The sequence below is a fragment of the Balaenoptera ricei genome, chromosome 3, assembly GCF_028023285.1.
Source record: "Balaenoptera ricei isolate mBalRic1 chromosome 3, mBalRic1.hap2, whole genome shotgun sequence".
NCBI lineage: Eukaryota > Metazoa > Chordata > Mammalia > Artiodactyla > Balaenopteridae > Balaenoptera > Balaenoptera ricei.
In genome coordinates this window covers 62,541,058-62,788,060 of record NC_082641.1, presented here as the reverse complement: position 1 = coordinate 62,788,060, position 247,003 = coordinate 62,541,058, and the positions used below count along the sequence as shown (strand labels likewise).

Below are 247,003 nucleotides of genomic sequence, written 5' to 3'. Positions count from 1 at the left end.
TATTTGCTCTGACCTATCTGCCATTTCACCAATTCTCTCTTCATCTGTCTTAAAGTCTTTGTTCAATCCATCTACTGAGTTCTTAATTTCAGTTGTTATCTTTTTCAGTTCTAAGATTTCCACTTGGTTCTTTCCTATAGTTTCCAGTTCTCGTCAAAAATTCCCAGTCTTTCCGTTTGTCTCTCCGAACATAGTAAACAGTTAATATGAGACTTTTCCTGATACTAATTACCATATCTGAAGCTCCTGTGGGTCTGTTTCTGTAGTTTGTTGTTTCTGATTTTGTTCGTTAGTTTGTTTCATGTTGTCTCATCATCTACTTGGTTATTCTTTATTGTGTGCCCCACATTGTATTTGCAGCATTGCCTGTAGGATCAACTTTAGGTCTAGGGTGACATTTTCCTCCAGAGAAGAATACCACAAATTTGTGTTACCTCAATCCAGGCTCAGAGATGAGCTCTTGTGAAGTTGAGCTCCAATTCTTGTAAGGTGTTTCTAACTCCAGTTCACCCTTATTCCTAGAGTAATCTTTTTGGGGTCTCAATTTAGAATTCACCAGAGGTCCCCTTGGTGAGCACTAGTCCAATATGACTGTCAAAAGTGACCTTCAGCCTTTCAGCCAGCTCCTTCAGAGTGGCAAAAGTCCCCAGGGAAAACCATCTCCACATGCTGGGTCATTCCTCAGCCTCTCTCCTCTAGCCTGGGAATTCTTTGTTATCTTCATTCCTCTCAGATGCTCTCAAGCAGGCATTTAAAATATTTTGTCCCCCTCTTCTAATTTTCCTCAGTGGCTGTACTGGTTTAAGTTAGCCAGTCTATCATTACCAGAATCTCAGCAATTTTTAAAAAATGAGTATGGAATCTACGTAATGACACCACATCATTACATCACTGAGGTAAAAAACGTATATCTCAGTTCCAGAGTGATGTATTCCATTTCTATACCAATATTAGAGTATAAAAATACTTTTTCTTATATTAGAAACTAGGAAGAAAACTGCCAAAATTAGAGTCACAATTTGGGGATTTCCAATTTTTTTCTTATGGTATGAAGTAAACTGATATAAGATGTCTCTCTCTTCCCATTTTCAGTCTTCAACTCTAATTTTTAAACTTATTTTAGATATATTCTCACAGGGTAAAAATATATAAATGTAGAATTGCATAAATTTGGTTTGGCCTCTATTCTTTTAAGGAAAGTGTGAAAATGTTTTGGCCCTTGAAAAACTCAGACTTCAAATTTTTAAAAATTCTATATTTCTAAGATTTCGCCTCCTTCCCAAAGAGTATTTAGGTCCTTTCTCACTGGTGGCTATCTTGTGCCAGAATCCCGGGGAATCCTCACTTTAAAGGAACCAGCATCATGGTCATAAGATAGCAGTAAATGTGGAATTTTAAAAATTTAAAACAGGCAATGGTATCTAAGGTCTGAGATGACCAGAGTCCAAGGAAATCATTGCAATTAACGTGTGCTGGAGCCTCTGGAATTGGGATTGAATAATTCCTGAGCTCAGTATCTTGTCAAAGCAGATTGAAGAATGGTTTTTGCTTGATATATTTTCCAATTAAATAATCTTATATACTATGCTTCCCCATAACTGCACCATTATAACTGGATTAGAGCATTTGGGATTTGCTTTTTAAAAAATCAAGCACTTTATATGTAGATTGGAAGATTTGGACTTAAAAATTTTGCCCAGTGCAATCTTGATACTCCCTTTACTGAGGTATGTAGATTAGAAGATCCTTTCAAGTAGATGGTGGTTCCTTTCCATCACAGCAGGTACCTCTAGTTAGGTGAGTGAGTGACTGACTGACTATAACTTCCTGAACGAACTATTGTTGGAATTAGAGCATAACCATCCTTGCTGGAAATGCTAACTGGCCACACACCAAGATCAAGCAATCCCAGTCAAAGTTGCCTATTCATTTTATTCATAAAAAACATTTATTGAGTACTTCCCATGTACCAGCACTGGGAATAGAGCAGTAAAAAGTCAGACTTGGTCCTTGTCTAAAGGGACTTATGTTCTAATAGAGGAAATATGATAATAGTACTTAGCAGATAAGCTAGAGAATTGCAAGTTGTGCTGTGTCATCAAAAAATAAGCAGGATGATGTGAAAGAGAGTATCCAGAGAGGCAACTTTAGATAAGGGGATAGGGGAGAGTCTAAGGAAATCAACCTTGGCCGGAGGCATGAGACTGAGCCAGCCATACAAAGATCTGGGGAGAAAGAGGTCCAGGCAGAGGGAACAGCCAGAAAGGTATAGTCAAGGCCCAGAAAGAAGGCCCCACCCATTAGAATATAGAGAGAAGAGGGAAAAAAAAAAGAGATTAGGAAAGTGGGCAGGAATCGTGTTTTTAGGGATTTAGAGGCCTTTGTAAAGGTTATATGTGAATCTAATGGTGAGTGAATATTTTCTCAGTATGGAGTGATCCAATATCTTCCCCATAAGGCCAAGGAAATTTATCAGGATTGATCTGTCATAAACTGCCTAGAGGTCTGTATTCTATGGGAAAAGCACCGAATCACTAAACCCAAAGTCAGGCCACCTGGAGTATTGGTCTCAGCTGTGCTCATAGTAATGGGATCATAATGATACCTGGCCAATCCATTTCATGAAGGTCTTATCAAGTCTGGATGGACAAACTCATCTGAAAGCACTTGTCAACATGGAGAACTGCATGAATGATTTCTGGCACAATCTATCACCTGTAATGATCCTTTCAAAGAAATTTCAGAGGAGTAACAAGCCATCTGGGTGTTACATCCTGGGTAAAGCAGAAAAGCCTGTGCCCACCTACAGGGCTGTAGGAAGGATTAAATGGAGTGGCCTGTGTGTATGTGGCACACCCAGCACCCGCCCCAGAGGCTGTGGCCTCCGCCTCCTACCAATCTTGGTTCAGTGCCTTCTGTTCTATGTTTATATATACTATATCACCTCTAGTCACCACTTCAAAACATACCTGTCCTTCCCTGATGACTAGTGATTTGAGCATATTTTCATAGACCATTTTTATGTCTCCTTTTGTAAAATTTCTGTTCAAATATTTGCTTAGTTTTTTTTTACGTTGGGTTGTTTAGCTTTTATTATTGATTTGTAACATTTCTTTATTCTAATTTTTTCTTTATACATTCTTGATATGGAATTTTTGTTTTAATCCATGAAAAAGGTAATAAACAAAAGCTTAGATGGGTACAAGTCAAAAACAAAACAAAACAAAAAACTTACCTATCCTGTGACCCATGTTCTCATGATTCTTCTCTGTAAGGTAAAGAAGGATTCATTTATGATATTCCCGCCAAATTATACCACTCAGATAAAATGCACTAGTTTCCAGAAGGCCTAAGCAATAACTTTGATTTGGGGAATATCAGGTACTGCAGAAGTCATCAGTAAGACAGAGAGAGAGAGAATTCTGGATTTTTCTGGACTCCCCAAATTACATGGAGCGCATAGCTGTTGATTCTGCCCATAGGTAGTGTTGGCTTTCTCCAGAATGTTAGGCAAAATCAACACAACATTGATTGTCCATACATTTTCCCCCTCATTTGAGTCTTATTACCCAATTCCAGGCCAGATCACCCCGATTAATCTACTGCTCTGACACTCCCCACACTTAATCCAATATTTTCAGCAGTTTTCTCCTTCCTTCCTCACTAGAATACCTATAGCTAAGGTGACAATATATATCCCAGGATGATCATGGATTCTACCTGTTTTTCTGGCATAATTATCAATATATTGATCGCTCTTTCAAATGTGTGCTAGTTTGGAAAATAAAATACATGGTAACCTTACCTGTAACTGAATGAATTTGAGCGAAGCCTGAAGGCAAATCTAGGGTGAGGAAAAAGAAAAAGCAGAGCTATAAGGCCAAGTTTAGAAGGTGCCAACCATTGTCTCTCCTGCATCCCCATTCCCCTACTCACTGGTCCTCAACCAGATTTGCTGGCATCATAGTGGGGATGAGACTGGTTCTCAGGAGAGGTGTCTGATAGGCAAACTGAAAGCAAGAGATTCACAGAAATTAGAGGTGAAAAGACTCAAAAGATAAGGGAGGATGGTCTTAAGGGGGCATCAAAAGGTTATATACACCCCATGAGGATGTGGGAAGACAGCATTATGTTGCTTGAATTTTATCTGCATTCCCGAGGGGTTGGTGAGGTGCACAGTACTGGCATCTGGGCTGATTCCCTTTGCTCCTTACCACTCAGGTGTTCCTGCCAAGGACCATAGAGGACTCACCCTGACCAGGCAGGTTGCCAGGATTAGATCTGGCTGCCTGGACAAGGAGGTAGGAGACCATTTGTCACTTGGAGACCATGAGAGTTATTTTCACTTTGATGAGCAAGTTTTTAATCTGCAAAGTAAAGAGAGCTAAACCAGATAGTCTCTAAGGCAATAGTTCAAAATATTTGTATATTGCTTAAAGAATTTGAAGAACTTTCTCCCTTAGGCAATTTTACATTATTTAAAATGTTTCTTTAACACAAGATGTAATTTCCAACACATGATAAATATGGACATTTTAAAAACCTTGTTACATCATTCTTTAAAATGTATCCAAATACCATAGCCATTTTATACCCACCATCATCATTTTGAAAATTTATCAAAAAATTATTCTTAAATACATGGAAATTTTACATTGTTCCCTTTTCAGTTTGAAGTCATTTTATTCTACTTCCTCCAAAGAATTTTACCCTTGATATAATTTATCTGTATGCTTGAAAGCTTTTTAAAAAAATCACTCTCTCATTCTTTGATACAACAAAAGTGTGTGAACACATGGAAATTCAAAAAATTTCCTGTGACCATAAAGCTCAAAGGTAAAAAAAAGAAAAAAAAGAAGAAAAAAACTTTAGATGGAGTTATCACTACAATTGATCTGACCAACTGTAATCATTAAACATAAAAGTAAAATTTTATTGGAAATGTATCTCTTGGTAAGATAGATAGAGCTGCCTTAGTTTTTGTTTTTTAATAAATTTATTTATTTGTGGCTGCATTGGGTCTTCGTTGCTGCGCGCGGGCTTTCTCTAGTTGCGGTGAGTGGAGGCTACTCTTCGTTGCGGTGCTCAAGCTTCTCGTTGCAGTGGCTTCTCTTGTTGCGGAGCACAGGCTCTAGGCGCATGGGCTTCAGTAGCTGTGGCTCACGGGCTCTAGAGCGCATGCTCAGTAGTTGTGGCGCACGGGCTTAGTTGCTCCGCAGCATGTGGGATCTTCCCAGACAAGGGCTCGAACCTGTATCTCCTGCATTGGCAGGTGGATTCTTAACCACTGCGCCACCAGGGAAGGTGGGAGTTGCCATAGTTTTTAAGCAAGTTCAGTTATTTATGGTTGAGTATAATTTGTCACATCAAAGTTATTCCCCTTTTTTTGTTTTTACAAATGTCAATGCTGAGGAACGTTATTTATATACGAGCAGATGGCAATGGAAGGATTTTTCTTACAGCAATATCACTCTTTGAAGTTCTGAGTTATATGTAAAAAATGGCCCTGTGATCCATTATTAAAAATAATTTTTAATGTTCTATCAGCTGATAACTCAATAGGTCCTCTTTCAATTATTTTGAAAGCCAAAACTTGGAAACTACCTTTCCCAAGAAATTAGACTTGCAAAAGTATTTATTTCCCAATCTTTAAAGTTGTTCACTTTCTCAAAACCAATGCCAATATTTTGAAACGTTCTTTTGTTTGGCCTCCCAGGGGTCTTCCCTCTCTGGGCAACACCCAGAATAAAATGCAGGACAGGTGAGACTAACTTTTGTCAAGTAAGAAAAGGAGGACTGGGAGAAAAGAAGTGAGAAAGTAGAACCAGCCCGGCAAGGTACTTTCCCAGACAAATGAATTTTAGGCACGAGCACTTGTATTCATTCTACATCTAGAAACTGATTCCAGCCTCCTAACCCATGAATATACACCCTGGAAGAAAATCTTCCTGATCCTCAGGACTACATGAACCTCAGTTTGAAGATCCAGCTCTAATATCTAAAAGTCCAGACAGTGTTAAGTTAAAGCAAAACAACTGAAAGAGAAAATTTTCAAGTTCATTTTATTTATTTATTTCTGATTAGGTAATACATTCACCTGGTATAAAATTAAGAGGCATTGAAGCACATGCAGTAAATCTCCATACCCCCACCCCCTGCCTGTCAGCCATCCATTCTTTTCTCCAAGCAATGGGTGTAAATGTGCCTTGTGTAATTTGTGGAGATGATCTATGCATATTCATGCAATTATGATCAGAGATATTCTTTTCTTCCTCCTCTTTCACAACTGCTACTGTACTATACATACTGCCTTGTACCTTACTTTTTTATTATTGTTTTGCTTAGAAATTACATTGCAGTTTTTTTTTTTTAATATCATCATACAAAGAATACCCTCATTCTTTGTTGAACTGAAGAGCATTCCATTGAATAATTTGCTTAAACAGGCCCATATTGGTGTCCTTTTAGATTGTTTCCAATTCTTTCTATTTAAACAATATTGTGATAAATATATTGTATGTATATCACTTTGCATATGTGTGAATATATTCATTGGGAAACTTCTAAAAGTGGAATGTCTGGGCCAAGGGCCTGTATGTATTGATTTTAATTAGACGTTAGTAAATTGCTCATCTCCAAGGAGGATATACCAATTTAATCTACCACCAGAAAGATATGAGAGTGCCTATCTTAGGTATCTATAAATTCTGTAACTACTCCTATAACAAATCATCCCAAAACTTAGTAGCTTCAAACATCAGTGATCATTTCTTATCTTTCATAGTTTCTGTGGGTCCAGATGATGAGTCACTTGACTGGGTCATTCTGGTTTGGGATCTCTCAGGAGGTGCATTCAGCTGGTGGCTGGGGTCATTTCAAAGACTTCTTCAGTCAAGTGTCTGGTGCAGGACTGGGAAGAACTGAGTCTCCAGGTGATGGAATTGTGGGGACCACTCAGGTGTCTCTGTCCTTTCATGGTCTTTCTACATAGTCTCTCCAACCTGGTGGCATCAAGGTCGCCAGACTTCCTTTGAAAGCAAGAGGCAAGAGAGGTCTCTGGACCACAGGGTTTAAGAGGGCATTTTTTTTGAAGGCTGACCCTACACTTGCACACCCTTGAAGATGAGTGCTTTCTGACATTTTGCGCCCTGGCCCCTCTCTTGCCTCATCCTATTCCCAACCCTGCTTCTATGTCACATAGCATCTCTTCCACACTCCATTCTTCAGAAGAGTTACAAGCCCAGAGGCAAAGGGAGGGAACCCAGGGGAACTCCATCTTGATAAGAACAGTGTCAGTCGCATTGTATAAAGAGCTTAACGGTTATATGCTCAAGTTTTGTACCTTTCCAATCTGAAACATGGCTTTCTATTTGTTTTTTAAAATGAACTTCTTTCTGAATATAATTGAATTGTGCTTTTAAATTTGCATTTCTCTTATTGTGAGTGAGATGAATATCTTTTGAGTGTTTATTTCCTCTTTGGCTGTCTTTAGCAGCTTTGTTCATTTTACTATTGGTTTTCTATTGGTTTATGGCCATTTTTCTATTGGTTAAGCCAATGTGGGAGGAGGGGAGAAAGCTAATTGTTCTTTTGTCTGTGATGTGAGTTACAAACATTTTTTCCAGTTTATTGTTCACCTTTTGACTTTGCTTATGGTGGCTTTGCTTTTTTTTTTTTTTTTTTTTTAATTTACTTTTGGCTGTGTTGGGTCTTCTTTTCTGTGAGAGGGCTTTCTCTAGTTGCGGCGAGTGGGGGCCACTCTTCATCGCGGTGCGCAGGCCTCTCACTGTCGTGGCCTCTCTTGTTGTGGAGCACAGGCTCCAGATGCGTAGGCTCAGTAGTTGTGGCTCACGGGCTTAGTTGCTCCGCAGCATGTGGGATCTTCCCAGACCAGGGCCCGAACCCGTGTTCCCTGCATTGGCAGGCAGATTCTCAACCACTGCGCCACCAGGGAAGCCCCCCGCTTTGCTTTCGTTTCTTTTTTTTTTAATTGAAGTATAGTTGATTTACAATGTTGTGTTAATTTCTACTGTACAGCATAGTGATTCAGTTATACATATATATACATTCGTTTTTCTTTTCCATTATGGTTTATCACAGGATATTGAAATTAGTTCCCTGTGCTATAGAGTAGGACTTTGTTGTTTATCCATTCTATATATAATAGTTTGCATCTGCTAATGCCCAAACTCCCAATCCATCCCTCCCCCATGCCCTCTCCCCCTTGGCCACCACCAGTCTGTTCTCCATGTCTGTGAGACTGTTTCTGTTCTGTAGATAGGTTCATTTGTGTCATATTTTAGATTCCATACATAAATGATATCATTATGATATTTGTCTTTCTCTTTCTGACTTACTTCATTTAGTATGATAATCTCTATGTCCATCCATGTTGCTGCAAATGTCATGATTTCATCCTTTTATATGGCTGAGTAGTATTCCATTGTATATATGTACAACATCTTATTTATCCATTCATCTGTTGATGGACATTTAGGTTGTTTCCACATCTTGGCTATTGTGAATAGTGCTGCTATGAACATAGGGGTGCATGTATCTTTTTTAATTATAGTTTTGTCCAGATATATGCTCAGGAGTGGGATTGCTGGATCATATGGCAATTTTATTTTTAGTTTTTTGAAGAGTCTCCAAACTCCTTTCCATAGTGGCTGGACCAACTTACATTGGTGGCTTTTCCATGAAAAAAAAATTGTGTGTGTGTGTAGTTAAATTTCTCTTTTCTTTTAGCCTTCTGGGTTTTTTGTCATATTTGGAAAGGCTTTTCTCACTCTGAAATTGTGAGTGTTCCCATGTTTTCTTCTATTCTGTGTGTGTGTTTGGCTTGGTTTAGTTTTTACATTTTTACCTTTGATGCAGTTAGTATTTATTTTAAGGTGTGAAGTGTGGATTCAAATGTCCTGTTTCCCAATGGCTAACCAGTGTTGCCTGTGTCATGTTACATTCATGAGCTCTGCATGTCTTTTCCTTCTGTCCCGCTTGTTCCTGTGGGTCTTTATGTGATGGTCCCACACTGTTTTGAATATTGTAGCTACATAATGTATTTTAACACCTGGTAGGACTACTTCCCCTTATTTATCATTTTCCTAATTATCTAGGATATTCTTTCTAGTTTATTTTTCCATGAAAACAATTCCTTAAGTTAATTGCATGGTGATATTACCAGTCATGAACTGTGATTAGGCTGAGATATTTGGGATTTTCTGCACATAAAAGAAGGAAATGGGAGGTAACTTGATGTCCTAGAAAGAAAATTGGCACTTACAGGGACAAATTTCAATCTCAAATCTGCAAAATATTCTGTGGCCTTGATCTAAGCCATGATGATACTTAAATAGAAATGACCCAGAGCGGTAAAGATTAATGAGGAAAAAAAAAAACCTTAACTTTTTATAAGATCATTTTCCTCTCTTAAGAATTTTAGTGTGCCAACTCTTTCAGGGTAATTGAATCTTTCTTAATGATTAGGAATCATGCAAAATTTCTGATTGTTTGTCTGTATTACAGTTTGGATCTAGTTTGCCAAAAAAGCAAATTGTTCCTGAAAGCATGGTAAGGGGTTAGTGGATGGGATTCAGTTTTTATTCACAAATATTATGTTAGGCTTTTCCATATTTTTCAACAAACCAATGAATCTAATGAAAATCTCTTAGAAGTACATTTTTGTTACTTTTCCATTTCAGTTTCAGGGTTGTAAACACTCACATTTCTGTGTTCTGACTAATGTACAACAATATTAAAATCATAGAACTTGGCTCTTATTGCAACTTTCCTACTGAAGGGATCAAAGGCATTTGCTATTGTTCCTTCCTTGTTCTCCTGGGATACTGTGAGATCCTTCAGAGTCTCTTGCATTACATACTTGTAAAATGCCTTGGATTTGCAGAGGTTTTGCTATTATTATTTAATAATGTGTCTCAGAATTTCAGGATTTCTATCATGGGAAAAAAACCAAAGCTCGAAAGTTCAAATAAAGCATGAATAAAAAACAAACAGAAACTGAAAACTGTATTGTATATCGAATTGTGGCTCCAAAAAGATAAGTCCAAGTCCTAACCTCTGTACCTGTGAATGAGACCTTGTTTGAAAATAAGATCTTTTTTTTTTAAGTTAGTTTTTAAATTAAGATATAATTGACATATAACTGTGTAAGTTTAAGGTATAAAACATGTTGATTTGATACATTTATATATTGCAGTATGATTCCCACCATAGCTTCAGCTAACACCTCTATCACATCACATAATTATCATTTCTTTTTTGTGGTGAGAACATTTAAGATCTAGTCTCTTAGCAATTTTGAAATATCTAATTCAGTATTATTGAATATTGGAAATAGGGTCATTGCAGATGTATTTTAAGATAAGTTTCTCAAGAGGACATCATCCTGCATTTAGAGCGGGCCCTCAATCCAACAAGTGGTGTCCTGGTAAGGGAAAGGAGAGAAAGATTTAACACAGAGAGACACAGAGGAGCAGTTGGTGTGAAGACGGAGGCAGAGACGCGAATGATGTGTTTACAAACCAAAGAACACTAAAGACGTCCAGGCAGTGAGCAAAAGCTAGGAGACAGGCATGGACTGGATTCTCCCTCAGAGCCCCCAGAAAGAACCAACCCTGCTGACACCTTGATTTCAGACTCCTAGTCTGCAGAACTGTGAGAGAATACATTTCTGTTATTTTAAGCCACTCAGATGGTGGTAATTTGTTATTGGCAAAAAAAAGGCAGACACAGGAAACTAATATAGACCTCTTTACCCATCAAGAGAGGCTGAGCAGAAAAGCTTTCGTTCTCAGAGTCCAGGAAAATCGTGAAGTAGAAGAAATACCTCTACCCAGCTTCCTCGCTCCCCTCAGGTCCCCCCTATTGGGGCTCCCAAGCCCCAGCACCCGCTCTGCAGGCCTCACTCAGACTTCTCCTCTGTGATTCACTCTCTCCCAGATTCAGGAGTATCCTCACTTCCTCTTCAAATTTTCTCCTGTGCCCAGACATCCACCCATGATCAACTTACAACAGCTTGCGAGCTTGTTCACAGCATGGTGGAAACCAATAACGTGGGGTGTTGACCTTCTCAGGAATAGTTTTATTTTTAAAACAGTTGGAAAGGGCCCTATCACAAAGGAATTCTCTCTCCTGGTGGAATCTCTGGAATTGGCATGTGGTGGGGTGGATAATTTTGAGGGTCTTCTCCCCCACTTAGTCCTCCCTGCCTTCTCCCCGTCACCGCTTCCCGAGGACCCTGGATTCTGTGGCTTCATCAGAGCAAAGGAAGGACCCCACCACCTCCAGCTGCACAAATGCCCTTTCCAGGCCCAGCGCCCTGCAATGAGTGGAGGCCCGGGTGGGCAAGGCAGATTGACCTGGAGGTTAGGATTGTGGGGTGCTGTGGAGAAACTGCTTTGAAGGAAAGGAGATCTTCCATGAGGGTTGTGTGGCCAGAACTGGCTACATAATTTTCAGGGCCCAGAACATATTGAAAATATGAGCCCGTTGTTCAGACTCATTAAGCATGTCCTGATGGTGACAGCAGAGCACTGAACCATGGCAGGGCCCTTCTTTTTTTTTTTTTTTTTTTTTTTTTTTAAATGGGGTATAGTTGTTTTACAATGTTGTGTTAGTTTCTACTGTACAGCGAAGTAGAGTTCCCTGTGCCATACAGCAGGTTCTTATTAATCTATTTTATACATATTAGTGTATATAGGTCAATCCCAATCTCCCAGTTCATCCCACCCTACCCCACCCCTGCTTTCCCCGCCCTGGTTTCCATACATTTGTCCTGTACATCTGTGTCTCCATTTCTGCCCTGCAAACTAGTTCATCTGCACCATTTTTCTAGGTTCCACATATATGCGTTAATATACGATATTTGTTTTTCTCTTTCTGACTTACTTCATTCCGTATGACAGTCTCTAGGTCCATCCATGTCTCTACAAATGACCCTATTTCGTTCCTTTTTGTGGCTGAGTAATATTCCATTGTATATATGTACCACATCTTCTTTATCCATTCATCTGGTGATGGACAATTAGGTTGCTTCCATGTCCTGGCTATTGTAAATAGAGCTACAGTGAACATTGTGGTACATGACTCTTTCTGAATTATGGTTTTCTCTGGGTATATGCCCAGGAGTGGTATTGCTGGGTCATGTGGTAGTTCTATTTTTAGTTTTTTAAGGACCCTCCATACTGTTCTCCATAGTGGCTGTATCAATTTACATTTCCACAAACAGTGCAAGAGGGTTCCCTTTTCTCCACACCCTCTCCAGCATTTATTGTTTGTAGATTTTCTGATGATGCCCATTCTAACCGGTGTGAGGTGATACCTCATTGTAGTTTTGATTTACATTTCTCTAATAATTAGTGATGTTGAGCAGCTTCTCATGTGCCTCTTGGCCATCTGTATGTCTTCTTTGGAGAAATGTCTATTTAGGTCTTCCGCCCATTTTTGGATTGGGTTTTTTCATTTTTTGATATTGAGGGCACGGCCCATCTAAACATGGGGCCCTATGCCACCACATGGGTTGCATGCCCATGAGGCTGGCCCCGCATGGGAGTCACCAAAAGCTTTGAATCAGAAGTGAGGGGCTGTGGTAACTTGGGTCAGTGGGCATCTATTTGTGGACTTGAGCTCATTCCAGAAACTGTGTAGCACAAAGAGAAGCTGCCACCATCAAAGACATGGGCTTGGCAAGGGGACCTCAAGGGAGGTGTTGTTCAGGATGCCCAGATGAGTTGGTATAGGTGATGGGAAAAAAAAAGTAAAACAAACATGATCAGGTATTTAAAATTCCTCTAGCAGGAACGCTCCTGGTAGCTAAGGGAGCTCTTGTTTTTGGACCCCAAGGTCATCTTGCCTCTGCAGGATGCTCTTGCCTTTGCATGAACCAAGGGGTAAAGGCGTTGGAATGGGGAGTTTAGGGTGAGGGGGAAGGTTAGTTTGCTGATGCTGAGGGAGCTTACAGGGAAGGTGAGAGATCTGGGAAGAAAGACACATCTAGGGGACTTTTCTAAGTGCAATTCTGTGTGGGTGGTGTAAATACACTGCTTCTCTACCCCTGGGCGCCACTCCCACCCCACACCCTGGCAAATCTTCAGTAAAGGAATGACTTCTCAGGAATCTGTGTAGTGAGCTTTCTTTGGGGGCATGAAGAGAAGGGTTTAGTTCAGGTAAGGGCAGAGAGTTGGGGTGAGGGCTAGTGTATTGCAGCCTTGTTAGCACAGAGAGGTAAGCTTCTGCAGAAGTCACTGAATTGAAGGGGGCAGCTGAGCTGAGCAGCCTCAGAAAAATCTCAGTGAAAAAATTTTGCATTTCTTTTTGGTCCCTGAACTTGGAAAAATCAGGAGGGGGAAAAATATGGCTGGTGGACCCAGTCTGGTTGGGGTGGGTCCAGTTACTGTGGAGAGAGGTGTGTGTGCTGGACTGGTGTTGGCTTAGTTCTGGAAGCCAGGGGCAGAGTCCGGAAGAGTACTGAAGCCTCAGGCTCCCTCCTGGTTGACAGCAGATAAGGCCCTGAGAGTCCCTGGGGCTAAAGCCAGGCAATTTCTGTTCCTCCTGCCAGACTAGCTTTGGGCTGTTTCCTAACCAGGTTCAAAATTGTTGCACTGTTACGTTCTCTCTGGCTCCGGATATTTTGCTGATGGGTATAACCTTATTATTTTCCTAGTCAGCAAACACTGGGAACTGGTATTTAGTCTAGAAAGTGTTATCTCTATATAACTAGTTGGTGGGTTGTGAGTATATTTGGTTGAACTCACTTGTCAAACTGGTCTGAGGCCAAAGTACACGTTTTAATAACTGTCAGTTCCTGAAACGAACTCAGCATATTTTCTCTTTCAAGTAGCACAAAAGTGTTTATTTGTCTGAAGTAAATGGCCAACAATGTCCCACCTAAGCAGGTTCTGCAGATGAAATACCTCAAGATATAATGTGCCCCCTAAAAACCCTGAGAATGTGTCCACTAATGTTTAATTTCTGTAAACTACACTGGTGTGAACGAAGCAGGAGCCATGGTTGATGTTTGTCATTCTTGTGTTGGGTGGAGCAAGGTATTTCCAGTTACCTGGTTCACCTCTGAGGCCACTTTTCTGAGAAACACCACCACCTTTTACCGTTCTTCCAAACTAAAACCTTAGCTGACCTCAGCTCTGGTGAGATTCCCAGGCACAGCCCACTTGCTTATGACACAGCAGGGGGTGGGGCTGGGGGGGGGGCGAGACATTTACTGCTAGCTGGCAGGTTTTACCTCCAGTTCTCAGGCACAGAATTAACTCAGGGGGCTTCCCTGGTGGCGCAGTGGTTGAGAGTCTGCCTGCCAATGCAGGGGACACGGGTTCGAGTCCTGGTCTGGGAGGATCCCACATGCTGCGGAGCAACTAGGCCCGTGAGCCACAACTACTGAGCCTGCGCGTCTGGAGCCTGTGCTCCGCAACAAGAGAGGCCGTGATAGTGAGAGGCCCGCGCATAGCGATGAAGAGTGGCCCCCACTTGCCGCAACAAGAGAAAGCCCTCGCACAGAAACGAAGACCCAACGCAGCCATAAATAAATAAATAAATAAATAAATAAATAAATAAATAAATAAATAAATAAATAAAAAGAATTAACTCAGGTACGTAATCTTCTAAAGCTATGGCTTCAAATCTACTATATGTACATTGGTCTCTGCTTATGGAATTGCTATTTGTATTCTTTTAAGCAGGCCAGAAAATGTTAATATTATAAACTCCTAAAATGTCATTTGGTAGCAAAGTTTAAAAATATATTGTGCCCTTAAGCCACAAAAATATAGTAATACTTAATTTTAGGACTCTATATTTTAAGTTAGGGTTGTATGTGGCATTTGATCCCTGAAAAGTGGTGTTTGCTAGTTTCAAGTAATCCTCTGCCTTTTTCATCCTTTACCACTTGTTATCTCTCCATTCCAGCCCACCACTCCTACCTCACCCCCCACCAAGAGAAAGCCTGCAGGAGGCCAGTGGTTTTACTCCATTGTTTAAAGGACTGAGTGAAATCAACCACTTGGGGATTCCATCCATCAAATCCAATGTTTGGGTTTGTGTCGTTTGGTAGATGAAAAAGTCCAAATTGGCTGTTTCCCAGTCCATTCTATACACCACCATGTGAAAGCCAAGACCAAGGGTCCTCCCAGGAAACAATAGAAAATAGGTAATTCTGTGAGCTAAGAGGACAACAGTTCTCCATCTTTCCCACCAAAGCCCTTTCAAATTCCAACATGTTTGCTTGTCCATAGTCTCCAGAAGTGGAGGACAAAGGAGCAGTCACAGTAGCCAGGTTCATTCAATTCATTCATTCATTCATTCCAACAAACATTTACTGAGCACTTACTATGTGCCAGACACTGTTCTGGGTCTTGTGGCTACAGCTGTGATCAAGATGTTGATGTGGAGGAAGAAGGTTCAAGAACCCACAAATCATACCATAATAGATGTAAGGTCAACCCTGGAGAGAAATATAGTCTGAGAACCTTACGCCAAGGACATTGTCATCTACTGTCTCTGCCTCTGCCCTCCATCCCACATCCATCCCACATCCATCCCACATCCATCCCACATCCATCCCAACAAGTGAATATGGCCAACGGCGGAGACCTCTCTCTTCTCATGTAAGACTACCCTTCCCATCAGTCCCAGCTTTGTCCCCTAGAACTTTACAGAACCATCATGCTGTTTCTCCCTGTGATCACCCTTCCACCGTTTGAAAGCAGCTGCCATGTTTCTATTATTCTTCACATGAAATATAGGGACAAGGGTGTGGGAGGATAGCCCCAACTGAGTCCATGCTAAAGTGCAGAAATGCCTGGGCTTTTCTGGAAACTGCTGGGGTGTCTCCACCAGAAGTCTGTTTGAATGAGAATGTGAAGATCCTATTAGGAATGAATTCACCCAAGGAGAGGAGTAAGACTAAGGTAACAGCTTGACCCACCGCTAAGCCTTGATCACTGGGAGAAAGGGACAAACCTGAACAGAACGCTGGGTCCCAAAACAGAGTTTTAAAATACACAGGTGTGGGACTTCCCTGGTGGCGCAGTGGTTAAGAGTCCGCCTGCCAATGCAGGGGACATGGGTTCGAGCCCTGGTCTGGGAAGATCCCACATGCCACAGAGCAACTGAGCCCGTGCACCAGAACTGCTGAGCCTGTGCTCTAGAGCCCGCGTGCCACAACTACTGAGCCCACGTGCCACAATTATTGAAGCCCATGCGCCTAGAGCCTGTGTTCCACAACAAGAGAAGACATTGCAATGAGAAGCCCGCACACCGCAAGGAAGAGTAGCCCCCGCTCGCCGCAACTAGAGAAAGCCTGCACGCGGCAACAAAGACCCAACGCAGCCAAAAATAAATACATAAATTTATAAAAAAATAAAAAAATAAAAATGAAATACATGGGTGTGTATATGCATAGAAAAGGAGGTAGACAAAATGGTGATTTTTTTACTTTCTGAGAGGTGGGGTGATTTTTAATGTTTTCTTTATACTTTAAAATATTGTTAATATTTTCTACAATAAATACATAAAACATACTAATAGAATAAAATTTTATTTAAAAAATCATGTAGAAACTAATTTTCCATAGTGATTGGCTTTCTCCTCCTTTTCACTGTAGAACAAAGGCCCTTTAGTTTACATAATAAACAACCTTCATAAAATGCTGTTGAGATCAGCAAGCATGCACTGTACAATTGTTCCTGTGTTATTTGCTCGTATTAGCCCTCTCTCTCTCCCACTGTATGATAGAAAGCACCTGGCCCCAGGTCCATAAAGACACTTTAATAGACCTTAATGACTTTCTTTAAACAAGCTGCCAGCAAATCTTCATTAGCATCTGTATAGTTTGAAAAAATAAAAGTGACCACCAGTAAAAATCTATTTCTCCTAAAAGATTGCAAATGATCTCTCTGAGAAGGCTGGAGACCAAGACATTAGGGCAAAATTTCTAGAGCAGTTAAGCACTGCTTCTTAACACATAATCACGTTCAACTAAAATTGATTTTCAGATTTTTAAAAGATTTACAAAAGTGATCAAAAACATTCACATGTGTGAAAATGACCATCCAGAGAACTTGGGTTGTAGTTACAGGATTTAAGGAAAGAGTAACTCTAAATTATATTTTGCGACCAAGTGATATTGAATGCATGGGATAAGATTTCTGGTAAACATCCTAATGCTTCCAATACTATGAATTCCGTTTTTCCTAACTCCGATTGTTGGGTGGTCATCAGATTCTGTTTCTTTCTAATGTGATGGTAATCACACAAACATGCTGTTTTCTATTTCTTTGCTGGGTTTAAGGTTACAGGGTGAAAATGGTCACAGTATACCAATTTTAAGGCTGGCTTACTTCAGACACATGTTTCCAGATGGGCCCTGGGATGGGATGGGATCTCCTTGGAAACCAGAGGCATTGAGAAGTTCGACAAAACGGGGTTAGGAGTAAACTTGACTCATTGACAGTCCATTGATGGTCTTTGGTCTGGAAAATGCTCTTTAGTGTAACTGAAATAAGTATTTCAAAATTGAAGTGGAGCAGGGAAGACTGAAAGGGTTAAAATTATTGCCCAAGACTTGAGGTTTTATGGACCAGTTTTTTTTTTCCTTCTCCAACTCTTATTTAGTCTTTTTTTTTTTCTTTTTTAACAAATACTTTTTTTTTTTTTGGCCATGCCTCGCAGCTTGTGGAATCTTAGTTCCCCGACCAGGGATCGAACCCGTGCCCCCTGCAGTGGAAGTGCCAAGTCCTAACAATTGGACTGCCAGGGAATTCCCTATTTAGTCTTATATAATGATGACATCTTCACAGTTGCTACAGAGGTAACTAATTTAAATGGGACACATTGAAGTGACTCTTGTTCCGAGAAGGAAGTATAGTATACATGAGGGATGACTCTCACCTCAGAAGGAAAGTGAGTTTAGGGAAAACAAACTTGGAAAAGTTCACTTTTTTAGCTTTAGGAAAACATATTTGGGATCCTCTAAAATTAACTTGAAATGAACCCCAGGTTGCATCTGAGCTAGTGATCTAGTAGTTCACCCAAACATTCATTTAAAGTCAATTCTCAACTGTTAGTCAATTCTCAACGTTCTTTTGTGTGTTTGGGAGGTCTTCTTGCTAGAAGCACAATTTAGTGTCCAAAACTTGAACTCTGAAACCAGTCTGAGTTCAAATCCCAGCTTCATTACTTACTAGTGTGACCTTGAGCAAGTCACTTAATCTCCCTGTGCTTTGGTTTTCCACATCTATAAAGAGGAAATAATAATAGTAGCTACCTCATACAATTGGTGTTAGGATTAAAAGAGTTAATATACATAAAGCAGAGAGAATAGTGCTTAGCATATGCCATGTAACTCCTCTCTATGTTGTTATTATTAATATTTTTAGAATTAACCCTTTCTTTCCAAAATATATGAAAAAATAAGAGTAACCACTGTTATTATTGTGGCCTAAAGGAATGAATATTCTTCCTGAAGTTTCTAATTTATTATCAAATTGAAAATCGAGCATTGGAGAGAATGCAATCCCATATTTCAAAATCATAAAGGTATTTGTTTCTCTACAGGTTTCTTTTTTGTGGTTCATTTTCAAATGTGACAGATGTGCCTTTTTTAAAGGGGTATCTGACGAATTCTGTATATGGGAGAAAGGCTGGAAATGTCAGTTTTTTTCAAGATAATAAAGCAGTGAACCTAAATGAGATTTTAATCTAAACCTTCTATAGGAGTAACAGCCCTTGCTATCATATTATATCATCTTCCCGTTCACTCCAGCGTCCTGTTTACCTTTTTTTCCTGCAGCTGTTTGTTGCTTGTTGACACTGGAAAATCCCCTACTACTCCCAGGACCCATTTAGCCTTCCAGGTCTTCATGAAACTCATTCTCCCCCAGACAAGATAGATTTGTTTTGTTTTGTTAGCTTTTCTTGTCTTTGGTTCACTTTTCCTTTTATATTTTCATTTCCTTCAAGAGTTTTAGTGCGATTCTTTCTTTTCTCTTCCATTCCCTTTAATAGTTACTTGGCGTTTCCTACATGTGGGCTACACTTTCTGAACTGCGTTGCTCTGCACCTCTTTGGAAGACCTGCTTTCATTTTTCCTGTCCAGGTCATTTGTGCAGATCATTAAAGTTAGAGAATTAGTACTAATGACTGGTCACTGCATCAATGCAGTCTCCCCTCTGTGAAAGTTTACTTTCCTGGTTCAATGTCTTTTACTGCAAAACTTGTTAAGAGCCGTTATTGCTTGAAGAAGGTGCCTCCTAGAACCTTAAGACTTCCTGTTTATGCACAGGGCAGGGCCCCGTTGAACTCTTGACAGTGTGGGCAGCTCCTGAGCTTTGCCGAAGAGCTTCAAGTAGGATCCAAGAGGAACCACGACTGGGACTTAAAAGCAAGTGTCTGCTTAGCTGCCATGTCTCTGTTAGAGGCCGTGAGGAAGCACCCAGCCAGAGCTGGGGACAGATTTGGTGCTGCCAGTAGAGAGGGCTGCACCAATGTCAGGGTCCCAGCAGGGCTGCCTTTGAGTCTGAAAGTGTCCTGGCTCTGGAAGAGGAAAAGTTACCCTTTTCTAAGTCCCCAGGCTGAGTGGATAAAAACCAAGGACTGAGTTCCCATAATCGTGGAACCAGACAGACTGTTGTATTTAGCGCCTGTTCATACAAATAGTGTTTGTAGAAAATCCAGACTTCCCCAAATCCCTTCAGTGTCCACCAGGGTCTAGAGGGGTCATAATCTGTTTCCGCTATAGTGTGACACTTGTCACAGATCTGAGCAGGTCTGCAGGAGCTCAAAGTCTTCTGTCCCCTGCTGAGTTTCTAAGCCCTACTCTGTATCAAATGCTCCCTCTCTATAAAGCTGTCCCTATGGAATAATTGTTACTCACAATGCCAGCAAACTCCTGTCTCCAAGCAGGGGATCTCTTCCCAGACTGGGGAGTGGGGCGCTTGAGGCTAAATTAATCATTGGAAGCTGCTTGATGAAGCAGGATCTCAGCAGGGAGTCCTGGAGAGGAGCCAGGACAAACCCAGCAGGCTTGCCCCCATGGTGTCAAGTTTCTGGGTCAGGAAGAACCAGATGAGGCACTCGCCCACATGGCCAGAGCAGCAAAGCCAAGGAAAGAGTGTGCATTTTTCATCATGCAGGAGGGAAGAAAGCCATGGATTCAGGACCAGCCCCCTGAGGGGGTCTTACCCAGGCCTGGAGAAGCATGTGCCCCTAGAATGCCCACCCTCCGGCCAGGTTCTTGCTAGCATGGCCCTGAATAAAGCTGGCATCATCTTGCTTCCTGGTTCCCTGTTACCCGGGCTCCACACCATTCAGTCCCTTCCTGTCGGTGCAGTCATATTCCAGGTAGCAGGTGAGACACAGCTCTGTTCCAGTATAGTCCTCCTAGATTAGACATACAGGGTTAGTATGTGTTGCATTGTTAAAGCCCACCGCCAGTATTCCTTCTAACCAGGTTCCAACTGTGCAATTGTAGAGAAGAGCAAAAGACTCCTTAAGGTTATCATGTCTTCCTCCTTTTAAAAGCCATTTTCATCCTTATATGCTGGCCTCACAATACTGCTTATCTCTTACCTCAATAATCCTGTGTAATAAATGACCACAAAATCTCCATGACATATAATGGTAACCAGTGTTTTGCTTGGGTGTCTGGAGTGGTCAGCCAGGCCATCTGCTGGGGTGCCTCACACATCTAAGAGTGAGCTGGCTGTTGGCTGGGTGACCAAGGTGACTGAGTTCAGCAGGCTAGCCCGGGCGTGTTCTCATGGCATGGTGGAGGAACACAAGGGAGGGAGTGGAATCACGCAAGCCACTCTATTTTCTGTTTATGAGGTGTTGCTAACATCCTACTAGCAAACTCAGTCACATGGCTAAGCCCAGATTCAAGGAGTAGGGAAACACATTGCCTCTTTAGGGAGAGGGGCCATAGAGTAACATGGCAAAGGGTGCTGGATACAGGGAGGGGTGCAAATATCACCCCCATCCTGTGGGTCTCAACTGGGGTTAGGCTCACTCCATAGAGAAGATAAACTCCCACAATAGCAATCCCAACATAGTGATGAGTTACAACACACAAAGTCAAATCTTTGTCCCCATGAACGATCTAGAGAAAGATTGCTTTGTTAGAGTGTTAATAACAAGAAATATTTACCACAAAGTTGGTTCCTGTTTGTTTTGGTTTTTAAACAAGTGTTGGGAGATAATTCTCCATGGATCGCTCTCATTTCTTCATGTCTTGTGAATAGAGGCACTAACTGCCATTTGTTCCTAGCTGTATTTCCAAGTATGTTTATATAGCAAATAGACTTGGAAGATAGAGTGGCTCCCTGTGGAGCAGGGTCAGAGAGCAGATGTTTTCCTCTAGAGCAAAAGCCACCAGACCTGCTAACTGCCCACTATAAAATATTCAAGTTCCCGAAGCCCAGGGTCTCATTTGTGACACAAGCCACTGTCTGTGCACATTCACCTGTGTCCCTCAGCATTGCCCCCGTGGGATCTGGGGGGTAGGGGGTGTCAAGAGGCACCAATGCAGATGTGAAGCTCATGCTGCTTGCTGTGCCATGGACAATAAAATTTTTTGTCTCTGGCTCAGGAGTCTTCTACCAGCATCTATGAAACTATGGCAGGCTACTTTGCTAGTTTGTAATTAGGGCAAAAACTCAGACCCTTCATGATTCTCGACAAGTCAAGTAGCATCTTCCCAGTCATGTCCATGTATCTTGCTCCTAGAAGCACCATGATCTATAGCCACTACCATAGAGCCCTCCCTGTTGGCCAGAGCACCCTGATTGCTACCCTGTCCTTCCCGCCCATTATGGCAATTCTGTCTCCTTTGCTCTGATGGTTAACTGCCACCATCCAGTCTGTCATTTCAGAATTCTGTCATTTCCATTGATACTAGGGAGCCCATTTCTGTGACAGCATCTCCTACTATCAACCCTGGTCCCTACCAAGAACAACCACCACCAAACTTCTCTAGGATGTCAGTGCCTCCCTCACCTGTACCCATTATTGCCTTAGTGAAGGGAACTTTCCCTTGGCCATCCTGAGGTGTATAGTACATTGGTGGCTCCTATGGTCTTGCACAATAAATCTATTCTAACATTCCCACATATCTGAACTTTATGACCTCTTCATCAACACAGTGCTAAGGCAATTCAAACATTTCCACTTCATTTCCTGTGGCCATTGTTTGGTGCAAACTTCAAGCAGCTATCCCAGCAGTATATTAGGAACAGTCCTAGATATCATTTCCCTGATGTTCAAGCAGGGGAGAGGGCTCCTATATCAAAAAATTCTCCCCTCCAGCCTTGTATTCTGCTCTTGCCACCAATTCCACCTACCCACCCCTGCCCCAACGGATTCATTTAAGACCCACCCCTCATGTGATCCTTGGTTCCTACTGGTCCATAATAACTGGGTCCTGCAATGTCTTTGGTGTGTAAGATTTTTACTCCTGGAGAAGGAGCTGTGTTTCTCTGCTCAGACTATGTTGGGACCTACTCTTTTTTTTATTATCTGGAGACAGTAAAAGAAGGCAGGGTAATCTTGAGGCACAAAGACAGCACGGACGTGTCTGCTCTCCTCTGCAGGGGGAGGGCCTTCAGAGGAATGTGCTTCTCAGGCCCATCAGTCCAAATATCCCCAAACCAAATCTCAGGTCTTACCCTTTTTTTTTAACCCTGACTTTGACATGTGAGATTTGTTGAAGCTGTGATTTAATTTCCTCTGCAGCTCTGCCATTTTTATAACTATTCTGGGGCCAATTTTGAGCACATTCTATCCTGCAACTGCTGGAGGCCTTCTGGCTTTCATATCATACCTTCAGTTGATAGTTGGCTAAACTGAATCATTGGTTTTTCAAGGCTTCCAGAAAGTTAAAATCGGGCCAGCTCCCCAATCTTTTAATTTCCCTTACCGCCATTCCATTCAAGTGTTATAGCTGCCATATAACCCAGTGTTTCATCTTTTACCTGTACCTGTACAGGTGAGTCTTAGGGACCATGATGCTACTGCATGCCGGGGGTTATCCCCGCCACACTCCAAAATCCCACCTGGAGAGCCTGCTTTTTAGGACCACTGCTACCAACTCTCTTAGCCTTGGCTCTCTTAAAAGCAGAGTCTGAGACAAAAGCTCATGTCAGCTGGTTTTCTTGGGAGTGACCCCAACGAGTAGGAGTGAGGAACCAGGGGAATAAAACTGGGAAGGAAGGAAAGCCAATGAAAGAATACAATGTATAACAATGTTTGCCTCACCTCACTCCTATTAATGATTGAGTGCTCCACTATTTATGTCTTTAATATTTTGATTAGAATATCCTTTCTGGGTAATTTTGAATATTTTTTTTTTTTTTTTTTTTTTTTTTTAAATTATTTATTTATTTATTTATTTTTGGCTGTGTTGGGTCTTCGTTTCTGTGTGTGGGCTTTCTCCAGTTGCGGCGAGCGGGGGCCACTCTTCATCGCGGTGCGCGGGCCTCTCACTATCGCGGCCTCTCTTGTTGCGGAGCACAGGCTCCAGATGCGCAGGCTCAGTAGTTGTGGCTTACGGGCCTAGTTGCTCCACGGCATGTGGGATCTTCCCAGACCAGGGCTCGAACCCATGTCCCCTGCATTGGCAGGCAGATTCTCAACCACTGCGCCACCAGGGAAGCCCAATTTTGAATATTTTTAATGAAGTTGCAATCTTTTTCTCATGTTTTTAAATTGCTATTCTGTTTGAGATTTTTTTCTTTCTGTTCTTTGTTCATTTATTTATTAAGATCCAGGCTTGGTTTTTTAAAAATATCTTCAACCATTTTTGTAGTCACTCTTATACATTACTAGTAGGATAAATATTGATAGAACATTTCTAGAAATGTTTTTTGCAGTGTGTATCAAGAATTTTTAAAATGTTTCCACCTGTTGAAATCTGTCTAAGACAAGCTGGACCCAGGGCCCTGGAACAGGGTAGGTTTCAGGGAGCATGGCTTAAGGGTCTGGGTAACACAGGGTTGACTTTTCATGGTCACTTTCACCTAATCTGTTGTTTGTATTTGTTGTTGTTATTGTTAATGATATTTCAGGGCATTAGAAATTTTAAGCTTTTATCTGTTCAAACCTGTTGAATTTAGAAAGGCATCCCCCACCTGAAGTCAGAAAATTTCAACCATATTTTCTTCTAGTTTTTTCTCCAAAGATTTGATATTTTAAAAACATTTAACTCCTCTAGACCTATAAAACCACTAACATAAAAAATGTAATAACACCAAGTGCTGGAGAAGGTGTGGAGAAACTGGGTCTCTCATACATTTCTGGTGGGAATGTAAAATGGTACAGTCTCTCTGGAAAACAGGTTGTTAGTTGCTTATATAGTTAAACATTACCATACAACCCAGCAATTGTGTCCTTGGGCTTTATTCCAGAGAAATAAAAATTTATGTTTACACAAAAACTTATATGCAAATGTTCACAGCAGCTTTATTCACAACAGCAAAATATTGAAAACAGCCCAAAGTCATTCAATTAGTGAATAGGTGAACAAACTGAGGTACATCCATACAACAGAATAAATACTACTCAGCCATAAAAAGAAATAAGCTATTAATGGCTGCAACTAGATGGACCTCAAGGGCATTATTCTTAGTGGAAAAGGACAATCTCAGGAGGTTACCTGTGTGATCCCAATTATATATAACATTTTTGAAATGACAAAACTGAAAGATAGAGAACAGATTAGTGATTGTCAGGACAGGAATGGTGGTAGGCGGGAAGTAAAGGGTGTTGAGGAGCCCAGGGGAGCGGAATGGTTGGGGATGTGTAAGAACATAAAGAGGTAGCATGAAGGAGTTGTTTTGTGGTGGTAGAACAATTCTGTGCCTTGTTTGTGGTGGTGCTTACACAATTCTACTCATGGGATAAAATTGCATAGAACCGCACACTCACACACACATGCACACACATACACACACACAATGCAGGTTTTAAAAAAATGGTAGAAACTAAGTATAGTGTGTAGTTTGGTTTAAAAGTAACTTTTCGTTGTCAGTTTCCTGGTTTGTACAGCAGCTATGGAAGATGTCATCACTGGGAGAGGCTGGGTGAAGGGCACTCAGGACTCTACTGTTTTTGCAACTACCCATGAGCCTATAATTTTTTTCAAAATAGAAGTTTTAAAAAATGTAACACTTTAATTAATCTGAAACTTATTTTATAAATTGTATGAGGTAAGAAACAATTGATTTATATCCACATGGTTACCCAAGATCCTACTGTTATATCTTGACTAATACTTTCCTGCCCCACTAATTTATGGAACCTCTTATGGTTTTCATTGAAATCTTAAAAATTCTGGGATCTCTTGCTAAGTTACCCAACTCTACTGTTCTATGTGTTCTTTCATCTTGTGCCAAAGTCTCACTGATTTAATTGTTGTGATGTTACAATGTGTTTCAGTAGCTGATAACACTAGTGATTCTTTATTGCTCTTAATAATAATAAAGAGGAAGGAGGAGGAGGAAGGAAAGTCATGTTTCCTGAATACTTACCATGATCCAGAAATAGAGCTAAGATTTTCACTTGGATTGTATCACTTAATCCTCCCAATACTCATATGAAGTAGGTTTTATTATTATTTCCCTTTAACAGATAAGGAGTGAGAGATTCAGAGAAACTGGGCACTTACTCAGGATCACAGGCTAGTAAGCAGCAGAGCCAGGATTCAAACCCAGGCCTGTAGGATTCCAAAGACTATTCTTTTAACTACTGTAACATACTGTCTCTTTTTTTAAAAAAAGAAAATTTATTTCACTTGTTTACTCTTCTAGTTCAACTAACAAAATTATACAGTCATGTTCTGAATAGAAAAAAAATGATATTTTGGTTGTATATTCTCAAATGTCTAAATTAATTTTGAAAAGAGTTAGCTATCTTGACATTTACTTTTCCTATGCATGGTCATGGCATTCAAGTCTTATATCATTCAAAACAGTCAGTTTGATTTTAAAATTACTTTAAATATCTTTGAACAGGCAATTCAGGTTCATGATACAAATGTCAAAAGTACAAAAGGGTACACAGTGAAGTGTAAGTGTCCATCCCAGCCCATCCCACTGTTACCAGTCTCTTATGTGCCCTTCTGAAAATAAACGATGGAATTGTAAGTGTATATGTGTATATAGTCTATACATACACACATACTATTTTGCAACTTGATTTTTTTTTGTTTAAAAATCTTAGAGTCTATTCCATGTTAGTATATAGGGAGCTGCCTATTCTTTTAATGCCTACATTGTTTTCCATTGACTGAGTATAATAAAATTTATTTCACCTGCCCCACATTGATGGACATTAAGGTTTTCATTTTTTTCCTATTATAAATCATGTTATAAAGAACATCCTTGCACGTACTTTATTCCATACATGTGCAAGAATATGTGTATATTAAGTCCCTAAGAGTGAAATTTCTGGGTCTAAGGGTTTGTGCACTTATAATTTGAATAGGTGTTTTCCAAACTGATTTTCAGAAACTTGAACAAATTTACACTACCACCACCAAGAGAGTGCCTGTTCTTCCAGAGCCCTTATTGAATTCTTTATCTTTGCCAATCTAATAAGTGAAAATAGTATTTTATTATAGTTTTAATTTGCCTTTCTCATATTACAAATAAGAGTGAGCCTGAGTTGTCAGTCATTTTCTTAATGATTTGTAGGAGATTTTATATATTAGAGGATTTTACCCTTTCCTTGTAATTTAAATTTTTCCCCTTAGTTTGTCTTTTTTTTTTTTTTAAACTTTTTAAACTTTCCTTATGCAGAGGAGTTGCCATGCAGAAATTGTTTCTTCTCATGTAGTCAAGTCTGTCAATCTTGTCTTTTATGGTTTCAAAGTCTTCTGTCATATTTAGGTTCCTCTAGTAATTGTATGGTTCTTTTAAGCCTTTCACTTATCTAGAATTTATTTTGTCTTTGTTTGGATGACTACCCCATTGTCCCAATATTATTTTTAAAGTGAGCCATTTTTCTTTCCTGATTTGAAATGCCAACTGAGTCCATCTATACTAAATTTCTGTTTGTATTCGGGTCCATTTATGGACTTTCAAGGCTGTTTCATTGAACTTTATGACAATTCATGTGTCAATACCTCACAGTTTTACTTATTATATTTTGATAACATGTTTTATTGTCAGGTAAAGCTTGTGTCTTCACCACTTTTATTTTTCAAAACAGTGAGCTTGCTTATTCTTAACTGTGATGCTGGGTCCATACCTCAGGGCTCCAGCCAGCTCATATATTCTTCCCAGGCCCAGTCCTGAGTCAGGGTCTCTATTTCTTGTTCTCATGCACATTTAGAAGACTGCTTAGCAGAAATGTGAGCCCCCTTTACTCATCCCCCTCTGGCAGGGGCTTCCCTAAAGGCCTTCACCAATAGTGCTTCCACGTCCTGGAGGGATTCACCCTTCCTGGATCAAACACAGCACTTGAAGTACTTCTCTTGCTGAAGTTCTCAGAGTAAGTTCTGAGGTTTGATGTTTTTCTCCAACTAATGTCAAATAGCAGGCCTGTAATTTTCCCAAATTTAAAAGCATTTTCCCCTGGCTTCCTGGCTGGCTCAGACTTGCAAAAATAGTCTCGATTTCAACCTCACTTCCTCTAACATTGTGCAAGACAGTGTGTGGCAAAGCCTTAGAATATAAAATGTTTCTGACATTTTCACTCTGTGACTTGCCAGTTTTTCATTTGATTCTTTTTCCTTTTTATAAAGACAAATTAGAAAGCAATCACTCTGTAACCTTTGGCTTTGTTATTTCTTTATCCTTTGTGCTACCCAGTTCTATTTCCTTGTCTATCACTCTTCTCTATTGATTTTGGATGGTTTGGTGTTTGCCTTTGTGCTTTGCAAAGAGAGCTATTGACTTTGAACAGATCTAGAAACGTTGGGAGCTTTTGGTGACATAGCCAATCTTAGTGTTGCTACTAAAAGGCATTAGAAATTGCCTTGCAAGTGAGTTTATTGTCTCAGTGTATGATTATGGAAATAAAGACTGCTGACGGTTTTTGACAAAGACCTTCAGAGTTATCATCTGCCTATTCATGACAACAAGAACCAAGAATGACCTGTTGAATGTCCTGCTGAACCACTGATGGCAAATGTGTCTTCAATTTCAACTCTAAAAACTAGGATATGCTGTAATGGAGAGAGAATTTTGGAAGGAGAAGCAGGAGAATATAGTCTTAATGTGCTCTGGCTAGATGGAATACCTCACCACGCTCTGGAGAAAAAGGCTGCTGAACAACTCATAAATAGGAGGTTGTATCATACAGACTCTTCTAGATGGTCCCTAAATGATAAGCGCTGGGGATAATGTGAATAGTGAGGGCTACCTTATGTTTTTCACCTTTCTTCCTCACAAATCATCCCCCAGATTTTTACCCAGTCTCTTGCATACAGCACATGAGAAATTAGTGGCCAAAGGGCAAGCAGTAGAAAAGAGTGAAGGAAAAAATTTAAGTCATCCTCAGGCTGGATGACTAGATGCTAAACAGTTGAAAGTTTCCTCTAGGGACTTCGCTGGTGGAGCAGTGGTTAAGAATCCGCCTGCCAACGCAGGGAACACGGGTTCGATCCCCGGTGCGGGAAGATCCCACATCCGGGAAGAACCCACGTCCAGGAAGATCCCACATGCCGCGGAGCAACTAAGCCCATGCGCCACAACTACTGAGCTTGCTCTCTAGAGCCTGCGATCCACAACTACTGAACCCTCGTGCCATAATTACTGAAGCCCGTGCGCCTAGAGCCCATGCTCTGCAACAAGAGAAGCCACCGCGATCGATGAGAAGCATGCCCGCCGCCAGGAAGAGTAGCCTCCGCTCGCCGCAACGAGAGGAAGCCCGTGTGCAGCAACAAAGACCCAACAGAGCCAAAAATAAATAAATTAAATAAATTAATTAAAAAAAAAAAAAAGAAAGAAAGCTGCCTCTAATTATATAGCAAGGATGATAGTGAGGGATGAGCTCAGCCAGCTCCCCAGCCCCAGAGATGGTGCCGTGAGAATGACCACAATGAAGCCTTTGCCCAGGAGCTAAGGTACTTGCAGCTGACACATGTGGACCCTGCCAGGCTGACCAAGCGTCCCCTCCCTGTCACTGGCTCTGCCTCTGGAGAGGTAAGGAGCTAGCCCTCCATATAAAGCGCTTAGGGATTCACGGGCTGAAGTACGGTGATGCTCCAAGCTAAAGGGAGTATTTCAGAACAAGAAGAGCAGGTGCCCTTTGACTCAGCAATTCCTGGGTGAAAACCTGTGAGGACATTAATTTGAAAAAATGGATTTTTCGGTTGCTTGGGCTGTGGTGCAAAATATGCCTCCCCACCGAAATCATCAATAAGTTCTATGGTTCTCATGAAAGCAGTAATTTTTTTTAATTTATTTATTTATTTATTTATTTATTTATGACTGTGTTGGGTCTTCGTTTCTGTGCGAGGGCTTCCTCTAGCTGCGGCAAGCGGGGGTCACTCTTCATCGCGGTGCGCGGGCCTCTCACTATCGCGGCCTCTCTTGTTGCGGAGCACAGGCTCCAGACGCGCAGGCTCAGTAGTTGTGGCTCACGGGCCTAGTTGCTCCGCGGCATGTGGGATCTTCCCAGACCAGGGCTCGAACCCGTGTCCCCTGCATTCGCAGGCAGATTCTCAACCACTGCGCCACCAGGGAAGCCCGAAAGCAGTAATTTTAATGGCAGCTGAGGAAAGAGCTCACACATAAGGTGATGGGTGAAGAAACGGGTGGCTGCATAGTGAGAGTTGGGCTGATGACTCGCAGGTTTGTGAACTGATTCACCTGCCAGTCAAGCAAGACTGTGTTCAAGACCATGAAAGTAGAATGAAGAAATGTCTCATGAACACTCACCCATATCATCACAGGCTGAATCATTCTTGGTTCATTCAGATTTTCGTGTGTTGGCTCTTCCTGGATATTCAGGGAAGCAGGGGTCCTGTGTCCAACTAGAAGTCGGAAATCTTTTGGAGGTCATCTTATTCTTGATTTTCATCTAATGGGGCATTCTCACATTGGTGAGTCATGGTGTCTTGGGTCAGCTTTCTAGCCACATCTGTCTCTTCCTCGACCAGACCAGCCCTGACTCCTCACTAATCACGGCAGTGAGTGGGGTGAGGGTGGAGTGGGGCAGGGAGCAGAACAGACATCCTTTCTCCCCTGGTTGAGCACATCTGCGGGTGGCCAGGGAGAGATCCTGCCTACGCCACACCTCAATTTTCATTACCCAGCTCTTCCTCCCTATTGATGAAACAACTCCCTCACGTTTACTCTTGGTGGAGTATCTGGAATCTCATAATCTCATAACATTCATTCCAACTTGTTATCTTCCACAATTTTTACCTCACCCAATATTTGACATAAAAGGACATAGGCAACGTGACAACTTGGATATGAACTCAGTTCAGGGAAAGAAAGTAGTCATCTTTAACCTGATAAAGGATACCTAACAGAATCCTACTGAGCATGGTGCAGTACATAATGGAATATTACCCAGCAGTGAAAATAAATGAATTACAGCTCTGCAATAAAATAGGTAGGTCATAGAAACAATGTTGAGTAAAAATGTTGAGTAATTCCCAGAATCTATATATATAATAATATAGCAATTTTATGAAGATAAAATCTAGCTAAGATGAACTAGATAGATAGATATTTTACTAGTACCTATGTGCAAAACACTATATATGTGTATTCATTTCCTGTGGCTGCTATAACAAATTACCACAAACTTGATGGCTTGTGATGACAGATTATCATTCTCTCCCAGTTCTGGAGGCCAGAAGTCTGAAATCATTCTCACTGGTCTAAAATCAAGGTGTCAGCAGGGCTGTGCTTCCTCTGGTGGCCCTAGGGAAGAGATGGTCCCTTGCTTCCCCCAGCTTCTTGCGGCTGCCAGCATTCCTTGGCCACATCACCCCAATGTCTGCCTCCAAGGTCACGTTGTTTTCTCCTCTTCTACAGTTAAAGCTCTCTCTGCCTTCATTTTATATGGACACTTGTGATTGTACTCAGGGCCCACCTGGATAATCCAAGCTAATCTCCCCATCTCAAGATTCTTAACTTAGTCACATCTGGAAAGTCTTTGCCGTATAAGATAACAATCACATGTTCCAGGGATTAGGATATCTTGGGGGTCCATTATTCAGCCTACCACTACTGTGTGTGTGTGTGTGTGTGTGTGTGTGTGTGTGTGTATACACACACACACACACACACACACATACATATACATTTTTTTTTTCCTAGAACGATAAATACTAAATTCAGGATAAGTGGTGCTGGGACAGGATTGTACAGTCTTGTAAGAGCTGGTTCTGCACATCTCTTCCCAGCTCCACACTCAGTTACTTCAGCTTGGTAGCTTGAAATCAGTCATGTGGGAGTATTTACATTGCAGAAATGGATGAGCACTGTAAATGAGAGCTTTTTCCCCAGAGAACTGGTTTATACCGTCAGGAGCGTGATTACTCTCTTGGTGGGTGAGGCAGAGGGGTGAAATTGGGTTTGGTAATGCTCTAGTTTTTAAATTGGGTAGTGTGTTTATAGATGTTTGTCCAATTATTATGTTTTGAACATACATATATATATGTACACACACACACACGCACCTGTATAGAATATTGAATTTTTTTATTTAAAGAGAAAAAAAAAAGGAAGGTAGTAGGAAGTTTCTGATCTTTCAAAAAAGAAAGAAACCCATACCAATGGCTGGCAAGGATGTGAAGATACTGGATCTTTCATCCGTTACTAGTGGGAATGTAAAATGGTAGAGCCACTCTGGAAGATGGTATGGCAATTTCTTACAAAACTAAACATTCTCCTATTATACAACCCAGGAATGGCGGTCCTGGGAATTTATCCCAGAGAAATGAAAACTTGTGTCCACATAAATCCTGGACACAATGTTCATAGCAGCTTTATTGGCAATAGCTAAAAAGTGGTAACAACCAAAAAGTCATTCAATAGGTTACTGGTTCAACATACTACTGTGTTTAATTACTGATACATGCAAAGACCTGGAGGGACCTCAGAGGTATTATGCTGAGTGAAAAAAGTCAATCATAAAATGTCACATATTGTTTGAATCTATTTATATTATATTCTCAAAATGACAAAATTATAGAGAACATATAGTGGTTGCAAGGGGTTAGGGATGGTGGGGAGAAGAGGGGTAGTGAACGAGACTATAACAGGACAGGAGGAAGAGGAGTGGTGGGTAGCAAGAGGGAGATCTTTGTAGTGGAGAGATATTCAGTATCTTGATCATTGGGATGGTTTCATGAATCTATGTATGTGATATAATGGAATAGAACTATATATATGCGTTGTATCAATGCAATTTTCATGGTTCTGCTATTTACTCTAGTTACCTAGGATGCAGCCATTGAGAGAAACTGGGTGACAGAGACATGGAACCTCTCTTATTCTACCTTTGTAACTTCCTGTGAACCTGTAATTAAATTCACAAAACTAATTAAAGGTAAAAGAAATTTAAATTTTTCAAAAGAAAAAAGCGAAAGGCTATCATTAATTTTATACCTTCCCCTGCAAACTCAGCTCAAAACCTAACTTCTGTGCTAATATTTCCTTTGATTTTCCCCAAGTCACCCTTCAAATCAGGGTAAGTGTCAAATCAGAGCTCCCACAGTTGTTCAGCATCATCACCGAGCACGCCCCCCCCACCCCGTGTAATCTATTTCTTCTGAGAGTCATCATTTAAGATGCCTTTCATGCATTTCTCCTTGTCTCTCCGATGTGTTTATGTAACCTCTCTCTGGCTCCCTTAATCACACCTTATCTTGAGTGAGCATCCCCCAGATCTCGCTAGGACAATCTGTTTATCAGTATGGGGAACAAACACAAGGTTTCTTCCTTACCCTGACTTGTTGGAAGTTTCCTTCTGCAACCTGTTCTTAAATCTCTGTCCCAGCCTGCCTTGCTACCCTTTGTCACAGACACTGACCACTGGGAAGCAGGTTAAAAGTATTTTCTGACAAAAGCAGCCCACTGAGTTGTATATATTTCCTCTTCTTTTATTATCACATTCCCATTTTCCCTAGCCAGCGGGTCAATAATATTTTTTTTTTTTCCTCTTCTCTTCCAATAAGTGAATTCCAGCCAGGATCAGTAACATCCCTGAATAGGCCAGGAAATTTTAACTTTGATAAACCAGGAGGTAGTTAATGGAGGACTTTCTGATCAGGGGCTCTCAGCTCATAACATACAGAGTTACAGGCTCTTAGGGGAGGGGACCTTGCAGCTCTCACACATCCCAGAGGATGATGCCTGGGACCAGGGCAATTTCAGGCTATGATATTCCTCTCGCCATTCTTTCCTCAACCATTTCTGCAGATTCCTGCTGAGACCAATGCCTGTTGATGAGGTTTCCACTTCCTGCCTCTTTCTTTCTTTTTGTAAATTCACTTTTTGTCTACATGCACAAAGTGAAAGTCAAATTGTATCACAAGACTTGTGAGGGAAAACAGCACTCCTCCACCTTCTACTCCAGTCCCGTTTCCCAGAGGCAACAATTTTGAACTCTTTCAGTGGTTTCTCCAGATATTTGCCATACTTACATTGCTATTACAGACATGTCAGTTTTTAGACATACCCACATTATCTGTTGACTTTCTAACCAATGGTAGAGTGGGGATTGAACTTTCTTTCGCTACCATCCCTCCTTCCCCTCCCCCAATAAAATATCAAAACTTTTTAAAATGTAATTGACGTTTAGTTTTTATATTATGTTCCCAGCCAAGCTAAGCAGTGTAAGGTAATTATATTTCTTCTCTTTTACGATTTTTGTCTTACCTGCAGTTATTTGCCTTTCCTTTTTCTTAAGCTTGTATATACTTGTCTCTGAATCTTTCTAGACTCTCCCACAATATTGTAGACAAATTCCCCTTAAAACAATTTTCCTCTTGGTAAAGACAGGTTTTCTGATCAGGTTTTTGTTTTTTTTTTTTTTTTAAATCTGGAGGTTACCTTCTGGGAGCCTGAAGGCTTTCTACCCTTATGTGGGCTGGTTACTCACCAGGCCTTCTGAACGGCCATCAGTCTAGGGCTCCTCTTTACTCCTCTCCTTGGTCCTGGGCCAAGTTGGATCCTTTGAGGAGGAGACACTAAGACAGAGTTAAGAGAGCAAGAGATTTATTGAGGAGAAATACCAATGCAAGGAAAGGGAAGAGCAGGACTGGACAGGAGAGCTGTCAGATTGTGTTGCAGACCCGACTCTACCAGCCCTATAAGGAGTGCCAGTGCAAACAGTGTCCCCTTGGGAGGCCCCATGACAGTGGAAATGGCTCGGTACTCTTATCACCGCCTTGCTCAATTGTTGACCAAGGGCCACCCCAAGAAGAATGTAACCTTGGCTCAAAGCTGAAGCATAACCCAAAGGAGCTACCATCTAGAGGCTGTCAGCTAACCACACTTCTTTCAGTTGGGCAACAAGTCATTTTCTGAAGGGGGTCTGAGCAGCACATTTCTAGGTCTGCACAGATCACACTTTCTGAATCCCATATCTTCCTCTTTCTTATTTTACTCCCTCATTCTGTTGGAGCACACTCTCAGTAGTTTCTTAAAGCACTTAGAATGTAAATTTTTTGAAACCTAGAATATCTATAAATGTCATTATTCTATCCTCATACTTGATAGTTTGGTTGGGTATAGAATTCCACATCCCTTTGACTTATAATTTTGAAGTAATTGTAAGAAGATAACTGCTCTGTCGTCTTCTAGATTCTGATGTTGCTGTTGATAAATCTGATGCCATTGTGTTTCCCACCCCTTGTATTCTCACTTTTTTTCCTACTATTTTCTCTCTCTGGAAACTTTTCGGATCTTTATTCCCAATGTAATTCCCACTGTAATTTAAAATGACATGACTTGGTAAACTTTTTTATTCATTAGGCTGGGCACATAATGGGCATGTTGAATCTGGAGGATAATGCCATTATACACTGAGAAATTTTTTTAAATGACCTATTTAATAATTTTCTTCATTTTATTTTTTCTGTTCTCTCTTCCTTGAGCATCTGTTAGTCAGAGGTAGAACTTTCTGGATTGATCCTCTTTCGTGATCTTTTCTCTTCTATACATATCTTTTGTCTTTTTTCATAAACTCTCTAAAAAAGATTTTATCTTCCAATCTGTCCATTGAATTTTTCATTTCAGCTGTCATGGCTTTCATTTTCAAGGGTCTTTTTAAAATTCTCTGATAATTCATTTGTAACATCCCGTTCCTGTTTCATAGACACAACATCTTCTCCCATTTGTTTGAGGGTGTTAGAGTTTTGTTGTTCTTTTTTTTTAAAATTCTGCTCTCTGTATCATCTCAATTTCCTCCAGGTTCCTTTTTTTTTTTTTTTTCCTTTTCTTGTATATTCTGTTCTCTGTCTTTCAGGTTGAAGGTGTTCTTCAATATCTGATGATCTTTAGTTGTCTGATCAAATTTAAGAGTGAGATACTGTAGAGCTCATTGAAAGGTATACAGGTAGGCTTGTTAAACGGTAGGCTCTGCTCTGGAGAGACCAAGTGGCAAGCTGACCTTTTAATTGGGGGTCCTAAAAGGTCAGGATCTATAGAACTTTTCTGTGGAATCTTTAAGTTTCTCTCAAAGAAGAAAACTCTAGTCTCCTATCTGTGTGCTGCAATCCTGGCTGCCATTGTTTTGAAAGCCAGGAGGGAGAGAGACTGAGGGACTCTCCATTTAGTACACAGATTTTTATTCAGCCTCTGTTTTCAATAGGGCATATCCCTCCCATCCTCTCCTAAGATCTAAGATGTGCTGGTATCCCAGAATGGGGAGCTTCTTATGTTTACATGTTCCAGAGAATAAACATCTAGCTTCTAAACTAGGGGTTGGGGGTAGGAGGTGGTTGCCTGCTGGTTGGGGAGAAGAAAGACATGGAGCTATAAATTCTCTTTATACAACTTTCAACTCGTCCCCTGTTTTCATTTCCATACTTAACTGACATTTTCCATAACGCCTAACACTCCACTTCTTGAGACTTTCCAGGGTTCTGTAGTGTGAACTGTCTTGCTCCTCACTGTGCCTCTCTCTGCAAGTACATTCTTACATTCAGCTTTCTCCGCTCTGCTGTATCAGTCACTTCTCCTATGTCTACCTCTTCCAAAATTTTTATACATTTAAGTGGCTGTTGTCTTCTTTAATTTGGAATATATATATACATATTTGTTAAATATCTTTACTAGTGCTTTTTCAGACAGAAGAGACATAAATGTATATATTTAATATACCATGTTTAATTGAAAATCCCTGACATGAATTTCCAGTGGGTTTACAGGAAGACCATAGTAATTTCCCTTTAACTTTATTCCAATTCTTGCAAACATTTGGGCATCCTTATGACACAGGGAAAACAGCAGTTCCAGAGTCCCATGACTCTCTGATAATGCTGTTTCCTTGATTGTCCTGGATGTTACACAGTGTTCTTCGTGCAGTATGCTTGTCAAGCAAGACTTTGGTTCAGTTATTTTCCCAGCTCTTTTGGAATGTACTATGCCATGACTTTGTTTTGTGATTCATATTCCAAGCTTTGGTATTAAGGGTGGAATAGGAGTGAACATTGTGTAATATCATAACTTCCCAGTAGAAATTCACATCATAAGTCCTCAGATTTTTAAACTCAAAGGCTAAGCGTTGGCTGCCTAGAGAGAGTAAATGTTTCCACAAAAGGAAAAGAATAACCTTTTTGCAAGCATAAAACTGTGTTCTCTACCTCTTCTAAGATAAACAAAATTGCTCACGGTGAAAAGGACATGAAAAGTTGTCCAATTCAGCCACTCATACAAGGCTTAGAGCCCCCCACTCCCCATCATCCCCATCAACCTGTAAAAGGAGGGTGGAGACCGTGCTTGAACTCATCTGATGATGAAGATTTACTCTTCCTTTAGGCGACCTCTTCCCCCTTCACAAGTCTAACTGTTCTGATTTTTATTATCTACCCCTTACTGAGCACCAATGATGAGCCTAGCTCTCTGTCACGAGCTTTACAAATATCTCATTTAATCCTCACCACAGCCCTGGAAGTGTTATCATTCCCATTTTGCAATTCAGAAAACTCAGAGAGATTAACTGTTTGCCCAAGATCCCACAGCTAGTGAGTGGCAGGGCCAGCAGAACAGTGGTCTCTCTGGCTGTAACTCCTCATTTTTTCTATTGGTTCTTCCTTTTGTCAAGCCCATAATATCCCCTTTTGATAGCTTTCATCCACCAGGGCTATTTCTGTCCCTTGGGAGCATAGAGGGAAAAACCTCATCTCTCTTCCGCATTAACACTCTTCAGCTATTTCAAGATATTTATCTGATGTCCTTTCCACTCCAGGCTAAAGCTTTCTTAAAAAAAAAAAAAAGAGGAAGAGAAGAAAGGAAGATCAATATCTGTTTTAAAGGTATTAAATGTATGTCTCCCTTTAGTTTCTGAGTTCTTTTCCTACTTGTGACGCTGCAGGACCACTGGTCCAACCTCATAAGAGGGCATACCCTGGATCTCTTCAGTGTGTGGTTGGAAGCTGCTGCCCAGAAGATAGCTATGACTGCCCCAAACTGATGGTTGCAAAGGGCCAAGATAGGCCTATATAAACTGGGAGCATCTAATACATCAGCCTCTGAAGTTGCACCAATCATAATGGAATTCCTTCAGGAAGAGACCCAGATGAGTCTGGGGCAATATTAATTGCTTAATAAAAGGGTTCTTACATAGACTTTGTTATGTGCCCTAAAGCAACTTCAAATTATAAATTGACATTGAACCACTGCCCATATAAGTCCCACCAGATAGCCTGGTTCCTTGGTTGCAGGTAGATTTGTTTTATGGTGTGTTGCCCAAATTTGCCTGATCATAAGCCCCTGGGATCTTATTTAAACTACAGAGTTCTGGACATCACCCCAGACCTCCTGAGTCAGAATCTGCAGGGGAGGGATCTGCAGTTTTAATAAGCCTTTCCAAGGGATTCTCATCATCACCAAGTTTGGAAAACACTGTTTTGAGGAGTTCATTTCCTGAAATTCCATTCCTTGTTTTTAAAATATGGAGAAGAAAAAGAGTTGAATGAAGATTATGAGGGTTAATTTTATGTGTCAAATTGGCTGGGCCACCATGCCCAGATATGTGGTCCAGTGTTATTCTGGATGTTTCTATGTGGGTGTTTTTGGATGAGATTAACATTTATTCCTTTTTTTTCACATTCTTTTTTTTTTAATTAATTAATTAATTAATTAATTAATTAATTTATGACTGTGTTGGGTCTTCGTTTCTGTGTGAGGGCTTTCTCTAGTTGCGGCAAGCAGGGGCCTCTTCACTATCGCGGCCTCTCTTGTTGCGGAGCACAGGCTCCAGACGCGCAGGCTCAGTAATTGTGGCTCACGGGCCCAGTTGCTCCGCGGCATGTGGGATCCTCCCAGACCAGGGCTCGAACCCGTGTCACCTGCATTGGCAGGCAGATTCTCAACCACTGCGCCACCAGGGAAGCCCCGAGATTAACATTTAAATCAGTGGACTTTGAGTAAAGCCAATTGCCCTCGGTAATGCAGGTGGGCCTCATCCAATCAGTTGAAGGCCTGAATAGAACAAAAGGCTGATCCCCCTTGAGCAAAAGTGAATTCTGCAGCAGACGGCCTTAGACTTGAACTACAGCATGGCTCTTCCCTGAGGGGGGTGGATAGAACAGTTGAGAAGAGAAGAAATGAAGAGAGCCGTAGTATTGTTCTGAAGGGGCAAGGGGAATTGAAAGGTACAAAAGAGCTGTAATAACCTTGTTGTGACAACAACCCATAACAAATACTTTTGGAAAGCAGCAGGAGTAGAGGCTGAGGCCTTTTTTAAATACTAGATTTGTTTTTACATCAGACTAACTGAGGTATAATTTACACACAATAAAACCTACCCTTTTAAAGTAGAAATTAGATGAGTTTTGATCAATGTATAATATAAACTCATGTAACCACTATAAGAATCAAGATGCAGAATACTTCCGTTACCTCAAAAGTTCCCTTGAACTCCTCTTTAGCCAATTCCCTCTGCCATACCTGGCTCCTGGCAACCACTGATTTGTTTTCTCTTGATATAGTTTGATTTCTAGAATTCCAAGTAAATAGAATCACATGGAATGTAGTTTTCTGTGTCTGTCTTCTTTTACTTAGCATGATGCTTGCAAGATTTATCTATAAAAAAATTTTTTTAAGTAAAAAATACAAAATATTTTAAAATACATAAAATAAATTAATTTTTTAAAAGTTTTTAAAAAAAGATTTATCTAATACTGATGCATCTATCAGTAAGTTTTCCTTTCTGTTGCTGACTAGTATTCCACTGTATGTACCGCAGTTTATCTATTCACCAGTTAATAGACATTTAGGTTGTTTCCAGTTTGGGGCTAGTATGAATAACATTGCTGTGAGTATTCCTACTCAGGTCTTGGTGCAGACATGTGTCTTAACGTCTCTTGGGTAAATACCCAGGAGTGGGATTGCTGTGTCATATGTTAAGTGTATGTTTACCTTTATAAGAAATTGACCAACTATTTTTCAATGGCTGTACCATTTTGCATTTGCAACTGCAACGTAGTACTGAATTTTTTTGACAAAGACATGATGTAGACATGTACAACAGTTCATTGCAGACAGATCTACAAACACCTTTCTTTGGTGTCATCAGTGTTACCGAGTCCAAGCTCACTCTGCTTGCTGCACAACAGGCCAATAAATCAGGAGATGAGGTGTTGAGGCAAGGAATAGCGACTTTATTCGGAAAGCCAGTAGACCATGAAGATGGCAGCTAGGTTCCCCAAAAAACCATCTTATCGGGGTCTGGCTACCTGTTTCTTTTATGGAGCAGAGAGGGGGAGGAGGTGAGGAAGTAAAATAAAAGGGCCATTAGTTTTGCCTGGCTTGGCCAGCATCGGGGAGGGGATGTGTTCATTTCTTCTTTTCTGCAGCCATTCACAGGTGGGCAGGGTCAGATTATCTCCCTGTGAGCTGAACAAAGGCATGTTAGTTTAACATTCAGGCAGAGGGGCAGGGTTCCCTGAGGCAGACCATTCTGTATGATTATAATAGCAAAAGGAATGAAAAGCAAAGAAACAGATCCAACATGGGGTCAGATTTTGCTCTTCCCTGTTACATCAGCAGGGACAGAGAATTAGCTTTGTATAAAACACTGCTTAAGAGCACTGGACCTGGAGTCAGACTGAGCTGGGTCCATCACTGGATTCAACAATATTGCTTCTGTAACTCGGGAAAAGTCACTGGATCTCTCCGAGCCTATTTCCCTTATCTGTAAAATGGAAATAGTAATAGTTCCTCTCTGCTTAGGCATGTTGTGAGGATTAAATGAGATAAAGCACATAATGTACTTAGTATAGAACCTGGTACATAATGAGTGGTCAATATAAATTACCCTTATTGCTCTCATTACCTTCTTTGAAATAGTATTTGTTGCAATAGGATTTAACTATGTGAGAACATGGACTATGAACTTGACTTCTTTGGAGTTTCTTTTCGGTAATAACTTAGAACTCAAGAAAACCATAGGAAGCTGGAAAGGATGTTTTGTCATTGAAAGAAGGTATTTGTGGTTATCTGGAATGAAAAACCAGCAAGTCTTTCTACATCCTCTCTAAATTTTCTGGCTTTAGTTTCTTAATCTCTAAAGCACGGGTAATAATTCTTGCCCTTTCTCTCTCACCGGTTTGATGTGGCAGTCAAAGGAAAAACACTTTCATTAGAAAGTGTTAAGTGTTACAGAAAAATCTGCCACCAGTGAAAGTTTTAGAAGATAGCTTTCATAAGAGATGATTTAGTTAGAAATAATCAGAAAATGGTGTCCTTTAAAAATTTCCTTTTTCCAATGTTACATTGGAAAAAATAACCTGTTAGTTGGGGAAAATTGCAACAAAATGCTATTAAAGTAAGACTTGTAAGAAATTGGTACCAAGAAGATCAAACTACCACATAGGTCCTAAGCCAGCACTAATGTACCTCTAATGTAAAAGAGAACATCATACACCTGGTGCCTTTCAAACCTACAGTAGGCTAGCAAGCTGAATTCAACATGGTATTTTAGTGGCTACAGGAGAATGGTTTGTCTGTGTATGCATCCAAACATCTGTTTTCAGTTACTTAGTTAGATGACACATGAGTTTGAACATGCGACTTGAAATTTTTTTGAGACCCTATTAATTGCGTGAAAAAAGCTTTTACACAAAGGCATTTTCTACAGTCAGGAAAGTTTTAATAGAAATATAGATTATGTAACTCTCCATCGCAACCATGTGAAGAACAGAATATAAAGTACAGAGTTGCATTTGGGAACAGAGAAGTAATGTGTATTCAGAATGGAAAAGAATTGATTGTGCCTTCCATAATTTATGAGCACTGCCAGCAGTCAGCCTAAGCATCTAAGTCATGTTTTTCCCTCAGGATCCAGATCATCAGGGTTTGATCCTACCTGTTCTGTGGAGGAAGTCTAATTCCACCTTATTTCCCCAATAGGAAGAGGAGAAAGAGGAGGGAACCTTTGAAACAGCTGCCCCCAGCCTTATCTAGGTGATGTGGACTCTCAAATGCAGATACTTAGCATTTCTTATTTAATAAGTTGCTTTTTTTAACCAAAGTCAGAGCATTCATCATAAATTATTTTTAAAACTCAGAAATAAATGAATGAAGTTGTATTTTTAATATGCTAATGGATAAATGTATTCATCCATTTTTTTTCTCCTATAAATTTTTAGTGTGGACATTCTGATATTTACTATGTGGACTGAAATTATTATGTGTGACCAGAAATATAGAACATGTGGTTTACTCAGAACTCAGCCCAAAATGTCACCATTCAGAAGCATACACTGAGCACCTATCTACCTCAAGAATACTTAGAATTATCATGAAAATGAAATATGATCATGTATGTGAACATGACTAAATATTATATATACTAAATAAATAAATAATTATATATATATATGTATTACAGATGAGGAAACCAAGACCCAGAAAGGTACAATAACTTACCCAACATTTCACAGCTAGTAAGCAGGAGAAATAGAATTGAAATTCAGGTCCTTCTATTTGGCTGTTGCCAAATAACAGATGTATAACCCAAAAAACTCAGGACATGAAAACTCTAGAAATATATTTTGACCTGTGACCCCAAGGAGAACTGCAGGAATACCTCAGTTGTTCTCCAAGTAAATCAACCTCAAAATTAAGACATACATCTCAAATATCACTACTTTCCTTAATAACCTGAATAGGTCTGTAATCCATAAATTTCTTAATATTTCCTAAATTTATTTCTAGTTCCAACCCGGAATATCTCTTGGGATAAGAAGTACCTTAAGTTTACTAGCAGTTGTGTTTTTCAGTATTGCTTTTATATCAACATAAAATATTTTTCACACTTCAGTGAATATTCCCCATTTCTAGTGTTCTGAATTTTGGGGTACATATTCTTTCCCTATCCATACTTTCAGAATTTTATAAAGGTTGCTTGTATCTTCCTCCCTAATTAAGAATACTCAGTTTCTGAGTCTGTCTGAATCTGGCCTCATAAGCAAGTGTCTTCATTGCAGAAGCTGACTCAGGGCATCTTGTAGATGAGAAAAAAGATAAAACCTGCCTACCTGGCCTCCTTCACAGGCCTCCCCCTGGTTGGACATGGTCTCCTTCCCCCTGTGTCCTGCAGGTCTGCCTTTAGGACACCTACTCCCTTCTCTTCTTTTCACTCAAGGATTAATAACCAACTAGAATTTAGGTTATTTCTTGCCCTTCATTATTTCACACAGTTAATAGGCCACAATATCTCCTACCTTTCTGATGAGTACTAAAATTTTAGTTTATGAAAGCTGTCACATTACAAAAATTTTTTTTTAATGAATCAAGCAAAGGATGTGGGAGAAAGAGAGAGAAAAAAACCCACTATCTTTGGCAATCAAAAGTTCTGTGCTACTGTATAGCACAGAGAACTGTGTTCAATATCCTATGATAAACCATAATGGAAAAGAATATGTTTTTAAAAAGAATGTATCTATATGTATAACTGAATCACTTTGCTGTACAGCAGTAATTAAAACAACGTTGTAAATCAACTATACTTCAATAAAAAAACTAAAAAAATAAAATACAATAAAATTATTTTTATAAATTTATTTTTTTATTTTTGGCTGTGTTGGGTCTTCATTGCTACGTGAGGGCTTTCTCTAGTTGTTGCAAGCGGGGGCTACTCTTCGTTGCAGTGCACGGCCTTCTCATTGCAGTGGCTTCTCTTGTCGTGGAGCACCGGCTCTTGGGTTTCAGTAGTTGTGGCATGTGGGCTCAGCAGTTGTGGCACATGGGCTTAGTTGCTCCACGGCATGTGGGATCTTTCCAGACCAGGGTGTGAACCTGTGTCCCCTGCATGGCAGGCAGATTCTTAACCACTGTGCCACCAGAGAAGTCCCAAAATAAAAATTTTTAAAGGAAAAAAAAAGTTCTGTGGATCACAAGTGTGGTGGGCATCAGAAACATCTGTAGATTCCTTGGCTCAACCCCAGACCTAATAAATGAAGCTCTCTAGGGTGGAGTCCAGGAATCTTCAATTTAACTGGGCCCCCCCAGGGTGATTCTGATATAAGTGGTCAGAAGCACTGAAATGGTGTGATGTGATCAGTCAAACCATTCTCTTACGGAAAGAGGCAGTGTAGTTGATCTAAAACTAACACTATTCATGACTTCTCACTTGTGATAGAAAATTCCACTTAAAACTATGAGCAATCTGGGGCTTCCCTGGTGGCGCAGTGGTTAAGAATCCGCCTGCCAATGCAGGGGACACGGGTTCGAGCCCTGATCTGCGAAGATCCCACATGCCGCGGAGCAACTAAGCCCGTGAGCCACAACTACTGAGTCTGTGCTCTAGAACCCATGAGCCACAACTACTGAGCCTGCGTGCCACAACTACTGAAGCCCGCACACCCAGAGCCCGTGCTCCGCAACAAGAGAAGCCACCGCAATGTGAAGCCCGCACACCACAACGAAGAGTAGCCCCTGCTCACTGCAACCAGAGAAAAGCCTGTGCACAACAACAAAGACCCAATGCAGCCAAAAATTAAAAATAAATAAATCAAAAACAAAACAAAAACAAAAACTATGAGCAATCTTAGAGGCTCTTATTCTTCTGAATAGTCTAAAACAAAAGACTAAAACAAAACAAACGAAAATATCCACACATCGAATCAAATAAACGCTGCCTGAAGCAATAGCAACCGCTTCTTGCCCATGATTTGGAAAGAGTGTTTTTAGTTCTTCCCCATAAAGTAGTAGAAAAATAAATGAGTAGAGATCTGTGGACTCCTCTTTCATGGGCCCTCTGGAAAACCTTTGGTTTTTGCCCTGAATGAGATATGTTTAAATGTCCACATGCACAATCAGATAATTTCCAAAATGCCTTTCCCCTGGTCTAACTCAATTCAGATAACTGTGTTTGTCTGTGAGAAACCCTCAGGGAAAACATTCAGGCCGAATGATCTCATGCCTGGATTTTGCAAAACAATATGTGCACAAGAGCAGAATTTATATCATCATCGAATCTGTGCCATTCCCCAATCCAGCCCCGGAATATTCTTCAACAACGTGTCTTCTTCTCCATGTCTGAGTCATTTCCTAGGCCTGGATCCAGGACAGCCTGCAGACCCCTAGCCACCATGCAGGCCACATGGGGAAGCACTTCTGTACTATTTCTAGGAATGGCGTCTTTTAAAATTATTTTACACTTATCTCACTCATTTTGCTATCCCAGATGGTTTTAAAAGGGGGGATTGCATGGCTGAAAGTGATGTTTTATCTTTCCTCAACATAATTTAAAATTTCTATTGTGTCCAACTGAGAGAAAAGTCAAAGTTGTGCCATGGTGGTTATGACTGTCCTTGGAGATATTGGACTAGTCTCTTGGGGCAAAATTCTGGAGACTTGTTTGCTGCCTTTGGAAATTAGCTGTCTTTGCACCCCTGTTTCGCGGGACATCTGGGGTACTCAGACTCTACCTCTTTTTCAGGGAGATAGAAGAAGCAGGAAACTTTGTTCTGGATAGAACCTCTGACCACAAACAACTGATAGTAATATTTCTTGGTGCTTGAGTTTATTAGACTACATTTTTGTGGTTGAAAAGCTTTGGCATCATTTTCCTGGTTGTCACCTCCAGAAAGGCACATAGCATGTGTGATCTACATGTATATTTTCCCACTGGGGAGAAGAGTCAGGGAGAGTTACTCTGTGCTCTGCCTCTGGAGAGGAAGCTACAGTTTTCAGACAGGCCTGCTCAGAAGATTGTCCTGGAGGCCGGTCTGGGATCCCCCGAAAGGGGGCACATCCAATTTGGTGACTGCAGGGTGAGACTCTGAGCCCAAACTTCCCCACACACTGCCTGTTCCAATTAACTCTTTTGGTTTGGTTATAAGTTCTGAAATCTCACCATTGGAAATTCATTTGAGTTGATAGATCTCCTCTTTAAGAGGTCAAATAAGAATGAGTTGGGGGCCTAGAATGTTCTTTCTGTAGCTCTTGTTACCTTACCAACCGGGTCCTATAAAAATCAGGTATCACCTCTTGCAGAAACCTCTTTCTGGTCATTGGCCCTTCTTTGAGCTCTCATAGTCTAGGGCCGTGTCGTCACTTCCTGTCTGCGGTTAATGTTCTCTACTGGCCTTTCTGAAGGTAGGAACTGTGTATGTTCATCGTTATATCTTCACTGGACCTGACACATGGTCTTCACTCTATAATAGTTGAATGAGCCCCAGTTTCTTCCGTTGTAAAATGGGGTTGATGGTGGTAATGCTCCCCTTCTCAGGGTGTCTGTGAGCGTGAGGTGAGATAATCCATGTCGAAATGTTGGTCAACTATAAGGAACTGTGCAAATGGAGGTCATTATAATAACTTGAGAGGAGGTGGGAGAGAAGTCCCAAAGAGGGACACACAAACCTCACCATTCTGGATATTTTCCTGGGGCCCATTCTAAGTGATTACACGTAGAAGTCATTATATATTGGACTTCGCTCTGTCTTTATACCAAGAGCCTTTGCTCTGTGTAAACCTGAAAGGAATAATCCCATAGATGTTCCCCAGAGCTCATCTTTTTGTAGAACGAATAACCAGAGGTAGGAAAATCAGATACTAATTTTCACAGAATCTGTTTGATAACTGCTTCGGTGGATAATGGCATTAATTGTTAAGGCTAAGAGCAAAAAGAAACCGGAATCTGCTCATTATTCACATGGACCATAGTCGAGCGGGAGACTGTAGCAAATTGTAGAAGAGATGCCAGTTGCTTCCTCCCCACTCTCATCTGCTCATTAGAGAACCTGCCTCCCCTCCCAGCCCTGTTCTCAGCTGTTTGGACAGGGCTGGAGAGCCACAGTTCAAACCTTCTCACCTTAGAGAAGTAAAGTCATGACAGGGCTATGCCATTTGGATTATTAAGAGTTTGAACAGAGACACTGAGGAAGAGTCTACCTTGGAAACATGAACAGGGAGGCCATGTTGCGCTAGGCTTGAAGCACCGGTGCACATCAAAGCAAAGAGAGCCAGGCCTTGACCCTGACCTGCCATTTTACCAGGCCCTGTCTGTTACCATTTCCACTGTCACCATGCCGAGGTCAACTCTAAGAAAGGATCTGTCATTTAAAAGGTAGCTGAAATGTAATGGGAATGAAGAGGACTAGAAAGCAACACACCTGTATTTAAACAAGACAGGAAAAAAAAAATAAGTAAATAGAAAAAGAAATAGTGTTTATTTATGATAAATGCTACAGCATGCAGCAGTAAACTGATAGAGATTTTTTTGGATATTCTGGATGGAATTTCTAGGCTGGTTTAAGTTCTTTAGGGACTGATGGTGCTGGTGTCTTATTATATTTATTCAGGTTAAGAAAAAATAAATTGCCTAAGGCAAAAGTCAATGTCATATGAAAGGTGGAAAATGGAGGTAAAAAAGGACTCATGTCCAAGATTAAAACTGAGGAGATGAAGGAAGTGGTGAGGAAGTAACAGAGGAAATGTTATTATCCAAGCTTGTCATCTGTGCCATGTAGTTTGGCCGCCCTTTGGAGTTTGTGGCAAGAAGGATTTTGATGGGGGTAAGGGTGTCAGAATTGGCTATGACCTGGCATAGCATTCTAAGTCATATTTATAATTGAGTTGTTCTTACTTGGAGATAGTATTTCTCCTTGAGAGAAAGAGGGATTCATAGGAAATCTGGATTGCTGTCACAATGTAAACATAAAACACCAAGCTGTACTTATAAGACGCATATATGGTATACCTTTAAATTTCAAGACTTCCCAAAAGACTTTTGCTCTGTGGTTATATTTTTACTCTTTTTGCAGATAGAGCTTCAAAGGTCCTCCTCTTTTTAAAAAATTATTTATTTACTTATTTTTGACTGCCTTGGGTCTTTGTTGCTGCGCGAGGGCTTTCTCTAGTTGCGGCGAGTGGGGGCTACTCTTCATTGTGGAGCACGGGCTCTAGGTGCGCGGGCTCAGTAGTTGTGGCGCACGGGCTTAGTTGCTCCACGGCATGTGGGATCTTCCCGGACCAGGGATTGAACCCATTTCCCCTGCCAATGCAGGCGGATTCTTAACCACTGCACCACCAGGGAAGCCCCAAAGGTCCTCCTCTTATACTTATAAGGTCCTAGAGTCTTTATTTATACTCGTGCTCTCTTTTCCTTTGCTAGTCCTTAATCTTTTTTCTTCTTTTTCCACGTATTGTATTGTTTTTTCACTTTTGCTTTTCTTTCTACCAACCTCCTTTTTGCTTTTTAGATCTTTATCCATTTTAAAAAGTAGCTGGACTTCTGAAACATGCAGTCAGGAAGAAAGCAGGCAGTCTCCCTTCCTGTTTATCCACCTTGCTTGTTTTTTTGGCATAAACCTCACACTCTTATGGTATTTCAGGCCCACCAGGTATTAGAATAATAATGTGAAAAGTTTAAAAGAAGTGTAACCCTGAGGCCATTTGCAAAGTGTTCATTCTCCAAGTACAAAGTTTAAGTGAGTTTGAATGTCAGCTTATCTCCGATTCCCATTTGTTGTTCATTTAAGTGATAAATCTACTCAGTTTATTGCTCTAATCTTGTGCTGGCTGAACTCAGGATCTGCCTGAACCATTTGTGGTCCTTTTCCAAGTCTACAGCATTTCCACTGATTGCCTCCTTATAGCTCTTCACTGTGATCCAAGGTTCTCCTTTACTTGCCAAACTGCATATTATGTGGGGAGATTGGTGGTGCTGGGGGTTTTCTTTTGGACTACTTCTTTACTTTCATAAATAAAAAGTAAGCTATGTAATACTCTCAGGCAGTAGGTAATCAAATCTATTTTTTTTCTTTAATCAATTGCTCTGTGAGTGCCTACCCTGAGCCAGGCACTGTGCTTGATCCTGGGGATGTGGTGATGACAGTCATAGAAAAGGTGACAACAATGCACCTGCTCTCATGGTGCTCATGGTCTAGCACATGTATCATAAAGAGAAGTAATAAGAGGGCTAAGGTGCAACCCCTAGAGGCCCAGTTTTACACCAACCTCATAGAAGAAGATTGCATTATTCAGAGATTTAGTTAGAAAATATTTTATTACGTCCTCCTGAGGGTCACTCTGGACATCACTGTTGAATTTAAGACTATTTTTTCTTGTTCTCAACAGCAGTGAAGACCTTCTGCTCAGTATCCTCCAAAGGGGAACTCTATATATTTTAGTAGAGTAGCTATTAAGCTGCCCTTTTCTATTGTATCATTTATCTCTTGAAGGTCTTATTTGTCAGGAGTTCCTGCAGAGCTCATGCATATTGTCAAGCATCTAACTGGTCCCTAGGGGGTTTCCTTGACTCCAGAGAGAATAGAGCACTAGGATATAACCTGAATAATAGTGGACAGCACTTTAGAAAGAGATTTTTAATTTTCAAGGGGGAAAAGATTATGTTCTGGAAGTATAACATGCATTTTCTTTTAGATAATGCATTTGCTCATTTGGGCCACTAGGTTAAAGGAGGTAAGAAGCCCTAAGTAATATATTTTTCATCAGAACTACTACAGCCCCAAATCATGCTAGGTTTTATGTAGCATCCAAATGAAGTTTAATGCCTGACCTTATATAAACAAAAGGTGTCATTATTATAAGCAGGGCTGCTGTTCCAGGCTTGTGTTACTAATGGCCTTTTGCTGAAGGTAATGGCTGACTCTATATGTTTAAGCAATTAAAACATATAGAATCCTACAGTAGAATCCTACAGTGTTATATCTTGGTTTCCATGATCTGTTTGTACATTTCCATCCCATTACCTTTTGAGGAAGCTTACCAATACATGCAACAAGCCTAGTGCTTCTACCTTGTGAGACCCTTTGGATTTTCGAAGGCAGCTGCTCTGCAAATCAAAGACTCCCTATTTTCCTTAAGAATTTCTTAGGTACTATCCTGGCTGCCTGCTTCCCAATCCAACTGGGCAATAAGTCCTACATTTCTTCCTTTGCTGTATCTTTTACCTTGGTCCCTTCTTTCTTTGTCTTCCAACACCTTTACCTGTACTTCTGTGAAAATTCACTACCTCTCCCTAGACGTGATCAGACAGTTGAAATTTTGGGAAACATAACATTAGGCTCAATTTTATGATTGTCTTTTGGAGAATGTGGGAACAAAACAATGTGTATCATCACTACAAATCATTCTGGGGCAAGATTCAACATGACATTTAGTTGTAGCTTCACCTGCAATTTGCAAAAGAGACTAGGACTAACACTTGTAGACACAGAAAAGTGTTATACCTCCTCCAAGTCTAATTCTGACAATTCTAGGCAGAGCAAGTGCCCGCTGTAGAAACACTTTTATATCACTTAGAACTTCTCCCCTCCTCAAAAACCATCAATGGCCTCCCATCACATAAAGGGTAGAATCTAAACTTCTGAGCTGCCTTTCAAGCACTAATATACACAGCAAAATTCGTCTAAATTATTTCTTACCTGTCCTCCCCAAAATAAAAGCTCTGTGCTTTCCTGCCTTTCCTCTTTGGTTACAGCTGTTTCCTCCATCTGAAATGCCGTCCTTCTTCTCTCTGCCTGGCAAAACCCAACAACTCTCAACACTGATGACCTCACTCAATCACCTGTGCAACTTAAAAAAAAGAAGAAGAATTCAGCAAGTAGATCCCCACTTTGGAGGTAGAGCCCAGCACATATATTTCTTTAAAATGCATTGAGAACCACTAGCCTGCCTAATCCGTTAATATTCAGTTCAAATCCCACCTCTTCTGGGAAGACATCCCTGACCATGCCAGGGAAGAAAGTCCTTCCTGCTTGCCAGTATGAGTACATTCAATGGCACCTAACACTTACAGCCTAATATGACCCTCAGTTAGCTCAGAAGCTCGTGGACCATGAAACCAAGTCTTTTAATCTTCTATTCTTGGGCCATTAGTGAAACTGAGTCCCCGAAAACCAAGTTCTCTTACTGAGTTTAGGTTTAATCTCTCTATCCAAAACTTTATACCCTTTCGTGTCCTACCCCGTTCCCCTCAGGATCGAGGAGTATCAAAGAAAAGGGGTAGATTGAAACCAGGCAGGACTCTTTGGGACCTTTCCAGGTACAAAAGCCCCCCTGTGTCCCTCATTTCTTGTTTGTAGGAAAAAAAAGGCTTTAGTCTCCTAGGCTTTCCGCCAGTTCCAAAGAGCAGACTCAAGCAGTTAATGATTAGAACAACAGAGTCACAGGACTCCTAGTTCCTCCTGTAAGGATATAGATAACAATCCTTGAGTTGTTCTGTAGAAACTAAGATCCCCACCCAGGTGGAGAATAGTGACTACAGGCTGACCACAAGCACATAGACCCCAGAGAGGCTGGAGCCAGAAGGCTAAGATCCCAAAACATCCCCCTGTTCCTGTAACAGAGAAGAACAAACCTGACATCATATTGGATCTATTCCTTTAGCTCTAACCCCTGTGCTCTCTCGCCTGCACTTTAGCCATGCTGGCTCCGCACCTTTGTAAAAGAATGTTGCCTACAACCTGAAATATACAGGATAGCCCATTCTCAAGGCTCTGACCTTTAAAGGTATAATACTTTTCCATTCATATAAAGATAAAAAGTTTCAGAACAGAGAATAACATTCATCTTGCTGGAGGTTTACAGGAACATTGTGAAGAGCTATGTGGACAGCTGCAAGAACAAAGGATTCCTGCACCAAGAAGTCTGCAGCAACCAACCACACCCCCTCCCCTTTTAGTATAAAAGAAGCTTGAATTCTAACTCTGGTAAGATGGTTCTTTGGGACATTAGTCCACCATCTTCTTGGTCTGCTGGCTTTCCACATCAAGTTGCAATTCCTTGCCCCAACACCTCATTTCCCGATTTATTGGCCTGTCCGGTGGCAAGAGCTTGGATTCAGTAATATTACTTCACTACCAACCAATCAGAAGAAGGTCCATAATGCATCCTTCGACCCTCTCCCCTAACACTGTATTTAAAAACCCTTGCCTGAAAGCCATCAGGGAGTTCAGTTCTTTTGAGCATGAGCTGCCAGTTCTCCTTGCTTGGCTCCCTGCAAATAAACTCTTTGCTGCAAACACTCACTGTCAGAGTTTGGCCTTCTGTGCTGCAGGCACATGAGCCCTTGCTTGGTAACACTAGCACAGCGCCATGCCACAGTGACCTTTGTAAGTATTTCCCAGTTGTTTGCCACAGGCTGGAGGGGCAGGTGTAACCAAAAATAGATATGGAGCATGTGATGGAAGGAGACCAAGGCAGGATGTGGGAGCAACAGGGAATTCTCTAACACCTTATGTCCACAAGCGAAGGCAAGCTGCAAGAGGGCAGGAGCTCAGTTCAGGCCAGATGAGCCCAGCGTGGGATCCTCAGAAGTGGGGCGAGGTGGAGTGAAAGTCCATGCAAAGTTCTAAATGCACTGCATTTTAGAGGCTTGGGGAGGCAGCTTTCAATTGGAGAGGGGCTGCCCTCCGGTCCAGGCAGATAACTTTGTTACTGAATTAAGTCCTATGGACCCTGCTCGGGCTCTAGCCCAGCTGAGGCTCTCTGCCTTAGCAGGGGAGGGTTTGTTTTCTGTTGGGGTTTGAGCAGCCAATAACGAAAGTGAAGCTGAGATGGACACAGCAACAAGCTTTATTCACTGGCCAAAGAACGAAGAAGCGGGAACTAAGTTCACAGATCAACTTCTCACCCACTTGGTAAGAGGTGTCTTTAAAGAGTAAAGACGGAGGAGGAGTGAGACTGATGATGGGGAGGCATATGCATTAGTCTATTGCGGAAGAGGCAGTGCTTTTTCCGAGGGAGTGGGGTGCCACCCCCTTTTTATCCTTTTTTTATTCCTTAATGTCCAGCCCTTGCCTTTGGTAGGTGTGTTGTTTAATATGCTAATGTAGTAAAAATCAGCGTACAATGAGACTCAGGGTTTGTTGGAGGTCCGATTTATCATCATCTTGGTCCCAGCCGGTTCCATCTGGTTTTTTGTCTGTAGCTTCCTTTCTGATCTCTGGACCCTCTAACTTAAAGGTTTATGTTAACTCCTGCTAAAGGTGTGGGTTGGCAGGTTTTGATCAAAGACCTGGAGCAGCTCTGACAACAAGTTGAGTCTCCAGGGTGGGTTTAAGGATATTAAAGAAGAGATCCCAGACTTGGATAGGGGGCTGAAAGTAAGGCACAATACAGAAAAGGAGCTGTTCCAAGATGGAGTTGGAGGAGGAATCAGGATTTGGGGGGTGGAAGAAGCAGGCCCTCCTCAGAGAGACAGATAAACTTCTGGAGTCATGTTTTCATTATTCATGAGATACTTGAGTACCAGACTTACATATTAATTGATTCCTTTTATTCCCTTTCCTAATTCCCAGAGTAGTTAGGCACTTTAAAAATGGCCGAGCCTACCTGCTGTGCTGCAGTAAAAGGGGCAAAGAGAGGGCCCACTGCCCAAGGCCCTGTCTGCTGAGAACAACCTCTTCTCCAACTGCTGTCCCACACTCTGTGGACTTGCCCGGGGCAGGCCAGCCAGAAAGGAGCCTTTGAAAAGTCACCCAAAGAAAACTCTACAAAGAAACCTTCTGTGTGGGAATGGCCTGGGGTGCCTGTTTCATCACAAACCCTTCCATTTCTGCGATTCCACACGTGGTAGATATTTTTTAAACAGAGAAACTAGATCTTTCCGATAATACATTCATTGAAACATTCCCACCCTCCCACAGCTGGAAAAGTCCTCCAGCCCTAACATTTGATTGGAAACAAATTAAGGAAACTCAGACAGTCTGCTGGCCCAGGGTCCCCTCTCATCTCCACGGGTGGGTCTCAGGGTAGTGAGGACCCCTGAGGCCTCTCCACTTAGGCGTCAAGAAGGAAGCCACCCAAATACTGGCAACTGTGCCCACTTCCTGCCCTTAAAATCCTCTGTCTCCAAACTTCTCCCCTCAGTTCCCTGAACACTTGCTCTGTGGTGTTATAGGGGCAGCGTCTTATAAAAGGAGCCTGAGACCACCACCTCCTGTGTGTCGGCTGGGAGCAAGTCCTGTAGCTGCTCTGCTTTGAGTTCATTTAAATGTCCATCCTCACAGCAACCCCGTGAGATGGGTGTTATAAGACCAATTTTAGAGGGTAGAAAACTGAAACACTGAGAGGTTAAGCAAGGTGCCCACTGACATTTGGGAACAAGTAGAAAATGGGGGCTTCCAGCCCAGGGCTGTCTGTTTCTGATGAATAATAATAATAGCTAAAATGTATTGAGTATTTATTACCTGCCAAGCATTGTTATAAGTCCTTGACATGTATGTCCTCACAGCAAACCTACAAGGTAGGAGCTATTATTATCATTTTCCTCCTTTTACTTATGAGGAAACTGAAGTACAAAGAGATTAAATAACATGTCTGAGATCACAGTGTTACATAGTATGGCTGGGTTTGAACGTAGACAAGTAGTCCAGGCGCCTCACTGCCCGCAGGCCTGGGTCTTCCTTACTCTGTTTGTGCTGCCTGGGCCTTCTCAGGCTGACGGCAGAAGGTACCGTGTATCAGCAATGCAGGACACATGGTGTGATAGAAAATGGAGGTGTTTTTAAAAATGATTATTGAAATATATAGGGTCTTAACAGAGATGAAGGAAATCCATGAGGATTGGAGTGGACAGAAGTTTTACTAACATGAGGAAATGTATAGGTCAAGGTGTTAAGTGAAAAAAGAAAGTGACAAAGCTACCTACACGGTTGAGGGATATCTGAGTATGATCTCAATGATGTAAAGAGATACATGAAAATGATGAAATAAATGAACTTACAGTTTTTTCAAAAAAGATTTGTTAATTTTTTAAGTCAAGCAACGAGAAAGAAAAATCTTTCCACTGGTCTATGTTATTCTAATTCAGTATAGTTCAACAAGGATTTTTGTGCACCTGCTGTGCCGGTGGCTCAGTGACACAGGTGTCTTGGCCTTGCCCTGAGACGCCTGCCCACTGGTGCAGGCTGGAGGGGCCCTGAAGTCTCCTCCCCACTACCGCCCGATCCTGGGTAAGCAGACTTAACCCAGCCTGGCTGGGCAAACTTTTGAAGTAGGCAGACGTTTCAGTTGTACACTTTCTACCATCTCCTTTCTGCATACTGCTCCCACCACCCAGCCAAATTTCTGGCATATGGAAGGAATTTTAATGTTTGTAAACTAAAAACACATCTCTCCCTGTCACTCAACATAAAAATGTTCCTTAATGCTGAATAACTTTTTTTAAATTTGCTAATCATTAACAAATAACCTTGAACATATTATTTGTATTGAAATTAAATCAGTATTATATATGTACAAAGAAAAAAGCCTTACCACCTTTCAGTCTCACCTTTCTATTTTATACTTTCTCAAGATAAACCGATGGCTTTTAATATAGGGGTGGAATTGTTGGGTCATGTTTTAACCCCTATGTTCAACTTTTTGAGAAACTGCCAAGCTGTTTTCTTAAGCAGCTACATCATTTTACATTCCCACCAGTGATACCTGATGGTTCCCATTTCTCTGTATCCTCACCAACACTTGTTATTTTCTCTTTGTTTTTTATTGTAGTCAACCTAGTAGGTATGAAGTGCTGTCTCATTATGGTTTTGACTTACATTTTCCTAATGACTAATGATCTTGAGCATCTTTTTGTGTGCTTATTGGCCATTTGTATATCTTCTTTGGAGAAATATCTATTCAGATCTTTCACCCATTTTTAGTTAGGTTGTTTGTTTTTTTGTTATTGAGTTATAAGAACTCTTTATATGTTCTGGATACTAGATCCTTATGTACAGAAGTTTTAATTTTTGATGAAATGTAACTTATTTCTTTTTTTTTTTTTCTTTTGACTGCCATATCTAAGAATCCATTGCCAAATCCAAGCTCTGGAAGATTTACTCCCATGTTTTCTTTTTAGAATTTTATAGTTTTAGCTCCTATATTTAGGTTCTTATCCATTTTGAATTCATTGTTTTCTATGGTGTGAGGTAAGGGTCCAACTTACCCTTCTAATAAATACTTTGAGAGGTTACTGGAAATTGGTCATGAGACATTGAGGAGTAAGACTTGAGTCAGTAAACACTTGGTCTCTTCTGGAACTTCCCACTCAGCAAATTATATCATCATGAGTTTGTCTCAATGGGGGATATAATCTAACATAAGTTCTCTCAAGATGTAAATAAAGTGAAACCTAGAAATGAAACTTTTAAAAGCATTTCCTCACAATCCCACTGCCATATAGAATGGTTAGGTTACTTTATTCAAAAAATGGTCTATAATTAAATCATGATCCTGATTGGATCATGATTTGGACAATAAATTATGAGACAAGAAACCAATGTTTGGTTCTCCCATTCTGCCACTAGCTGAAATGGCTCCAGATAATAACTGAACCATCACAGCTACAGTTTGTACTTTGTAAAATGCTATAAACTACTGCTAATACTTTCCATAAAACTTTGTGAGATTTGGGGTTTAAAAAATGTAATAAAACTTGAGTTCATTAAAGTTCAATGTATGCATATAAGCAAGCATTATTAAATGGCTTCATTTTGCAATATTGAGAAATGAGAGACATTAATACATTTTCTCAAGGTAATTTCATAAGTCAGCTCCTTGAAGAACACAGTAAATGCACAAACAATCTCTTACATTAAAATGTTAGCAGGTTGCTGGCATTGTTACCTTCAGGCATTGGCAGATTTCCTTTACTTACAATGTCATGAGCTTGGAAGTTTTAAGAGGTGTTCTGGGCTGAGAGAACGAGAAGCTATGCTTCTGGACCACAGCCAGTTTCAGACAAAGAATAAGAAAGATTTAACAATTTGTTTTCTAAGTTTGAAATGTTTCTCCTGGATTCCTTTTGTATTATCAGTAAACATGGCAGTTGCTTTTTCTTTTGAGGTCTCTGAGGTTAAAATGCACTTTAAATAATGGTTTAGTTCTGAACAGGCATATCATATTGTCTTTCTATTGCTGAAGTGGCTAGTTTCTATCAGGCCAAAGAAAGTTCAGGTTTCTAAGAAAACATTGCACTGACAGGAAAAATCCCACATTAGAAGACACAGAGATGGTGTCTGATGTAACTTTATTTTTAGGATATGTTTATCGATTATTTTTTCATGTTAATTTTGATCCCATCAGCAATCACTAAATGCATTAAGCCTTGCATTGAAACTTTATTTTGACTTGAGGATCAATAATTCCTTTAGGATTTGAGGGCCTTATCTGGTTCGCAAAGATATGAAGTTTTCTAAAGTAGTATTTTGTATAATTGCAAAAGAGCAACTCAGAAGAAGGGAAATTTTCTTTTTACTTGTTATTAAGTTGTTGAACTAGGTAATGAGGTGACACCCATCAGGAGTACTGATTTAGACCACTAGTAGGTTTCACATGTCGCCATAATAAATGACAATGATATATAATTTAACCCAACCAGGATAAACTTCTAAAAAGAGTTTCCCAGCCTCTCTCAAACCCTGGATCATAAAATCGCCTGGGAAAGTCTTTCCCACAGCCTGTTAGCTGACATTTTTCATTTGGCTGGAAAGCATGCAGTATGCCAAGATTTATCAGCACTATGTAATGTTGGTGTAGTTCAAGTTATTGAGACAGAAGCTGGTATCTTCTAGCGCCTGAAGGCCTGTTCCTGGCTTGAGTACCAAGGAAGGTATAGCTGAGCCCAACTCCACCATCTTTTGGCAAAGGGAAGGATTTGACATTGGTCTTTAAAGTTTCCAGGAGGGAAGCTCCAGTGTCACATATCTGTGGCCCTCCCACTCATAAGTGGGGTATGTCACATTCACCATGCCTCTCCGGGAATCTGGTCACTTGTCCCATGTTTGCTGCCTCTGTGGCTGACGCAACCTGCTATGCATCCCCCAGCCTGGAAACCTGGAGGCCATCCTTAACTTCTTTTCCTTCACTGACCACCCAGTTGGTGCTGCAAGCCCACCGCCATCGCCAATGTAAGTCCTCATCCCCTCCCCTGGAAGGTAGGTCTCTCCATTCCCGGTATAGCTCTCATCCAATCCATCTCTTCACATAGCAGCCAGAGCAATCTGTCTAAAACAAGATCTGATGGTTCCTGGGATTTAAAACCTTCAACGGCTTCCCATGGACCTCGGATTGAACTTCGTAATGTGACTCCTAGGGTGTTAGTGGTCCCACTGCCATCCACCCTCTTTCCCCAGTCAACTTCTTCTCATCCCTCGCTTTTCCTCTCTGAATACCCTCAGCCATGCATTCTCTGGTGCTTCGGGGCCTTTGTGCAGGCAGTATCCTTTGTCTGAGTGGACTGCCTTCTACATTTCACCTTGCGAGCTCTTACTCACTCGTGAAAACAAGGTCACAACCCCCAGAGAACCTCCTCTAATACCCTCCCCTCTCCTCACCTGTTTTCACTGCTGCTGGGCTCCCATGGCACCTGCTCTTATCTGTAGCACAGCACTTTTACCTAGATCCTTCCTCTCACCCCCAAAAGGCTGGGTGCCTTTAGAGGACTGGGACATGCAAACTCTGTATCCCAAGCTTAGCACAGTGTAAGCTCAGCATTGTGTATTAGAGGAATGCTATGTATTACAGCTATTTATTTAATCCTGGCCCCGCTGGCAATCAAAATATGCATTGATCTTCATTGAACTACATCCATTCACTAGATTTTATGCTCTTTGAGGATGGAGTCCATGCTTAGTCATCTTTGTATCCTCCCTACGCACAGTAAGTGTTTAGCAAATGTTTACCAAAATTATTCCTGGTTGTATCTGATAGCGCAACCATTTTCTCCTATCATTTTTCTTTTTTTAAAGTGAGATGTATTTCATGTACCATAAAATTCACCCACTTCAAGTGTATAGTTCAGTAGTTTTTAGTATACTCACAGAGGTGTGCAACCATCACACAATCTAATTTTAGAACATTTTTGTCGCCCCCCCCAAAAGAAATCTGTACCAATTAGCAGTCCCTCCTCACTTTTCCCTACCCCCAAACTCCACCCCGGCCTAGGCAACCACTAATCTACTTTTCTATTTCTATAAATTTGCATATTTTAGGCATTTCATATAAATGGAATCGTACAATATGCAATCTTTAATCACTGGTTTCTTTCACTTAGCATAATGTTTTCAAAGTTCATCCATGTTATAGCATGTATCACTACTTCATTCATTTTTATGGCTGAATAAAATGAGAGCATATTGTGTGTATATATACCACTTTCTCTTTGTCCATTCACCAGTTGATGGATATCTGGATTTCCACCTTTTGGCTATTATGAATAATACTGCTTGAACATTTTTGTACATGTTTTTATGTAGACATGTTTTTATTTCTCTTGGGTATATAACAAGAGGGAAATTTCTGGGTCATATGGTAATTCTATGTTTCACCTTCTGAGAAACTATCAAACTGTTTCTCAACATAGCTACACCATTACAGTCTCAACAGCAATGTTTGAAAGTTTCAGTTTCTCCATTTCCTCACCAATACTTGTTATTATCAGTCTTCTTTATTTTAGTTATCTTTGTATGTGTAGTGTGGTTTTCACTGGCATTTTCCTGATTGCTAATGATGTTGAGCATCTTTCCAAGTGCTTATTGGTCATTTGTATGTATTCTTTGGAAAAAATATCTATTTAGATTCTTTGCCCATTTTTAATTTTATTATTATTATTATTATTGACTTGTAAGCATTCTTTATGTATTCTGAATGCACATCCTTTGTCGGGAACATGTTTTGCAAATATTTTAATATTTTTTTTCCACTCTTTTGATGGTGTCCTCATGTCACACAAAAGTTTTTAGTTTTTATGAAGTACAATTTATGTATTTTTCTCTTTTGTTACTTGTGATTTTAGTGTCATGTCTAAGAAGTTATTGCCTAACCTGAGGTCATTAAGATTTACTCTTATGTGCTCTTCTAGGAGTTTTATCATTTTAGCTCTTACGTTTAGTTGTATGATCCATTTTGAGCTAATTTTTTTTGGTATGGTGTGAGGTAGGGATTCATATTCCTTGTTTTGTATGTGGATATCCAGTTGTCCCAGCACCATTTGTTGAAAAGACTATTCTTTCACCATTAAAATGTCTTGGCATTTTGTTGAAAATCAGTTGACCATAAATGTGAGAGTTTATTTCTGGACTTTCAATTTTACTGCACTGAGCTATATGTCTATCATATGATAACACTACAGTGTTTTGATTTTCATATCATTTTTAAAAAGAAGACTAGGAAAGCTGTGTATTGGCAAGTTGGGAAGAGTGGTCTCCTTGAACTGGGAGAAGATTCTTTTTGCAAGAACATGGATGTCAGAGAAGGAAATAAACATCTACTGAGCACTATTATATGTTAGGCATTATAGTAGATGCCTTCACATGTGTTGTGATAACAATCACGTAATAGTTGTAATAACCCCATGCAATAGGTAGAATTATCCCCATTTTAAGGCAAGGAAACTGAAGTTTGGAGAGGTTAAGTATCTTGCTTAAAATAATTTAGTAACTGGTGAAAGAAGTGGGATTTGTACACAGTCCCTAGGACTTCAAACCCATGGTCTTTTCATAACAAGGAACTTTTCTTACCCCACATCTAGTGAACACAAGCTGCATCTGAAGGCAGTGGAGGGACTTGAATTCATTAATATCAAACATTTTTCTCATGACACTCTAGGAAATTAAAGGAGTACTTGTAACTATTTTGAGACAGTTGTCTAACAGCAAAATTTCACAGGATATTTCAAGAAATCACTCTTCAACTATAAAAACTAGCTTTGTGGTTAATTTTAACTTCACAGCATATGTTATTCTCATTTATATGACCTCAAAAGTGTTGAACGTTATTTTGTATAATTAGCATAGCACAATGCCATCCTGTTGGAAGAAAAGCTAGAACTAATCTCAGCTATGTGGGTGGATTAGCCTTGTCCTTAGTTCTTGTTTTCATTGAAAACCTTCCCAAGGTTGTTCTGAAATGAATACAGGTCATAGTTGTCAAATGAGTTCTATGTGAAATAATAGAAGATTTAGAATTGAGAAAGATTTGTGAAGTCAACGAAGAAATGGCATCATTTTTTTTTGCATAATTCAGTTGATACAAGCTCCATTCTTTTTCTTTTCTTAAGTGAGAGCACAGAGAGTATCTTCTGGGTCCCAGAGTCTGGGTAGAAGTTAAGTTTAGATAATGCAGATTCAGCCATGACAGAAACACAGTCTAGACAATTCTGTCATCTCTTGTTAACTTTTTACCCTCTCTGCTCTGCAGGGCAAGAATCTGTTGCTTTCTTTCAGTGAAGATGCTGCACCTAGATGTTTAGATTGTCCAGTGTCGCTTATGTAAAGATTCCCATGACTCAATTCCTCTTAGAAGTTAGTGCCAGGAAAAAGTTTGCCTAACTTAAGAACAACTATGATGTTTTTGCCAGACCATGAGAACTATATTATTCATTGTATGTCATTCTTGTCTTGACTCTTGGAAGCCCAGAGCTAAATTTAATGTTCAACTATGTTAAACCAGGACCCCGGCAAGAGGATCTCTTACCTCCTTCTGTTGTTTTTAATAACAAGTTACTCCAGGGCCATTTGGAAGTAGGTAGAGTACATGTTATAATCCATAATACTAAATATTTTTATTATCAATAGAAAATAATATATATTCTAACTCTAGCACTGTGTGAAAATAGGGTGCCCAACAGTTGCTAGTTTTACAGATACACATGTTTATGCTCCGTGTTTCCAGAAAGAGAATTGTAAGAGAAAGAAAAAGAAAAAAGAGTTTCTTATAGGCCAGGTTTTCAGATTGGAGATTAGGTTTTTTTCAGTCTGGGTTATATTAGGCACAAATATCCTCTTCACAATGCAAGAAAACAGCAGGAATTTCCTCAAATTCTCATCCTAGCATTGTTATTAAAACAGGCTGAATATTTTCCAAATTTCATTGTAGGTACTAGTGAGGGTAACAGCAAAACCTTACCTATTAGAGGTTTTGAGAGCAACACATAATTCATAATCGAAAACATAAAGCTCCTGAAAGCACAAGTCAGGGACCAGATGCACAGCATTGTTCTTATAAAGGGCTACAGCATGCTTTCTCAGGGTGGTTTTATGTGTGTCATGAATACTGTAAGACAGCTAATCCCCCAAGCTTCTTTGTATTTTGTACCTCTTCTGAGAAAGGTTTGTAATCCAGGAAAATGTCTGCAGGTGAAGATTCAGAGTGAATAAAAGTTCAGTGAATTGAGTTTGCCAGTTACATATTATTGAGCAGCTAAGAATGTTGCAGAATTTGCATGCAACTTATAAAGTAATATTGCAATAAAACATTCTCTCATATGGAAATTTCCACCTCACTTCACGGTAAGCTCAACTGGATGAGGGCCAGATACGTTTGTTTATGGCCGTGATGACATAATAGGAGGAAATAAATGAAGCACCTTCTTGGGTTTAGTTTTGCCAGAGTCACATGGAGTCTAGTTCTGGAACTAGAGGCAGGAAATTTGACGATTACTTTAGGAGAAGTCAGTGGCAAATTAAGACTATTGCTTCATGGATAGAAGAAAGGAAGGCCTGGAGGTAGATACTGTGGCTGGAAGATAAAAGTGGCTGACAGCCCTCAGTTTCTTCCAGAAGAGAACAAATGCCCACAGTTCAGTGCTCTTATTTCTCTCATGACTTAGCCGTGGTGTATTTTCAGGGCCATGTTTCTCCTTGGCTTGAGTGTGGACAGTGTCCTTAATAGATCCGTGAGGGAAAACGAAGTCTTTTCTACAGTTCATTGAGATTTCATCAGGAGCCCATGGCTGACTTGGTCCTACTGCCGTCCCTTTATGTGGTTATTGGAAAATCCTACATGCTCATCTGCACTTGTAATATTTGTTCTCAGTTGGAGACATTTTGCTATCCTCATTCAACAGATAGTCTAGCACCTTGGTAATGGCGGGAAATTTCTTTTGTATTTACAGCCTCAATTTTCACCCTTGACTTAACTGCCAGTTGGAAGCAGAAATTGAGATATGACATTACTAAGTCCATTGGAGACTTTGGCCAGGTCATTCCTATGGCCCGAAAGATGGCTTCTATCTCACATAGATCAGAGAGCACTAATTTTAATTGACAGAGCCCTTTTAAATCAGTAGAGCCCTTCAAAATTGCCTTTTATCAACATGTACTTGTCAAGGAAAATGGATTCTTAGAATTTCAGATGGCTTCTTTGTATAAGTCAATCCATGGAATAAAAAGGCAGAATGAAAATTTTTAAGAGAGTGATTTTTCAGAGGACCCCAAGTTGGTAAACTATAATTTTGCTAGTTTCCTTGAAGAGATTCTCAGCTTAAACTGTTTCATTTTTTATGTGATCTTCAAAAGACATGGATTTTCAAGTTTGTGTCTAGCACTGAAATCCTACGATCACAGTTTTAGGAAACAGCAAGCTCTCAGAATGGGGGGGGGGGCTGGTTCTGAGTGGTAGATTTTTATGAAGATGAGGAGACAAATTTAAAGTTAATCAATGAAATAGAGTTATTTGTAGCGAGGTGGATGGACCTAGAGTCTGTCATATGGAGTGAAGTAAGTCAGAAAGAGAAAAACAAATACCGTATGCTAACACATATATATGGAATCTAAAAAAAAAAAAAGGTTCTGAAGAACCTAGGGGCAGGACAGGAATAAAGATGCAGACGTAGAGAATGGACATGAGGACACGGGGAGGGGGAAGGGTAAGCTGGGGCAAAGTGAGAGAGTGGCATGGACTTATATATACTACCAAATGTAAAATAGCTAGTGGGAAGCAGTCGCATAGCACAGGGAGATCAGCTCTGGTGTTTTGTGACCACCTAGAGGAGTGGGATAGGGAGGGTGGGAGGGAGACGCAAGAGGGAGGAGATACGGGGATATATGTATATGTATAGCTGATTCACTTTGTTATACAGCAGAAACTAACACACCATTGTAAAGCAATTATACGCCAATAAAGATGCTAAAAAAATAAATAAATAAAATAAAGTTAATCAATATTCAGTATGCTGACAATCATAATATATCCAATGTATCTGTCATAAATGCATAGTTTATTTACATTCCAGATTCATACTCAGAATAGGATAAAAAGTGTTCACACATGAAAATACCTAGCTTTGTTGATGCCAGTTACACTAGGTGGGGTATAATGTTCAGAGAAGTGAGTGATCTGCACAGGCAGGTAAGTTCAGAATCACAACATTTTAGCCAGGCACCACTGTAATTTTACCTTATGACCCACTGGCTCATAATTACTTTCTCCCAAGGTCTTCTTGTCATCTGACCAAACATTGTAGGTACCCTTTAATTTCTTATAATTTCCTCCTCACTTATCTCCCAGTAAATATTTCTTGAACATTTGGCTGAAGCCCATGATAGAAGCAGCACTCACAATAACCCAAAGTTCCCGCTATTGTTCTTTCTCCAGCCCTGCCTTTCCAGAGAACTTGGCAGGCACTTTCTTCTTGAACTACACCTTTTAGCCTTTCTCTCCTTCTGTCCTCCCTCCCCTGTCCATGCCTATTTTCTTGCTTCCTGTTAAGCATAATTTATCTACTCTTCAGATCCAAATGATCCTATCTGGGGATACTTGCTTTGATTTTAGTCCAAATAGCAACAAACGTGGTTCTGAAAAAAACTTTCTTTTTAGATTTCCCGGGTGGTTCTCCTGTGAATTCAGTAACACAAGGTATAAAATGGGTGTAAACTCCCTTTTTTACATATTCCGGTAGGTATTTACTGTGTCAGACATTGCGAAAGATACACAGATATGAGGCTTGACTCTAGCCCTCAAAGAGACTAAAATGTAGATGAGGCATCAATTCAAGTTACATAGCTACGAAACATAATACAACTCAATAATATGGGTCATCCTGTGATGCCACGTTCAAGTACGGCCCGTCCACGAGGGCAGACATTTTTGTGTTTCTCTTTATTCGCCGATGCATTCCCAGTGCCTGAAACAGTCCCTGGCATATAGTAAGTGCTCAACAGATGTGTGGAATGAAGTAGAATCGATTTTCTAAGCATGGAATTCAGTACAGTACAGTCTACTCTGTTACCAGCATGTTTCTGTAATGAAAGCATGTGTAACAGAAATTAACTCATTCATGACTGACATGTAGGGAAAGGATATTAGTAAAATGCAGTGGTTATGTTGGTTCATATGCAATTGTTGCCAACACCTTAATATTCTGCACCATCAAGAAACAGCAGCTGCAAACAAAACACAGCAGAATGCCAGTTGGGGAGGACACACAGTGCTATGCCCGATGTTCACTCACTCCATGTTCTTTCTCTTGGATTGGTTTGACCATGAGCTCTAACTTGGGAGGGGTGAATTCACCTCTTACTTGTACATTTTGTGCTTACCTTCCTAACTCAGCAGCCTCAAACGACTCTCCTTCCAATCTCTTCATCAGTTTCTTCCATCTTTTTATAAAGGTAAAGTCCTATATTTATATTTACTGTAATATTTATTAGGAATTGAACGTGGCTCTTAAACTCTGCTAACATGTTTTTTGGAATGGTTACTGTTTTTGTTGGTGCTCTGGTTGCAGTGTTACATAACTTCTGAGTTGTTTCTTATCCTATTTCCCCCATAAGCCTTGTTATTTCTAGTGCATGATTTCAAAAGTGGGAAGATCACACACATCCTTTTATAGAAGAAATGTTGTACTACAAACTTCATTTTCAACGAAGATAAGTGGGATTTGGCTGTGGGAGAAGATGAAAGACAGCATTCCAGTTCTGGCAAGAGCATCAGCACCTCCCATGTTTCATACAGTATGGAACCTTCGGGGGGAGGGGAGGATCCCCCCCACGCTGGTGAGAGTGCCAGGCTCCAAGGAGTGGGTAGGTGGATGGCTTCGAATGGAAAAGTTTTTAAGTAATTTATAATTTTCTGTGGCAAAGTGCCTCCTAGAGCTTCTAGAACAGGAAGTAGCCTGCCAAAGCGGTGTTCTAGAACCATTAGCGTGTAGGCTAGGCGTGTGCAGATGGATGCCAGTGCAAAGAGGTCCAAAGCAGGGAACCAGGGAGGAGGTCACGGAAGCTATGAAATCCCGAATCAGCGAGAATTAGGAAGGTGGCAGGGGGCTTGGAAAGGACGGGGCAATTGGAAGGACCTTAAAGAATCAATGGGAGTGGCTATTGGCAGTGGTGGAGAGAGGCCCCGAACTGACTGCTAGGGTCTGAGTTCAGGCGACTAGTGGCTACAGGTGACCCAGACGAGAGGCTGAGAAGCTGAGGACAGGAGCAAGTTTGCCAGGAAAAAAAGAAGGGTTTGCTTGGCAAAATGCTGCGTCCCGACGTTGAAATCACAAGGAATCTTGTCACCTTAATTCGTGACCATTTAACTCTGGGTTCTTTGCTCCCCACCCTGGGGGCGGTGGGGGGCAGTTAGTGAGTCCCCTCTCTGGGCAAAGATGCCTTTCCAGACTATTAGCTAAAGTGCCTTAGAAATTCACCCCGAAACCATATTTTAAGTTCAGGGGAGGATGTTTCAGGATCCCAAGCAATCAATTTACATATATTCTTTGCGGCTGTTCGCACTGAGTTTCCTTTCTTAGAGACTCCCAGGGCGAGGAAATGTACGCCCGGAGCCTCGACTCCGGGCGAGGAAGGCGAGGACGGGGGTCCAGGCACCCCCAGCCCACCCTCCCGCTTTGGATTCTCCAGGACCAGCGGGTGGACATTCTTCCCGCTCGGGCCCCGCCTGGGGAACCGCTCCGGGCGCTGCCGAGTACGCTCTCCGCCGAAAGAGTCCGGGCTCTCACCCCCGACGCCGACTTCGCCGTTCACCCCGCCTCCCCGGCCGGGCGGTGCGCGCTCTCCGGGCTCCGAAGACGATTTCCCGGAACTGTGCTCGGAGGTTTCCCGGCGCGGCTCGGGGGACTTTGGCGGGACTCCGGGAGACGCTGCCGCCGCCCGGCGGGCGCAGGGACCAGCTCCCAGGCCCCCGGGCCTCCGCCCCTCCTCTCGGGGATCCCCTGTCGCCCACACCCTCCCGGGCCCCGCAGGACACTCCCCCCGGAGGCCAGGCCTCGTCCGCCCGCCCCCGCCGCGTCCCCGGCCGCCCGCCCCGCCCCGCGCGCCGCGCCGGGAGAGCCCCGGGCCCCGACCCCTCCCCCCGACGCCGCCCGAGAGCGGGACGCGGCGGCGATGGTGACTGGGCAGCGGCGCGGGGCCGGGTCCTGGGCAGGGAGCCTCGGCGGCCTCTTTCTTTCTCTGCCCCCGCCCCTCTTTCCCCTTCCTGCGTGCTAGCCCCGGCAGCGGCCGAGGTCGGCGCTCTCTCCTCGCCTCCTCTTCCTCCTCCTCCTCCTCCTCCTCCCCGGCCCGGGGACCCTCTCCCCTCCCTCAATCGCCCCCTCCTCTCGCCGCCTCCTCTCCTCTCCCCTCCCCTCCCCTCCCTCCTCCTCCTTCCCCGAGTGGCCGGCCGGGCCAGAGAAAGAGAGACCGAGAGAGAGAGCGACAGAGGTGGCTGCGAGGAGGCGTAACGGTAAGCCCCGGCTTGGGGAAGGCAGCGGGCTCGGAGCCGGGATCGCCGAGCCGGGACCGGCTGAGTTGGAGTCGCCGGGCCCGCGCGCTCTGCGGAGGGAAAGCCCGCAGCCTCCGCCAGGTAGGGCACCCGGCGCGGGGCTCGCGGAGCCGTCGGCGACCAGCGGAGTCCGGGTTGCGTGCGCGGCGGCCGGCGCGGGAACTTCTTCCTGGCGCCCGAGGAGCCCGAGGGGAGGGAGGACCGAGCCGGGGAGGCGCTGGCGGGACGGTTGCTGGACGCTGGGAACGGGAGGGAGCGCCGCTTCGGCTCTGGTCGCCGTGGTCGCCCGCAGCAGAAGTGGAAAAAAGTTGTGCCTGGAAAGACGATTTTCCGGGAAGCCGGCGCGAGCCCAGCTCTCTCGCCGCTGCCGGCGGACTGAAACCGGCGCTCGGGTCCCGGGCGCAGCTTGGCGCGGGGCTCGGCGCGCCTGGTACCGCGCCCGGGGGCCGCCCCGCGGTCGCCCCCGCGGGGCCCGGTCTGCGGCGTGTGGGTCACGCCGGCCACAGACGTCAGCGGCTTCTCAGATCTGGGCTGCATTTTTGTGGGCAGCGCAGGGATTGGGGGTGCGGGCTGGAGGAGGAGGAGGTGGGCGTGGAGTGGGGAAGACCACATCTGGCCTGAGTGGGTTGAACCCAAGGGATGGGGTGAAGGACAGCGGGGGACTCTGTGTTTCCGGACGTTTTTTAGGCACAGAGTTGTGTGTGTGTCCTTTTCCCCCCTTCATTCAGAGGTCTGGTGTCCTTTGAACTCAGAAGGGCGAAAGCATTTTCTTCAATCCTGTTCACCTTTTCTCCCGTTTCAGGAGGGTCGTGAGTTTTATGAGAATCCTTGAGCTGTTTCCTCAATGGGAGTAAAGTCTCACCCCCCGCATCCCACCCCCACCCTCACTCCCACCTGGGCCGTTTCCTGTATTTAGCGCGTTTTCTACTGTGATTGTGTGCGTTCGTGTAGGTTTCCATCAGCGACCCACAAGTAAAAGGAGAGCTTCTGTCTGAAATCGCAAAGCGGCCTCTGTAGACAAGTGTGTGCTGGAGCCCGAGCGGGGAGAGGTGTGGGCGGGAGGGAGAGGGGGAGCTGTTAGAGCCTGGTGCGGAGAGTTAAACCTGAGTAACCGAGTTCCGAGGGACGTTTCTCCTCCGCACGTTGCTTTTGCTTCGCCCATTCGCCTGAGAGAGCTCCACCCGCGCCAGGTTTAAGCGATGATGGATGCGAATTTCTTTGGCGTTGCTCTTTCCCGGATATTCCTCTTTTCTACTGGTCCTCTTTAAAAAACGACTTCTCCTTTTCAAATGTAAGAGATAGGGAACACATGCTGGTGGGGAGATTAAATGTTTTTACAGATAGGGAAAAGAAAACCCAAGATGCTCATTTCTTTTTGCTGTCATACTGTGATAGACTTGTTATTAATCTTTGTCAGAGATCTGATTCTGATGAAATAATATTGAAAGAGTTTGAGGTAATACCAGATAAAACCCAACGTCATGATAATATTTTTCCTAAGTGGTCACACAGGGAGCAGATAGTGTGTGTGGATTGTTGTGGTGTGTTTGCAAAGGGTGCAGCAAACATTTTATGCCAGGAAAAAAGACATTGTGTGGTGCAGGAGTTGATGGGGTTAGGGAGGGGAAATCATTTGTCTTCAGAGCAGTCCAATTAAGAAGAATAATTACACTGCAAATGAGCATTCTTGAATATATGAGTTGTGAGACATGAACCAGTAATTTGTCTATAGGAAGGAAAATGAATCTTTGTGGATTAGAGCAAAACGGTGCCTTCTGGAAAAAGTAATATATGCTCTTTATGCATGTGGATGGGCTCAGATGTGTGGACTGACGAATTAAAGAGATTTTACTGCATGTAGTGTTTGGGCAGGGCAGGGAGGAAAAGTCCATAGTAGGAGAAGATAGAAAATATATAGAAAAGTATCCATTTTTAATGGACAACATATACAGCTTCTCAACTTCTTTATTGCAAAGAATTGACAAAAGAGGAGACCAAAATGTAGGAGACCCAAAATTGGGACTGTTGAATTTCCAGAGGTGTCACTTACTACCTGAACCTGGGGCAAGTTACTTAATTTCTCTCAGCCTTGGTTTCTGTGTCTGTAAAATGATGGTAATAAAGTTCAAGTCAAAGAATCACCTGGAAGTTTAACTATGATTATGTAGTTTTGCATAGAACTTAGGGTGGTCCCTCACGCTGGGTAAGTGCTCAGAAAATGTTGATGATGGTTGTCAAGTATTTCAAATGCCCAGGAGAAAGCAGTGCCATTCAGAGAGCCGGGCTGCAAGGGGAGCTGACTTTGAGCGACTGCTGATTTTAGGTCGGCTGATGGTCGACCCTTAGTTGAGGCTGTCCCTGTGCCCCCAGCAGCCCACACTCAGAAACATTTGATCTTTCTAGAACTTGTAGGCTGCATCTTTTTGGCCCCTCTAGTCAACCTTTTCTGGGACTCCAGCTGTGGGGAATGTGTAGTGCAGGCTCCGTGTGGGTCTGAGGACCTGAGCACAGGTGTGGCCTGTAATTCCAAGCCTCACTGCCCCCTTGCAAAGGCACCTTCTCAGGTTCCAGGTGCCGCCAAAGTCAATATCGACATTTTATTTAAGAAAAAAAAGAAAACTTGAGTGGTGGACATGGTGTCTCTCTTGGGAATTCTAAAGCAGTGTTTTCTCAGTGTTTACGGCTCTTAGAAAAATACAAATAGTAAGCAAATACGTGATCTCTAGAATTTATTCCAAAAAGCACCTTTAAAGTATGTCTTGGGGTTAATGGAACATTGCCCAGTTTTTCCTAAGGTTGTACCTAGTTGCAGAATGAACAAAAGGCATTCTTAGCAAAACAGTAGTATTTGGAGCTGGGGAACTATGCTGTATATTTCTTTTGTAATCCGGGAGGAATGCCTGTTTGCTCATTCATCCATTCTTTTATCCAGTCATTCAGCAAATACCCATGGAGCCTCTTGCATGGGCCAGGCTCTGTTCTGGCCTCTGGGAGCATAGCAAGAACCAAGAGCAGGCCTCTCCACTCACAGAGCACTCATTCTAGTTGGAGAAGCAAACTCTGTGTGCGAAGGACCTCCGTAAACCCAAGAAGCTCTCCTTTTTGTTTAGAAGTGCCTGTGCTGGGAAAGCAGCGGGCTGGGCGTGCTTCCCTTCCACAAGCCAGCCAGCTTGGAGGGAAGTGATCTGGCTGGGGGTGGTGGCCGGGGCCAGCTGGTCCTGTGGGTCCTCCACAGGGAGAAGGAAGAAGGGGGAGCCTGTTTCTTTCTGTGCTTTATAATAAAGCATGTGTCCTGTTTGAGTAGAATCACCAGCCAAAGTGCCACGAGAACAAACGGGTTTTTCTCCGAAGTGAGACTTCACAGCCTTAGAAAGGCAAAGAAGGAATCAAAGGTCAGATCTGATCATCAGCTTATAAAACCCAGATTGTGTCCAGGGAAGAGTCTGGTCTGGTACTTAAAATACTGGACCCTTTGCTGTAGGAGGCGGGCCCGAGAGTAAAGGGAAGAGTGGAGACTTAGTCCCTCATGTACCTTCAAGGTTTTTTTCTCCCATTACTTTTAAGGTTACAGTAATATCTGGTACAGTAAGAATGCATTATGTTTGGAGTCTAGAAGGCTCGAAATGGTATAAGGTCATCAGGGCACTGAGAGTAGCTGTTTGGACTAGAGGCAGAGTGGTGTAGGGAAGTCCCTGAGGGTGCTGGGTCTTGGGTGCTGAGCTGGGGAGTCTGAACTTCAGCTCGAAACCTGTGTGGAAGATGGGGAACTTGCAACAGGTGATTGACCTGATCATACTGTGCTTTAGAAGGAACTCTAGGTGGGCTCGGTGACTAGGAGGCCAGGGCCAGGGATAGCAGGTGAGCCGGGAAGTTAGTACAGGAATCCCGGTGGGACTTGGTGAGGGAGAGCGGGAGAGACCTGGAGAGACTGACCGCACTTCCTCGGTCATGTCCCATGGGTGGGTTCTTAGTAAGAGGGAGTCCAGGGTGACTGGAGTGGGTCATGGCGCCTTTCACTGAGTTAAGCAGCTATGGGAACCTCAGTCTGGGGAGATGGCGAGGAGTAATGAGTTCAGTTGAATCCACAGCTGAGTTGTGAGCCGTCCAGGGAGAGATGCCCAGCAGAGCATTGGATCCACAGGCAGGAAGAGAGGTCTGGAGCTGGAGATGAAAGATGGAGTTATTTTTACAGTAGCAGCAAGTGGTTGGCTGGTCTCTTGCGGTTTACTCAAGAGTGAATAGTGAATAGTGAATAGTGTTCAGGGTGAGAGTAATCTGTGTCCTTGTAACTGAATTTTTCTCTTTCATCCTTTCAACGGGACTAACGGGTAATCAAGCCCCTGACCTTGGCCTTCAATGACCAGACTCTTACTGGTGTTATTTTGCCGACTTGTGAGACCTGTTTATTGTTTTGAACTGAGATAATTTAGAGGAATGTACATAGAATGGCTCTGAACATTTTTAATAGCTAGGATGTACAACTGATAAAATCGATCCTCCTCGACCCCCAACACATCTACATATTCTGGACAGACTGTGTTCTTCCCCGAATTCCTAAATAGAAACCCTAATCCCTCATTGTGATGGTACTTGGAGGGGGCACCTTTGGGAGGTAATTAGGTTTAGATGAGGTCATGAGGGTGGAGCCCCCATGATGGGATTAGTGTCCTTCTAAGAAGAAGGAGAGAGTCTGGAGCATGCTCTCTCCACCATGGTGAGACTGTGGCCATCTGCCAGCCAGGAGGAGGGCTTTTCCTAGGAACCCAGTCTGTAGGCACCTTGAGAACTTGTACTTGGAGAACTAGTGTTTTCCTTTCCACCAGGGACAAGGCTTATCTGCCTTCTTTTTTGAAGTTACCATATGGCCCTCAAGGGGCTGTTAATTTGAATTTCATTCATTTGTGGAATAAAATAATGTGTGCAAAGTAGGCCCCAGTGAATGCCTGTTAAAGGACAAGCATGCTATTTGATTTGTGTACAGCCTTACTCCTCTTTCTGTTGTGGATTTAGGGTACGGCCAGTGGGAATTATTAATCATCGTTAGTCTGTGTAACCAGCAATAATGCCTCGCCTTGCTCTTGCCTGCCTAACTGATCTGCCATTGAAAGGAAAACTGGTAGCCTAGACAGACTGCAAGGATGTAGGCTAAAATTCTGACTGGTTATTTTGGACTCGTGGGGTTACAGGTGACTATTTTCTTTAGTTTTCTGCTTTTCAGATTTTTTAAAAGTAGATATTACTTAAAAAACCAGAACAAAACAGTTGTTGGTGTTTTCTTCCATTCTTTTTTTGTGCAAAACTGTATCAGCTGTTTTGGCCACAGCCCCATGCACCTCCTTACATCTGGGTTACATCCATGGTAAAGAAGGTCTCTGTCTTTAAAAAGACTTGAAATTCCGATTTGTTGTAAATGTAGTTGTGGAGGAATGTAACCAGGCCTGGGTCCTGTGACCCAGAGCCAGAATGGGGCAGCTTCCTCCCAACAATAGGGAAGGACCCACTCCTTCCTGTCGGTACACTTTGTATGTTTTCATAAACACAGTTAAGTGTGATCTGAGAGGTGTTTCACTTCTATATCTAAATGTGTAAACATCTGTCAGATTGATATGTACCTAATTAAATATCTATAAATATATATATATATAAATATACTATACTCACATGTGAGTTTTTTTTTTTTTTTTTCTTGTTTTCAGTTGTTTCAGTGTTCAGTAGAACTCAAACCAGCAGTGAGATCTTAAATATCCCTTTAGCATCAACTTCCCCACATTCCCGGAAAGTTAGAGGGACTCTCTTTCCTCTACTGATTCTATTGTTCAGCAGTTTCTCTCTTTCCACACTGAGCTGTGTTGTCAAGGGCACCTGGAGTTCAAGCTTCCTTTCTCCTGGGGCAGGCTGCAGTTGGGCTGAATTTCACATGTTGTTTTCCAGTTTTGAGGCAGTTAGCCAGTTGTTTAAAGACGCCTGTAACTGCATAGACAGTAGCCACATTTAATCTTCAGATAAGTGGTGCATGACACACTTATTACTCAGGACAAATTAACCTCTTAAAAATTTATAACTTTTCTCTCACCCATAGGGATCAAATTTTCTGAAATTAAAAATAATAGACTGGCCAGTCTCGCAACTACAGACTTACCAGTAATTGGTGTTTTTGTGTTTTATAAATGGCTACCCTTTGTATATGAAATATACACGTAAGGAAAGCATGGCTCACAACTTGAAAAACAATCTAAAATCACATCTTTTTTTTTTTTTAATGGCTAACTGTCCATTCCTAGAAGATGATTCTGCACAGGGAAGTATGTCTAAACAGATATTTACTCTGTCATTTGCTCATTCTTATAGTAGCCATTTCAGGGCTTTTCTGTGCTGGAAGCTTATTATAATTTACCAACCTGATTACGACTCTGCACAGATCCGTGCTGTAATATGTAGCCTAGGGTGCCGGCTTACACAGGTGACTATAGGTCTTTGGGTTTGAATCCTTTTGGTAAATGGGTTGCTTAGGTTGTCTTGTCTTTTTTTTTTTTTTAAATGTGTTTTTTCCAATTTGTGCTTGGGTCTGTTGTTCTTTTCTTGATTAGTAAGGAGAAGGTAGCATTAAAGGGAGCTAAGCTGATGTGGGGAATGTTTAAACTATAATCCAAAGCCCAAAAGAACGGTAGCCGGTGCAGAGGCCATACTGAATAATAAGAACACAAGTGGTGGTAGCGATGAAGAGATGGGGCAGGTTGTGTATACACCTGTGTGGACAGGTGGCCGGGGGACTGTTGAGGATAGTCTGGTCAGCTGTGCTGCACAGGGACCACGGTTCCCCTTGGTCTGGAAACTAGACTCACGGACCCTAAGTATGTTAGCTTTCTTAGCAACTACATTAGGCAACAAAACTTACATGTTTTTAAAAAAAATTTAAACATTTTAAAACAACTGTCGTCAGGTTAGATTTCCTCTAGCTTACATATGTGTATTTGATTTTTTTAAAAGTTATTTTATTTATTTTATTTTTGGCTGTGTTGGGTCTTTGTTGCTGCACGTGGGCTTTTCTCTAGTTGCGGCGAGCGGGAGCTACTCTTCGTTGTGGTGCGCGGGCTTCTCATTGCGGTGGCTTCTCTTGTTGCGGAGCACGGGCTCTAGGAGCACCGGCTTCAGCAGTTGTGGCACGTGGGCTCAGTAGTTGTGGCTCGCGGGTTCTAGAGAGCAGACTCAGTAGTTGTGGCGCACGGGCTTAGTTGCTCCTCGGCATGTGGGATCTTCGTGGACCAGGGCTCGAACCCGTGTCCCCTGCATTGGCAGGTGGATTCTTAACCACTGCACCACCAGGGAAGCCCGTGTATTTGATTTTTAAAATCTTGGCCATAGGACTTCCCACTTCTTCTTGTCAAATTTCAGCTTTCTCATCCTGGTGTGTGTTGTTCAGCCCATCGGGATGATTTTGAATTCTCACCGGTTGTCCCTCATGTCAGCCACCCCTCTGGGCTGAGTGCTGTTCTTTGATCCATTCTGCTCACCAGTCATCCAAGTTCTTTGAGTGCTTTTCTGCCTCTGCTCTGTTCAGCCTCCCCAGTCATTCTCCTCTTAGTAACCAGGGGCGTGTCAGCCTTTGCAGGCAGCTAGAGGGCAGAGGGTTGGAGTCTGTGCCACGATACAGAGGAAGCTAATCATACTCGTGACCTCGACCTCATTAACATTGTGCTGGCCAGAGCGAGCCAGCATTCCGTAGTATTGTTTGACTTTGGATCGTCTCTACTGATTTGTGGTCGTGGGGTCCATATTCCTGCCCCCTCAGGGAGCCTGATAGGTAGAGGAGCCGGAGGAGAATGTAAGGGACGTCAGTACTTACCACCTCCTTTTAATGCCCTAAGGTGGGGCTTTGGATTGTCAGCTGTCACTGGGCCCCACTGATGGTGATCTGGCTCCAAGACAAAGCAAGTCTGAGAAGACTTGTGTAAGGATTGTGAGGGAAGAAGGCCTCTTAGAGTGTGTGGAGTCGCAGTGGGTGGGCTGGTGAGCTGGTGCCTCTCCAGGTGGGGTGAAAGTCTCCCCATGGTGGCACTCTCCATGCCTTAAAGCAGGGCTTCTCACGCTTGAAGGTACACAAGAATGATGTGGAATCTTCTTAAATGGCAGATTCTGACGAAGCAGGCCTGGGCTTCTGCATTGCTGATAGGCTCCCTGTGAGGCTGGTGCCACTGGTCCTGTGGAGCAAGGCCTCACATAGACAGGGACACGACTGAGGCTGCGGATTAGTCAGCCGGAGACTCAGACCTGTAAAGGCTGACGCCAGGAGGGTACCTGTAGGGGCTGGTTTAGAGTTTGTTGCCGGCTTCTTGGGGCTGTCTTTATTGGGATAACCCTGAGGGCTCTCAACCCTGTCACTGCCATTCGGCCTGTAACAGCCCCAAGGAGAAGCTGTGGGGTGGGGATTCCCTTCCATCCTTAGGGCAGGGAGGGAGGTCATGGAAGGTCTTCCCGGTGGAATATAGTTAAGCTAAAGGGAGAGGTTTTGTTTTTGCTACATTTTAATGAAATTGACTTCCTCATTACCTGATGATTATATTCCATAATTTTAACTACTTAAAGAAGGCTCTGACTTCCTCCAGTTAAGCCTGCCTTTTCTCATGTGCAGTATCACTTTGAAGTTATGTGACTACAACGTTTTAAAAAGTTACATATTGTTTCCTTTGGAACGTTGTTTCTGAAACTTGCCTGACCCTCTGCTGGGTGCTGGTTAGACCTATGTGTTCTCAGACCCTGCCCTGGAGTTTTGACTTCATAGGTTTGGTGTGGGTCCTGGGAATCTGAATTTTTTGAACAAAGTGTCTAGATGGTTTTTATAATTGGGCATGTTCTAGAAACACCATTTTTGAGAAACATCAATTTAGAAACCTGTCCATCTGAGCCTGTGTTATCAGTCATGTCTGAGGGGCACCCTTACCTGTTCTTTTCTAGGCCTCTTAGATACTTGGTTGTGAAGGGCTGGCTTTTGTCCCATTGGACCCACTTCAATTTTTATCTTGACTCATGTTTTCATTCTTACAGTAAGGCTCTTTCTTATCTTGGATGGGACCAAATCAGAGTCCCTTGTCAACAGTGTAAGAGTCAGTTCTGAAGCCGTTATTTTTAGGAAGGTTTTACAGACACTGATTATTAAGTGCTTTGGGGCATTCTTGGAGATACTGGACTGTACACTTTGGGCCTCTGCAGAGAAAGGAATGTCCTGAGGCCGACTTCTCCCACTCTCTCCCCTGCTTGGGTTCAGACACTGGAGATAATATTAGCGTGTCCCCTTCCTCAGTAAGCGCTGACCAGAAATGGATGGAGAAGGGATCCTCATCCTTCAGAGACAGTTTGGTTCTGACCCAGGTGAATTGACAGATGGAGGAGATGGACTTTGCACGTCATTGTATCAACATTAACCTCCATTTTTACAAATGCAGGATCCATCTCACCTCCATCCTAGGAGGTGGAGGTGTTTTCATAAGCTGACACTTATGAAACAAATGAAGTGGGAAGTGGTCAGTGTGATGGGATTGGCGGAGTGTGGAAGGGGCTCTGTAGCGAAAAGCTGGAATTCACTTACTGTTGTGCCTAAAATTTTACCATTAGAGGAATTTGGGTGAAATGGTTCTCTTCAAACCTCTTATTCAACATGTAAGCATCCATAGAACAGGCGCTACATTAGTTACTTAGGACTTAACAGGAAGAATTTCATAAAATGCCAGCAAAGATCAGGGTATGAAGAGAGTGGACTTTGATGGGGTGAAGTGTGGGCACTGTGAGGGCAGGGCTGGGGCAGGGCCACCGAGGACAGCTCAGGTGTCCGGAGGAGCCCAGGATACCTGGTGGTGGGGGGCACTAGGCAGAACTAACTCTCATTCACTTAATATATGTGTGTGTGTGTGTGCGTGTGCGTGTGCACGCGCGTGCGCATGCTGTGTAATAGGGGCTTTACTATCTTTGATGATGCATCTGGCATACTTCTATCTAGTGTGGCCATTTCACATATACCTGACCAGTTGTAATGAAAAGCCAGGTGATCTAGATATGAAAGTTAAGGTTAAACACCATAATTGTGCTTGGGATTATGTTGCTCTTTTTTTTTTTTTTTTTTTTTTTTGGTCTATTTAATTTTGAGAGAGAAGCTCAGGAAATGATCCAGTTTCTGTACCTGCTTATCAGGAGAACTTGGCCAGCAGCAGAAACCTTTCCTTCTCCACTAAGGGCCTTTTCCCAGTCAGTTTTGAGGAGGGCTTGACTCTTCTGAGACCTCATGCCACCTAGAAAGTGCTTTAGGGCATGCCTTCTCTCTCATAGCTGCAAAAAATATTTACATTTTAAAGAATTTCTCAGCTCTTAGCTGGCTGAAAGAAACTCTGAACTTGGCCATTCTGGTGCCCAGCTGAAGCTTGTCTGAGTGGTCTAGGGTGTTTTCAGAATAGCGTGGAGATGGTGGGGAGAGTCTTTTTGCCACTGCTTGACCAACAGAGAAGTTACACGCAAGTACATCCCAGGGACCAGAACTCTGGAAACTTTTACAAACTGACCCACTCCAGAAAGAAACTTGACCCTTCGATGAAACCACGGGAGCTTTCTGGATGGCTTCATTGTTTCTTTTCTGGAGTGGTCAGATTCTGTATCTGGGTGGGAGGAGAAACATTGTCCCTGTTCCTGAAGCTGGAGTTTCCTTTGTCTACTCTGAAATAAAGGAGGGCCACAGAAAAGGATGGGGCATTTCTTAGGGAAATGAAACCCTCCTGAAGTACTACATCCCCACGCCAGAGGTGGGCCCGTGTACTCTTCCCCATGGTCCGCAGGGCTAGCATCATTTCTAAGTATCGATAAAAACATCATTGTGTGCACTTCCCTGGCGGTCCAGGGGTTAAGACTCCACACTTCCACTGCAGCGGGCACGGGTTCGATCCCTGGTCGGGGAGCTAAGATCCCGCATGCCTCGCGGTGCGGCCAAAAAAACCAAAAAACCAAAAAAAACCCCCCAAAAAACCTTTGTGTATTTCCTTTTAAGCATAAATGGACATCACAGTCCCAGTAGAATGTGAGGCCTTGAGCACGGAGGTGCTGTTGGGGTATCAGACGGGGCTATCTCTGTACCCCGTACTCTGCTCACCGCCACCCCCGTGCTGGCACTGTCCCCACTTAGTGCTTGCTGCCTTTAGGGAGCATCAGAATCACCCAGAGGCTGGTTAAGACACACACTGGCTGGACCCCACTCCCGGAGATTCGGAGTCACTAGGTCTGGGATGGGCAGAGAATTTGCATCTCCAACGCGTTCCCAGGTGATACTGATGCCGCTGGTCTGGGGAGCACAAGTGGAGAAGCACTGTGACACCAGGCACTTCTCCACCTTCTGGAGGGTGTGTTGGGACGGGCAGACTCTGCCCCTGATGGCGTGTCTGCCTGGGTGGAATCACTTAGTGCTGGAGGAACGGGTAGTTCAAAAGCCGTGGTTTACTGGAGGGAGCCCTAGCCCTGTCTTCTTACCCTGGGGCCTTCTCTCCTGCTCGTTCCCACAGAAGACCAGGGATGTGGCCTTTGGGGTAGCTGAGGGGGGGCATTCCTTGCCTCCTTGCAATCCCATCTCTCTGATGTTGCAGAAAGCTTTCTGGACCATGCCACTCTCCTACAGGAGACCCTTCATGGGCTTGCCATTGGCCTTAAGAGAAAGTCCAAACTCTCCTAAAATGACTGCCAGTCTCCCTCTCGGCCTCTGAAATACTCCTTTTTCTTGTGAACTCATTATGTTCTTCTTGCTTCCTGGGCACCCATTTTGCTGTTTCCTCTGCCTGGTATGCTCGTAGTCTGGCCACCTCTTGCTTATCAGACCTCAGCTTAGCCATCACCTGCTCTGGGGAGCTCCCTTTGACCTCTCTGGGGTCAGCTGGTGCCTCTGCAAAGGCTCCATGTCACCTTGTATTTTCCTCACTTCAGCTTCTCTCAGCTGCGTCAAGGTCATGATTACCACCCATTGACTTCTCTGTCTTTGTGGACTGTCGGCTCCCTGAGGGCGGGGAACCCATGACATGGTCATTCACATGACTCCAGGCTTGGCATGGTGCCCGGCATATCGAAGGCTTTCTTTTTTTTTTTTTTTTTTTATCTTTATTGGAGTATAATTGCTTTACAATGGTGTGTTAGTTTCTGCTTTATAACAAAGTGGATCAGCTATACATATACATATATCCCCATATCTCCTCCCTCTTGCATCTCCCTCCCACCTTCCCTATCCCACCCCTTTAGGTGGTCACAAAGCACCAAGCTGATCTCCCTGTGCTATGCGGCTGCTTCCCACTAGCTATCTATTTTACGTTTGGTAATGTATATATGTCCGTGCCACTCTCTCACTTTGTCACAGCTTACCCTTCCCCCTCCCCATATCCTCAAGTCCATTCTCTAGTAGGTCTATGTCTTTATTCCCATCTTACCCCTAGGTTCTTTTTTTTTAAATTTTTTATTTATTTTTATTTTATTTATTTATTTTTGGCTGTGTTGGGTCTTCGTTGCTGCGCACGGGCTTTCTCTAATTGCGGTGAGTGGGGGCTACTCTTCGTCACAGTGTGCAGGCTTCTCATTGTGGTGGCTTCTCTTGTTGCGGAGCACGGGCTCTAGGCAACGCGGGCTTCAGTAGTTGCAGCACGTGGGCTCAGTAGTTGTGGCTCACGGGCTCTAGAGCACAGGCTCAGTAGTTGTGGCGCATGGGCTTAGTTGCTCCACGGCATGTGGCATCTTCCCAGACCAGGGCTTGAACCCATGTCCCCTGCATTGACAGGCAGATTCTCAACCACTGTGCCACCAGGGAAGCCCCCTAGGTTCTTCATGACCTTTTTTTTTTTTTTTCTTAGATTCCATATATGTGTGTTAGCATACAGTATTTGTTTTTCTCTTTCTGACTTACTTCACTCTGTATGACAGACTCTGGGTCCATCCATGTCACTACAAATAACTCAATTTCGTTTCTTTTTATGGCTGAGTAATATTCCATTGTATATATGTGCCACATCTTCTTTATCCATTCATCTGTTGATGGACACTTAGGTTGCTTCCATGTCCTGGCTATTGTAAATAGAGCTGCAATGAATGTTTTGGTACATGACTCTTTTTGAATTATGGTTTCGAAGGCCTTCTTGATCATTCTGTGAGATAGCTATGGCGGGGAGGAAACCAAGACACAGGTAGGTTAAGTGCCTGGCTTACCATTACCCTCCGAGTTAAACACCAGGATTCTCCCCCACTTCTCTGATCCAACCCCTTGGCCAAGTGACGCTGGCCAGGTTTTCTGCTTTGAGGCCAAGGAGCCTTAGGCACGGTCTGCAGGTCTCTACTGGGGCTGTTAAAAGACTGGCTATTCCAAGTTAACAAAAATGGCCCTCTCCTGTTGTTTTTCAGGTAAACTGGGAAGCAGACTCTTGAGTTCACAGCTGGCCTGTTGTTTTGCATCTCATCAAGGAGCTCCTCCTCGTACAGGTAAGGGGTTGCTTCCTGGATCTGCTCATGTTCAGGCTGGTTGTGGGAAAACTCCAGCCATGCGATGCGCTCTGATAACCACCCCAAGTTCTCATGCATTAAAAAGAAAATCCTTAAAATATAGGGTGGCAGCTCCTCTAAGAAAGGTGTAAAGGGACTTCCCTGGTGGTCCAGTGGGTAAGTCTCTGCGCTCCCAATGCAGGGGGCCCGGGTTCGATCCCTGGTCAGGGTAATTAGATCCCACATGCATGCCGCAACTAAGAAGTCAACATGCTGCAACTAAAAGATCCTGCCTGCCGCAACTAAAAAAAAAAAAGATCCCACGTGCCGCAACTAAGACCTGGAGCAGCCAAAAAAAAAAATTAAAAAAACGAAAGGTGTAAAGTGGTCACCTGCCCCATTGAGTTATCGGGTGAAGATGTTTATTGACCTGCCTGTCTTTCTCCTGGATGTTGCCGCCCATCTCAGTGCCCAACGCTCTTTCCTTTTTGCTGGGCACCCTTCACCTCTCCATTTGAGTTGGTGCTTTAGAATTCCTTTTCCTCCTTTAAGACTCAGCCAACATTTCACTTGTTATTTACAAACTGTCTGAAAGAGAGGGTGTTCGGAGCATAGCCTTTTCCCAGCTTTCCAGCGGAACGAATCGCTGCCCCTCTGCTGACACAGCACACTGCACGTGCCCGTGGTGAGCTTTACTTACTTGTTTGTACACGTCTTTTCCCCTAGCGTGTGAGTTCTTTTTGCTGCCATCTCCTATCTCGCATGGTTTCTGGCATGGAACAGACTTTCAGTAAATGAGTGAATGTTCATCTGAGGAAAAAAAGAAAAAAAGCCCTAGTAAACTAAACTGAGGCACAGCTACAAAAAAATGATAATGTATTCCTAAGCCAATGAGCTGATGTGTAGAGTGCCTTTTTGGATTAATGACATGGCTGTTTGCTCACATTACCACGGGTAATTGAGAATGTGCCATAATATGTTAAGTTGGCAGGAGTTTAGATTCTTACCCCTATTGAAAAGGATGAGAAGTCAGGAGTTCTTGTGTCATTGTCAGTAAGGTGCTAACTGACAGCCTGGGACCCTGAGCCGCCAGCCCCCTTGGCTTCCCTGGGAGAGACAGCTGTCTGCCAGCCCCTGGGAGTCCTGGGCAGCCCCAGGATTGAACGTGTAACCAAATGTATGGCAGTAAGGGAGCAAACAGTTGACTTGACCAATTTATAACCCAGAGGAAATAAAAATATTTCTAAAACACAGTTTAGGTTTAAATAATTTTAATAAAAAGCTTTTAAATCATGCATTTCCATTTCCCCTGTAGTCTTAGTATGCTGGGATCTTTGAGAGACACACTGATTGGCTTGATGCCATTTTGCCTCATCCTGTGGGTTGGGAGTAGCAACCCCCAGGGCAGTGGTTTACCTGAATCTGGAGCCAGAATGGGGCCTGGGTCCTTTTAGGAACTGGCAGGTGGCTGAGTTCCCAGAAGCCAGGGTGGAGGTGGGGCGGGAGGGACTTCAGTCTGATTAAAGACCACGGTCACACAGGAGAATGCGGTCTTGAGTGTTCGTTCCTGCCTTTTTTAAAATTTATTTATTTATTTATTTATTTATTTATTTATTTTTGGCTGTGTTGGGTCTTCGTTTCGGTGCACAGGCTTCTCATTGCTATGGCTTCTCTTGTCGCGGAGCACAGGCTCTAGGCGTGCAGGCTTCAGTAGTTGTGGCTTGCGGGCTCTAGAGCACAGCCTCAGTAGTTGTGGCGCATGAGCTTAGTTGCTCCGCGGCATGTGGGATCTTCCCGGACCAGGGATCAAACCCGTGTCCCCTGCATTGGCAGGCGGATTCTTCACCACTGAGCCACCAGGGAAGTCCCCGTTCCTGCCTTCTTATCCTGCCTCTACATGAACAATACTCATTGTTCAGCCTTTCCATTTGCTTTGTTTGGCTGTGTGCAGCACGAAAGCAAAGAGAAAGAAGTTGTTTTCTGGTTTCTGGGTGTGCTTTCCACAATCTAGTAGAAGTACCAGCCAACTAGTCTCACATAAAAAAAGCGGTCATGTCTCCATGGTTTCTTCTGCTTGGTGCTGAGCCCCAGCCAGAGAGCTGCCTGAAGGAGAAGTTAGTGAAAGGCAAAGGAGTAGAGGAAATTTGACTCTCACCTGACCCTGTTCATCTTAAAGTTTCCTAGGGCTTGGGTAGAGGGAAGGTTTCAGCTTTGCCCAGGGATTTCTAGTCTCCATGGACTCCATTTTGTCTATCATACTTGAAAAATGAACGAAGAAAATTACAGTTTAAAAGCTCAGATGTTAATATATGAGTGAGTTTTAGCTTTTTAGGAGGTTATGGAATCTGAGATATTACCAACTGTTTTCTGTTGTACCATGCCTGCAGAAGCTGAGTGCAAGGTGGTGAGTATGTCTGGTCTTCATGCCGCCAAACACATGGGGAGTAGTACTTCCCAACTGATAATAATTGGCCACTCACTGAGCCCTAGGAGATCTCTGATTCTCAGAGTGTCTCCTGTTTTATGATAACAATTCTAATCTGGTTAGAAAAAAAAAATGAGGCAGGTTAAGTCATCACAGTACTGAGCTGGTCCCCCTCCACCCAGGGCATCTCACACATCAGTGTGCGTTTGGGCACACTTCACAGAGCTGTCTCATTGAATCTTGACAACCCAACGTCATCCTAATTAGAAAGTCCAAGAAGTGATCTAGTTCCTGAATTTCCTTAGAGCTTCTGAACTTTGTTTTGGATTTCTAATGTGGTGTTCTTCTTTCATTCAATTAAATGTTTACTGTTTCTAAAGAACAATTTTACTAAGAACTGCTAGTGCCCCAGCAGCAGTAAAATTGTGTTATCAGGGTGCGCGAGCATGTGTGTGTCTGTGTGTGTGCGTTTGATATAGCCATTTTGGAGCCTTGGCCTTGATCCAAAGACACTGTCCAGCATGGGCCCCTTGTATCCAGGGCAGACATTTGGGAGCAATCAGAGCAAAGGCAACTAGCAGACAGAGCGACTGGTCTGCTGGTCCCGGGCTCCAGCGTCGTTAGCGTGCTGGTCTCTGACCAGCCAGTTCCTTTATTGCTGAAATGAGTGGGAACTCAGATTGCAGCTGCTGACAGATACAACACACAAAGTGGCACATCCCCCCTTAGGTGTATGGTTTTTCCAGGTGAAGCCTTTATCTTCAGCTTCAGGTGAGCCTTTATCTTATCTTTCTCTTAAAGAAGAAGCAAAATCTCCAAAATTGGTTTCCAAGTTTCATTGTAAAGCTGCACCCAGGTATTGACATCTCTGGGGAAGAGTTTGCTTTTTTCTACTTCCAGAACACAGTTGACGCATAATTTGGGAACCACTTTCTACTTTGATCACGTCACTTGTCAGCTGTGATTTGATGGCTGGTTTGTCTTATCTACTATGGGAGTTTTGATACTGATGTGAAAGAAAAACTTAGAAGTACTTGTTTCCAGGGAACGTCGGTTTTAAATGGAATATCTTAGGCTTTTGCTTTACAAAAGGACTGTAGGTGTTGTTTTAGATCACTCTCATGTCCTCTTTCAGTTACGAAATGACTATTTTCTGTTTCTTGAGAGTCTTTTTACGGTTATTATGGATCTGAGTTGGAAGGAGGCCTTCAGATAACTAGGTAATAAAAGTAACTTTTTCAAATAGGCAAAAGAGTGAAAAAATTTTCTCTTCCATCTCTTAATGAGAAAGAGTAAATTCCCTGCATTTTAAACGCTTCCTTTTCTCTATAGAGCATTTCTTAGAAGGAGCGGTTTCTGAGGCTTTCGGAATTCTCTTCTCTCAGGTTCCTTCTTCAAAGCTAGAGGAAGCCTTTGCTGGCTCCCTTTTTAGACTGATGCCACGGATGCTTATCCTTCCTCTCCTTTATTTCCTGGTGGGCAAGCCCTGCTGCTCACCTCGCCTGTGTTTTATGTGCCTGCCTGGGGTTGCTGCAGAGAAGTGCTTCTACCCTTTATGGCTACAATCTGAAAAAGAAAACAAATAGCTGAAGCTCCATCAAGTCCCAGCAGGCTGGGGAAAATAGTTCTCATCCTCCTTGTTCCTGGGTTCAAAGTGCACTTTGCATTTTACGGGGGTGATCAGCCCTCCCAGGGTGCTGGTTTGAGTGGGCCTGCGTTTGAGCCTGGTGGACAATTAACCACACCGACCTCCTCCTCTTGCCTTTGCCTTTCTGGCTGAGTTGACATTACTGCTCTGAGTGAGAAGCAGCTGTTGCTCCTTTGAGCGGAGCACCAGGCAGGGGTGGGGGGGACATTTGATCCTGTTCAAAGGGGATGTCTCTGAAGCATGAAGATTGAACTGATTGTGACCCCACCCGAGGGGGGAAGCAGAAGCGCCCTCTGGAGAGCTGGCCAGGAGGAAGCCATCAATTACTAATCCCGTTGGCCTGTGGGGTCTTCAGGGTCTCATATCCATTTAAAAGAGAGAGAATTAGGGTTGGCGGTAATAAAATAGGCCTTAAATTAGAGGAGCAGGGGGTCATTCTTATCAAATTTTGTGGTTGTTACCGAGGAATAAAAGGCAGAGGAGATAATTTCGTTAGCCCCTTTAAGATCTGTATCACAGGGCGATGGCGTTTGGGGATGGAACAGAGCCTCACAGGGGCTGGCCAGTTGCCTCCTGGTAAACCTAGAGCCCTATTTCCATAGCACTGGGGAGGGCTTGGGAGGCCCAGTGATCATTTAGGGCACTGTGGTCAGGAAAAGAGTCTCTCCTGCTGCAAATGAGTTAGCGACTTCAAACCAGCTGATACAGGTCTTGATGGACCACTTGGCCTGTTACTCAGGAACATGGCATTCACACTGAAAATACAGACATCCGCCGGACAAGAGAGCTCGTTCAGAGCTCTGGGACGGTGTCTTTACCTCTGAGGAAGGCTTGCCCGTCATCTGTTGTCGAGGTCACTGCTTCAGAGCATGATGGCCCCGGAATTCCCGCGAGCTGAGCAGTGTTCAGGTGCCGAGGAGTGAGCAGGACGGTGAGGCTGTGCCTTCTGTTTGATGAGCCCTGTTCTGTTCACGGTGTACTTGCACTTCTGCTGCTTCATAAATACCCTGCTGGGTGGGCAGGTATTTCTGTCCATGTTTACAGAGAAGGGAGCGAGGCAGAGAGAGGTTATGTGACTTGCCCTCTCTGGGTGGGGAAGTGGGGGGTCTGGGATTCTGTCCCTGCACTTCTGACTTTCAAATTCAGCCCTGTGTGATGGTAATGAGAAGAAACCGAGGGAAGAGGAAGAGGGGGTGAATGATAGAGAGTCCTCCAGGAGAGGGGAGAGAAAAGTTTGATGATCAACAGATAGTTCTCTGTACCAGCCACCAGCTGGCACCATTCCCCAAGGCAGCCTGGTTTCTTTCTGAGGGTGAGCAGAGTTTTCCAGGTGGGCAGGGCCAGGGAGGTGGGAGTTGGGGGAGGTTGGAGAGAGGGCAGGATGGGAAGGGCTCTTTGTATGTATGAAACAGTCCTAAGTAAAGTGTTGAGTAACGTCTGGAGAGCCTGTGTCTACGATCAGAAAGGCCAAGGCCTCAGCTGTCTGCATCACTGCTTCTGGGTGGTTTATTCCCAGGGCCCAGCCTTTTCCGTGTCCATCTTCATTTACACTCTTACTGTCTCATATCTGCTTGCTTTCCAGTCTCCAGCTTCTCCCTCTCTGCTGTAGACATTTCTGCTTAATATTTGTGAACTTAGCTCTGAATAAAAAGAAAACTTCTATTAAGATGTGCTAATAGAAACCTCAACCACTAGTAAGTACATTTAATCATAGCTTCAGTTTGTATAGTTCTTATAAAATTCTATCCCCCCATTGGTTCAGGAGCCGATATTTCCCCGTACAAGTTGGTAACGGAGACCATAGATGCCTCCCTTTTGGGTGGGCGTGGTGCTGTTGGGAACTCCAGCCAATGTTTTCCTGAAATGTTGTCTGAGGGGAATTTCGGGGGTTGGAGGAAGATTTTCACTTGTTTCGCTGGTGCTTCTCCATATCCTGTACAAACATCTTTGCCCTTACAGTCCTCAGAGGCCCTCTTACTTTGGCCATGTACTGTTCTTTTCCTTCATTACTGTGGCTAATCAGAAGTTGGCTGGACTTCAGTGCCTCTTAAAAGCCTTTCTCTCTGGCTGTGTCCAGGCAGTTGAAGTGCAGTGTCAGAAATGATGTGAGTTGATGAAGAAGAAATAAACAAACCCAGGCAACATGTGAGGAAGCCTTGGCAGCCCTGCTCCTGTTTTTCTGTAGTTTTGATCTCAAGGAACCAGATTGCCTCTGTGTAGAAGGAACAAGGCCGTGAGGGTCCCTGTGCCGGGAGCCTGAGCTGTGCCTGCCTGTGGGCCTTCTGTGTTAGAGCTACACTTAGTCTCCTAAACTCTGGGATGAAAATGAGTCGTTCATGTTCGGCAGAGTGCAGAGAAGTCACACGTCTGCAACCTGAGCTATATGAATATGGAGTAAAAATAGCATCTGTTCAGGGAAGCAGAACATTCCAGAATGCTTCAGTCCCCTCTTGGCACCAAAGCCAAGAGTGGAGAATAGGAGAGCTGGGAGGGACTTGAAAGAGCTTCTTGTCCAAGCCTTTTAATTTCAGTCCAAGACACTGAATGACTTGGCCCAGGCTCTGCCCAAGCTCTGTCTTGTTTGGACAGCTTCATACGTTTGGTCCCTGGCATGTTTTATAATAGGTGCTTCATGTGCACTTGTTAGGCGGGTGAATGATATACATGAAGCTATGACTTCAGACTCCCAGTCTAGTGCTCTTTGAGATATTTTATAGGCTGAAAAGTCTGTAAGAAGTGGTGTCAAGTAGCTTGTACATAGTTGAGGCTTTCTTGAGATTACAGGTAGGTTAGAAAATTGAGACGTAGCAAGATTAAACTGATGCCTTAAAGTTGGTGGTGCAGTTGATGGCAAGACAGGCTTTCTCAGGCTTGGGGGTGGCTGGGAGGCAGGATGCCACGTGGTAGCCTGGGTGAGGGGTGCCCTGTGGAGTTGGGCGGAGCCTGTGCCTTGCAGAGGTGGTGGTCCCAATCAGTCCGGAGGAATCAGGACAACTGTGGAGGTTGGGCTTGAAGTTGCCCCTCTACCCAAGAACAGTACCTGACAGCCAGAGCCCACTCTCCTTCTGTGGTTCAGTGCTTCCTTTTCAGAGGGACATGCTACTTGGAGCTTATCACACTTGCAGTCTGTTGGTGGACGTGTGTGTGCGTGTGTACACGGTGCTGTGGGTATGAGCGGAAGGCCCAGATACGTTTGAGCACCGTAGCCAGAGGAGGAGGACTCAGTCCTCCACTCTGGTAGATGCCACTGACCGGTACATCAGGCTCTCCGCCACTCCCAGCCTCATTTTGAAAATTGCAGCCCTGCTGTCAGTGGCCCCAGCCAAGTAAATAAACCAAGTTGCGCAGTGTCATGTGCCTAGAGACCCACAGTGGTGGCAAGCACACAGCTACTTTCAGGCTGGTAACTCAGAGCGTTGCGGTTCATCTCTCTCCCTTATTTAACCTGCCAGTTAACTCACAAAGAGATTTACCATTGCAAGCGAGTTTTACACTTTAGAGTAGTTATAGGAGATTAATTCAAGATGAAAAGTTGCCAAAGAGAATTTGTAAGGTCAAGATATTCTGTTTGAATTCACAATCACTGAAGAGATGTCATTGTTTACGGCTTGGTTGGTTTCATCCACCCACTCTGGCCCAGCCTCCTAGCCTGGCTGAGCATTTTGCATCTTTTTAAATTGACCTCTAGGCTTCACCACGTGGCCTTGATGTCCGGGGGTGAGTGTCCTTCCTCTGGAACTCTTGGCACCTGCCCACTTTCAGGTGGACTTTCTGTGCTGCCTCAGAGAGAGAGAGCACATTTCCTTCTGGAGACCTGTTCCAGCCGACAGTCCCTTCACAGGTTCACCAGACCTCTGCTGATGCTGGCTTTGCATGACATCTCCTTGCTTCTCTTCAGGAAATAGGCAGCAGACATCCAGTCTCCTGGTGGGTCTAACCCTGATTGATGCCTACAGGAAGGTACCGCTGGGTTATCGGCTTCTGCTCTGTGTTATAGATCACAGGGCTTATTGATCTAAAGCTGGCAGGCATTCTGCAGGCCAGAGGTGGGCCTGACCAGGTCTCCATAGCAGCAAGAAGAATGATGACTGTTGGATAAGTTATTAGATCTTGAATAAAAAGAACAAACTTAATCTTGCACAGTGGCATTAATCATTACTTGGTTTTTTGGTGAAAGTCAGGCCTGGGGAAGTAATCTTGTGATAGTGCCAGCACGGTCTGGTGTTTGAACTTCTCATGGGGGCTGTTCCTTGGCACTGATATGGTTCTTTGTGATCCTATGCTGTTCAGTGCTAGCATAGTGCTTTGGAAGTAAACAGTAAATATTATACTCGAACCCAAAACATTGTATATGAAAAGCCATGCAAATTAGAAACAAATTCAATTTTTAAGAATACATATATGTTGATAAAAACAGTGTATTTGGAACATCTGGTTTCTTGAATTCATTTACATGTGGGGAAAACTTGATTATTCTCTTTAGATTTCTTGAAAGTACAAAGAAAATTGAGGTGGGAGTGCCTGACTTCCCAGCTATGAGCCCTGAGCTTTTATTAAGGGTGATTTAGAAAGCAAACCTTTTACATTTATTTATTTTATTTTATTTATTTTTGGCTACGTTGGGTGTTTGTTGCTGAGCACAGGCTTTCTCTAGTTGGGTGAGTGGGGGCTACTCTTCATTGCATTGCGTGGGCTTCTCATTGCGGTGGCTTCTCTTGTTGTGGAGCACGGGCTGTAGGTGCGCGGGCTCAGTAGTTGTGGCGCACGGGTTTAGTTGCTCCGCGGCATGTGGGATCTTCCCAGACAAGGGCTTGAACCTGTGTACCCCGCATTGGCAGGTGGATTCTTAGCCACTGTGCCACTAGGGAAGTCCCAGAAAGCAAACCTTGTAGTGGAGAAGTGTTTTGATACTGCCTGTTGATGAAGGCATACTTTTTGTTTATTTATTTACTCATTTTATTGCATGTGATAATCGTTTCAATTCAGTAGTTCTCTTTCTCTTTTTTTTTTTTTCTTTTTAAGCAATCTATGGGGATTTGTAACCACAATGGCAAAAAAAAAAGCTCATGGAGGTTTATCTAGTAGTGTTCATGTTTACAAAATTAGATGCTGAAATGTGATGGAATCCTCTATTCATAGGGTTCCAACTTGCTATAAAAGTTTAATAAGTTAGAAGATTGATTCGCGTTCATGATTTTCTTATTGTAAAGTGAAATCATAGTATATATGTACATTCATTGGTCACTCCCCAAATAAGGTATAAATCATGTAGGTACAGTTTTATAGGGAGTAGGAGAGTAAGAATCAAAGTTTGTAGTTATTTTGCAAGCATCTTGCTCCTGTTTTTGTAACACAAATCAGAGAAGTCTTTCATGCGCCCATCTGTTTTTCTTCCATTTATACCTTCTGTATTTTCTGTGGGTGATTTCCTCCCTTGCCGTGCTCTTTCCCCAGAACCAGTATTAAATCCCAGATCATCACCCCAGTTTCATCACCCTCTGTTCGTAAGGCCTCAATCGTCACCCTCTGTTTGTAAGACCTCAACCGTAGGGTCTTCATGAGAGGACCAAGTTCTTCCTCCAGTCAGGCCAGGTCCCAAGGATGTCTTGGTCTGTGTCTCTGGGTCCTTTCTGGATCCCAGTTGTACCTAACAAGCAGCCCAGCTCACCTTGAATCTGAAGAGTATGCATTTTCTATAGCCTAAACTTGTTAATGATTAAACACATTAGATGTTGTTTGGTGAGTATGCAGCCTGTTTAAGTATATATTTTACCAGTTAACAAACACTAGAGAGCTATATATCAGGCTCTTTGGAGGAGAGAGTGTTTGGGAGACAGCCCTTCTCAGCCCCATGTTGTCACAGGGGGGAGTGGGCTCTGTGTTTGGGCAGGATCTGGGATGGGGCAGAACCAGCCTTGAGTCAGGCAGGCCTAGGTTCCAGTCCCCACTCCCCACTCCTAGGATCCATGGCCCTAAGCAAGTTACCAATCTCTCTAGGCCTTGGTTTCCTTATCTGTGAAATGGAGAGAATTGTTATAATAATAGAGGCAACCTCTGTAAGGCACATCTGGAACACAGTAAGTGGTGGTTATCACCACTCTTAAAATAGGAGCAAGTCAGCTTTAAGTAATCCAAGAACTCTGAAAGTTTCTCCCGAATTGTTGGCCCCTCAAGCCAAGGTGCTCAAAGCATTTTTGTAGCTGACGTTTTCAGGAATGTGGTGTGTTTAATGCTGGTGCCGCCCTTTCCATATTGAAGCTCGCTGTGGGTTTCCTGGCACTGCTTGCCTTGATTGCCCTTTCTTCAGCCGGCAGCTTCTGTAATCTGGCCTTTCCCAGGGCTTCCTTTGCCTTAAGGATCAAAGGAGTGTGTATTTTGACATGAGGTAAAATTAATAGTCGTCATTTAAAAGTTAGTCCTGTGGTCAGATTTGTTAGTGGGTATGTGTTTCCCGGGAGTGAGGGCCACGCTCCATGGTGATGTGTGGGATAGAGCTAAGGTTCTCCCTCCTGGGGCAAAAATCTTTGTTGGAAAGGGGGGTTCAAAACCCAAAAATTGTATAAAAAGTGTTTATGTTTATCCTGGGAGAATGGCAACACATCACGTGCTGTTAACGGGCCTGGCCCGCACTGCAGTTTGTGCCAACTCAGCGAGGTAATTTATTTCACTGAGGGAATTGTGGGTTTTTTGGTGCCATGGATGGGTGTCATTGAAACCTTATTTTAAGAGGAAAATAGCAATTAATGTTAGAAATAGGAAATAGCTTTACAAATTTGTGGTGGAAGAGACCCAATAAAAATGACTGTCAGAAGTTCCCCAAAGGTGAACATCAGAATTTATGAAAAGTGTTTTCTGCCTGGTAAGTTGACAGCTTTTGATTTGTAAGTATAAACCAAAGGATGAGTGCCATGGACGGAGCAGAGCATGCGTGAATGTTACTGCAGGGAAGAAAGTCAGTCCCTGGGCTGTTCAGACAGTCATCTGTGTTGTCTTACGGACAGGTGGCAGAGGACCGGCTGTGTTTGGTCAGATTAGGCCATGTCTGTGTCATTGTTGCTGTTGTTCTCCTGCTGGGAGATGACAGATGGGAGAGGCTGTCCTGGAAGAGCGGCTGTTAACCTGTAACTCCGGGTTTGCTCGCACCCATGCATAAACGTTTCAGCTCATTATTTTAAGAAACAAAAGACCACAGCATACGGGAACCCCTCAGTTCTGATTTGTTTAAAGTTCGTTTTTTTGGTTTGCCTGTCTGTAGTATTGCTGATGTGACTGGGTCATCTAAATTAAAAGGGACTCTTAAAAATTAAGTTAAAGAATGATTTCCTGATGAGAATTACGATTTTCAGACTTTGAGGAGAACTCTTTTTTTAAAATGACATATTCCAGTGGAGCCATGGCCTCTGTGCATTTGACTCGTCGAAATTCAACTGTACGTGCATGGTGCAGAAACAGAGGAGAGAGAAATAACAATGAAAATGATGGGGAACTGCTAACCGTCTGCTCAATGAGAGTGTGTGCTTTAGAGCAGGATTTCTCAACCTCGCCGCCGCGGGCATTTTTGTGCTGAATCATTCTCCGCTGTGGAGGCCGTCCTGTGTATCGTAGGATGTTAAGCAGCACCTCTTGTCTCTGCCGACTGGACGCCAGCAGAACTCGCCTCCCCCAGTTGTAAAGATCCGAACTTCTCCGGACACTGCCCCTTCTCCCCTGTGGGCTGGGGGCAGGGAACGGGGAGAAGCAAGATCATCTTGGCTGAGAACCACTGCCTTAGAGTGAGAGTGTTAGGAGGTTCTTTTCACTCTGTTGTTACCTCAGGTGACCTGGGTTCCAGGTCCTCTCACACATCATCTTGCCTTACTGGGTATGACTGAGTTAAAAGAAAATAAAAACTGAGGCCTAACAAGTGTAAATTGCAAAGGATAGCTCAGAGAAAATGAGTTTAAAGCATTGGGGATTATGCCTCAAGGGAGAGCGGCCTCAGTGAAATCTCTCCTAGAAGTTTCTGAAGGCCAGATCCTTATAAAGAAAAGCAGCTGGTCCAAGGGGGAAGGGGGGAGGGTGGGAGGAATTGGGACATTGGGATTGATTTATATACACTATTGATACTATGTATAAAATAGATAACTAATGAGAACCTACTGTATAGCACAGGGAACTCTACTCAGTGCTCTATGGTGACCTAAATGGGAAAGAAATCCAAAACAGAGGGGATATATGTATACGTATAGCTGATTCATTTTGCTATACAGTAGAAACTAACACAACGTTGTAAAGCAACTATACTCCAATAAAAATTAATTAAAAAAAAAAAGAAAAGCGATTGGTGCTTTTACACAAATCCTTGCCTTGTCAGTTCAGAATTTCTTGGTAATAGTTGGGGCTCATTGCCAATTTCTAAACCCCAAGTCTGTTTATTGAGTCTGGATAATACCACTGGGCTGTTTCCCTGCTGTTTTTGACCAGTTTTCTGAAAAGCAGTCACTGGTTCCTTTTTCTCAGGCTCAGCGTCCCAAAACAGACAATTCTGAATGGATATGTTCAAGGCTCGGTGCAGACTACCTTTGTCAGAGTCTTTGAATTATTTTTCATACAGTATGGCTGGGGAGGTCCTAGATTTTAAAAACAAGGTTTCTTTCCTTGAATCTGGGTGGGCTTGTCACTCCTCTCACCAGTAGAGTGTGACAAAAAGTGTCAACATGTGACTTCCAAGTCTAGGTCATAAAAGGCCATGCAGTTTTCCCTTGATGGTGGGAACACTGCTCTTCAAGTCCTGAGCCGTCATTTAAGAGGTCTGCCCTACGGTCATTGTGGCAGGTGCTCCAGGGGACAGTCTCAGGTAAACCCAACCTTCCAGCCAGCCCCACTGACATGTGAATGAGGCCATCTTGGACCCTCCAGACTAGCCCATCCATCTACTACCTAACGACCCCTGCCGTTGCTGCCTGGAGTAGAAGCGTCACTCAGCTGCTCCTTGCCCAGATTCCTGGCACACACAGTGTGAGACGCTATCAAAGTTGTTGTTTTAAATGACCCTTAATAAAATAAATCAACCACTTTGTCTGGTGTGCTATAAAACTTATTCTAGAAGCTTCTTGAGAGGTGGTTTCTTGGTCTTCTAAAGAAATTTTGAAGGGTAATCATGACTGCACATGTTATGCCTCACTGCCCACTGTGATGCCTCTCGGGCATTAAAAATATTTTAATTTTAACAAGTATTGCTTAATAACAACTATTGAGCAAATAAAAGTGAAGTTGCTATGGTTTAATCTGGAGATAAGGGTCAGAGCCCTTGCCTTCATCTGGTGCCTTATCCCACATTAATGCTCTCTTTGCCCAAGGCAACTCTTTGGAACCTCCCTGAAGCCCACAGTTTGAAAGAGCTTTTCAGTTATTCTTACAAGATTAGATCAATTTGCCCTAAAGCCAGTACTGGGGTTGCATGCACTCTAAAAGGTATGTCTCCTGGAGGCAATCAGAATTAAAGTATAGGTTGTAAAAATGGAATCTTTGGGAGTATGGCTGCGTGTCTGTGTGCTTGTGAGCAGCCAGAATGACTATCCCTTAGGCTGACCCAGTTAGGGAGGGAAAACATACAATTATTTGTACTTACCTTTTTCTTACAAGAGAACTGATAGTGTCCTTGTAAATGTGAAGTTACTGGCACTTTTAAGAAGCCTGGAAATAACATAATGACCATCATAAGAAGAGACTTGTGATGCTTCAGATTTTAAGTGTGCATAACGAGTTCTCCCAGAAGCCAGGGTTTGCTTCAGGAAAGTCAGGATTAACAATTCACATGCAGGGATCATTTCTCCTAATTTAGGGCAGGTGGGTGGGGTGAGCTGCCCACATATAAACAAGCCCAGGTTGTTAGGGGTGTGGGCGACATCCGGGATGTCACTGTTGATGGCTGATGTCAGTGACGAGCATCATATTAGTCTCAGGAACTGTTGGCTGTAATCTGACAAGGAGGGTGGTAGTTACCTTCTGCAGAGCCGGGGAGGACTGCCGTTGAACATCAGGCTGCCTTAGGGCGAGCTGGAAGGCTACCCACATTCTGAATTCCTTGTAGCATCCTTTCCTTTTCTCTCTGGGATATGTCAGTTCACAGTCCAGGGATTAGGGGGGCTGAGCATCTGTTGGCATGGTGTTCTGAAATTTGGATATGACTGCCTTGGAATTCTTGCCAAAATCCCTTTCTGGCTTTGTGATTTTTGTGTTAAATGTCCTCAGAAGCAATCCATAGTCAGAATGGCTACAAAGAAAACCTGAGAAAGGATGTTTGCATTTGCCAAGGGAATGGGAGAGTGGGGAAGAGAGGAATAGAGGGAAGAGTGAAGGAGGAGGACAGGAGAGAGGAGGAATGGGTGAGGGGCTGGAGGACACAGTGTGACTGTTGGTCCTGAGAGCATGAGTACCACTGGCCCCTTCAGATCCCACATCCCGGCGCCAGCTTTGCAAAGGTGAGCTCCCTCTGTGTCGTCATCTAGGGGAGTTACCTTTGGGTGGTCCTGCTGGCGTGTTGCCTCATCAGATGGCAGAGAAGAGAGGGCAGGCTGAAGAAGGAGTGTGGTTGTGTTTCTTGCATATCTATCATTATGACCATCTTGGTTATTTGTATTTTTGGAGCCAAGTGAGCGGTTCCCTTTGTGTCAGAATAGAGGTTCTTATTAATTGTAGTACCAGGTTTTGGCTCCAAATTGGATTTTTTATTTTTGGACAATCTGAGTTCTTTTGTGTTAGTCTGAACAAAGGGAAGGGCTTCTCATCTGTAGATTGGAGATCGTCTGGCAGGTCCTAAGTTAATTTGAAATCTTGGGCTTAGCGTTTATGAAAGAACAGATTAGGAATGCCTACCATATATGGATTTGTTTTTATTTTTTTATTTTTTTAATATTATTGATTGATTGAGTTTTGGCTATGTTGGGTCTTCGTTGCTGTGCGCGGGCTTTCTGTAGTTGCGGTGAGCAGGGGCTACACTAAGTTGCGTTGCGTGGGCTTCTTATTGCTGTGGCTTCTCTTGCTGTGGAACCTGGGCTCTAGGCACCCGGGCTTCAGTAGTTGCAGCACGTGGGCTCAGTAGTTGTGGCTCACGGGCTCTAGAGCGCAGGCTCACTATTTGTGGCCCACAGGCTTAGTAGCTCTGCGGCATGTGGGATCTTCCCAGACCAGGGATCGTACCCGTGTTCCCTGCATTGGCAGGTGGATTCTTAACCACTGCACCACCAGGGAAGTCCCTATATGGATTTGTTTTTAGAAAACAGTTTTCTGTCAGCTGCTGAGTCCTGATGACTTCTCAAACATTTGGATTGTTTTTAGTCTAATTGCCAAACTAACAATGCAGCGTTGAGGCAGGGGAAGGGAGGAAATATGGTTATGTGTCTTCTTCTTGTCTCTCCTTTCTTTCTTCATCTGCCTTTGCTTTCTAACAGGTATTTTTTGTTTCAGTTTTCTTGATGTCCTTTTGATTTGCTTTTCTGTTTACTGTAATGGTTCTAACTGAGGCAAACCCACTCTCCTCCCTTGCCCCTCCACATTCCAGGGGTGTTTGCATCTGGAAGGGAGATTTTAGGATCCCCAAAGGCTTTGTAGGGTTTCCCAAAGGCTTTTAGGAAATAGGGACCAGGGATCCTAAATGTCTACATAGGAATCCCTCCTGAAATGTTAATTAATACTGCCTGCATTGTAGATGGCAGTCAAAGGCTCTTCCACAATTTGTGGTAGAGAAAGAATCTTGACCCTTGATTTATAAACTGTGACTAGCTAAGATAAAACAAGCTAGTCGAGTTGAGTGGTTAAAAGGCCAGGCTTTGGAGCCAAACTGCCTGGGTTTGAAACCAGCTCTAACATTTGCCAGCTGGGTGATCTTTGGAAAGTTAACCAGCTCTAACATTTCCCAGCTGGGTGATCTTTGGGACACTACTTAAAGTCTCTTTGCTTCAGTACCCTCATCTGTAAATAGGGGCTAATAATACTTCATAGGTTTTTGTGATGATCGAATGGGTTAGAATGATACTGGGCATATTTTAAGTATTCAATAGTTACTTCTTTCTGATAAAATATCATTCTAAATGATCTCAAGGCCTTAACCCTATTCTTAAATCTTTTAGTCTTTTGTTTTCTTTTTCTAAACATGAGCTATATTGATGTTCAGATGTTTATATTTACAGACCCAGTATGAATTTTACCACAATTTTAAATTCAAATGTAACAAAATGATTTAGGAGTATTTCTTTTTTAAAAAATAATTAATTAATCTATCTTTGGCTGCGTTGGGTCTTTGTTGCTGCACGTGGACTTTCTCTAGTTGCGGCGAGCGGGGCTACTCTTCGTTGCCGTGCGCAGGCTTCTCATTGCGGTGGCTTCCCTTGTTGCAGAGCAATGGGCTCTAGGCACGCGGGCTTCAGTAGTTGTGGCTTGTGGGCTCTAAAGCGCAGGCTCAGTAGTTGTGGTGCATGGGCTTAGTTGCTCCACGGCATGTGGGATCTTTCCAGACCAGGGTGTGAACCTGTGTCCCCTGCATTGGCAGGCGGATTCTTAACCACTGTGCCACCAGGGAAGTCCCTAAGAGTATTTCTTAAAGACTTTTAATGAAATTGGGTAGAGTCTTGCAATAGAAACAATGTTTGTATGCTGGATACCGTGAGAAGAACTTATAATAGTCTGATTTAGGACTGCTTTTGTAATTCTAGAGGTGGCGCTAAAAAGTAGATTCTTTCTCCTTAAAATGAGTGGGCTTTACCCAGAGCCTCAGATGTTCAGAGTATGGGTAATAACGAGCTTTCTTGACCTTCCGCACCCTCCTGAGACCCAGTGGAGATGAGCCCCCCTAGCCACGGAAGGTGGGTAGAGTTGTTCTAGTAGCATTTATCTGTTGGGCCCTGCTTCCTAGGGGTCCAGCTAGAAATGGTGCCCATGCAAACCAGGCCAGTCTGCCCATCGGCATTGAGGGAGACCAGACCAGATTCAGGGCCAGGACTGTCCAGGTATATTTTACCCATGAAGGCTTTTAAAACTTAGAGCTAAAACCCGTCATCCACTAATGTTTCTAACATAGCATTGCCACCCAGGTCATCAGTCAGCAAGCATTGTTTTGAAGTTCAGTTCTTCAACTATTGTAGAGTACTCTCTGGTGACCTAGGAAAGAAAGTGCTGTTATTATTATTTTTTTTTTTAATTCTATCTATCTATCTATTTATTTAAGCCGCTCTGGGTCTTCGTTGCAGCATGCGGGATCTTTAGTTGGGGCACGTGGGATCTTTTAGTTGCAGCAATGTGAGCTTCTTAGTTGCGGCATGCACGCAAGATCAAACCCAGGCCCCCTGTATTGGGAGTGAGGAGTCTTACCCACGGGACCACCAGGGAAGTCCCGGAAGTGTTGTTATTAAGTGGCATTTGCTTGGGGTGTACTAGGCCCCAGGGAGGATACTGACCAGGGCTCTCTTACAAAGACAGCTGTTGACTCCTCCCAGTTATTTTCCTGGTAATCCTTTAATGGATCATAATATTAACATCCCCATTTTGTACCTGATGAAACTGAATCACAGGTTTAACAACTACTGCCAGCGGCCCGCCCCCCGCCCCCACCCCGGGCAAAAATAAGCTTCCTAAAAACTTCCTCCCCCTCAAACAACTTCCCCCATCATAAACAATTCCACCCCCCAAAAAGTTTGTACAGCCAATAAGTAGGAGAACTGGATTTTGGACCACATCTCTGTTTGATCCAAAGCCTGTTTTAAATCACTACTTTGGCCTTTCTCTTAGTATGAAATAGGCATGGATAGTCCATTTTGAAATGGATTTGAAAATTTGAAACTGAGAATAACAAGCACAGAGAGATGGAAATTACTCATGATAGGAGAAGGTTGACTTTATGTAAACAGAAGACAGTAATAATTAGCATCTGTTTTATGCCAATCTTCACAACCTCCCTATGGAGTATTAGATCCATCTTACAGATGATGCAATAGAGGCTCAGTGAGTATAAGTAACTTGTGTAAATAACACAACCAGTAGGTGAAAAGCAAGGATATGAATTCTTTTCTCACCACACCATGCTGTGAAAAGGCTGGGAAGGTCTCATTGCCTCATCACTTCCAGTCACTCCTAGGGTACATGGGACAATCCTGGAATTAAGACCCAGGAAAACCAAGTGTATCTTCCAGGCTTCTCACTGTCTTACGGAATCAACAGCCTTTACCTTAAATTCATTTCTCATCCAGGAAACTTATCCATGGCTAAAGAGAGAAATAGCCCACAAGGGAGGAAGAGGACTGGCAAAGGAGGCATGACCTCTAAGTTGTCGGTTCCATGGACTTGGCCTTGTTCCTGTGGCCTCTGCTCTGCAGAACCTGGAAAAGAGCCAGTGAGAATTGGCACTCTTTGCACCAGCAAATGCATCAACTTTGATGCACAACTGCCTGCCCCACTGAGCCACCCCATCTTTCTGGTGCCTTATCTTCCAGGAGGACCTGAGGGTTGCCAGGTGTGCATGTGTTGGAGCTCACTGGGGAGGAGAGGCTGGGATGTGTCTGTCTGTCCTGGAGCAATTAGTGGACCATCCCACGTGCATCACGAAGGATGGCTCTTTGCTCAGCCTTAATTCATTAGGAAATCGCTATCTCCCCAGCTCATTTGGTGCTGGCCTTAAGGGCAGTGTAAATAGAGGACCAAGTACTGCTATAAAATGGAGTCCAGTGCTTTTGATTCAGCCCCTGGCACCAGGCCTCTGAGCCATCATTACAGGAGCTGGTTTCATAGCAATAATTCTGGATATTGGGGCAAGGAACGGCAGCCTTTGTGTAGGGGAAATGTGCCATGGGTAGGTAGTTGACTGTTTATTAGTTTACTCTTTCAGCCAAATTATTTTTGTTGCTGTTAAAAATTAATTTTAATAATTGCTTTTGGATCAAGCTGTTGAATAACTGAGCCAAGTTTTCATGCCCAATGAACTTTTATAGCAAACTCTCCTCTCTTTATGGGGTTATTATGAGGATGATACTTGTAAAGCACTTTAACTGCTTAACAGAAGGCTCTGGATAAATAGTGGTCGTACTTCCAGATTTGGATTATACAATGGCATTCCAGTCCTAAAAGATGCAGATCATACTCTCCTACTAACCATTTACTTCAGTGGCTATTTTCCTATTTTTAATTTCTATAGAGCCACCTATGCAAAAGACTTGGAGTGATTTTTATTTTTCCATAACTTTATTCAACTGTTTAAAATAAATCTCTGAGAGGAAATGTTTTCAGAGTATCAAAGTTTGAATAGTAAGTAGATAGTGGAAAATGCTCTATTGTCAATGAACAGCCAGCTTTGCATTAGTTTGTAACAAAATGTCTAGTGAAAGGGGAGTCCTTCACTATCAAAGAATGTTTTTTTCCTGCTGTTCTCTTCTGTTTTGCCTTTTGTCTTAGGGAAAACACCAAAACATAAAAATTGTTGTTTTGTTCTTTCAGAGAGAAATACATTCCCTAAAAGGGACTAGCATACAATGTACTGTGGGTTTTTAAAGAGTGAAGCACCTATTTTGTGTGTGTGTGTGTGTGTGTGTGTGTGTGTGTAGTCGAAGGGCTTGTCTGTATGACATGTGGGGAAAATGGAATTAGAAAAAGACTCCCCTTTGTGGCCTCAGTACATTCTGAGTTTTAGCTATAGATTTTCAGTAAGACTTAAAGTTTGAGCTCCTACATGATCCATTATACACACAGCAGCTGTCGGGATTGTTAAAAATGTAAATTAGAGTACATTCATTCACTGCTTAGAATCTTCCAATCCTTTCCTGTTGCACATAGGATAAAATCCAAATTCCTTGGCATGATGCATGAGGACTGGTGTGATTTGGTCCTGTCTGCTTCGCCAGCCCCAGCTCATCCTGCTCGAGTCCTGAGACCTTTTTCCTGGTACTCAGCCACCAAGCTCCTGCCCTACTCAGGACCTTCACATGTGGCTCTTTGCCCTGAGATGCCCTTGTCCCAAGTCTCTGGTGTGCCTTCCTGAGGCTTGGGGTTCAGCACTACTCCCCAGGCTCTGGTGTGTCAGTTATTGAGAAAAGAGCTCAGAAGCCTCCTGGGCCAGGGTCAGATGGTGATTCTTATCCCAGCAGGGTGTAGGGACGGACAAGGAACAGAGGTCAAGGCCCAGGCTGAGCTCCACTTTGAAAGTCTTTCTTCTATACCTCAGCCTACATTGACCTCGCCCTGCTCTGTACTGAGCCAGGCCACACGGTTTAGAGCTGCCTGTTCCCTGGCCCAATCTGCTGTCAGCTTTCTGCTGGCAAGGCAGGGACTGTCATCCCTTGCTTGATGAACACTGGCATTATGTCTTGTTTGATTTTAAAAACTAGTGCCTTGGAAGAATTTTTACCCCTATCCATTTGTTTGATGGCTTGTAGCAATTCATAAACTTTCTTTTTTTTTTTTTTTTTGCAATAACTAAGCAATGAAAACTGAATCTGGAGCTGTACCCCTTAACTCTGCTTCTTGCTTCTTGGGAAGAAACACTTATACATCCTATTAATGCCCAGGCAATGCTCCTTTCTTTATTTAGGGTCTAATCATCTTTTTGCCACGTGATAGATGTCAGCATATTGGTGTAATCCCTGCATATGGCCAAAAATCACACTTTTAAAACAGATTAAGAATTATTCAAGAATGCACAGGAGAGAGAGGGAGAGGGAGAGAGGAAAGAATGAGAGGGAAGGGGGTGGGGAAGAGAAGGGGAGGGAAGAACAGTAACTGCTAGAGAAACTCTTCTTTGCTGCTTTAATTGTTAGAGAGATTGGACTTTGAGGTTGGTCTGCATTGGAGAGACTACTGATGGTGTAGTTTTCCCTGGACTATGTAGCCTTTTTGCTTAATATCTTTCTTATTTGCGGATGCCCTGAATTTTTGGAATATTTGAAGGGGGGGCTTCTCCCCACCCACCTGTAGTGTGTACCACAGTTCTAGACCCATAGTCGGCCTCCATTAGGGACCTATTAACTGGTAATTGTTTAGATCCTTTGCTCCTTGAGTGGAATCTTGCCAGCACAGTTTACCCTTGAACAATGCAGGGGTGAGGGGTGTCAACCCCACCTTGCAGTTGAAAATCTATGTATAACTTGACTTACCCAAAACTTAACTACTGATAGCCTACTGTTGACCGGAAGCCTTACTGATAACGTAAGCAGTCTGTTAACACATATCTTGTATGTTACATGTATTATATTCTGTATTCTTACTCTAAAGTAAGCTGGAGGAAAGAAAATGTTAAGAAAATCATAAGGAAAACACATTTACAGTACTGTACTGTATTTATCAATACCGTAAGTTCACATCATCTGTTTACAAGATGAATCGTCTGTCAATACCTACATCAGTATTGTCTTATATGATACAAAACACTGTAGATGTTATATGTATTGTTAACACTAGACATCAGAAATGAAGAGTGTGGAAAAGAAATTCATATTTATTTACAGGTGTAACAATTCATGCATTGATAACGAAGAAGAAGCAGTGTAATTGCTTTGTGGTGGCCTAGTGTAATAATCAATGTGATTGCTTCACAGTAGCCTAGCCTATACACTAATGAGTGAACCGTTATACAGTTTTTATGGCATACAGTCATTAATAGTACAGTATTGGAAACATTGTTACTTTTTAAAAAAATCACTTACCTGTGATGATAGGCTGATACACAGTTTCTCCAGTTACAAGAGAGAGAGGCATACTCTACAGTAATGTAATTCTTTGAAAGCAAAGTTATAAAACCATAAGAAAACGAACACATTATTAATTTTATATTAAATATTACTCACCTTAATGCCCATGTAAGTATAGACTAGTATCTACTTCTATACATCCATGACCTACCCGACTTTTTCGTAATTTTTTTTGATATTTCTAGGCTACGCTGTTCGTCTGTAAATTTTTTAAATTGTCACAAATCTCCAAAAAAGTTGCCAGTACATTTATCGAAAAAAAGCCTGTGTATAAGTAGACGTGTGCCATTCAAACCCGTGTTGTTGAAGGGTCAACTGTATTTGGTGGGTGTGCTTAGACCAAGTCTTTTCCAGTGGCCATGGGCTGCCTTCTCTCCTCTCTCTTCTTTCATCACCTCTGGGTAAAGTTTCATTTTTAGCACCATTCCCTCCCCGGACAGAGCACATGCCGAGTACAGAGGGCCCGCCTGGCATTCCCTGAACTAGGACCTGCGGTTCCACCTGCCCCTCGCGGAGTCACGGAGCAGGAAAGTGCGCGTGTGCTGCCCAGGAGGCTGGTCCAGTGGGCTCAGGTGGGGCGGACTGGAGGCAGCTCTGCCCAGCTCTGTCCAGGCCAGTCTGGCTAGATGACTCCAGGAGTGCTGGGAGCTGTTAGCCAGGCAGGCTGTTTCTCCGCAGCAGCTTCTGAGGTATGGCAGTGAATTTTCACCGTATGAATAAAGGATGACTCTTAACTGTCTCTAGAAAAAATTCCTTTTTTTTTTTTTTTTTTTAAAAGATGTATTAGTGACTCTTTCTCCTCCCAAATGGAAGAAGCTTAATTTTCTGGTTTTTTTTCTGTTGTTTCAAAAAAATGCTTAATGTAGAAAGTGCAAACAATACAGAAAAGTACAGGTAGAGGGCAAGCCATGCCAAGTACTAACCTTCTAAAGATAATTCTTGCCCATATTTTTGATGATTATCATACATATATACACACAACCTTAGATACATGAAGATACATGAAATCATATTACAAGGCATTGTTTTATTCTTTCCTTCACAATAAATTGTGGTTGTCTTTCCATGTCAATAAATTTAGACACCTCCTTTTTTTTTTTTTTTAAATTTATTTATTTATTTATGGCTGTGTTGGGTCTTCGTTTCTGTGCGAGGGCTTTCTCTAGCTGCGGCAAGTGGGGACCACTCTTCATCGCGGTGCGCGGGCCTCTCACTATCGCGACCTCTCTTGTTGCGGAGCACAGGCTCCAGACGCGCAGGCTCAGTAATTGTGGCTCACGGACTTAGCTGCTCCGCGGCATGTGGGATCTTCCCAGACCAGGGCTCGAACCTGTGTCCCCTGCATTGGCAGGCAGATTCTCAACCACTGCGCCACCAGGGAAGCCCAACACCTCCTTTTTAATATCTGAAGAATATTCCATTTTATGAATGTGCTGTGGTTTATTTAATCAAACTCTTATATATGGAATATTTTCCCTGTTATGAATAATACTCCATTAAACGTCCTTGTTTCTAATGATCTCACAGGGTAAATGGATTAAAACTACTGAGGCAGAGTATTTTGGATTTTCATGCAGGTTGACCAACTACCATCAGAAAAGTTGAACCATTTTTTATTATCCCATAATGAAGGAAAGCCCTTGCTGACTTTCTTTAATGTTGTACTTTAATGTATTTTATTTTTTAAAATATTTATGTATTTATGTATGTATGTATGTATTTATTTATTTAATTATGTGGCTGTGTTGGGTCTTAGTTGCAGTACGCAGGATCTTCGTTGTAGCATGCGGGATCTTTCGTTGAGGCATGCAGGCTCTTCATTGTGGCATGTGGGTTTCTCTCTAGTTGTGGCACGCAGGCTCAGTAGTTGTGGCATGTGGGGTCTCTAGTTGTGGTGCACAGTTCTAGAACACGCGGGCTCAGTAGTTGAGGCACATGGGCTTAGTTGCCCCACGGCATGTGGGATCTTAGTTCCCCAACCAGGGATTGAGCCTGTGTCCCCTGCATTGGAAGGCAGCTTCTTAACCAGTGGACCACCAGGGAAGTCCCTTTAATGTATTTTAAATGATTACATTTTCCAAACTTTTTAGCTACTTTTTTTTCTTGGCAAATATATTTGGGATAACTACATAAGAAGAGATTTAATGATTAATTTTGTAGCTTCAGTGGTTAAAAACCAAAAATGAATATCCAGTGTACATTTTCCCTCACATTATTCTGGTATGCAATTGTATCTGTTTTTGGCTTTCATACTAAGTAGTCACCACATTGGAAGTTATGTAATTAAAACAGTGCCCTTTTTCAGTCTTTATTTTGAAGAGTCTGTCATGCTCCATATTTTCATATTACTCCTAAAACTTTGCCAAAGAGGACTTTTTGACAGTAAAAGTAGCAAAAATACTATTTTGCAATTTGATAGGGATTTAAAAAAATAACTCTTGAGTTCTTATTTGGAGGTGTAATCTTCAGGTGAGTATTCTAGCATTTCTACCAAGGAAGCACTGCTTTCATGACCATCTCTGGTTTCTTCTAGAATGCTTTCTCCATTCCTTTCAGTCTGTGAGAGTTTTCCCAGATCCATGTGATTCATGACCTGTTGTTCCACCTCTTTGAACTTTTATCTCCTTGATCTCATTTGTCCATCCCCTGGTGTCACCTGAAACTTTTTACCAGTTCATTGGTTAATTGCTTATCTTTCTTTTACACTTTCTTGAGTTCATGTAATGATAGGGAGGGATATCATGTATCTGCTTAAAAAGCTTTTTTGCTGTGTGCTCTTTTACTGCCTGGAGTGATTTAACATTTGAAGTTCATTATGTGCTCCCTTTGTCTGGGCCTTACAAAGGTCCACAAAACGCAGACTTTGGCTGTTGAGATTATTGCAATACCGAGGTGTAGGCACTTTTAGCTTAAGGGAAAAAAACAATACCAACTTCGTTTGTTTGGAACCTTATTTGGAATTTGAAGGGATGAGTTTTAAAGTAGTTTGGGAGAAATTTTTCAGTGTCTTCTCTCCTCATTAGGTAAAGCCTTCCAGAGGAGACAGACTTTTCATGTTGAATTTTGATTTAAAAGACTGGGGTCACTAACTGGAGGGCAGGGATAGCTATTGAAGAGGCTAGTCTAGAATAACATGGGAATGAGAGGTGGGAAACAAGAGGAGGGGAGTAACACAAAAAAGATGCGCAAAAAAGACATCTTGGAGAAGGTTGGTGGAGCAGATATGGCAAATTTTATTTGTAATTAGATCATAGCTTATTTTTAAATGTCCTTTGTTCACGTCAGAGTGGCAAAATATAAACCTATGGAAGGAGATGCACGCCAACTTTGGGTGTGGATTCGTAGAAGAGAGGGGTCTGTGATAGACCCAGTGAGGCTGCTGTCTTTTCACACCCAGTACTCAGGCTGCAGGGCAAACCAGAATGCGGGGGACTTTCACTGGGGATGTTGAATAAAGTGCGTGCTCTTCCATCTAGCTGAATGCCAGGGGTCCAGGCTAGAGTTGACTACTCTGTGACAGTTCACGCTGCTTTCTAGCAAACAGCTGGATTCCCCCAGTGTCTAAGCCTTCTCAGGGTGAGTTGTATGAAAACGACTCTTTCAGGACACTAGGGTGCTAATGAACTGTTGCTTTAGTGCTATTTAATAACTCACAGTCTTAGTGCAGTAAGTGGTAATTAATTACTGACTCTTTGAGCCACCGGGGGACCATTTGGTAATTACTGCTTCATTGCTGTTTAATAAATTTCTGTTGTACATTAAATAGCCCTCTGCAATAATTCATGGCCTAGTCCCTAGTGGCAGAAAAAAGTTAATGCTGCTTCTGGAGATGCTCATCTGAAACCAGACAGTCACTTAGGCAAGGGAAAGTAAAGGTGCAAGAAAATCTTTCAAATTAATGGTGCCTGGACTTCTGCATTTCATGGACTAGTTTTCTTGGTTTTTTTTGTTTGTTTGTTTTGTTTGTTTGTTTGTTTTGGTTTTTTTTTAGTGTTTAGAGACATACTTAAGGTTGTTAAATTTTTGATTTTGTCAAATATTTTTCCCCTAAAGAAGCCTGACTCGAGAGCTCATTGCCTAGGGCATAGTGGGCACTTGGTAAACACCAGCTGAGTTGAATGGAGTTACGCATTTTAGGACAGACTTTTTGCTGATGACACCTGTCTAATTTTATTCCTCTTTCATCAGAGCTCATACTGGAGATGTTAATTTTGTAAAATGTGTTCTTGAATATGGCTGACTAAGGAAATTTCACTTTATGTGGGGATTGTGAGGGTTAAATAGCAAGTGTGAAAGCTTTGGAAGGGCATCAAACCAGATTGTAAATGTAAGGTAATTAATATTGTCCACTGACAATACTACACAGAAATGATTAATCTTGGATTATATTAAATTCTGGGGAATTCTAAAATGTAGAGCTGATTAATCTAAAGATAACTCATCCTCAGGTTGTTGTGTCTTGATTCCTGAGCTAAATTTATGACAGCTCAAAGGAGAAAGTCTTAAGATTGATTTAATTAAAATTGATACTTTAAAAAAGAAGCATAAAGGCTGCCTTTTCTGTGATTTTGCCTGTCATAGAAGCCGGATGTGTCATAAGGTGATCTGTCTGAATTCTATCCAGTTTAGGTGGTATCGTGGTCATGGTGGTGGTAATGGTGACATAAAAAATACTAAAAATCCTGGTGAGTATTTTGAAGGATGGTGGAAGGAATGATTAGCAGCTAATGACATAGAGAAGTGGCCCATGGTTCCTGGAATGGCTGATGCCCAGGTTAGTGCCATCTATTTCCCAGATAGGTGTCATCCTGCTTGGAGGCTAAGTGATGCATTAGTGCATGTCTTGCTTCTAATGACCACCAGCTTTTGAAGTTGCATTGCCTGGATGTCCTGTAGAATGTCTCATTTTGTCAGCTAATCAACAGTTAATTGAAACACTTTTCATTAAACTCCTCTTTCTAATAATGTTTAAAACATAATTTAAACCCTAGGCAAACCATGGCTTCTGTCAGCTGGCTTCAGAAGCCCATTAATACAGGCAAAGTCTACTACAGTGGGGCTGGAAAACCTTTCCTTACCCTGGAGGTAATGGAAACCTCCCATCACATTTTCTGATAAAACACATTTTAAGAGATGAGTTTTCAGACACATTATTTTGTACAGGTTCATTCAGCAAATTACTAATGTATGAAACTGTAAACACATTGATCAGACATAAAGTTAAGTACATTCTTGAGAAAATTCACCATGTCTTTAACCCTAGTGGTTTAGCGGTTTAAGTAGAAGGGATTTAGAGAGTTCATAATAAATGCAGGGAATAGAATAAACAAAAAGGATTAAAGGAAATGTGTCCCAAGCAGCACTGATGTAGAACCTCGTTCCTCGTTACTCTCCCCAGGGAGCCTGCTGGCTTTATTGTAGAGCCAGCCTTCAAGAAGCCACAGAGCAGACAGGTATTTTAATAACACAAATTAAGAAATTAATTTTAATGGTCGGAGTGTGCATGTGATGTTGGCGTGAATACAAGGTTCTCTGATCACATAGCAATCTATTACGTGTCTTTGTTTTGACTTTTTACAATTTGTGTTTGTTCAGCAGCTTTACAATCACCAATCAACAAACTATAGCAGATTGAATTCTCATGTCTCTGTCTCTGCTTTTGGTTCTGAGATTGTATCCATGTGAGATTGTTTTATGGTTTTAAGTGGTGAGCAAGTACTATTGTATTTAAAATATTTACTGTTGTTGTAATTTACATTCCATATAGATGCATGAACCACATTTAGCTCACTTTGAATAGCCCATTTAAGAAATTGACCCTTGAACAACGTCGGAGCTAGGGACACCAGCCGCGTATAATCCGCGTATAATTTATAGTCAGCCCTCTATGTCTGTGGTTCCTCCATATCTGCAGATTCAACCAACCAGGGATCATGTAGAATTGTAGTATTTACTGTTGAAAAAAATCTACATGTCACTGGACCCGTGCAGTTCAAACCCGAGTTGTTCAGGGATCAATTGTATTTCATCGTTTTGTGTGTCATAGTTTGCTCAACTAGCCCCATATTAGGGCATTGGAACTCTTTTCGGTTTGAGGCTGGCATAAATAATCCTGCTGCAAACATCTTTAAGCAGATTGCCTTTCCCATTGGAGTTCATTCTTGGGGCTGTATTTCTCCAAGAGAAGTGCCTCCTGGTAAAGGGTGTGGACTCATGTAGCTCTTGCTCCATTTTTATACTTCCCATTTGCTTCAGGCGCCCTCTGAGGAGATGTAATGGGAAAGAGAAATACGACTGGAAGGAAAAGGAACTGTCTCTGAGGTGTGGAACCTTTTTATTGGTTCAACTATCCGAGAACGATAGTTGTCGGATCTCCAAACTGAGGCTCTGCCTGCTGTGAGCTAACAGGTGAATTAGGCATTTGGAGGTAGCGGTTCAGAGCACAGGCTGTGGGGTTAGCCAGGCGTGGCTTCACCTCCGTGGCCTCAGTTTCCATTTCATAAAATGCATATGTTAACACCTGCCACATCGTGGGTGGTGGTGAGGTTTAAATGAAAGGATGTGCTGTAAAGTGACTCACTGACAAGAGGTCTGGCTCATGTTCAGTGCTCAGTGCGTGCAGCTGCTGTGATTTGCTCTCACTTGGGGCCTGTGGCAGCAGACCTCTGACGTGGGGTCATGCAACGTTGGCAGGTTGGTCCCCAAGTCCTTGGACTCTCGGGTGTGTTCACTGAACCCCAGGTCAGCACGCTTCTGACTGGGCTAAGTCCTCACCGTACGACTCATTCTCAGGTTTATACGTTGAATGAACATTGGTGGTGAAGGGCCTCTGTGGCTTAGACTCCCGCACAGAACTAAATCTAATAAGAGTATCAGCATCTCTGTGTAGCAGACTTACACCATCCTTTTTTAGTTTGGTGAAAAAATGGAGAATTTGAGAAGGATGTGTTCCTTTCAATCCTGTATTTTCTTAGCTTGAATAAAATGCCTTTAGAGAAGCGGACAGGTAAGAATTTTAACTTATTCGGGTTTTATAAGAAAATGTTGCACCTTTCACTTTCCTGTGACATTAGAAGGAATCTTTCTACCTTAAAACCACCTAATTTTATCAAGTCCAAGAAGTGTCAATGTCATTTGGACCTTAATTTTTTTTTTTTTCTTTTCTATTTCCCTTCTTCAGTGCCTTCATCGTCCGCTCTAACCATATGTGTACTTTTGGATCAATGACTTGTCTTTCTCCAGAGTTTGTATCAGATATGCCTTCCTTTTCTGGAAATTTCAGTGGAATGTCTTTTAAGTATGGTACCATATTTTGTTAGTATTTTGGGGGGTTAGAGTATAAACTAATGTGTGTGTTTTCCACATAACTATGTTTTTTAAAAGCACTTTTCAATTTTTTGGTTTTAAAGGGTTAAACTTCCCCACCCATTTACTCTTTGGTATTGAGCGTCCAGCCACGGCACAACATTTACACTTGTTCAGCAGTGTTTAAGTAGGAATGTGGTGACTCTCTACACCCGTGTTTCCACTGCTGGAGGGACTGAGGATCTGAGGAAAATGACTTTAGGGTGAGGAGACTAAAAGGCTGGAGAAGAAGCCCCCGTCCCTCCTCAGTCCTCTGGCTTCTCTTCTTTTCCAGCGAGTTAGCCGGTGGCCTGAGGAGAAGGCAGCCAACATGGGGGGTTTCATCCTGTGTTGGCCCTAACCCTGAGGAATGCTTGTGAGGGGTTGGAAGGTTTTGTATTGTTTTGGTTTTTTCCCCATCTCATGCTGTTGAATTCATCAGTGGTATAAGTTTGCTACATAGAGATGTTGATACTCTAATTAGATTTAGTCCGTATCTGTTGGTTCTTAAAGAACTGACATCTTTCTGTTGGGGTTCTGCCTCACTCACCAGAGCCCTTCACTGTGAGTCTTAATTCCTATACAAACCTGAGAATAATTTGCGTTGTTCGTGGGCACTTGTCCTGGGCAGAGGAATTCAGTGAACGATCCATGACTCTGCACGCTTGGGACTGTCTGCTCAGGGATCTGCATTCTCAGTGGTAGTTTCGTGACCATGGTAGACTCATCTCAGCTTAATAAATCTCAGGCCAAACCACATCACCCCTTCAAGAAAAGGCATTTGCTCTGTTACCTCACTGTCACAAAGAAGTCAAGGGTCCAAATATTTATCATCCTCACTGACACCTCACCTCTCCTTTCATCACCAGACCAAATGGTAGGCGTTGTTCTACTTAATTGTATTTTCACAGTTTTTCCTCTGAGGCTTCCCTGCTTGCTGTTACTTGATCTTTCAGACGTGAGTGCCCTCCTGGCCTGTGGGGTCTGGCAAATGGCAGACCTGCTGGTCAAGTGTTGGGCAGATTTAGATGTGATTCCCTTTTACTTTTTAGTGTTTGGGGAGTTTCAGTTAATTCTTTTGCTTTTTTAAACAGCTAATTTAAGTTCAGACACAGGCCAAAGTAGAATGTTGTCCTGGTTGTCTACTGTTTATGTTCATTGTGGAAAGTATTTTCTCTGAACATTTACTTTAGTTACCAACTTCATAGTATTTTGTTGGTACTGTCTCTCTGAAGGGGCAAGTATATTGTCTGCTTGCACTCATTAGTCATTTCTCTCTATGAAAGCTTTATGATTTGATTTTTCAAACTCACAGTAGAGAAACTATCCTTTGACTTGGGTTATAGTTTTAGCTCCTTTTTTTCATAATCCCTAACCCCAAACTGAAGGGCTTACTGATGAGCTCTTACTCTGAACTTTGATGTGGCCGTATATTGGGAGAACACCATGAAGTAACAGTGCTTTTGTTAGAATTGGTATCTAGTTTGCTTACTTGACAAGAATATATCTGTAATTTTATTTGAAAGGCTCACTTTTAAGTGAAAAACCTCACCTTGAAATTTTCAAAACTATTTGGGAATTTAGTAAGTGCGATGCTTTCCATTTCAGTCTTTCAAAATAATTTTCATACATGAAAAACCTCCCTTTATTTGTTCTCCTCTGTTTCCCTAAGAAGCATCTCTTTCTGAAGAGTATATTGCCTGCTCATTATTAATCTAAGTGAGAGATTAATTGCTGAAACTCACAATTAAGATTTGCTTGGCCACTTAAAATTTTCTTTTGGTCAGAGATTTGACTTCTGAACAGTCACTTCAAAAATTCTATCTTTTCAGGCATTTTCTGAAGAGAACTCCAGAAACTGCCAATGATTTGGGGGACAATTTGAAAAATCCCGGATTTAAGGGCTAAGAAGCATTCAGAATGGCTGAGGTGGTTACACATGCAGAAGGACGTCTCATTTTCTACACCAAGTCACAAGTAGACAAGATCCCAAGGCTAGGCAGTAAACCTTGATGTTTCTTATTCATTTAACTGTTGGGCTGGCAGGCAGAGCCTGTGTATAGACATATGGCCTCCTCTTAACAAAGTTCAACCTGCTAGGAGGAGGGTTTATCCTTGGCCATTTAATCTTGGGAAGTTTTTATCTCTAGGAATCATGGAAGTCACAAATAAAATACATTTCACATTAGTTGAGAAAATAAAACTATATCTATAACCCTTGGAAGGACAGAGGAATGACATAACAAAACAAAGAGCACGGCTGTGTCAAAAAGGGGCCGGAGATCAGGATGCTGGGCTGACAGTTAAGCACACCAACAGTTAGAGCTCAGCATTTCCTGTGACTTGTTGCTTGAAGAACTAGGGATAACTGGACCTGGATTAACTAACACGCCTGTTACTGAAATGACTGTGTGTTCAGATTTTGTGAAATAAGACTTTCTCATATCTGTGGGCTTTGCATAAATGTAATAATGCTAACCATGAAAACAATATCCTTTATTTTTTTAACCTTGGAATGTTATTTGAAATATAACATGAAATAATTCATGAGGTTATTGGTTAATTGGTGGATAGACATTCATGATTATCCATTGTTCTCACTTGAGAATACTTAGGAGAGTACTATTCTGGAACTCCACTAGAATGCTTTCTCTACCAGAATGCAACATTAGACAGATCTGTTTTGATCAAGTGAATTAAATTGTGCTATGAAAAGAATCTCATTGTGAGGTTGCCTTGACCCAGAAGTTTCTAAATTGTCCCTGTCTTGGTGCCCTAAGTGTCTTGATAATGTTTTCAAAAGAAATACCTAACAGTTTTGTTTATTAAGTACTGATAGATAAGTACAAACAACCTACTAAGTATTAATGTCCTAACAACTTAGTTGCCATTTGAAAAAGTAATACCTATAAATTGAAAAAATATATATGTTTTTCTCTTTACAAAATTTTAAAATTTATTTCATTCTTAAATACCCACCATTATTTGCTAGTGGGATGTGTCACTAAAACCTTGGAATTAGATTGGACACTCCCACCCTTATTTTTTGCTCCACATTGATTTTCAGATATACTTGGCTTGGTATCATAACAATTGTAAAAAACTCAATTTCACAAAGATAGGATGTCATCAAAAGTACAATCTGTGAATTAACTTGAACTAGTCATTTTTACAGTGTCCAACACTTCACTCTGTTTTCTTTGAAAAATTGAAATACCCTTCCATCCTCCTGTGAATTCACTGTGGCTCACCAGGGCACCTTGGCACGTACTGTGGGAAACCTGGTGTTAACCTGTATTTGTTCTCTATAACTAAGTTGGAGTTGCCTGAAAGGGCCTGTGTATTTAACTGCATTATCCAGAAGTTGCCTCCCATTGTTATTTAGTTTGTTGTTGTCAATTTTTGATGAGCAACAAAAACATTTCTAGACTTGGCCTCCTAGAAATTATTTTTTTTCCTTTTTTAAAAAAATTATTATTGGAGTATAGTTCATTTACAATGTTGTATTAATTTCAAGTGCACAGCAGAGTGATCCAGTTATACATATGCTTATATATATATATATATATATATATTCTTTTTCAGATTCTGTTCCATTATAGGTTATTATAAGATACTGAGTATAGTTCCCTGTGTCATACAGTAGGTCCTTGTTTATTTTATATGCCTCCTAGAAATTCTTATTCTGTATGTTTGGGATGAGTGGGTGGAACCCAGGTACCTGCATTTTTAACAAGCTTGCCTGGCAATACTGATGCATGTGAGGTTTGAGAACCACTGAATTCCATCACAGATCTCTTAAGTTCAGGGACCATGTTGCTTTTCACTTAAACACCTTCTTATGCCTATAATATAGCATAATGTACATTTGACAAATGTTAATTGAATGTATTGGACTTATTTATTGTCTCTTACTTCACTTCTCTCTCCTTCACAACTTCTTTTGTTCCGTCCCTTAAAAGGGGGGGCCGGGGGAGCGGGAGGAAGGATTGGGTCTGAGAGTTTTGTGACTTTCCAAGCCTCCTGTCCACAGTCTTCCCTGTCTGCCCTGCCAGTTCCTCACTCTCCCACACATATCCTTTCATCTTGTTGAATCAGTAGCCCGTATTCCCTGAGATACACTTGATATGTTTCTCTCTCTATCTTTCCTTGCTTCTGTCCCACACTAAGAGATGTAAGTTTCCTAAAGTGGGAAAAACTCTGGGTTTGGGAGAAAATTGAAAAAATTTATGTGTTAGGCTAGAAGAGACTTAGATTATGATTTGATACAGTACTCCCATTTTAGACTTGAGGAAACACAGGGAAGAGATGTGATGTACTCAGGGTCACACAGGGAGTGAAAAGCCTCACTTGGAAAGTGCATCTCCTGGCTCCACGCTCCGGGCTGTTTCCACTCCCCGCCAGACCCACCTCATTTCTGGGGGTGCTACAGGATCATCTGTGAGTTTTCCAAGTCCCGCAGGTAATTCTGGTATGGACCAGAGGCTGATAACCGGGCTTGGAAATACACTTTGCTCACACTATTATCATGCGTAGTATGTTAAATATTACTTTGTGTTTTATTTAGTCAATACTTACAAATTGTTTCCTTTTAAATGTCTGAATTTTCATTTCATATGAATTTACAGACTGTGGAACATGGACAACTTAGAATCAATGTTTGTGTTTTAATGGGAAGAAGGGAAAAACTTGAACAGAAGAAACTATCAACATTATCATAAAAGGAGGAATTTGTCTTTTCTGGATGCTTATTTATAAATTACATTCTGCCAGCATCCAAATGTGGTTTGCTGACCAGCCAGCTGAGCATTTCCCTGCCCAGAGCCTCTTTCTCCTTCTGGATTCCTCGCTGGGGTCTGAACGGTTGGGCTCTGGGGGCCTGACTTTTGGACAGGTGGGACATGGCTGTAGTGGACATTTTCACGCAGCAGGGTGACGCCTTCACCCCTAGGCAGAATTGGAGTGATTAGATAAGACTCACGAGGATTGCCCAAGGAAGATCAGTGATTTTTACTGTGCTTCTCTTTATCACATTTCTGGTATATTTTAGAAGAGGTAAGACCAACTTATGTTGAAGGAAAACTGGGCACTGTGAAACTCATGAAAAATACTCTTGCAACTTTGGAATTCCAGGGCTACTTCATTCAAATATTCTGTCACTCATTTGTGCCTGCATGCTTCACTCATTTACTCAGCAGAATTAAAGTCTCTCCGAGAGCTCAGCCTGCAAGAGCTTCTTACCTCCCGCGAGATGATGCCGAGCTACGTTATCTTAAGCAGGAGTGTGTGTCCTGGAAATCCAGCCTTCTCTCTTGAGAACTAATCTTGTAGCTGTGCATCTTTTCAATTCAACTTCAAATAATATTTGTTTGCCTTTGAAGGTAGACATTATAATGACAGTGGAGGAAAAGAAGTGTATAATTTGGATGTCATATGAAGTTGCTTGTAATTTATTATCTCTTGTGACCTATTTCTTCAGTCGAGAATAGCTGGAGAATTGAGAATGCCACTTTTTTTTTTTTTTAACTGATGAAGGAATGTTTCACCTTTATTATCTAATATAATCAAGAATAAATTTAACTTAAATCCACAGATAAGAGTGATATCACTTAATACCATTATTGGTAATGTAAACCCCCCTTTCCCTCAGACTACTCTTTCCCAGAGGTGCTTATAAGGAAAAAAATGCTATTTGATATTGGGTTTCTTTTCTGGTTTTTCCTTGTCTGGAATCTCCTCTAAAGATGGGCAATTTCAGAGAGAAGGAATGCCGTAGATTCTCCTGATGCCATCCTGAACAGCCAGGACTGCTCGTCATGTCTCTCATCACTGAGACATCATCCATCATGATAGAAAGAGTGTGCAGATTCCAGGCGGCAGAAATCCGTCCACTCACTGCACTAGAGTTGCCTTTAAGCACTGATGTGGCTTAAACTGCGTTTGACCTGGTGCTTCGGATTCAAGCCAGTAGGTGACTCATTATTTCAGATGTTTGGTTTGTGCTCTTATAGTTGAAGCACTCTGTAAGGAAAATAGAAAAGCCTGTTGTAGAAATATGGTGTGTCTCCAGGAAGGAGAATCCCTGACTCCTGACTGGGGGTGGGATGTCAGCACAGGGCTCATCTAACTTGTTGTTTTACTTTAAATCCTGGTTTGAAGTGGTGCTGGCAACTGTCCATCAGCGTGTGTGTCAGCGGCATTGCTGGCTGTGGTTGCATTCTTGATTGTGAGTTCAGAATGTGCTGGGTACAAAGTCTGCTGTCTGGTCACTGAGGGAGAGCTGTTCACCCTGAGGATAGGCCAGCCACGCACCGGTCACCAGGCTCCATCCTGAGGGGGAGCAACGATTTAAAAGGTTAACCTTGTCAGATGCTTTCTCTCTGCACTTTGGGATGTTATGTGCAATTATGTTCTTTCTTTGGTCATTGGAGGCTGTCCATTTTCTATAGGTGATTTAGTAATTGTGGAATGTTTAGCTTTCTAGAATCAAACTAAGACTATTGTAAGATGTTGTTTTAAAAATTATCTTCAACTCTTGCATTACGTTTTTAAGTGAAACATTCTGCTAACTTGTAAATTTGTCTCTTTTTTCTTATGTCTTGGTTCTTAACTATCCCAGGGGAACACTTAGGAAAAATTATCGAATCCCTCCTCAAACAGTGTGGTATAGGAACTGCTGAAGATTTGTAGCTCTGTGGCTGTGAACTCACCGTTACATGCCGTTGTAGACTTATAGCCATTATTACTTTGTTACAGTATTTTGATTAATTTATTAGATGGTGACTGTGTGTCAGATGCTTGTTTTGAGAGCTTTCAGCTGGTCGAACAATAGATTCTATCTATTGGGTATGTGCCAGGAGCCCCATTTAATCCTCACGGATACACTAGACAGCATAACTTACAGATACAGCGAATAGCTAATTCTCAGAGAGGTTAATTAACATGCGCATGGCCACACAGCTAGCAGGTAAGAGCTGGAAGAGTTGACCTCTCACCCACGCTGGCGTGATGAGAGGATGTGTCTCAACCAAAAGCTCTACTGCCTGTCCCCTAAAAATGAGGGGCAGAGCTACCATGCCACCTAGTGCTGACCGTCCTTCAGCCTCTCAACTTGTCTTCTTGCAGAAGAGCATGATAGCATAATGGTTAAAAGCAAGGGCGATGCCCGAATTCCACACTTATTAGCTTTCAAACCTTGGGCAAGTTCCTTAGCCTTTTTATGTCTTCCTTTCTGCATCAGTGGATAAGACAGTGCCTGCGGTTGTGAGGCTCAAGTAAGTTAATATCTTAAAGTATTAGAAGAACAGCTCATAATAAGCAGTATGAGAGTGTCTGCTACTCTTGTGTATTATCTTGAGATCTGACTAGAATGAAAAGTCCTCTCCATCTCTCTCTTTCTTGCCTTATCAAGCAGGAAGCCCTGGGTCAGCTCGTGGGAATGCTTCAGAGCAGGGAGGGTCCTGAACTGTCAGTTGGTGAGGGCGGCCCCCTCAGGCCCCAGTCCAGTCTTTACCCTCTAGACCATGTGTGTTGCTCCCAGGTTCTTCCTCCCATCCTTGGTCTGTCCAGTCTCTGGTCCAATTCCCTGTTCTCCCCAAAATGTGTGTGTCCTCAACCTCTACCACATGTGCTATAAATACACCATTGCCCATCAAACACTGATTGAGTATCCCAGCCTGTTGTCCATATGTTTCACCTAGTGTGGACACAATGATGTATCATAAATTATGACCTCCCGGAGGCAAGGAACGAGTCTGTGAGGACCTTATAGAGCAGTTTTGTTTTGTTTTTTAATTTTTTAATTTAATTTTATTTTTTTTACAGCAGGTTCTTATTAGTCATCCATTTTATCCACATCAGTGTATACATGTCAGTCCCAATTGCCCAATTCATCACATCACCACCACCACCCCGAGGCTTTCCCCCCTTGGTGTCCATACGTTTATTCTCTGCATCTGTGTCTCAATTTCTGCCCTGCAAACTGGTTCATCTGTACCATTTTTCTAGGTTCCACATATATGCGTTAATATACGATATTTGTTTTTCTCTTTCTGACTTACTTCACTCTGTATGACAGTCTCTACAAATGACCCAATTTCATTCCTTTTTATGGCTGAGTAATATTCCATTGTATATATGTACCACATCTTCTTCATCCATTCGTCTGTCGATGGGCATTTAGGTTGCTTCCATGACCCGGCTGTTGTAAATAGTGCTGCAGTGAACATTGGGGTGCATGTGTCTTTTTGAATTATGGTTTTCTCTGGGTATATGCCCAGTAGTAGGATTGCTGGGTCATATGGTAATTCTATTTTTAGTTTTTTAAGGAACCCCCATACCGTTCTCCATAGTGGCTGTATCAATTTACATTCCCACCAACAGTGCAAGAGGGTTCCCTTTTCTCCACACTCTCTCCAGCATTTATTGTTTGTAGATTTTCTGATGATGCCCATTCTAACTGGTGTGAGGTGATACCTCACTGTAGCTTTGATTTGCATTTCTCTAATAATTAGTGATGTTGAGCAGCTTTTGATGTGTCTCTTGGCCATCTGTGTGTCTTCTTTGGAGAAATATCTATTTAGGTTTTCGGCCCATTTTTGCATTGGGTTGTTTGTTTTTCTAATATTGAGCTTCATGAGCTGTTTAGATATTTTGGAGATTAATCCTTTGTCCGTTGATTCGTTTGCAAATATTTTCTCCCATTTTGAGGGTTGTCTTTTCATCTTGTTTATGGTTTCCTTTGCTGTGCAAAAGCTTTTACCTTTCATTAGGTCCCATTTGTTTATTTTTGTTTTTATTTCCATTACTCTAGGAGGTGGATCAAAAAAGATTTTGCTGCGATTTATGTCAAAGAGTGTTCTTCCTAAGTTTTCCTCTAAGAGTTTTATAGTGTCCAGTCTTACATTTAGGTCTCTAATCCATTTTGAGTTTATTTTTGTGTACGGTCTTAAGGAGTGTTCTAATTTCATTCTTTTACATGTAGCTGTCCAGTTTTCCCAGCACCACTTATTGAAGAGACTGTCTTTTCTCCATTGTATATCCTTGCCTCCTTTGTCATAGATTAGTTGACCATAGGTGCGTGGCTTTATCTCTGGGCTTTCTATCTTGTTCCATTGATCTATGTTTCTGCTTTTGTGCCAGTACCATATTGTCTTGAGTACTGTAGCTTTGTAGTATAGTCTGAAGTCAGGGAGTCTGATTCCTCCAGCTCTGTTTTTTTCCCTCAAGACTGCTTTGGCTATTCGGGGTCTTTTGTGTCTCCATACAAATTTTAAGATTTTTTGTTCTAGTTCCATAAAAAATGCCATTGGTAATTTGATAGGGATTGCATTGAATCTGTAGATTGCTTTGGGTAGTATAGTCATTTTCACAATATTGATTCTTCCAATCCAAGAACATGGTATATCTCTCTATCTGTTGATATCATCTTTAATTTCTTTCATCAGTGTCTTATAGTTTTCTGCATACAGGTCTTTTGTCTCCCTAGGAAGGTTTATTCCTAGGTATTTTATTCTTTTTGTTGCAATGGTAAATAGGAGTGTTTCCTTAATTTTTCTTTCAGATTTTTCATCATTAGCATATAGGAATGCAAGAGATTTCTGTGCCTTAATTTTGTATCCTGTAACTCTACCAAATTCATTGATTAACTCTAGTAGTTTTCTGGTGGCATCTTTAGGATTCTCTATGTATGGTATCATGTCATCTGCAAACAGTGACAGTTTTACTTCTTCTTTTCCAATTTGTATTCCTTTTAGTTCTTTTTCTTCTCTGATTGCTGTGGCTAGGACTTCCAAAACTATTTTGAATAACAGTGGTGAGAGTGGACATCCTTGTCTTGTTCCTGATCTTAGAGGAAATGCTTTCAGTTTTTCACCATTGAGAATCATGTTTGCTGTGGGTTTGTCATATATGGCCTTTATTATGTTGAGGTAGGTTCTCTCTATTCCCACTTTCTGGAGAGTTTTTATCATAAATGGGTGTTGAATTTTGTCAAAAGCTTTTTCTGCATGTAGTGAGATGATCATATGGTTTTTCTTCTTCAATTTGTTAATATGATGTATCACATTCATTGATTTGTGTATATTAAAGAATCCTTGCATCCCTGGGATAAATCCCACCTGATCATGGTGTATGATCCTTTTAATGTGTTGTTGGATTCTGTTTGCTAGTATTTTGTTGAGGTTTTTGCATCTATATTCATCAGGGATATTGGTCTGTAATTTTCTTTTTTTGTAGTATCTTTGGTTTTGGTATCAGGGTGATGGTGGCCTCATAGAATGAGTTTGGGAGTGTTCCTTCCTCTGCAATTTTTTGGAAGAATTTGAGAAGGATAGGTGTTAGCTCTTCCCTAGATGTTTGATATAATTCACCTGTGAAGCCATCTGGTCCTGGACTTTTGTTTGTTGGAAGATTTTTAATCACAGTTTCAATTTCATTACTTGTGATTGGTCTGTTCATATTTTCTATTTCTTCCTCGTTCAGTCTTGGAAGGTTATACCCTTCTAAGAATTTGTCCATTTCTTCCAGGTTGTCCATTTTATTGGCATAGAGTTGCTTATAGTAGTCTCTTAGGATGCTTTGTATTTCTGGGGTGTCTGTTTTAACTTCTCCTTTGTCGTTTCTAATTTTATTGATTTGAGTCCTCTCCCTCTTTTTCTTGATGAGGCTGGCTAATGGTTTATCAATTTTGTTTATCTTCTCAGAGAACCAGCTTTTAGTTTTATTGATCTTTGCTATTGTTTTTTTTGTTTCTATTTCATTCATTTCTGCTCTGATCTTTATGATTTCTTTCCTTCTGCTAACTTTGGGTTTTGTTTGTTCTTCTTTCTCTAGTTCCTTTAGGTGTAAGGTTAGATTGTTTCTTTGAGATTTTTCTGGTTTCTTGAGGTAGGCTTGTATAGCTATAAACTTCTCTCTTAGAACTGCCTTTGCTGCATCCCATAGGTTTTGGATCGTTGTGTTTTCACTGTCATTTGTCTCTAGGTATTTTTTAATTTCCTCTTTGATTTATTCAGTGATCTCTTGGTTATTTAGTAACGTATTGTTTAGCCTCCATTTGTTTGTGTTTTTTATGTTTTTTTCCCTGTAATTGATTTCTAATCTCATAGCATTGTGGTCAGAAAAGATGCTTGATATGATTTCAGTTTTTTTAAATTTACTGAGGCTTGATTTGTGACCCAGGATGTGATCTATCCTGGAGAATGTTCCATGTGCACTTGAGAAGAAAGTGTAATCTGCTGTTTTTGGATGGAATGTCCTATAAATAGCAATTAAATCTATCTGATCTATTGTGTCACTTAAAGCTTGTGTTTCCATATTAATTTTCTTTTTGGATTATCTGTCCATTGGTGTAAGTGAGGTGTTAAAGTCCCCCACGATTATTGTGTTACTGTCGATTTCCTCTTTTAGAGCTGTTAGCAGTTGCCTTACGTATTGAGGTGCTCCTATGTTGGGTGCATATATATTTATAATTGTTATATCTTCTTCTTGGATGATCCCTTGATCGTTATTTAGTGTCCTTCCTTGTCTCTTGTAACATTCTTTATTTTAAAGTCTATTTTATCTGATATGAGTATTGCTACTCCAGCTTTCTTTTGATTTCCATTTACATGGAATATCTTTTTCCATCCCCTCACTTTCAGTCTGAATGGTCTGAAGTGGGTCTGAAGTGGGTCTCTTGTAGACAGCATATATATGGGTCTTGTTTTTGTATCCATTCAGCAAGCCCGTGTCTTTTGGTTGGAGCATTTAATCCATTCACATTTAAGGTAATTATCGATATGTATCTTCCTATGACCATTTTCTTAATTGTTTTGGGTTTGTTTTTGCAGGTCCTTTTCTTCTCTTGTGTTTCCCACTTAGAGAAGTTCCTTTAGCATTTGTTGTAGAGCTGGTTTGGTGGTGCTGAATTCTCTTAGCTTTTGCTTGTCTGTAAAGCTTTTGATTTCTCCATCGAATCTGAATAAGATCCTTGTCAGGTAGAGTAATCTTGGTTGTAGGTTCTTCCCTTTCATCACTTTAAGTATTTCATGCCACTCCCTTCTGGCATGTAGAGTTTCTGCTGAGAAATCAGCTGTTAACCTTATGGGAGTTCCCTTGTATGTTATTTGTTGTTTTCCCTTGCTGCTTTCAGTAATTTTTCTTTGTCTTTAATTTTTGCCAATTTGATTACTATGTGTTTTGGCGTGTTTCTCCTTGGGTTTATCCTGTATGGGACTCTCTGCACTTCCTGGACTTGGGTGGCTATTTCCTTTCCCATGTTAGGGAAGTTTTTGACTATAATCTCTTCAAATATTTTTTTGGGTCCTTTCTCTCTCTTCTCCTTCTGGGACCCCTATAATGAGAATGTTATTGCGTTTAATGTTGTCCCAGAGGTCTCTTAGGCTGTCTTCATTTCTTTTCATTCTTTTTTCTTTATTCTGTTCCACAGCAGTGAATTCCACCATTCTGTCTTCCAGGTCACTTATCTGTTCTTCTGCCTCAGTTATTCTGCTATTGATTCCTTCTAGTGTATTTCATTTCAGTTATTGTATTGTTATCTCTTTTTTGTTTGTTCTTTAATTCTTCTAGATCTTTGTTGAACATTTCTTGCATCTGCTCCATCTTTGCCTCCATTCTTTTTCCGAGGTCCTGGATCATCTTCACTATCATTATTCTGAATTCTTTTTCTGGAAGGTTGCCTATCTCCATTTCACTTAGTTGTTTTTTCTGGGGTTTTATGTTGTTCCTTCATCTGGTACATAGCCCTCTGCCTTTTCATCTTGTCTATCTTTCTGTGAATGTGGTTTTTGTTCCACAGGCTGCAGGATTGTAGTTCTTCTTGCTTCTGCTCTCTGCCCTCTGGTAGATGAGGCTATCTAAGAGGCTTGTTGAGGTTTCCTGATGGGAGGGGCTGGTGGTGGGTAGAGCTGGGTGTTGCTCTGGTGGGCAGAGCTCAGTAAAACTTGAATCTGCTTGTCTGCTGATGGGTGGGGCTGAGTTCCCTCCCTGTTGGTTGTTTGGCCTGAGACGACCCAACACTGGAGCCTACCCGGCTCTTTGGTGGGGCTAATGGCAGACTCTGGGAGGGCTCTCGCCAAGGAATACTTCCCAGAACTTCTGCTGCCAGTTTCCTTATCCTCACGGTGAGACAGAGCCACCCCCTGCCTCTGCTGGAGACCCTCCGACACTAGCAGGTAGGTCTGTTTCAGTGTCTCTGGGGTCACTGCTCCTTCCCCTGGGTCCCGATGTGCACACTACTTTGTGTGTGCCCTCCAAGAGTGGAGTCTCTGTTTCCCCAAGTCCTGTCGAAGTCCTGCAATCAAATCCCACTAGCCTTCAAAGTTTGATTCACTCCCGTTGCCGGATCCCCACATTCGGAAGCCTGACGTGGGGCTCAGGACCTTCACTCCAGTGGGTGGACTTCTGTGGTATAAGTGTTCTCCAGTTTGTGAGTCACCCACCCAGCAGTTATGGGATTTGATTTTATTGTGATTGCGCCCCTCCTACTGTCTCATTGTGGCTTCTCCTTTGTCTTTGCATGTGGGGTATCTTTTTTGGTGAGTTCCAGTGTCTTCCTTTCGATGACTGTTCAGCAGTTAGTTGTGATTCCCGTGTTCTCGCAAGAGGGAGTGAGAGCACGTCCTTCTACTCCGCCATCTTGAACCAATCTCGAGTCGAGCAGTTTTTTTTCCAAAGCATTTAATCACGAAAATGATATTATTATGGGACCTTGGGTGTGAAGGGAGAGGCACCTGGGGAAGACACTCGTGCCTTTAAGTTCCCAGGCCCCATCTTCCACAACCATGAAGCTACAAGGTAGACTCGTGTCCCCAGGTATCCTAGGGCCTTGGGCTCTTGACTTTAGCTCTTCCCCCTTCCTTATTCAGGGAACCTGCAGGTCTTATTACCCATCCCCCTTCAGGGCAGTGAAACATTTCTCTTCTGATTCCCACAAGGAAGAGAAGTGAGTCAGGCATTCCTGCTGTAGAAACTGCTCCTGGGAAAGGACTCCATGCAGGGAGTGATGGCCCAGCTCCTTGGGCATCTCCTTTCACCCCACATAAATGTCAGAAACTGGTGGGCACCTGGCACTGCTGTGGAATGCCCCTCCCAGCCAGAAACCTTCAGTGATGGAGGTTGTGCACAAATAGCCAAAACCAGGTGTGGAAACAGCCTGCTGCTTTTTGTTTTGTTAATTGTGGTAAAATGCTCATAACATAAAATTAACCATCTTAACATGTTTAAGTGCACAGTTCAGTGGCATCATGTCCATTCGTGTTTTTTTGTGCAGTCATCACCACCATCCATCTCCAGAACTCTTTCTTTCATCTTGTGAAGCTGATGCTCTTTACCCATTAAACAGTAGCTCCCCACTCCCTCTTCCCCCAGCCCAAGGCAGCCGCCCTTCTGCTTTCTGTCTCGATGAATTGGACTACTCTAGGGACCTTGTAGAAGAGAGATCATACAGTGTCCTTTTGTGACTGGCTTGTTTCATTTAGCATGATGTCTTCATGGTTCATCCATGTTGTAGCATATGTCAGAATTTCCTTCCTTTTTAAGGCTGAACAGTATTCCATTGTGTGTATGAGCCACATTTTGTTTATTCATCTATCTTGTGATGGACTGTGGGGTTGCTTCCACCTTTTGGCTATTGTGAATAATGTTGCTGTGAACATGGGCGTACTGCCCATTGGTTCTTGTTCTGATGGGACCTTAGGGACCAGGAGTAGATTCTGTTCTGACTGGTTGTGTAAAGGAACCTCTATTTGTACAGCTTTGAATCTTTTTTGAAATTCAGAAAGAACAACCGCCTGATTGTCAGGAGTGATTCAGCCAAGTGTGTGTTTCTATGTACCTGGATTTTTCACTAGTTGAGGAGTGATCGGGCAGAACTTAATGAGGATGAAATTAGAAGGGAAGAAAGCAAAAGATGTTCCAAAAGGGTCAGTTTGGCACCTAATTGTGAAACTTTGGTAGAGAAAAAGGGTAAAAGAACTTCACTCCCCTCACAGAGCAGAGAATTTATGCAGTTTACCTGGAGAACTGTAAACCACCCGGGAGATAAACCCAGGTTAGCTCTTACTTTGTAGAACTACCTGTGTATCTTTTAGAGCCAGGAATCCCCTCCACACGACGGGCTGCAGTTTGCAGAGGCTTCCTTCTGCTGTCTGAGGCACTCATCCTCCCACTCCTTTGCTGGAGGTATGCCCTGTCCTTCCTGAGCTGTTGGGACCAAATGCCTTGCCATCTCTGGCTTCTTCTGGTCTCTTCCAGAGTTCCCTGGCTGGAATTCTACTGCCACACCTGTATCTTCCCTTTGACCTCTAACTGTAGGTCTGTATTGCTTGTTAAAAAGAATATTGTACTGTATGCTAATTCATTAATACATGTTCTTGACCATTGAAAAGATCACCAAATGGAAATGATTTGAAGGGGACCATTTCTTTTCAGAAAAACTTTCCAGGTGTAGTGTTCGGCACATCCTTCCCAGCCCTCCTCGCTGGCTGTCAATCCTGAATTCAGATGGGAATCAGTCTCAGCTCATCAACTGCATGTTCATGCCAGTTGTGTGTGCCCAGATAGAACCATAAGAAAATTTGATGAATGTATGCAATGCCCATTATTTTTTTTCTATCCATGTTCTAAATCATGCCTAGTTTTTGTTTTTGTTGCCTTAGCTAACCAGCTTCCCTTACGTTCCTGTAAGCCATCACAAGACAACTACCCCTGACTACCACTGACTTCTGCCCCCCTCACTTACCTTCCAAAGGACTTGGTTTTAACAATACTAATTATTCCACAAGAATGTCTGTGTTTGATAGTTGTCAGAATGAAAGAGCTCCGTTAAGGTGGGAGGGTAGAGATGATGATGTGAAGGATTACAGGGCCGAAAGGATTGCAGGCATTTTCTTTCCGTTGGTCTCAGGATTTACTTTGAATTGCACATTGCCATCCTATGTTTCTATCCCAACTCTTCGGCCTTGCTCTTCCCAGATGATTTCATTGAAAAGCAATGGCAAATTATGACTTGTCTTTTCTGCTAGAGCCTTAACAGATAGTTTATTCCCAACTGTAAACATTTTAGTAAGCCTTTTGTTTAGTGACTCATTAATTTGATGAGGAAAATGTCCTAATAAAGATAAAGAAACTGTAAGCTGTTTCAAAAGCTGCAGAGGGAAAAATGTTCAGGCCCTTGTAGGTCAACTGCTTCCCCTTGTTCCTTGCATTTTGTCTGTTGCTTGGTCATGGGAACAGACAGAGTGGTCATTTAGGGGTTATGTCCTCATCTGAATTCCCTTCTGTGAACTTAGACGTACATGCCAAGAATGATGTCTGACTTCTGTGGAGTCTTTTTTCTATGGACAGGGACTATATCGAGGTGGTTTTATGAAAAACAGTCAATGAGATTTCCTCCTTCCACCACAAACTCGTGCATTAAATGTGTCACTAGGTTAGCACCAAGAAATACTTGGTTAATTTTTACCAGAATGTCACAAACCCCCAGGTATAAAGGGTCAAAGATCCTAAAATAGATCAAAGGCTTAAGAGACGAGGAAACCTCCTTAGCTATAAGCCTGTGGTTGCATAAGGCAGAATCTGCATTCTCCATTTGTATAAAATTTTTCTGGGGGTATTACGACCTTACATTCTACATAATTTTGGTAAGACTCAGTGTTCTCGCATGGATATAACTATTTCTTGGTTTTGCTTGAGTGTCTAATGAAGTATAAACTTATTTCGTGTAAAATACTCTTTGTGAGAAAAATATAACGATTTTTATTAAATCCAAGAGTAAACATCATAGATATTTCAAAAACAATTGTCCAGGGATTTTTCACTTAAATGTCAAGAGGCAGTTGTATGTCTCTGTGATTCTCAACCTTTCAGCAGGAAGACGCAGTTGAAAACCGGAAAAAAAAAATTAAATAACACTCTCCAAACTTTCTCTGATAGAAACTTTGCTTGCAGTATTCATTAGTTGTAAAAATGTATAAAGTGAGAAGGGAAAAATGAGTTTGTAAAAATAAAAAATCAAGAGGCAAGGTAAATTGAGGCTCTAAGTACATTATAAAGAACTTGGATTTTGTTTTACTTATATAATCAGTTAATGCCTTTATCTAAGTTTGTATCTACTCTCTTGCCAGGTACTTGTTAAAAGGAAATATAATGATCCAAAGGTAACCTTTCATTACAACATACCCTTAAAAGTATTGCCCAATGTTTTATTGCTGACGGGGTCTTCCTGGACTACCTCGGGCCCCCTGCCCCTGCCTCCCACGAAGAAAAAAGTGGCATAACACAGCCATCTGCGTGTAGTGTGTGCATTTGTATCATGATGCAAGAACACTTCATAGCAGACACGACAAGTCAAGTTGATAATGATATAAATATTTTGGTTAGATGTCTTTGTAATTACAAAGAATTATGAAATGCTCTTTGTGAGGTGTGATCTTGCATACTACACAGGTCGTATTCTGCAGTGACACCCTTCAGGGGCCAGGTTTAATTCTGGACCCCCTTAACCTCTCATGATTGTCAAATAAACCAGTCTTTGGTGTAGCAGGGACTGCGGGAAGGGCCAGGATTCATGCATCCATTCAGCTGACAGCATGTGCCCTGCTCTGGGCTGGGTGTCGGGTGGGGCCTTGGGCACATGAGGTGAAGCAACTCATGGTCTCTTGGAGGAGAAGGAGACGGACAAGAGCCACAGGTGTGCTGCTACGCCACAGGTGCTGCCCCGGGGTCCATACAGGCTGGGGCGGGGTGTGCCACAGGAGCCTCTCTCACCACTCACTGCGGTTAAGGAGCGGTGGGGAGGGAAGTCAAGGGTAGGTGCCAGCTGAGCTGAGCCTTGACAGCTTACATCCAAATATTAAAGCTGTTTTTTTACAATAACCTTTGAACCACACTGCCTATGTAAATTAGGTGACTTTATAATTTTTTTAGGGAAACCTTTATTACACTCCCGCTTCATATCTAAATGGAAACAATGCAGTGGAAAACATAGTCTGGGCCATTCAGGCCTGACTTTGTGTCCTGGCTGCCACCTAGTAGCCACTTGACCTTTCTGGACTTTACATGAAAGGGGACAATGAAATAGTTGGCATGTGTTGGTTGGCAGCATTAAATGAGGTAGGCTACGTAACGATCATTATTAGTCCCCCTAGCACATTATTTTCCCTTAGCACACCAAAGTTGAATGCCTCGAAAAAGGTATTTTATTTTGAAAGGTGCCTGATGAACTCAAGAAAGAAAACAAGGCTAATGACAGGATAACGAGAGTGACTAATATTAGGCACCGTTTATTGTTCCTGGCACTGTTCTAAGTGCTTTCTTTACATTTCCTCATCTAATTCTCTCAGTAATTCAGAGTTAGGTGCTGTCATCTCATCCCCACTTTACAGATGAAAAAAGTGAGGTTAGAACAGTTATGTAACCTTAGTTAACCCTGTCTGTCTGGCTCCAGAGCACTTAACTGTCAGAATGGAGCTTCCAAAGAGGATAATGAGGCTGACAGTAATAATAGTGCTTCATCCTTTGAGGAGCACTTCTGTGTACCTTGTTATGTTTGTTCTTCATAAGAAAAAAAAAGGGGATGGCTAGAAATGGGATTAGAAAACTGAGGCCCCCAGATGGGAGGTGATTTGCCCAGGGTTACTGAATCCGTACGTGGCTGAATTGGTGCAAGAATTTTCCTGCTTGATTCTTGGGAGCATTTATGGAATGAAGATAGATCAGTACAGGAATCCTTTTAATAAGTGAATGCTGTTAAATTTTTAAAATACAGAACAGACTCATGGAGGTTAATTGCATTGTTCAGGTGTCACAGATCACTGTCACATTGCCTTGGCCAACTGTAATAAGAAAGGGCATATCAGCCCCAGAGCCACACGGCTTCTGAGCAACCTAAGTGAAAGAGGTGGGGAAGTACCAGTGCATCTGTCTTCTGGTCCGCTTGGAGCTGGGGTGCCTCCTCAGGCCGCCTCCTGGGATTCTGAAGCCACCAGGGAGGAACCCCACTGGCACAGGCCCCCTCACTTGTTGTTATAGCCCAAATTGCCTCCTGCTACAATCGGAAGGGAGATGGTAAGGATTTGCCGGGGCCTGTGTGGTGAGGGTGATACGGAGGACCTGGGCCCCCTTCTTCCGATGCTAATCAGGCTGTCTGCAAGTTGAAGGCTCAGCGCAATTTTAAAGAAAGCAAGAGAGACAAGAAACCAAATATGGTTGGGTCAAAAGCCTCTTGGAATTATGTGGTGTTTTGCCCTGTAGCTGGAGATCCAGTTACAGATGACTGTGATTACGGCCTTTGCAAACAGTTGTCAGAGAAATTCATCAGATTTCCAAAGGCTGCAGAAGAGCAGATGTGGAATTAAATTTCAAGCACAGTTACTCATAATGGCTTACATGTGGACATGGAGTATTTAGGATTAAGGCCTGAGTCCTTGTGTCCAGGAGGTGTGGGATGCTGAGACTGGAGGTGTCAGCATTTTCTGGTGGTCTTTTCCTGTAGTATCAATCGTTCTTGGCCCACAGACCCTTACAAGTGGTGAAATTCTTCCACAACAGCTAGCTCACAGTGCCTAACATTGTCATTCTTTGTCCTATTTAGTAAGAAGACTCTAACCGGCTTCTTTGCCAGCAGGCATCAACCATGCCAGCAGATAGATTGTGGAAAGCGTGAGTCTCTATGGCCAACTTTAATTGGCCGTGAAACAGACATTTTCACACTGTTAGCAAAGTTCAAAGTATTCAGGCTTGCCTTGTTTAATATGTTTTTTCACAGTTCAAATGGCAAGGGACTTTAATGACTGTAAGAAATACCTTTATTTTATTACTAATAATGAAGGTCAAGATTGAAAGGATAGGTGTAATTATAATAATCTAACAGTTGTTCCTTTTGAAGCAATAGCTACTAAGTTTCTCCCATCTCCAATAAAGAGGTAAGCTTACTGAGTTAAAAAATCTAGTAAGTGTTCATTAGGCAACAAAAACAATTAAAAAGAACGTTCCAAGCCTTAGTATATATAAAAAGAATATTCTAGTTCTTGTTATATTGAAATGCCCTTTTCTAGAGCTTTTCAAATAATAATTGCTAGAAAACGCAGCTTATACTATGTTAATAAGCAGAGAACCTACAGTGAGCGGTGGAACAGAATTTAAGGATCAACTTTTTTTCCCCCTATAAAATCTGGAAGTTTCTGCTGTTGCTTCGTTGGATGTGTGCCCCTGCTCTGTGGGGAAGAGAGCTGGAGAGCGTGTGGGGCTTGTGTGGGATCACGCCTGGGACACTTACACGTGCCACGTGGGAGTCCTCTTCGCACACTCGGCTGCCAGAGTGAGTCCCCATTTTGCAGTGACTGAGACGAAGGGTAGAGGGAGGAGCGGAGGCTGCGGGGCGGGGGCACACCAGCTCTGCGACGGCTCCGTGCGCGGGGCTGCAGTTACTGCCCGTTACTGCAGTCAGACGCTGCTGTGCCTGAAATACACACACTGCTTCTGCAAAACCAGGTGGGGTGGCACTCTTCTGCAAATGAGGCAACGTGAAACTCCAGTGCGGTAACGTGGAATAACAACCACCAGTACTTGCCTACTGCTTCATGGTGAGGAAACCATCTCATTTAATCCTCACAGCTGCCCGCTGAGGTAGCATGATGATGAGCTCATGTTAGGAGGGGAGAAGGTCTCAGAGGTTTGAGTAACTCGCCCCAGGGAAAGGAGACCAAAATGGACAGTTTTTGACCACCCGTGATCATTATGTCCCCACACCGAAAATGGTGAAGGTGGTACTTAAACCCAACAATTTGAACCCCAGAGTTGATGCCGTTCCTCCTTCTCAGGTCCTTTAGAGAGGCACAAGCATTGTGTAAGAATGGCCTTGCCATCCCTTCCATGTTAAGCTCCGGCATTGCATGGCCTTCTAGACCACTGGGAGGTCGTGTGAGAAGGGTCTGACCTCAGGCCCCATCTGTAAAATGGAGTTAATGGCTTGTCTCATGTAATTGTTGTAAGTGATCCGTGGAGGGCCAGGGCTCAGTCCATACGTGATGAGGAGGAAGAGGATTGTTGCTACTGTTAAGGTGCTCCGTGCTCTTGAGGTTTTAGTTGTGGGAGGTTCTGTCTCCCTGGATGCGTGGCTGGGACGTTTCTGTGCTGAACATCCACTCCTGACCCTCCCATGCTACACCCACCCACAGCAGCTTCCTGGGGGCTGGTTTCCAGGGACAACAGCTTTTGAACCGCTCTCATCATCTGTTTCCTATTCATTCCACATACCCGAGTTCAAACTTTCAAGATTCTTTTTTTTTTTTTTTTTAAATTTACCATTTTTTTTTAAATTATTAGCACCTTTAATTATTATTTATTTATTTATTTATTTTTCTTGGCTGTGTTGGGTCTTCGTTTCTGTGCGAGGGCTTTCTCTAGCTGCGGCAAGCGGGGACCATTCTTCAGCGCGGTGCGCGGGCCTCTCACTGTCGCAGCCTCTCTTGTTGCGGAGCACAGGCTCCAGACGCGCAGGCTCAGTAGTTGTGGCTCACGGGCCTAGTTGCTCCGCGGCATGTGGGATCTTCCCAGACCAGGGCTCGAACCCGTGTGCATTAGCAGGCAGACTGTCAACCACTGCGCCACCAGGGAAGCCAAACTTTCAAGATTCTTATACCTCATCAAACAGTGGAGACAGCTGGGCCTCTGGTTCTTGCTGACCCCGACACCTTCTTAGGGCCAGTGGTATTCATAGCCTCTGTCCAGAGCTAATCTTTTAATTCATCCTTTAAAGGTTTATGGAGCATTTTTGTCCCGAGCAGAACCGAATGCTTTACGTCCCTCTGCATCACTTAAGCAGGAGTGGACATGTATCATCTTATCTCATTTCCTGGAAACAGGCAGAGACAGGCCCCCAGGAGGACCTAAAATCTGAGGTCACACTGCTTCCCTCGTTTTCATTGCCAGCGAGAGGTACTTCCCAGCAAATGCTACTGTTCTTCTTCTTACCTTTCTTAAGAAGTTCTTTTTATCCCGGTTGTCTTTTCTTCCTCATTTACTTACGGGAAATTGAAAGAACATAGGAGGCTCTGTTCCTACTTTTTCAGTGTTAATCTAAACTTTGTGAAACTCCTAAACTGGTCAGTTCCTCCCCTTCCCAACTGAAATCTCCTTGAGCTTAGAATGCCATCTCCATTTACAAAGTCCTTCTCATCAGCTGCTTGCCGAGAGCTAGAATCATTTAGGTCGGATTGGTTCAACATGAAGTAAGACTGAAGATCCCTTATTTATCATCTAGAAGTAAAACCATTTATAAAACCGTCACTCCTTTAAAAAAAAAAAAAAAAAAGAAAGAAAGAAAAACTGAGCCATTGGTACTAGACTGAATCAATGAAAATTTGAGTGGAATGGGGACAAAATTCGTTGCCTTATTTTTAATTGTAGGGCTCCTGTTTATGCAAAGTGGCCCAGGGATAAAGAAGTAGCCAGTCTGAGTTGAGCTGGATAAAGATGAACAAAAGGGTTGAAAACATTTATTGAGTTATTTATTTGCCTACTCATTTCCTGTTATTGTTAACTGAATGAGTTTCTCTACCAGCCTCTTCCTCAAACATCTTCCTTCTGATTATTATAGTTGAGGAAGCTCCAGGGACTTGCTTGGTCTTTTCCTTCACCTAAAGATCCCTGTTAAAGTCCTTGATTAGATATGATAAGCTGGAATATAAATGAAAAGTGGTAAATGAGATTCCAGGAGCAGTTTTTCAAGAGTCCTACAGCTCCATCAGTCCGCTCAGTCAACCAGTATAAATTACGCAGTATAGTGGGCATTTCGACAGATGCGTCTTTCTACTTGGCTCAGTCCTGAAATCTGAGAATATTCCAACCACAGCTTCAGTAGTTGCTCTGCTTTGACCCATGCTGCAGGAAAATGGCCAGGCCAGAATCACTCAACTTGGGGCCCTTCATAGGCCGTGTGAGGGCCTTTTTTGCTTTGTTTGAGGGCAGTTTTCATCTTTTTCTTTTTTCTTTCCTTTTTTTGCAGACTCAAATTCAAAAAGGTGGAGGAAATAAACTTTTGTACTGAGGTTTGAGTGTCATACCGACTGTGTTACTGAGTGTACCTTCTCAGAAGGGTCCGCTCGAAAACACAGCTATTTATGAATAAGCAGCCTCCCTGCCACTGAATTGTAGCTTCTAGGCAACAGAGAGCTGGACTTGGAGTCTCTGAGCCCTCACAGTGCTCACGTATGTTGTTGATGGATCACGTGGTAGTTTTGTCCTTGTTAGAGGACATGTAGCTAAGAGCAAGCATGCTACTGGGAATCTAGTGTGTGAGATGAGTGGAGTGGAATGGTGTTGGAAGCCTTATACTGAATGATTCCTGGAAGAGAACTCCTAGAGGAAATTGGCAGTGAAGTGAAGCCATTCATCTCACCCCTTGATCTCTTAGCAGGGGAAAGTACCTGTCCCCGGGTGGACTGAGAAGCCCCTGAAATATATATGACCCAACCCATTCCCAAACAGGTTTCCATTTGAAATGGAACTGCCAGGAACCTTCTTTCTTGCAAGAAAAAGGAAATGATCAACTACACCTGGTTGTGGGTGCTCAATTCCAAACCTCTCCAAATGCCCCCTGCTAGAGGGAGCCTGAACTCAGCCTCATTTGGACACCAATTGGCAAAAAGTGGTCTCATTCTTTCTTCTCTCTGCCCCTTAGGTCATAGTTTTTTCCTGCTCTCTCATTGCTTTTGAAAAACCCAGTAATATTCCTTTTATTCTTTCTGTGATTGACATCTTTTTTTTTTTTGTCACAAAGGTAATGTGCTGGCATTTCCTGTCTTTACATTGATCCTCTGAAAAGGTGAAGTGCAAACAACCATGCCAGAGAAGAGAACATACTTAATATCTTCGCGATGCTATCCAAATTCTTGAGAAACTTATTAGAACTGGATTATCTTGGTGTTTGCCAGTTGAGAACAAGCCAACAACTGTACTTGTCTTTCTTTCCCAGAGGGCACAACAAGAAAAGACAGAAAAGTTCAAGGAATTAAAAATAGAGCTTTCATTAGGAGGTCAGGTAAACATCTCTTTTGAGTTTCATTGAAAAATTCCAGGAGGTCAAGGGCAAAATCTCCAGAAGACTTGTTTCAAGGGGTAGCTCAGTGGAAAGTTCACCTTAAAAAAGATTTAGGAAACCTGAGCATGATATTGCTTAGGGGACTCTTAGAAAAACAGAAAAGGAAAAGGACACCAAAACCCAAAATTTCTACTCATTTGGAAAGTGTGGAAGACCTGGAAATGATTTTCACCAGTGACTATGAGAGACCTCTTCATTGCACATGAGTTTCTTTCTTTCCAGAAGCTGTAGAGTCATTTCTTAAACTTGTGAATTTGAGTGCAGACACCCATGGTGCATGTAGGGTCATCTGGGCGAAGAGAACAGCATAACCATCCTTGTAAGCCAGGCACATTTCTGATGTCTGTGGTTTAACCTATAGCATAGTTCTTGGTTATTCACTTTGTGTTGTTCCGGTTACTAGTTTCAGGGTTCAAATGACATCTTTTAACAAGAGTTAAGCTCTTGTTTAACTTTTTTAAAAAAGTTGAAATAAACAGTCACCTTTGACTCTGAAGGAAATTAAACCACAGTTCAGGTTACCAGTGGAGAGTGTGGAATTTCTGTCCTGGAGATCTTCAAAAGTAGAACATGAAAATTAGGTCACTTAAGTAAGTCTGTTTGGAGGCTAACCAAGATGGCATCTTGCAGAGTTCCCAAGTTTAGAAAACAACTCATGTTAATATTCATATATCCTTAGAACATAAGGAAAATCAGTACTTTGTTCCATTGTCTTTTGACTTCTTAAAAATGTTTGACTTCCCCATGCCCTGAAATGACTGTGTCTCTCATTTGTGTTGTATGCTAATGTTGCTTGTGGAAATTTGGGAGTGAGTAGGAGGGAGGAAGGAAGAAGTCCTTTTAGAAGATGACATTTGATCTTTTCAGAGGGTGGCGCTGGGAGCTCACTTGGCTTCGACAGAGCTGACTTGACTGAGCATATTAACAAACTCCCCAAAGAGCAGTGCTTAGCTTGAGGGTACTTCCTGTAAAGAACTATTGGTTTACTAAATGATCAAACTTGCTGGCTTTAAATGGTCTATAAAATGCGAAGAGGTTGGTTGGTTCAGTGACATTGGAAGCTATTAACTTAAAAAAGTTAAGAAGATTGTCTGAAACAAGATTTTTAAATCATCTGGCTCCAGTAGGAGTCTAGAATGACAAAAATTAAAAAGTCAAGAAAAGTTTTTGTGGCATGCCAAACCACAGTGAGCATAGTTCTTAGTGACTTGTTGAATTCCCAGTGTCCCCGGGGCTGGCCGTCTACTTCTGCAGACTGCATCCAGCTCTAGCCTACCACATAGTGACAAACCAGCTTCCCTCCCACCTACTGACCTTAAAGACACACTGTTCATTGGCTTTTGAGCATCTGTAAGAAAGAATTGGTTTTTTAGAAATGAGAGACGTTATAAGCTATTAAAGGTGCTCAGCAGACAGGAAAACAAAAGGTAAAATTGGAGGGCTTTTGTGTGTGTGTGTATACCAGTAACTTATGAAAACCTTTCTTCCATTCTTTTTAGTGAAGATAGATTTATCTTAAGAATTTTAGTTAGGTCAATGTCCTATGTGACTCTGTTTCTTGAAATCGCCCAGTCAATGTAATATGGATTTATGACATTCCCAGGGACCTAGAAACTAAAATATACTACCTTCCCTTTGTTTTTCTTCTCTTTGTCTTTTTTGTTTGTTTGTTTTATTTTCCTGGACAGGCAAAAATAAAGGAGAGAACTCTTAAGCTATAACATTTGGTTTTAGTGCTGTTTTCTTTCCTTGTTCCATTTAAAAAAGGACACATTCATTAAAGTAAGACCCTATGTTTTTAGTTCTTTCTCTCTTTTAACTTTCCATTTATTTGAAGTTGGTTCTGCCATGTGGTGGTTTTCAAGATGTTTGTTTATTTACAGTGAAACCCTTTCTTTCAAATGAAATCTTGTGTTTAATATATGAAACAGATAAACTGCAGCTGTTCTGGGGGTTGCCCCTCGGCCTCCTCCTGCCTCATGGTTCCTGAGACACAGCTGAGTAACCCAGGGCCCTGAGGAACTTGGTTTTTAATCCCCTGGCATGAACACAGGATTAGGAGGGAGTGCCCAGTTTGCTGTCCCCAGCTTTGCCACCCAGACTTTTTTGTCACTTCTCTTCTCTGGACTGAGTTCCCTGTTTGAAAAAATGATGGCTTTGTATCAGATCATCTCTGAGGTTCTTCCTGCCCTAACAGTCAGCAGTTCTGAGCTATACACAGAGAGCTTTGAGGCGCTGAAATGTTCGGTGACTGAGGAATACACACAGTGAGAGCAGGAGGCCTGACTAAAGGAAGAATCGTCCTGTTCTAGCGTGAATGGTTCATGTAAATGAAAGGTCAGGAACCAAAACTGATGCATCAGCAGAATTGTCTCTGAGGAAAATGTTATCTGGAGATTTCAGTGAGGCATCCTCTAACACAGAAGAGTGTTGCGGAGAGAGGGATTTAAACCAGTTGCAGGTTGCTGTTTACCATTGATTGTAGTTGAATTTGCTGCTAAGTGCTTAGCTATTGATATTAACAAATAAAATAATATTCTCTCACTAGAGAAAATTCTGTCCTATCACTGTGTGTGTGTGTGTGTGTGTGTGTGTGTGTGTGTGTGTGTGTTGGGGAATGCATCTGAGGCATACATAGTTCAAGAATCTGCAGCCAGTTAACACATTTGGTTAGAGAATGGGGTATGGTGAAGCCAAGGTCAGGGTTCAGTAGCTCTGGGGGCCAGTTAGCTGGGCAGGGCTCTGGGGCCAGACTGTACTTTTAACCCTGACCAGCTGCTTCTCACATGTGTGCCATGGGTCACAGGGAGGGTTAGAGAGCCTGGAAGGATATCCGAACTCAGCTTTTCCTCCTGGGACCTTGCAGGCAGGTCCTGGTTATGGAGGGCTTGGCATCTCATCTTGGTGGATGGAGGGCACGCTGCCTACATCTTTAACAGCTATGAGAAGAATCTTTTAAATTCTCCCTGTGAGCCAGGGTCTCAGTGCCTGCTGCTCGTGGGTCTCTCTAGCCTGAAGACAAAACTTCCAAGGCTAAGTTAGAGTAGAGATTACTGAAATAATGCTCTATAGTTCTTGCTGTGACAGTACCTTCCTCTTTTTTGGGAATTGGGAGAAGGGTTGGCATTACAAGAGAAATCTGCTTCTATTTTAACTCCTTAAAGTCCATTGTTCTCTGTAGCTGTTCTCATTTCTTCATTGAAATACCATTTTGTAATTAAAATTTGAAACACTTGGTTTTCATCTGTAAAAGAATAGCGTACAGGAATCTTATGAAAGTTGTTTGGAAAAATATGATTCCAGGGCACACAGTTCCCCCAGAGAATGGTTCTGTATGAATAGATTTTTACTACTAATTACACACAGAACATTTTCTCTTGTTTCTTAGCATACATGCAGTCATGTATGAGCCCTCAGTAGGATTTCATTTTTGCCCAGGGAAGCAATTAGATTTAGCTGTAATCTGTCTTCTATGAAAGATAAGGAAAGACAAGTCATCTGAACTAACGTTATCTCGAACACTTCTTTGATGAGAAAAGTATTTGTTTGCATGATAAACATTACAGAAGTATAAAACTTAAGTGCCTCTTGATCTCTGCACCAATCATCATAGTCTTGAGCCAATTGTGAAAATGGGTATAAGAATTAGAATTTTAAAACGTCTGTTGATTTTTATCCCCGGAATTAATTTACTCCAGGTCAGTGGCTTCCGAAGTGTGTGTTTTCACCGTCGAGTGCTTTCGTCAAGCAAGATTTTAAGTGGAATTTTAACGCAGAAGAAAAAGATAAAAGCAGACACCCCGAAGTTGTAGCTGGGGAAGCACTCTGCTTGCTTCCTCCTGCACCCCGCCAGCGGCACCCCTGGGGCCCTGTGCTCGAGGACCCTCTGCAGCACGCTTAGAGCAGGCGCCTCGCCCAGTTGCTTCGCCCCCTGCGCGTGTTGAGGTTGGGCCTTCCTTCGCCTCCTTGACTAACTCTTCTGAACGGGGCACTCACGGTGACGTGTGTTTCCCATTGCTGATTCTGGGTGGTTATTTTTAGTTAAGCAACTTAAAAGCAAACCACCTAAGCCAACCAGTGATTTTTTTTCTATCCTGAGATTGGACCTTTACATTTGACTCATCTTTTGAGTTTAACTCAAATGCCACATTTGTCACTGCTTTTAGTCTGTGCCAGGAAGTTTTTCTCCTTGTGGATTTACGTTCAAACCTGTAACTACAGTGCTTGCGCCATGGTGGACGCTCATGTTCACTGACCTTGTAGGAATGAGCTTTTTCCTTTTATACCCCATTCTGAGTAATTGTGTTCCTGCCTGCTTTCTTTCCGGCACTGGATAATAACACATAATGCAGCGTTATTCCACACTGTAGATAATGCTGGAGTATCTCTTAATCTTTGATCAGACTGGACTAACTCAGAATCCTACATGAGAAAAACAGCCTCGTGTAAATATACAATTCTCGAATCCATGTTGTGCAGGTAAGGTGGCACTGAGGATGGTTGGTCTTAGTCTTAATAGGTGTTCATATATTCATAAGCATTTTTCGAGCACCTGTTGTCTATAGAGTAATTTGGCTAAGCCTCGACGAGACAGATCAGATATTTCACATGCAGTCGCTCCTTTAGTATGCACCCCTGTGAGGTAGATGCTATTAATTTTTTTTTACTATACAATAGCCAGCTCTTCCCTTACTCCAGGATAATCTCACCCTTAACTATGGCCCCTACTATGATTGTGTTACTGTCGTTTTCCCCTTTTATGGCTGTTCGTATTTGCCTTATGTATTGAGGTGCTCCTATGTTGGGTGCATAAATATTTACAATTGTTATACCTTCCTCTTGGATCGATCCCTTGATCATTATATAGTGTCCTTCTTTGTCTCTTGTAATAGTTTTTATTTTAAAGTCTATTTTGTCTGATATGAGAATTGTTACTCCAGCTTTCTTTTGATTTCCATTTACATGGAATATCTTTTTCCATCCCCTCACTTTCAGTCTGTATGTGTCCCTAGGTCTGAAGTGGGTCTCTTGTAGACAGCACGTATACGGGTCTTGTTTTTGTATCCATTCAGCCAGTCTATGTCTTTTGGTTGGAGCATTTAATCCATTTACGTTTAAGGTAATTATCAGTATATATGTTCCTATTACCATTTTCGTAATTGTTTTGGGTTTGTTATTGTAGGTCTTTTCCTTCTCTTGTGTTTCTTGCCTAGAGAAGTTCCTTTAGCATTTGTTGCAAAGCTGGTTTGGTGGTGCTGAACTCTCTCAGCTTTTGCTTGTCTGTAAAGGTTTTAATTTCTCCATCAAATCTGAATGAGATCCTTGCTGGGTAGAGTAATCTTGGTTGTAGGTTTTTCTCCTTCATCACTTTAAATACGTCCTGTCACTCCCTTCTGGCTTGCAGAGTTTCTGCTGAAAGATCAGCTGTTAACCTTATGGGGATTCCCTTGTGTGTTACTTGTTGTTTTTCCCTTGCTGCTTTTAATATGTTTTCTTTATATTTAATTTTTGATAGTTTGATTAATATGTGTCTTGGCGTGTTTCTCCTTGAATTTATCCTGTATGGGACTTTCTGTGCTTCCTGGACTTGATTAACTATTTCCTTTCCCATATTAGGGAAGTTTTCAACTATAATCTCTTCAAATATTTTCTCAGTCCCTTTCTTTTTCTCTTCCTCTTCTGGGACCCCTATAATTCGAATGTTGGTGCGTTTAATGTTGCCCCAGAGGTCTCTGAGACTGTCCTCAATTCTTTTCATTCTTTTTCCTTATTCTGCTCTGCAGTAGTTATTTCCACTATTTTATCTTCCAGGTCACTTATCCGTTCTTCTGCCTCAGTTATTCTGCTGTTGATCCCTTCTAGAGAATTTTTAATTTCATTTATTGTGTTGTTCATCACTGTTTGTTTGCTCTTTAGTTCTTCTGGGTCCTTGTTAAACGTTTCTTGTATCTTCTCTATTCTAGTTCCAAGATTTTGGATCATCTTTACTATCATTATTCTGAATTCTTTTTCAGGTAAACTGCCTATTTCCTCTTCATTTGTTAGGTCTGGTGTGTTTTTACCTTGCTCCTTCATCTGCTGTGTGTTTTTCTGTCTTCTCATTTTGCTTAACTTACTGTGTTTGGGGTCTCCTTTTTACAGGCTGCAGGTTCGTAGTTCCCGTTGTTTTTGGTGTCTGTCCCCAGTGGCTAAGGTTGGTTCAGTGGGTTGTGTAGGCTTCCTGGTGGAGGGGACTAGTGCCTGTGTTCTGGTGGATGAGGCTGGATCTTGTCTTTCTGGTGGGCAGGTCCACGTCTGGTGGTGTGTTTTGGGGTGTCTGTAGCCTTATTATGATTTTAGGCAGCCTCTCTGCTAATGGATGGGGCTGTGTTCCTGTCTTGCTAGTTGTTTGGCATAGGCTGTCCAGCACTGTAGCTTGCTGGTTGTTGAGTGGAGCTGGGTCTTGGCATTGAGGTGGAGATCTCTGGGAGATTTTCGCTGTTTGATATTACGTGGAGCTGGGAGGTCTCTTGTGGACCAGTGTCCTGAACTTGGCTCTCCCACCTCAGAGGCACAGCCGTGACACCTGGCTGGAGCACCAAGAGCCTGTCATCCCCACGGCTCAGAATAAAAAGGAGAAAAAAGAAAGAAAGAAAGAAAGAAGAAGGTAAATAAAATAAAATAAAGTTATTAAAATAAAAAATTTTAAAAATAATTATTAAAAAAAATTTTTTTAAGTAAAAAAAGAAAAAACGGACAGACAGAACCCTAGGACAAATGGTAAAAGCAAAGCTATACAGACAAAATCACACCCAGAAGCATACAGACACACACTCACAAAAAGAGAAAAAGGGAAATAATATATATATCTTTGTTCCTGAAGTCCACCTCCTCAATTTGGGATGATTCGTTGTCTATTCAGGTATTCCACAGATGCAGGTACATCAAGTTGATTGTGGAGCTTTAATCCGCTGCTTCTGAGGCTGCTGGGAGAGATTTCCCTTGCTCTTCTTTGTTCGCACAGTTCCCGGGGTTCAGCTTTGGATTTGGACCCGCCTCTGGGTGTAGGTTGCGTGAGGGCATCTGTTCTTCGCTCAGACAGGACGGGGTTAAAGGAGCTGCTGATTCGGGGACTGTGGCTCACTCAGGCTGGGGGGAGGGAGGGGTACGGATGCGGGGCGAGCCTGCGGCGGCAGAGGCCAGCGTGACGTTGCAGCAGCCTGAGGTGTGCCGTGCATTTTCCCGGGGAAGTTGTCCCTGGATCACGGGACCCTGGCAGTGGCAGGCTGCACCGGCTCCCGGGAGGGGCGGTGTGGAGAGTGACCTGTGCTCACACACAGGCTTCTTGGTGGCGGCAGCAGCAGCCTTAGCGTCTCCTGCCCGTCTCTGGGGTCCGCGCTGATAGCCGCGGCTCGCGCCCGTCTCTGGAGCTCGTTTAGGCAGCGCTCTGAATCCCCTCTCCTCGTGCACCAGGAAACAAAGAGGCAAGAAAAAGTTTCTTTCCTCTTCAGCAGCTCCAGACCTTTTCCCGGACTCCCTCCTGGCTAGCTGTGGCTCACTAGCCCCCTTCAGGCTGTGTTCACGCTGCCCACCCCAGCCCTCTCCCTTGGATCAGACCGAAGCTGGAGCCTCAGCTCCCAGCCCCGACCCGTCCTGGCAGGTGAACAGACAAGCCTCTCGGGCTGGTGAGTGCTGGTCGGTACCAATCCTCTGTGCGGGAATCTCTCCGCTTTGCCCTCCGCACCCCTGTTGCTGCACTCTCCTCCATGGCTCCGAAGCTCCCCACCTCCGCCACCCGTAGTCTCCACCCGCAAAGGGGCTTCCTAGTGTGTGGAAACCTTTCCTCCTTCACAGCTCCCTCCCACTGGTGCAGGTCCCGTCCCTATTCTTTTTTTTTTTTTTTTTTTTTTTAATGAATTGACATGTTTTTATTTATTTATTTATTTATGGCTGTGTTGGGTCTTCGTTTCTGTGCGAGGGCTTTCTCTAGTTGCTGCAAGTGGGGGCCACTCTTCATCGCAGTGCGCGGGCCTCTCACTGTCGCGGCCTCTCCCGTTGCGGAGCACAGGCTCCAGACGCGCAGGCTCAGTAATTGTGGCTCACGGGCCCAGCTGCTCCGCGGCATGTGGGATCCTCCCAGACCAGGGCTCGAACCCGTGTCCCCTGCATTGGCAGGCAGATTCTCAACCACTGCGCCACCAGGGAAGCCCCCGTCCCTATTCTTTTGTCTCTATTTTTTCTTTTGCCTTACCCCGGTATGTGGGGAGTTTCTTGCCTTTTGGGAGGTCTGAGGTCTTCTGCCAGCATTCAGTAGGTGTTCTGTCGGAGCTGTTCCACATGTAGATGTATTTCTGATGTATTTGTGGAGAGGAAGGTGATCTCCACATCTTACTCTTCCGCCATCTTGAAGCTCCCTGCCCAAAGCAATCTTGAGAAAGAAAAACGGAGTTGGAGGAATCAGGCTCCCTGACTTCAAACTATACCACAAAGCTACAGTAATCAAGACAGTATGGTACTGGCACAAAAGCAAAATTATAGACCAATGATACAGGATAGAATGCCCAGAGAAAAACCCATGCACATCTGGGCACCTAATTTCCGACAAAGGAGGCAAGAACATTCAATGGAGAAAAGACAGCTTCTTCAATAAGTGGTGCTGGGAAAATTGGACATCCACATATAGAAGAATGAAATTAGAACACTACCTAACACCATACACAAAAATAAACTCCAAATGGATTAAAGACGTAAATGTAAGACCAGACACTATAAAACTCTTAGAGGGAGAACACTCTTTGACATAAACCACAGCAAGATCCTTTTTGACCCACCTCCTAGAGTAACAGAAATAAAAACAAAAATAGACAAATGGGACTTAATTAAACTTAAAAGCTTTTGCACAGCAAAGGAAACCATGAACAAGACGAAAAGACAACCCTCAGAATGGGAGAAAATATTTGCAAATGAAACAACAGACAAAGGATTAATCTCCAAAATATACAAACAGCTCATGGAACTCAATATAAAAAAAAACAGACAATCCAGTTAAAAAATGGGCAGAAGACCTAAATAGACATTTCACCAAGGAAGACATACAGATGGCCAAGAGGCACATGAAAAGATGCTCAACATCACTAATTATCAGAGAAATGCAAATCAGAACTACAGTGAGGTATCACCTCATGCTGGTCAGAATGGCCATTATCAAAAAATCTGGAAACAGTAAATGTTGGAGAGGGTGTGGTGAAAAGGGAGCCCTCTTAACACTTCTGGTGGGAATGTAAATTGATACAACCACTATGGAAAACAGTATGGAGTTTCCTTAAAAAATTAAAAATAGAACTACCATATGACCCAGCAGTCCCACCACTGGGCATATACCCTGAGAAAACCATAATTCAAAAAGAGACATGCACCACAGTGTTCATTGCAGCACTATTTACAATAGCCAGGACATGGAACCAACCTAAATGTCCATCGACAGATGAATGGGTAAAGAAGATGTGGCACATATATACAATGGAATATTACTCAGCCCTAAAAAGAAATGAAATGGAGGTATTTGTAGTGAGATGGATGGACCTAGAGTCTGATACAGAGTGAAGTAAGTCAGAAAGAGAAAAAGAAATACTGTATGCTAACATATATATGGAATATATATATTAAAAAATGGTACTGATGAACCTAGTTGCAGGGCAGGGATAAAGAGGTAGACAAAGAGGATGGACTTGATGACATGGGGTGGGAGGGCGAAGCTGGGGTGAAGTGAGACTAGTATCAACGTATATACACTACCAAATGTAGAATAGTTGGCTGGTGGGAAGCAGCAGCATAGCACAGGGAGATTGGCTCAGTGCTTTGCGATGATTTAGAGGGGTGGGTTAGGGAGCATGGGAGCAAGGCTCAAGAGGGAGGGGATATGGGGATATATGTATGCATATGGCTGATTTGCTTTCTTGTGCAACAGAAACTAACAAGGTATTGTGAAGCAATTATACTCCAATAAAGATCTGTTTAAAAAAAAAGCTTCAGTGTGCAAATAGAGGCTACCCTCACCTGATCTCCTTTTCCCCCTGGGTTTCTTGGCCAAGATATTATCATCTACCCATACATGTATTCATCAACTGATACTAAGAACTCAGTCTGTCTCAGGTGCTAGTCCAGATATTAGGGGTCCATACAGCACAGACTCAAGCACATTCAAGGCCTTGCCTTAATGGAGCTTACACTCTAGTGGACAAACAACTGACTTAGGAAAACTCTGTATCTGTACCTATATATCTAAATATGTCTATAACTACCCATTCATCCCTCTGTATGGATGGCTGTCAGGCAGTGGTGAGAGCTTGGAGAAATAAAGCTGGGTGAGGATGGCAGACAGTGCTGGAGAGTGAGAGGATGTATGCTGTGCTCTTCAGCTTGGGCGGTGAGGGAAGGAGGTGACATTCATACAGGGGCTTGAATGAAGTGAGAGGGTAAGCCATGTGAATATCTGTGATCTGGAGAAGGCCTCTGTTCCTAGTCAAGGACTTAGTCGTGGCCATTTTGTAATGTTGCCGAAGCCACAGTTCGTAAATGTTAGCTAGCAGATGGATGGATGTACCTGGACCTGGGAGTCAACCAAGCAAATAATTATTACCCAGTGTGCTGGGAGTGACAGAGGCATGCTCAGAAGTCTGCATGGGCTCAGAGGAGAGAGGGATGGGAAGAGGTCAAAGGCAAGAGCAAGTTTAGAGAAGGCTCCGCGGAAGATGACGCTTGAGTTGGGTCTTGAGCAGAGTTCCACGTATGGAATTGGGGAAGATATAGAGGCGAACGGGCAGATTTGGAGGACACAGCATCAGATTTGGGGTCAAAGCAGGCCACAAAAGAGGGGCGCATAGCCCCATGACTTGTCGTGGTGAGTGGTCATCAAACCCAGGACAGGTGAGCTAAGGTCAGGTGTGTTCTAAGAGGATGCATTCATTAATCTGACCTTGAATGCTGTCCTTGGGGAAGAAAAAACGGGAGAAAGAATCTTGGGTTTTCCCCTTTTCTCCCCTTCCCAGGTGCCCCCTTGAGAGTGTTCCTTCCCCACGTCCCCCTTATCCTGTGTCCTTTTCTGATTTTAAAGACCGCTTCGGCAAGTTTCCTGTTCTGAGAGCTGTTGCAGAAGTCTCTGCCATCTTGGCTGGAAGATCAGTCATTTATGTGTTTTGAGAAAGAACTCCACTGTGTGGTGCCACGGGGAAGGGGCCTGGCTGTGATGCCTGAAAGCTTGAGGGAGAGAGGACGGGGCTCGGCCTTTGCTTCTGACCCAGGGTGAGGCTGTCTTGGTGGGGGGCTGGGCAGGAAGGGCAGGCTGTGGCTCTCCTAAATGAGGGGTGTGGGCTCTGGGGTCACCCTTGGTCTGGGCACTCATTGGGAATGGGACGAATGAGCAGCGGGGACTCTGCAGAAAAGCTCTGGCATCTTCCACATGCGGCTATGGCATTATTTTGGTTTTAGTGTGTTTGCCTTCATTTTCTCTAATTTATCAGGGTAGGTTTCCTCCACCTCCCACTTTAAGTTTTATTCGGAAGGCTTTATAAATACAGTGATTCTGTGATAAGATTTCTGTCATGTATAATAGCTTTTTTTTTTTTAATTAATTTATTTATTTTTGGCTGTGTCGGGTCTTCGTTGCCACGCATGGGCTTTCTCTAGTTGCAGCGAGTGGGGGCTATTCCTCGTTGTGGTGCGCGGGCTTCTCGTTGCAGTGGCTTCTCGTTGCAGAGCATAGGCTCTAGGTGCACAGGCTTCAGTAGTTGTGGCACGTGGGCTCAGTAGTTGTGGCTCATGGGCTTTAGAGCGCAGGCTCAGTAGTTGTGGCGCACGGGCTTAGTTGCTCCGCGGCACGTGGGATCTTCCCGGACCAGGGATCGAACCCATGTCCCCTGCATTGGCAGGCAGATTCTTAACCACTGCGCCACCAGGGAAGCCCCATGTATAATAGTTTTTATTCTTTAATACTAAGTCATTGTATTCCTTTGTGGTGTGCACATTCCTCTGCTTAGGTAAGCAGAGCTGTCCGAGGAGATGTCGGGAAATTTCAGTACCCACCTCCTTCTCTCCCTCCTTAGAGTGCAGCGGCTGTGCTCCCCTTTTCCTTGTGGGGTGGTGGTTGTAGTACAGGCCTCATTACAGGACTCCACCGCCGAGGAGTATTAGGATTTATTTTTATTGATAAATTATACTGTACATTACTATGTGAGATTTAGTGCCAGCTAAGAATATTTTATTAAAGGTTCATGTACCCTTTGTTTTGTGGTGATGCAGATTTTTACACATTTCTTGAAATTTTTTTTTTCCTGAAAGTGAGAAGCGTTTGAAGTGATTTTATTCCTCCGGCCTTCATTCGGAGGGTGTCCTCACGCGTTCCCCGGTGACACTGGCCTTCTGGGCTCTCTCTGGTGTAAATGAAGATCCTCTTGATTGTCTCTGTGCCACCAAAATCCTGTTACCTGCTCACTAATGTCAAAGGTTTAGCAAAGCTCAAAGCATTTGATTATGAAGACTGAAGCTTAAGGTCCACATACCAGCAGTGACCCACACGCGTTGTGGTATAAGCAAAGGCTGCCAGCCCTTCCCACAGTATAGAGGTCTTGGGGGCACAGCGCGGGGGCATCGAGGCAGAGAATTGCTAACAACACACGAGAGGGAGTACTTTCCTGGAAAGTAGCAAGGAGTGCCTTGTTCGTTTTGGTCTGCCCGGTGCCTGGCAGATATTTTTTGACTGGGAGTAGATAAAATAATGGACAGATAAATGCTTTTATGTATATGTAAGATAACGAAAAGGGTAAATATTTAAGCTGGGGAAGCTGGGCTTCCTAAAGCAAGCTATCCATTTTACCACTAGAGCTACCTTGCTTAGAGGCAGACTCTCACTTTCTCTGATTTCTTGCCTGTGTTTTCAGGAAATTGCAAATCCTTTAAAGGGAAGGCATTTCCACAATGGTGCGTTGGCCTGTCCCGATGGTGTAACAGCCTTGCCTCTCAATGAGCTTCACCTCTGTGAAGGTGATGCCATGTGAGGGTCTTCAGGAAGCATTCCATAGGTCAGACAGGCTGATTCCTGGGCTTCAAGGGGTTTATCATTGACGGCCAGCCTGGGAGCAGGGTCTCTAGTTGCTGTATATCTGCCTTGGCCTGTGTGAGTCCGAATTACCCTGTTTGGAAATCTTTTTAATGAGTAGACGTTCTTTATTTCGAGTTTTAATCTTGCCATCTGTTTTTCAGAAACACTGGTCTGTTATTACTTAAAGTTTATTCCCAGATTTGGAATGCAGACTGCTAAGAAACGTCAAACAGAAAGGGCTTGTCAGCACTTTTGGTCCAAGTTCCTAACAGGGCCGCCTGTTTGCCTGGCATGTGCCCCGGCTGTGCTGCGCTCACCTGCCCTCCTGTGACAACCTGGATCTGTCAAATATCAAATGACCTGTTCCTGAACAAGTGGTTGTTGGAGTATTCGATGAGGTTTACTCATTGCCAGTGCCTGACGATATTCACAACTGTTTCTCTCTTGCAAAATGATCACATATCTATACTCAAGTTTAAAAAACAAGCAGGAATATTAAGAGTAGTTGTCATCTGGAGGAAGGTTTCTCAGAATTACTTAAAGAGCTCTTTATTTTTATTTATTTGTTTGTTTGTTTGCTTATTTATTAAAAAATTTTTTTTTTGTCTGCATTGGATCTTCATAGCAGCACGTGGGCTTTCTCTCTAGTTGCGGTGAGCAGGGGCTACTCTTCGTTGCGGTGGCTTCTCTTGTTGCGAGCACAGGCTCTAGGCGTGCAGGCTCAGTAGTTGTGGTGCACGGGCTCAGTAGTTGTGGCAAGTAGGCTCAGTAGTTGTGGCGCACGGGGTCTAGAGCGCAGTCTCAGTAGTTGTGGCGCACGGGCTTAGTGGCTCCGCGGCATGTGGGATCTTCCCCGGACCAGGGCTCGAACCCATGTCCCCTGCATTGGCAGGCGGATTCTTAACCACTGCACCACCAGGAAGTCCCTAAAGAGCTCTTTAACTGTGCACACTCGCTCCGTTAGCCTCCTCCACCACCTGCATCCTAAGGGTACCCCAGGACAGAAGACAGTATGCACCGGCTTGAGGACTCCCCTGCGAGGACAGCATGACCACCACCCCGTACTCCTTCCACGCCTGCTGAGTCACCCTTCACCTCTGGTGTTTTCTCCTCATTCTGGAATTCCTGCTGTCATCTTGGCTTGACGATTTTCTCATTCCTGTTAACCCAGTATTTCTCTCTTTCCCATATCGTGCCTTTTCTATCTGTGGCAAATTTTCCTACTGCGATCATCCATTCGTTTACACGGTAAACATTCATGAAACATCTGCCCTGTGCCTTGCACTGTCCAAACGCAGGAGATAAAATCCAAGTAGGCTATTCTGTGGTACGCAGATACGTAAAAACTTACCCTTTAACACGTTCATGTTGATGTGGGGGGTTTTGGATTGAGTCATTTCTCCTTCCTCACGAGTAAAAGGACGTTTCTGCGATGAACGTTCAGCTTGTAGTCTGTGAGGTCTTTGGAAACTTGAACTTCAGGCATTCCCTGTGTGGCTGAGCGGCAGGGCAGGCATTGCAGAGGTTCAGGTCCCCAGGATTTCACATGAGTTATCACAGTCCAGCCTTTGGCAGTCTGCCACCCTCTCTACTTGGTAGACAGGTTCGTGAAATTTGACACCCTTACGCCTTTCCTGGAAAATCTTGTAAGGTTCAGCAGTCCTTCAGTGGCTGACCCATTTCTGTTAAACTCCTGTTGTCAGACCCAAGGTTATCCCGGACCTGTTGTTAGAAGAGTCAGTGCATTCCATTGACTTTTTTTTTTTTTTAACTCCCAGCCTAGGCTTTGAGTGACAATTTATACTTTGGATGCAGAAATGGGACATTCCCCCCTTTTTTTTTTTCTTTCTTTCTTTATTTTTTTGGCTGCATTGGGTCTTCGTTGCTACGTGCAGGCTTTCTCTAGTTGTGGCGAGCGGGGGTACCCTTCGTTGCAGTGCACGGGCTTCTCATTGCGGTGGTTTCTCTCTTCTTGCGGAGCACAGGCTCTAGGGGTGCAGGCTTCAGTAGTTGTGGGGCTCGGGCTCAGTAGTTGTGTCTCACGGGCTCTAGAGTGCAGGCTCAGTAGTTGTGGCGCATGAGCTTAGTTGCTCCATGGCATGTGGGATCTTCCCGGACCAGGGATCGAACCCATGTCCCCAGCATTGGCAGGCGGATTCTTAACCACTGCGCCACCAGGGAAGTCCCGGGATACTGCTCTTTGTGTTTGTTATGCTGCCCCTAACTCCCCTTAAAATGTGAACCGACTGCCCCAAGCATTTATTGTATCAACATAGCGCAGTAAAGTAGGATTTGGACAAATATTCCTTTAGTGGACACATGTAAGCGAGAGAAGTGTCTCTACCAAAAATATAGAGTACTTCTTAGGGAGGTAGAAGGGGTGGTTTGTGAGAGTAGTAGGGCTCTTACCATATTTTGCTTTCAGCTCATCTCCTTTGGTATTCACTTCCGTGCTTCACATCTCTTTGGGACCCATCATTGCCCCTGTCCTTGATGAATAAGTATGGTCTTGGTTGTTGCAATATTGCCTAGTTGGAAATACCCTGGACTTGGGAGTCAGAAGTCCTGGGTTGGAGCCCAGATTATAGTGTTTACTGTGTGATTCAATTTAAATTGTTCAAATTCCTAGTCTGTAAAATGGGAATAATAAATGATGTCTGTTCCCACCCCCACTCCAGCTACCTTCCACTCCTAGTGTTGATCAAATGAGAAAATGAATTTCAAAGTGTCGTGTAACTTACACAGTGCTCTGCCGCGGGAGCCCCCATCCTTACCAAGTATGGGCTTTGTGAACTACCGCAGGGTTCATGAAATGCCTCTTTCTGTTACAGGATGGTTATTGAGACTTTCCCCTTCTACGGGCATCTGTGATCACAAGCAGCTGCCTCTTCACCCACCCAGAGGCAGCCTGGACCTCTGTGGGACAGCTGTTTATGATGACATTCTTTCTTCGGTTAAGCTGAAATCTAGCCTCCTAACTTCAAGATAACTTACACTTCTTGGTTCTAGTTTTACAGAGTAACGTGAAACAGTTCAAATCAGTGCATGTCAAGTTATAGAAATTTATAACTGAGAAAGAGGTCTTAAACTGAGCTTCCTGTTTTTGGCAATTCAGTTCAATAAATAAGAGCTGGGGCCTGTCACGTGGGTGCTGTGCTCCGGCACTAAAGGCAGCTATTGTTTCTCCTCCTGATCTCCGGAAGTGGAACCAAAGGGCAGGGAACCAAATGGGGATGAATGGGAAGCAAAAACTTTTTAACTCCTTAATGTGCAAAAATGTGGTGGTTTGAATTTTTTTAAGAATCCTTGCTAGAAGAAATAGTACCTGTATTTATTGGGCTATGAATAATTTAAATAGCTCAGCAGATTACTAATCTACAAATGAACATATTTACAAAATAGAAATAGAGTCAAAGATGTAGAAAACAAACTTATGGTTACCAAGGGGGGAAGCGAGGGAGGGATAAATTGGGAGTTTGGGATTGACATATATACACTATTATATATAAAATAGATAACTAATAGGAATCTACTAGGGACTTCCAGTGGTTTAAGACTTCGCCTTCCAATGTAGGCGGTGCGGGTTCGATCCCTGGTCGGGGAGCTAAGACCCTACATGCCTCTCTGCCAAAAAACCAAAACATAAAACAGAAGCAGTATTGTAACAAATTCAATAAAAACTTCAAAAATGGTCCACATCAAAAAAATCTTAAAAAAAAAAAGAAAAGAATCTACTGTATAGCACAGGGAAGTCAATACTCTGTAATGACCTGTATGGGAAAAGAATCTAAAAAAAAGTGGATATATGTGTATGTATAACTGATTCACTTTGCTCTACAGCAGAAACTAACACAACATTGTAAATGGACTATACTCCAATATAAATTAATTTTTAAAAATCTACAAAAATTAAGACAAAAGAATGATAAATAAGAAACAGATATTTCTTTTTTTTTTTTTTTTTTTTGAGGGCTTTATTACACATTTTATTTCTATCCTTGGTGTGGTTACCATTAACTTTTTTTTTTTAAACATGCACACTTTAATTACCAAGTATAAATTTAATCAGTAGCTCTACTGTCCTCCCAAGTTTTAGTATGTTTTTTTTTTTTTTTTTCACACACACACACACTGTATTTTATTTTTACAAGAGATAAATCGACTGACACCAAGCATTGTACATGGATGACCACAACAAAAGCAACAATGATTGCAATTACCAAACATGAAACACACTCATACTATGTCATAGTATTGACATTCAGTCCAGTAATCCTCCACTGTAACAGCTCCTTTACTTTGCAGTGAAAATTGATTTGTATATTCTTTGCCTCTGAGTCCTTGTGGAATTTTTTTTTTTTTTTTTTTAAATTCAGACAGAAAGTCACAAAAATTATACTCATCCTCATCAGTTCACTCAGTCCCATGTAATTAATTTTTTTTTTTCATCTTGATCTTTTGTTAGCACTTTTATGAGTTCATCAGTTTTTCATTAGAGTTCTGAAAATGCTTATTCATTCAGTTCAGCAGTACAGTCCGTTACCAGAAACCTGTACTTGTCAGAGTCTTTTCCATGTATTTCTTGAAGATGAAACCCTTTTATAGGAACATATTTGCAAAATCATCAGAGTACACCCAGAACTGTCTGTAAATGACAAAAGACTTAAAAATGACCACGGTTAAAGATTTGATGACAGTTCATAATAATGCAGTTGACAAGAAAATTAGTTATTTCTGAGATATACATTTTAAAGTAATAACTAGGATTATTACTTATAACATTATACCAGAACATATAAGATTTTTAGAAATTTCATGTAATGTCTGAAACATTTATATTAACATATTTCCATACATATTTCCATACAAGTACAAATATAAGATTTTTAGAAATTTCATGTAATGTCTGAAACATTTATATTAACATATTTCCATACATATTTCCATACAAATACAAATATGATTTTTAGAAATTTCATGTAATGTCTGAAACATTTATATTAACATATTTCCATACCTATTTCCATACAAATACAAATATAAGATTTTTAGAAATTTCATGTAATGTCTGAAACATTTATATTAACATGTTTCCATACAAATAACCCAATGAAAGTTTAGTATTAGTTGTTTTGTTTGTTTTTTTATACTGCAGGTTCTTATTAGGCATCAGTTTTATACACATCAGTGTATACATGTCAATCCCAATCGCCCAATTCAGCACACCACCATCCCCACCCCACCGCAGTTTTCCCCCCTTGGTGTCCATATGTCCATTCTCTACATCTGTGTCTCAACTTCTGCCCTGCAAACTGGCTCATCTGTACCATTTTTCTAGGTTCCGCATACATGCATTAATATACGATATTTGTTTTTCTCTTTCTGACTTACTTCACTCTGTATGACAGTCTCTAGATCCATCCACATCTCAACAAATGACTCAATTTCGTTCCTTTTTATGGCTGAGTAATATTCCATTGTATATATGTACCACAACTTCTTTATCCATTCGTCTGTTGATGGGCATTTAGGTTGCTTCCATGACCTGGCTATTGTAAATAGTGCTGCAATGAACATTCGGGTGCATGTGTCTTTTTGAATTACGGTTTTCTCTGGGTATATGCCCAGTAGTGGGATTGCTGGGTCATATGGTAATTCTATTTTTAGTTTTTTAAGGAACCTCCATATTGTTCTCCATAGTGGCTGTATCAATTTACATTCCCACCAACAGTGCAAGAGGGTTCCCTTTTCACCACACCCTCTCCAGCATTTGTTGTTTGTAGATTTTCTGATGATGCCCATTCTAACAGGAGTGAGGTGATACCTCATTGTAGTTTTGATTTGCATTTCTCTAATAATTAGTGATGTTGAGCATCTTTTCATGTGCTTCGTGGCCATCTGTATGTCTTCTTTGGAGAAATGTCTATTTAGGTCTTCTGCCCATTTTTGGATTGGGGTGTTTGTTTCTTTGATATTGAGCTGAATGAGCTGTTTATATATTTTGGAGATTAATCCTTTGTCCGTTGATTCATTTGCAAATATTTTCTCCCATTCTGAGGGTTGTCTTTTCGTCTTGTTTATGGTTTCCTTTGCTGTGCAAAAGCTTTGAAGTTTCATTAGGTCCCATTTGTTTATTTTTGTTTTTATTTCCATTACTCTAGGAGGTGGATCAAAAAAGATCTTGCTCTGATTTATGTCAAAGAGTGTTCTTCCTATGTTTTCCTCTAAGAGTTTTATAGTGTCCAGTCTTATATTTAGGTCTCTAATCCATTTTGAGTTTATTTTTGTGTATGGTGTTAGGGAGTATTCTAATTTCATTCTTTTACATGTAGCTGTCCAGTTTTCCCAGCACCACTTATTGAAGAGACTGTCTTTTCTCCATTGTATATCTTTGCCTCCTTTGTCATAGATTAGTTGACCATAGGTGCGTGGGTTAATCTCTGGGCTTTCTATCTTGTTCCATTGATCTATGTTTCTGTTTTTGTGCCAGTACCATATTGTCTTGATTACTGTAGCTTTGTAGTATAGTCTGAAGTCAGGGAGTCTGATTCCTCCAGCTCCATTTTTTTGCCTCAAGACTGCTTTGCCTATTCGGGGTCTTTTGTGTCTCCATACAAATTTTAAGATGATTTGTTCTAGCTCCGTAAAAAATGCCATTGGTAATTTGATAGGGATTGCATTGAATCTGTAGATTGCTTTGGGTAGTATACTCATTTTCACAATGTTGATTCTTCCAATCCAAGAACATGGTATATCTCTCCATCTGTTGGTATCATCTTTAATTTCTTTCATCAGTGTCTTATAGTTTTCTGCATACAGGTCTTTTGTCTCCCTAGGTAGGTTTATTCCTAGGTATTTTATTCTTTTTGTTGCAATGGTAAATGGGAGTGTTTCCATAATTTCTCTTTCAGATTTTTCATCATTAGTGTATAGGAATGCAAGAGATTTCTGTGCATTCATTTTGTATCCTGCAACTTTACCATATTCATTAATTAGCTCTAGCAGTTTTCTGGTGGCAGTTTTAGGATTCTCTATGTATAGTATCATGTCATCCGCAAACAGTGACAGTTTTACTTCTTCTTTTCCAATTTGTATTCCTTTTATTTCTTTTTCTTCTCTGATTGCCGTGGCTAGGACTTCCAGAACTATGTTGAATAATAGTGGTGAGAGTGGACATCCTTGTCTCGTTCCTGATCTTAGAGGAAATGCTTTCAGTTTTTCACCATTGAGAATGATGTTTGCTGTGGGTTTGTCATATATGGCCTTTATTATGTTGAGGTAGGTTCCCTCTATGCCCACTTTCTGGAGACTTTTTATCAGAAATGGGTGTTGAATTTTGTCAAAAGCTTTTTCTGCATCTATTGAGATGATCATATGGTTTTTATTCTTCAATTTGTTAATATGGTGTATCACATTGATTGATTTGCGTATATTGAAGAATCCTTGCATCCCTGGGATAAATCCCACTTGATCGTGGTGTATGATCCTTTTAATGTGTTGTTGGATTCTGTTTGCTAGTATTTTGTTGAGGATTTTTGCATCTATATTCATCAGTGATATTGGTCTGTAATTTTCTTTTTTTGTAGTGTCTTTGTCTGGTTTTGGTATCAGGGTGATGGTGGCCTCATAGAATGAGTTTGGGAGTGTTCCTTCCTCTGCAATTTTTTGGAAGAGTTTGAGAAGGATGGGTGTTAGCTCTTCTCTAAATGTTTGATAGAATTCACCTGTGAAGCCATCTGGTCCTGGACTTTTGTTTGTTGGAAGATTTTTAACCACAGTTTCAATTTCATTACTTGTGATTGGTCTGTTCATATTTTCTATTTCTTCCTGGTTCAGTCTTGGAAGGTTATACCTTTCTAAGAATTTGTCCATTTCTTCCAGGTTGTCCATTTTATTGGCATAAAGTTGCTTATAGTAGTCTCTTAGGATGTTTTGTATTTCTGCAGTGTCTGTTGTAACTTCTCCTTTTTCATTTCTGATTTTATTGATTTGAGTCCTCTCCCTCTTTTTCTTGATGAGTCTGGCTAATGGCTTATCAATTTTGTTTATCTTCTCAAAGAACCAACTTTTAGTTTTATTGATCTTTGCTATTGTTTTCTTTGTTTCTATTTCATTTATTTCTGCTCTGATCTTTATGATTTCTTTCCTTCTGCTAACTTTGGGTTTTGTTTGTTCTTCTTTCTCTAGTTTCTTTAAGTGTAAGGTTAGATTGTTTACTTGAGCTTTTTCTTGTTTCTTTAGGTAGGCTTGTATAGCTATAAACTTCCCTCTTAGAACTGCTTTTGCTGCATCCCATAGGTTTTGGGTCGTCGTGTTTTCATTGTCATTTGTCTCTAGGTATTTTTTGATTTCCTCTTTGATTTCTTCAGTGATCTCTTGGTTATTTAGTAACGTATTGTTTAGCCTCCATGTGTTTGTCCTTTTTACGTTTTTTTCCCTGTAATTCATTTCTAATCTCATAGCGTTGTGGTCAGAAAAGATGCTTGATATGATTTCAATTTTCTTAAATTTACTGAGGCTTGATTTGTGACCCAAGATGTGATCTATCTTGGAGAATGTTCCGTGCGCACTTGAGAAGAACGTGTAATCTGCTGTTTTTGGATGGAATGTCCGATATATATCAATTAAATCTATCTGGTCTATTGTGTCATTTAAAGCTTCTGTTTCCTTATTTATTTTCATTTTGGATGATCTGTCCATTGGTGTAAGTGAGGTGTTAAAGTCCCCCACTATTATTGTGTTACTGTCGATTTCCTCTTTTATAGCTGTTAGCAGTTGCCTTATGTATTGAGGTGCTCCTATGTTGGGTGCATATATATTTATAATTGTTATATCTTCTTCTTGGATTGATCCCTGGATCATTATGTAGTGTCCTTCCTTGTCTCTTGTAACATTCTTTAATTTAAAGTCTATTTTATCTGATATGAGTATAGCTACTCCAGCTTTCTTTTGATTTCCATTTGCATGGAATATCTTTTTCCATCCCATCACTTTCAGTCTGTATGTGTCCCTAGGTCTAAAGTGGGTCTCTTGTAGACAGCATATATATGGGTCTTGTTTTTGTATCCATTCAGCCAGTCTATGTCTTTTGGTTGGGGCATTTAATCCATTCACGTTTAAGGTAATTATCGATATGTATGTTCCTATGACCATTTTCTTAATTGTTTTGGGTTTGTTTTTGTAGGTCCTTTTCTTCTCTTGTGTTTCCCACTTAGAGAAGTTCCTTTAGCATTTGTTGTAGAGCTGGTTTGGTGGTGCTGAATTCTCTTAGCTTTTGCTTGTCTGTAAAGCTTTTGATTTCTCCATCAAATCTAAATGAGATCCTTGCCGGGTAGAGTAATCTTGGTTGTAGGTTCTTCCCTTTCATCACTTTAAGTATATCATGCCACTCCCTTCTGGCTTGCAGAGTTTCTGCTGAGAAATCAGCTGTTAACCTTATGGGAGTTCCCTTGTATGTTATTTGTCGTTTTTCCCTTGCTGCTTTCAATAATTTTTCTTTGTCTTTAATTTTTGCCACTTTGATTACTATGTGTCTCGGCGTGTCTCTCCTTGGGTTTATCCTGTATGGGACTCTCTGCGCTTCCTGGACTTGGGTGGCTATTTCCTTTCCCATGTTAGGGAAGTTTTCGACTATAATCTCTTCAAATATTTTCTCTGGTCCTTTCTCTGTCTCTTCTCCTTCTGGGACCCCTATAATGCGAATGTTGTTGCGTTTAATGTTGTCCCAGAGGTCTCTTAGGCTGTTTTCATTTCTTTTCATTCTTTTTTCTTTAGTCTGTTCCGCAGCAGTGAATTCCATCATTCTGTCTTCCAGGTCACTTATCCGTTCTTCTGCCTCAGTTATTCTGCTATTGATTCCTTCTAGTGTAGTTTTCATTTCAGTTATTGTATTGGTCATCTCTGTTTGTTTGTTCTTTAATTCTTCTAGGTCTTTGTTAATCATTTCTTGCATCTTCTCAATCTTTACCTCCATTCTTATTCCAAGGTCCTGGATCATCTTCACTATCATTATTCTGAATTCTTTTTCTGGACGGTTGCCTATCTCCACTTCATTTAGTTGTTTTTCTGGGGTTTTTTCTTGTTCCTTCATCTGGTACATAGCCCTCTGCCTTTTCATCTTCTCTATCTTTCTGTAACTGTGGTTTTTGGTCCACAGGCTGCAGGATTATAGTTTTTCTTGCTTCTGTTGTCTGCCCTCTGGTGGTTGAGGCTATCTAAGAGGCTTGATGGGAGGCTCTGGTGGTGGGTAGAGCTGACTGTTGCTGTGGCGGTCAGAGCTCAGTAAAACCTTAATCCACTTGACTGTTGATGGGTGGGGCTGGGTTCCCTCCCTGTTGGCTGTTTTGCCTGAGGCAACCCAACACTGGAGCCTACCCGTGCTCTTTGGTGGGGTTAATGGCAGACTCTGGGAGGGCTCACGCCAAGGAGACCTTCCCAGAACCTCTGCTGCCAGTGTCCTTATCCCCACGGTGAAACAGAGCCACCACTCGCCTCTGCAGGAGACCCCCCAACACCAGCAGGTAGGTCTGGTTCAGTCTCCCCCAGGTTCACTGCTCCTTCCCCTGGGTCCTGATGCACACATTACTTTGTGTGTGCCCTCCAAGAGTGGGGTCTCTGTTTCCCCCAGTCCCGTCAAAGTCCTGCAATCCAATTCCCACTAGGCTTCAAAGTCTGATTCTCTAGGAATTCCTCCTCCCGTTGCCTGACCCCCAGGTTGGGAAGCCTGACGTGGGGCTCAGAACCTTTACTCCAGTGGGTGGACTTCTGTGGTATAAGTGTTCGCCAGTCTGTGAGTCACCCACCCAGCAGTTACGGGGTTTGATTTTACTCTGCTTGCACCCCTCCTACTGTCTCACTGTGGCTTCTCCTCTGTCCTTGGACGTGGGGTATCCTCCTTGGTGAAGTCCAGGGTCTTCCTGTCAATGATGGTCCAGCAGTCAGTTGTGATTCTGGTGCTCTCGCAAGAGGGAGTGACAGCACGTCCTTCTACTCCGCCATCTTGGTTAATCTCCTCAGAAACAGATATTTCTAATTTTTATAAACTCCCATGTGTTTAACAACCTGTAGATGAAAAACATATTTGCACATAGAGAAATGGAAAAATGGTGAGATGGCCGCATGATAATGCCTTTGTGAGTGCTGCACTTCCAGTGCAGGGGGTGTGGATTCGATACCTGGTCTGGGAGCTGAGATCTAAGATCCCACATGCCTCTCGGCCAAAAAACCAAAACATAAAACAGAAACAATATTGTAACAAATTCAATAAAGACTTTAAAAATGGTCCACATCAAAAAAAAAAAATCTTTAACAACACTGTAAAGCAACTGTACTCCAATAAAAATTAATTAAAAAAATAATAAAATTAATGTGTATATTTAGTACCTACTTCAGGGTTTTTGTGAGAAATAAATGAGTTAATTTCCATGAAGTTCATAGAACAGTACCTGACAGTTAATGCCTAATACATTAACTATTTTTTATGAACTTTTGAGGACTGTGAGATTTGACATATTTTTAGTCTACTGTATTTTTTTGAAATAGCATTAAAAAATAAAAAACTATATATAACACCCTACTTACCAACCATATCCAATAACAGAATTGGCATGGTTCATCTTTCTGATCACTTTGGTGGTTTCACAAAATGGGACTTGGCTGTCAGAAAAGCTTTATCATGATACTGAAGACTTACTCCCAGATACCATACTTCTTTGGACCTTAGGCCAAATTTATGTATTCTAGGAGGTGCTTTTTCTCGGCAGTGTGAGTTTGGAGAACTTTAGGTGGGAATCTGGATTCAACCCTGCCTTCTCTGTTGTTAGAGTCTCGAGATGTGCCTTAACTGTCCAGAACTTTTGCTTGCCTTGTATGTAACAAAAGAGATTTTTAAAATGTTATCCTTGATTTGGAGGTGTGCTAATTCAAGTATTTTTGTGACCCATTTAGCTTTTAGAGGTAATGAAACATTGCTCAAGAACTTCATTTATAACAGACCCATTCATAATAATCCTAGTGGCTTATTTCACAGAAGCTGTTTCCAGATAAAAATACTGATCATGACTTCCCAGGATGTTTCCTGAAAGGGTAAAATTAAACTGTGGGAAATTCTTGGAATTTAACTAGTAATTAACTTATAAAGGACCTTTTTAAAAAATCATAACTCCCCCAAGCTATTATATAACAAAGGACCTTAGGAATTCAGAATTCTTTTATGTATGTATTTTTTCTCAACTGAAACCCAGTGAGCATTGTCCAGTATCTTCGAGTTTGTAACTGAACTAAAATGATTTCTTTAGATAGAGGAGCCTTTGATTCCAGTATTGGCTTTTCAACCTCAGGTCCAGTCTGTATTTATACTGATGCTGCACGTGTTAACCTAGTTATCTGGATGTAAGTTTTTACTTGTGTACTGTATTATGTTACAATCCTAAATGGCATGATTAGGCTCAACATTTTTAAACATGCAGAAAGCACAAGTTAATTTTATCTGCTAGACTTTTACTTTAAGGAATGTCAGATTTCTATTCGGGGAGGTGATGAATAGACTACATAGAGTGAAATGAGTGCTTTCAAGGGGCCACATGGCAGAGTGAAAAGAGCATGATTTGGAAACCCTGGATCTGTGTGATACTGGGGAAGTTTCTCTGCTTCTTTCAACATCTGCTTCCTCATGTGTTAATGGACATACTCCCTGTCTGGAAAGGTTATAATCTGATGCCACACAGTCCTGGGGGCACAATAAATTCCCAACAAATGGCAACTGTGATATTTTATATAAGAAATTTGTTCCATTTATGTTTAATATTTCAAAGCAGTGCTGAAAGACATTTTGGTCTATTTTGTGACCGTGTTAAATAGGCTTATAATTTTAAAAGGTTATCTAAGGACTTTGAGAACACCAAAAGGAATACTTGATTTTGGAATAAACTAACTAATCATTAAAGAAATTCTTCTTCTCGATTCCTCTGTTTACTATGTGAGGGTTTTAATGACCATTTCCCCATTTCTCCAATTTTTGACATCCTTGTGAATTTAGCTTTAAAAAAAGTTAACAGAATAACTGAAAAAGGATATAAAGTGCTGCCAGGATGGATTCCTCATTCACAATTTTATATTTCATTCCATAATTTGTTTTTGGATTATTTGAGCTTTTTATGTTTGTTCATAAAGTGCCTTCAAGGTCACAGGTTGTGTTTTCAAGTTGATCCTCTTGTGAGGGGAAAGGAAAGGATGTCGTAAGGTGCGTGTTCATGGGCTGCACCTTCCTCCCTGCTCTCTTATTTTTTTCTGGTTCATCAGTGGTTTGGACTTTGGGTTAGTGCATCAGTGTTCCCAGGAAGGGGTGGCTACATTGTAATGCAAGCTGCACTTATATGCAACCTGGGGGCCAATATTTGAAACATCACATATTTTAATGAGACATAAAATTGTATGGTAAGCCTTTCTTGTGTGTTTAAAAAAAAAAGTAATGTTTTGTTCAATTTGTTTCTCCAGGTGGCATTTTTCTGAAGTTGTTCATTGAGACGTCCCAGCATTCCTGCAGATATAATAGGTGAGTCAATGAAATCAGATACCCTTACTATCAGTGATTCTTTGGAAACCCTTTCGAGGTGGGTGGCAACTTACTTCTTGAAAGAGGTTCAGTGTTCCAATTTGGGGCCCTGAATGATAAACACTAGTTTTTTTGTTTTTGTTTTTGACTAGAAATACCACTTTGATGAACGTACACAAGTGTTGTAAAGGACCCTGTAAAGTTTCACTAATGATACTAAGTTTAATGCTGTAAATTCCATACCTTCAGTTCTGACAGTTTGTTCTGTCACCATTTACAAACAAGTTTAAGACCTCTTTATAATGGGCACAGCTGGCTTTAAGTTGTCTTTCCTTTTGAGCTTCTCTGTGGATCATTCACCCTTTGTTATCATTTCTCTCTGAAAGGGGAAGTAGAGATGGCCAATTCGAATTACCCAATTTTAGTTTTTGATGACAGCATGGGTAGAGGAATTGCCTAAATAAAAGTTGAAAACAGTTGACTAATAGGTGATTTATGATTAACTCTATAGATTTTAATTTATAAAGGTCATTTTGGGAAAATATTAGTAACAGAAATAGGGGCTGAGTAACCTCCTGCAGTATGCATTCAAGGAAATCAAAGTGGAAAGTTAAATAATTGTCCCCAAAGACTTTGATCCAGCTCTGTTTCTCAAAACGGAGAGGCCTGTTCAACCTGGTCCTGTAGGGGCCTTGCTCTTGTCATGAACTTGAGGGTGGGGCTCAGGCCAAGGGAACCAGTGCATGGTATGTACTTGGGACTGACCCACACCCTGTCCAGGAGGGTCTGCCACGTGCAGGGGATTTGAAGAGTATTTTCACAGATACCGTCTCATTTGTGGAAAGGTGATCTTTTTTGTTCACAGATTCTGGGGAAGGAAAAATTGCTCTTATGTCGTGAATTGAACTATTGATTTCTCAGATGTTTTTAAATTGTCCTAACAACTGTTGGTTGGGTTAGGTGAGGAAGCTTGGCTTGTTTTTTGTTTTTTGTCTTTTTAAATGGGAACTGTAAGCACTTATGAGTTATGAAATTATTTGAGCAAAGTTCCTGCTCATGGGAAAGCCGAGGCTGACCCAAGACAGGTGGGTGTCCTGTTGGCATTTTATCAAACTGATAATATTTAAATATCTGCTCCATGTTTATTTAGTGGGGGTGGGAGAAACTGATTGTCTATTAATAAAGACTATTAATAAAAAATACATACCTTTCCCTGAACATTGAAAATAAGGGATTTATTACTTCTGATTTTCCGAACCAGGTGTTCATAAACCTGTTTAAAATTTGGCTAATAATAACAGTCTGCCATGCGCTGTTCAGATCCAGAATTCCAGAGACCTGCCAGCCAGGTGATAATTGGGGTTGCTGGTGAGGCCTGCTTTTGCTCATACAGTTCTATGAGGGAAATATTCTCAACAGAGACAGGCTTGTGCTGGTGAAGGGTGTTTCTTTCTACTCAGAGGCACTGTCTGCTTGAGTGAAAACAGGTCTGATTGCCATTTTGCCTGTTATGTAATGAGTCGAGTGCACCCCCGAGTTAAGTGGCTCCATGTTTCCAGTGTATTCCAATGATGATTTAGTCCCCCTTTGTGAGTTGTCACCCTGGATCAGTTCCAGGCTGGCCTGTTTAATCCAGCTCTGGGGAAAAGCCAATTCCATCTGCCAGTGCCTTCAGCAGCTAATTCGTGTTTGCCCTTGAAATCCCTGTCTCTGAAGATTTAACCAGATAAAACCAACCTGCTCTATATCTTTTTTGGTTTTTGTTTTTTGAATTGTGAATTCATCCCATGTAAATACAATAAAACTTTACCAAATTGGAAGACATAAGAACAGCCACTCTGATTAACAGCATCTGAATTACGAAGAAATCTGATCCTACCTTCTGCTGTATATGGTCGCTCATGTTATATCAGCTTGGTAGAAGGTGTCTCTTGAGCAAAGAGAGTCACTGCGGTCTGGGGAGAGTCTTATCACCAGGAGGCCCTAGGCTGAGGCTCCACCTCGGCCGGACGCAGACCTGGGTTGGAATTCCAGCTGTGGTGCAAGCTGGCTGTGTGACTGAAGGCAGCCTTCCTTACCTGATGGAACTCTCATCTCTTTATGTGTGGATACTACTTCCTTCCAGAGTGGTTTGGAAGAGTGAACAAGGCGTGATGGCAGCATGCGTGGTACATAGTAGACGACAGGTACCCCCTGCCTGGCTCCTGACCCCAGGCATCTTAGAAAAGACACTGGACACGGGGTGGAGGGACTGCTCTGCTGGGTAGCTCCTGTGTCTCCCTGGTGAAGTACAAGGCGATTCCTGCTCTGTTCTGCCCCGCCTACTCCGTGAGAATTGTGAGGAGCCTTTGAAAAGTAGGAACTTAGGGTGTGTGGTTAGAATCAGAGGGCTTCTATGGCAGGCTTTTTTTTTTTTTTTTTTTTAATCTGACTTTCTGGGCTTGAATCCTAGCTCTGCACCTTATAATTAGGTGTATGACCTTGAACAAATTATTAACACCCTCTCTGGCTCTCACCCTATCTCACAGGATTGCTGTGAGATTAAATGATGTACTGTGTGTAGAGTGGAGCATATGGAGCTAGTACCTGGTGAATCTCAAGAAACATGCCAGTAAATTTGCCAGAATACTTTTAGAAGGGAGACAGAGAATCTGACTCAAAAGAATATCCGTGGTTTTAAAATCTCTCCAGTTTGAACCTCGACTTACTGTGCTGCCTTTTCTATCATGTTATGATAGTTTAGACCAGGGAAGTCATCTTTGTCCTGAATAAACTAAGAGTGACCATATCCTGCCATGTGGGACTCACTTATTCAGAAGGGCAGAGCGTTGGGAGTTAGTCTTCCTGGATTTTCTTCATGAGTAAACAGATCTTTCCCCATCTGGAAGAATTCTTACCAGAATTGACCAGATTTGCAAAGTGAAAGCTCTAGACCTGCATTGTCCAATATGGTGGCCACATATGGCCATTATGAGTATTTGAAATATGGCTAGTATGACAGAGGCACTGAATTTTTAATTTTATTTAATTTTAGTTCATTTAAAATTTAGAACTAATAGTTAATTCAGTTATTGGAAAACTTTTACGTATGTGTGGGACAACTTGGGCATCTACTTTTCAACTGTAAATTTTTTAAAGTTTAAATCAGATCAAGTATTTCTGATGACAATTTAGTGCCTGAGTTGAGATGTGCTTTAAGTGCAAAATACACAACAGATTTTGAAGTGTTACTGTGAGAAAAAATTATGTCAATATTTTAATACTTTTTATATTGATTCTATGTGGAAATGATATTTTGGATATTTTGAGTTAAATACATTATTACAATTAATTTCTTTTTGCTTTTTTAATGTTGCTCCTAAAATTTTAAAATAATGTACATGGCTCACAAAATTCTATTGGACAGTGCTGCTCTAGACGATCCTTGAAAGAATCAGATAATTTCTAATTTATTAAGTGAAGTACAAGTTTTTCCAGTAGACTGCAGATTATGAAAGTGGTTTTTTTCTTCTTTTAAGGTTTTTGTTTCAGTTTACCAATTAAGTTCAGAGGAATTTTTAAAAATACTTAAAATTGGAAAGAAAAAGAAAAGGCACGTAGCAGATGTGTTACCTGAACCTTATGTGATACAGCCTGAGGCTCCATTTAGACGTCTTGGCTGTAGTCTTTCCCCTCAGCCGTCTTACGAAATGTACGAAGGGAGGCACTCATAGCCGTCCACCAGGATGTGAACCCACACACTCTTTTTCAGCTAAATATTCTGCTTCTTTGATGATTGTTGGCTCTAACATTTGATGCAGATACCTTGCTCCCCGGGTCACATTTTGCCATGCCCAGGAGATCGGTTTAGGAACAGTCATCCAGGAGAAAATAACTTTTAATCACCTATAGCAAGTAGCACTCCCTTCTTACTGCAGTACCAGAAATACAGAGATACATTCCTAAGGGAATAATTGCTGGCTTGATGTTTAGTTGTAACCAGTGTGTGTATGAAACGTGAGAAGATAATACAATGAAAATCATCGGTATTCTGTTTCACATGTATGCCCTGGGTGACACTTAAGTGTATTTTAAGTGGTGGGGGGAAGAGTGTTAGATTCAGAATCATCTTGGTCTGGGTTTGAGCCCTGGCTGTGTCACAAAGTGATGGTAGTGAGGTTTCCTAACTTCTCTGATTGTGTTCCTGCGTAATTGGTGCCAGCAAACACCAGTCACTTTCCTTGTCAAAATTCTTCCATTGTAAGTACTTTATCTGTGACACCCGCACCCCTTTCTGTAAGAAACATGGCAAATACCTTGCCGTCCTCATACTTTTCCATACTGAGCAAGTGAATGAGAGAGTTTACTTTCCAGTACTGTAAACTTTATCCAAGAATTAAACAGGATTTGATATTTATATATTAGATAGAAACCATTATCAAATTTCATGAAGAATCTTCAGCTAAAGAAAGGTAGCTTTTCCTTGCAGAGAGTTTAACTGTTTTTAAATTCCAGTATTAGAGTATAGAATTCATTTCCACCAGCAGCTTGAAAGCAATGAATAGGAGAGGAGAAGCACTTAGTAAGAGAGGATATTATAGCTTTCTCCTTTTACTGAGGGTAAATTGGATGAAATTTACATTCTCTGGATAGAAAATGATAAAATAAAGTATAAGTAGGCAGTGGTTTACAAGATGTAGCAAAAGCAAATCAAAGTAATTAAGTGCATTAAAGACTTAAACTGAGCGCAGTTCTTTTTCTATTCCTGTTACTTGCAGGTTGACAGGTTGTCTTTTTTCTGGTCAGAAGTCTGGCTGTAGACACTGTGCCTGTCTGAAGGAGAGTCCTGAGCGTTCCTCCCAGCAGGGGCGTTCCCTTTCTATGAAAAGTGGCTTCCCCTGGCAGACTGTAAACCTCCTGAGAGCCGGTCTGAGTCTTTTATTATACCCTCTGTGCCCAATACAATGCCTGATGCGTGGTAGGTGCTGAGTGAATATCAGCTGAATGGATGGAGGATAAATGATGCTTAGACTGTAAGAGCTGGCTCTGTAACATTCTCTGAAGAGAACTCTGCTTCAGGTACATCATAGGCTGCCCAGCACAGTGCCTGACACGTGTTACGTGCTCAGTAAATGTCGGGCAAATGGAGGCGTGAATGCGGGCTTAAGTATGACTTCCAATTTATAAAGGACTTTTGGGAGTATGACCTGTTTGTTTATTTTTTTGATATTTAAAAATATCTTTATTAACATGAGGTCGGAAATAATTTCTTAAGAGACAAAGAGCATAAGTCACATAGGAAACAATTGATAACTTTGGCTTCATTAAAATTATGAACTTTATCAAAAGCCTATATAGAGAGTGAAAAGATGAAATATTTAAAACACTCAAATTCACAAAGGAGAATATGTAAAGAATGCCTGTGAATCAATAAGGAGGATAGGCAACCAACTGAAGCAAAAATCCAGGAGTGGAGAAGGGTGGCGAAATACTTGAACAAGCACTTCATAAAGAGGAACCGCAAGGAACCAGTAAAATGAAAAGTTGCTCAACCTCTTGAGTAATGTGATTACAAACCCCCCACAAGATACACCCTCACCTCCACCTGGTAAGCAAAAAGTTTTTAAGTCTGATAATGGCAAATCCTGACAAGAATGTGGAACAGCATGAAGTCTCAGATACCGCTGGTGAGAATCAAATTATTAGATTCACCCACTTTGTTTTTTTTTTTTTTTTAACTTTTACTTTTTTTTTTAACTGAAAAAAAGTTGACATACAGTATCATGTTAGTTTCAAGTAAACAACATAGGGAATTGACTTTTAAATACATTATAAATTGATCACCATGATAAGTCTAGTAACAATCTGAATATAACCCATTTATAATTTGGGAAGCAAAGAAGGTTCTTTTAAGCAGAGAGTTGAAGTTGAACATTAAGAAGGCACCACGAGTGACAGATTGACCAGAGGCCAGGAGCCCAGGTAGGAAGGCGTCAGTGGCAAGAAACGACGAGGGCTGGGGACGAGAGGGTGGGCAGGGCTGCAGCTAACTGATGAAGCGCAGTCCTGGGGGAAGGGGGAAAGGCGCCTGCGGGGTTAGCTCTGGGCAGGGGCTGGGGCAGCTCTGTGGCAGAGGGAGGGGGGGTTGCAATAAGGTAAGATTAAAGTACAAGGAGTAGATGTTAAGAGAATTCCCACGTGGTGGCCTCAGTTCTTTTGAGAAGTAGAAGTTCATCTGCTCTGGGGAGAGGAGGTGAAGCCTGGGGTTAAAAAGAAGAATCCATGATTCCCTACATGGAAAGGAACTCTTCTCAGTGCTGATGTAGCCATCTTCCTGTGAATTCTGGTTCTTTGTCTGATGGATTATTCCACAGGGAATTGTGGTTCTCCATCTGATGCAGTTGGTCCACAAGGACCTTCTGGATCTCACATCAGTAGACATACTTGTGTTGTGATCAAATGCCTAAGTCTATGAAAAACGCTATTTGCAAACCCTCCAGCAAGTTGATTTGGTTCCAGCTGGTACCTCTCTTGTCCATCCCATATACATGGAGAAATGCCATAATCCTTATGTAGAAAGCTTTTCTGCTTTAATGGTCCACTCTTTAAATTGTTCCTTGAACGGAAGGGGGTGAACTGACCTCAGGTGAATGAATATACACTGGGATAGTGTAGAGGTGTCTCCCTCATTATCACCATAAAATATATTTATGCTTTTATATGAAGCTTGTTAATATAGGTAAATAGTAGCTGCATACGTTTTTATTTGGTATTCTTTTTTTTTTTTTAAATCATTTGCCATGTCAAACCACAGCAATCCATGCTTACAACCAAAGAAGGCCGTAATATAGCTCTGAAGTTCCAAGATCCTGCTCCCATAAACACTCTCTCTACTCTTTGAAATTTCATCATGGCTTTGTAACAGAAACTGACTTCTTCTGAATTAAATATTGATTTAATCTACATTTCCTTTTGGATTAATTCAATAACCAAAATAAAGTGTTCGTTATCTTTTCCCTGTCTCGTGCTCTCACGCTGTGGGGAGACCACTCGTCATACAGCGGTCCCCTCCTTCCAGACACCAACACCCGCTGAGCCACGGGGCAGCCATTTACCAGGTATTATAGGGCTGGGGTGCCAGGCAACCTGTAAAGGTGGGACTGGCCCCCAATCTCTGTGCCTTATGTTACCAGCCCAGAACAGCCTGTGCAAAACTCTTAAAGCTAATTGGCAAGCTCAGATGGACTTGGAAATGTACCTGACTTTGATCCAAATTATTCTATATACACAGCCAAGTTGTGTTAGGAAATGGACACTTCCTGTCATTAACTCACAGCTAATGAAGACAAATATGACTGCAAATCCACTTTAGAAATCTCGTGTGACTAATCTGTAGGAGCTGGGTTCTCTCTTACTGCCTCACTGCCTCATTTCTCTCTTCTTCCTTCTTTCTCAGACTGCATTCCTGATTCAACTAAAGTTCAATCTATTTTTCTCCTACTCTTCATGGAATGACTATGGATTGGAAAGGCACATTCAGCCTAGGGTGGTGGTCAACCGCTGTCATGGACTCATCATTGTTCAAGGTCAGGGTAACCAGTTTATTGTCCATTTACACCTCACATCAAGTATATTTAAGTCTGCCCTTCTAGAAACTCAGGCATTTTGGTACGAGGGTAGTTACAGAGAAAGTCACTTGGGCAAAAACCCAGGAATTACATTTTTATTCAACTGCTGTGATAGTCTATGTTTTATGCTTGTATATTTATGTCATCTGCACATCTTAAAGATGGGTTTGTTTTTTTTTTTACCTGCTCAAAGGTCACACCTCAGTCTTTCTTGTGCCCTTGAGCACTGTATACTCTTGAAGCCAAGCAGTAGTCCTTATGTACTTACTCTTGTGGCTGGACTAGAATTGCCAGAAGATGTTTGTATGTGTTTTTCTCCCGATTATCAAAATAATCCATGTTCATACAGAAAAGTATAAGCAGGAAGGGAATAAAAAATCAGTTCCTTTAGGGGTCACAACTGCCAATCTCGTGACAAGGTTTTCTTTTTGTACGTTCTTTTCTTCACATAATTGAGCACTTATTCTGTATGCGACTTTATATTCAGTTACTTTTTTGTTTAATATTATAAGCATTTCCCCATATCTTAAGAAGTTTCTTGTTTAAAAAAAATTTCAATGGTTGAATATTGTCTTATGGTATATATTTAAATCATTTTAACATTTTATTTTTGACATTCGAGTTGTTTTCTGATTTTTTTTAAAACCATTAAATATAAACTTTGAATATGCTTTTATAGATATTGATTCAGTTTTAAAAATATATCCAGGAAAGTTGGGCTGTCATTGGCAGTATAAGAGAGTACTTGTTTTGTCATGCCCTGAAGATGATCAGATCTTTCATCTTTGCCAGTTTGGGATGTGAGAATGGCATCTCATTTTAAATTTTACTGTTTTTATTACTAATGAAATTGAATATTTTTCATAAATAGAAGAGTCATTTGTTTTTTCTCTTTTGGGATTGTTTATGTCCTTTTCTGGTCAAATTGTCATTTATGATAATTGTGACATTTATGATTTTCCATTTTCCTAGAAGGATGTGTTGGAATGCGTAACTTTGAGCATGGTGTCTTCTCACTGGTAGTTAATTGCGTGCCAAATTGGCCTGTATTTGAGGGGAAATCAGGCGTGGAAGTGTCAAAGAGAACACACCCGGAGGTTGTGATGTGGCTTGTTGGTTGTGACAGTCAGCATCTGGAAAGTCAAGTCTACCCAGTGAGCACCCGTCCTCCCTCACCCAGACCTTGTGGGTACCCCATCATCACCCTGCATCCTGCCCTGTCCAGGCAGACGTGGTATAATGCCTGTTGACAGAGGAATAATAAAAACACAACGTGTTGGCTCATAATGAAGTGTTCATTGACCCCTTGAAGTGATTCTGACCTGCTTCTTTTCTGCCCATGTTTCTTCTCAGGCTGCTTGGCTTACTTTTCTTGCCTACCCCTTAAGATAGTTTCCAGGCCGTCCTTGACCCCGTCTCTCCTGCATCTCCTTGCATTCTGCAAGTTCTCTACCGTACTCCATGCCTTCAGTTGCTGCCCACAGGCCGGACCTCCCCAGACCAAACCTCTTCTCCAGTCTGCAGACCCATGTAGCCTTCTGCCTGTTGGGGGTTTCCCCCCGGTGTCCCACTGGCACATCTAATGCAGTGTGCCCTCCGATGAACCTGTTCCCTTTCCCTGACTGGCCCTGTGGCCTGGATTCTATCTGCTGGTAAGAAGACCTCTACTTCATCCTCCATGCTACTCAGACACCTGGGTAGCATTTCGAGACCCTGCTTTTCCCTCACTGGCAACATCCCATGGGTTATATGAAGTTCTGTCACTTCTACCTCCTTCACATCCTTCATCTGCATCCCTCTTCCTCCTGCCCTAGTTCAGGCTTCACTCCCTGAATGAATGATTATCACTTTCCCAATTAGAGACAGTCTTTAAAAATAAGTAAATCAGGTTTCTCTAAAGTAAAATTGATGTTTTGCAGGGCATGGTATTGTAATGGAATATTTATTAATTCTATGTGTGAAGTAAATCCTCACCCATTAATTTATCTTTTATAGAAACCTGAATTCTTCACCTACTTGCTTGGCTTAAAGCAAAGTACACCTTGAATAACCTCTAACACATATTAGTCAAGTGAGAGGCCCTGGGCATTACTCTCTATTTAAAGGGTTTTTGATTTGAGGACTTGACATTTTTCCTTTGGGTCTTAATTCTTTCCATATTCCACATGTGTTGTTTTTCTGTAATATTGGAATTATCCTTTATTAGCTAGTTTTTTCAACTTCACCTCCCATGGAATCAGGCAAGAAATACAATTATTTTCATAAGATTCTTTAAGGGAGTAAAATTAATATTTTGGAGAATGAAAATATGGTGAATTGTCTCCTAAGGATTGAAAGACTTTATTAAGATAGCAAAATATCCTTCCCCAGGGTTACGTTTTTTTCAGAGCTTATTGGAAGTATGGTGCTGGGAAGAATAAAAGGAAATTTAATACCATGGAAGCTGGAAACAGCCACTGAAATCCAATCTTTAGAACACATATAATACACTAATTCCCAGAGATTTAAGACAGCTCCATTCTCTTCTTGAGGCTCTCAGGCTCCTTATGACCAAGACATGAAAAGGTTCTTCAGCACGAATATACCATGACATATTTTGTTTACTATGAATACTGACTACACCTAAATATGGGATGTCCCAGGGTTCTGCCTTCCCTTATCGGTATCAAGTTGCATCATTGTTGTACCTTTCTTAGATGGGGTTCCCCCAGTACAGATCCTGTGACAAAGATTCAAGCACAAGTAGGCTCCCTGGGAGGTTATCCTGGAAGGCACTGTTAGGGGAATCGGCATGTGAAATAGGGAGGAGAAGAAAGCCAATAAAGGAATGCTCTTGAGCAGGTTGCTCAATCCCTGGTGAATTCTAGGAAACGTTCTTCAGAATCATCCCATCTGCGGGGCCAGCAAGCTGGGATATGTCTCCTCCAACTCACGTTCGTCATTGATGGGTGCTCCTCAGGCCAGCGCTTAAGCTCTGTTCCTTGCTGGGGCCAAAAAGAGAGCCCTCAGGTGGAGGTCCTGGGTGCTTGCTGTACACATGTTCAGGAGAGGGGGCTGAGGGCGGTACGACTGGGGCGCCAGCAGTGCCTGCTGAGCGCACTGCTTTAACATTCTTAACATTGACAGACGAGGTCGCTAGAGAGAGAGACACCTCGGGCGGTCAGAAACAAAGCACACGCAGAGACTGTTAGTAGAATGTACTTAAGTCGTATCAGTGCCTGATAGATGTCGGAGTGAATTTAAGAGATACTGAGAATTGGCCATTGATCCTGAAACGGGGAAGGGAAGATGTAGAGGGAGTCTCTGAGAGGTGTCTAGATGTTGTTCCTAAAATGACACATCATACCTCAGTCACAAAGGCTGATAAGCCATTACGGTAACAAATGGAACAGCTGGATTGTCCCAGCTCCTTATAGGGTCACAGTTTCTTCAGTGCTAATCAGCCTACAGAATTATAGCTAGGCCCACAAGGAAATTACGATATTTTTTCCATGCACTCAGATCTGGAAGAAAACAAAAATCTGGCGGAAATCTGTGGCCAGCCAAGTGTGAACAGGGCCACCTTCATTACTTGGGGAAATTCCTGGGGAAGGAAAAAAAGGTGGAATCCTGTGCTGGTAGTGGACCTTAAAAAGAATCCTTCTTATACAACAGTCTTGATGATACATCTTAACATGGAAAATATATCCTAATGTCCTGTTGTCTGTTCTCTTGGTATCATCTAGGGGACAAGGGGATAAGATCTTGACGCTATCAGCTGTCTAATTACTTAGACCTGTTTCATGATGGCAGAACAACAGGAGAGTGTTCCTGCCCTAAAAGAGTCCCCAGTGCAGCCATGAGACAAGCAGAGAAGTAGCTGCCACTGTGATAAACTGATTATATTGGGGACAGAGGAAGGAGCAATTAAATCTGCTGTTTGGGGAGGCATCCCAGAGCTGTGACATTTGACTTGGGCCTTAAAGATGACTGGGTTTCACTCAGGGATGAAGGAGGAGGATGGCAGTCCAGGCAGAGACCAGTGAGGGCAAAGGCAAGGGGCCTGAAAGTGCAGAGCGTGGTCAGGCAGCAGGGAGTGGTTGGTGTGAGTGAGATTGTGCCGGCAGGCAGAAGTCAGCCTGTGAGAGTCCTGAGGGCCTCGCCCCTGCCTGTGCCATCTCCCCTGCACCATTGTCAACAGGTATTAACCACTTACAGCCACACCATTTCTATTGGCTCATGTCCACGTTCCCATCAAACATCCTGCTGTCGTAGAAACAAACAACTTAGGTGCAGGATGATGAATGGCGCTTATAGAACTTGTGTGAGGTTCGGAGTCCCATCAATGCAGCCTTTTGGCAGTGAAACCTACATTTTGTGCTAAGTGGCTGGTTAGTGATCCCTGTAAAGCCTGTGGATGCCTTGTTGAAGGGGAAAGTGACATGCTTCAAACAGGTGGTGAATATTATGCATAAAGTATATTATTTATCCTCTCTTTGCCATGTATTTTCTATCAGTCCATCGAGCCCCAAGTGTTCTGTGTTCTAAATATCTAGCTATGTTTAACAGTACATAGAATTAGTTACTTCCTCTTTTATCATTTATGGAGTGTTTTTCCCCATGGAATTCCCCACTCCTCTGTAGATTCACTTTCATTCCATCCTTTGAAACTGCATTCAGGCTTCCAGGAGATGTTTCCCTAATGATTTCATAACCTAAGATGAAGACTTAAAAGTAGTTGATGCCAAAGAAAGAAATGTGAGGACGTCTTGAGTCTGATTTAGTAAATTGGCCCCTGGCTGCTCTGTATCTTTGGGTGAATCACTGTCCTTTAGTGAGTGAATGTAAGAATAATCAAGTCTAAGAAACAGACCCAGCAGCCAGACACATAAACCCTTCTCTCTACCCCTTGTCAGTCACTCTCCCCAGCACGAGAGAAAAAACAAAAGTAAATAGGATATGTGTTCAGTTTTGTATTTAGCATCCAGTTTGCAGTGTGCCTTTTTCTGTGCACTGGTACTCTTCTCCAAGTGCAGGGACTGGGATGGGGGTCTGGTCCTTGAATTTGGGGAGATTGCTCTTGTCGTTTCCAGTCTGATAAGTGCTGTCATCCTAACAGCCCTAAATCTTGATTTGACCTGGCCTTGCCCACATGAATCTTCACCCACTATTGAGACCATCATAGTCCAATGACCAGAGTGTTAGATTTATTGTTTCCGTATCATAGCCATCGAAAGCTTCCAGTGGAGAACCTGGTTTTGAAGATGGATGAGATTTTTTCTTTCTGCATGAGCAGAAAATTGTATGGGAGGGTACAGATCGGTGGCCAATAGATAAGAATTAAAGTAGTTCTTGAGTGGTTCGTCAGCCCCTTGTGGAGGAATATTGGCTATGCTATTTTCACTGAATTTTAGGCTTGTGAAGGTTTGAGTGAACCCTAACATCCATTCTGTAAGAATCAGGGCTTTTGTCAGTGCTCAAAAATATTATATCTGAAGATGAAGACTCCAAACCTTTGTGTATCAACTTTGAGGAAAATTTTTTAGGGCTAATCAAGATGATTTTGAGTAGAAGTTTCTCCCTGTTTAATTACCTGAGAGATAACTGTGGTGATCTTTAGTTTTATGACCTCAACACAGGACTTCTGGTAGTATGTGCCACTTTCACACATTAGAGAGTATTTTGGACACATATGACATTGCTGGGATGTTCCAAAAGACAAAAGTATGCTAAACTAGAATTGTTCTCCAAATCCAGGATTCATGACCACACTTTCCAAAATGCTGTTAAAAGTTCCTTGGCTTCTATAAACATATTTGTTCATCATGAAACAAAGTTAAACAGGATTTATTTTTATTGTGGGACTTCTCAGAGACTTTACCATGCTAGTGAGTACAGTGGCTTTTCAGGGGTGGCGTATAGGATTCGGCATTTGTCCTGGGATCCCTTTGATCTGAAAGCACCTGCAAACCGTCTCCCAGAGCTCATGTCACTCTGACACAGTGGGGGAGATGCTGACATGTGGTAGATTTAAAGTAGATTTAAAGTCTTCCCATCCAGGACTGGAGCCTATTTCCCTGCCCCTTGAATCTGGGCTGGCCTTCTGACTTGCTTGGAGTGATAGGTGCAGCCCAGGTATTGTGTGAGTTCCAGAGTCCAGTTCTCTAGAAGTCCGGCGGTTTCACTTTTGCCCTCTTGGGGCTTTGCCCTGAGACCTCCATGTGAGGAAGCTGGTCTAGCCTACAGGAGGATGAGAGGCTGGTGGAGGAGAGCCTAGGTGCCCCCATCAACAGGCAGTGTTAACTGCCAGATGTGTGAATGAAGCCTTCGAGGGCCTTTAGCACAGCTGACCCAACTGGGAGCAGTGCGTGAGTGAGCCCAGGCAACCCACGGAATTGTGAGAAGTCATAAGTCACTGTTGTTTTAAGACACTAAATTTTGAGGCTCTTTGTTACACAGCCATAGTCAATGGATACACTAACATAAGCAGTAGCACCCGACAAAAACTTTGAAACAAGACAGAAAAAATATGGTTGTTTATCTAATCAGATACTTTCTATGAAGCTTTTCTAGCTTAAAACTAAATTTCTGGACAGGGATTTTCCAGAAACCCGAGTCACATGAATAGTTAACAGGAACCTAAAACGCCTGGCATGTGATTCGCAGCACCAGAAAATGGCACCTAATCACAGACGGAGTGGTCCAGGGCGGTCGTGCTAACACTGCCTCCGGAAGGTTAGAGGAACTGAAGGAGTAGTTGGAGCCCGTTCACCTGACATTTTCCCGAGGGCTGGCTGACAGCTCTCTCTGAAGGTGACCGGTGTCACTTAGGGCTCATCCTTCCAGCTTAATGGTCAGATTCCAGCCAACATCTGTTCCACCTGCCGACCAGCTGTGGGGATGTGAGGTCTCATGATCTCGCCAGCATTCCCGGCATAGAGCTAGTTTAATTTTTCCTGGCTCCGTGGAGCAAATCTGATTAGCAGATGTCGAAGGGGCCCGTTTTCGGCAGGCCCTGGTGAGATGTGGAAGTGGACGAGGCCTGGGTGCTGCCCGTTGCCAAGGCCTGACTGTGGAGGGCCCGGGCCTGGCAGCACTGGGTCCTGGGACATCACACCCACCGTCCTCTCAGTGCTTCAAGGCCAGGAGGAGCTGTGGACGGGGACGTCAGGGCTGCAGGCTCGTGCACTGCAGCTGGGAGGCCTCAGGCAGAGCCACGTCAGTCGCTACGTCCGGGCCTTAAAATGCTCGGGCTAGAGGGTCGTGGCAGTCAGGCCACAGCCATGCTGGCCGCAGTGAGTTGGGAAGAGGCAGAAGGATGCGAGAATCATGGGAGCTGGAGCTGGAGAAGACCCAGTTGGTCATGAAGCCTCTTCCTCCATCATGGCCAGATGGTTCCCCCGGGAAACTCTGGAGTGCTTTGTAAAATCTGTTTCCGAATGACTCAGGCTGGGAGTCTTCCAGCTGTTCCCTTGGGACATGGGGTGGCTTTTTCTGTGAAGGAAATACTTTCCTCACGATTGGTTGGGACCTTTTGTTGGTTGGCTGCAGCCCCATCACTCCTGGCTGGTCTCCCTTGGACCACCCTGGACAAGTCCCCCTCTCCCTCTTGCCTTCCCACAGCTAAATCTCCATCACACTTCCGCTGAGCAGCAGTGAAGCAAAGGAGGAGGGGCCTGCTTTCCAGTCTCCAGGCTTTCTGAAATGACGACTTTCTCCAGCTGCTTCAGTGTTCTGACCCCCTACCCCGAATCTCTCTCATTTTTTATCCCTGTTACATTTCACATATGTGAACCCTGGGCTGGTAGTTCACAAGCACTGTGAAGAGTATATATTCCACCATGGCCATGTCATTTTCATTGAAAATTCTTTGGAGTTTTGTTAGATTAGATCGACCCTGGTTTATACGTCACAGCCCAATGGGTGCAAAAAAAACTCTAAATGGAACTTGGCTCCTCCAGAAACCAGTAACAGCGATATCCTACATCATACACAGCGACTGGCACGGCCGTGTGAACACCGTGGTCCTAGGGCATTTCTTTTGGGGGTTGATGTATCTCAGGGTAAGTCAGTAAAACAAAGAAGATAAGCCTGTGTGTCTGCACAGACCACAGCCACGTTAGGGACAGTTGGTAAGCGAGGGATCGTGGTTTTGTGGGTCTCTGACTTTGCTGTCACTGATGAAACTGGGACACGAAAAGCTGGAGCTCTGCAGTGTGACTTCATGGTCAGGGCATGTGGTGTTTGTGGGCCATGAGGACCAAGTTCCAAGAGCGGTTTAGATCAGGGTTTTTCTGAGCATGTTGCAGAGTGCTGCAGTTCCTGGGGTCATTTTAGGGGCTCACTGGATGTACTGGTTTTGACAGGAGCAAGGTGGCCCTTGTCAGGTTCCTACTTTTTAATCAGCACAGCTCTGCTTTGATCTGTTTCATATACAGAACTGGGGTTGCTTGTCAGATTCCATTTGATAAATAGTCTTCTATGCTCAGAAGAAAGTTTGCAAACCGCAGGTTCAGAGGACTGACTTCTAGTAAAAACAAACACAGAGAGAAACCTCTTTAGCCGAGCAAGTAACGATTACATTTCTGGGATCCACATAGATCAATCCGCAGACATTTGGAAGCAGCGAAAAGCAAAGAACTAAACAAATAGATGTTTCTGGGTAACTGCTATGTCATCAGGAAACTCTTAGTCAATATAAACAGGACGTGTAGAATGTGACCTAAGTGGCAAGGGGAACAGGAGGCCAATTCTGGTCATCTGTGCAGGTGACTCTGCCAGAGAGTGTCATTCTTAAGTAAGCCCCAGTGAGCCGTGGAGCAGAGGTGATAAGAGTCACGTGATAAAAGCTACCATTACTGAGAGCTTTCCATTTGCTGAGAGCTGTGCCTCGGATACATGTCCGTGGTAGTAAATGTAGGTTCTGTTATTATCCCCATTTCACACATGGGGAAACTGAGGCTCAGAGACTGAATAACTTGCCCAAGGTCACACAGCTGATAAAGTAGTGGAGCTGGGGATAGGTCCCTTTGGTTAGAGTTTATGTCCGTAAATGTTCTGCTACATTGCCTCTCTCTGTTCGTCCCTTTTTAATTTTTATACATGTGTGTGTTTTCCTCCCTAATGGTTTTGCTAAGTGGAGTACCTAAGGTTACCTAGTTTAAAAAAATGTCTTTCTTGTCGTAGTTACAACTTTATGATCAACCCGCTCCAAGATGGCTCCGTATAAAGCTGAAATGTAGTGTTGCGTGTAAATGATCCTCATTGGTTAAAACAAGAATGTAGAGAAAAGGAGCTAACAGTCTAACCTTACGGGGGGGTACTAATACTAAGCAGGCACGTGCAGCTCTGGAAGTGTGTGTGTGTGCCTGGATTTAACGGCTCACAGTCACTCCACAGTTTACTGGTGCAGGAGAAATTAGGACTCTTGAAGCCACAGCAGCAGGTAGCGTTGCTAAGGCAGATGGGAATAACCTTTGCACAGGTTTTAAGTTCTTAAATGTTGGGTGTTTTTCTCAGATGGTAGCTCAGCTTCTCCAGTCCATCCTCTGTGTCACACACGGCCTTCGCAAAGGCTGGGTAAGGGTAGTCTTTGTGAGGATCTGCTCTTCACTTACTTCGTGCCCTTCCAAATGTGCGTGAACTATTCCTTATTTCTGCCAATAACCACGTGGTTCCAGTGAGAGCGTTAGGTTCTGCTGGAACTTCTCTCCAGTCAGTTGACGCTGCTGGAGCAGAGTAGTCCCCTAAAGAGTGAATTTAACAGGCATTTAGTTTTGTTTTTGTAGGTGCATTTGGAAAAGCTGGAACTGTTTGAGCAGCTATTGCACGGCACATCCAGGCAGCTTGAACAGTCTGCCTCCGTGCAACACACCAATTTTAAACAAGACTGAAGCCTGTGGTGCGTTTCTCTCACGGAGCCAGTGAGGCCCCCCGGGAGAAACATGAACTTGTGTGGGTGCTTAGGAAGTATTGAGCAATAACTCTCTCAAGCCACAAGGGCCCCATTTGCCTAGCAGAAATTTATGAACAGGGCCCTAGTGGCTTATACAAGTTCATTTTTCTCTCCCAAGTGCCTCGCTCACTTCCTGAAAGTAATGTTTTCATCGAAAGATTTGACCATACTGGATCTTTACAGAGACGCCTGAGAAATCCCACACTTGATGCCGTAGCAGATGACGATGACTTTGCTGAGATAGGGCCTTGGATGTGGCCTCCTGGTGGGGAAAGTGTTGGTTAAAGGGGATGTGGAGAAAAAGTTGCTAAATAACAGGTATCTGTCTGACCTGATCTAACAGTTACCTGAGGTCTTGCAGGTCGTGGTAGAGCTGGGTAGTTTGGACCTGAATGGTCGTGAGAGTGCCTCACAGTGACGGGCAGCTTGTCAGTGGTTTCCAAAACATCTGTCTCAAAGAGGGCGGTTGAAATTCCTACCGGGGAGCGTTTCCAGTCATTGCCCATGAGAAACGAGAGTGGGAGTAAGTGAAACAGATCAAGAGGAAATGAGTCTGTGCTCCACTTGGGATTACATGCAGATGAATTCCATATTTTGGTTAGGGAATGTTTTCTTTTAGAAAAGAGAAGACAAGAAAGAAAAGCTTAGAGTCTGACCGAGTTACTAAAAAGCAGACTGAGATGCAGATTAATGCCGGCCGAAACAGTCGCTTCAGTTGGCCGTTTTTGTCTTCTGGTGTGTGTGTGTGCGCGCGCGTGCACAAGAAAGTGACCCAGGACTTACTGGCACGCTTTTCCGCCCTTGGCCTGACATCCCCGCCAAGGTGGCCTGACCTCGCCGGAACGAACTGTTTTAAAACTGCTGTAGTCAGCAGAGCTGTGGCTCCTCGCTGCATCTGCACAGATCGGTAACTTGAAGATTCAGACAAATACAGTAGCCGCCCACCCCTGCCTCCACAACCCCATGCACGGGGGACACGTTCCTGGACCTCCGGTGGATGCCTGAAAACTTGGGGGGGTGGGTACCAAGCCCCGTATATCCTGTTTTTTCCTATCCACACACACCCGTGATAAAGTTTAATTTACAAATTAGGCATGGTCAGAGATTAACAACAATAATTAATAATAAATAGAACACATAATAATATACTGTAATAAAAGTTATGTGAATGTGGTTTCTCTCTGTCAGAATATCTTACTGTGCACATTTAATGCCTTTTCCATCTTAACCACTTGTCACTCACTGTGTCTGTAACTTTTGCAGTTTGAGGTGCAACAGCCAAACCAGAACGAATTTCTTTTTCCTTCTTCACAATTTCGTAGATAGAAGATTCATTCTTACTGAATATTAGCAACCGCAGCATATGATTTTTTTTCTTTCCTTATTAAGTTGAGAACTTCTACCTTTTCACTTCAAGAAGAAGCCTTTTACGGCTTTTCTTTGGCGGATCCGAATTGCCAGCGTCACTATTCTTGACTTTGGGGCCACTGTTCAGTAAAATAAGGGTGACTTCAGCACAAGCACTGTGATACAGCGACAGTCAATCTGACAATTGCAGCAGGGCTACTAAGTGACTAACGGGTGGGACGAGCTGGACAAGGTGATGATTCACGTCCCGGGAGGGACGGAGGGGGACTTTGGGAGATTTCGTCACACTACTCAGAATGACACGCAATTTAAGGCTTGTGAACTGTTTATTTCTGGAATTTTTCATTTAATATTTTCAGACCATGGTTGACTATGGGTAGCAAACCACAGAAAGCGAAACCATGGATAAGGGGGAACTGCTATAATATGTATTCATCCTATTGACAAAAATCACAACTGAGGTTTTCCTGACTTAATTACAAGAAAGTGTCTATCGATTTTGATTTAAAGATTTTATTTGCCCCCTCTGTCCCCTGTGTATAAATCATGGAATGGAGACGCTGATTTGCTCTTTGCCCGTTATGTTCAAAACGTGCTACTTCCGATGATGCCAAACCAGACCTGAGCTCTGTTTTGCCCGCTGAGGAGTCGTCCAGCAGGTAGTCACGAGATGCCAGCTGTGTGCGCCAGACGCCGTGTGAGGATATAACAGTGAGCAGGGAGACGGACGGGGCCCCCGCCCTCCTGGAGGTCACGGTCTGCAGCCGCCTGGCAGCGGAGCTCTCGCAGCCTGGGGACTTGGAGTAAGGGAGGCCCCGGGGAGCCGGGCAGAGCTGAGAACCTGGAGACGCTCCGTTGGCAAGTCGGGTGTCTCCTCGTTGCTGCCCTGGCACTGGTGGGTGGTCAGTGATTTCCCTAAGCTGCCCTCGGGCCCCCAGCTTGCTCTCCCAGGTCAGTGGGCGGTGCTGTCAGCCCCTCAGGACCACCAGGGAAGGGAGTGCTGCCCCCCCCCCCCCCCGCCCGGGTCTGCCTCCAAGGCGGTCCCCTCCACTGTCTCCACAGTCACCTTCTCCGCCCGCAGCTCCCAGACCACGGTGCCGCTAGGCCTTGCCTCATCCTCCCGATACTTTGTCCTCATTGTCACTATGCAGCTCTCCCCGTCTCCTCACCCCTCCATCTGTGTGGACCTGAAGGTGACCTGACTGGCTGAAGAAGGGCTCTTTTTTCAGCCCCTGCACGGCCTCCCTGTGCTGCCTGTGCTTCTGGGACCTGCACGGGGGGGCGGCCGAGGTGGGGCTGGAGAAAGAGCTGCAGCAGCTCCTGGCCCTATGCCCCTGCACCTAGGAGGCCAGGCCTGGGGGCTGGAGTTGTCTCTAGGGATAGGGCTGAGGGCGGGGCCATCCTGCCACTCTCCGTCCTCCCAGAGGGGCAGTGAGACAGGTGGGAAGCCCAGAGCGCCTGGGCGGGAGGCCGGGAGGCGGGGGCCCGGCGCCTGGCCCGCGGAGGCCTGCGGGCTCACCCGCCCTCCCTGCAGGCGGGCCGGCGCTCTAGAGGGGCGCTGAGCGGAGACTGCGTGTGCGGCCCTGTGGGGATGTGACGCCGAGTCAGATGAGGGTTCAGAACTAACGTGTGGACTGTCCAGTAAGGGAGAAAAATCGTGTTCTTAAACCCACCCTGCTCTAGAGAGTGCTGTGCCGTCAGAGGGGCTCCAGTAAAACCTGGACCACCCGGTGGGGGAGACCGTCTAAAGGGAAAGGCTTCCTGGAAGAGATGGCATTCGAGCTAGACCTTGAAGGACAGGTGGGAGGGGGATGCGAGGAGATGAAGGGGTGACGAGATAACAGCACCCAGGTGGGCACGGTGGGGGGAGCCCCCCCCCCCCCCGCTGTGGGGTGATTCCTGGAAATCCCAGGAAGCAATTCACAAGTGGCCTTTGCTGGTAGATTCCACAGAGGGACAAGGGCCAGTGACTTTGGCAGCTCTGTAAAAGTGGGTGTGTTTGATTGTCCTGCTGCCGGGGCCAAAGCCATGTCCCCCATTCAGAAACCCGAGCCTCTCTAGGGACCCTGCTGGAGGAAGCGTGCTCTGGGGTAACACGAGGGCCCGTCGATTGTTAACTTTTCTTCCCCTGATGGCAAATCAGAGCCATCACACAATGCTGGAGGATTTATTTCTGAAGGATACAGAGGTAGTTGGACAAAAGCTTAACTACAATGGGTTTTTTTTTTTAACATCCAAGGTCACAGCTATTAAATTTCTGTAACTTAAGGATTCTAGAATTACAAATGGCTTGCCTCTTCAAGTGCACCCTTGTCATAATTCAAACTCAAAGCATTCTAATGCCATTTCTTCTACAGAAATACACTTTTTAAATGGGGGTGCTATTTTTCTTTTTCAAGTTTAACTTAAGCTCGGTTAAGCTCAGAACCAGTGGTTCTTGTTCCCATCCTCTGTCGGCTAGGTGGGTGCAAGCCAATGACGGCTCTCACTTCTGTAAGTTTGCAGGTACTCGGCAGTTGCTTTAATTATTACCATTTTCCTGTGGTGCACGTCTGAACTGTAAGTTCTCTTTTCTGTGGGTTTTGCAGCACAGTATTATTTTATGGGTTTATTTTTTATGTTTTTCCCCCCTTTTGAGTGTTACCGGATCCCCAGTCACCAGAAGGCATCTGTTTCAGTAACTGATTTATCAGGTGCTAGGCTGGTGACATTGCGAGAGTTTATGGAAGGGCCCCCACCTCCTTTCCCCGGGGACTTTGTGACTAGCTCGGCCGTGAGCGCAACACCGAGTGTGTTCTCCACACGGTGGAAGGTGAAATGGCTTCTACGAGCAGTGGTCGCATTTGAAGTGGGAGCTCTGGAACCTCCTCCAGTGGCTTCTGTGTCTCACGCCTGCACTCAGGGGTCATTCAGGCGGAGTGAGAAACTTCAAAGGAAGTGCCACAAGGCCTTGGGCCTCTGGTCAGAATGTTCATAGTTTGTTATCAGTAAATACTTGGAAGATGCTCTCCCCACTCTCTCCCCCTCCCTCTAGTTCCCCAAATGTTTCATCTCCTCCACCTTCACTGCTGGCCAACTGCGAGGTCCCGTTGGACGACTTCTTTCAAAGCGGCTGATTTAGCGTCTGTCCTGAGGGCCAGCACCAGCCAGGTCTGGGGTGAAATGGGGGTGATGGATGGTTGGGGAGGTGAGGCTGCAACTCCCTGGTGACACCTCAAGCAGTTAATCAAGGGACACACTTCCTCTCAGTGGGAGGTAAGGGATTTTCTGTTCCTTTGTTCTTAAGGCTACTATTCAGGCCATTTTCCCTCCTGGACACCTCAGGCTCTGCTCAAAAAGGCTTCCGTGGTTCCCTCTGGCAGTGCTAGAGGTCAGCGCTGTTCCCTCACCAGAGACACAGGGAAGTCACAGACCTTGGGTTTTCCTTGTTGCTAAAGGCCACGAATGTGGGATATCCTCTCTGTCCCCATAGCAAGGTAGCGGCTGCCTTGCCGGGCTGTGTGGTTTGTTCAGACAAGCAGACCATTCCAAATCGGCCCCAGAGAGCCGCTTCAAAAAGACCATTGTCTGCCCCACGGAGAAGCCGTTGTCAAGGGCTGCCATTAAAACAGTGAATTTTGGAGCTGCTTTAATGTGCCACTTACAAGTCAAGGCCGGTTTCGGAGCGGCAGCAGCAGCGGATGTTTGAATAAGTGCCATGGACCGCAGGTGCCAGGTGTGATCCCAGACACCTCTGTTTCCTCCCCATCTCTAGGAGACTAAAAATGGCCAGGGTGGTTCTCTTCCCAGCCAGTTCCCGCTGGTGACCACCAGGTCCCCCCTGCATTCTGCAGGCTGTGAATGGGTGGCCACCGTAGTTCCTAAAAAGGATGGCTGAGGCCAAGGTCTGTGGCCTGTTGAAATCAGTGACTGATATTTTAGAACCGAAAAGAGGAGCTTGCATGGAAGCTTGCATCGCTTTGGAAAGATACATGTTTCTTCCAACAATTTTGCAATGTTGGCAGACAAAGTGTTGCAGCTCAGAGATCATCACCAGTCCCTTTTTAAGGAAACAAGCAAGACAGTGACCCAGTTCAGTCCCTTTTCATTTATTTTACAGTGTATGGGTCAAACATTACTAAAGAAAACTGGACGAGTTCCATTTCATAGTTTAGTTAACACGAAGCTTGTCTTTTAGAACACAAGGGGATGGTTACGGATGGGCATGGCATGTATTGTGTTTGTTATGTGCTTAGCACTTTGCTGGTGCAAAATGAATGCCAAGAAAGGTCTGTTTTTCCTGAAACAAGGAAATTGTTGTATATGGATGAGTGTGTAGGTGTGTGTACTTTTAAAAACACCTTCTGTTTGCCACACAGTGTGCTAATCACCTTGAGAGGCCACTTAAGGGTTTTTCTATATGAAACGTGGAGAGAGCCTTAAACGCTGAACTGTGTGGTCCCCACCAAGTGCAGTATGAGATCAGCAAAGGGAGAGCTTTGTGTGGGTTGAAATGGAATTTTAAAATATACCTTATTAACTTCAAGGCAGGCATATGGAAATGCTAATAACTTTTCAAAAAGCACAGTGTTTGGCAGGTTTGTGTAGAAGTTGTGAGTAGGGGTGAGGGATAAATGCCAGGCGTGGCTGTGTGGTTTTAGGGCTCCATCCCACAGGCCCACATCCTCTACTGCTGATGTGGGTAGCCTGTCTGGAGACCAACCCCCAGAGGCTACAACACCTCATTCCCTCCCCTAGGTGTCAGTGCAGAGGGTGTGAGAGCTGACCGTTTCTCTGGGGAGGGGGATGGTCCAAGGTGATGGGTCAGTTAATCAATTAACAAATCTTTGTTGAGCACCAACTGTGTATAATGATAGGAATAGCCACTTTTATTGAGCGCATAGGTATGCGGGGCACTGGGCTAAGCACTTGGCAAGCAATCTTTTGTTTATTTCCTACAATAACTCAGTGGAGTACTGAGTTAAGTGCTTCTTCTCAGTTCACAGATGAGGAAACAGGCTCAGGGGGAGTTAGTGGCTTGCCTAGGGTCATCACACTGCTACTGAGTGGCAGAGCTAGCATTTGAGCTAGGTTGCAAACAGCATTGTGTTTCCTGATGTGGGCTTGGTGCTGGGCACTAGACAGTACAAAGGATATGTGGTGTGTGGCTGCAGACCCCAGCGACCTGTGGATCTCAAACAGGACAGGAACGGTATGAAGAGGCAGCTCACACAGCACGTGCTTCTCTCCCCAACACAGGGATCATATGGAGAAGGGGAAAGTGCTGATACAGGTGCAGTTGCTTACCTTCAGAATTAGTACAAAGAGTTGAGTGTGAAGGTGGGTGTCATGGGTGATGGTTCTTGTCAATTTTGGAAACATAGTCTCTATGATGTAATAGTCACATATTCAGGTAGGCAGCTCAAACAGTAAAACAGGCTGCTGTACTGTAAGGCAATATGGAGTAGTGGAGACTGGGGAAAATTGGAGAACTGCCCTGTCTAAAGAGAACAGCCATTACTCAACTCCAGTCATCTTTTGTCATGTGGAAATGTAAATCCAGTATTGCCAGTGTACTGATTTTTTTCACCTGAAAGAAAAACCAGAAATTTGGATTTTTACATTGTCTTCCAATCTTTGAATGTCTGCTACTAATTTTTAAAAAGTTTAATGGATCAACTGTTGTATATAAGCCTCCAGTTTTTGAAACCTCTGAAAGAGTTGGAATAGAAGTGGGGATGTAGAGGTTGGAAACCCCAAGATAGTAGACCAGGAGTGGCAAGTGCATCTCACATCAGGTCCAGCTTGCACCAGTGTTTCTCAAACTTCAGTGTGCATGCAAATCACCTGGGGTCCTGTTCAAATGTGCATCCTGGTTCAGGAGTTCTAGGGTGGGGTCTGTTGAAAAGATTCTAAGGCAGTTTCTAGGCTTAGTGGGGAAAAGCACTGTGATAAATTAGTGTCGTCTACTGTGAGCAAAGAAAAGGGGAATGGCCTGACATATTTGCCATCCCTGTAGTACAGCAAGGTGTAGTACAGCAAGGTGATAAGGTGATACAGTATCTAGGCTTAGTGGGGAAAAGCACTGTGATAAATTAATGCCGTCTACTGTGAGCAAAGAAAAGGGGAATGGCCTGACATATTTGCCATCCCTGTAGTACGGCAAGGTGATAAGGTAAATTGAGCACTTATGGTCATTTCCAGGGTTCCCCTAAAAAGTCAGAATTTGAGAACACAGCTAGGTCAGAAGCTTTTGAATTTTACATCCTCCCTTATTTATGCATGCTTCTCCACATAAGAAGATCTTGGATTCATCTCTCTATCATCTGGGAAATTGGGATAAGACTATCAAACTTTCAACTTGGGTGGGATAAAAGGAGAGTTAAGTGATTGGCTCTCTGTTCTTTCTGCTGTATTTTGAGGGTTAAAAAAAATGTCTTGCATATGTTGGTGTTCTGTTACTTCCACGTGGCCTTGGCATCCCTTCAGCATGGGGTCCATGGTGGGAGGAAAGGGTGGGTGCCGAGGAAATTGCTTTGAGCAGAAATCATCTTGTTTCCATTCACTTAGAGCTGTTCTTGGAGCCCTCTTCTGGTCCCCTGCCTGTGTTCAGTGCCCTTGGAGTTGCATGCCAGGAAACAAGATGATCTTTCTAATTGGGCAAGTGGGAAGAGAGGGACTGGGTGAGCCAGGATGGGCTGGCAGTTGATGCCTAAAAATAGATCTTTTTCCCCATGAATAAACATTTTTGGGGGGCAAAACGCCTTGCTAACCATCCCGGACAGGTCAGCAGAGGAGGCCAGCAGGGCCAGGGTGCAGCCAGGTGGGTGGAATGCCAGCCAGCATGGGGTTGCCATGGCAACAGGGCCCCTTGGAGGAAGCTTTAGTGGCCTCCAGGGAGTGAGGGCTGATCTCAGATCTGAGTCCAAAGTATATGTACAAGCCGGGGGTGGACGGGGGAGTGGGAGGGTGGGAGGGGAGAGGGGTCTGAGATTCTGTGGTTCTAACGAGCTCCCAGGGGATGCCGATGATGCTGGTCCAGGGGGCACACTTGGAGAGGCAAAGGGTTCGAGTCCACCATGATCTTCAGGACTCTGAGGAAGGGTGAAGGCACACAGGCAGGGGAGTTAACCCCATTTCATTTTTTTTATCATCTTGTATTTGGCCTAAGCTAAAAAAAAAAAAAAAAAAAAAAAAAATGGCAGTGCTTTAACAGCTGTTTCTCATCATACTGAGATGTTTTCCTTGCCTGGTCGTGGTGGTGACACTTTAATATAACAACAAAATTACGAGTGTTGTGTATTCTAATTTTGCTGGTAAAAATGTATATGATTGGGCAGACTCTACTGTCGATGTAACAATTAATTCAGTAAAATGCAGCCTGTGCTAGTTGATGTATGACTGAGTCTCTTCTAAAATAATGGGGCAGATTTTGGCAACATTTTAAGAGCAAAAGAATAGCTCAGACACTAGAGCTGGGAGGTGAAAGTCATTTTGATAATTTAAAAACTTTGACAAGAATGTAGGTAGCTTGCCCTGTGCAGGGGATAGAACCATTCCTTGAGAGGCCAGGGTCCTTATCCAGTCTCTCAGAGAACGAGCATGACAGGCTGGTCGCTTGTGTCTGGACAGTAGAGGCACCAGCTGTTTGCAGGGCCATGGCCAAGGCGGACCTGAATAATGGCATCCTTCCCCACACCCGCTGTGCGCCCACTCTTCACGTGATCCCATTTTCTCCCTGTGCCTGTTCTCAGGCTATGTCATGGGTCTGTTCTTGACGTGGCCTCCTCAGAAACTGTAGCAAAGTCTGACCGTGGAAGCCGTGACTGGGTGACCATAGAAGGAAGCCCAGCGAGCTCCCTTTTCACGGGTCTTTTGGTCGACTCCCAATTCCCTCATGGGAGGACGCCTAAGTCCCTTCTAAGGGTATCAACAGTCAGTCTGATTATTAAAACTCTGAGACCGGGAGGCTCCAGCTTGTGATTTTGATTGTATTCCAGAGATGGTTATCAGTTTGTGTCATGATCCAGAGCCCATTGTGGAGGGGAAATGGTGCGGTCAGGTCTGTGGAGGAGCCCACAGCCTGCCTGCCCCTGGGGATGGGGTCCTGGAGTGACGGAGTCCAGTGGGCAGCAGACACGACGTGTCTGTGGTTATCCACAGACACCCCCAGCCAGGCTTGGCAAGGGAGCCAGGGCTAGGCCTCCCTACTTCCTGCAGGAGGGCTCCGGGCCTGGACAGCCTCGGCAGAGGGGGTGGGGGTGGGCATCAGCAGGCGGAGCTGGGGGCCGACAGCGGGGCTGACAGGGAGGGGCCCTCTGCCTGGGGTTTCTCTCCTGGTCTCATCGTGCTCCCATGACTCTGGACAGCTCTGGTGGATACGCTGGGTCCTGGTGCTTCTCTGTCCCTGCCCAGCTCCCGCTGGCCGCTGTGGACGGTCCCCTCCCTGCTTTGGGGAGCATGAGACTAGCAGAAGCAGGGACTGAGACGCGAAGGGGGTCTCTGCACCAGAGGGGTCCAGAGGGGGCTTTCTGAGGGTCGTCTTTATCTCTCTTCCCCCCACAGTGATTTACTCAGGGTGAGAGTTGAGTGGGACGCCAGGCCCTGTGCACGTGGGTGCTGAGTGTCGTGCTCCGGGTCAGAACCGCCTCTGCAATTCCTTGGCAAAAAACCACCGTCTCTGGAACCCCATTCCTCTATGTCTGACCCTGTGGTATGACCCAGGACTCAGGTGAAGCCTCATTGCCCTTTGTGGGATACAAAGAACTAAAATGTAATGGGGAGCAGTCCTGGGACACTAGGAAAAAAAAAATTTTTTTTTCTTTCCTTTTCACTCCTAAGAAGTTGATGGTTTTTCTCCCCACATTCCAGCACACTTGTTCAACTTGAAACAAAATGCTATGAAAGCTTTTAAGTTTTTGCCATGGACTTACAGTACAGGGTGAAAAATAATATTCTGAGATTTGAAAAGCTTAAGTTGAGGTGGCTGGGTGATTTTGGCAGTGTTTCTCTATGTGAAATCCCCGGGCCTCTACCTCCCCCGTCACGGGTTGGCAGGAGCGGTGAGTTTTGCCAGAGCGGAGGGGGGATGGCAGGAGCCTGCTTGGGCAGAGGAGTCCCTGGGGGCCAAAGCTTGGGCCCCAAGGGTCTGCAGCCGCTTTAGTAACACGGGAAGTAGGGAAAATGGACCCCACGTCTGGAGTTCTGCCTTTGTGTTCCTGTTTTTCTTTGAATCGAAAGGGTGGTTGGGAAAAGAAAACCCAACGGTCACAACATGCTTGAGTCAGCACCAGGGATGGGTGAGGCGTAGGGACAGGGAGTCGCTGAGTCACGGGCGCTGCAGCTGTGAGAGTCCTCCACAGCTCCCTTTCTAGCTGCCTCATTTGTGGGCCTGCCACGGAGGCCCTGGGACAGCAAAGGACCCGCCCAGGGACACACAGCTGGCTGGGGACGGTGCTGGGAGAGGAGCAGGTTCCTGGAGTCCCGGGCCAGCGCTCCAGCATGATGCCCAGGATCCAGTGACTTGCCCATCCTCCCGGTGGCCCTGAGCACACTGCTGGGTCCAGGCCCAGGACACTGCCCTTGCCTGTTCCCTCGTTCTCTGGGCCCTGGGAGCCCCCGCCGCGTTCCCTCCAGGAGGGAGTGCAGGGTGATATGATGCCAGGGCTCTGGTTCCCAGAGAGCCCCCGCTAGGACCTTCTGGGGCATAGTGACGAGCTTCCTTGTCCCCGTCCCTCCTCTCCCTCCACCAGCATCCAGCGTCAGGTGGAGGTTTGGCTGCAGCTGCCCAGCTTCTCCCTCCTGGGATGCCACCTGGGGTGCTGGTCTCTCGAGCTGCCTAGAAAGGCCGGGTGAGGAGCATCCCTGCAGAGGCTTAGCGGGGGAGCAGTGGTGTCTGCGTCCCCACAGGGCTGGGAAGGCTCAGGGGCCTCCACTCTTTCCTTGTTCTAAGAGCCTCTCTGGCTTTTTTTTTTTTTTTGGTCCCTTTCTTTCTTAGAGTAATGGCTTAAAATCTGAGGCAGTGACTGCAGGTTTGGAAGGGAATGGTGGACCTTGGGCTTAAAAAATTTAATAAAACAGCCCTAGTTCCTGGGAATGAAAAGAAACAATTTAAGGTGTTGATAAATGCTTGGCAGAGTTCTTTTCCTCTTTTCAGAGCTGATCCTGCAGATTAGGGTTTTGGCACATGGCTTATTGCTTAACAACCCATACAAGCAGGCAGAAATGTAAATGACGCTTTCTTTTCTTTTCTTCTGCTGAAATGGGGGCTCTGACCTTGGAATACGAGCCTTTAGTTTAAGCACTGACATCTTTCCAGCGGGAGACGACTTTTTCCCCTTATTTCCTTTGTTCAAGAAGATTGAAGAGTCCTGCTTTTACTTACCTTTCCCAGGGTGTCCGCACCTCCCAGCCCCAGCTCTCACAGTGTTAACAGACCATTTACAAACTGGTACTTGTATTGTTCATTCTGATTGATTCTCACATATATTTGTCACATGTCTTCTAAGGAATGTCACGGAGCAACACTTTGTTCATATGGTTTGAATTACTGTTGTACCTAATGGAACAAAGCTTCATTTGTTTAAAAAAATCCAATAGTTAAGGTTTAATGGTCAGTGCTCCCCAGTTGTATCTTCCTATAGGAGTGTGACTCTTTTGTAGGGGGAGCTATGCCAGGAATGTGAAAGATGTCTTTCTCAAACCTTGGTTTTTGAGAAGATGAACTGCACTGAGTTAGGCCTAAGTTAATTTTTCCTGCAGTTGAGTGGTGAATCCCTAACGTCTGTGGAAGCACAGAATTTCAGCCTACTGGACCCCATTTGTAAGGATATAAGTGGACTCGGTGAAGGAGAAAGCAGGAGATGAGCCTCTGAAATCAGTCATGAGCTGGCCGGTCTACACAGCAGCAGGTATACAGCGAAGCAGGGCTCATTTGGCGCCCTTGGCTTGACTCAGCGTGTCTGCCTGTCAGCACGCAGCAGGCAAGTGTGCTGTCAGCCTGCTCACCATCCTGGGAAATGTTCCTAATCCGTGCATGTCTTTTCCTGATTTTTGCCTCTGTAATTACTTGGAGAGCCTGTGAATTGGACCTCATAATAGTAAACTGACACTAGAATCATCTGGATGGAAACACCGGTGTTTTGGTTAATAAGATGGAAAGAGAAGTATCTGAGATGGTGGCGGTACCTCTCAAAACAACCCCACCTAAATGGCTTTCTCGCGGTGTTTCAGTTTTTGTTCTGTTTTGTTTTTTAAGTACTCCTAGTGCAGATCACCCTTGAACAACGTGGGTTTGAACTGCATGGGTCCACTCATACACAGATACTTTCCAGTAGTAAATACTACAGTACCGCAAAGTCCGTGGTAGGTTGAATCCACAGATGTGGAGGAACCGTGGATACCAAGGGCTGTTTTACTAGAGGGGTGGGATAGGGAGGGTGGGAGGGAGATGCAAGAGGGAGGGGATATGGGGATATATGTATATGTATAGCTGATTCACTTTGTCATACAGCAGAAACTAACACACCGTTGTAAAGCAATTATACTCCAATAAAGATACTAAAAAAAACAAAAACAAAAAAAAACCAAAGAGCTCGCTACGCAGATTCACCCCTGTGTTGTTCAAGGGTCAACTGTTCATTAGTTAAGAACTGCACTTGTCAGTTAACTGAGACGCATTTACAGTGCTTTAAACTAAGAGTTTGGTTGTTTTCGTGTAATACACGGTCCTGAGGTAGGCCGATCTGATGTTAACTTCGTGATGTTGTCAGGGACCCAGGCTCCTCTGTCCTTCTGCCCATCACTAGCGCAGGACTGTTCATCCCTTAAGTCCCCGTTGGGGCCTTATGGTCACATTCCCCAACCATAGAGGAGCCAGTGTCAAAGCTGAGTCAGGTCCTTTGTTTTTTTTTTTTTCAGGTTTTTGTTTTTCAGCTTTATTGAAGTATAATTAACAAATAAACTTCTAATAATATATATAAGGTTACAATGTGATTATTTCATATACGTTTTACATTGTGAACGGATTCTCACCATTGAGTGAATTAACACATTCATCACCTCACAAAGTTTTTGTTTTGTTTTAGAGGGTTTTTTTGTTTATTTGTTTGGTTGGTTTTTTAAAAATTCTTGGTGAGAGAGCCAGGTCCTTTTTAATAGCTTTTGCAGAAACCCCTCCTCATTTCGTCCACTTAAAGCTTATTGGCCACTCCATCTGCAAGGGAGGCTGGGAAATGTGGGTTCTTTTAGCTGGGCACATTGCCACCTCCCCACTCCCCATCCCCCATATGATAGGGTTTCTTTCAGAGCCAGGAATGAGGTAAGGCAAATAAAGCATTCTTCTTTGGTGTAAAATGTAAGGGAGCACCAAAAAACTCAGTAATCAAGATAAATGATGTTTTAATGCAATGTTACAGTGCCATATTAGAGCCTGAGGCAAAAGAAAAAATTGCTAATGTTGATCCAGTCTTTATTTAAAATTGTGACTTTTTTATACTGGATTTTTAAATGAGTTAAAATTTTTTACATTATTGCCTATTAAAGTATTTATCATGATTAATCAATTTTGGGCGTTCCCTTAAATTTTGTGTTCAGGGCAAGTGCTTTACTATCCTCACCCCAGTCCCAGCCATAGGTTTTTCCTAGTCAAGAAGAAGAGAATGATAACCGGGTAGGAACAGCAATAGTCTCTGCCGAGGAACGATCCCATTGCTTACCCAAAGCCTTACCCACTGCTGATTGTGAATGAGTAAACTTGTGGTTGGCCGGGGGACAATATTCCTACAGCCTGAGAACTGCTCAGAAACAACACCAGTCTTTCGGGAGTAAACTTGCAGTAGCACCTTTGTATCTGCAGGTAGAATTCTCAGATGGGTGTAGGTGCTTTTTGTGACCAAGGATGAGTGTGTGTGATCAGAGTTTGGTGGCCACTTTAGGGTCCAAGTGGCAGAAGTCTGACCGAATAGGTACAAAGTCAGCAACCATGGAGCCTGGAACTTCTGTGAGGAACCTTGACAGGACAGCTTATCAGCTGGTGTAGAACTCAGGGCAAATGATCTCACTAAAGGATGGGCCCTCACTGGGAGAGAAATTAATGAAGAGATCACTTTCAGGGTAGAACTCTTCAGCTCCCCACTCCATGTGTGGACACACCTCTCATTATGAATGTTTCTGATTCAGCTTGGTTTCGTGTGGGCCTTAGTGGTTATGGCCTTCCACAAGGAGTATTGGAAAAGCAGTAGACAAAGGCCACGTGTGTGTGAAACCAGAAAGAGTTAATTTGCTGTTTTTAAATCCTACAACGTACAGTTGACCCTTGAACAACACAGGTTTGAACTGTGCTGGTCTACTTGTACAAGGATATTTTTCCAATAGTAAATGCTACAGTACTATATGATCAGCAGTAGGTTGAATCCGCGATGTGGAACCCTGGATACAGGGGAACCGCGGATGTGGAGGTTTGACTATAAGCTATACTTGGATTTTCCGATTGTGCAGAGGAAAATCCCCTGTGTTGTTCAAGTGTAAACTGTAATTTGATTATTAGATAGTTTAGAATTTTTTAAATAATTTTAAACAATCATCTAGCATTTCAGAGAAGTTCATTTTAAATTTCATGACAATCACTTGTAGTTTTAGAAGAGTTCTACTGACGGTGTTTAGTTATGAATTGGAGTGCCTTTGAATATTTATACTAAAAATAAAGTGTCTAGTGGATCTTATGGCTTAACTTGGTATCATGAGAAAGAGTAAGATGATAATCTCCCTTTTTGGTAATACTTCTGGTGTAGATAAAATGGCATGCGAACAATCTACTGTGCTGGGGTTGGAACTAGTTTCTTTCTTTCCCCCTTTCTTCTTCTAGTTTCCAGAAATTTTAAACCTTCAGGTAGATTTCTTAAATTATTTTTACAAATTGTTAAATAAGTCAGTACCTAAAACAAAAAGACAAGTGCTTTTGGAAGTGTTGCTGCATTCACAAGGGCGATTTTTACAAGGATGTTAAAAAAAATCTTGTGGCTATGATTCATACCCCGATGCTTTTATAAATTCTTGCATTGCAGAAATTCATGATTCAGTCTGTCAGATGATTTCCCTTCTTGAGACTCCGCAGTGTTGCGAAAATTCAGTGATTTGTTTCACAAATCCTTTCATCTGTGTCCTCACGTAATGCTTTGTGTTTTTAAAGCTGTGAGCATTTTATCAACCAGCCCCACCCACGCCAGCCTTGCTGCATGGCCTGGTTCCATCCTACACTAGGCCCCGTTGCCTGCAGACTGCAAAACACTTTTCAGGGGCACTCCGTGGCTTCATGCTTCAGGGAAAGTACTATACTTTGTCAGTTCTTTTCAGCCTTTCACAGGAATGCTGTGACAGTGAAATGAGGTCATCAGTAAAAGTACTTTTCAGTTCTTAGGAAGACACCTGCTATAGGATTCCAGGTGTTGGCACGGGTGAACTTTTAATTTTAAGGTATGAAGGGGCTTGCCTTTGACAGGAGTCTGCCAGTTAACATTTGGTTGCGTCCAGTTGAATAATTAATTTCTAAAACACAATTTTTCAAAATTTGTTAGCATTAGACTGATTAAAATAGAAGTATCTTGGTTGTCAGTATTTATTAGCTCTTTCATATGTGGACACTGTGTCTTGGATGTTAGACAGAATGCTCTGTATTTATTGATTCGATTAAATGGCCCATGCCTCAGTTTCCCCATCCATGATACAAGATCCTAGCACCCACCTAAAAGCTGAGAGGGAGGAAGTTGAGCAGCAATGCATGCATGGTGCACGATTAGCCCAGTGCCTGCTGCTTTATAAAGCCTGTAAATGGCACCACGGCTGTGAGTTACTGCTGCCTGAACACATTCTGCACCAAATGCACAAACATGGCGATGAGTTGAGAAGAATACAGTAAAGGACAGTGAGAGCATAAAGTAGGGAGCATGCAAACAGAGTTGAGGTAGGACCATGGTACCTATTTTATACGGCGTCTTTTAACTCAGAAGCCCGCAGCAGCTACAGTTCTGTGGCTAAATGCCCACATGAAATGCATTGGCTTAAACATGTCAGGGTTTTCGACAGATGGTGGTACTTCCAGAGATCGACTGTAATCAGTGAAAGGTCCTGGCAGCTGTCAGATTCAGAAAATAAAGAAGGAGAGTTATCAGAACTGAGAAACAAGAGAAATGGAAAGTAGAGATTGATGAATATTGGGTGTTGCAGCTCCCATCCCTGCTCACTCTCTTCAGGACTTGAGACTGGAAATGTTGGTGACACCTCACATTCTCATCCAGGCAGTTCAATAAACATCATGGATCTGGATGAATAAAGCTGGGGGGCGGGTGGAAGGGTATAGCTGATTTTTCCAGTTGAATGACCTTGGTCAGCTTCTCTTTTGATGAGATTAAAAACTGTCATAATAATGAAATTCAAAAATTTCACCATCTTTTTTCCTTCCTCTCCGTGGGAATGAGGTAAAATCTAAAATCCTTCATTCCTTGGCTCCCCTAGAAGTACAGTGAAGCTGGCCATCTTTACCAATTTTTAGGCAGGGAACTTTGTGTATCAAATTGGCAAACACAAAAAGGGTCAGGTGAAATCATGAGATAGGAAGCTGATCCAAATTTTGATCCTTTTGAATTAAAAATTGTCCCCAGCACTGGGGGTGGACAGTGCCTCCTGGGAGGCCGTCGGAAAGTCATGGTGCCATTTATCAGCCTTCCTCACGGCTGAGCTCTCTGGGACTTCTCATTTGTACTTTTGAAAAATCTCCTCAGCATTAAGAGCTTCCCTGAAGCTGGATCTTCAGCGCCTTGCATCCTGATTTCCAGACAGAACTGAGTTAAAAACATAGTAACTGACTCCGTTTGTTTTTCTGTCTCCAAGGTGTTTGGCCCTGATTCGTCCTCCCGGCCCCTGCGGGAGAGGAACACTTAGTTACTCACTGACAGGAACAAGCTCTGGAAATGGTGACTTGATCAAATGTTGGCTGGGGGAAGCCCAGTTCTCCCTCAAGCAGGACTAAATGTTTCCCAAATTAATTCTGACATAGTGAGTTTAGATTCAACTTTCTGGAATTTCTCAAAATGATTTAGGATATTTTAAGTCAACTCTTTATTTGTTGCCTGTTTTTCCAATGTCTAACCCCTACTACCTGTTGGGTGCTTCATTTATGTCAAATATTTTACTTTCTAAGCTGTGCTGTGGGAGTTTTTATTGTGTAAAAATCTCCCTGGAATGTAAATGCCCTGTGATGTCTTTGATTTGATGTTGGGGTCAAATGCAGGCCACTGTGTGGCCTTCCTTCAGGAAAGAATGGAGGCTTGTCTTGTTTTACTCATTTGGTTCTCAGCGTGCATTCAACCGACAGCAACATAATAGTGTATCGGGGTAAAAAGTCACTCGCTTGCACGGGGTTTTCGGGTGGGCAAGAGTTGGGCTCAGAAGATTATAGATGTACGGACGCAGGGTCCCATGTTAATGTGTGCAGCCTTGAACGCTGGGCACAAGCCTACTACTATTCTGGGTTATTTATTTTACTTTAATGAGCAAAGAAAAATATGGTGCATTTGAATGACATAATAATAGACAATTGCATGTTCTCGAGTTATAAGTAAATCATGGGTCAGAAAAAGACAGTGAAGAGGGTGTTTCACTAAATATGTTCAGGCTTTGTCTCACAAAGACTTGGTTGTATTTTGGAATGGCTAATTAGGAGTTAGATCCAATTTAGCGTTGCATTCTCTGTGAGTCAGATGACTGTTTGAAGCAGCTTATTTCAGACTTCAGCTACCGGATAAAGTCACCGACTGTTTCCAAACCCAAGACGGTTTGGATGCTGATTGACTCACAGTGTTTGCGTTCTGATTGTTCCATCCAAACCCAGGACGCGTGGGAAGCACAGATGACATGGGCTGGGCGGGAGAGGCAGCCCTCTGTTCCCCGGCTGTGGAGGGGAGGTGCAGGTGGGCCCTGGGCGGGGGCTGAGAGGCGCGGGGGCCCACTGAGCAGTGAAACCCCACCTGTCCCACCGAGGGGCCAGGGAACAGCTGGGGGGAGATGTCCTGGTCTGAGGTTCCTAATCACTCCCTTCAAAGGCAGTGGACTCGGGGCAGCCCTGGGGGCTCTGCCACCCTTCTCAGCGGGCTCGGCTGTGTTTCTGGGATCGCGCTGTAAGACAGCTCCTGGCCACAGAGGGAATCTCCAGTGCTCGCCTCTCCCCACTTCTTTGGCATTTGCCTGCATTACTTTTCTTCCTTGCTGCTCCAACTTAGGACTGTACTCTTCTCCTTCCAGTGACCAGCTGTCACTATTTAGATGCTCACCAGCTCTTACCATGGGACCCTGACCCCAGATTCAGCATGTTGATTTGATTTGTGGCCCAAGTCGTTTTTTTAAAGGTGTGAATTTTTACCTTTTTCTCTTTGTGCCAGGCTGTTTCTCTTTGGTCTGTAGCTTTTTTTTTTTCTTTTCTTTTCTTTTCCCTGTATGCCTACCCCGCTTTCGTCCCCACGGGGATTAAAGCAACTTGATTTTCTCAGGGTTAGTACCATAGTAGTTGTGTTTCTAACATTCTAGCCGTAAGTGCCCTTGTAGAGACTGTTTAGACGTGAGCTATGTGCGCAGCTTGTTCTTACTGGATGGACAAACAAATGACCTGCTCAATTCTGTCTTCAAGGTCATGGGACTACAATTCTCTTTTTTTTTTTTTTTTTTTAAAATTTTTATTTATTATTTATTTATTATGTTTATTTTTGGCTGTGTTGGGTCTTCGTTTCTGTGTGAGGGCTTTCTCCAGTTGCGGCGAGTGGGGGCCACTCTTCATCGCGGTGCGCGGGCCTGTCACTATCGCGGCCTCTCTTGTTGCGGAGCAGAGGCTCCAGACGCTCAGGCTCAGTAGTTGTGGCTCACGGGCCCAGTTGCTCCGCGGCATGTGGGATCTTCCCAGACCAGGGCTCGAACCCGTGTCCCCTGCATTGGCAGGCAGATTCTCAACCACTGCGCCACCAGGGAAGCCCCCAACTCTCTTTTTTAACAGAATCATTGCTGCCATTTACTAAAAGCTTACTGTGTGTCAGGCTCTGTACCAAGTATTTGACATTAATTTTCCCATTTAATCTTCATATCAATCTCATGAAGTAGATAGTATTATCCCTATTTTGCAGCTGGGGAAATTGAGGCACAGGGAAGTAGTTACTTGCCCAGCTTTATTCTGCTAGTATAATGCCATTTGCCAGGACTTGAATCTCATCTCAGTCTACGTCCTGTGCCTTAACCACAAGTGGGTACCTTCTAGGGCAGAATTGTCTTTCAGGGACATATGACAACATCTAAAGACATTTTTTTTTTTAAAGCAGAGGTTCTTTTTTTTTTTTAATTAATTTATTTATTTATTTATTTTTGGCTGTGTTGGGTCTTCGTTTCTGTGCCAGGGCTTTCTCTAGTTGCGGCAAGCGGGGGTCACTCTTCATCGCGGTGCGTGGGCCTCTCACTATCGCGGCCTCTCTTGTTGCAGAGCACAGGCTCCAGACGCGCAGGCTCAGCAATTGTGGCTCACGGGCCTAGTTGCTCCGCGGCATGTGGGATCCTCCCAGACCAGGGCTCGAACCCGTGTCCCCTGCATTAGCAGGCAGATTCTCAACCACTGCGCCACCAGGGAAGCCCCTAAAGACATTTTTTATTGTCACAACTAGGAGAATGCTACTGGCATGTAATGGGAAGAGATTAGGGATTCTGCTAAACAGCCTCCAACTACAGGACAAAGAATTATCCAGCCCCAGATGTCAAAAATGCTAGTGTTGGGCTTCCCTGGTGGCGCAGTGGTTGAGAATCTGCCTGCCAATGCAGGGGACACGGGATCGAGCCCTGGTCTGGGAAGATCCCACATGCTGCGGAGCAACTAAGCCCGTGCGCCACTACTACTGAGCCTGTGCGTCTGGAGCCTGTGCTCCGCAACAAGAGAGGCCGCGACAGTGAGAAGCCCACGCACCGCGGTGAAGAGTGGCCCGCGCTTGCCTCAACTAGAGAAAGCCCTTGCACAGAAACGAAGACCCAACACAGCCAAAAATAAATAATAAATAAAAAGTTAAAAAAAAAAAAAAAAAAATGCTAGTGTTGAGAAACCCTGTTATAGATAGAGCAGACAATTTGCGTTTAACGGTTAAGGGATACCAACCAGGTGATGTTCTGAAACTTTAGTTATTTCAAGAAATATTCCTCGAGCGATAGAAAAGCTCAGTTTTTTGGCAATAGCAATTGGAGACTTAAAAAAAAAAAAAAGAAATATTCCTCGTTTGCATAGTTTTAAAAAATATTTTTAAATTGCTCAATAGGGAGAAAATATATATAACTTTACATTTTGTGAACTTCCTAACTTTTGAAGTGCAGAAGGGTGGCTGACAGTTCCTGTACCTCCGTTGTGATTTGGTTATTGGAGCAGAGTGTGCCATTTGGATAATTACATCAGAGTTTTTCTTTGGTTCCCACTTAGAGGCTTCGTACACATAAATTCTCTGCTAGATGTCAGCAAAAAGTTTTAAAATTGTGAAATTTGGTGTCCTGGCCTCGTTTGGGTCTCATGAGTGCGTGAGGCTCCTGTGGTCCCACAGGCCATGTGCGCAAAGCCCCATAGACCAGCCGGGGAGGGCGCGGGCTTGGGGAGCAGGGTCTGCGGGGCCTCGGCTGCCTGCAGGTTCCGGGTGGAGCAGTCCTCGCAGCCTTAATCACAACCTTCTGTTTCTGTGCTCCAGCCATGTGCTCAGCCCCTCCGCTCAGCAGGCAAAACTGAGCGTTCCCAGTTGGAGAAGTTTAAGGTCTTCCTGTTTGTCTGATACTCCTGGCAGCAAAAACGTCCACATCTGTGCATTGTCCGGCCCGTTTCCTTCCCCAGCACCCCTCCTCACGCCCCCAGCAGCCTCGAAGCGCTGTATTGTTCACATTCGTCCTCATCGTGACCTTGTGCTAACTGCCTGTTTATTGTAATGACTCCTCAGATAAGGTACTCCTTGGGACTTTTTTGCATTTAATTAAATGCTTGGGGCCCGGAAATTGAGGATCTAGCTAAAGTGCAGCGCACAGCATTTTGAAGTGTATCTCAGGCCACAGGGAGACTGACCGGCTCCTGCTTAGCCGTCTCGTTACCTCTTTCTAGGATTCTGTGTTTCCTGGGACGTGAACGGCCCTGTAGGCCCTGGTCTCTGCGGACCTCGGGGACCCGCGCCCAGCTCCCTCCGCCTTGCCCTCCAGGACACGTGGTCCCCTCTATCTTCCCCATTGGCCTGCGCTCCTCCATCCCTTTGGCAATTTTCTCCTATACCCAGGGTACTCCCTGTTTCTCCTGTCTTACTTCACAGCGTCACTTGGGAGATCTCATCCACGCCCCTTGCATCCCTTACTCCGGAAGACCCCAGAGCTCCCAGTGCCTCGTGTACGTCCGCACAGACCTCAAGTTCTTCTCCACCCAGACTAGACTCGTGATCTCGCCCAACATGTCCCTCCTCCCATATTCCTACTCCAGGGAATGGAAACATCCAAGTAGCTGTACAGAAATCTGGGAGTCCTCCTTGACTCCTCTTCCCAGTAACCTCCAGGTCCAGTTACTCTGAGTCTTACTGCCCCTGCTAAACATTTCTCGAACCTGCCCCCTCCAGTGCCATAGTTCTGGCCCTTACACTTCCTTGCTTGGATCCCTGCCAGAGCTTCCTAACTGGCCTTCCTGGCGCTACAGATGGGCCCCTTTCTACATCACCGGCAGCAATCCGCTGGATGGAGGGGGCCGCTGCCCCCTTTGAACAAACCTGGTGGTCCCCAGCTCCCACTGAGCCTGCGCGCAGCTCTGGTGCAGCTCTGCGTGCACGTGTGCAAGGGGCACACGCAGACACTCACTCGGGACAGGTTTATTCCTTCCGTGACTTGCTTAACCCTCGAAAGTGTCCACAGAAATGATCGACAAACAGTCTGTAACAGGAATGGGAAAGAGTTTTATTTGAGCTGTACTGAGGAGGATAGCCCCACAGTCTCTCGGGTAACCCCGAGGAACTGCTCTGGAGAAGCATGGTTTTCAGCACAGTTTTTTTTTTATCTTGTCAGAACAGAGAGCATCAAACAAGTCAGAGGTACATTCCTTCAAGGTTTTAAAAGAAAAGCAAAAACAAAACAGCGAGTCAATATGGCCTTGGCATCTGGGAAGGGAGTCTTATCATGGAAGGAATACCAGCATTGGCATCCCAGGAGGAGAGGCATTTAATCTTTATTTTTAACATGGACATTCTTTACTTCTGGTCAATGTGCCCTTTTCTTTAATAATTCAAGTAGATGTACAGTGTATGTTTGATAGACCACCAGCAGGCTGTTTTAGTTAGCATAAAATTCGAGTTAAATGATGTATAAGCCAGAATGACTTCCCCATACCTCAGTATGTGAACACTTCTTCCATCACAGGTATCCTAGAGATGAGTTTTCTAAAACGCAAGTCGGATTTTGTCACTTTTATGCTGAAAATACTATAGGGGCCCCTCATCATAATGTATAAAACAGAGTTCAGAAATCCCAAACATGACCTATCCAGTCCCTCCCAGGATGGCTCCTGCTCTCTCCTCCCGCCACGTTTCTGCTCCCCCCCTCCCCCCGCCCCCGCCAGCTTCGAGGGATGACCTTGACCCTGACAGGCCATGTGCTCAGCACTTGTCCCCATGGCCTTCTCTGCCTCCAGGCAGAACAGGGCGCCCCTCTTGACTGCTTCGGTAGCACCAACTGCTCTGTGCTGGGCCCACCCGCTGACTTCGCTGTCGCCCCGCTGGCCTGTGACCCCTTTGAGGATGGGGAGTCATCATTCTGGTGTCACAGCACTGGTTCCAAACCAGGCACGTGAACAGACTTCAGAAGTCACTGTATCTGAATGTGATCTTTCACTCTCAGAAATGAGATCATATGGTTTCTGAGGAATGAATACTACCAGCCAGCCTGCTTCAACTTTGCTTTGTTTCTGATGAGGAAATTAGGGTACCCGTAGCCATTGAATGTCTTACATAAAATGAAAAACTTTTAGTTTTCTTAACCACATCCATCGGAGCCCCCTTCCCTTCCTCTCCTGAAAAGGTCCCACGTGGTCAGGAACTGAGAGAGAATTTAGTGGGAAGGGACAGCTTGAAAAAACGGTTGCAAATTCCTTTTGGGGATCACACTTAATACTTACAGACTCTTCCCCTAGCGTGGTCATTTATTTTTTTCCTGAGCCGAATTAATGCATATTTACTCTATCCAGTGCAAACTATTTCTATGAATGATAAAGAGTTTCACTAGCAGCGTTTTTTAAGGACCAGAAGATATCACGCTCTGAAACAGAGGCGGAAGAGGGCAAAGCACACCAGCCTCCTAAAACCGTCTGGGCTTCACGTCAGGAGCGTGTTTATCTTTTAAAGCTGTCGAACTCCGTGTGTCCTGGGAGTTTCTTTCTTGATCGAATTTGGATCAGAAAGCCAGACTCACTTAAAGGTCATCCTAGTTCCTTGAAATCATTATAAAAAGTTCACAAATAATCCTGTAAGTTAAAAAGTGAATTTGGGGACTTCCCTGGTGGCGCAGTGGTTAAGAATCCGCCTGCCAATGCAGGGGGACATGGGTTCGATCCCTGGTCCGGGAAGATCCTACATGCAGCCGAGCAACTAAGCCCGCGCACCACAACTACTGAGCCTGCGCTCTAGAGCCTGTGCTCTGCAACTAGAAAAGCCACGGCAATGAGAAGCCCTCTCACCGCAACGAAGAGTAGCCCCCGCTCGCTGCAACTAGAGAAAGCCCGCGCGCAGCATCGAAGACCCAACTCAGCCATAAATTAAAAAAAATAAAAATAAAAGTGAATTTGGGTAAAGGGACTGTCAGAAAATAAGGTTAATTTTCATTCTTCTGTTTAAAATTCATCATACTAAATAGCTAGCAGATATGCCTGGATTAACTGTCATTCACCCTTTCAGCCATCATTTCTACTTACACACACCAAAAAAACGTGAGGGTTATCAGCCACTTCTGTTTTGCTCAGAGCATAAGCAATGTCAGCATGATCCAGCCCTTTAGCTTTCTTTTAAGAAGTGTTTTTATGCCACCATCCAGGGTTATCCAACAGAAACAGAAAAATTCCAGCCTTTCCCCACCCCAGCTGCGACTCTCCCGTTTGAACTAACGATAGATTTACTTCCCAATTATTATACTCCTAATAAAACCTTACTGTGTTTTCCTCAGGCTTCTCCCTGATCTAGTACTGCCCTACCCACCGCAGCACACTTCTCAGTGGCTAGTCACGCTCCGCTCGGCCTTGGTCTGTCTTAAGTCTCTGTTCTCTTATTCCAATGAGGCCAGTAGGAGTATCTTTGTGTCCTCCCCCTCCCTCTCCCCCCCCCCCCATTACCCACTGTGTCCCCTACACACCTTGGACTGCCAGATCTTGGACAAGGGTACCTGCCTTGTCTTACTTCTTTAGAGCTTCAGTGCCTAATTCAATAAAAGTTAGCAGTTGCTAATCACCGTGATAAACAAAGGTCAACAACACATTAATAGAAATTCTCCAGTTTGGGAAGTCCATAATATGCGACTCCTTTATAAGTGCTTTAGTTTCAGCAGATGTTTTATGAGCATTATTTTCAAAGAAGGGTGGGACTTAACGAGATAAGGACAGAGGAAAAATCCAGAAATCAAATATTCTGGGTCCTGGGAAAAATAAGAGCTATTTTTGCAGAATTGGTGCAGTTTCACTCAGTACCACAGCAGTCCATTGCTTCTGATCTTTGAAGCCTCTGGGCCCTTGGCTTCTTGGCGGGGGTGGGAGGTGTGTCTGTGTGTGCACACCTCAGTCATCAGCTCGTTAGTCACCTACACAGAGTGACCTTAGGAGGGCTGCACTTTTCTTCTTGCTCGTATCACAGAGGCTGAATACAGTTCAGCCCTGGCTTTTGAGAATGGCCACCTCCGCTAAAAGGCAGTTTGGAACAAAGATCAGGAAGTTAGGAGAAGTGAAACTGGGCGTGTTTGTGAGTGGTGTTCTTGTTGACGTAGCTTTCGTCTTACAGCCCATGTCTGCAATTTAGGATCTGTGTGGTTGACCGCCAAATAATCTGTCTTACCAGAACCTCTCCCACCCAGGCCTTTGCTATCTGTGCTTATCATTGTAATCAGATCAGTTTTACTGAACCTTGGTAAAATACTGCCTTTGACACCCCTGAGACCAAAGTTAAAAAAAAAAAACAAAACTGTTTTTAAAATTCTATCCATGATCTCACTGATAGTACCAAGTAAAACTGAAAATCGCTTTAAATTTATGTCAGCTCAGCAGCTTCCTCACCAGGCTGCTGGGTTGGAGTGTTGGATTTTTAAACATCATTTGAATCATTTCAAATGATCGTAACAAAACAAGACATTTTATTATATCATTAATAAGAATACTTATCAGAAATAAGTGCCCCTCGATGGATGCAAATCAGCCTTCTGGGGCCATTTATAACTAATGAGAGAATTGCACTGCTTGACTTTAATAATTCACCAAGGAACAGAGAGTAAATAGCAGCAAACATTAATTTTATTGGACAGTTTCATACAAGTTTATGTTTTGAAATAAAAGGGATATGACTTGATTCCTGCCTGCAACCAAAGCACTTAAAAAGGAGTCTCTCATGTTGTTGGCATCTCCAGCTGGAGAACTTGTACTCAGATGCCTTTTTTAATCAGTTGGCACCCTTCTTGCAATAAACAGGAAGCCAAAATATAAATACTTTAAACAGTGATCAAAACTTTCTATTCTATCATGTCCTTTGGCGTATGGCTATGAAATTCCTTATAAGCAAGCATTGTACTTGTCTAGAACAGAAGCTAAGGTATCTAAGAAAGGAAGGACCCTCTTTATAACCATGGATTTTTCAGAACCAAGTAAGGGTTCTTTAACTGCTGGCTCCGTATGTGAAGCCAAGGATAGAGAGGACCTCGTTTTCAGTCGTTAGCCTGAAGACCAGAGTGGGGACCGCTCTGCTGTGTTTCCAAGAATGCGAGAGACACTCTGCACCTGGAAATGAAAGGTTACAGGTGGGTTCGCCCTCCCCAGAGGAGAAAGGGGATGATAAGAGGGAGCCAGTCTAGCCCACGCCCTCTGACCGTGACCCTTGGACAGCACCCTGTGCTCACATGGACCTTCTCTTCTGCCTCTGCACTTGGCACTTCTCGTAAGTGTGTCTTTCTCCCCTGCAACCGGAGCCATAGGACTTAGAAAGCCACCTGCTCCAGGGGGAGCCCCTGGTCTGGGAGAAGATGATAAGGGTGGTCGTGTTCTTGAAATGACTGAGTTTGGGAGCTAGAAGTGACAGTGGCGATCTGCAGCTCCAACACCCTACCACTTTCTATCCGAGACCCTGAAGCCAGAGCAGCTAAGGATGTCGCATGTGGTCACACACCATTAGCCAACAGCCTAGACCAGAGCCCGTGTTCCCCTGCTTCCTGTCTAGTGTCTTTGTTCCCACCTATGACTTTGCCATTTGACGAGCTTCAGTCTACAGAAGGATATGGATAGTAGAAGGTGATTTTTTGTGGCTGTGTGGAGACAGCCCACCAAGAGCATAAAAATAAGTGTTGACCAATTATGATAATAGTGATGATTCCTACTACCTGTTGAGTACTTCAGATTATACCTTGCTTTACATGCACGGATTTTTAATCCTTGTAACACCCTTTGGAGTAGATACTTTGAACACCTCCACGTCATTGTTCAAAGACACAGAGCTAAAGGTACAACCAGGGTGATAGCGTTGAAATAGGTCTTTTTTATCCTTTTTGTATCCATTTGTATCCATTTGTATCCTTTGTGCTGTAGAACTCTTTTTACCTGGAGAAAATTGATATTTGATGGTGAGGCTAATTACTCATATGCCAGGTGGGCCCTAGAAAAGGGAGATGTAAATGGGGAAAGGAATGCCGTGGTGTGACTTCAGAAGTGGCCTTGTTGATGTGGGATTTGGGGATGGGGAGGCTGGATCCTGCTCCAGAAAGTGTACTCTACCTGCCTGGAGTACTTACCATCCACCAAGCACTGTTCTAAGCTTGTTACTTACTTTAACTTAGTTGATCTTCACAGCACGCCTGTGTGGTAGGTTCTATTCGTATCCCCATATTACAGACACGGGAACTGAGGTACAGAGCCACATTTGGGCCCAAGGTGACCGCCTAGGAAGTGGTAGAACCAGGATTCAAATCCAGACAGTCTGGCTCCGGACTGAATCACTACCCGAGGCTGCCTTTCTGGATGAGCTCATTGGCTGGAAGAGTGGGGCAGTGGGTTTGGTAGCAACCTTGAGAGGGTGACTGTTGAGCACACCTTCATCCTGTGCGTGAGCCTGAGAGAGCTTCCCCCAAACATTGTCCTGCCCACGTTTTCTGCCGGGACCCAGAATGATCAGCCACCCTGCTCATGGGGGTTGGCATGTGGGATGTGGAGAAAGGGCCTTTCTCTGCCACATGTGGGTGTCTTCTCCCAAGGCCCTTGGTCATCAGAGCCGTGGGAAATGTTTGCTGTAATGAAGTCTGTTTGCTCGGAACACCTCAGAGGAATATGTGTCAGCACCCCAGGGTGCTGCTCTTTCTTACCTAACCAAAACACAGTCTTATTTTTCCCCTCCCCTGATTGCCTGGGGCTCCCTTGCCAAGCACCTTTCTGTTTCTGAGCCACGCGGGTTCAAAGGGAGGTGCCCACGGCGGCACCTGGTGTCCAGGGCACTGGACATGTGTGTAAACTGGGACAGGTCCCTCTTTGCCCACCTGGCTTAGCAGCCCTTACAGGTGAGAAGGTGGGGAACAAGTGGTTGCGATGTCTCAGGAAAGTGAACCTAAAGCCGTTTGTATTCCCAGCCTTTCCAGCACTTTTGCTTTTGTTTTCAAGTGGCCTGGTCTTCTGATCTGTACTCTCTTCTTCTGAGTTCATCTCTGTTTACGAGGCCGCGCTATTGTTAGAAGCTGTAACAATAAGTCCCTGTTCCCAGAAAGAGTCTTGGATCCTATGAACAAGGACAAGAGTTCAAACTTCCACAGTGGGGTTTTCTGTGACCGGCTTGAACTTTGAGTCTGCAGTGACTTCATCTGAGCTGCAGTGAGAAAAGCTCACTGGGCCTCCTCCTCCCACCTGGCACATTCCTGAGTCCTGAGGCCAGTTCAGTAATGCAGGCCGAGGCCTCGCCTGCCTTTAAGGGTGGTCCCAAAGCTGCTGGCAGCTCCGTGTTGAACTTGCTTTTCCTCAAAGAGTGTGCATCCCTTTGGGAACTACACTTAAGCTCTTCCGTTTTCAAAACACAGTTTGAATCCTAAATGTCTGGGGAATTCCTCTAGTTAATAAATGAAGGAAGTTTAAACCTGTCTATGGTTTTGAATTTGGCATTCTCATTAGGGAAAGTTGAAAAATGCTGGGTGGCTTGCTATCTGGCTGTGAAATCACTGAGATGGATAGTGTTTAATGAACTGGGCATGGATGCAGCATACAGATTGGTCCTGCTGACTTTTTAGATGTTAAAAACATCTAGCATTACAAATGTGTGTGAATGTGTGTCTGTATGTCTGTGTGCATTCCTCAAAACACAGTATTTCATGGGTCTTAAATACTTGAGAGAAGTAAGGCACTAAAGAGGGGAAATTTTTGATGCATGAATGAAGAGCCATGTTTGTGAATATCCACGTGCGCATTTTGTTCTTTATTGCTTGTGTGTTCAATACATAAAGTCTTAGGCTGTTTCCAGATCCTCCTCTGAGCTCACTGGCTTTCAGGAAGTGTATACTGTGGACACAAGATAGGGCAGTTCAGACGTTAAGGCTGCAAGTTGTGAAAAACCAGCGTCGGTGTGAGTGAAATAATAAAAACCGTGAGTTTGAACATTTCAGTGATGCTTTTAGAAATATGAACCAGCCTACAATAAACTTTGGCCCTTTACTTTAAATCATTCAAAAACTTTCTAAAATACCACTACTGCTTAGCAATGTTGGTTAGAAACAGAAGTGACCTCAGTGAGAATATAGAAGGTGTTGTGTTTTTTTTTTTTTAAAGTGAGCAATGGCTAGCATTGTCTTGGTCCCTGGGTAAATCCCGAATTAGGTCTTGGTTTTTAAGGATGCGGGTTATCTTACATCATTAGGCCCATTTCACTGGTAACATCCTTTAGTGGGTAATTAGAAATGCGTCACTCTGCTGAGAGCTTTGCAGGTAAATCCGATGGCAGTGCAGGCCTTGTGGTGTTTGTTTTGATGGGATTCTGGGTGAAGGTTGCTGCTGTTGCGAGCTGCTCCTGCCCTGTGCCCTCCAGGAAGTTCCTGGCTTGGGCTTTGGGCTGGCACCCCTGTCTGTGAGTCATGCAGCTGGCCTGTCCCCTGGGCCACGCTGGGATGCCGCTGCGCTCACGCCCGTCACCGCCTTAACGGCTGCTTGGAACCTTGGCACTAAGGCCCAGCTGGAACATTAACCACTCCCGTTTCTTCTGTCAGTAGCACTAATTGGGTCAGTTTTTCAGGGCCAGTGGAGATACAAGGAAAGAAAACCGTTTTTGCCATTCTTTAACTACCTGTGACTATTTCTAGATTAACATTTTTGTCTACTACTAATTTTTGAGTTTATAAGATGATACCACGTGTGTGTGTGTGTGTGTGTGTGTCTGTGTCTATATATACAGACTTGGTTCAAAAGGAGGCGATACGGGACTTTCCTGGTGGCACAGTGGTTAAGAATCTGCCTGCCAAGTCAGGGGACACAGGTTCGATCCCTGGTCTGGGAAGATCCCACATGCCGAGGGACAACTAAGCCTGTGCGCCACAACTACTGAGCCTGTGCTCTAGAGCCTGGGAGCCACAACTACTGAGCCCACGTGCCACAACTACTGAAGCCTGTGTGCCTAGAGCCCATGCTCTGCAACAAGAGAAGCCACTGCAATGAGGCGCATGCGCACTGCAACAAAGTAGTCCCTGCTCGCCGCAACTAGAGAAAGCCCACGCTCAGCAACGAAGACCAAAAGCAGCCAAAAATAAATATAAATAAAATAAAATAAATAAATTTATTAAAAAAAAAAAAAAAAAGGAGGCGATACCTAACTTAAAACAACTGTATTTTTAAAGTGACAGGTGTTCTCATGAGCTGATGAACGTCTTCCTCACGGAAGCCACCAGTTTTCACCCTAATGCTATGTTCTTCTCCTTCATCTCTGAAATGACTGTATTCCTGGAGGGAATATTTGGATTCTCGTGGTGGAGACGACCTGAAACCAGTTAAAAGTGTGGTCACGGCCGTTTGTCTGCCTGTGACCTGCTTCTTCCACCTCATGCCCCACGGGCTCAGCTTTTCACTCTCTCCGCGTTTACTGTCCTGCATCCTGGGCTGTCGTTACTTCTTGTTTGCAGCCAGAGGCCCAGGGCTTCGGTCATCCCCACTGCCCTCCTCCGTGGTCTCTTGCCCCCTTGGTTTGTGGATACCCTCACTCCAGCCCCGTGGGCTCCATTCCTTGGAAAGACCTGGCCTGATGCCCATTGGAGACAGGCCCCTGGGCAGCCCCGCACCTGCGTCCTGGTCTGACACCTGGTACCAGCTGGCCCTGGACGTGTCTCCTGCGCTGCTGGTCTGGCTGAGCCTCCCTCCAGGCAGAGCTGAGAGCTCCCTTCTCGTGTTCGTTAGAAGCACACTTCCTAGTTGCCATCCTAGCTGGCGGCTGCACAAGGTAGCTGGAGCCATCCCAGGATGGAAGAAATAGAAGGAAAGCCGAGGCAGCTCCGTGTGAGTCAGGACTCTTTGGAAAGAGGCTCGGAGAAGCGCCTGATGTGGGAAGCGATTCTTCCAGCTGTCGCTCTCAGAGCCACTGCTGATGTCCTCATTTACTCAATTGGGACTTTTTCTTCTTTCTTAGTACTTCCATTCATTAACCCTAAAATAAGTATATTAAGAAAGTGAACTTTTTATCGAAGCAGTTTACCTCAGTGAGTTGTACAGTGAATGTTTCTGAGATAGTTGCCAAGCTTTCATGTGTCTCACTAGATGAATTTTATTGTTGTTAAATTTCAAACGGTTCTTCGCCGTGTCTGTCGTAGGGGATGGTGGAGTTGGATGGATCCCGACACCAAAGGCAGGATGCACAGGCACTGGCTCTGCCAGGAGCTCAGCCCTCAGAGGAGGTTGGGTTGTTCCGTGACCCTAAAATCTCAGCATCGGCAGCAACAGAGGTTTGGTTTTTTCACCCACACTGCATGTCCGTCAAGGGCCGGCTGTGCCTCTGCTTCGTGTTGTCAGGGACCCAGGCGGATGGAGAGGTCTCTGTCTGGGATTTTTCTGATTTCGTGGGAGTGGGACGAGAGCTGGACAGCCAAGCACCAGCTCCTAAGCTCTTCCGCCCAGAAGTGGCATGTGTCACTTCTGCCCATGTTGGATCGGCCGAACAAGTCCCGTGGTCAGGTCTGATGTCGATGGGGTGGAAAAATACCATCTTCCTCGAAGAAGAGACAGAATATTTGAAAGTATAATACAGTCCTTCACAAGAGCTTTCCCAGAAGCTTCCAGTCAGGAAGGGACTCTTGTTCTAGTTGATTCTTGAGTTTACTTGGTGTTTTATGGGCTTGTGTGAGAGGCTCAGAAGTGACAGGTGGCATAATCCTCTCCACTGATCGTGGTTGGGCCTTCCTCAGCTGCTGGAGGGGAACCTGGCTGACGGCCTTGTATCTTGTGCACAAGCAGCAGTTCTTTCTGCCTCTGTGCAGAAGGGACAAGAAGGCCTGCAGTTGCTGTCAGAATGAACATCCGCGCTCCCCAGTGCTGGGGCGAGCTGCCCAGCTGCCCACTTAGATGAGCCAGAAGCCCATCCCCTAAGGGTTATTTATCCTCAGAGTTGGGTCACTTAAACAGAGGGCATTTGCAGTCCCCCTCCGTGGCACCAGGGAGTTCATGAAGCAGGAAGTATCTTGATTTTTACGTGTAAGGTCTTAACAAGTTTTTTGTTTTCCACCCTGTGTTACTTTTGTCCATTAAAACTCTCTGCTTTCTTATTGATCCTGAAAATACTAGTGAGGCTCACGTCATGGCTTATATTTTGCCAGAATTCATTATGAATATGAAAAATACCTTCTGTTTAAAATTATGTAAAACAGTAACATTAAAAGGCATCTCTTGAAGCTCAAGTTGTAATTCCGCTTCAGCAAACGTGAAACCTTTGACCCCACACAGTGCGTACAGGGCATAGGCATGCGGGCCCTGGCTAGCAGGACCTTGGTGCCCACCATGGAAGCTGGTTCTTCAGTCTCTCCTGTTGGACAGAAACAGAAAGACACGTAAAGGAAGACTTGCCTCCTGCAGACTTTTAGATGCTGACATTTGTAGAAAGAAAAGGAGTTATAAAATGTGTAAGTGGGGGACTTCCCTGGTGGTCCAGTGGTTAAGAATCAGCCTTCCAATGCAAGGGACGAGGGTTCGATCCCTGGTTGGGGAACTAAGATCCCACTTGCCGCAGGGCAACTACGTCCGCGCCCCGCAACTACTGAGCCCGCGCGCTCTGGAGCCCACGCACCACAACTAGAGAGAAGCCCACAGGCCGCGACTAGAGAAGCCCGCGTGCTGCAGCGAAGGATCCCGCATGTCACAATGAAGATCCCACATGACGCAAATAAGACCCGACACAGCCAAATAAATAAATCGATAAATCAATAATGTGTAAGTGGGCTTGAGAAATCTTAAAGAATGGATCGTTTAGAAAATAGGACCGGACAGGTGGACCTGTTGTCCCTGGTTGCTGTTGCCTCAGGACAGAGTGTAAAAATGACCCCTCTAGAAATGTGTGCTCAGAAAGCAAATTGATTGGATACAGAGGAGTTGGAGTGGGCATCGAGGAAGACACATGTGACCGGCCAGGACTGGTGAATTAAAAAACAAACTTGACAATGAGCGGCTCCTCAGCGAGTGATCAGACCCAGAAAAAAGAGGCTTGCTGAGGTGTTCTGGAGAGTGGAACCGTCACTTCTCTGGAGGGGCCACCAGGCAGCTGAAACCACCTCTGGGTTCAGTGGGAGAGAGAAGCATCTTGCAGAGGGGAGCCAAGCTGGGGTCAGGTGATAACTGGAATGCCTGAAATTACTTAGGTCTACTTGGTAAGTTCCTTGAGATTCCCTGACATTTGCAGTGGCCAAGGCCACCCGAGCACGTACTGAGTGGCTAGCCCAACTCTGGAGAAGGAGAATTCGAGAGAAATAAAGGCCATGTGGCCAAACTTGCAGTTTCAAGAAGCCCCATTTTGCCATTCGTAGAGTAGAGATTACTGAAAACAAAAGCTGATTTTCGTTTGTGGTCCAGAAAAACTGCCAGGACCCCGAGAGAGGCAGAGTCGAGGTTCTGTCAACTCTGGCAAGTTGGATTCCACGTCCTGTCAGCCTGACATCTTGGACATACAGATTAGCTTGGACCTTAAAAGAATTTTGCAGAAAAACGACTGCAAGTGTACTTAATTTAGTGAATACTGTGCATGTCCATCCAGGTGATAGAACATGACTTGCTCACTAGAGCAGGCCTTTCTAAAGTGTGGGGACTTTCGAGCTCTGTTTTAAGTTGCACCTACAAATGTGAAGACTGCAGGAAGGCCCCAGAGCGGGGCTGTCACCCTCCATGGCCCGACTTGCTCTGCTGCGGGAGGGCCGGTGTTAGCAGCACCCTTGGCCTCTGCTCGCTACATACGAGTAGCACCCCTCCCCACTCCACATTGTGCCAACCGAAAATGTCTCCAGACATTGCCAGGTGTCCCCTGCAAGGGGGGAGGGGTGCAGTCGCCCCCCGTTGAGCAGCACAGCTTGAGGGTTTGCCCGTGGAGTCAGGTGGGATGGAGCGGAGGGGTTTATCCCTGAGGAAAGGATATTGGCAATGAGCAGGAGGTGTTGAGCATGTTGGGGCTGTAGCCTGAAGAACAGTGTAATTATTAGTGTACTTGGACCCTCCTCTTAAACAGAGTCAAGGTGTCTGCATTTCCATAGTGTATTTCAGGGAGTGACCAGGACAAATGAGAGTTTGCAGAACTTCCTTTGGTAGCTAATTTTTTTACAAAGATCGTGGAAGGTGCTGATCTGCTCACGCCAGCGCTGTCTCTTCAGTTCTAACACCGCTTGTGCTCCGAAGAGGAGGTCGCGATGGACGGGGGCGGGGGGGGCCCCGCACGCCATCCGAGGATTCCCGGATAACACGTGAGCGGAGGCGTGAGGGGGCGGCTGGTTTCCCTGCACCGTCGCCCGCCCCTGTGACTTGTGTGGCTCTGCGAGCCTTGCCGGGGACAGCTGGTCCGGCTGTGTCCTGATGCGCTGGGCCACCCGCCTCCTCGGCCTTCTCTTCGGCCTCAGCGCCCGCCGCCCACGCCCCCCGCCTGCCCCAGCACCAGGGAACGGCTCTGTGCAAGCGGACCGCACCCGTGTGAGACCTCCTCCCAGCTGACGGACTCTCAGAGTCCAGTGTGTAAAGAAGCTCCTGGGGCCTTGTTAAAAACGCAGTTTCTGGCAGCACCTCCAGAAAGTTTGGTTCAGTGTGTGGGAACCAGGAACTTAGGCTTTTTGAAACAGGTGGCCCACATCCCCCTCTAGGAGCTGGGGGCGTCCAGGGACCACACTCTTAGAAGTAGCACTCTAGAGGGTCTTTTCAACTTCTGGAAGGCAAAAGCACATAAATTCTCCTTTCCTAATCCTCTTATCCTTCCGGGAGACGCCCGGCTGGAGGCCATGGTGTTGAGCCTTTGTGGGACTTGTGCATCTGAGGGAGGTGGTAATAATGAACACGGACGGATATTGGCCAAGAAACTACCCGTGGTGTGGGAGCAAAGTACAGTCTGCTCCGAAGCGTATCGCTTGTTTGGGCCACGTGGGTCAGTGTAGTAAATGTATTATTAATCACAGGAGTTCCTATTTTTTTAGTACTTACTGAACCACAAAGACTATGTAAAGTAAAATCCCTTTGGTGAAGGATTTCTTTAGCTTCCAGGATGGCCTCTCTCAAGACAGGGCGTCTTCACTGTGACATCAGAACGACCACCACCAAGTGCCCCCCCCCCCCCGCCCCCGCCCCCCGCTTCCTGCCCAGAGCAGACTTGTGCTCACTGCCTCACCAACATTTGGATTTTTTTAGGGCCAGAGAGGACCAGACAGACTTCTGTCTGTTTCTGTCTCTGTCTTTCTATATACACACACACATACACATATGCATATGCATGTATGTGTAAAGTTACTGATTCTGAGGTGTAGCCTCAATCATATTCCTCCCAAATGTGATGCAGTAGGAATTACACAGCATCACCTACAAAGGATTCTCACCAAAAATGTTTAAGCTGAATCTAAACTAGCCTTTAGATTTAACCTCCAGTTTCTCTACAGCAGAGGATAGAGAACAAGTTTAAATGGCAACATGAGGAACTAGACAAATTGTGGGGTATCCTGTAAGACAACTGGCCTGGTATCTTCAAAAAAGGCAATGTCAGAGGAAAAAATGCAGGCGGTGCAGGGGTAGGTTAGGGACGGAAGGATTATTTTTGACTAAAAGAGACTAAAGACATAACGAAATGCAATGCATGAGCCTTGACTGAGTCATGGTTTTAAAAAAACAGCTATAAAAATTGAGGCAGGGTAGGGAAATTTGAGTGTGGACCCAGCTTTTGGATATAACGGAATTATTATCAGTTTTCTTGGGTGTGTTAATTGTACTGTGGTCACGGGGGAGAATGTCCTCAGTTTTAGGAGGTGTATGCAAAAGTATTTAGGGGTGAAGTGTCAAGACATCTGTGACTCGTGTTCAAACGGTTCAGAGAGAAGATGTCTGCGTATGAGTGTGAGTGTGAGTGTGTATGCTACGGATCTGTACAATGGATACGGCAACATGTTAACTGGTGTTCCGTATGCGGTGTTCATTGTCCGTTCTCTTCACCTTATATCTATGTTTGCAAATTTTCTTAATGAAGTTGAAAAACAGAACCAAGGTGAGTAAGGTGGTGGTGGTCTTCAAAACGTGGTTTGCAAGGGTCTCCTTCTCAGGCTTTGCTGTTGCTGTTGCTGTTGCTGTGATGGTGGAGAGTGTGGGCATTTGACGCAGCTGTGATTGAAGTGCGCTCGGTCTGCCCCACCTTTCTGGAAGCTGCGACCTTTGTTCCCAGGCTTCTGTACTGTAATCTCCTAGTCAACTGATGCTGGGCGGTTCTGCCTCACGTGCACTGTCTTCCCTTTGCACTGACAGCACGAAGCTGCCAAGGAAAGGATCGCTTTCAGACCCCTTTCAGAGGTGTCAGCTCTGCTCACACCTCCCCCTTCTTTTAAATATTAGGGCTCTTTGGAGAGCTATGTATGACGATTCCCATGGACCACCCATCTGTCACTCCTCCTGGCTCTGTATTCTGACTGTGGTATATTACCCTAGGTTTCTGCAGGAGTCTCGTTTGTTTTGGGTTTTTTTCTTATTCCTTGCTAAGAGGCTTTCCTCTGTGGACCTTTGTGACAATCATAGCATCTTTTTCTGAAAGTCAGAGGGCTGTCCACATTATCCATCAGGGATGTGGTAGTAAAGCCAGGTGTCCTGGAGGGGATATGTATTTAGTGGTCCACGGAGAGAAGATGTTTACATGGAATGTCAACAAGGGTCTGGTCTTACTACAGGATCTTTGGAGGAGTGGGAATCACAGTGAACAGCAGTGTGGTGCTAAGGAGATCTGTGCTGAATCCCTGGGTTAACAAAATCTGTGACAGGGATCTGTTTTCCCACGATGTGGATGTTATCTCAGTACGTGACTTTCCCTGCACACCTGATATGACCAAACTGGGGCATTTTACCAGAGTACAGAGCACTGTAGAAGCCCCTTGCTGCACTTCCAGATTTTCCCCTGTCCCACCGACCCGAGGGCTTTTCTTGGATCCTGAGGAAAGCCAGTTTTTGTCAGTCAGCCTTGCATATTGTGGCTGTTCCTCTAATAGTAGTAATTAGCATATTTGCTGACAAGACCAAAACATCTTATCTCCCTGTTGCAAACAGAAAAATGAAGGCGTCATTCCAGCCACTCTGGTGTGGATGTGAGAATCTGGTATAGTGGAGGGGGGAATTGTTTTAGTACAGATGGACAGGGGACTCGACTTTCTGAATTTAAGCACAGGGGTCCCTAAATAATCCTGCCTCAAATTTGGCATGAACCATTTTGCTAAGCCTGAATGTGCCATCTTCCTTTCTCCTGAAGTTTCACATCCTTTCTCTTTAGAAGTTGCAACCTAATTGCATCCCTGACTCTGAGGTGAGCTTGCTGACCAGAACAGTATACACTTTGCATATTCATTAAGATCCAAGTCACCTGAGAGGTTGTAGCAGAGTCTGAGGTTCTGCAAGAGGACAACTATGTAGAGGTTTTCTATTCATATTGAAAAATTGCCATTCAACAGTAGACGGGCAGGGATTGAGAGCAGCTGCGCCCATCAGTAAACTGGCTTTCTAATCAGATGGGAAGATCTTGTAGAGCCTCATTCTCTCCTAACAAGCAGACTCTCCACCTGTAGACTGAGAGTGTTTGTAAGCCTGGTGGGTGGGCCCAGCTTGCATGGGGTGGGGCGTCCTCCCGGGAGTCATCCTAGCTTGTTTCCTTGTTCTCATTTAGAATGATCACTTTCATTATACACAGTCTCCTCCAAAGCTCTTTTGTATTGGTAACTTTTTACTCAAAAGGCATTTCTATTTGGTAATATTGGGGGTTGGGGGAGGTGAGAATGAGTGAGTGGGAGTAGGTTATACTTCTGGCCTAATGCTAATTTATTTTCCCCAGCTGAGCTTGTCAGCTGTGTTAGGCAGTAGGGAAACAGGAAGTAAGACCAGGACCTCACCCTCAAAGCCCACCAGGGAAGCTTTAGACATGAGTGACCTCATCCATCTCTAAATAGCCTCTGCTTAATCTTTTAACGACCAAATTTCTGTTATCCAGGGAGCACTTCCGTTGGTTAAACAGCTGTCTGACCAGTGTCATCCATGTTAGGGGAAAAGCTTCTGAGGCAAAGGAGTTGATATTTACTAAGCACTTACTATGCCAGGCACTGTGCGAGGTGCTTTCACAGGATGTTGCTTATTTCTCACAACAGTATTGTGAGGCAGGGTACCCTTTCTTTCTTCATGTGTCCATGAGGAACCTGAAAGCTAAGTTTCTGAGAAGTTAGATGTCAATATGGCCAGTCTGTGGTGGAGCTAGATTTGGAGCCCAGACTTGATGAACACCAAAACCCTTGCGTGCAGCACACCACCTCTCCCTTCCCCAGTGCCACACACACACACACACACACACACACACACAACCATGACAGTTAAGTTCCTCTGTTCCTAGCTTTGCGCTAATTTTGCAAAATAGCATCTTGTATAAGTGCAGTGATGTGAGGATTGTTAAATACCCTGTTTTTTATAAGGTAAGTAATCACCTCTAACTAGGATGTTCGCCAGCATGGTGGAGGAGCTTTGACACCCACTCCCTTCTTTCCCCACTTCCCTCCCTCTTCCATAACTCCCCGCCCAACCATTGCCCACATGCCATGAGGCTCTTTGTAGTTCTTAGGGAATTGAGATGACCTTAGTTAATAAGATCTAATCATTCAGAACAGAGCCATGTGCCCAGATGTCAGATGTGAGCTGTGCGATTCTTCCTGACCTTGGTGGGCTGGGGGCGGGGGGAGGCGGGCAGTAAATGGGGCTGTGAGGAGCCCTGCGGCCCATTTCAGGGTTCAGGCCTCCCTGAAGGGGGTTTAAGCCGTTAGAGAGAGCCCTCTGGTAATGAAGCCGTTTGTCCCTGGGAACAGAATGAGTCCTTGTGAGATCAGAAACAATGCGCATGTTGAGTTTCAGACCTGGGGTGAATCGAAGCTCAGGCAGAGAGGCACATGTGATGAATTGGGACAGTTCAAGGGACGCATTCTTCACAGGCAAGTCTCTGTTGTCAACAAGTCCCCTCAGTGGTAATGATACTTAGTCAATGGTCATTAATGCCTCTGTTTTGAATAATTTCCCCAAGTGAGTAAGGCATCAGTTCTTCTTGGAGCTTTATTTTTCTTCTTTGCATTTTAACTTGTGTAGTTCATTTTGTCTAAAAATCACCCTGTGAGAAATGGATGAAAAATAAGTTTGGGTGGCAAAGTTTTATTATTTGTCATGGCATTGTTTTCCTTTTAAATTCTCATTTACCTCTGAAGCAGAGACTCCCTCCTATGTCTCTGCTAGTAATTTGATTCCCAGGAAATAAAGTTGGGTGTTACTACTCTCTACTGTTAAGCAAAAGGTTTTGACGCAAGTTTTTCTAACTTAGCTCATCTAATACCAAAACAGCAGGCAAAGAGTCCTGTAAACTTTAAAAAAAAACGCAGGCAGTCCGTTGATACAGTTCACTGGCAGTCATATTTTGATCTGTCTGGATCCCTGTGCTATTGGACTTTTTCTAATCAGATATAATAGAGCAGGAGCCACGTCCCAAGAGCATGCAGCTGGGGCAGGAGCCCCATGCGCAGCGTGCCCCCGGGTGGGTGCAGGGACTGGCATGGGCCCCTCTGTCGTGCTGCCGAGAGATAAGGGTAACCACAGACGTCTCTGAGAGCGCGGTGAGGGAGACCTTGAAACAAAAACACCGGCCGACGCCGCCGAGGACGGCGGCGTGTCGGCGGGGGCGCAGGATTCGCCGGGGCAAGGTTCTGTGGGCACGAGGGGCGCCGCCGGGCAGGGCTGAGCAGGGCGTGGGGCGGGCGCGCACCGGGGTCTGAGCACCGGCCGGAGTGCGGGCGGCCGGGCGGGCAGGCGGCGGGGGCGGGGCCGGCGCCGCTAACCGCTCTCCTCCCGCCTCTCCCCCCGTAGGTGAGGCTTGCGGCCGCGCGGAGCTGCGACATGGCAGCATGACAGCCCCGGAGAGCGCTGCCCCACGACGCCGCCGGGACGAGGGAGCCCCCGAGCAGCGGCCACTGCCGGCCCGGAGCGCCTGAGCCTCCTTCCCGCGCCTTCCCCACCGCCCGCCGGGCTCGCCTGTACAGTTCACCCCGTGGCCTCCCGACTCCTGACGCCTCGAACATCAATATGTGTCATGTCATTGTCACCTGTCGCTCGATGCTCTGGACCCTCCTGAGTATTGTGGTGGCGTTTGCCGAGCTCATTGCCTTCATGAGCGCAGACTGGCTGATTGGAAAAGCCAAGCCCCGCGGCAGCGCCGAGCCCGGCGAGCAGGGCGGAGGCTCCCCGGAGCCCCACCACCCCACGCTGGGCATCTACGCCCGCTGCATCCGGAACCCCGGCGTGCAGCACTTCCAGCGGGAGACGCTGTGCGGGCCCTACGCTGAGACCTTCGGAGAGATCGCCAGCGGCTTCTGGCAGGCCACCGCTATTTTCTTAGCCGTGGGCATCTTCATTCTCTGCATGGTGGCCCTGGTGTCTGTCTTCACCATGTGTGTGCAGAGCATCATGAAGAAAAGTATTTTCAACGTCTGCGGGCTGCTGCAAGGAATTGCAGGTAAGCGTGCGCGGAGGGCGAGGGGGCCTGAGAGCCATGTGTGTGCACCCTCACTGCTCGTTCATTTGCTGCCACACTTGAGGAGGACGCTCTTCTGTCCGGTTCCAGGCAGCAGGCGCGCGCTGCCCCCATCGCTCCCTTTCCCTGTGTCACTCCCCTGAAGCGAAGGAAGTGTCTGTTCTCTGCTCTCACCTGCTCCTCTTCCTTGCTTATTTCCTCGGGTTCTAAGTTGCTGGGTCTTGTTTGAGTAACTACTCCTACTTTCTGCTTTTCCCATTAAATTAACAGCATGCTTTCCGCGTCGTGCATCCAGGGAAGAACTGCGGTGTGTGAGGCCCCCCTGCAGCGGGCCCTGTGTGCTGGGATGAGCGTGAGCGGGGGGGGGGGGGGGGGGGGGCGTTCATTCACAGGCAGTGAGCCTGGTGCTGCCACCCACTCTCGGCCCCATCCCCGGCCCCAGGATGATTTCAGCTTTCGCAGGCGAACAAGCTGGCTGGAAGGGAACTAGTATCAGCTGCTCTGTGTTTAATAATGTTCTGCTTTAAATTGTCTGTCTCCTGGAGACAATTGTCAGAATGTTCTGTGCGCTCAGATCAGAAATTACAATCTAACTCTTCCACTTTCTGGGAGTTTCTCACTAATGAGCTTGTTAGAAATCAGTGGAAAGAAAAGTATGAGCACTTTACAGGGATCCCAGAGGGGAGGCCGTGAGCTCCAAGAAAACTTCCATGGCCACCCGCATTTTCATAGGCTGTCCCATGTGGAGTTGAAAAGTGGATCTGGAACCAAGAGGGTATCAGTCTGTCCACGCTCAAGGGACTTGTTCTGAGCAGCAGAAACACACACACACACACCAGAGTTTGACACACACACACACACACACACACACACACCAGAGTTTGAAGACATCCTCAGGAAGCAGAGGAGTAGACTCTTGCTTTGATTCTCAGGAAGAAAATTCACTTTTTAAACAACCACAACCAAGGTATTTATTAATCTGAACTCTAACAGGAGAAACAGCAATCCACTTACAACCCTCATTGAAGGGCACATCCTGTAGCTGCGTTCACGGGGCTGCTGACAATGAAGATAAGCACTGAGCCTGGCATCCAGGCCTGTAAAGAAGCAGACCTCGAATGAATTAGCTCTTGCCTGCCTTATAGCAAACTCTTGAGCTCAGCAGGGCTGGCTTCCAAACAAACAGGTCAAACAGCAGTTTTTTTCCCAAACAGCTGATAAGATGATGTTTTCTGTTTCTCAAACCTTAGGGGGCCCCATGTGTGTATGTGGGGGAGAGGGTAATGGGCCCAGAGAAATGACAGAGGACCTGCTTCACAGTCATGCTCTGTTTCAATGGGGGATATACTCGTGACAGATCTCAGGACCCCTCATCTCTTTATCTGCCAGGATCAGCCGTACCATGAGAGACCCAGGCACTCATAGGCACTCACGGAATTTGGGAGGCCAGGATTCTCATTTTCAGCTTTGCTACTAACTTGCAGTTTCACTTGAGATAAATGCACCAATCCTGTGGATCTTGGCATTCCTCTTCTGAAAGATAGGGAGATTGGAAAATATGATCCTATCTTAGATTTTTGATTCTGTGAAGCTCATTGTCCCCCTTTTGATTCACTTCTCAAATCTGCAGTTCATCCCCTAAGCTTGGATTTTCATTTCCCAGAAATATTCATTAAGGTAGGTTTCCATACTGGTTCATCTTTTTCTTGTCAGAGAAATACCTCTACTTTATCCCCCCAGGCACACAGTGCCTCGGGGGGCATGTGTATCTTACAGCTTGCTGAGGAGTGTTACCAATGTGTTACTAAAGCTTTTGAAAAGTCAAAATAAACATGTAGATGAAGGGAAGCCAGTTTACACAAATAATTAATCCTGTTGAAGAGTCCTGGTTGACCAGAGAGGCGTATTTCTGCTCAGTTTGCCCTGACTATATTTTATTTGCTTATCTTCGATGACTTAATGCCTTTATTATGAGTTTTGTCAATATGCTGGTATGCAGATCAGACTCCTGGTTTGTCATCCATAGGAATGCTTTTCATCTTGAGAAACTTAGTGCTTTCCAGCAAAGGAATGGCCATTTACAGTAGGGTGGGACATCTTGGGCCATACCACCACAATCGGTCTTTTGCAATCAATTTGCAGAAAATTAGATGTCTTTCAGTCTCAAAGACTGTTTACATGCAGTTTTTAATAAGGTGTTACTCCAGTGAATTTAGTCTCTAAGAATGTGGATTAGTCCAACAAGTCTTTTGGTGCTCTTGTTTGCTGTTTCACATAAATGGCAAGAGTGTTCATTTTGGCACAAAGATGAGTACATATTTTAGGTATTATTCATACACTCCAGTGAGTTATTCTTGACTTTTCTCTTTCTCTCTGCCTCAGGCCTCTAGGAAGAAGGGCTGGGGAGAAGGGAGCAGTAGCACACCCAAGATGCTGGACTCTTGGTCATCTGTCTCCCCAAAGTCTTGATTTTTCTAAAAGAAATTTTTCTCCTCATCCCCTTTCACTTTTGTTCCCTATGCATACATATGGCATCTCAAAACGTCTGAAATTGCTAAAAGTTGGCCAGAGGCAGAGATTCCTGTACAGTGAGATTCTGCCTCTCTAGGGGGCCACTGATCTAAGGCTAAGAACTGAAATACAGGAAAGTGGATTCTCTTCACCTCCCAGCCCAACAGCACCCCTCTGAGAAGAAATCATGGGAAGGATGGACTGACTGAACGCTGGTCAGCTGGCTCCCTCATGTTGGGGAGGGGAGGAGGGGCACATCTTTGAGGGATGCTTAGTGGGCTCTTTCTCCAATAGTAGAGGTCTCCACCAGGCAGTTCAAGCCAGCATCGGTGGCAGCTGTGGCCCTTGAATCTATGGCTTAGAGAGTTGCCCCCTGGGTGTCTGAAGCAGCTGACTTGCTTTCTGTCCTCTTGGCTGGTCTCTAAGAGCATCTGGTCAGCCCCAGCCTCAGCCAAGGGCTTGCTGCAGCTGTGAGCATCAGTCTCTGCTCTCCCCACAAGCCCTCTCTCAACTCTGGATCCGTTTGACATTGAAACAAATGGTGAGAAAGGAGACTGTTGCCAAAGCAACGAAAGGATCCTTCAGAAAGATACTCAGACTGTGTTTGTTCTTACAACTCGCATTGGCAAAAATGACATTTTTGTAAAATGTAACTGGGTGACAAATTACAGGCTATCTAGTATGCCTTTACTATGCCTGATCTGAAAGGCCACAGGCTGCATAGCTGTCACTGTCCATAGTATAACAAAAACCATCAAAATCTTAGTATTTTGATTTTAGAAGTCGGGTGTAAAAGAATCTGCTGCCTCAGTGGAAATCTCAAAATTTGTGTTACTTAAAAAAACAAATGAAAATACACGTATTGACTATTAAGCTAATTCAGATAGCAGGGTTCGCCTTCAAGGCCTTACCTAATGGTGGGCACCCAGCTGACACTTCTCAAATGCTCATGTACAAATGCTCCGGCTGTTCAGTAGGCGCCCTCAGCAGCAATTAGAGCTCAAACCTCATCTGGCCCTGGATCAGCCCTGACCTCACCTTAAAGTGTCTGTGAAATGTTAACCAGTCTGCCTCACCTCTAAGCCTCAGTTTTCTTACTTGGAAAACGGGTATAGTAGTAGTACATACCTCAGGGTGGTTTTGAGGATTAAATTAGATAATATATGAGAAAGGCTTTTAAGCACACATAGTAAATAGTAAGTGGTAGTAGCTATATGATGATTATTAAAGTATTTATGCTTTCTTGGCAGGTTTTAGTACATTCTTTTGTGTTCCCTACAATTGCTGCATTCTAAGGAATAGGGTCTTTAGAACTGACCTTGTTCTGTCAAAACCAAATGTTAACTACATTGTAAAGTGCCATTCCTGGCCCCTTAATAGCCTGCCTTTGTTGGGACTGAAGAGCACAGAGCCGTCCTGTGGCTCCTATGGGCCTCTGGGTGTCCTCAGGCATTTTTTTAAAAGCTGAATTGATAGGAAAACAAAGCTTCTTCCTCTCACTCCTCTTCCCCTGACCCGAGCATTCTCCATCCTTTCCTTTCTGGAGGCGGCTTCTAGCGGTTGAGTCCTGATTGCAGGTGGCTTCTCAGGCTCCGCTTGCAGAATAAATCACAGGCTGATTGGTCTTCACTGGGTGAGGACTCGTCCGGGACTTGGCAGAGCCAGAAACACACGTCAGTTCATAGCCCTCTGGGATTCATTACAAAAGCTGGGGAATCAGCCAGCAGGGTCGTTTTCGCCAGCTGCCTTCCTTAGGCTTTGACCTGGATGTGGTCCACAGTGAAAGCGTAGAATGCAAAGATCCAGGTTTTGCATGACAGCATCAAGCAGTTTGGGTTTGGAAATGCATGTAGGGCCCCCTTAGAAGTCTGTGGAATCCCCGGTGACTCAGGTCTGGGACGGGGCCACGGCAGTGAGCTCAGGAGTTGGCGCACTGCTGCTGGCCCGGGCCGTTCCCCTGGGGTTGCCACGAGGCTTGGACTAGCGTGTGAGCTTCTGGCCTGGCTGCCTGCTGTCTTCCAGTCCTGCCTCGCCGGCTCTGTGCTGCTTCGTGTCTGGTTGGCTCTCACGCTGTCTAGTCCCTGTAGCCCTCTGTCTGTCTGCACCGCGTTCAGCCCAGCAGGATGGCCTCAGCGAGCTGCCCCACCAGTGTGACTGGATAGATCACTGTGGCGCCATCCACGCCCACTGGCATCGCTCTCTGCAGGGGGGGGTCAGGGCCTGCTGTGCAGACTCAGTTTTCTTGGAAGTGAGCAATGATTGAGGGTGAAGGAGAACAATATGAAAAAAAGAAAGGGCAAGGAATAAAAGACGGATCTTAGAGAGAAGACAAGTGGAGGGTTTTGTCTCTGCTGCTTGCAGAATTGCTTTGTCGTAGTCCGGCACGCGTGGGGAAGTCGGGGTGGGCATGGGAGATACACCATGACTGCTGTCTGGGTCTTGGCATTCTCTCATTGCTGTCTTTCAGAGGGTGAAAGACAACCACGACTCAACCTGGTCGCAGCGTCCGTTTTGACTTATCCCATGCCCTACCTGTGCACTCCCAGTGACCACGTCGGTCACTGGAGAGGAGAGAAGGAAGAACAGGACTTGGGAAACTTGGGGAGAAGGGAGGAGATTCCTGACTCTTTCGGAGACCTGGCCCCATTTTACACCTGAAAAATTCACCTTGCTTTCTCTGAGAAGGTGGTGTGACCTTGGTCGCCCGACTTCCAAATACCTTCAAAGAAAAGACGTGAGGGAAGCAGAGGGAGCATCTCCTACTTCTCCTTAGAATGAGGCACTGGAAGCTTCTGGCTGTCTAAAGGAGGCTCTGGATTTCTGGCTCTCCAGACAGATAACGCCTCCACCAGAAGTCACATGTAACCATTCTATGTCTGAGTCAATTTAAGAGTACCCCTGACGATAACGCATTTACTCATTCATCAACCTTGCGAAAAACTAAAGAATGCCAAAATGCTATAAGGCAGGCCAGAATTAAATTTCAATCCAAGGAGCTTTTATTGGATGCCCAATAAATACAAAGACCTACAGGCTCAGGTCTACAATTTCTTGAGTTTCTGCTCCAAAACCATATTAGAGAGTCATTGCTTTAGAAGCTGTACCCTAGAAAAGCAAAAACAAAACAAAGTATCATCATATATAAAGGGAGCAAAAGAATTCAACTGTATCATTAGAGGAAAAACAAAACTACTGCCTAAGAGCAAGTGGACCAAGCAGGCATTAATCTGAGTAAATCTAGGGACTGGGATCTCTTTTTAAAGAATCAGTTGGAAAATCTAGACGAAAAATTGCAAACTCTCTTAAAATTCAGATAGAATATGCAGTTGATATGCAAATAAAGTACTTTGCTATGGTAACCACTTAATTGTAGACAAATAATCTCAGAGCCCTGGATGATCTATGTTCCGATTCCAGTAACAAATCATCACGTTAAGTATGGCTCTGAATATTTATACAAGTGGTTCAGGCACTCTGATTTAAGAACTTAATGCAACGGTGGTGTTCTTCTAAGCTCTGAGGTCACTTCAGAAGTAATCTGTGCACTCTTATGTGCCCAGGCACAGTTAGCCATAGTTATGAGTTCAGTTGTTGTATAGAGGCTTCCCAGTAGCTTTATTAATTGGCCCTCAATCTCATTTATTAAAAGATAGCCCCCAGTACAGATGAAACCTAAAATACACATATTGAGAAAATGAAGCCAATATTTAATAAAATTTCAAACCAAAATACTCAGTGGCTATGTGTTCAGAGTCGAGAGGCCAGCCTCAGGGCCCTAGTGTTGAAAAGATGGCACCTGCTTTGTTGCAGGAATTATTTAACATTATCTGGACCCCAAAACTTCAGCAGGCAAGAAATTTACTTACTGTTCTGAAAATTTCAGAGCTCAATAACTAAATTTTTTAAGTGTGTTTTATTCTGCTATGCACTGCATTTGATGTTGGGGGGGGGCAGCTTACTTTGAATTATGAGTGTATTTTGGTTAGAGTCAAACAGGAGCTCTTTCTAATCCTACATGTTGGATGAATAATTTATCAAGAAATAGTTTATAAAGTTCTTCCAGTTGCATAGAAACAGTTTAGGAAACACCTTCTCACTTGGAATGCAAAGTAAAATTTTATCACTAACTCATGGGAAGGAATAATCTGACTACATTAGTTTGTTGGGATGCATTTTAACAGGTAAGAGTTAAAGTTTTAGAAACTGCCAGGGAAGTAATTTGCATATAAACATGAATCATTGCTGAGAAAGGTTTAGGGAGGCTTCAGCGTGGGAGAAACTGCATCTTTCTTGTGGATTGTTTCTCCACATATTCTAGGGGCATCTGACAATTCTTAATTGATGGTCATTAATTTTGAGTAATTGTAACAGAAACTTCCTCTGGGGGGCTTGGCTGTAAGGTCTTTTTATGACAACTATGCTCTGATTGTCTTCCAAAGAATTCTCTTTATTGCTTTGTCATCCGTTCTCCACCCACCACCCTGGAAGAGTATTTTTCTTGCCAATTATAATTCCATGGAAGTGTTTTTAGTAGAAAACAAGTACCCTACTAGACTCCAGGGAGACGGTATAAGCATTAATACAAGCTTTAAGTAAAAAATTACTGACACCGATCCTTCACTTTTCTTCTCCTTCCCCTCAGAAAATCTTGTTGGTTAAAAACCTCTAATGTTATTGATCATGTACTAAAATGACATGTCGATACAATCTGCTCTGCAAAGACACTGGTTATCAGCTGAAAACCCTTTTCATTACCAGTGACCTCCCATTTCTGACCTCCCATTTCTGATCTAGCCTTCAAAGCAGAGTTTTTAAATGTCAGTTGGGCCCAGTCTAGCTTGTCCATAAATCCTTGAAACTTTAAAATGAGGTGCAGTGAAAACTCTTTACCTTTTTATTTATACAGTAAACAAACAGGCTTCTTAGAAAGATGTCCCCATCCTAACACACCCACCGGCAGCGGCCTCTCACTGCCTTTGAACAAGGGGCGGGTCCACTCTACTAAGGTTTGTCGACTGAAAAAAAAAAAGAAAAAAGCACAACGTGAGAGTTGTAAGTTAAGTTTTATTGGGGGCAAAATGAGGACTATAGCCCAGGAGACAGCATCTCAGATAGCTCTGAGGAACTGCTCGAAGAGGTGGGGGGGAAGGTCAGTATATATGTGATTTTGGTGAAGGGGGTACATGCAGTCAGACACACATTTTTTGCAGAAGGTTGCTGCTAGTCTGGTGAAGGTTACTGCTAGTCACGAGGAGAAAATGTCTCTGTTAATGATTTTAGTGCTTTTCTAGATAAGAGAAGATGCAAGAATTTGGGCTCATAAAATCTTCTCCTGCAAATATCTATCTGAAGGCCTGCCTGTTCTGCCAGTTTTTCCCAGAACACAGAGTGCCTCATTCCTGATCTCCACCCTGAACTCCTTTCAGGGGGTGTTGAAGGTCAGCGGCTGCAGTGGCTAGTGACTTAATCCTTGTAGAGGCAGATGGCAAGCGCCAATTTTTAGTTTCCACCAGTCCTCAGCGAAAACGAGAAAAATAAGGACAATGTTGTAAGATTTCATAGTTGCTAAATGTGTTCAATTTAAAGAACTGTCCTTTATTCTTAGATTACATCCTTTACCCTTTTTTGTGTTAAAATACCCTTTTTTATGAAATGATAATGAGAGGAGATAACGGTTATTTTTAGTGTCCTTATACTAGCAAAAGAAAAAATATTGACCTCCCCGTAATTTTTCTGGAGATTTTGCTCGTGTCTGAAGTCCAGAAGCTTGGGAACCACTGTTCTAGAATATGAGCAAGGGTGTGGATTGTGACTTTTTCACAGCTCTCTAGTGTTCAGAATGGAGCCTGCTACATACACACTAGGTGCTCAGTGAATGTTGTTCACTGACAGAAACATAGTCTGTTCTGTGCTCACTAATCCGTGCTAGAAACTGTGAGTTTCTAGGCATTTGGAAAGAGTAAAGGATGTAGTAAATGCTGCTAAGTCTCAATCCTAGCATGTACTCTGCCCTCCTAGACAGAGCATAAACAAATGAGTCATCATCCAAAGAAACAATAAGAATCATTTCAGAACTGGCAGTCACTAAAACCAAATTCTGTTTGGGTTTTCTAGAATAAATCTTCAATGAAAATTTGAAAAGCCTTAGTGGGCAAAGTGATTTCAAAAGTAGAGATTAACCAAAGGTGGCAGTTCTTGGGCAGAACTCCTTGATTCATGGTATAACTAATACTTTGTTATATTACTCTTATTTATAAATTACTGTTTGAATACCCCTGACTCTGAATGGCTAACTGGCATTTGGTACTGAGGGTAGTGTCTTGGCATCTGGAGAAGTCAAGCAGGCTGGAATAGCATTGTTAATTTAGCTTTGGGGCTTGGGAGGCAAGGACCAGAACTCTTCTTGGGTAGAAGAGACCTGGGGGGCCCCATCCTGGAGTCTGTAGTTGTCATAAGCAAGATTTCATGAGAGCCTGATGCCTTAGATTGAGAGCAGCGTCCCCTGAATGTAGACATTGAGACAAGCAGATCTCTTGTTAGCACAGGATTAACTAAAACCTACTGCGTACAGGTAATGGTGAATGGTGCAAGGGTTCAGGGTTAGGAGGAGGTCAAAACAAAGATCCTCAGCTCTGTTCTGTGAATTAAGAAAGGCTACTTGGAGGAGGCGGGATGGTTAAAACCATGGCCCCGGCTGCTGGAGGAGGGATGTAATTTGGGGGCTGTCTGAGAATGCTCTCAGTGCTCGATTTTGTCTAATCAGCTACAGATGTCTCTCCTGGAAAGTTCATAGGATATGGGTTTTTTGTGGACCATTTTGTGTACGGCATTAGTATTCTAGGTAGATGTGCAGTTTCAGATGGTTCTCAAGTGCACAGAATCTCAAAGACTAAAATGTAAACAGGTTATACGGCTTACATTTTCTCCCTCTGGTCTGATGGGTTTTGTGCTTTATTTCCAGTTTTCTGCTCACACAGATTCTTCAGGAGAGGACATCATAGCGAACGTTATGTTGGTTTGACCTGTTCATAGGTTTTCTTTCTAGAAGTTTTTTTTGGCCAATGGCAGCCACTCCAAGGTGACATCTATATTGCAGTAAAGGAGGCTGATGACACTCAGATTGTAATGCAAGAGAAGGGGTGGATGGAAATTCTTTATCTTGCTGTTGTCTTGCTATAGGGTTAGCAAATCAACCTGCCTGAGAATAGGTGAGCCTTTATTTTTGTGCAGCCTTCCTCTCCCCGTCATCCCCTTACAGCATTCCTGTGGTTTTTTCCACTTGAGAGCTGTTCGTCGTCATCTGCTCTCTAACGTCTCGTAGGTACATGCAAGCCAGCTTTTGAGGATATAGCAATCTCCCCTCTTCAGCTGCACAGATGCTTTTGTTTTGGAAGCTAGTCTTTGGTGTGCAGTAAAGCAGCAGCCTGGATTTGAGTCCCAGCTCCACCACTGATTAGCTGTGTAACCTTACTTAATCCCTCTGTGCCTCAGTTTCCTCATCTGTCAAATGATGATATTAATAGTACCAACCTCGTAAGATCCTCTCACGGAGAGAACTCTCATTTGAGTTATATTTAAAGTGCTTAGCCGGTGCCTGGCACATTGTAGTGCTTAGCACTTAACTGCTGCCGTTGTTATTATAACAGTTATCATTATGATCACTAAAAGGTTCTAATCACCTGTAGAAACTTCCAGCTTTAAAGTCTTAGTTGCGAATGTGTAAAATTGGGGGAGGGTGTTTATAGCTTAAACTCCATGTCATCTTTGCTTGGAATCTCCCATTTTTACCGTAGAAGATCTTTCCAAAATGTTCTTCCAAAAATGAGAAGACTAGAAAGGAAATGGGAATCAGCAATGACACGTGCAGTTGGTCGACAGCACAGTACGTGTAGAGGGCTGTGCTGGCTTTGGGGTGGAGATGGAGGTGGCAGCCGAGGAGCAGAACACACCCCCCACTGCTGTCCAGTTTATAATCCAGCGGGAGTTCATCTGAGCCAAATGTACGTACTTTGAGGCATCTAAGAGACCTTGGAGCCAGTGCTGTTCTATTATGGGACAAATGCATAGTATGTCACAGTAAGATCATTGTTCTGGATAATCTTCCAGATAGTTGGTTAACCATTTACTTGTAATTTTTTATTTAAACTTTTTACCCATGAAATTCTGAGTTGCCTCTCTTCTTGGAAGAGTGTAGGGGACCTAGTTCAGCCTTGCCTTGGTGAGTGGGAATGATCACTACAGCCTGTCTCCAAAGTCCCTGCACAGGAGGAGTATACAGGTTCATACTGTGATCTTTGGAAAGAGAACAGCTTGATGGCAAATTCGTTGGTCTGACATGGTGCCCTCCTCAAAGCACAGTCTTAATAATACCTGACAGTTTGCCTTAGGGTATTGTGAAAGAGAAAAGGTCCCTACCTAGCAACAGTTGATGACTTTCAAATAGCTATTGGGGACTGCCAAAATGACTTCCAGCTGTCAGCATGGAAGATGACTCGGGAAAAAATAAAAATTTAGACAGAAAAGAGAGGTAAACATACAGATAAATGTTAACTAGCAGACCTAGGTTGTTGTGTATCACTCTGTACATCAGTTGTACCACATGATGGTCCCAGACTTAGAGTTAAGTAACTAAACGTGTTATTCCTCTTGGAAGCAGAGAATCACCTCCTCTCCCTCCCCTGACCGCCCCCCCCCCCCCCACCACCATCACTCCACCTGCGGTTGATCTATGACACTGTCCTCAGGGCTGCTGATGGGAGTGGGTATTTTCCTGGGCCGTCAGCAGTTCTACATTCCTGCCTTCAGTGCCGGCACTTTCTGTCAGTCTCTCCATTCTCCAGGCTCATGCTGCTTCTAGACACCGCCCTTACCACTTCTGCAAACTGCCATGGTCCACCTCCCTCCTCATTCCCCCTGGTGTACCCTTCTGCCACCTGCCATTTTCCTGAACTTCTCCAGGTTTATCCCTGCACTGCGCCTCCCTTCCCAGCTGGTGTCCGGGGCAGTTCCCACAGTCAGCCACAGCATGTCTTTATAGATGTCATTACCGCAGCCAAGCAGAGTTGGAAACAATTTCAGAGTTTTGAGGCTAAAATGATCTCTAGATTACTGAAAACTTATTACATTTAATTGACTTACTGCTTTTTTCTATGTCCTCTCCCGACAAAGATCTATTTTCTGTAGCCAGAAAGGAGATATTCAGTGCTTGCAGTCAAGTAGAAGGCCAGTCCCATGGTTTGGCCCCTTTGCGTGTTTCATTAGTAAGTGTGGCTGGTGGGCTGTTAGGCAAAACTGCCGAGCCCTGGGGTTCACCGTTATCGAATGCAGCTTTTCCTCCAACCATTTAAAAAACTTGGCAAGAACTTAAAATGGCTTCATTTTAAAATGTAACCATCCACATCACAGCACTCTGTCTTTTCATTCATCCAACAAATATTTACTGAACACCTATTACACGTCAGACATTGTTCTAGGCAATTGGGATACATAAAGAAAAAACTGCACAAAGTTCTGTATCCTCATGGGGTTTACATTCAAGCTGGTGGAGACACAATAAACCAAATAATTGTACAGTATGTTAAAAACTGATGGGTGCTATGGAAGGAAAAAACAAAAGGAGTAGCCAGGGTAAGAGAGGTTGGGTATGCTGGGGTGATAAGGGGGGGAAGTTGCAATGTTAAATAGGGTCGTCAGGGTAGGATTCGGTGAGGAGACGTTCAACCAGAGACTTTAAGGAGATAGAGGAGTTAGCCATATGGGCAGTCAGGAGGAAGAGCTCTCCCGGCCAAGGGAGCAGCTGGAATGAAGGCCAGTAGGCTTTGCCGCAGAGGGATGTGGGCCCTAAGAGAGGAGTCAGGGAGGATTCTAAGGGTTTTGACCTGAGCAGGTCTAAGAATTGGACTCCCATTTGCTGAAATGAGGTCCACGGGGCAAAGGCCAGGTTTTGAAGTGGGGAGTAGGAATCAAGAGTTAGGTCTGGACATAGTTTTCAAGTACCTTGTTAGATATCCAAGTGGAGGTCAAGTAGGCAGTTGGATATGCGAATCTGGAGTCAAAGCTGGAGATCAAAATTCAGGAGATGCCAGCCTAGAGGCAGTATTTAAAACTGTGGGACCGAGTGTGATCAATAAGGAGAATGTGGAGAAGAGGACAAAGGATTGGGCCCTGGGCCCTCCAGTGTTCAGAGATTGGAAAGGTGAGGAAGAACAGCCAAGGATACCGAGAAGGGACAACCAACATGGCTTCCCATCTGGAGGCAGGACACTGGCAGATGACCATGCAAGGAGCACTGCCCTGTCTCCTTAGCTTTCCTTCACGACAGCAGTGTCAGTACTTTCTGAACTTGCTGATTGAAGCTGTCACCCCCAGTAAGCCTGGAGTGCTCTCTGAGCTGTGTCCCAGAATGGGGGTGGGATGCAGGAAGCCAGTCACTCTCCCGTCTGGTTTGTCTTGCTTCTTGTTAGAGAGATGGCCGCCTGGGCAGGAGGTTGAGGGGCAGGGGGTGCGGTGACAGGGGCAGCCCCCTGGCACAGCTGAGCTGAGCACCGCAGAGACTGGAGCTCAGTCTGAGTCACAGGGTAGACCTGATAGGGATAAACACCACCAGGTGAATTTTTTTTTTTTCCCCCAGAGCTATGTTGAATGGGAAATGGATGTTTGATAGTTAGATGGTTTCCTGCTGAGTTCCTAAATGAGTCAGTGGCTGTTTCAAAGCCAGAAATAAGTTGAACTCTTGACCTCTGTTACCCAAGGTCAACTGTGTGACATACCCATCAGAGTTTTATGGTAAATGCTAAAGATAAAATTGTGATGTAAATCAAGAAGGATAAAGCTTTTCTGCCCTCAAGGGGCTCAGAGTCCTGCTAGGGCATTGCTCTATCCTCAGGGCCGAGAATAATGCCTGCCACTTAGCAGGTAACTCAGTAAATTGAGTTGAATATACAAAAATAACATACGATAAAGAGCTGAAGAGGGGTGTGCACAGGGCAGTGGGAACACACAGAGAATAACATGCTGGCAGGAAGTGGTGACAAATGTCACACAGAGGTGACGTTTGGGCTGGGATGGGGGGAGGGTATTTCCAGGTGGATGAGTGCCCAAGGGGTCAGCATGAGTGAGACCCCTAGTTCAGGGAGTGGGCACTCCTCAGGAAGACCTAGTTGGAGCTCAAATGTATCAAATGATGCTAAGCCTGCTATCCGCTGTCTGCTGTGAACTCGCTCTCCAGGGATATTAGGATATTTCAGAGCTTCAGAATGAGCTTGTTACGACCTCGTGGAGGCTGAGTGTGCGGCCCTCACTGGGGGCTTCTCCACAGGCTGCTGGTAGCGCTAACAGACGGCCATCTTTCCTTTGCAAACTGAGGTCTAGTCAGCCTTTACTATTTAGTCTGGAAGCCTGTCTGCAGAGGAGGCAGGAGTATGATGTCCAAAGACTCGCTTGTTATTCTGTACAACAGGGGCCAGCCTCTAGTTCTCACTTGTCAGGCCAGGAAAAAGGACCTCCTTCTGTACAGACAGTGGGTGACCCACAAAAGGCAAGAAACCTGGCGTCCGTTCCCTTGGCCAGCAGGTAGTGAAAGTGTGGGGTGATTGGGTGACAGACTGGCAGGGAGGGAGTCGGGGCCGACACGGCCAGGGAGAGCCTGGGAAGTAGGCACGGAGCCTTCCGCGCTCTTCCTTCACAGGCTGACGGGCAGTGGCTCAGACTCGGCTTCCCCGTTCCTAGCGTCCCGGACGCTTAAAGCTGGAGGTGTGGTCACCTTCAGACCAAGTAAAATATTATTTATTGTATTCAGCAACTCCTAGTCTTTCCAAAATTGGGGGCTTGGCAAGATTATGGAGGTTGTTTCCCCCACCTAAGGGATTTGATTAAAACTTATATTTGATAACATACTGTTTGATTTCAAGGCAGTAGCAAGAGAATTACCTAAGATATATAATTTTGTGGCTGGTCTAATCACAGTCAGTGCTGACTGTTGATCAGGAAGACTATGACTTGACTTTTCCCAGGGTGTTTCATTCATTTTATTTTTTAGCACCTTTTTTAAGGCACTGGGAACTCAGCCATGAAACACAGCTCCTACCCCTACCCTCTCCCTTTCAGAGCTCATGGAGTCTAATTATTTGAATTAAACCCAAACCACGTGTTTAGGTCACCCATAGACTCTAAAAATTCCTGTGTAGCAGGATAGAACTGCTGGGAATCCAGGGTTGAGTCTGAAAGCTCCTTCCAGGTAGGGGAAAATATTACTAAAATGGCAGAGGGACATGATGGGTGTTGCAATGTGATAGCTGGTGCCCATGAGAGAGCCAGCACCCTATGGTGAGCCTTGGTAAATTGTCAGGGCTCTGTCTCCAACCTGGCGTGGCATCTGTGAGGTAGTCCAAGTGACTAACCATCCGTTCCCTTTCATTAATTTCTTTCTTAATTAATTTCTTCTCCAAATAAGGTTGAGTCATCCCCCGGGTGACCCCCATGGTGAGCATATGCTGGCATCTTCTAGTCCTCTTGGTACAATGAACTGGGAGGCTGTTAGCAAGAGAAAAGACAGGCTACAATGTAGGGAGAGGATATCTCTTAAGGCTGGGGAAAATGGTACCTTCTTGGGTATCATCAAGTCGAGCCACTGCAGAAGTTACCAGCCCTCCGAACTGCCTGTGGTTTCTTGCAGTGGTGGCTGTTTTCTTGGGTAGTTGGCCAGCATCATCCTGCCTGCCTGCCTTTCCTCCTCCTCCCAGCTGGGCCTGTCGCAGCTCAGCCAGGCACCAGGAAGAGATGCCAGTCAGAAGAAAATCACTTGCCCACTGGCCTAGCCCCTTATTTTCTCTGCCACCCTCCCAACACACATTCACACACAACCAAAACTGTGATGTGTTAAGGCAAGGAGATGGAAAGGCCCCCGAGATAGGCTGGCCTCACTTCAGGAGCTGCGGGGGAGAGCAGACCATTTTCTGGTGTGGCTCTTATATGAAACTCAATCCAGAGCGCACCTCAGCTGACAGTCCCTGGTGCACTCCAAGTTGATGACTAGAAAAGCCACGCCACATTTGCAGCAGACTTGGTATACGTCTTACTGTGTTCTCTTGCCTGCTGTCTGATGTGCCCATCCAAGAAGTCGTGGACTTTAATTCTGTCTCGGTAGCTGGTGTCATCAAGCCTATTTGGAATCTGGGGCGTATGTCTGCTTCTAGGCCCTGGGATTCACAGGCCTGGAACAGGCAGTGTGACAGGAGAAGCCAGCCAACCAAGAGTCTCTGCATCTCCTTTCCTGCCGGGATAACTTCATTCTTGTTGATTGGCATCTGCCAAAGTTATTTTACCCTTTCTCCCCAGGGGCACCATGGTTTAGAAAAACTGTATTGCAAAACAGATTGCACTGACGTTGATAAAAGTTTTATTAAGAGTCTGCTCTGTGCCAGGCACTATTCTGAGCACCGCCCTCGTTGGAGCTTAAAGTTGAGAATGGAGGTGGATTAACAATCAGAATAACTAAGTGAAGTATCAGGTTGAACCACATGAAATGACCATTTTTGTAGGTAAAAAGTGGACAGATATTGACAGTTTCATATGACTCAAAGTAATATATTCCATTTTTCAGTAATAAATGCTAAGGAGAAATAATAAAGCAAGGAAGGGGGAGAGCAAGTTAAGGGAGAGGTAGGTGTTTGAAATTGTAAATAGACGGGACCAGAAGACCAAGGAGGTGGCATCTGAAGATGGCTGGAAAGCTGTCTGGAAGAAGGAAGGGCGCTGCAGCTGAGAGGAGCACGAGAGCGAAGGCCCGAGCGTGGCTGATGCTAGCGTGGCTGGAGCAGAGAGCAAGGGCGAGAGAGGCAGGCGACGGGGAGCCGGGACACACAGGACCTTGAGGGCCAGGGGGGGAAAACTGGAGTTCACTGTGAGAGCTGGGAAGCCATTCTGGGCTTCTTGATAATTTTACTCGGAAGCAGAAAGAACCTGTTGAGATGACGGCTGTGACTAAGGAGCGCTTGTCAGGGCCCAGGGGCCGGCGCCCAGGCTGCTCCGAAGCTGCGCCGGGCCCGGGGAGCAGTGGAGAGTCCGGGCCCGGTGAGGCGAGGTGAGGTGAGGTCAGGGCCGCGTGTGGCCACCTGAATCGTGAAAATTTCTGGAATTCCTTTGGTAGAAGCGCCTTTTTTTAAATACCTAGAAAGATGACAAATGCTTGTTCTATTCTTGCTCACCTGACGGCCGGCTGTTTTCTCTCTCTGACTGTCCTGTGTTTTCATGGCATTAACCAAGCTAGGGGCAGCTCTGGTGAGTGCTGGGAGGACAGGCCCACCAGCCAGGCTGCCCAGGTTGGGAGCCTGTCGTTTGGGCACACATCACATGCACTGGGGCTTGCAGACATACCAGAGCCACTTTCTGTCACCCTCCCGGGGGACTGCCCTATGGGCTTATAAATAATCAAGCTGAGGATTCTGACAGTCTCTTAAGCAGGCACCCCTTTTATGATAAGTCTCCCTGCTGTCCTTATTCGCAGATCGATTGGCCAGTAGCAGCCACAAGATTTTAAGAAGGCCTGAAGCACTTCAGGAACCTTATCTGAGCTACCAGCAAAGACAGCAGCTAAGGAGAAGTACAGGGGTGAATGTTCCTGAGTGTTCTGCAAAAAGGGGTCTGATGATATTAAAATAATAGTTATTTTAAAACTGCTGGCTTCCCAGAAGGATCTGAGACAGCCACATTATTTTGTGCATCCTACAAGCCAGAGCCCAGCACAGGGTATCACAGCTGCTACGTGACAGCAGACTCTGTGCTTTCTGTCTTCTGTCCCTAGCCCCTATCCAATGCAGGAAAGGGCGTGGAGAAAAGGGAACCCTGCTGTGATGATGGTGGGAATGTAAATTGCTAACAGCCACTCTAGAGAAGGGTTGTTAAGAAAAGTATTTTGCCATAAAGAGAAACCCTTACAATTCAAGGGTTATAATGCATATTAAAATGCATTAATTTTACTAATTGGACTTGTTTAAGCCACTTAATACAAACGATGTGTGCAATTAATATTCAAATATAAACACTATGGTCTTTTAAAAGAGAGAGCCGTTAATACTCCCTTGCCCACAGGCTGCGTGCTCGAAGTGCCTCTGAATTCTTACACAGGTCCCAGCGATGGTGCCTCTGGTGCCTCTGGTTTCCAGCGCAGTAACTTAGGGCCTGAGGCAGGAAGCTCCCAAGGTTCCATGTGCCTTGGGTGAGGTTTCCTAGGGAACAAGGTGGGAATTAATCGGGATTTATCACAGGCTTAGAAATACAAAAGAATTAGCTCAGTCATCGTAGATCCCCCCAGCTGAGTTACATTTGTTCGGATGGAGAGTAGTTTATTCTTTCAAGGGTACTAACTGTAGCCTCCTCTCCCCCAGTTATGACACCTTTCAAAATATCCACCCCCGCCCCGCCCCCCCCAAGAGGCCGGCCTGTCTATTCAGAACTGGTAAACTTTACACTGCTTCTGCTTCTGCATGGAAGGGGCCTGCCAAGGGCTTTAACCTGTTACCTAGCGCTAGTCTGTGTTCCAGGTTGTTGTTAGGGACACAGCGAGTACTCTTTACAGACTGTGTAATACTCACACCCACCTTATGAGTTCAGGATTAGCTCACTTTACAGGTGAGTAATCATACTTAGGTTCAAAGACTTCTCTAAGGTCACCCAGCTCGTAGAGGGCAGAGCTTGGATTCAGACCTCTGTCTTACTCCAAACCTAGAGACCGTTAACTCCTAAGTGACCGAGCACCTGGTGAGTTGCTGCTGTGGTCCACCTTCTTGCTGGTTTGTGTCCTAGCCTCACACAGGGACTACAGGGGCTTTTCTGCCATGTGACTTCTAGCCAGACATCCAGACCAGGATTGCTGGTCCGGGACTGTGCCTATGCCAGAGCACCAGCACATTCTCCACGGGCGGCCTGATCCTCGGGAGGATTTGCTCCATGCTCCCGGTCATTTCTAACCACCAGCATCTCTCCAGGTGTCTGGGCTGCTGCTCCCTTCACTTACGCCTCCCAACGCTGGATCGCATTTCCCTAGCTACGGATCACTGCCACCCGGCTCCCAGCACCCCGACCTACGGAGAAATAAGGGCTGCACAGTTAGTTAGAAAAACTTCTTTGGTGAATCGCTCTTCTTCAGACCGTGAGCGTGTAAATGGATTCCCTCTGTTCCACCCCTGCTAGAAAGCCCCGCGAGGCCTTCAGAGGAGAACAAGGGGATTAATTTGGGAAGTAGGGACAATCAGACCCCAAAACCCACTCTAGTGCCATGATCGGGGAGAAGATGCTCTCCATGACAGCTGTGATCTGGAACACAATCTTCCTCAAACCGAACACTAGCACAAATGCAGTCGTGTCCTTTTTGTCAGGAAGTGGCTGTAAATGCCTCGGAAGCTTTGGTGTGGTAACCGCAGAGAATTTCAGTAAAGGTAGGAAAAGAGAATTTAGAGTAAGCTTAAATTAAGAGGACAGAACTGCTAGTCCAATGGATCTAAAAAACAGGTCTTTTTGACTGTGAATTAGCAATCTTGATTATTTTAGGTGACATTCTTCAAAGAAAACTATTTCTTCCTGCTACGTCGAATAAAGCCATCTTCTTCCCGCAGCACCCTTTCTACAAAGAAAGTTTTGTCGGTAAGACCTGAGGCCGCTCAGTGTTCCCTTCGTGGTCCGGGGATCCGGACGGCCTTGTAGGCAGCTTCCGCCGTGCGTCGGGGAGGCGCTCCCTCCCAGGCTGCCGCAGGCACAGAGCAGGCACCTGGGGGCGACTGTCTGTGCCTCACCCGCCTTGCCTTATCCTGCCCTGGAGTAGCTCCTAACCCCCAGGGCTGGCAGGAAAAAGAAGTCTCAATTTCCCAGTGAGCAGCTGGAGGAAGAGAAAAGTGGGCCTTTAGTATGGCAGTGCTGTGGGGGCGTCAGCAAAGTGGAAGCGGAGCTTCTTAGTGTCTCCTCAGAGCTGAGTTTACTTGAAGGCACTCGGACCAACGTTCTTAGGGAGTTTGCAGGTGGCCTCTCAATGTACATGTAAACACAGAGGTCTCTGTCCTAGGTATGCGGCCGGTGAATGCCAGCAACCAGACTCCTCGTGGGTTTGTCTTTAAAGCATGACACCCAGCTCAAGATGTGGTCTCTCGCGTTTAACCAGGGTTCTCTGTGAATTCCCTCAGACGGGGGGCGGGGGGGGGGGCAAACTTCTCCTGTCAAAGGCCAGAGAGTAAATATTTCAGACTTACTCTGCAGGCCACAGGGTCTGTAGCAACTCCTCACCGTGCTGTTCCCGCACAAAAGCAGCCATGGGCAGTCCATAACCGAACAGGCATAGCTGTGCTCCAATAAAACCTGATTTACACAAACAAGACCCCACTTGACCTTAGTTTGCCGACCTCTGCCTTAGACCAAAAGGGAACTGCTCACTGCAGTAACAGCCCTGTGGGAAGAAGTAGTAACAAGGTTACCTGCTTTTCTAGAAGAGAAGTTATTAGTGGGTTCACATTCCAACATGTACAAAAGAAGCTAAAAATATTTTCAATAAAGTGATTTGATTGTCTTGATCAGGCCAGATTAGTTGCCTAAAACAGTCCCTAACACTTGCTATTGCAGAACGGATGCCACTGCCCAGAGCAGGCAAATCAAGTAGCCATTACACAGATCGGTACAGTTGCTCACTTGCCATTGGAGAGCCGTGGGGCTTTCACCTGTTTTTCTTCTGCCCTGCAGGCCTCTTCCTTATCCTGGGTTTGATACTCTACCCTGCTGGCTGGGGCTGCCAGAAGGCCATAGGCTACTGCGGACACTACGCGTCGGCCTACAAACCCGGAGACTGCTCGTTGGGCTGGGCCTTCTATACCGCCATCGGGGGCACGGTCCTCACTTTCATCTGTGCCGTCTTCTCCGCACAAGCAGAAATTGCCACCTCCAGTGACAAAGTACAAGAAGAAATCGAAGAGGGGAAAAACCTTATCTGCCTCCTTTAGTTTGGAAGAGACATCAGTGCCGTTTTCTTGCTCGTGTAACCTTGTGAAACACTTCACTTCTGGTTCTGTCGTTTGAATCAAGTGAAGAACTAGCCTTTACCTACCAAAGCCACGTTCCACAGCCCTGAGCCTTGCCAGGACCAACGACAGGCAACACCCAGCTGCACAAAGTGACTGCACAGGAGGGCCACAGTGCAAACTGTAAGAGATGGAACATGAAAATAGTACATAAACCCTGACATGCAGTTAAGTTCTGTCAGACTCCATCTCCCCCCAAGGCTCAATGAAGGATGATGATCTAAACCATTAAAGCAGCAGTTTCTCTGGTAACAGAAGAGACCATTGGCCAGATTTGCAGGCTGTTTAGAGACGTTTCTGCACAGGTTGCATGCCTGTGAGCATCTCTGCCTCAGAGTGAGGTTTGGGGGTTGGTGCTTTTGTTTCCTCCTAGTTCTTTCAAACTGTCTCAGTTGGAGACTACAATGAAGACTGCACACCCACCGGGGAGAGGATGTGTGCTAAAGGGCCGAGCAAGACACTGTCTGTTGCTTAGCTGACCCGAGGGGTCAGCAGGGACAGTGTGGAATTCTGTGGTGGGACTTATTCTAGGCTGAATTCCAGAGTCAGGTGGATCAATTGATCTGTCACTCCAAGAGTTTAGAAATTTGAGTAAAGGAAGAATAAGGGCCTGTCCAATCATGAGAATGAAAGTACAAAATCCTGCTAGTGGAGACAGATTCATCCCACTCCCCAGCAGCCAGGCTAGCACCAGTACTGGCCCCGTCTCCTCTTCCACTGGAGATCACGTGTTCTTCTTCTAGGGCTAGGACTGCGCTTTGACTGCCAAAGGAAACCTCACTCTGTTTCCTGATTCCAGGGACAGAGGTCTCCGAGCCAGCTGTGGCTCATTCATCTGGTGACTGGGAGAGCTTACCAGAATCTCAGCGCTTGCAGGCAGACCTTTTCCCACTGTGTGGTAACCATGCTGTATTCAGCTGTATTCCCACCCCCAGCAGCAGCAGGATGGCATTCTGTGCAGAAAAAGGAGCTAGAGACGGGAGTTAAGTTCTTCTAGTTACTGGTGTTGGTCCTGAAAGCAGACTGAAATAACATTAAATTGCTCTAACTGGTGAGTTGCATCAAAGGCTTCATTCTCAGGAAAGCACAGAGTAGACAGAAAGTTACTGCAAAATGAGAGCTAGACAAAGCTCATAGCACCTGCCTATACCTGTTTACAAAATGAATGAAACACCACTATTAAAAAGGATTCAGGGGCTTTTAATCTAGTTTCTATAAATCACCAACATAATCGATTCAGGAAAATGATATTAGCCATCACTTCAAACTTACTTTGGAACGATCAAAGTGACCAGAAAGAACCTAGTCTGGTATTATCCTGAGCTTCAGAATTGGAGAATGCGATAGAAACACTTCTTTGCAACTTAAGCAAATGGAGTGGACCTGCCAAATTTCTGGAAGAACTAAAAGGACAGGTCTCTTTAGGCTTATGAATCTGCTTACTTGAGGGCTTGCTTTGTTTTGAAAATTTAACAAATAACTATGAACCTTGTTTGGGCAAGGTATTGTGTGCTAAGCACCACCAGGCATGGAACCCTGATTCAGATTTTACAACCCTGCCCCGAGTAAATCATCTTAAAGCTGCGTGAGTCTAAAACCCTGCCTTGCTGCAGAACAAGTAATTGCTTTAGTTGTTCCATTCCAGTTTAATTCCATTCTAGCCTTCGGCCTGTACCAGAAACCGTTTTCTCTCACAGATAATGAGCTAAAGGGCAGGAAGGCGGAGGCATGGAACCAGGTCTTCATGAGCTCACCATTCTTAGACCAAGGTTCAGAGTAAGCAAGATGTACATCTGTGACTTCAAGGGGTAAATATGTATCCTCACAGCAGCCTGTCATAAGGGCTCAGGACACAAACAATAACTGTCTGACGCCACACAGAAATAATAGGTTATGGCAGCCACTGTACAGGACTCCGGTCCCTTACTGTGCATCTGTATGCTCCAACCAAGTCCTGATGCCATCACGGTCATTGATTTTTAACCCTTGGCAAGAATTTTCATTTTAAAAAAAAAGCAATTCCCTCCATCAGGCAAATAATTTAAAACCCAATTTTTTTTCCTAAATTTATCATCACAAGATTCACTCTACTTTTTCTTCTATACGAGATAGATAGAGAACCCATGTTATAACACTAATTTTACAGTCTCACTCTCCTCGCAGACAAGTCATAAGCCTAGAGGATCCTCTAAGCACGTCCATCATCTTTATTGCCTGACTGTGCCTTCACTAAGGGGCGGTGGGGGGTGGGATATGCCTGGGTCACTCCGATAACAGAAGTCATGAGTGGAAATGTGACCTCTCTTGGCCAGAAGAAAGTCACTTGACAGTGTTTACTTCATTAGTCTGAATGCTACAGAAGACCCAAAAAAAAAAAAAAAAAAAAAAAAAAAAAAAAAAAAAACAGCACATGCACACAAACAAAACCCCAAACCACTAAAAACTGCTTAAACACTGATTTGTTAAGCAGAGCAGAGATGAAATTTCTCTAGCAGAGAAAGAGTAAAAAGGTAATGTGGGCCTTTTAAACCTTTAGTCCATTTAGCCAGGCTTCAGTTGGGATAAATGGAATATCAAAATCATGCTAGTCTAGATGAACACTGCATGGCTGTTTAAAAACCACTGAATAGGAGGAACGTGTTAGAAGGAAAGAGATTAAAAAACAGACAATCATTGACCCGCACCTATTTTTCTAATAAACTTCTATCAATCTTGTAATTGCCTCAGTCTAAAAATCTAATATACCTGGACCATTACTACTACCAGCAAGTCTTATTTATTTTTTGCCTGCGTTTGTGCTTAAAGTTTTGTGATGGGGCTGGGCTTCTCAATGAACTCCAAGAAGGCAGAAATGTTTGCTTTGGGTTCTGTGGATTTTTTTAAACCTGTGTGCTAATTCAACAATGTTACATTAATTGTGTAAGGGTTTTTGTATAGTTATCAAACATCTGTGGTGTAATGATCTTTGTTAAACATGTATTCTGTAAAGTGCCATAGTCTTTTTTATGTGTAGCATATTTAAAAAATATATATGTATATTATACATACACAAGTCTGTGTGAAAGATGTGCAATAACAAAGGTGTATGTATGTTTCGTTTTTTGGAAACTGGACAGGAGTCAGAACAGAGATTGTTTCTGTTTTGGCAAAGGAGAGTTAAACATTTTGCCTTCATGGCATAGTCTTTAACCCATAACAATTTTAATGCTACACAAACCTATGTGAAGAAAAGACTGGTATGAAATCATTTTTTCCTGGGTCTAAATTAAAATAATCACTAGATTTATGTGAAAGTTAAGCCAGCAAGACAGGCCCAGTTAATGCTAGTCTTTCATGTGAAATGTGAAGCTGCCACGTTGCCTTTTCTGTTTGTGTGATAACTAGTAGCTGGTACATAATCACTAAGGAGCTATTTCTTAACATGCTTTGATAGACCACGTTAATGCTAGACCACTATTTAAGGGCTAATCTCACACCGTCTTAGCCATAAGGGTCTGCTTAGGACAGACCTCTCTGTGCAATAACATGTGGCCACTGGAAATCCCTGGCCGGCGTTTGTATTTGGGCAGCAATGACTCCCAAGGGCCAAAAGAAATAAAAGCACGACTGGGATTTCTTCTGAGACTGTGGTGAAACTCCTTCCAAGACTGGGGGGTCATGAGGTGCTTTGGAGGAACTCAGCACCATTTGATATTCAACAGCCACTTGAGCCAAATATAAAATTGTATTACCGCTGATGGACTCAATTTGAGCCTTTGAATTTCTGGTTATCCTATTATATTGTAAACTAATACATTATTTGTCTAGCATTGATTAGGTTCCTGTGCATATGTATTTTCACAACATGCTCCCCTACCCTCCCCAGATATGAATTAAAACCAGATTTTGCAAACTCATTCTGATTCAAGTCTCAGTATATTGGTTTCAATATGATGTGTATAATTTCATCAAGAAAATATCTACCAATCAAATTTTAAACACTAACTTATATGTAATAGTGATGACAGGAAAAAAGATATTCAGGTATTTTAACTATGCCATTCACTAGTAACATATATACACCTACCTTAGGTTAGCTTTAACTTCAAGATAAGTATATATTTCTTTCTTGGAGAAGCACTGATGTAATTATAAATAGGGAGCAATAAAACCCTCTCAAATACTATACAGGTATCTTAATTTTAAAGTAAAGAAATATGGAAATGCTTCAAAGTATTTAAAAAGCTTTATAAACAATGTAAAGAAATGTGTATAACAAGGGAAAAGTCAACAGAAGGACACATTCACCCCTTCCAAAATACCAAAATTAAAAGCCAGTCATGGAGCAGTTCACATCCACATTTCCTGAAGGTAATCCTGCCCATAAAAAACCTCATCTAGAAGCAGAATTCTAATTTAGAAACTCAAAGAAGACACTAACAACCCTTTTCATAAACTCTTACTCAACTCTCTGTATCGCGTGAAGCACTTAGTGATAGAACATACAAAAATAGCTATTTATTTTCCTGATCTAGGGCCTGTGACAGCTGAAACTACATGTATGCTTTGGCTTCTAAACATACCTGACACATGCCAGATTTCTAATAGGAATCAAAATTAAAACTGACAAAATTACCCAAATCAATAAAGGCAAAATTCTTCCAAATTATGATCTAAACAATCCAAGCGAAATTGGACATTTTCAGTTGCTTTTTCAGCTGTTGTTACATCTTCCTCAAAACTTAATCCGCAGGAGAAAGGACCCTGGCTTTAAATTGAGGCACAGGCTGGGTAACCTTCACCTGTGCTTCCCATTTCATCCTTAGTTTTTACTTAGCAATTTTGCTACCGGATCAACTTTCCATGACTGGTCTTCCCGGAACACACTGCATTCAACTTACTCCTAGCTCACCTTAAAAGTCTTTGCTTAACATAATAACAGTCTTGACTATCCTGGGCATTTCCTTTAAATGGGTTATTTCAGTAGCTTCCAATAATTCAGTACCTTTTTAGACTCTCAAACACTAAAGGTACGAGCATCAAAGCAGCCTTTTAGCCTCCTCTCCAAAGCAGCAAGAACCAGTAACTGTCTTGATTTCAGGGCCCTATCTGGTTGCTTAGTCACTTGGCTGGGGGCACCCGCTGCTGCCCCTGCTATCTCCTGCCTTACAGCTTCCTCCTCACCCTGCACAGTTCTGCAAGATAACTCTTTAAGACATGAACGGCTCGTTTTGCTTAGATACACAGGATGTAAATACAAGCATAAATGAATAAGAGGAAGTAGTAAAACCACACGGAAAAGAAAAATCTATCAAATAACTTGTAGCTCTTAGTGGCTCTTTGGCTTTTTATAGCCAAATATCCTGAAAAACCTGATACCTATATGCAAGCAGTCCACCAAGTGCCCGTGTTTGGGAGAAACCACCAAAATTTATTCTCGAGAGAAGGAAGCCTGAATTAAGGCAGGAGATAGTGAAGACAATGAGATGAAGTGAGTTAGGGAGAAAGAAGGGACAGCTTGGGGACTGACTGGAAGCAGCTGGGGGAGGAGGGGAAAGAGTCTAGGATGACTCCCAGGCATGTGGTTTGGGCACTAGGCAGAAAAGTGGTGCCATCACCTAGATCAGGAATCCATCGGGGACAGAGACAGTGAAGGTGTGAAGCTTCAGCTTAGGCTGCCAATGGCGAAGTCCTGTGTGCAGCTAGGAATATACCATGGAGAGAAGACCAGCTTGGAGACAGAGATCTGGGAGTCTTCAATACACATGAACAGACAATAAGAATTTTTAACCATTATGCACTTTTCATGTGCAGGTACTGGGCTAAGCACTTCCTTTAATTCATTTATTCATCAAAACCCTATGAGTAGAAATGATTATTATCCTCATTTTATAGATACATTAACTATCACCCAAGCAACTTAACTGAGGTTAAGTAATTTGCTCCACATTAAAAAGCTAGTAAGCCAAAGCTCAATTACAGGTTTGACACCAAAGTCTACATTCTCAAACAGCTTTCTACCGAGAATGTACTGGGTGAGAAGGCAAATATAACACAAACCCCCAGGGGACACCAACATCTCTGCATAGTAAACTCTTAGAATAACCTCCAAGTTCAACTCCAAAAAGACCGCACCGTAAGATGACAACTGATGAAAACACTGCTCCCTTTCAGAGAAAAACCTGGTAATTTTTCATACTTTTCAAGATGACAACATACGTACCAATTTGCTCAATCCCGAAAACAGAAACTAAAAATTCATCAAGTATATGACAGTGGTTAAAAAAAATGACAGTTTTGCTTTCTTATTATAAATAATCTCTTAACAACGAGGTCCTACTGTACAGCACAGGGAACTATATTTAATATCCTAGGATAAACCATAATGGAAAAGAAGATAAAAAAGAATGTATATATGTGTATAACTGAGTCACTTTGCTGCACAGCAGAAATTAACACAACATTGTAAATCAACTATACTTAAATTAATAAATAATCTCTCATCCAGGATAAGCAGCTATTATGATTACATAAGAGGCCTATTTTCTTCATAGCCAATCTAATAATTAAATAAGGATTTGTTTTCAACTAAAGTTTCTCCAAACACACACACAAATGCCAAAGACCATTTAGTAAGTTAGCACTGCTGTGAAGAGCAGGGAGCAGGTACTTACCCACACGTGTGGAGCTAGGCCTTGGTCTGGAGATTTCAAAAATACACGTTGTAATTTTTTTCTTGATTACTGAATTTTTTTCTAGGGTCCACTGTCCCTAAAGGATGGATATGAATTACTGGAAATGTGGAAGGATGAAAAAGAAATAGAGAATCGGAGAGAGGTGGCACCATGTGGCAGAAGCAACCCCATGCTTGGCAAGAGTCATGGGACATTGGTCTAGCTGCCTCTCCCTAGCCCATCAGCACCACTCACTAAGTGACTGGGAAAATTTCCTATTCCTCTATAAAAATGGGGCCAATAATAGAAATACCACCATAGGTTTGGTGTGAGGATTAAGTAAGTGATGTATGTGAAGCATTTAGTATAGTCTCTGATATATAGTAAGTCCCCAATAAGTTATTAGAAGAAAATGAAAAGAATCTTCTGTCCAGACTGCTATCATTTGGAGTTGATCTTAAAAATTAAGAGTTGTTCTAAAAATTGTGAAAAATGACATAACCTGTTGTTAAAACCAATCTAGTTTTGGGACTTCTCTGGTGGTCCAGTGGTTAAGAATCTGCCTTCAAATGCAGGGGATGCGGGTTCGATCCCTGGTCAGGGAACTAAGATCCCACATGCTGTGGGGCAACTAAGCTCGCACACCGCAACTACTGAGCCCGCACGCCACAACTAGAGAGCCCACATGCCACAACTAGAGAAGCCCGTGCGCCATAACAATGACCCAGCACAGCCAAAAAAAACCAAAAAAAAACACAATCTAGTTTTACCTAGAGAGGCTCAATGGATTGGCTACCTAAGGGCACCAATTTTTTCCATCCTGTACTAATCATCTTTAGCTTAGTGCTTTCAGGAAGTGGAAGATTTCTCTGTGGATACAAGATACATGGTCACTCCTATTTAGCAAAGCTAAAAAATAAAAATGTAGTGTCAGGTGAGC

The 247,003-nt window shown here is 43.6% G+C and overlaps 1 protein-coding gene and 1 long non-coding RNA gene across 5 annotated transcripts; one reads left to right on the top strand and one right to left on the bottom strand.

Annotated features, from left to right (window-relative positions):
* Positions 1–66,714: 66,714 nt before the first annotated feature.
* Positions 66,715–243,306, top strand: LHFPL2 (LHFPL tetraspan subfamily member 2). Of its 4 annotated transcripts, none has more exons than XM_059916621.1 (5): positions 66,715–67,067; positions 80,511–80,588; positions 160,386–160,443; positions 218,180–218,825; positions 239,076–243,306. In XM_059916621.1, the coding sequence occupies exons 4-5, from the start codon at positions 218,396–218,398 to the stop codon at positions 239,330–239,332; spliced, it is 687 nt and encodes a 228-aa protein (XP_059772604.1). In that variant the 5' UTR covers positions 66,715–67,067; positions 80,511–80,588; positions 160,386–160,443; positions 218,180–218,395; the 3' UTR covers positions 239,333–243,306. The 4 variants fall into 4 exon arrangements, with proteins under 4 accessions (XP_059772604.1, XP_059772605.1, XP_059772606.1 ...); XM_059916622.1 differs by having other exon boundaries at positions 66,715–67,187; XM_059916623.1 differs by lacking the exon at positions 80,511–80,588.
* LOC132362328 (uncharacterized) lies at positions 234,734–236,739 on the bottom strand. The gene is made up of 2 exons (XR_009502335.1): positions 236,474–236,739; positions 234,734–235,520 (listed from the first exon to the last, which is right to left on the bottom strand). It is a non-coding gene; the product is annotated as an uncharacterized LOC132362328 (long non-coding RNA).
* Positions 243,307–247,003: the final 3,697 nt, after the last annotated feature.

Excerpts from the sequence above, each read along its gene's own strand:
- LHFPL2 (XM_059916623.1), top strand. The coding sequence starts at position 218,396 with ATGTGTCATGTCATTGTCACCTGTCGCTCGATGCTCTGGACCCTCCTG. Across the intron at positions 218,826-239,075 it reads GCTGCTGCAAGGAATTGCAG|GCCTCTTCCTTATCCTGGGT; the intron begins GTAAGCGTGCGC and ends TCTGCCCTGCAG.